This window comes from Aedes albopictus, chromosome 1, assembly GCF_035046485.1.
Source record: "Aedes albopictus strain Foshan chromosome 1, AalbF5, whole genome shotgun sequence".
Classification (NCBI taxonomy): domain Eukaryota; kingdom Metazoa; phylum Arthropoda; class Insecta; order Diptera; family Culicidae; genus Aedes; species Aedes albopictus.
In genome coordinates, this window is record NC_085136.1 from 194,162,913 (window position 1) to 194,368,515 (window position 205,603).

Genomic DNA, 205,603 nt, shown 5'->3' on the forward strand with positions numbered 1-205,603 from the left:
CCAATATTTTTCAAACATTTTTTCAATATGACGCTTCTAGGGTCCCACTCCTGTACTTTTTTTTCTCATCGCATAACTCCAAATTTTGTAAAATTTTGTCGAGCAGTGTAATAGGTTGTGTTATATAGTTTTCATTCAGATCTATTGTACCGATCGAAATAGTAAAATCTACTTTACCGACATAGTTAGCAGTGGAAAAAATTTATAATAATTCAAATGTTCAACTATTGTGCCCAGTGGGTTTCGAACCTTGATCGAGTGATAACCGATCGCAGCCGATACCCCTATACCAACGGGACGCAGTGAGAGGGTGAGTGGTTGAGCGTTAGGGTTTCGTATTGCGGTCGCGTTGAAGATGGAAAGCGGAATCTATTTTAGATTCGAAGTTCACCAGACCCTCAGTTTTGGGAAAGCTTTGAAATGTGCGTTTGGAAACTGACAACATATTTTGTTATCATTTAGTGTTTTCATGTTATTGCGACAGACCAACATTATTTATAACTAAATTTGTTATCATCTGATTATCATCAATTGGATGAGATGACAACAAAAATAACAAAATGATAACACCGATAACGTAGTTTACTATCAAAGTGATATCACTAAGTTATCCGCCTTTGCTCGGGAACTGTGCACTATGGTCCTCCAGAAAGTAGGGGGTTGGTGTGAGACCCTACGAGCCAGCCGTAAAAAACAATTGTAACGGAAAATCAGCAAAAGAATAATACGAACCGATACCAATGACAACGACCCCAGCGAACTAAAAGGACAGGGCATATAGTCTTAGCAACTGGCCCTATACCCGTCAGGCCCGAGTGCCTGAGACCAGAAAGAAGAAGAAGAACTAAAAGGACTTGCGTTTGGAAACTCGGTACGTGGAACTGCCGATCTCTCAACTTCATTGGGAGCACCCGCATACTCGCCGATCTACTGAAGGACTGCGGGTTCGGCATCGTAGCGCTGCTGTAGGTGTGTTGGGCAGCATCCATGGTGCGAACATTTAGAGGTAATCATACCATCTAGCAGAGCTGCGGCAATACACGCGAGCTGGGAATAGCTTTCATCGTGATGGGTGACATGCGGAAGCGCGTGATCGGTTGGTTGCGATCGACGAAAGAATGTACAGGTTGAGAATCAAGGGCCAATTCTTCAACTTCAGCATAATAAATGTGCACAGCCCACACTCCGAAAGCATTTATGATGACAAGGACGTATTTTACGCTCAGCTCGAACGCGAGTACGACCGCTGCCCTAGCCACGACGTCAAGATCATTGTTGGAGATTTAAACGTTCAGGTAGGCCAGGAGGAGGAATTCAGTCCAACGATTGGAACGTTCAGCGGCCACAGCGAATGAAAACGGCCTACGACTGATTGATTTCGCCGCCTCCAAAAACATGGCCATACGTAGCACCTTTTTCCAACACAGCCTCCCTTATCTTTACATCTGGAGATCACCAAAGCAGACGGAATCTCAAATCGACCACGTTCTGATTGACGGACGGCACTTTTCCGACATTATCTAAGTCAGGACCTATCGTGACGCCAACATCGACTCCGACCACTATCTGGTGAAGATCAAACTGCGTCCAAAACTCTCCGTCATCAACAATGTACGGTACCGGCGACCGCCACGGTACAAGCTAGAGCGACTGAAGCAACCGGATGTCGCTTCAGCATACGCGCAGAAGCTCGAGGCCGCGTTGCCAGACGAGGGCGAGCTCGATGAGGTCCCTCTTGAAGACTGCTGGAGTACAATGAAAGCAGTCATCAATGACGCAGCCGAGAGCACCATCGGGTGTGGGACGGAATCGACGGAACGAATGGTTCAACGAAGAGTGCAGAACGATTTTGGAGGAGAAGATCGCAGCGCGGGCGGTAATTCTGCAGCAAAGGACCCGACAGAACGTCGAACGTTACAAACAGAAGCGGAAACAGCAGACCCGCCTCTTTCGGGAGAAAAAGTGCCGCCTGTAAGAAGCGGAGTGCGAGGAAATGGAACTGATGTGCCGTTCCCAAGAAACACGGAAGTTTTATCAGAAGCTCAACATTCCGGAACGGTTTCGTTCCGCAAGCCAAAATGTGCAGGGATAAGGGCGGAGGCCTTTTGACGGACGGACGTGAGGTCATGAACGGTGAAAGCAGCACGGGGCACGGGTGACCACGGTCACGGAGGAAACAACGATGTCAGTGCAACGGAGGACGGAAATGAACCAACTCCCATGCTGAGGAAAGTTAAGGATGTCATTCGTCAGCTCAAAACCAACAAAGCAGCTGGTAAGAATGGTATCGCAGCTGAACTCATCAAGATGGGCCCAGAAAAGTTGGTCACCTGTCTGCACCGGCTGATAGTCAGGATCTGGGAAACCGAACACTACCGGAGGAGTGAAAGGAAGGGGAAATCTGCTCCATTCTCAAGAAAGGCGACCATTTGGAATGTGAGAGCTTCAAAGCGATCACTATTTTAAATGCTGTCTACAAAGTGCTATCTCAGATCATCTTCCGTCGTCTGTCACATAAAACGAATGAGTTCGTGGGAAGTTATCGAGCCGGCTTCATCGATGGTCAGTCGACAACGGACCAGATCTTCACCGTACGGCAAATCCTCCAGAAATGCCGTGAATACTAGGCCCCAACGCATCCACCGGGGCCATGCACCCACCTCCGCTCTCCCTTAGATCCGGCCCTGACTACGTGAACAAGAAGATCGATCGGATGCTGGAACTTGATTTATCCACGAGTTCATCATTCAACGCATTTAGAACAACTCCGAGAAGATCTAGCAGCAATACATTCTGCGGACACGAGACACTTTTTTTATTTTATCTTTATTACAGAGACTTTCAGCCCTTGGCTGGTTCGTCTCTAACACGAGACACTGTTTTCAACCCTATAATTACGTAGGTGCAGTTGCAATAGTTCCGCAGTTCCTTTCGTCAATACACACCGCAGTTTTCCACGTTTTAGGTATATTCTGTCGATTTCGACAAATATCTTTCATTATAGCGAAACATCATAGCATAATCTAGTATGCGTTCTTTATATTCTCAATTGCTCACTAGTAGTGAGTCACTACGCGCAGTCGAGTACTTTCCCCCACTTATGCAAAGTTTCCACACTTTTGTACATTTCTGCAAATTGAATTTGGCTTGAAAGTTCAGATAGCAAGATGAGCATCAACATGCCTCAAAGTTACGTATGCTGCTGTGTGTATGCTTTCATTGTTTACCGTTGGTCGAAGGAAAGTGCCGTACCATCTGAGGATGAGATTTGTATTGTGTATTGCGCTACCATCGCATCGTCGAGCTTGCTATAGGGTGTGAGCGAGCTGCTGCTATTTATCATCTTCTGACCAGCAATACCCCCCTAAGACCGGATGCGCATATTTTGGGGAAACAGTTTCCACAATCCGGATAACAACATTTGCTTCCGCTGTGGGAGGTACTGGTTGGTGTGTTTCTTTGGGTGTAACCAGGGTCGGATATTTAATTTTAAGGTACGTATTGTAGCTCCAGTCTCGTAGTTCTAATCTAGAAGAGATTACAGCTAAACATAGCTTACAAAATAGAGCCAAAAATAGATAAACGTTCAACCTTTGTCGAATATCAAATCCGTTAGTATTTTTGACCCAAAAAATGCTCTCAGCCGGTTTAGCGTAGTAAATTTATTATGAAATATGTAATTATCAGGATTGGAAAAACAAAATCATTATTTCAATAGAATCAATACCACTTTTTAACTCAATACATACAGAAAATAGGAATTTCTTTCTAAAGCATTGCACCGGGCCTGACTTAAATCGGCTCATGTGTGATGATGGTGCATACTTTGTCTGCCTCGAGAGAACCAAAAATCACCAACATTTCAAAGTGATCATATAAGTAGAGATTGTATTTCATGTTTTCTTTTTATTGCATTTGCCAACAATAAAAGTCACTCATGACATAGATCGCCATTCTTTTGTGTATGAGTTAAGTCCCTGCCGAAAAATAGTTACAGTACACAATTTGCCCTCATTTGTTTAGGCCCCATTTGTTTCGGGCAACTCTTTCTTCAGCCATCTCGGAGCAAGTTTTATCATCAGGAGTGCACCCAATGGAGCAGTAAAGACGATTGCAAGAACAGTTACAATCAGCACCGTTTGAGCACGTGGTAGATCATCTGTTGCATTCAAGCTGCGGGCCAAATCCAGAGCGGCTGGACCCAAGGCTGCCTGAACCGTGGCTTTCGGAAAACCTGACAGCGTTACGTAAGCTTTTTCCTTCCAGTTGAGGTCACTGCCGAGTGTTGAAATGTACGAGAATGCCAGGCGAAGCTGTTGAAGAAAATTGATTTCAATTTAACTATGCGTTACTTGCAAAATATTCAAAAGTATAAAGTTATTCAAAAATTAACAAACATGCAAATAAGCATACCAAATAAAAATTTTTAGTCAAATAGGCTAATAAAGGTTTTAAGAACCATCACGCAAATAAAAGATATTAGGTTATATGACGCACATTGTGCGTAAATTGGGGTTTTAGGTATTCTGGAACAACTACCACATGATTCCATATCTCAAGGAGCAATAATTGTAATAAAGTGGTGTTATAAAGCTCAGACGTTTCCAATCTGGGGTCACGGGCCATGCCAATTTCTCAAGAATCTAGTGTGTCATGAGAAAGTAAAAATAGTTTGCAGATTCTGCGTCTCAAGAAGCAATTATTTCTATAAAGAGACGTTATAGAACTCAGTGGTTCTCAATCTGGGGTCGCGAGACATGCTTCGAGGAGAATGTGTGATTTTTTTAAGACTCTGTATCTCAATCTCCTTAACCGCCTCCGAGACCCCTGGAGTCCCTGTTGAAGCCCTTCGAGAACCACTGAAACGTCCCTTAGATTGCCTGAATCGCTCCTGCGACACCTTTAAACTCCCTGAGGACCACTGAAATGACACTGAGACCCCCTGAAACACTCCTGATATCCTTTGTAATTTCGCTTGGAAGCCTCTAAGAACCTCTGAAATGACATTGAGACCCCCTGAAATGTCAGTGAGGCCTTTTTTGACTCACTGAGACCCCCTGCAACCACCTGAGACCTCCTTAAAGTCCCGAAAAATAATTTCATGTCGTTCTCAACTTTAGGTCTTCAGAAATTCGCGTTGCCCGTAGCATCTCTATTAAGGGACCATTCGTAAACCACGTAGACTTTTTGGGGGAGATAGGTGGGGTCTAGCCAAAGTCTACGCAAATTTTGTATGGACGAATGTCTGCGAGGAGAGAGGGAGTTCTGAGATAGCCAAAATTTGGTCTACGTGGTTTATGAACAGCCCCTAAAGATATTGCTCCTTGAGATTAACAATCCAAAAAACATAACAATTACTTTCTAGTTCTTCCGAAGCTTCAGAAATTCCCGTGGACCGTGAGGTCACGGAATCAGAATCAGAAAAAATATTTCATCGTCACATTTGCGGTTCTTCAGATATTCACGTGACTCGTGACCATAGATTGGAAACTTCTGATTTTATCAACATTTCTGTATTAGAAATACTGATCCTTGAGATGATCAATCTGAAAAATATTTGCACTTCTTCTTAGCACTTCCGGCAACCCATAATGGACCCCCAATCGGACTGGAAACATGAACAACCAACAGCCCCACATCAACATCCTCGTGCTCATCATTCTACCATGATAGGGTAGAAAGTAAAGGCAGCGCAACGGCAACCAGTTCGATATAGTACAATTAGAATAGAATACATTTAGGGGCTGTACAAAGTGTACAAATATTCCAATTGGAATCGCTCACGCAGTAACCTAGTGGGCTATAGAGCTGTAAATTAGGTTGAGTGATTGAAGAAGAAAAAAAAAACTACATCGTGATAAGTACTCCCCGAAGTGCTTCATCCTCACATCTTCGGTTCTTGAGAAATTCGCATGGCCCACGACCGTAGGTTGGGAATCACTGAAAATTATATATTGATTGTAACTAAATATCATATTACCCTTTCACAGGTTAGAAACTTTGGAATCTCGATTATCACAAACTAATTCTGAAACGCTTCCCCTATTCACGTACTTCACGTACCCAAATAGCGCTCCCCTCAAATTACGCTTCCCCCGTTTTAAGCATAAATTGGCGTTAAGTGTACCTATATAGAAGTTTCAATAGACAGAGCAATTCGAGGACTTTCGGTGCAGTTTAAGAACGATTTACGAGAAAATAAAATAGAGGAGGGGTGTTGGACGGTGTTCAAGACTATGTTGAGCGAAAGAGGAACGAGAAGGAAGATATTACTAGACTGACTACAGATATCCAAGAACTGTCTTGAATAAACGGGATTAAATCTACAAACAAAATCAATGATCATTTGGAGCACTAGGAAGAAAGTCCATGCTCATCCAGTATCATTAATATGGATGATCAAATGATGAGATTGACGACTGTTTTGGGTCTCCAAGAACTCCCCTAAGTCCAGGTCATTGAACTTCCAAGCAAAAATTGTGATCTCTCGTGGTATTACGAATACGGTTAATACTCACATAGGCATATGATTTTGTTTTATCAATTCCTCAACTCCTCTGAAAAGCAATTAAAGCTTACATAAAACGTCCTGAAGCCCCTTTAAACAGATAAAAGGGTACCTTATAAGCTAAGCAGCTTGTTCGAGGTTGCTCATTAGCCTTCTAAGCAGCTTCATTTTTAAGTAATTTTGGAACTTGAAAGTTCACATAAGCACGCTGGATAGCCTTCTAAGAAGCTTCTGACAGAACTTTGACAAAATTCATGCAAAAACAAAAATGTGTTTTTCAGAATCACAACCCCAGCCCCTGTTGGTGGGCTTGTGATTCATATCTGGAAATTGCTTTTGATAGTTATATTTTCACACATGTCGCTGCTATGTAGATTTGAACTGGATCCTCCTGCGTGACAACCTGCCGACTTAGCGCTGCGCTGCTGAAGACACTTGACAAAGTCAAGCTAACTTCACTACTGTACAAATGTGCAAAACTAGCTGCCGGCAGAAAATCGATTCAAGTTAGACTTTACCTGCTGCTCACTCAATCGCAACTGTAGTACTGTGGTAGAGCGTAGGGTTCTCACGCAGCGACTATCGGTTCGAATCCGATGGACGGCAATTCTCTTTTTTTCGCTCAAGCCTAGTATTCATTGATTTGATAAATTCATATTTGTCTTTTTTTTCGGTTAAGCTTAAACAGTTGTTTTCTGTAAAAGAAATAAATTTAATCTTCATTGAAACACAATGCTACTGAACTGAACTTCTATGAACTTAAAAGTTCCGACAAAGTTCCGAGTAGCATCTTGAGCAGCTTTAAAGTTCCGCGAAGTTCAGATAAAGTTCCGAATGGAACTTTCTGGCTGCTTAAGAGGCTAACAATGAGCCTTGCCGGAACTTGTGACCGAAGTTCTAGCAAGGCTCATCGTTAGCCTCTTAAGCAGCCAGAAAGTTCCATTTGGAACTTTATCTGAACTTCGCGGAACTTGAAAGTGCATTTTGTCAAGGGAAGCGGAACTTTTGGTTACTTGGGATGATAGGGTAGCTATTGAAAGTAGCGCAAAAAGCAATCTGTTCAATGTAGTAGAATAATAAAATACATTTATGCACTGTACAAAAGTGGAAGTGCAGCTGCCAATTGGAATTGCTTACGTAGAGCCCTAGTGGACAAAAGAACTCTAAATTAGGTTAAGTGGTTAAGAATAAACATAAACAAAACCCGTGGCAACATCTCTTAAACTCTCCTGAAGCCCCATCTCCTGAGACTCCCTGAAACTCTCTAAGACGCCTTAACGTATCAGATACCCATGGTACCAATAATTTATGGACCAGCAAGGGGGTCCCAGGATGTTCAGATGGTATCATGAGGTCTCAGGGAAGCTTCAGATGGCTTCAAATCAGGAGCTTTCGAATGAGTTCCAGGGGGTCTCAAGAAGCTTCAGATGCACTTGAGGGGTCTCCCTGATGTTCCAGGGAGTCCTGGGGGTTCAAAAAGATACCAAGAGATCTCAGGGGCGTTAAAGGAGTCTCATGGAGATTCAGGGGCGCTCCAGGGGGTCTCAAGGGGTTCCAGAGGATCTAACCCGAGCAACACACAAGTCACGAAGGAGTGTCGACAGCGCAGGTTTTTGGTTGTACAGGAGCTTTATTCATGTAAGGGAGCGTCCATAAATGACGTAACTTTTTTGACCGAATTTTGACGGCCCCCTCCACCCCCTCGTAGCATATTTTCCCATACCTAATACATGGCTCGTCACACAATCCCAGACTACCCCTAAAATGCTACGTCATTCATGAACGTTCCCTAACTCTAACCTAAAGGCAGAATAAACTGAAAATGACTTGGGTTCAACAAAAAACTGCGCTGTCAACACTCCTTTGTGACTTGTGTGCTTAGGGAGCAGCATTCGAGGGACTTTTAAGTGGTCTTGTAAGCTGCTTTGGGGGTTTCAGGGGGCTTCAGATAGGCTCAGAGGGTCTCATGGGCGCTTCAACGGGTTTCCGGGGATTCTAGGGGAGTTCCAGAAAACATCACGGACATGTTAGGAAGTCTCAGGGAGTTTAAAGAGCGCATAGGGGGTTTCAAATGGTCCCGATTTCAGAGAAACTTCGGCATTTTTTCAGGGGAATTTCAGGTACGGTTCTGGAGCTTTCTGATCCCCTTCGAAATGACTTTTAAACCTCTTGAAAGTTTTACGTCCATAAGGCCTGAAGAAGACCTAATCCGGAGGATCGAAACGTCGTCGATGAATTAAAGGAATCAAAGCGTATTTCTATAACTGCAAACCGAAACCACTAGACGTCCCACCAAAATCAGTAATTTAAGAAACAAAGCCGTCCTTAATTTACGTAACATTCTAGGTGGCTTATACCAAAATTTTGCGATTTTCATTAAAAAACCGTATGGACGGGGTTAGGAAAGTCTAGAACTACCGATTTTAACGTCACGTTATAAGGCAGCATCCATTGATTACGTAACGCTAAAATCGGCATTTTTAAACCCCCCTCCCCCCTCCGTAATGCTTTTTTTGTATGAAAACCCTAAAATTTTTGTATGGGCCGTAACGCTCGACCGTACTCCCTCCCTCCACCTAGAGCGTTACGTAATTTATGGACAGCGCCTAAATGAATGTTGCCTTTGCTACCAATTGATTCTCGTGTTCAAAGCTTAAGTGTTTTTAAAAGCTAATTAGGAAATTGTAGTAGATATCACATAATACATACCACCACTGCAACCAACAGTGTAATAGCACCGTACAGAACGGTTTTGCCCTCCAGCACCGAGAAATTGACTTCTTTTCCAATTAACGAGAAAGATACTGGCTTCAGGAACTTCCACAGCAAGTCCAAATACATTTCCACCTCGTTGGTGTCGTAATCGATGCGTTTCTTCCAACCGGTTCCCGCCACGAATGCCGTCATGATGCACCCCAGAGCGCCTGCCGAGGGATATCCAATCAGCTTGCTACCGACTACCGAGAGTGTCCCCGCGAGGATCGTAATCGTGAAGCGCAACCCGTTGGTATATTTCTGTGTGAATAATTAAAATTTTAATAAGGACTAGCGTGATTTACGACACTTCACTCGAAGTGAATGCAGTATGAGTTCCCGGGCACTGGTTGTCTAGGAACCATGCTAGGTAAGTGATGGGAATAATTTCTCCGCTTTTGGCTCGTGAGAAGAGAAATTAAGATGTGGCATGTGGAATGTACGCAGCTACATAACTATATTATACGTACCGCAGTATAGGATGGGAGGTAGAGCAAGCCAGCACCACATGCACCGCCAAAGACTAGACCAATTACGATACCGATTGGTCCTTGGAGGATCTGACTAGTAAGGTTACCTGCATGATAGAAGAGGGGAACAATGTAGGTACACATGCACAGCATTCTAGGAAGTGAAATTTGGCATAGCGTGCCAGTTGCTGGATTTTGAGAACGTCCTTAAAACAAAGCAGATTCTGCTGTCAAGATGTGAATTTCAGCACCTTCGCTATAAAACACGACGTGCTTGATGGAAAACATGAATTGAGAAGAATACATGCTCTAATTATCGTAAACGATGCAATATATATTATGCTCCGCATTATTTACTACAACATTTTTACCACGTGCTAGAAATATTCACAACAGACTACTCCCGACACGAAGTGCAAATTCAAATGAAAGGCATCAGCATGGCACCCGTACAAACTGTCAATTCCCATCGAACGACGTTCCATTGCATTTTAATCGCGTGGACATATTTTCCCAAAACTGGGCGACTTGGCATTCCGTAGTGCTTCCGAAGAATGTCCCTTGTTTTCCTTGATCTGTTGCATCGCTATGCCTTTGTTCTTGTCATCCATACTCACCAGTGGAAAATATCACCCCCAAAATGACGCCAAATAGGAAAATTGCTAGGACATCATTACAGCTTGTCATGGCGATGATTAATGTGTGAATTCCTTTGTTCATGCCGAGACGTTCCTCCTTCAAGCGCAGCAGTACGGTCACGACCACGTTCGGCGAAACTGCCGTCACTACCAAGCTGGAATTTTTAGGCGACGAGAGAGGAAGAAAAAAAGCGAGTGATAAAAGTTGAGTGGTAGGTACGGGCAGAGACATTCTTTTCATTATAAATCGTGGTTGAAATTCTGGTGCTGTGGAATCTGTCTAAGATGAGCGGTAAGTTTATCCCCAAGTGAACAACATACATGCTATTACCTCCCATTAGGTGTCTCTTTTTTGTAAAGTGCACCAGAAATTCTCAAATTTTCAGTTGTTGATCACTAGGTGGTTTATTGATGACCTATATTTGGGTAAGATTGCTCAATTTTTCTATACTTCATGAAATTAGAGCGATTCTGGTAAAATGCATAATTATTATATGATATCTATTTTTAAACTGTAATGTCTCTTGATTCAACGAACCTAATTGAAAATGCTGCAGAAGAACCGTTAATTGTTGCTTTAGAGAACTTTGACTGAAAGTCTTAATCCGGACTAATTTACTTAGGGCAAAGAAAACCTTGTAAAGTAGCGAAACGATGCAATCTTTTTAATGCACTTAATGCACAGCCGAGGAGCATTTTTTCTATTAGCACTGAAGACGTGAATTTCACAATGAAGCTTTCAAAAATCAAGCACCCTCACAGCTGCGATTGAAAGCAGAAGATTTTTCATTACTTCCTCTATCCTTTCGCTAAAGAAGAAGGTGGCAAACCGTTCCATCTACCGATTTTCCCAGTGACCCAAGGAAACCAAATAGAAAAAAATGCAGTTTTCCCCGCTTTTCAATTTTCTACGACGGAAACCTCTTTTAATGTGGCTTTCAACACAATTGCCATTTCCATTAAGGTTCTCGTCACTACTCTCCCGGATTCTTGTTGACCGGGTGCAAAAAATGCATTTAAAACCAAATTAAAGGATTTTTCCTCGGTGGTTATTCGCCGTATATGCTGGTGGTCTGCCGGTTGTGACGCCCGGAGGTGGTCAGCAGGGATCCATCAAAGAGAAGTTTTTTAAACGAATGGAACAGCTATTTACCAAGCACCCTCTCGGTCCATCTTTCGTTTTAACAAAAGCACCAGGCGGTTTGGCGCAGCTATTTTATCCACTTCTCCGCCCTGCATTTTCGTTGGTACTTACCCTAGCAGAACGCCCCAAAGCCAGGGCAAATCCAGCAGGTATCTGGACAGCACGGCAATTGCGACCACTTCAGCCACCGTCGGAATCAGGGTGAGTTGCATAATGAAACGAAAGAGTCTCTTCAGCGAATCGTAGTCCAAACCGAGCCCCGCCAGGAGCATTATGTTGACGAGGGCCGACTCTCTGAAAATAAAGAGTAAATAAACGGGAGGCGAAGATTTAGAAAGGAATTATGTTAGATGTTTGTTTTGAGTTTTTCGGTAACAATGTTTTAACACATATAAAAGGGGAACGATATATATGAACTGATTAATCTTGTTAACTTTCGTATTCAAAAGAAATCACTATACTTAACACCTCCACTGCTATAGTACAAATCACTTACAGCATCTGTCATGCCTTGGGGCAACAGGGATTATAGTCCTGGAGACTGACGAACCCCCCGCTTGCGAATCAGCCGCGTTAGTAATGGGACTACTAACCCCAATTGAAAATGTCAAGCGACCCGTGCCGAGGAATAAGTGATCGAGGGGGTGAAAAAAATACTCGATCATTAATGGAGCCTGTGGGGTACCTGGGCACAAAATTCACCACCCCCACCTCGCACTATTTCGTCCCTTATGGCGTTAATGGTGTGGTGGATCTCTTTTCTCGTGCAACTCGTGGGAATTAAAAATGAAGTCTAATCACAATCAAGAACAAACAACAGGAGGTAGTGGTAGTGGCGAAGGTAACCCCTACGCAAGATGTGGGTTGGCGAGGTTTTCGATAAGGAGAAGTGAAGAAGTAGGTGCGGGAAGCTCCAGCGTGGAATCTTCGATCAACGCCAGCCGGTGGAGATACTGGACAGAGCGTGGTTGATGAGGGCCATCAACCAGAAAAGAGAAGGGCTGCCCGCAATCGAGGTGACTGAGCAGCAGGTTGGCAAGGCACATCGACTTTGCGTCCACGAAGTCCAACTTAGTAAGGACCTGAAAACGGCCCTCTTGCGGCTTCGCAGTTGATGGACGATGCCAAGTAGGATCACGTGAAACTCGTGAAGACTGCAGCAGCGACGGAACCGGTGAAAGTAAAGGTTACGAAGTCTACCCAGACGGAGGCCTTCGCTCGTGATGGGCACTCGCAGAAGCGGGTGAAGCAGCCGTCAGGTGAGGAGCTGTCTGGCGGTGGCAGCAAGGCCAGGAGGATACAAACCCTCAAGGTCGACAGTAATGCCGGCAAGTCGGACCCCAGCCAGGCGTCTCGGAAAGCTGAAAAGAGAATGGAAGGGAACAGGGGGTTGCGATCGTTGTTATGCCCTCAACAGCCACAGAGTAGTTCGAACCAATGGGAGGACCCCCTTTTGGACGACATTTGGGCGGAAGAGAGAAAAAAAACCCTAGATGAGCAGGAGCATAGGGACACCACAACCAAAGAAGACGTAGGAAAGTAGGTGCAAAGCCGAACAGTCAAAGTACTCGAATGTCTTGAAGACGATGCGAAACGACACCAAGCTCGCAGATCTGAAAGCCGACGTGTGCAGTATTAGACGTACTCGTACGGGTGAAATGATCTTCGAGCTAAAGCGCGACAAGGAGGGCAAGGGCACCGCCTACAAAAATGTGACGGTAGAGGTTTATGGCAAAGGGTCAAGGTGAGGTATCTTACTGCGTTGACGACTCTGAAGGTGAAGAACCTAGATGAGATCACTGACGAGGAACAGCTCATTACGGCAGGGAAGCCGATGGTGGGTGGGCCAGTATGCCAACTGACCTTGCATGACTCACCGAAGGTTTGCATCAGGTGTTTGAAATCAGGACACAAGCCATGGGACTGTAAAGGAAGGAACAGGCTGTGTGGGCGATACGGTGCAGAAGACCATAAGGCACAAGGCAGCATGCGTCCACTCACGTGTTTGATTTGTTCTGGGGAAATCCGTGAACAACAGGCACCCAATGGGTGGTACGATGTGCCTGACCTTCAGAAAAGCCGTAGAACAAATCACAGTGCAGGTAACGCAGCTGAACCTGAACCTCTGTGACGCAGCTCAGCAACTGCTTTGTCAGGCAGTTTCTGAGTGGGGGACGGATATCGCCATCATAGCGAACGCATACCGAGTACCCGCCAACAACGGTTATTGGGTTGCGTATGGGTACAGAAAAATGGCGGCGATATGGACGACGGATGAATACCCCGCCCAGGAGTTGGTGTCTATTACCTATGAGGGCTTCATGATCGCCAAAGTAAACAAGTCTTCTTCTGTAGCTGTTATGCGCCTCCACGGTGGTCGATCAAGCAGTTCACGCAGATGCTATACTGTATAACGTCCGTGCTGACAGTGTGGAGGCCGCTGGTAATAGTGAGTGACTTCAATGCCTAGGCCGTGAAATGGAGAAGCCGTTTCACGAACCAGTGGGGTCAGATCCTGCTAAAGATTGGTCTGGCTAATGTCGGTACCAACAGTACCTTCAGTAGAAACGGTGCGGAGTCAGTTATTGACGTTGCTTGTTGTAGTCCTGGCCTAACAAGTAGTTCGAACTGGAACGTAGACGATGGTTTCACTCACAGCGATATCCTGGCGGTTCACTACAACATCAACTACAAAAACAGCACGCAGAGGAGATGGCTAGGCCAAGGCCAACCCCTCGAAGGTGGAAGGATTCATACTTCGACGAAGGAGTACTTAGAGAGGCACTACGAGCTGGTAGTGGTGCTCTCGCGTGCGTGCAATGCGACCATGCCTAGGCGAGTCCACCCTGGCAATGGGAGACCATCGGCTTACTGGTGGACTCAAGCGATTGCGGACCTGCGCCGCACCTGCCTACGGGCTTGGCCGCGGATGCAGCGAGCACGAACTGAGGAAGAGCGTAACGTAGGACGGATGGTGTTCGCCGCTGCCAAAGCCGCGCAAAAGGCCTGCTTTGAGGGTCTCTGTCAGAGTATCAATGTGAATCCTTGGGATGATGCCTACAGGATCGTGATGGTCAAGACGAGAGGTGTAATCGTTTCGGTCATGCGGTTTCTTCGGAATGTCCTGTTTGTGCTAGTTTAGAGGAAACGGCGGAATACGTTTTGTTCATGTGCCCGCGTTTTCGCACAATGCACAGTGGGAAAAAATGGAACCAAAATCGCAACTTTTAGAAGCCGCTGGTTTGGAAAAGCATCAAATACCTATTTCTATGTAAAAAATGACAAGGAATCGAATGGTGGTGGTCTCGTTTTGTGCAGACCACCGGAAAGGTCTCATTTTACCCCATTTTGCCCTTTTTACACTATTTTAATGCAAAACATAACAAAGTAGGAAAGATAAACCTCTGCCGCCGACATATAACCCGGGAAAACGTGAAATACTATAGAAGATGTTGATCTCAATTGAAATGGAACATTTCCGTGCTGACTAGATCACTATAATGCCCCATTTTGCCCCACACTACTTATTAATTATGAAAAAACTAGTTTTATCCATCGATTTTCAAGCAGTTTTCGATGTTTCCTTCCAATCCTAGTGCAAAGACCTAAATATTCCCACGCCTTCCGATATTCAAAGTCAATTCAACTGAAACAAAAATGCATTTTCACCCCACATTCCCAACAGCTGCCCGGGGGATTTTAGATTCAATTTTCATCGTAGGGTCTACCTACCTCACGCGCGGCATATTGGAAGCAACGAAAATCGCACCATTCGTTACTGACCTAGTTTTTATAACCCATCATCGTCCGGTGGTGGCCGGGTGCGATCGTGTTGCACCGCGTTAGGTCCGGTCGGTGTGATGCAATTTCAATTACGCTTGGGACAACGATGGGTAATAAACCCGAAAGAATGATATAGAACCGCGACATCATATTGATCGCGCTGGAACAAAGATTGTTTATTTTTGTTTCGAAATCAAGGCGCCGAATTGGCCGGGTAAGGTTCTGAACTCAGGTGAACCTTAGCTGGAATGTTCTGAAATTGAGACACCGTATTGGCGGCATACGGCGCCGGACTTGTTTTGCACTCGATTTGTTTTGACTTCGAGTAAACTGAAAGAAAAGAATGTGGGGGTATAATTTCAACCAACATCCGCGGCCGGGGGCCGGCTAGGGTTCACTGTGCCCAAGTAAGGTACACTTCAATAACAAAGCGGGTGCTTTGTTTTTGGAGAATTTGGTGCCAAATTCCTAAGACGATGAGGATGATGATGGTGACGATGATGATGATGGGGAGAATGATAATGACGTCGATGGTTGGTTCAATTCTTTCACACACCCAAGCCTTGTATACGCTCAAGTGAGGCGGGGCTAGAAGATGTAGGCCTTGGTGTAAAGATTCTCAGTAGGTTTTGTGCGAACACGCCCAAGTCAGGCGTGGTTAGGAGATTTAAGTTTTTCGTTGGTATTAATATTCTTGGTAGGGCTTGGGATACGCCCAAGATAGAAGAGTCGTGATGTTTTCAAGAAGAGAAGGGTTTTAATCACGATGAGGACAAGTAGGATAGGTAGAGGTCTAGGTTTTGGACTTATTAGTATTTTCATTTGGTAGGGTTTTGGATACGCCCAAGTTGGTTCGGGCATTGTTAGGAATTATCATGACATCTTCGGCAAGACGAGAATGATCGTAGGAATTTTAGACACGCCCAAGCTGGTTCGGGTATTGCTAGGAAATTTAGGCTATAAATACGGAGGCTTTGGCTTCAGTCGGGGCAGTCAGTGAAGACAGTTCGTAGAGAACAGCCAGTAGTCGGGGAGTTCGGTGACAACGTTAACGCAGGCAGCACATCGGATAAGTCTTGAGCTCCCATGTGGGACACCTCTAGATACTGTCCTAAGGCTGCAGGTAGGACTTAGTAGTCGGGTCAAGAAGAAGCTAGAAGTGTCTCTAGATTGTTAAACTTAGTAGTTCGGTGAAGAAATACAGAAAGGTGATATAAGAAAAAGTGAATCGTTGTAATATAAGTTAAGTGATGGTTTGTGATACTTCAATATAGTTTATTAAAAAGATATCGTCGGACTGTTATGAAATGAAAGATATCACATTCCGTGTTGTGTTTAATGCAGCCCCTGGACGGTACAGGGCGCTTCACTAGCAATCATGATGCAAATACTCTTAAACAACTAGATAGAGTTGATTTCCACCAAGGCAGAGCACGAGTTGTGGCTTACTTTGCCCCAATTCTACCTTATTTTCATGTTTCGGTGCTAAATTTTACCAAAAAGCATATGAAGCTCTCCGCTAACGATCTGTATCTATAAAAAAAGTTCAACATTTCAGCGAAGATGATCCACAATGAGGGTGGAACATTTTCATGTTGCCCATATCACTATATGTAATGTTCCATTTTGCCCCATATTCCTTAAAATCTATTAAAATGAGTTTTTTTTAAAGTTCTCATGATGTATTCGAAGCTTCCATGCAAATCATAGCAATCATGATGCAAATACTCTTTAAAAAAAAACTAGATAGAGTTGTTTTTTACCATGGAAGAGCACGAGATGTGACCTATTTTGCCCCAATTCACTCTAATTTTGATGTTTCGGTGCCAAATATGTCCAGAAAGCATATGAAGATCTCCGCTGATGATCTACATCCATTAAAAACGTTCAATATTTTAGCAAAGATTATCCACCACGAGGGTGGAGCATTTTCAAGTTGCCCATATCACGAGAATGTTCCATTTCGCCCCATATTCCTTCAAAACTATGAAAAATTAGTTTTTTCATATATTTTCAAGCTGTTTCCGAAGTTTGCATGCAATAACATGCAATTATGATGCAAATACTCTTAAATAAAACTAGATAGAAATTATTTTTACCATGGATGAGCTAGGGATGTGACCTATTTTGCCCCAATGCATTCTAATTTTCATGTTTCGTTGCCAAATTTGACCGGAAAGCATATGAAGGTCTCCGTTGATGAAATACATCCATTATTATTCTAGCAAAGATTATCCGCAACGAATATGGAACTTTTTCATGCTGCTCATATCACAATAATGTCCCATTTTACCCCATATTCCCTAAAAATTGAAAAAATAGTTTTGAGCTGTTTACGAAGTTTCCAAGCAAATTATGTCAATGACGATTCAAATACTTTTAAGAAATGAGATAAAGTTGATCTCCACCATGTAAAAACACGGAATGTGACCAATTTACCCCAATTCAGTCTAATTTTCATGTTTCGGTGCAAAACTTGACCAAAAAACATATTAATGCAACTGTTGCTGATCTATATCTTTCAAAAACGCTCAATACTATAGAAAAGATAATTTGATATGAGGGAGGAACATTATCGTGCTGTTAAGACCCCACATACCTTAAACATGATGAAAATTAATGTTTCTCCATAGCTGTTAGAGCTACTTTTATATCCTTCAAATAAAGAATAATAAAGATGTTAATAAGTCCAAGGCTTATGCAGTCTGTCACCAAAAAAAGAAAAAAAAATCCCTGAACAACTCAATTGCATGTACACGTTTCCTTGATTCACAAAACCATCCAGCAATAATGAAAATATGGCCCGGCAGCTCCTGAACGACCCGGAGAGTTTTTCTCGGATTTTGGGAATCAGCAGAAAGTTGGTCGACAATCTAAGACTGTTGAGCTGTCTTGCCCTGTCATCTCGCAAGCTAGATGGCATCAAAGTCGGTAAACTAAACTTCCAAGCCCAGATGGAAAGTTTTTATATGGATGAGAACGTTTCGGAAAATACATCCGAATCTGATAACAGTGATCTTGAAGATTGTTAAGGTAATTAAATAAAGTAGGATTAAGTTGTAAATATTTTTCTTATTTTTCTATCTGCTACATACATGCGGAATTAACTGAATTGAATCCTCGATATTATATAATAAAAACAAGCATCTCGATATTCTATAAACAACAGGGACAGCATGGTGCTCTTTCTAAATCTGTAGCAATTTCCAGAAACTTTCGATACCTCTTCGAGAATCAACAGATCATGTATTTTTTGTTTAAACATATTTCTTAAATTTCATTTTTAAATGTCTGGTATATAAGAATTATGTAAGAATTTTATGCCATATTAGTAAATAATGCAAAGAAGATGAAACATGAAAATTAGAACCCAACTAACAATTGCAAGTCACAAACAAGCAAGCTCGCTGAATTGTTGCTTAATAATGCTAATGATAGCTGAACTAAAATTATGCTCTACACATTACTGTTTAAATAATTTTTCAATTGAGAAAATAGTCAATGTTCGACTTTCCTCATCGGTATCAACAATGATAAATTAAAACACTTTTGAAAAGTTTAACAAGAAATTTATTCGACAAGCATTGATTCCTTAACAAAGGAGTTTAACAAAACATTTGTCTGCATCTTATTAAGCTGATGCATCGATAAGCATATGCTCCTGAACAATGTGCTTTTCACTTGTCAAATAAACACCTTCAGCCCGTCATAGTTTGACTCGGAACTTTGTTCGGATTATGGGATAAATCATGGCTAAAACTGTTTAGACTACCAAGTTATTAAAGAACCAAAATTTTAAACGAATCACATAAAATAAAACAGAATAGAATTCACGGGTGGTCACCAAATAACGGGAATGCTTTGAATGTGCTCTTAAAAATATATGATCTTTAAAAATGGCAATCTGAATTTAACTATCATAAAGGTTTAACAATGTACGTCCATGGAAAATATAAAATTTAAGAAAGTTGAACGTAGTAATTTGTACAGTATTTTTTTGCAGTGATGTTGGAGCAACTGCTTTGTACGACTTTTCAGAGTTTACTTTAACGCATTTTCTGCGTCTGTGAAATCGTTGGTCAAAATAAATGGTTTCTCAGCTACCTTTAGCATCTACACACTCAAACAGTAATAAGAAAAAATGGGGATACTGACTTGTTTTTTTTTGCTTTGGTTGTAACCTTTTCCCGTAAATGACATTTATAGAAATTTCCAAAAAATGTTATTTTTCTGTATCACCAAAACGTGTCGATGTAATTTGTGCACTGCGGTTCATTGTTGAACTTTTTTTGTGCTATTTTTTTTTATAACGAACCATTTACATGTTGTTCAATGTGTAAATGTGATTTGATGTAAATATTTGTTATTTAACAAGGCATTCTATTGATTTATCCAGCCCATGTCACAAAAGAAGATTTTATTATGTGAAATGATATCATGCTTATTGGTTTTGCTAGTTTTCCTCTATTTCCTTCAGGATCTGTTTCTTGGGATGCCGAAATGTGGAATTCATTCAAAACCGGGCGGGTTCTAGTTTTATAATGGTTTACTATTAACTTTTTTTACGGTTGTTTTGAGCAATCAGTAGAGCCGTCCAAGGCGTTTTGGTAGTGCTTCCTGTTTCAATGTCGTTTTCTGCAGAACAGAATAAGTTGACACAAAATAAAAAATACGCTGACTTTATGGATAGATAGACGATGGTTTTGTCTAAAAAATGTTTACTCTGTGGACGCTTCTATTGTTTTCAATCAGCTGCTAAAACCATTCCCGTTATTTAGTGGCCACCCGTTATGTAGTTTTACATTGAGTGCCAAGAGACGTAATCAACGTAAAAATGAGGCATTTATTTATTATGATTAGTCTGTAACAAGGAGAACTTGTACCTTGATTATTATATTTTTTTTTTGTTTTCCGCAGCAGTTCGATTGTACTAGACGCTTGGATCGATGCATTTGACATTGCAGTCCTATCGTGTTTACTGAATATTGTTCCCACATTCACCTAGATAATCAAACAGCATTCAGAAATCGACACATTTCAAGTATCTCTAAACATCCTTATGCACTATTTATTGAACATAATATGAAGATTCCATGACAAAAACATAAATAAAAAAATGCTTGACGGATCTTCGACTGAGCATGAGTACATTATCTGAACAGATGCTGTGACTGCACCATGTCTAAGACCATACCGCACCACATATTGTCATACATTTTAAAGATCGATATTTAATAATAAAAATAAAAACATATTCATATCGCAATTAGTTCGTCTGGAAACAATATCTTCAAAAAGGACCAACACTTTTTGGCCGCATTCGATACAAGTTTTCTCACCGTGCGATAAAAATACTGACAGCGAAATCAGAATGGAAAACACGTGTTTTGAGCTGAACAGCTGTTGAAGTATAAGGCGTTGTTCAGTTGATTATCACGTGCTATGCTAATTCACCACTGCTGAACACAAGCTCAGGGGTGATCATTATTGAGTCATGGGAGGATTATGTTTTGCTTTGGGTGCTGCATCTCACCATCTCTAGGATGGCGCAGATAGGAAGGCATGCGGCTGGCAATCGACAGGTCTCGAGATCTAATCCGGATTTAGGTAATTTTATATGTTATTCTAATTTCATAATAGGTGTTCTCAACATGAGAGCAAATAATTACTCTCGTGAGAGTTCAACATTTTTGCATTTTATTTATTTTCAGTCATTTTTGCCAAAGCTGAATAACAACTTTCTTGTACATTTGTAAAACGCTTTGAACAACAAAAAATTAAGTTGGTGCACAACATGATGCTTTACAACTTCTCCAAATTTGTGTGAACAAAACCCGAATATAGGTTGCACGTGAAAATAATTCAAATGTTATTCAACATTATGCTGAATTAGTTCGTCTTAATAGTGCCTGTTAAATGAGTGATTGTTAGTTGGGAATGCATTGGGGCAAAATAGGTCAAATCCCTTGCTCATCCCTGGTAAAAATAAACTCTATCTAGTTTTATTTAAGAATATTTGCATCATAATAGAATGCTATTGCATGAAAACTTCGAAAACAGCTTGAAAATATATGAAAAAACTAATTTTTCATAGTTTTGAAGGAATGTGGGGCAAAATGGAACATTATCGTGATATGGGAAACTTGAAAATGCTCCACCCTCGTGGTGGATAATCTTTGCTAAAATATTGAACGTTTTTAATGGATGTAGATCATCAGCGGAGATCTTCATATGCTTTCTGGACATATTTGGCACCGAAACATCCAAATTAGAGTGAATTGGGGCAAAATAGGTCACATCTCGTGCTCTTCCATGGTGAAAAACAACTCTATCAAGTTTTTTTTAAAGAGTATTTGCATCATGATTGCTATGATTTGCATGGAAGCTTCGAATAAATCATGAAAACTAAAAAAAAAAATATTTTAATAGATTTTAAGGAATATGGGGCAAAATGGGACATTATAGTGATATGGGCAACATGAAAATGTTCCACCCTCATTGTGGATCATCTTCGCTGAAATATTGAACGTTTTTTTATAGATACAGATCGTTAGCGGAGAGCTTCATATGCTTTTTGGTAAAATTTAGCACCGAAACATGAAAATAAGGGAGAATTGGGGCAAAGTAAGCCACAACTCGTGCTCTGCCATGGTGTAAATCAACTCTATCCAGTTGTTTAAGAGTATTTGCATCATGATTGCTATAATTTGAATGGAAACATCAAAAACTGCTTGAAAATCCATGGATAAAACTAGTTTTTTCATAATTAATAAGTAGTGTGGGGCAAAATGGGGCGTTATAGTGATCTGGTCAGCACGGAAATGTTCCACTTCAATTGAGAACAACCTCTACTATAGTATTTAACGTTTTCCCGGGTTATATGTCGGCAGCAGAGGTTTATCTTTGCTACTTTGTTATGTTTTGCATTAAAATAGTGCAAAAAAGGGTAAAATGGGGCGAAATGGGACCTTTCCCGTGGTCTGCACAAAATGAGACTACCACCATTCGATTCCTTGTCATTTTTTACATAGAAATAGGTATTTGATGCTTTTCCAAACCAGCGGCTTCTAAAAGTTGCGATTTTCGGTCCATTTTTTCCCACTGTGCAATGTGTGACTGCATTATTGCCGCATGGGGGGGGAGGACACAACTCCGGAAAATCTTCTCTAGAGGATGTGTTTGGCTGGAATGACGACTATCACCCACATCGGAGAATAGCTAATTCAGACGCTATACAAGAGGTGATCCAAGGGTTCGGAGTCGGCTACGTAGGTCATACCGGTGCGATGTGGTCGAAATCAACCCTTATCGCTTTTAAGTGGCCACGGGGAGAACATCCTAGTCTCGTTGCTGTCGTGGCGTCGGTCTACTGGATTCAAGCCTCGTCAAGATCAGGGCAGTTCGAAACATCATGTTGGCACATCCTTCTGTTTGCTGACTGATAGGGCCTAACTTGCGGGAAGGTCAAATCGCTGTACACGCGGTATCAGTTCTTAATATTTGCTGTGCAGTTGGAAGCAGGCGTGGTGTCGACCCTGCCTGCCTTTCGAGGACAAAGGGGGTGGTAAGGACCACAGGAGAAATGAAGGGTTTGACAACCATAGGAATGTTGTTTAGTGGGTCGAGGAAAAAGTAGTCTTGGGCCACTTGGCTTTCACTTTTGCAGTAGGAGATGGTCCTTAACCATTCACACCCACGACCTCCCTGTTCAGGTGTCTGTTGCGCAAGGGTATAAGTAAGGGTCGTTTCAAGGGGCATTAATGGCGATTCCGAGAGAAGCCTTTGATGGTCGTTACAAGGGATTTTAGGGCCATTGCAAGGCATTTCATAGTGTTTCAGGATGGTTTTCAAGTAGGCGTTTCAGGTTCGTTTCAAGGGTTTCAAGGCCATTTCAAACTGATCATGATGATTTCAAAGGCGGTTCAATAGGATAACGGAGGTTTCAGGGGCGTTTCAAGGCATTTCATATCAGTGTGCATCAGTGTGAATACCCTTAAATCTAAGGAGTTTCAGGGGCGTTCCAAATAGATGAAGTCGATTTCATAGGCATTTCAGTGAAAATATGGAGGCTTTAGAGGCTTTTCATATGTTTGTAGGGTTTCTGGTGGTCTCTGAAAATCCTATGGAACATCCTAAAACGTCTCCAAAATCCCAATAAAACCTTCATGTGAAGCACCCTGTACCGTCCAGGGGCTGCATTAAACACTAAACGGAATGTGATATCTTTCATTTCATTACAGTCCGACAAAATCTTTTAATTAACTATATTGAAGTATCACGAAACATCACTTATCTTATATTACAACGATTCACTTTTTTCTTATATCACCTTAACATTTTCTGTATTTCTTCACCGAACTACTTAAGCTTAACAATCTAGACACTTCTAGCTTCTTCTTGACCACTACTAAGTCCTACCTACAGCCTTATTTTGGACAGTATCGAGAGGTGTCCCACATGGGAGCTCAAGACTTATCCGATGTGCTGCCTGCATTAACGTTGTCACCGAACTCCCCGACTACTGACCCGACTGAAGCCAAAGCCTCCGTATTTATAGCCTAAATTTCCTAGCAATACCCGAACCAGCTTGGGCGTGTCTAAAATTCCTACGATCATTCTCCCAAGCCCTACCAAGAATATTAATACCAACGAAAAACTTAAATCTCCTAACCACGCCTGACTTGGGCGTGTTCGCACAAAACCTACTGAGAATCTTTACACCAAGGCCTACATCTTCTAGCCCCGCCTCACTTGAGCGTATACAAGGCTTGGGTGTGTGAAAGAATTGAACCAACCATCGACGTCATTATCATTCTCCCCATCATCATCATCGTCACCATCATCATCCTCATCGTCTTTGGAATTAGGCACCAAATTCTCCAAAACAAAGCACCCGCTTTGTTATTGAAGTGTACCTTACTTGGGCACAGTGAACCCTAGCCGGCCCCCGGCCGCGGATGTTGGTTGAAATTATACCCCCACATTCTTTTCTTTCAGTTTACTCGAAGTCAAAACAAATCGAGTGCAAAACAAGTCCGGCGCCGTATGCCGCCAATACGGTGTCTCAATTTCAGAACATTCCAGCTAAGGTTCACCTGAGTTCAGAACCTTACCCGGCCAATTCGGCGCCTTGATTTCGAAACAAAAATAAACAATCTTTGTTCCAGCGCGATCAATATGATGTCGCGGTTCCATATCATTCTTTCGGGTTTATTACCCGTCGTTGTCCCAAGCGTAATTGAAATTGCATCACACCGACCGGACCTAACGCGGTGCAACACGATCGCACCCGGCCACCACCGGACGATGATGGGTTATAAAAACTAGGTCAGTAACGAATGGTGCGATTTTCGTTGCTTCCAATATGCCGCTCGTGAGGTAGGTAGACCCTACGATGAAAATTGAATCTAAAATCCCCCGGGCAGCTGTTGGGAATGTGGGGTGAAAATGCATTTTTGTTTCAGTTGAATTGACTTTGAATATCGGAAGGCGTGGGAATATTTAGGTCTTTGCATGCCCTCCCACTTAGCGGAGTTTGAACGTGTATAAAATCACGTTCAAATGTAAGTATGTGGGTAAAATGTATCCCCCGAAAAAAAAACTCAGCATTTAAATGATGATGCTAACGATGATTTTTAATATATAAACTGAAACTGCTATACTATTCTCCATTTTTCCTGTAAAGTGTCTCAAAATGTTTTCCAATACAGTTAGCTGATCTAAATCTCCTAATTAAACATTAAATTTTGTATTAACCCTCATACATTCTTCCTCAAGAGATTGACTTCATTGGTACTCGCTGCTGCTCCTCTTGATTCGTCGTAGGTGTTGTTCGTCTGCCTTTGATATGTGCCTCTTCTTGTTCAATGCCCAGATCAATTGGTTAGTATCAGGTCTCAGATGAGTGGTATCGTTGCTTCTCTGTTGTACTGGTTCGTCTTGAAGATGATGTAGTTGATTCAGTTGATGTCGTCTCCTGTGGGAACGTGACCATGAAGCTTTGGTATCCGGATATTACCTCGGTTGAATCGTATTTCCCTGCTTGTAATTCCCGCGTTGTCGTTTGCAGACAGAAGAATTAGTTTTACTGTTGCTTTCTGTTGTTTCTCGAAAAAGTGTCATAAGTTGCCTTCCGAACTGGATTGTTTATCATTGTCATTTACGGTGTTGTGGTTGATTACTTATCGCCCGCCTTCTGAATTTTGTTGGTATTGGATCAATCTCAATAGTGATGCGAATATTGTTGTCTTTGACCTGGTGCAAATTGTGGAACTGTTGCACATTCTTTAAAGAGTTTGTAATTAGTTGGCTTAAATTCCAAACCTTTTGATGATGTCGAAATGTTGCATTCCTGGTTATGGTTACTGTTAATTGTTGTTGTAAGAAGCACGGAGTAAGTGCTTTTTCAATGGTGAATGTAATGCGGTTGGTGAACTTTACATTATGTCGGTTAATTTGGAAAACTTTGAAGACGTCCTTCTCTCATCATATGTCTGTATGAATTGTTGTTGTTGTTGTTGTTTTTGTTGTTGTTGTTTTGTTGTTGTTGTCGTTGTTGTTGTAGTTTTTTCCGATGCTCTGCATTGTGTTGGTTCATATTAGCAGATTCGCAGATGTACAATAATATTTGTCTCGATGTGCCACCCGAGTTGACCTTGAATCGTCTCCGGTGATAAAATTATATTCGCTGAATTCTCTCCTCCGCCATACCAGCACCTTTGACCTTCAACTTTCCATCCGATCTGTTATTTCTCGTCATCGTACCAATTGGCTGTGGTACGTTTTCATAGAGGTACTGTTGAACTGCTCCTCTGATTGCTCTCGCCAGGTGTTGCCTTCTCGTCTTGTCCTCCCGCGTCATCTCTCGAGGAAGTTATATTTAAATTCTATCGAAACCATCGATTTATAAAATATTGATCTACCATGACAAACTGAACTTTTAGTCTTCATGTTATTATTATTTGTTTTTCTTGTATGTGCAAAATATAACCTTTACAATAGTATTTAAAAAAAAAACTGCATCATTACATTAATTATGCTCTGTTACCGTTACTTTTCTTAATAGTCATAAACTGTTTTTTTTTTCAAAACCCGTAAAATATTAAAATGTGAGTTGTAGCAATGGAAAGCTTCTGCAGGATCACTATAAACATCTGTATTACCAATTCCAAAAAATCTCACTGCAGAATTCTCTCCAGTGCGTTTTCTTTCAATTCCTGTTTGCTCCGTTTCCTTTCGCAGGCTCGGCTTGATCGCCTTATTGCTACGACTTCTCCCCCTTACCGAATAAGGTTTTTGGATGGATACCTGTAACGAGACTTAGATCTTGTGTTTAATTCATGATTTGATAAAATATAAATATATTCATGTTAATTTCTAGTTTTTGTTTCTTGACGCCACCTAATGATTCCGAATCTATAAATATTATTTCATTTTTCATTCACATATTATTATTATTTTTTTTTCAAATTAGTTATTCATTTATCATTCACACTCAACATTCACAAGCATTCTGGGGGGCCCTCCCTTGTCCTCATCATTCAATTTTCATCCGATCTCGTATATACTTTCAAAAATGTTATTCAACATGGCCATTTTATATAGGAGCGTCCTCCGTAGTTTCATTAGGGTCTAAATTGTTTCTAAATTGTTTTTTTTTGTTTAATCCGTTTTGCTTTATCATTTCAGAGAATAATCGTTCGGTTGTTGTCATTGTTTCTTTTTATTATTAATACTCTCAATCAACAATTTATGTCTTTTGTTTGTTTGTTTAAACCTCATTTATTATGTATCCCATATGTATTAACGTTAAATAGAGCTGTTTCTTTATTCAAGAATCTCTAAAGTTATTATTTTTCTTCTTATATACCCCAATGATCCCCTTTCAAGATTACTTTGTATTTCCCATCATATTATTCCCAATATATCAATTGCCCAATTCTTCATTCCCAATTTCTATATACCCTTTTCAAATAATCATTTTGCATAGTAATGTTTCCTCATCCCAAATTACCCCTTTTCAGCTCTTCGGTACATTCAAATCGTTCTTGCATTCAAACTCATGCCGAATTGATGGACGCATTTTTGTTATAATTCAGCTGTACCAAATTTCCCGAAACATCATTTCTTTATGTCTCTCCATATTCTCATAAAAATTATTTATTTATTTATTGCAATTATCATAATTTTTTCATTTTATTTTTTATCAATTCCTTTTAAGTTGCTACGATATAATTTCAATTAAGTTAATTCGTATGCTCTCCAATCGTTAACCGCTTTGTTGTGAACCTTACTACAATTATATATGTTAATTGTTTATTTATTATAATAATTCAATTAATATTCCTAGCTATCCTACGCAAGCCTCTATCCTAACATATTATTCCTATGGTATTTTTTTTTAACAACATATTTAGTAACTAATATTTACAAAAATCATTCGTAATTAGGAAATAATTGGTTTTTCAATATTTACATCAATTTATACATTGACGACTACGCATAGCTAATCAATCATTATACTTTTTTAACCTATTATTGTGGACTTTTTCGAATTTGTTCCCATTTTTAATAATTGTGGTTTGTTCGCTGGGTAGGTCAACGACTACGTATGGGCCTCTCCATTTACTTTGAAGTTTTTGACCTGTTCCTGTTGGGATCGCTTGTACTAAAACCAATTCGCCCCACATAGGTTGCCATTCTTCGGTTTTCTTGTCATAAATAATTTTACGTTTCTCTTTGGAAATAATCAAATTTCTTTTGGCGTTTTCATGCAAATTTTTAAGAATTTGTTTCATTTCGCAAAAATAGTCATTATATGTTAGATCTGAATTTGTTGGAGTATATATGGAGGTAGGAATCCTTGCCTTTCTTCCATATAAAAGTTCAAATGGACTGTAGTTGGATGAGCTGTTATTTGTAGTATTGTATTCAAAAGTAAAGTAATCAAGATGTTGGTCCCATTGTTGCGGGTTTCCTCCGACAAATTGTCGCAGATATGTTTTTAATTCTCTGTTTGATCGTTCTACTAAATTTGCTTGTGGGTGATAAGCACTTGTATTGATTTTTTTGATTTTCAAAATTTTGCATGCGTGTTTAAAAAATTTGCTCCTTGGTCTGTCACAAGTTCCAACGGAGTACCGAATTTACAAATGAATTTTTCGACAAAAGTTTTGGATACAGTCTCCGCTTCTTGATTGTCCATTGGAGCTACTACCAAAAATCTCGTAAGGTCGTCCTGCATGACCAGCGCATATTTGTTGCCTCATTCGGATTCTGGGAGAACAACAATGTCCATATATAATTTTTCAAATGGCTCGGATGACGTTGTAGTTACTTTTAACGGAATTCTGTTGGATTTACAAATTTTATTTTTCTGGCATGAATCACATTGTTTTACGTAATTCTCGATGTCTCTTCTCATGTTTTTCCAATTAAAAATAAGACCAATGCGTTTCCGCATTCGCCTTGCTCCAACATGTCCGCCTAAAGGAGCATCATGGTACTCTCGAAGAATTGTTTCGATATTTTCATTACGTACTTCAGTGCGTTCCGAATCTGCGTTATAAAGGCTTAACGAAATTTGATTTTTCAAAGCTAAAAATTGAATCATCTCAAGTACTTCAAATTGTTTAATCTTTCTGAACGAAATCAAATGAATATTTCTGGACGTTGTTATCAGCGTTTTATTTTGATTCAAGCAATTGCTAAGTTTGTAAAAGAATGTTTTGGTATTAATCATTGAATTACTTTTGCCTTCCACAATAATTCCGAATAAATTACTATCTGGAATAGAAACAACTCCATCTTCGCGTGCGTGTTATTGCATAAATCGAAAACGTCGGCCATAATGGATTCCTCAACTTCAGCCTCGTCCGATATCGCACTCGTACTTGCTGTAGGTGAATTTGACACCTTGTTTATGCCTCGTAGGTCGGAACCCGTGCAATTATTCTTTACGCTATCATTCATATAGGTCATCTTTTGCGTTTTTGTTTTGGTTCCCTCGCTTTCATGGTCCCGGTCAGCGATCGCGCCCCCATTATTGTCGCCAGAAACGGTGTAGTTTTTCATCAGCTGTTTGTTCGCTTGATCGCGGTCGCGGTGTTTTTGGTTGGATACGTTTTCTTGTTCTGCTCTTTTCGTTTGCTGTCGGGTGACCACAGCAATTAATTTCGACCTTGCGGTTTTAATTTCATCGGCTGGATGACTCTGCTCTTCTGATTCATTGTCTGGATTTAGCCTAGAGAGAAAATCCGCTACAACGTTATCCTTTCCTTGTTTGTATCGAATATCGCATTCCAATCCTTGCAATTTCAAACGCAAACGTGTGAGGACTGATGAAGTTTCTTTTAGATGCCATATTGAGATCAATGGTCTATGATCTGTGTAAACAATAAACCTCTGATTGTAAATATAATGACGGAAATAATTCACTGCCCATACTATGGCCAGTAATTCTTTCTCAATTGTATGATATTTTCGCTCTGCTCCAATAAGTCCCCTACTAGCGTAAGCTATGGGTCTGTCAATTGATTTCTCATTCGATAAAACTGCCCCAATAGCGTATTCACTGGCATCTGTCGTTAAAACAAATGTGTCCTTGTAATTTGGTCTCACTAGCAAAGAGTCAGACGTTAAAAAGTTTTTCAATTCTTCAAATGCTTTCTGGCACTCTGAGGTCCAGTTAAATTTTACATTTTTCTTCAATAGATCATTCAGAGGTTTTCGTTTTTCTGCAATTCCTGGTATAAACTTACCATAAAAGTTAACTGTTCCTAGGAATGATCGCACTCCTTTTACAGTTTTTGGTATTGGCATTTCTCGTATAGCCTTAATATTACCATCAAGCGGACGAATACCATTTTTATCAACTGTATGTCCTAAAAATTTCAATTCGGTTTTCAAAATTTGGCATTTTGTTGGTTCAATTTTTAAATTATGTTTACGAAGAGCTTTCAAAACTTTAATCAGATTCTCGTTATGCTCTTGAATTGTTCTTCCAAAAACAATGATATCATCCAAATAAACGATTGCTTTAACATCTTCAATTTCAAATAAAACTGTGTTCATCAGTCTTTGAAAAGTCGAGGGACTGTTTCTAAGCCCCATAGGCATTCTCGTGAATTCAAAATGACCTTTGGGTGTAGAAAATGCAGTTTTTGCAGCATCTCTTGGGTCTATAGGAACTTGATAAAATCCCGATTTTAGATCGATTGTTGAAAAGTATTTGCTATCACCTAGGCTATCCAATATTTCATTTATTTGTGGAATCGGATACACAAATGGTTTAGTTATCAAATTCAATGCCCTAAAATCTACTACAATTCTATGCTTTTTGTTTCCTTCTTCGTCTAGATCTTTCTTTGGTATGCATAAAACAGGCGCATTCCAAAGACTTTTACTGGGCCTAATAATCCCTTGCCGACGCATTTCTTCAATTTCCTCATTAATTTGTTTCTTTGTTGATTCAGGGAACCTATACTGCCTTTTATTTATTGGCACATTAGTCGTTGTTTCAATTTCATGTGCTGCTGCATCTGTTACTGTCAGGTGATCCCCTTTCAAATAAAATACATCACAATATCTTGCCATTATATTTTCCATTGCGTCGTAATTAGCGCTTTTCAAATGCTTCAAATCAATTGTATCTAGCAATTTTTCGATACGATTTTTACCTTGTATTTGTTCATAATTCAAATTATCTATCAAACTTAGATCTTGGTTTGAATCTAAATCCTCCGGCGTATATTGATTCCCGGCCTCTACATTCTTATTGTAACATCCATTATTATAATATTCTTCATCAAAATGTTGATTTATGCATTCCTCGTCTTCATAATACTTCTCATAAAGGCACATATTGCATGAATAATCTTTTTTCGGTACGATTGGCTGTGTAACTATTTCATCATGTATGACTTTATCAATATCAAAATTTACTTGACAGCTTTTGTCATTGTTATCATATTGTATACAATTACTATTATCTTGTAGATCAGTCTGACAAGATTTATCTGATACCATTACGTACTTTGTTGTTGTAATATTGTTAATATTATATTCTACACTATCTGGCTTGCGTAGGGCTATGTAATCAAAGTTCTGGCTAATATATAATGTATGCTGTTTCAAAAATTCTGCTCCTATGATACCATGTACATTTAAGTGGTGAACTAAATAAAATTTTATCTTATACTTAGACTTCCCAATTATTAAACTAACTTCAGTAGATCCGAGCGTTCTTGTTTGACTTCCATTGAATCCCGAAATCAAAAATTTTTCAGATTCAGAATAATCTATGTCTGTTGCTCCGATTCTAGGGGCTGCATCCCATCTTAATATGTTTAGTTGTGAGCCTGTGTCTATCATGTAATTGATTTTTGTGTATGGTCTTTCTACAGTGGGTATATTTAACATAAATTGATTATTGCCCGTCCAATGTATAAATACTTTTTCTTGTGCTGGAATGCATTTATCAAATTGAACCATTTGTTTTTGTGGTATGTTATAACTCTTATTTATGTTCATGGGCATCATTTTCTTATTACTTGCAGCATATAAGCGCCTTTCTAAACTATTTTCTGATTGACGGAGTGATCGGACCAGGGTTGTTAATAGTCATCGGAGCTGAAGCATAATCACTGACGACAACGGGAAATAAAAAGTTTGCGTCACTGAGTTAGCAGCTCTTGAATATTTTTCTTCAAACACCGTCAGTCAGTTTGCTGGTGGCGACGAAAAACTTTTGTCGTTTCTCTTTATTGGCATTTTCGTTGAGTGGCTTGCACCGAACAGGGGAGGCGACCGAATAATCAGCCTCACGGGATTGGCTGACCAGAAAAAAAATGCAAAAATAAAACCCGCCTTCTTTCGGAATCGAACCAAAAACCTTCAGATTGGCAGCGCAACAAGCATACCATCAGAGCTAATTCATCAGCTCTGAGAGATCGAGGCTAAATCGTCAATAAAAGCTTGACTGGTTCGCCTTTCGTCTGCAATCGGATGCCATGTGACGAAAACGTGTTCGTTTTTCGTCGTTGCAAAAGGAGACAAAAGAGAATGACGAAAACTATAGCTCCCTGTTTTATTTTCGGTTCATCCTCGTCGTGGTTTCTTTGTCGGTCGCTGATGATGATGCAAGTGACGAAGTTTTATTAGCTGACGAACTTGTTTAATTTTTCGTCGTTAGTCGGTGACGAAACAGATGGTTACCAACCCTGGATCGGACGCAATTAACGAACCTCCGGTTATTTAGTTTTTTCGCTCATCATAGCAAATGTTATTGTTTTGAATTCCCATGTTGCGTTCATCAAAATTTCTGTTGGTCCAATAAGGCATTTGGTAATCACCACGGTAAATTTCTTGTTGTCCTAGATATCTATAATTGTTAAAATCTTTTTCATAACCTATTTCGCTCTGGTTGAATCTACTTTTATCGTAATGGAAGTTGTGATCAATACATTGTGGATTACTGAATTTCTGTTTTTCATTTTGTTGCCTGTAAAATTCTGCGGTGTGGGAATCCCTCAATCTCTGCTCGATGCGTTCTTGTTGTTCCACATCGATGCATTCTTCTTGTAGGTAATCTACCAAATCTTCCAATGAGTCTTCTTTTTTCGTTTTTGCAAAAATTTTCAAATTTATATCTTCCAATCCCGCTAGAAAATGTATTCTTAAATGTCTTTGAGCGTATGACTCAATTGCAGGATCTTTAATATAATCTTTTTCGAATTCATCAATATTCCTCTTAAGTTGAAGAACGCGATCTTTGTAGTTTTTAAAACTTTCACACTTGCCTTGTTCAAGGGTCTCTATTTTATTAAACAGTTCTTCCAATTGTAAACTAATTCCGAATTCTTTTTGGAGATTATCTTTCACTTTATCCCAAGTATTTGCAAGAATGTTTTTAAATTTTAACGCTGCTGGGCCTTTAAGTTTAGACAGTGCAATTTGAATGAGTACGGTTTCTGCATTTTTCCTTTCACTAGCATCAGTTATCCGTTTTATGGGTTTCAAAAAACAATTTATTTGATATATGAAAGCATCTAATTCACACGCACTACCATGAAATTCTGGAATACACTGTATAGCAAAGTTTATTGGAAATTCAAATCTAGCGTTGTTCGCTCCACTATTGTTGCCTATTTCATCCATTGTATTCGTGGTCATTTTTTGTTGATATTTTTACTGATTTTTTTTTTTCAAATTAACACGACCTTATTATCGCCGGTCTGCTGCATATTTACAAAATTAATATTATTTTTTTGTTTTGATTGATTCCATTCCATTGTAATGCTAGCTTACATCTGAAAATCATGTTTAATGTAAAATTATGCCCTAAGTTCGAAAGCATAAGGGGAAAAAAAATACAGTAGAGCTGAAAATATTTTCGATATCCCGTACAAAGCTGGCGATTTTGAATCAACATTGCTATAACTGATAAAGTTTTTTTTTTTTTTTTTTTTTTTAAAGAAAAATGCAAATCTTGTTTTATTTATTGAATATTTTGCTACAATTTAAGGAGATTGTTCCCAACACTCATCAATATCTAATCTGACGAGAAAAAAAATAATTAGATATTCAAAACATATTACATTCAGCTTCCTATTATTCCTAAAATGATATTTAAATTTGGTGATTTTGAGATATTTAAATTTTAGTAAATTCTAAAAAAAAACTTGGTTGCGATTGTCTCGTATAATAAAAAAAAACTGTACTTCTTAGTTTTCATTTTAAACACGGTCTCAAAATCATCACGTAATTATGCATCAATAATTTTAATCGTTAACAGAAGTCCGCGACTTTCCGTTGATTTTGTTAACTAGTGTTTGTTTGTATTTTTGTGTTTGTTCGTATTTTTCATCCACTTGTTCTTCTTGAAATCATTATTCTTGTTATATTTTTCCATTATTTATTAAAAATCACTATGATTTCCTTTTTTTTTATAAATTTTTGAATAACTTCTTTATTTTTCCCACAACAGTATTTCAATTAAAATGTTTTTGTTCATATCGTAAAAATTTTTCATCATTTCAAACCAACTCACAAAAAATTTAAACCATCTCAAAACACTTAATCATTTAAAAGGTTAATACTCACGATACCATCAAATAATGCAGGCTGAATGATGTCCATTGGTCCAGGCACTCGGTTCCATACACAGGTTGTTGCGTTGCCATTTCCAATTCGGTGCTACGTTGTATTCCACTATCACTTGCGCTGCCACGAATTTCATCTTTTCCATCCAGTCTGTAACATTGTTTTCTTCTCAATTGTTCAAAACTGTTCAATGTTCATGGTTTGCACTGATTCTGACACTGATTTCTTCTTCCAGTCAGAAAATTGGCGTCCCGCTGTTCTAATTGCCGAACAGTTTTTCGCTGTCACCATATGAAGCACCCTGTACCGTCCAGGGGCTGCATTAAACACTAAACGGAATGTGATATCTTTCATTTCATTACAGTCCGACAAAATCTTTTAATTAACTATATTGAAGTATCACGAAACATCACTTATCTTATATTACAACGATTCACTTTTTTCTTATATCACCTTAACATTTTCTGTATTTCTTCACCGAACTACTTAAGCTTAACAATCTAGACACTTCTAGCTTCTTCTTGACCACTACTAAGTCCTACCTACAGCCTTATTTTGGACAGTATCGAGAGGTGTCCCACATGGGAGCTCAAGACTTATCCGATGTGCTGCCTGCATTAACGTTGTCACCGAACTCCCCGACTACTGACCCGACTGAAGCCAAAGCCTCCGTATTTATAGCCTAAATTTCCTAGCAATACCCGAACCAGCTTGGGCGTGTCTAAAATTCCTACGATCATTCTCCCAAGCCCTACCAAGAATATTAATACCAACGAAAAACTTAAATCTCCTAACCACGCCTGACTTGGGCGTGTTCGCACAAAACCTACTGAGAATCTTTACACCAAGGCCTACATCTTCTAGCCTCGCCTCACTTGAGCGTATACAAGGCTTGGGTGTGTGAAAGAATTGAACCAACCATCGACGTCATTATCATTCTCCCCATCATCATCATCGTCACCATCATCATCCTCATCGTCTTTGGAATTAGGCACCAAATTCTCCAAAACAAAGCACCCGCTTTGTTATTGAAGTGTACCTTACTTGGGCACAGTGAACCCTAGCCGGCCCCCGGCCGCGGATGTTGGTTGAAATTATACCCCCACATTCTTTTCTTTCAGTTTACTCGAAGTCAAAACAAATCGAGTGCAAAACAAGTCCGGCGCCGTATGCCGCCAATACGGTGTCTCAATTTCAGAACATTCCAGCTAAGGTTCACCTGAGTTCAGAACCTTACCCGGCCAATTCGGCGCCTTGATTTCGAAACAAAAATAAACAATCTTTGTTCCAGCGCGATCAATATGATGTCGCGGTTCCATATCATTCTTTCGGGTTTATTACCCGTCGTTGTCCCAAGCGTAATTGAAATTGCATCACACCGACCGGACCTAACGCGGTGCAACACGATCGCACCCGGCCACCACCGGACGATGATGGGTTATAAAAACTAGGTCAGTAACGAATGGTGCGATTTTCGTTGCTTCCAATATGCCGCTCGTGAGGTAGGTAGACCCTACGATGAAAATTGAATCTAAAATCCCCCGGGCAGCTGTTGGGAATGTGGGGTGAAAATGCATTTTTGTTTCAGTTGAATTGACTTTGAATATCGGAAGGCGTGGGAATATTTAGGTCTTTGCACATGGACCCCACGTGGCTGACTCAACTTTTTATAACTGAGAAACTCTCGCTGATAAGGGCCCACTATTTGCACCTGTCTTCAATTTTTTTAATAGGGTACCTAGCCACTTGGGCAATGGATTCTATTTTGGGCACTTTCCGCTATATTTCAGTCAATTTTTAACCCGATGACACAATGTTTGCAACGCGGTGAGATAGGTATAGTACCTACCCGTGTACACTATTTCGAACCAAAGTGCCCAAAATAGAAGCCACTGCCCATGTTGCTTGATACTCTATGTTGTTTAAAAATGTTCCAGCTTTAGATTGACGTGAAAGTTTTGAAAAATCCATGGTTGCCAAAATGGTCGAAAAAAAGTTTTGGTATATAAATTCAAGATAGCGGTCAAAATCGTATAACCCACCCAACTTTTTATTACTGCAATATTTTTTTTTGTAGAAACTTTTGAGTTATAACGGTTCAAAAAATTGTGCAAAATCGAGGGGTCCGCAAAAAAAAAAATATTGTGGCTCTAAATAACGGAGGGTCCATCAATTTGATTAACCAAATGCGTTTTTCTTACTTTTTGTGGTGAGGACTTTCAGAAAATCGCCACCTTAAACATTTTCAAAGACAAGCTGTAAATAGTGGGCCGGTCTCAGCGAGAGTTAGTCACTCAACTGCATAAAGTTGCTCTTTCTTTCCTCTTTTTAACAGCATTTAATTTTGAAGTGGTTTTTTGAGAAACATTCGAGTTAAATGGTTCAAATAAACCAACAATTGACCAAAATCGTGTGTTCCACAAAAATGATTCTAAAATGGCTCCAACAAACGAGAGCATCCATCAATTTGAGTAACTAAATGCATTTACTTCACTTTTTTACCGAACTTTCAGCGAGAGTTAGTCATATGTGACATGATCCTCCCTTTTTATCAGAAAGTTTTCAACTATATTATTTGACACTACTCTACAATAACTACGACCTGCAATAAGTCACACATAAAGTTGTTTAATCATGTAATACCGTGTGTATAATCTTAAATAGATAAATATCACAAAACCGTAAATTAGTTTATTATAGTTTTTCCATAGTTGTGGGCTCTTTATCAACATCGAACCTGACCACTGACCAGCCCACTCACTCGACAAATATAGTGCTACTCGCATACTCACCTGAGAAATACCTCCACCTTCTGCAATCCTTGGAATTCCGCCCAGCCCACATTAGTGTACAGAACGCCCCAAAACAGCATTCCCAGCATATCGGGCAGCCCAGTCAGCGAAACCAGGATGCCGCTGATTTGTGCTCCGACGAAGAGAAACCACAGCCTCATGAACGGTGTGTTCGGCTCGGTGAGTTCCCTCGGCAGCACCGAATACGCAATCCCCCAGAGAAGGGCGAATATTGCCAGCAGAGCAAGCGGTTGTGATACAATGGGCCAATTCCGGACGAAGATAGACTTACTGGAGCGTCTACGGTTCGGCCCCAAACTGCGCGCACACACACACGTGTGGGTTGGTCACATGTGGCATCCAGGGAAACACATTCGAAACCGTCCAGATTCAAACAGCAGCAGAAGAACATGGCAAGAGAAAAGAAAGGAAAAAAACATCATGTGAAGAAAAACTTAATCAACTGCTCGGCTATGTGCGTATGAGTAGCTTATATCCGCCGGAACGGCAAGGATCGGATGCATTCCCGGTGAGGGTTTCTAATTAGGGGTGTTGTTTTATGGTTTAAATAGTATTTTTACAAGGGGTCGTGTTTTGCCTTATCATATTTATCAATTAGTGTTCAACTGGCAACAATCATTCAACTTTATTAGGAATAATTTAAGAATAACAATTGAGCATCCCTTGGCAAACGTGACATTTTGCATTGTCTTTTTAGGAAGGGTATAAGAATCATTGCAAAAACCTGATGAGAATTTGTTTCTTATTGAAAATACGGGTTTGCTTCTGCAAATCTGCGCGTCTGTTCTTCAGAGGAAGCGGCTCACAGCAGCTTCTGTACCCCATGTAAGGGGCGGCTGATCGACGCCACCCAAGTAACACACTTGTTACAGAAGAGTCACGGCGGCGCAGGTTTATGTTGTGCAGAAGCCAATGTGACTTACTTCTTGCAAGGTAGTGTTTATTCGATGTATCAGGAAACATTCTTGTACATATTGAGCAAAAAGTCATCCAGAATATTTTCGGAAACTAAAAGTAAGAAACTTAATCTTCAGCTGCCGCTCCGGGTAAAATTGCTATAGAATCAATTTAATGGGCACTTGAAAGCTCGGCTTCTTCTAAATCTCCAAGCATTGGCGTATCTAGGATTCTTTCCTAGGGGGTGCCAGTTTTAGTGGCTTTATATTTAATAAAGTCGATAATCCGATTTGCAAAATTTTGGAATCCAGTCTTCTAGATGAATGCGAAATTTTTGACATGTCTTTTGCACCAATATTGTAATTTTGTAAACTGGAAACTCAGTAAATCTTGAAAATTATAAAATCTCCACGAAATTAATGATAATACAGGAGGTTTGTTTTTTCACTTTACGTCCACTACGACAATCTCTGTATTGAAAGACATGCAAACAATCATTTGAACACAAAAATAACTTTCCAGAACAATTGTCAGAACTGTGAATACTTGAAACTGTTTTCAGGATACTAATTTGCATTTTGTTGTTGAACACAACACTAAAAGTTACAGTCTTTTTGTTTTATCAGTTAAACATTACGACGTGAACATGAAAATATTTTTACAGAGCAATTCTGAGTATGAATATTAAAAAACAAGAAATTTGTATTATCGAAAAAAAACTCTCTCCCTCTCTCTCTCTATCTTCTTGGCGTAACGTCCTCCCATTGGGACAAAGCCTGCTTCTCAGCTTAGTGTTCTATGAGTACTTCCACAGTTATTAACTGAGAGCTTCCTCTGCCAATGACCATTTTGCATGCGTTTATCGTGTGGCAGGCACGAAGATACTCTATGCCCAAGGAAGTCAAGGAAATTTCCTTTACGAAAAGATCCTGGACCGACCGGGAATCGAACCCGTCACCCTCAGCATGGTCATGCTGAATACCCGTGCGTTTACCGCCTCCGCTATAAGGCCCCTTTCAGCAATTCAGATTCTTTTTGGAAATCACTCAGTAGTTACGTTAAAATTGGAAAATTTCTTCGACAATTCCTTCGGATCCCCTTCGAAAACTTCTTTGAGAATTCGGAAACACTTTTGGAATTTCTAATTTAAAAAGAAAACCTTTCGGCAAACTCTTCAAAACGTTTCACCGGTGATTACATGAATACCTCTTTAGAATTTTTGTTTTGCTGTGAAAATTTCATCAGGCAATTTTTTTGGAGACTTCGTTGATTTTTGTTTTGTGATGTTTTCTTGGATGTTGTGAAAAATTAGTCTAAGTTAAAATTCACGAGTAAAAAAAACCTTTTCCTTTGATGTTTTTCTGTGATTACTATGGAATTTTATCCGGAACATAATTAGAGATTTCCATCGGGAATTTCTTTAAAAAGAACCTATTTAATTCTTTCGAGCAATTTTTCGGAATTTGCGTGAAAAGTCCTTCAATGTTTTGTTCCTTCAGAATTTTCTTTGATAATTATCCAAATAATTCATTTGATAATTTCCCAGGCATGATCTTTGATAACCAGTTTGGTAGGAAATTCCTTGGACATAAAAGCCGCCTTTGACAGAGTTGACCACGCCATTCTTCTGAAGAAACTAGAGAAAATTGGCGTGTCTGGCCATTTTGTCGAGTGGTTCAGATCCTATTTGACCGGCCGATCGCTTAGTATTAAAATCGGATCCCTTCAATCTACGCCCTTCAATAACGTCTCCGGTGTACCTCAAGGCAGTAATCTCGGCCCTTTACTGTTTTTGCTGTTTATTAACGATGCGACGTTGATATTACCGCCAGGAGTAAGGCTCTTCTATGCGGATGATGCTAAGCTGTACATCGTCGTTACGTGCATCAACGACTGCATTGAGCTTCAAATGATTTTATCCCGATTTGAGAAATGGTGCACGGATAACAGACTTGCTCTCCGTGTAGAAAAATGCCAGGTTATCACATTCAGTCGGAAGCAGAAACCAATAACGTTTGATTATTCGCTGGCAGGTATATCTCTTGACCGAGTACAGCAAGTTCGTGACTTAGGTGTAATCCTCGATTATGGTCTAACGTTCCGCTCTCATTACGACGAGATTATCTCTAGAGCGAACCGGCAACTCGGATTTATAATGAAGATTGCCAACGAATTCGAAGATCCTCACTGCTTGAAAGCACTCTACTGCTCATTAGTGCGCTCAATACTGGAGTTTTCCGTCGTTGTTTGGTGTCCCTTCCAGAACACCTGGACAGCGCGCATTGAAAATGTTCAAAAGAAGTTCGTGCGTTTTGCCCTGCGGAATCCACCTTGGCGCGAGGATCAACGTTTGACTCCCTATGTCGACCGCTGCCAGCTTCTTGGGATTGACACTTTAGAAACGAGACGCCATACCGCACAGGCCATGTTTATTGCAAAGATCCTGAAGGGTAGTATAGATTCATCGGCACTCCTATCACAGATTAATTTGTACGCTCCTGCAAGATCGCTTCGAAGACGGGACATTTTGCGGCTGGATCGGCGAAACAGTCGTTACGGACAACACGACTCTATACGGTTCATGTCGTCTATCTTCAACGAAGTTGCTTATCTGTTTGATTTCAATGATTCCTTGGCTTCCATGCAGCAACGCTTCACGATGCACTTCCGAAACCTTAACCGAGTGAACCATCAGCTTTAAGTCTAGTTTTAATTTTGACGATTGTTGTTTTTCCTCTTTTGTTTTGTAATTTGCATTTATCTATGTATGTATTTTTTTTTACTTCATTAAGACATAGTCAGATGAAGATTGGTATTAAACAAACAAAATTCCTCACGCAATTCTTTGGGGATTTCTTCCGAAATTCCTTCTGCATATTCTTTGAAAATTTCTTTGTGTATTCAAAAACTTACGAAAATTTCAATGGAAATTTCTTTGGTAACTCCTATAGAATATTTTTCGTCAATTTATTTTGAGATAGGTTTAGCCAACTGCTTCGAAAATCTTTCATCATTTCTTCAGGAATTCCTTTGGAAATCATCAAATAAGTTCATTCGGAAATACCGTCAAAAACTGAGTAGGCAATTTTTGTAGAAATCGATCTGGAAATTCTTATGGGAATTTCTCAGGAAATTATTCGATAATTTCTTCGAGCATCTCCTTGAGATTTCCTTTGCAAATCGATCGGGCTATTTTATTTTTAATTTTATTCGGCTGTTTTTTTTAATCGTATTTCCTATGTAATTTCTTTCAGTCTAATTTCTTAATTTCTTAGAGAATTCTGTGGTATTTCCAAAGGAATTCTCTGAGAAAATTCCAAAGGATTTATCTGAAAATTTTTCAATTCAATTTCACAAATAAAGAGCATGTTTAATTGAATATGCCGAAGTAATTAGGGAAAGAATCCCTCAAGTAAGCATCTGAGAAATTTCCAAATTAATGGCCCAAAAAATTTCGACAGAAATGAATTACCAAGGGAAGTGCGTAACACCGAAGCAAATCACAAGGGGATCGCTGAAGAACATCTTGATAAAATAGCCAAAGGAATTCCCAAAGAAATTTCCAAAAAAATGCCAACAACAGGATTAAATTAAATATGAATTGTTCATGAATAATAAAGAAATCACAAGGAAATTTGCCAAGGAATTGCAGAACAATATACCAAAATAAAAAAATTCAGAGGAATCACCGTTGAAATTGGGTAACTCTCGCTGAGACCGTCCTACTATTTACACCATGTCTTCAAAAATGTTTAAGGTGGCGTTTTTCTGAAAGTCCTCCCCAAAAAAGTAAGGAAAATGCATTTGGTTAATGAAATTGGTGGACCCCCAGTTAGTTAGAGCCACAAGCACTTTGGCGGACCCCTCGATTTTTGTCAATTGTTGGTTCATTTAAATCGTTATAACTTGAAAGTTTCGCCAGAAACCACCTAAAAACTATACGTTGTTGAAAAGAGAGAAGATAGGGCTACTATTTACAGTTATAAAAAGTTGGGTCGGCCATATGGATTTTGGCCGCCATCTTTGATTTTTATACCAAAACTGTTTTTTCACCATGTTGCAACCACCGATTTTCAAATTTCTTGCGTCAATCGAAAGCTGGGACATTTTTACACAACATATCGAAAATTTAGAGATGTATCTTTTTCCTATCAAAAGTTATCTGCACTTTTGTAAATCATGACATGTTTTCTCCCAAGATTTACAAAAGTGCAGATAACTTTTGATAGGAAAAAGATACATCTCTAAATTTTCGATATGTTGTGTAAAAATGTCCCAGCTTTCGATTGACGCAAGAAATTTGAAAATCGGTGGTTGCCAACATGGTGAAAAAAATGTTTTGGTACATAAATTCAAGATGGCGGCCGAAATCAATATGGCCGACAAAACTTTTTATTACTGCAAAGAGTACCTCTATCTTTTCTCTTTCCAACAACCTATAGTTTTTAAGTGGTTTCTGGCGAAACTTTCGAGTTATAACGGTTTAAATGAGCCAACAATTGACCAAAATCGAGGGGTTCACCAAAATGCTTGAGGCTCTAACTAACGGGGGGTCCACCAATTTCATTAACCAAATGCATTTTCCTTACTTTTCTGGGGAGGACTTTCAGAAAATCGCCACCTTATACATTTTTGAAGACATGGTGTAAATAGTGGGACGGTCTCAGCGAGAGTTACCCAATTTCAAAACTGATTTCCAATTTAATTGCAGACCTAATTTCAATGGAACTACTACAGAAATGCAGAAAAAAAACCATATAAATTTCAAATGAATCAACACAGAAGATCCCAAAAAAACGACGAAAAAGTTTCTAAGGAATTCCGAAAATATTTCTAAATATATATTCGTAAAATTTCTCAAGGGAATTGACGAACAATTTTAAAGAATTTTCACAGGAGTAACCAAATGCACTCCCAAATAAATTAAAATATAAAAATAAAATGTATTATTGAAGGAATTATAAAATGAATTCTCAAAGAAGTTTTAAATGGTTGAAATAATTATTGCTGCTGGTCTTGAAAATCATTCAATTGTACGTGTGATTATTTTTTGATAATTCAATACTGTGGTTGTCGCAACGGTATTATTTAGACTATAAGTCCGATGGTTTCTTTTATAAATAAATAAATAAATAAATGAATGAATAAATAAACGACTGTTAGGTTAGATTCGGTCATATCATATTTTCAGTATTACGAAAATCGAATAATGTCTAGTTCAATCCAAAAATATAAAATTTCTGTGTTAAACGTAATTTTGTGTGTTTTTTTTTTACAGTTTCTTCATACTTCTCCCAGTTGTGCTGATTTTTTTATGCAGCCTTTCCAATTTGTCTACCGCCTATTTTCATGGTGCAATTATCATATCAATTTTGCAGACGATCCTAAATACTATTTCAATCAATTGGCTAGATTTTTGGCGCGTTTTAGTTCCGTTGAACCGTTGAAGATAAAGAAATCAAGCGAGGTGCCGAGTGAAACTTCCAATATCAATTCTCTCGGATTATTTCCACACATTTGTTAATTTGTTGTACACATGTCATTGGTCGTGGTGGAGCTTTTGTCCCGCTAATGAAATATACGAATCTATTGGTGCCAATTTAGGGGCTTGACCAAGTTGGCGCTTCTGCACACATCCGTTTCTAGAGTTTAACAATTAGCGATGAAAATGGTCTAATTTTGGCTAATATTTTTGGAAGAGGCAATAAAAGCAGGATTATCAAGCACTAATCATGAAGAATCGTAAAAAAATGGGCATGATTTGGAATATCAGACTCTTTTTGCAAGTGAAAAAACCCAAGGTAAAAAATGCAGCTTTGCGCGATGTTTCTTTCGTCAGAGTTACACACTTAGATTCCATTTCGCTGTTCGGTAAAAATTTCGCCGGAAAAATTCGGTAAAGTTGAAAAACTACCGTTTTTCGGTATAGATCATTAATTTCACAAGATTTCGGTAGTGGAATTACCCATCCGTATGTAATTTCATACACAAACAGCAATTGCTGTCAAATATATTACAGTATGCACTGTAAAATCGAGAAAACACCGTATCCGGTAATGAAAACTACCGAAAAGTTTGTAAATCTTCACAAAATTACCGAAATCCTGTGAAGCGTTGAACAGACATCCAAACGTCAAACTGGCGCGACAAAGCTAGATAAAGTTTTCATGTCAGTGGTTTTGGCACAGCGTTTTCTGAATTGAAAGTGCTGAATGACGGTGAATCTCATTTTACTGGACAGCACAGCGCATTTGCAGCAGGTGGGTAAGTGTTTATTAATTGAATGTGGCCATACCTTATAAATAATTTAACAAAACATTTCAGCCTTTCTCATTGCTTGCCAGCATCAAAAGCATGGTGCCTCCTGATCACCTCTGATCACCACAAGCATCGAAGAAGTTTAATAAAGCAGTGATGAAGATGTTATATAAATATGAATAATAAAGATGATGCCGTGATGGTAATCGCTAAAACAATTGAGTCATAGACCGCATCTTTTAATCCAATAAAATTACCGGAAATCTGTAAAAACCTTCAAAATAAACAAAAAAGTACCGAAATTCTACGGTAATTTGTCTTTGAAGATTACCGGAGAAATTCGGTAATTTTGACAGTCTATCAAAAATTGAATTTACCGGACGTTCGGTAGTCGTATCGATTACCGAACGCATTACCGAACGTTCAGCTGTTGAAAATTCGGTAAAAAATTACCGAATACTGTAAAAAAATCTAAGTGTGTATGCCTCTAAGGTTTGTTCGCGAAATTGAAATTGGATTACCTGATGTTACACCTTAAGTAATCATATATACAATTTGTGAAGAATTTTTCGAATAAAATAAAACTTTTCCATTATGTTCATACGTTGTATAAACTGCACTTTGTCAAGTAGGATGACATAAACATAGAACTCGAAAAATGCAATGTCTCATCTTCCGAAGCTGTTGTTTGATATTCACAGAAGCTACATTCAGAATTTTAGCGAAATCAATGAAAAAAATCACAAACATTTTGACTATCAATAGATTATCCACTTCGGATTTTTTTGATGAGCTTTTAAAACAAAAGAAATAATATGTGACCAGAGTATGGAAAATGTGTCAAATTGAGCGAACACTTCAGTGAATGCAAAAAAAAAGATAGCATCCGACCTCACCACAGATGGATTGATTCCGGGTTTTTGCCCATTACTTTTGCGTGTGTTCACCGTTCTGTTGTATTTCCAATCCATTACACATGCCATGCAACGACGCGTTTATCTGCTGTGTCTCCTCTGGGTCGTAGCCCGTGCGGTCAAGCTGTTGATGTTTGTTCAAAGACATGGCCAGATCTATGGAAGGAATCGGCGGCGGCTGCTGCTGCTGCTGCTTCTGCTGTCCGGCTGCCGAATGTGGCAATTGTCCCACCGGGAACGGCGATGCTGATGGTGCGGGATGATGATTGGCAGCCTCGTCCACTGACGTGATGTAAACTGCGAGAAGAAAGAAAGATCGGTTTCAGCAAAGTGCAAATACATGCAGGAAATGTTCACAGGGCCCAGGGCAATAAAAAGCAATAGAATTGGAAAATGGGTAAACAACCTTTCCGATGCTTCATTTCGCCGTGAAATTCGGTACTTCGACGTCACTATAGCAGTTGAGAGATATGTAGTAAATGGTCACGATAAGGTGATATCTAGCTTTCTCGCACAACGATTGGCACTACTCGAATCTAATACTTTGTTGCACCACCGCGAAATTTCTGTCTTGAATTTTAACTTGTATAACATTTGAAACACAGATAATATCTTTGAGATTAGTGAAGAGCGGGTGCAATTATGTATGCAAATATTTGTCAAATCTTTAACACCACGTCCAATCGCTGCGATGCTGTGTTGCTCCGATAAAGAGCTTGATATCACTAGTTACCAATGCCGGCAAACGTGAATGCCAACCCCTTATAGTAGAGCACTGCGAATGTGTTAATTAACATGCTTTTGAGATAAACGCTAACCAATTGAGCAAACATGATGATTTATCAAAACTGATTTTGGTCAAACCAAAGGCTGGCGCTTAGTCCAAGGGCAGATTACACATTATTGAGCAATTTCTATCCCTAATGGCGAACTGCAACGCTAATATGAACTAGACTTTGCTACTTCTTTTAGTCTAATACAGCGACGCTCCGGCAGAGTTCTGCCGCAACCGAGGCACTGCGCAGACTGTCAATATTGGCGCAATCAATTGATTTAATTCAGGGCATTGTTTGTTTATCGCAAGCAGATTGTGGCTGTTTTATTTGGTTGTTTCCGAATAGTAGAAGAAGGTAGCCGACATAAAGATAGCGAAGATAGTACATATATCTAAAGCATTTTTGTTAACTTTAACGACGCTGAGGTACTTGGTTCTCGTATCAGATATTCAAACTATCATTGGTACAGCTGGAGGCTCCGTTTTAGGACAAGCTTTATTGCGGCTCCAAAATGATTTGGACTTGAAACTTTTCGTTATTAAACATGATGTAAAATGCACTTACATATAAACTTATGAACACTTATGAACGGTAACTTATGTCTTATATGTAAGAATCCCTTCTTGGACTCTGGCTCCAATGATGAACCTATGGATTTTTTTATTTCAGTTTATCATTTGTGAATTGACAACTTCCCGGTTTTCTCGCTTACTCGTCAAATGTTCAGATGATTCTGTTATCAACCATGCATTTCCAAGTTCATTGAAAAGTAGATGGAGACACTTGGTTGTTGATGCTTAGTTTTCCATGTTAAATGGTGTACAACACATTACATTTTCGTTAACTCATTGGATATGTACTGAATACTGTTATAGCGAAGTCTAAGAGAATTCAGCCTTAAAAAGATGTAGTTTTTAATTTAAAACGTAATACCATCAAACATTTTTTCATTTTGTTTACCCCACCACCCCTGTGCACATGAAGCGCGTACAAACCTGCTACCAGCTCTACGTCTGTCGTAATTTCTGTAATTGCTTGATCAATTGAAGCTAGTCTGGTTGAGAAGCAACATTCTGTAGATTATCACTTTATGTAAATTGGTAATACTTGTTGAAAATCAATTAAAGCATTTGTGGAATGTGCAAGCGGAAAAGAGCTGCACCCTGTACCTTGTACAGTGTCTGTACCCCGGCTTCCATGAGTTGGTTAGCGCCCAGGCGCAGGCGGTGCTTATCAAATGGGAGCCAATTAATGAATGAATCATTACTATCAGATTCAGAACACTGCTGTGACAATACGGACTAAGTGTGTCATGGGACGTTATCGCCTTGAAGAAACGAGCGAAAATGAAGGGGTATTTACAAGGTTTTGTGGCTACAAAAAACCTGGTGATTGGGAGCGCGCTCTTTCCTCATAGACCACTACCTAAAATCACGTGTTTCTCTCGTGATAGACTTACTGAAAACTAAATCAATCACATCTACAGCGCTTGAAGCCGGTTTCGGCACAGTATTGGTTTTCCAAAGTATGGTCTATGATTGTTTCTCTTGTTAACCGTTCATCAGGTTACCAAAACAGCTATTTATGGGGTTGGTTCTCCTTTGATCACTTCCAATGGGGCACCCTTAATCGGTAAGGAATACTACCGGTTGTTCCAAATATGGCCGGAAACATATTTTTTTTGCCAATCAAGATACCTAAAAATCCGCGATTTGATTTGTCGCATGGGTTTGGTTCACTTTTTTGTTTGGCCATTTCCGGCGGGACACCCGGAACCGGTTCCGGATTACTACCGGTTCAGTTACAGATGGTCTGAGAATATTTTCCTGCTGACTGTTCATCAGGATATCAAAAAAGCCACTATTTGATATGTAGCATGTATGGGTTTGGTTAACTTTTAAACTTGGCCACCTCTGGCGAGACATCTGGAACCAGTTCCGGAACACTACTGGTTCCGATATGTTCTGAGAAAGCTTTCCTGCATACTGTTCATCAGGTTATCAAAAAAGCCGCGGTTTGATATGTCGCATGAATGGTTTTAGTTCAATTTCATATTTGGCCACTTCTGGCGGGACACCCGGAACCGGTTCCGGAATACAACCGGTTCAAATATGGTCTGAGAATATTTTCCTGCTTACCTTTCATCAGGATGTCAAAAAAGCCACTATTTGATATGTCGCATGCATGGGTTTGGTTAACTTTTATACTTGGCCACCTCCAGCGGGACATCTGGAACCGGTTCCGGAATACTACCGGTTCCAATATGGTCTGAGAATGTATTCCTCCTTACTGTTCATCAGGGTATCGAAAAAGCTGCGGTTTGATATGCCGCATGCATGGGTTTAGTGCACTTTTATGTTTGGCCACTTCCGGCGGGACACCCGGAACCGGTTCCGGGAAACTACCGGTTCAGATATGGTCTGAGACCATTTTTCTGCTTACCGTTTATCAAGTTATCGAAAATGCCGTAGTTTGATGTGTCGCATGGATAGGTTTTTAGTGTTTTCATATCTGGCCCCTTCCTGAGGTACCGGAACACCTAAATGGCCATAACTCCGGAACGGCTGGACCGATCCAAGCCATTTTCAATAGGAAACAATGGGACCAGATTTCCCGGTCATTAAAATCGGTTCAGGTTTACTTCCAAAAAGTGATGTGAGTTTTTTTTGTACACACACATACACACATACACACATACACACACATACATACACACATACATACACACACACACACACACACACACAAACATACACACGGACATCACCTCAATTCGTCGAGCTGAGTTGATTGGTATATGTGACTCGACCCTCCGGGCCTTCTATCGAAAAGTCATTTTTGGAGTGAACATATAGCCTTTCCAGTACACTTAGTGTACGAGAAAGGCAAAAACGTAACGGTTGAGATTTCGGTAAAATATTACCGAAGTCGGTGATTTTTTCTAGGTGTGAAATTCCGGATAAAATCTTCAGCCTCATCGAAGCGCAGTACGAGGCTCTTACATGTAGGCTTGCAAACGGAGGTCTATTCAGGTAGTGACTGGTGTAAAGCAAGGATGTATACTATCACCCCAATTGTTTCTTATCGTAATCATGGTGGTGGCGATTGACCGTGCACTGATTCGTGGGCTACCCATCACTACTTCGATTTGACCGATGATGCTGCCGCTCAGCGACCTGGCTCCTGGGAAGTGGGCCTTACCATCAACGTCAGCAAAAGCAAATCGTTGGATGTCAACACGAACATCCCCTCCAACCCAGCTTTACAATAGCTGGGCAAGCAGTGGAAAAAATTAGGGCAGCTAGATAGCGTCAGATGGCGGTACCAGGATCGGTACAGGAGCGCGGATCAAGAAGTCTAGGGTTGCTTTTAAGAAATACATAAAGATCCAATCAGATTAATCAACGCACTAACATCGTACTGTTGATCAAGAGCTACACAAAGCATTTTCGTGCCAAGCGAAATAGACAGCCATCCATTCCCGCTGCAGCCTACTCTCGCAACACACGAACCCTTCAGATCCGTGCAAAGAGCACAGAGCACAGAGAAGTGGTGAAATCGTGCTATAGGAAAATCGCACCGTTGCTGCCGTCAAACTACCAACGTGCGAAAAATGAGTTCCCACTCCCAGTGCGAGAAAAAACGACATTCTAGCACTCCGGTCAAGATAGTCGTCGATTGGACTGAGCCGGCTTATTCCGGAGAGTACTCAGCTGTGCGCGGCGTCACCAGTGGAAATCGACGGGAAACCCCTCAGCACCACCAGAGGAATCAGGGCGTACTGGTGGCTGTGACCAGAAAAGGTTCCGGACTCGAACATTCCATCAGCGAAATGACATAGACGTCTAATCGGACTGGCCGCATTAAGAACCTCATAACACGAGAAACAATCCTTCATGGTTGGAGAACAAAAAGGGCCTTCGAAAGATTGCCTCAGGCACCGCACGCAGCTCAAATCACGTCGTCCGGCAAAGAGTGATAAAGTCCCACGAGCCCCCATCGCCTCTGGGACACGACGGAGAAATCAAGCTGCTGGTAAACGTGTGGCTTCGTGGTCGTGCGGCTAAGGTCACCAAGCCTTTAGTCGCATCGTTCTAAGGAGCGCGGGTTCGATTCCCGCCGCAGCTGGCAGGAAAAGTTTTCGGCTGTGCCACTGGGCGTTGCATGCTAGTCCGTTGTCTAGTGTCGTGCTTCCTTCAAAGAGCGAAAAGCTCACTGGAAGTACTAAACGTGTCCGTGTCTTTTAACCTTCCGTTAATCGCGCTGTTGTACTTTGTACAACACATGAGAATTATTATTACTTTGAAACCATCTTTTCTATCGATGTCAACCCTAAATGTATTCTACAGGAATCTTATGTAGAATATTATAAGACCTTTTTTGAAAACAGTATAACTCCTTATAATGCGGAAAATTGAAAATCGCAATATGAAGAACGTACTATATTTAAGATAAGATAGACAGTTGAATGTGAATTAGTGTATTTCAAAATCTAAATGATCTAGAAATATGGTGTCTTCGGCAAAGTTACTTGGGATATCAAGGGCCTTTGCGAGGTGGTCTGAGAAATTCAGACTTCAACCGATAGGCGGCACTAGTGAGCATGTAATTTTTATATCCCATATAACTCAGGATCCTGAGTACTTAAAAAGATGGTGTCTTCGACAAAGTTGTTTAGTTGGTTAAACACTAACTGATGGAGAGCCGTTTGGTTTGAAACTCCACATCTAGGTGGCGCTAGTGGGCATTGAAATTTTATAACTCATACATCTCAGGACCCTGATTACTTAGAAAGATGGTGTCTTCTGCAAAGTTGTTTAGTAGATCAAACACTAACTGGCGAAGACAAGTATGATGTGGAATTCCACATCCAGGTGGAGCAAGTGAGCACTCAAATAATATAACTCATATATCTTGAGATCCTGATTACTTAGAAAGATGATGTCTTCAGCAAAGTTGTTTAGTAGATCGAACACTAACTGATGGAGAGCCGTATGATTTGAAACTCCACATCTAGGTGGCGCTAGTGGGTATTCAAATTTTATAACTCATGTGTCTTAGGACCCTGATTACTTAGAAAGACGGTGTCTTCTGAAAAGTTGTTTAGTAGATCAAACATCAACTGATGAAGACAAATATGACGTGCAATTTCACATCCAAGTGGCACTAGTGTGCATTCCCATTTTATACTTCATATATCTCAAGATCCTGATTACTTAGAAAGATGATGTCCTCGACTTTGTTGTTTGATGGATAAAGGATGGATGTACTTATCCCGTGACATTGACAACCTTAAAATAGAGTATATTGAAATACGACGGTCAGATATTGAATATTTTACTAAGCGCTTTAACTTCATGTAAAATTAATCAATCAAGTGCAAATTTAAACAAATTATAACCAACTAGTTGTGTAATTTTCAAATTTTGATAACTTTCGGAAGTATAAAAATTTACAGCTCGTTGTTTTTTTTTCTAGATGAATAATAACACGTTCATGCTTTTGCAAATTTACAACAAGCGTCTTCTGGTGGCAGAAGCACGAATCAAATGGTCAATCAACTTAAAGCCCTTGATCTACCAACCAACCTTGCCAAAGATATCAACTTCCCAGGTAATCAGACTCGCAGATATATAAGATATAAAATTTGCATACTCATTAGCACCACTTACTGGCGAAATATTGATTTCAACGACCCATCAACCAAATGCACTTAACCTATTTGACAACTTTGCCGAAACCACCATCTCTCTTCTAGTAACCAGGATCCTGAGAACTATTGCATATACATTTGTTATGTTCACTAGCGTCATCTAGTGGTGAAATTACGATTCAAACGGACAACTATCTGTAAGTTTTCGATCTTTTAGAAGGGTGGCACAAGAGGTAACTTTTCCTCCATTTGGTCTTTGATCTACCAAACAACTTTGCCGAAGACGCCATCCTTCTGAGTAAAGTGGAGCTTCGTGGCCGTTCGGTTAGCGTTACCAAGCGTGTAACCGCACCATGCTATCCACTGGTGAATGTAATGTATGTCGTGTCCATGGTCTAGTGTTAAGTTCTGTTCAGTCTGTACAGCCTCTGGCTGAAAACGGTGTCCCGTGCCTTTTTAATCGGGATCCTGAGCTACATGAGATTAAAAATTTACATGCTCACTAGCGCAACTGTCACTCATCTATAAGCCCTTGATATACCAAACATCTTTGCCGAAGACACTATCTTTCTAAGTAATAAGGGTTCAGAGATACATAATATATAATATTTACGTGCTCACTAGCGCCGCCAAGTGATGAAATTTCAAATTAAACTGCGAATCATCCGTAAGTACTTGACCTACCAAACAACTTTGTCGAAGACACCGTCTTTCTAAGTTATCAGGTTCCCGAGATACATAGGATATAAAGTTTATTTGCTCACTAGCGCCGCCTAGTGGTGGAATTTCCAATTATATTTATACGCCCAATAATCTGTAAGCCGTTGACTGGATTGGACTGGGATTGGAATACGGCACGACAACGCTGCAGAAGCAAACCTAGGGGATTGTGGCGACGAAGCCTCAACAATAAAATTAAGGAAGTCGATAGGAATCTGTTCTGGTGCAGCTGTATAGCTCGTGCTCAACACCGAGATAAGAACAAGCATAATGTTGATGTATGTCAGAGTGCCAATGTAAATCCGTGCACGGGGTGATGGGGTGATGCCTACAGATCGTGATGGCCTAGACAAGAGATGTAATGGCTTCATCACAGCAATCTCCAGAGGTGTTGGAGGAGATCATCGAGGGACTCTTTCCACGTCATGGTCAGAGACCTTGGTCTTTTTTTTATAGAATGAGAAAATCTTCTGATCAGATACCGAAGAGGTGGGTCCTCGGGTGATGTGGGGATCAACCCACTAAAAACTCATTCTCTCTCTTCCTTACCTTCGGGGGGACCATACAAGAGTACACTCTAATAATAAGCGTTCCACCAGCTACCACCTTAAGTTGTTCACTCTCCCCTGGAGGCTCGGGTCCTGGCTAGTACTTAGACTACCCGTTGAACTCATGCTCCTGGATGGGGAAGGGGGGGGCAACTCAACTAGCTGTTGATCAGCTCACCATTTTCTCTGTAGTTCAAGTACGATTGGAGAAACCGTGGAAGTAACGGAGTCCCACTTGTCCACCCCCGTACACACCCTTCAACAATGTTGTCAGACGTGATATCTCTACCGCATACCTCCTGCATACTCGACCTATGCTCCACGAAACGTGTACATTCAAAGAGCACATGCTCCGTGGTCTCGTCGCTGTCTGCACACTCCGAACATGCGGGGGAGCCTGCGTGTTCGAATCTTTGCAGATACCACCTAAAGCACCCATGGTCTGACAGAAATTGAGTCAAGTGAAAATGCACCTCGTCATGGGCCTGCTCGTCCACTTGGACACGCTTGGTATGAGCCTGTGTGTCCATCTACTCTTGCTGGAGGAATCCCATTTCCTCTGCCACTTCAGCATAGACGAGGTTCTGGTGATTCGCATTGCGCCTCTTATGTCGCGTCGCTCGATGCACTCTTCATTCTCCGCCATCACTAAAGATATGGGCATCATGCCCGCTAGCACACATACCGCGTCCTTTGAGACTGTGCGGTATGCACTCACCATCCTAAGGCACATCAGCCTGTGGGTACTCTCAAGTCTTCACGTTTAGATTAAGCACTAGCGCCTTCGACCATGCGGCAGCGCCATACTGTAGTATGGACACCGCTACTGCCGCGAGCAGCTTACGCTTACTGGAGACTATTGCCGAGCTATTTCACATTATCTTTAACAATGCCATTATCGCCATACTTGCTTTTTTGCCGGCATATTCTACGTGGCTTCCGAATTTCAGCTTATCGGCGATCATGACCCCCAATTGCTTCAGTGAGCGCTTAGAGTTGATCGTGCTTCCGCCTATGGTGACCACAGCCTGTTGTTCAGATTTGCGGTTTTTTACCACCACCACCTCCGTTGTGGTGCGAGAGTTGCTGTGTGAGTTGCTGTCAGTTCCTCTATCGACTCGCCGTATACCACGAGAATAATATCATCGGCGAAGCCGACGAGCTTTACGCCCGGTGGAAGTTTGAGCTTCAATACGCCATCATACACCGCGTTCCATAGTACAGAGCCCAGGATGAACCTCTGAGATACCTCCGCGGTGATGTTGTAGCTCCTGTCGCCTTCCTCGGTGTCATAGATAAACACCCTTTTTCTAGAAGTAGCTCCCCAGTATACGGCATAGACTAACCGGGACTCCTAGGTGGTGTATGGCGCACTCGATGGCGGCCCAGCTGACGCTTTTGAACGCATTCCTAACGTCCAGCGTGACGACCGACCGCGTAATAGCGGATTCCTGTTCGCTTCTTCTGGAGCGCTATCTCGGCCGTTTTGGTTACAGCCCTAATAGCGTCCACCGTCGATCGACCCTTCCGGAAGCCGAACTGGTTATCCGATAGACCAGAGTAATCGGGTTTCTCGGTATAGACCATCAGCTTCGACAGAATGATCCATTCCAGCAGTTTTCCGGCGGTGTCCAGCAGGCAGCCTTGGTCTGCTTTCGCAGGATTGAAACACCCTAAAGTGTAGGTAAGGTACTAGGTCTGGACGGTGTTCTGAAACTGTAGACTTATTTTTGGTCATCTCAGACCAACCTTCTCCCCTCCTCGTAGACTATTGTTCACTTATTTATTTATTTATTTTTTATTTGAAAGGAGCGCAGAAGAACCCTACCCCGTCCCCTAAATGAGTCAACAGGCTCTAAGAGCTTCCCAAGAGAAAAACAGAGATTAACGTACAGTTATTGCTCGAGGGAATTAAAAAAAAAACTGTGAAAAGACTTTTCAAAGTAATTGCTGAAGGGATTCCCTTAATAAGCGCTGAAAGAATTTACAATGGAAGTATAAAAGAAATTTCTAAACAAAAAAATCCTCATGAATTGCGGAAAGATTGTAATAAATTGTCAAAACGGAATTGCAAAAAGCATTCCAGAAGCAATTATCGCAATTTCTAACGAAATCACCGAATATATTTTCAGTAGAATTACGCAGTGCAACATTTTTTTTTCGTCAGAGACACATACAGTATCGGACAATAAAAATGCACCAAAGCCGTTTTCCAATACAAACTAATCAACTTTGGATTGCTATATCTCATTTATGTCTCAACCGATTGTTTTCATTTTTCTGTGACGAACTACAAAACATTTCAATTTTTAAAAACTATTGAAAAAGTTCAGTGATAACTATTGATACAAAAGTTACAGATAGGCTGAATTTTGACAATAAAAATGCACCATGACAAAAAATTGAGTAGCCAAAAATGCTGAAGTCAAATCACTATGGTGTCTTTGGCAAATATGTTTCTTGTGTTATGACCAATAAATTTGCTGAAGACACCATAGCTATCTGACTTTAGCATTTTACATAGGCTACACAATTTTTTTGTCTTGGTGCATTTTTATGGTCAAAATTCAACCTGCCTGTAACTTTTGTATCAATGATTATCACTGAACTTTTTCAATTGTTTTTAAAAATTGAAATGTTTTGTAGTTCGTCACAGAAAAATTAAAACAATCGGTTGAGACATAACTGAGATATAGCAATCCAAAGTTGACTAGTTTGTATGGGAAAACGGCTTTGGTGCATTTTTATTGTCCGATACTGTAAGTTTGCTCTTGAGACAAACCAATAGAAGTTAATTTTTGTTTCGCTGTGTTACGGATGGATTTTCCACAGAAATATTCAAAACTGAACCAGGATCCGTAAGTGGTCATAGGACATGATTTTAGACCAGGAAGACATTTTCGGGTCTTCAGGTACTCTGCGAGCTCTCAAATAGTCACTACTCATACGCGAAAAAATCCGTTCTGATAAACGTGAACAAACAAACGCAAATATGAGAACAAGCAAATATACACCGTGAACTGGAACTAGTTCCAGCTGTCAATGTGAGCGTTCTAGAAACCGTGACATCAAATTCAGGGTGCACATTTCTTATTGTTGTTATCGTTGCTATGCATAGCTCCCGTTTGTTCCCGTTGTCGTGACTGAGAGTGCACGTATATCGGAACGGATTTTTTTTTGCGTTCACAACTGGACCAGAATCGGGAAGTGGCCACAAAACCACTTTTTTTTCTAAACCAAAGGGGGAGATTCTGCTCAACTGACACCCTAACAGGAAGGTTAGAGTAGTGTGGAGTTAAGGCCGTCTTCTACAACAAAAAGTAAAAGCCATGACTACTCTCTCCTTGACCCACTAAACACATTCCTAATGGTCGCCAAACACTTCGTCTCTCCGGAACCACCAAGAAGACTAGTGCACAGAGAGGGGATAGTGCACATCGCACCCTCACATGACTTCTGTAAGGTTTTAAATAGTCACCACTAACATCCTTACTAAAATTTTCTATGAAATGATATGCCACACTGTATATTAGGTAGAATTTAAAAAAAAAAACCTGCCGCGGAACCAGAAAAAAAACAAGTTTGCGGCTTAACTGTGGTCAAAGGGGCACTTGCCGTCATCTCCCGACCTTGAGACCATCATCAACCGCCCTTGTTTGATTTTTCTTTTTGAAACACATACTTTTTATTACCATCAAACCAGCAGCAAAAATAAGTTCCGTTTTTTTTTTGTACGATTTTTCCACTGTGCGCTAGTCAATCACTTATGCTCAAGAAAGCCTCGTCGGCAAATATCTTACTTCTGGGAGGGTTTTTTCTGCGCATCGATTCCAACGAAGCAATCACTACGAAACTCTTCTTCTATGCACTGCACTAAACGTTTCAAAAAATGCTCGCTATACCAAGCACTTAAACGAAACATACCCTACGCTGGTAGGAGTCCCACTGGATGGGAGAATAATTTTAAACCGATTGATATCGTTCATCCACGAATATGTATTTATCCCAATAAACCAATGAGCCCATTGCTGTAATTTGGCTTATCAGTTCATTTTATTATACAGCCATTCCATGAAAAAAGAATAGACTGGAAAAAATAATGATGATTTTGCTCAAATTCGGTAGGAATAATCTTTTGGTCATAAAAATCAAGATTCTTCAAAACTAATTTTTTTTCCAAAAAAACATAATTAGTGATGCAATAAAATCAAAAGATTACCAGTTTCAGATTTTAGAGAAAATATCGCGAACAAGCTGTAGTAAATGTCAATATGAAAAAATGGTCAAAATATCAGTTTTTTATGATTTTCATAATGTTGAAGAACAAACGTTGATTTTTTTTTGAAAATTTTGAGTTTTGTAAAGCTTTATTTTTTGAACCGCCCTATCATAAAATTGGTCACTCTAATGGCGAAATATAAAAATACGGGTTTAATTATTTTTGGTGCATCGGAGCACTTTCATTTTCGAGTCGTTTCTTTTTTCATGGAATGGCTGTATATTTGTTGCAAACATTATGGAAATAGGCCGCCTGGAGTTTACTTATTACCGTTTCCCGCCAGTAGGCAAACTATGGAATCTCTTATGTTAATAGAAACACGACTTTCTGGGTACGTGAATTCGAGTAAATGCTCGCCCTAGAAATATATGGATATCTAAAACCCTAGAAATAACTAGATTAAAGAGTTTTAAAATAGCCAGTTGGATTGCAAACAGTTCTAAATAAACACGATGTCAATGATATGATTTCCATGTTGTTGTTGTCATCCAGTAATCGTTATTTAACATTAAATCTAAAAATCTTTTTTTTTTGGCTTCGAGCTCTCAGTTCACATTTTTATTATCATATTCCATAAAAATATGATAATCAAAGATTATTCGAGAAGCAATCTATATTAGCATCACATTTTCCTCATATTGTTTTTAGCTTAGTTTCAGAAGTTAGGAGAGGGGGTAAAATAATCAAATCCAAGCCAAAAAATTTGAATACATGACTATGATCATGTATTATGATCAATTATAATGTACTATGACCAAAAATATGTAACGTGATGATGGAAAACAAAAACGGATGACCTACACTTATCAATCCTACACAAAATGTGCTGACCACAGGATATCAAAGCGATGTATGCAACTAGCAAGACTCTTAACCCACTCAACCACAAATAAATATGATTAAACTCGTGGCGCCATTTGTGTACCTAACAGCTTCCGAAATGCAGGATTTTGTGTCATAATTATCGATGCAATCATCATCAAGCATTTTATCAGTCCATCAAAGCTTACGTACTGACAAGATCAATGATGCGTGAAATCCAGATGCTTTACGCTTTTTCGAGCTAATCCTGATTAACGAGCCATAAACAAGTTATCAAAGCCGTAAAGTGATTCCCCGGTCGTGTGCACCATCCGAGAATATATCAGCATTTTAGGTCCGGTTTTTTTTCCTCCTATTTCCGATTGAGCACGTAGAGTAGCCTATTCAGTGAGCGCTCTCCATTCGGGTCAATTAATGGAAATGCACATTTCGTCCGCGAAGCTTATTAGAAGCAATCGTAACGACTTCCCATAAGTCCAAATTTATGGCTGACCGAGACAAACTCCCGCACTACCGTCTCGAAAGCCGTTTGCAATGGCGCGGCGACCGAGAATGAAGCGAGAAAATTTTCACGAAACACGATTTTTTGCTGCCGAAATTTATCACTTTTAATGTGACACTACCTTCCATTGGCTACCATTTCCCTGAATGGGAGTAGTTCGGATCTGTGTATAAAAAAGGCTTGCAGAAAAAAGAGAGGAAATAAAAATTCACCCTAAGTATTACCGCTTCGAGGCATTTGCTTCAATGGGCGAAACTGTTGAAGGTAGCAAATGAGAAGAACAGTGAAACTTTCTACCGGTGCCGGTAACACACAGCGCCAACTGTGAAAGGTGAAATATTTCAACAGAGCGACATTCGTTGCGATAATTAAAATTAATTTACGAAATGTTCTTTCTCTGGTTTCGTTTGGAAACGATTCGTGTATGAGAAGGACCTAGCAGTTGCGGTAGATTTTGACAGATAATGTACAACATTCCTCGTATTTAGCTTGGATGGTTTGCTTCCATGTTTTGTTAGTTTTCCATAATTACACTAAATTAAGAAGTTTTACTCAGAATTTTGTTCAGAGTACGTATCAGTATTCTTCTGAGGATTTGTTTGAACTGTTTCCAGAGTCTTTCCCGCCATACCCTTCAATTTCCGCCCGCGATTACAGGGAATGTCCCAGAATTTTGGTCATAATTTTCTTCAAAGTTTTCCTCGGGGTTTCTGCATGAGTTCATCCCAGGATTAATCCTAGGAAGCGTCCGAGAATTCAACAAAAATACCCTTTTGAGATTTCTCCATTTGTTTTCCAGAAATCCTCCCGGTGCCGGGGCCCGTGGCGTAGTGGCTACACGTTTGCTTCATAAGCAGATGGTCATGGCTTCGATTCCAGCCCCGGCACTTCGTCAGTTGTTCTTTCCCCCTGAGAGCAGCTGACACTGACCATCTTCTGATCCCATGGCTCAAATGAACCCGGATACTTGGACATCGGCGAACGGCAACCCATAATGGACCCCCAATCGGACTGGAAACAGGAACAACCAACAGCCACACATCAACATCCTCGAGCTCATCATTCTACCATGATAGGGTAGAAAGTGAAAGCAGCGCAACGGCCACCAGTTCGATGTAGTATACTTAGAAATAGAATACATTTAGGCGCTGTACAAAGTGTATGTACAGCTTCCAATGGATCACTAAAATAACTAAAACGGCCGCTATGAAATGAACAGATAGCGCCACCGTAGCCTTGTGTGTTTGACGTAACTCGACTGCTGTCACTGTGTTACCGTCCATATACGGTGGCGCTTTTGTTTTGATGCGATGAGTAGCGGAAAAGTCGGCTTCAGTGATCCATTGGAATCGCTCACGCAGTGCCCTAGTGGACAATAGAGCTGTAAATTAGGTTAAGGCGAAGATATGACGAAGCCACAACTCAAATTTGCAAGAGCACAAATCTGAAGAACCAAATGTCGCGTTGCGCTGAAAAGTTGATCGATTAGTCACCACCAGCGAGTAACCAATCGATCAACTTTTCAGCGCAATCTGACAATCGGTTCTTCAGATTTGTGCTCTTGAAAATTTGAGCTGTGGCTTCGTCATATCTTCACCTTAAGTGATTGAAGAATTAAAAAAAATCCTCCCGGAGTTCCTCCTGGAATTTCTCACGGGCTTCCTACCTCAATTTCTCTCAGCGGTCGCACACAGCACGTACATATAACTCCTAAGCACGCTTGATGGTAGACCCGATTTTTTATTTTGCCAGATTGATTTTCTACCACAACTCAGTCAATTTTGAACTTAACGATCTGATTTTCCGTACACAGATAGTATCGACCGCGCCTCACAGTGTAAAAATTTTCATGTGAATTGGTTGAAATTGGTTGAACGCACTTGCCGTCATCTCCCGACCTTGAGACCATCATCAACCGCCCTTGTTTGATTTTTCTTTTTGAAACACATACTTTTTATTACCATCAAACCAGCAGCAAAAATAAGTTCCGTTTTTTTTTTGTACGATTTTTCCACTGTGCGCTAGTCAATCACTTATGCTCAAGAAAGCCTCGTCGGCAAATATCTTACTTCTGGGAGGGTTTTTTCTGCGCATCGATTCCAACGAAGCAATCACTACGAAACTCTTCTTCTATGCACTGCACTAAACGTTTCAAAAAATGCTCGCTATACCAAGCACTTAAACGAAACATACCCTACGCTGGTAGGAGTCCCACTGGATGGGAGAATAATTTTAAACCGATTGATATCGTTCATCCACGAATATGTATTTATCCCAATAAACCAATGAGCCCATTGCTGTAATTTGGCTTATCAGTTCATTTTATTATACAGCCATTCCATGAAAAAAGAATAGACTGGAAAAAATAATGATGATTTTGCTCAAATTCGGTAGGAATAATCTTTTGGTCATAAAAATCAAGATTCTTCAAAACTAATTTTTTTTCCAAAAAAACATAATTAGTGATGCAATAAAATCAAAAGATTACCAGTTTCAGATTTTAGAGAAAATATCGCGAACAAGCTGTAGTAAATGTCAATATGAAAAAATGGTCAAAATATCAGTTTTTTATGATTTTCATAATGTTGAAGAACAAACGTTGATTTTTTTTTGAAAATTTTGAGTTTTGTAAAGCTTTATTTTTTGAACCGCCCTATCATAAAATTGGTCACTCTAATGGCGAAATATAAAAATACGGGTTTAATTATTTTTGGTGCATCGGAGCACTTTCATTTTCGAGTCGTTTCTTTTTTCATGGAATGGCTGTATATTTGTTGCAAACATTATGGAAATAGGCCGCCTGGAGTTTACTTATTACCGTTTCCCGCCAGTAGGCAAACTATGGAATCTCTTATGTTAATAGAAACACGACTTTCTGGGTACGTGAATTCGAGTAAATGCTCGCCCTAGAAATATATGGATATCTAAAACCCTAGAAATAACTAGATTAAAGAGTTTTAAAATAGCCAGTTGGATTGCAAACAGTTCTAAATAAACACGATGTCAATGATATGATTTCCATGTTGTTGTTGTCATCCAGTAATCGTTATTTAACATTAAATCTAAAAATCTTTTTTTTTTGGCTTCGAGCTCTCAGTTCACATTTTTATTATCATATTCCATAAAAATATGATAATCAAAGATTATTCGAGAAGCAATCTATATTAGCATCACATTTTCCTCATATTGTTTTTAGCTTAGTTTCAGAAGTTAGGAGAGGGGGTAAAATAATCAAATCCAAGCCAAAAAATTTGAATACATGACTATGATCATGTATTATGATCAATTATAATGTACTATGACCAAAAATATGTAACGTGATGATGGAAAACAAAAACGGATGACCTACACTTATCAATCCTACACAAAATGTGCTGACCACAGGATATCAAAGCGATGTATGCAACTAGCAAGACTCTTAACCCACTCAACCACAAATAAATATGATTAAACTCGTGGCGCCATTTGTGTACCTAACAGCTTCCGAAATGCAGGATTTTGTGTCATAATTATCGATGCAATCATCATCAAGCATTTTATCAGTCCATCAAAGCTTACGTACTGACAAGATCAATGATGCGTGAAATCCAGATGCTTTACGCTTTTTCGAGCTAATCCTGATTAACGAGCCATAAACAAGTTATCAAAGCCGTAAAGTGATTCCCCGGTCGTGTGCACCATCCGAGAATATATCAGCATTTTAGGTCCGGTTTTTTTTCCTCCTATTTCCGATTGAGCACGTAGAGTAGCCTATTCAGTGAGCGCTCTCCATTCGGGTCAATTAATGGAAATGCACATTTCGTCCGCGAAGCTTATTAGAAGCAATCGTAACGACTTCCCATAAGTCCAAATTTATGGCTGACCGAGACAAACTCCCGCACTACCGTCTCGAAAGCCGTTTGCAATGGCGCGGCGACCGAGAATGAAGCGAGAAAATTTTCACGAAACACGATTTTTTGCTGCCGAAATTTATCACTTTTAATGTGACACTACCTTCCATTGGCTACCATTTCCCTGAATGGGAGTAGTTCGGATCTGTGTATAAAAAAGGCTTGCAGAAAAAAGAGAGGAAATAAAAATTCACCCTAAGTATTACCGCTTCGAGGCATTTGCTTCAATGGGCGAAACTGTTGAAGGTAGCAAATGAGAAGAACAGTGAAACTTTCTACCGGTGCCGGTAACACACAGCGCCAACTGTGAAAGGTGAAATATTTCAACAGAGCGACATTCGTTGCGATAATTAAAATTAATTTACGAAATGTTCTTTCTCTGGTTTCGTTTGGAAACGATTCGTGTATGAGAAGGACCTAGCAGTTGCGGTAGATTTTGACAGATAATGTACAACATTCCTCGTATTTAGCTTGGATGGTTTGCTTCCATGTTTTGTTAGTTTTCCATAATTACACTAAATTAAGAAGTTTTACTCAGAATTTTGTTCAGAGTACGTATCAGTATTCTTCTGAGGATTTGTTTGAACTGTTTCCAGAGTCTTTCCCGCCATACCCTTCAATTTCCGCCCGCGATTACAGGGAATGTCCCAGAATTTTGGTCATAATTTTCTTCAAAGTTTTCCTCGGGGTTTCTGCATGAGTTCATCCCAGGATTAATCCTAGGAAGCGTCCGAGAATTCAACAAAAATACCCTTTTGAGATTTCTCCATTTGTTTTCCAGAAATCCTCCCGGTGCCGGGGCCCGTGGCGTAGTGGCTACACGTTTGCTTCATAAGCAGATGGTCATGGCTTCGATTCCAGCCCCGGCACTTCGTCAGTTGTTCTTTCCCCCTGAGAGCAGCTGACACTGACCATCTTCTGATCCCATGGCTCAAATGAACCCGGATACTTGGACATCGGCGAACGGCAACCCATAATGGACCCCCAATCGGACTGGAAACAGGAACAACCAACAGCCACACATCAACATCCTCGAGCTCATCATTCTACCATGATAGGGTAGAAAGTGAAAGCAGCGCAACGGCCACCAGTTCGATGTAGTATACTTAGAAATAGAATACATTTAGGCGCTGTACAAAGTGTATGTACAGCTTCCAATGGATCACTAAAATAACTAAAACGGCCGCTATGAAATGAACAGATAGCGCCACCGTAGCCTTGTGTGTTTGACGTAACTCGACTGCTGTCACTGTGTTACCGTCCATATACGGTGGCGCTTTTGTTTTGATGCGATGAGTAGCGGAAAAGTCGGCTTCAGTGATCCATTGGAATCGCTCACGCAGTGCCCTAGTGGACAATAGAGCTGTAAATTAGGTTAAGGCGAAGATATGACGAAGCCACAACTCAAATTTGCAAGAGCACAAATCTGAAGAACCAAATGTCGCGTTGCGCTGAAAAGTTGATCGATTAGTCACCACCAGCGAGTAACCAATCGATCAACTTTTCAGCGCAATCTGACAATCGGTTCTTCAGATTTGTGCTCTTGAAAATTTGAGCTGTGGCTTCGTCATATCTTCACCTTAAGTGATTGAAGAATTAAAAAAAATCCTCCCGGAGTTCCTCCTGGAATTTCTCACGGGCTTCCTACCTCAATTTCTCTCAGCGGTCGCACACAGCACGTACATATAACTCCTAAGCACGCTTGATGGTAGACCCGATTTTTTATTTTGCCAGATTGATTTTCTACCACAACTCAGTCAATTTTGAACTTAACGATCTGATTTTCCGTACACAGATAGTATCGACCGCGCCTCACAGTGTAAAAATTTTCATGTGAATTGGTTGAACATTCTCTGAATTAGTTGATCTAAATCCTCGAAGACTATTCATTGTAACTTAAGCAATTGGCAATGGACTCCTTTCGATTTTTGTTGTTTCCTTGTTGGGTCTTTATCAATACGATGTCCTGGGTCTGCCTGTGATTTGATGTCCTGCCAGATTTAAATCCAGCGATTGCCTTCATCCAGTGATTAAAATTCAATTTCGACATAGGGTGACAAAGGGTATTATCGGCAGTTTTGTTCTCTTCGTCAAGGGGGGTTTTTGTGGGCCAAATTGCCTGAAATTTAGGCACATAACTCAGATTGGTGGGGAAGGATTTGAGGCCAACTTTGAGATCAACAGGTTTAAAAAAAAACAGATTAATTCACCTAGTGGTGATAGTGCCTTTCTCGTCGAATCTAGAGTACATCAAATATTCTCATTTTTTTACAGTAAGTTCATCAACTAGTTGTGTATCAGTGGTCAAAATTTGGGAAAGATCGGGCCATTCTACACGAAGTTATAAAGGTTCTAGAAAAAGGTAAAATTATCCGATAGCCAACTTTGAGTTGTTATATCTCCGGATTCAATGAACCGAATGCAATAAATTTTGATCATTTTTGACTTACATAATGAGCTATCAAAAACTTTTGACTAAACTTAAAATTCTTTACACGAATAAAAATTATTACGATTAGATTATTTTTCTAATATAACACCAATTTATCCAAAACTTCATCATCGTTTCAAATTTTGAGATCGTAATTATAGTTCATTTGATTTCCCTCTAACTGACTTGAATATATTTATGTTTCAAGGGAAAGCAACCAAAGAGCCGGCATTTAATTGAAAAAGTAATGGAATGCATATGAAAAATAGATAAATTTACTAAAAAACATGGAATAAATGAAATCGTCATAACTTTTTTTCTTATTAATAATTTCAAACTAGGTCAACTGATTTTCAAAATTCATTACATTAGTCATAAATGATCAAAATTTTATTGCATTCGGTTCATTGAATCCGGAGATATAACAGTTCAAAGTTGGCTATCGGATAATTATACCTTTTTCTAGAATCTTTATTACTTCGTGTAGAATGGCCCGATCTTTTCCAAATTTGAACCACTGATACAAAACTAGTTGATGAACTTACAGTAAAAATTTGAAAATATTTGATGCCCTTTTCAAAAAGTTACAGCGAGTTGAATATTTGTTGAAAAGTGAAAATTTTACCTGTCCCAGTTATTTTGAGTATCCCTTGTATGTATTTAATGAAAAAAACCAGATTAATTCACCTAGTGGTGATAGTGCCTTTCTCGTCGAATCTAGAGTACATCAAATATTCTCATTTTTTTACAGTAAGTTCATCAACTAGTTGTGTATCAGTGGTCAAAATTTGGGAAAGATCGGGCCATTCTACACGAAGTTATAAAGGTTCTAGAAAAAGGTAAAATTATCCGATAGCCAACTTTGAGTTGTTATATCTCCGGATTCAATGAACCGAATGCAATAAATTTTGATCATTTTTGACTTACATAATGAGCTATCAAAAACTTTTGACTAAACTTAAAATTCTTTACACGAATAAAAATTATTACGATTAGATTATTTTTCTAATATAACACCAATTTATCCAAAACTTCATCATCGTTTCAAATTTTGAGATCGTAATTATAATTCATTTGATTTCCCTCTAATTGACTTGAATATATTTATGTTTCAAAGGAAAGCAACCAAAGAGCCGGCATTTAATTGAAAAAGTAATGGGATGCATATGAAAAATAGATAAATTTACTAAAAAAACATGGAATAAATGAAATCGTCATAACTTTTTTTCTTATTAATAATTTCAAACTAGGTCAACTGATTTTCAAAATTCATTACATTAGTCATAAATGATCAAAATTTTATTGCATTCGGTTCATTGAATCCGGAGATATAACAGTTCAAAGTTGGCTATCGGATAATTATACCTTTTTCTAGAATCTTTATTACTTCGTGTAGAATGGCCCGATCTTTTCCAAATTTGAACCACTGATACAAAACTAGTTGATGAACTTACAGTAAAAATTTGAAAATATTTGATGCCCTTTTCAAAAAGTTACAGCGCGTTGAATATTTGTTGAAAAGTGAAAATTTTACCTGTCCCAGTTATTTTGAGTATCCCCTGTATGTATTTAATGAAAAAAAAATCAAACAATTAAGTAAAACCGCTTCACTCATCGGATTTAATCAGAAATTTTCTGGAAGACTATAATTTCACCTTAAAATAAAAAAAATCTTGGTTTATTTAATTGTGCCCTTCCTCAAAATGTTGAATTCCGTCCAAAATTTCCAAGGGAGGACCCCTCTTGGCCTAAGAGAAAATCGAAATTTGTATCGGCCTTATTCATAAAAGCAAGAATTTTATCAAAGCTGTGCTAAACGTATAGGCAGGGCTGAAAAATATCAAACCACTCAGTTGACTGCTTGACCACCTTCACTAGCACTGGATGCCGATCATTATTAAGATATTTCGGCGAATGTTTTTCTGCACACTTTAGCCTTTGTTTAATTATCATTGGTTATAAGATTTATGTAAAATTTGACAAAAAATTCAAGTAAGAGAAATTTCCCATACCCATTCAAATTTCAACCATGTTACAGAGCGCGAGGGCTCAACCAGTTGCATCAAAATTTGTTCGCAGTAACTTTAGCCGCAAAAGGGGATTGGTGCTATAAAATTTATTTTTTTCCATACAACGTTGATCCATCCTATTGTATAATGAGCTTCAGGAATCTGAAATGGTGTAATTTGACAAGATCGCTAAAATTTTTATCAAGATTTTGTTTTTTTTTACGCATATTAATCGCTTGTATCGATTTTGTTCATCTTCCTAATTTCAGCGATGCATCCAACCCTGATTCTGCAACACTGCCGGTAATCTTAGGTGTGGTCAGAGACTATTTTCTTGCTGCCCGTTTATCTGGTTATCCAACATTTTTAATGATTTGATGTTTCGCATGCATGGGTTTGGTTCAATTTTTGAATTGGTCACTTCCGACGGAACACCTTGAACCGGGTCCAAACACAACCGGTTCAGATACGGTATGAAACTATTTTCCTGCTTACTGTTCATCTGGTTATCAAAAAAGCCGCTATTTTATGTGTCGCATGCCTGGGTTTGGTTAACCTTTTTAATTGACCACTTCCGGCAGGACACCCGGAACCGGTTCCGGAAAACAACCACTTCAGATATGGTCTGAAACTATTTTCCTGCTTACCGTTCATCTGGTTATCGAAAAAGCCGCTCTTTGATGTGTCACATGCATGGGTTTGGTTCACTTTTTTAATTGGCCACTTCCAACGGGACACCTGGAACCTGTTCTGAAACACAACCGGTTCAGATATGGTCTGAAACTATGTTGCTGCTTACCATTCATCTGGTTATCGAAAAAGCTGCTCTTTGATGTGTCGCATGCATGGGCTATGTTCACTTTCATATTTGGCCACTTTCGGCCGGACACCCGGAACCGGTTCCGGAACACAAACGGTTCAAACATGGTCTGAAACTATTTTCCTGCTTACCATTCAACTGGTTATCAAAAAAGCCGCTATTTGACGTGTCGCATGCATGGGTTATGTTCACTTTCTTATTTGGCCACTTCCGGCGCACAGTGGGAAAAATCGACCGAAAAAACGGATCTTCTAACGCCGCTGGTTTCGGTACGTGAAGTTGACCATTTCTGACGTAAAAAATTACGAGAAATCGATTGGTGCTAAATTCATTCACCGCACGGCACGGGAAGTGGTCCATTTTGCCCTATTTCCCCCTTTTTTCATACAAAAAGAGAATCAAAATGTACTTTAAAACAGCTAACGCGACTGTAGATCATTGAAAATAGCTGCAGGTGTAATTAAAGGTTAATAGAAATCATAAACATACATGAAAGATCCTTATCAATGCTTATTTTGCCCCATATGCTCCAACACCTGCTGGAAATCCTGAATTTTACATGATTATGAATAGATTTCTAATGTTACTGATTTGAATTTCATTTTTGTTGCATTAACAAAAGGCGCTAGATCTGTTATCACCAGAATCATCTTCGGGAGTTGTCCAATTTGCCCCATTGTGCCCTATTATCATAGAAAAATGAGATTTAAAATGTATTTATAAGAAACAGATACTGTAATGGAACGTTGAAATTAGTTTTAGTTGCAATTGGAAGCTAACAGCTATCATGCGCATAAATGAAAGATATTTTCCTATTTTGCCTTACATGCCCCTAAAACTGCTGAATGATAACATTATTCTATTGTTTTGTAATGTCACTGGTTGCAATACATGAAGTCCTAGATCATTTTTGCCTTTCTCGTACACTAAGTGTACTGGAAAGGCTATATGTTCACTCCAAAAATGACTTTTCGATAGAAGGCCCGGAGGGTCGAGTCACATATACCAATCAACTCAGCTCGACGAATTGAGGTGATGTCTGTGTGTATGTATGTGTGTGTGTATGTATGGGTGTGTGTATGTGTGTATGTGTGTGTACAAAAAAAAACTCACATCACTTTTTGGCAGTAAACCTGAACCGATTTTAATGACCGACGGTTCATTCGACGGGAAATCTGGTCCCATTGTTTCCTATTGAAAATGGTTTGGATCGGTCCAGCCGTTCCGGAGTTATGGCCATTTAGGTGTTCCGGAATGGTACCCCAGGAAGGGACGAGATATGAAAATGCATCAAACCTATGCATGCGACCCATCAAACCACGGCATTTTCGATAACGGTTAGCAGGAGCGGTTCGATGAGCGGTTAGCAGGAAAATCATCTCAGACCATATCTGAACCGATAGTGTTCCGGAACCGGTTCTAGGCGTCCCGCTGGAAGTGGCCAAATATACAAGTGAACCAAACCCATACATGCGACACATCAAACCACGGCATTTTTGATGACCCGATGGACAATGAGCAGGAAAATCATCTCAGACCATATCTGAACCGGTAGTGTTCCGGAACCGGTTCTAGGCGTCCCGCTGGAAGTGGTCAATAATACAATTGAACCAATCCCATACATGCGACACATCAAACCACGGCATTTTCGATGACCTGATAGATAATGAGCAGGAAAATCATCTCAGACCATATCTGAACCAGTAGTGTTCCGGAACCCGTTCCGGGGTTCCCGCTGAAGTGGTCAAATCTGCAAGAGAAACAAACCCGTACATGCGTCACATCAAATACCGGCTTTTCAGATTACCTAATGAACGGGCAGCAAGTGTTTCGGAATCGGTTTTGAGTGGCCGGAAGAGGCCAAATGTAAAAGTTAACCAAATCCAAGCATGTGACACATCAAATCGTGGCATTTGCGATAACCTGATGAACAGTTAGCAAGAAAATAGCCTTATATCACAATAGAGACAACTGGTAGCGTTTCGGAATTGGTTCCGAGACCCGAGCAAAGTTTCATAATAACCCGATAATATATTGTGTTATCAGATATCAAAAATAATTAACTTAATTTGTTCTCATTTTGGCTGAATAAGCAGGAAACATAACAAACATGATAACAACCAAGTATACCCGTGATATCATTAAAATATCTCATTTTGTTATCATCAATGGCACCCTAATAACAACTTCTGTAAATCAATAAATTTTATCGAATTGACAACTCATTTTGTTATCAGAATGATATTTGTAACGGTCATTGATAACAAACTTCCGCTGTTGTTGTTAACGATGATGCCCCCAGTTTGACAGATATGGTAACATGAATTATCAAGTTGATAACACAAAATTGTAAAATAAGTTCTGGAGCGAGCAATAGTTATCAGTTTGTTACTGGTCAGTTATTGTACTTTGCTCGGGGAGTCCCGTCGAAATTGTCAAACCCTACATGTGACACCTTCAATTTGCAGCGTTTTTGGTTAACCGATGAACAGTTAACAAGCCAATAATGTCAGACCATATTTGGTTCAGCCGGTAGTTACCCGGAATCAGATCTGGGTAGTAAAATGTAAAATTTAACCAAACCCATGGATGCGGTACATCAAATCACGACCAGTCTTGTAACCACTCGACACTCTTAACTACCTTCATTTCGTTGCCGCAGTTGCCGCTACCGTTATCTCTTACCTACACACAACACGAGCAGTAGAACGAAGATCAATAAACATAAAAAAGGGTCAAATCAATGTCATCTGACACGATGACATTTGTCTAATTCTAGCTTTACGCATAGATTTTCAGCCAATAATTATTAACAATTAATATTAGTTTATTCTTGCATGTTGCATTGAATACGACACACAGGTGGGCAACATAGCTCTTATTATGGAAGAAGACAGGAATGACAAAAGCCGAACCGTCTCCCGAAGCCGCTATCGTGATGAAGTGCATTCGTTTGACATTTTTGTTTCGAACAGTAGTTTAATTGCTTGTGGTGCGAATGTCGCAGACAAAGGAGGCCGAATATCGACGAAAAGGTTCAAATGACTGTGATCTCTATCAAGACTGATCACGACTTATCGACAACCTAATGGAAAAATAGGGTCAGACCACATTAGATTCCCGGTAGTGTTGCGGGTTCAGCTGTGGCTTCGAAAGTGGTTAAAAGTAAAACTGAATCAAACCCATACATGCGATATATCAAATCGCGGTGATTAGGTAAAGGTGAAGAATTAGCAATAAAATAATCTCAGACTATAATTGGGACAACCGGTAGTGTCGGAAATTACCTAATATAAAAATGAATCATACATACGACACATCAGATCGCAGATTTTTTGATAATCTAATGAACGGTTAGCAAGAAAATAGCCTTAGATCACATTACAGACCAGCTGTTGTGTAGCAGAACCAACGTTCATGTGAAAAATTAAATCGTGGCTTTGTTTAATGGCCTGATAAACGTTAGGTATGGACAACAGTGACGAATAAGTCTAAGTTCTCATATATGAAACAGAACAAAATATAGACAAAACTAAAGCGATCTCATCAAATCGTACCATTCCAGATTCCTAAGGTGTAAATTTATAGCAGGATGGGTCAACGTTGAATGGAAATATAAGAATTTGATCGCGTCAACAGAAGAAGGCGGCTGTTTTAATGAATTTTGAGCTCTAAAACTATGTAAAATAAGTGTATTTGGTATGGGAAATATGTTCGGAGTCTACCAGAGTATCCAAGATAGCGGTCTAAAATCCAAGATAATGGCCCAGTATTAACGTCAGCGACTATTTTACAGGATTTTTAATTCTTGCATTTTGGGCATATTTCGTATGGAAATTGGAAATATGTCCAGAATTCAAAATTTGTAATCAGAAAACCCAAGCTGTGCGCTGTTTCACAAGATCTGCAATATGACTATAGTTTGAATGGGGAATAATTCCGGTCTTCGTCCAAAACTGGTAACCAGAAAATCATAAACGACATGCCAAAATTCAAAACGGCGACTATTTTATGTAATTTTAGGTGCAGAGTCCAAAAATGAATACCAGAACATCCAAGATGGTGTCTCAATATTCAAGATAGCGGTTAGTTTAGTTGGAGTAGATATCCGGAGTCAAAAAATAATGACCGGAAAATCAAAAATGACGTTTCAAAATTTTGCGGCTTCATGACACTTGTTTGGTTTTAATTTTGGATCGTTGTCTTATATTTTCTGAATATTGGATATTATGTTAATATTTATAAAATATATCCATATTGAGTAGATTTAGCAAGCAGTTTGCATTTTGTATTTATGTCAATGTCATCAACATGTCGCTTGAGTTTTGTTGAAAGGATATTTGAAAGCACGAGAAAGGCACTATCACCGCTAGGTGGATTAATTAGGGTTTTTATATGTACAAATACGGTTTATCGATAAGTTTTAAAATCATCCACGGGAGGGTATAAATAGCTGTCCATTTTACCCCAATTTGCCCTGATTTGTTGTCGCCTCATGATTTCCCCCATTTGCTTATGTCCGAATTGATGGACTTTTGTTACCAATCGGAATCGAAAGGACAGTTAAAACACATGACTCTGGTGGGGAATGAAGGGTGTAATAAGCATTAACCTTTATCTTAATTTGTGGCAAATATGCACGCAACTCATTAAATGAGGCATCTTAAATATAAATAATTTGATGCTTTGAGACGCCCTATTTAGTTAGTTTAGCGCATATGTGACATATTTTATAAAATGCTTATTATGCCCTTAATTCCCCATCAAAAGCTGAAATTATAGAAAAAGTCATATATAAGTCTTATGTATTGGTTACAGTATCAATGCTAATAAGGAAAATTTATTTATTCATTACTTGACAAAAAATCAGGGCAAATTGATTTGTTCATTACATGAAAAAAAATCAGGGCGAATTGGGGTGAAATGGACAGCTATTTATACCATTCCGAGAATGATTGTAGTATTATTTGATAAACCGCATTTGTATACATCAAAAATGATCCAGGGCTTCATGTTTTGCATCCAGCGACATTACAAAACTATACAAAATATGTTATTATCCAGCAGTTTTAGGGGAATGTAGGGTAAAATAGGGAAAATATATTTCATTTATGCGCATGATAACTGTTAGTTTCCAATTGCACCTAAAACTAATTTCAACGTTCCATAGCAATATATGTCTTTCATAAATACATTTTAAATCTCATTTTTCTATGATAATAGGGCACAATGGGGCAAATTGGACAACCCCTGAAGATTATTCTGGTGATAAAAGCTCTAGCGCTTTTTGTTAATGCCAAACAAATTAACTTCAAGTCAGTAACATTAAAAATCCATTCATAATTAGGAAAACTGTGAATATCCGACAGTTGCTGGGGCATATGGGGCAAAATAAGCATTTAAAAGGATCTTTCATGTATGTTTATGATTTCTGTTAACCTCTAATTATACCTGCAGCTATTTTCAATGATCTACAGTCGCGTTAGCTGTTTAAAAGTACATTTTGATTCTCTTTTTGTGTGAAAAAAGGGGAAAATAGGGCAAAATGGACCACTTCCCGTGCCGTACGGTGAATGAATTTAGCACCAATCGATTTCTCGAAATTTTTTACGTCAGAAATGGTCAACTTCACGTACCGAAACCAGCGGCGTTAAAAGATCCGTTTTTTGGGTCGATTTTTTCCACTGTGCGGCGGGACACCCGGAACCGGTTCTGGAACACTACTGGTTCAGATATAGTCTGAGACTATTTTCCTACTTCCCGTTCATCAGATAATCGAAAATGCCGTGGTTTGATGGGTCGCATGCATGGGTTTGTTGCATTTTCATATCTGGTCCCTTCCTGAAGTACCGGTCCGGAACACCTAAATGGCCATAACTCCGGAACGGCTGGACCGATCTGAACCATTTTCAATAGGAAACAATGGGACAATGTACCCCGTCGAATGAGCCATCGGTCGTTGATATCGGTTCATATTTACTTTCTAAAAATTAGGTGACCTTTTTGTACACATACACACACACATACACACATACATACACACATACACACACACATACATACACACAGACATCATCTCAACTCGTCGAGCTGAGTCGATTGGTATATAATACTTGACCCCTCCGGGGGCTCTATCGAATTTTCGTTTTTGGAGTGAACATATAGCCTTTCGGTACACCTTGGTGTACGAGAAAGGCAAAAAAACCCATGACGAAGAGAACAAAACTGCCGAAAATACGTAAGTTCCCCTATCTAAATTCAAACAACTACAGCTCATTTTAGAAGCTGAACCTGAAAATATGGCATATGAAAAACTTTTGCGGCTAGTCCAGTTCTACAAGAAAGTCACGGAAAACCCGCTACTTTTCGAATATTTAAGGTAAATGTCACGGACTACCTTTAAAAAATGCCAATTGATTTTCACGGTGAATATCAATCATCATAGGAGATTTAAACACTCAGGTAGGCCAGGAGAAGGGATTGAGACCGAAGATTGGTAAGTTCAGTGCCCAACAGTAGACAAACGAAAACGATCTACGACCCATTAATTTCACCACCTCCAAAAATATGACCACACGTAGCACCTTTTTCCAACACAGCCTCCCTTATCGTTACACCTGGAGATCACCACAGCAGACGGAATCTCAAATCGACCACGTTCTGATTGACGGACGGCACTTCTCCGATATTATCGACGTCAGGACCTATCGTGGCGCCAACATCGACTCCGACCATTATCTGGTGATGGTCAAACTGCGCCCAAAACTCTCCGTCATCAACAATGTACGATACCGGCGACCGCCACGGTACAACCTAGAGCGACTGAAGCAACCGGATGTCGCCTCAGCATACGCGCAGGATCTCGAGACCGCGTTGCCAGACGAGGGCGGGCCCGATGAGGCCCCCTTCGAGGACTGCTGGAGTACAGTGAAAGCAGCCATCAACGACGCAGACGAGAGCCCCATCGGGTACGTGGAACGGAATCGACGGAACGAATGGTACGACAAAGAGTACAGAACAGTTTTGGAGGAGAAGAATGCAGCGATAGCGGTAATGCTGCAGTAAGGGACCCGACAGTATGTGGAGCGTTACAAATAGAAGCGGATACAGCAAACCCGCCTCTTCCGGGAGAAAATGCGACACCTGGAAGAAGCGGAGTGTGAAGAAATGTAACTACTGTGCCGTTCTCATGAAACACGGAAGTTCTATCAGAAAATCAACGCATCCCGCAACGGCTTCGTGCAGCGATCCAAAATATGCAGGGATGAAGATGGAGGCCTCTTGACGTGACGGACGTGACGGACGTGAGGTGATCGAAAGGTGGAAGCAGCACTTCGATCAGCACCTGAATGGCGTGGAGAACATAGGCACGGAAGACCACGGAAACGGAGGAAACGACGACGCCAGTGCAGCGGAGGCCGGAAATGAACCAACTCCCACGCTGAGGGAAGTTAAGGATGCCATTCACCAGCTCAAACCAAGAAATCAGCTTGCAAGGATGGTATTGCAGCTGAACTCATCAATATGTGCCCAGGAAAGTATGCCACCTCTCTGCATCGGCTGAAAGTCAGGATCTGGGAAACCAAACAGCTACCGGAGGAATGGAAGGAAGGAGTAATCTGTCCCACTCACAAGCAAGGTGACCATTTGGAATGTGAGAACTTCAGGGCGATCACTATTTTGAATGCTGCCTTCAAAGTGCTATCCCAGATCATCTTCCGTCGTCTGTCACCTTAAACAAATGAGTTCGTGGGAAGTTATCAAGCCGGCTTCATCGACGGCCGGTCGACAACGCATCACCTGTTCATCGACTTCAAAGCGGCATACGACAGTATCGACCGCGCAGAGCTATGGAGAATCATGGACGAAAACGGTTTTCCTGGGAAGCTGTCTAGACTGATTAAAGCAACGATGGACGGTGTGCAAAACTGCGTAAGGGTTTTGGTTGAACTATCCAGTTCATTCGAATCTCGCCGGGGACTGCGACAAGGTGACGGACTCTTATGCCTACTCTTCAACATCGTTCTGGGAGGTGTGATGCGACGAGCCGGGCTCAACAGCCGGGGAACGCTTTTCACAAAACCCCGGTCGATTTGTGTGCTTTGCGGACGACATGGATATCATCGCACGAACATTTGGAACGGTGACAGAGCTGTACACCCACCTGAAACGCGAAGGTCGGACTGGTGGTGAATGCCTCAAAAACAAAGTACATGCTGGTAGGCGAAACCGAACACGACCGGATCTGCCTGCGTAGTAATGTTACGATAGGCGGGGATACTTTCGAGGTGGTGGAGGAATTCGTCTACCTTGGATCCTTACTGACGGCTGACAACAATGTGAGCCGTGAAATTCGGAGGCGCATCATCAGCGGAAGTCGGGCCTACTACGGGCTCCAGAAGAAACTGCGGTCGAAAAAGATTCACCCACGCACCAAATGCACCATGTATGTACAAAACGCTAATAAGACCGGTGATCCTCTACGGACACGAGACATTTGACCATGCTGGAGGTGGACCTGCAAGCACTCAGAGTTTTCGAGCGACACGTGCTAAGGACGAACTTCGGCGATGTGCAGGAGAACGGTGTGTGGCGGAGAAGGATGAACCACGAGCTCGCTGCACTTTACGGCGAATCCTGCATCCAGAAGGTGGCCAAAGCCGGAAGGATACGGTGAGCAGGGTATGTTGCAAGAATGCCAGACAACAACCCTTCAAAGTTGGTGTTTGCGACAGATCCGGTTGGCAGAAGAAAGCATGGCGCGCAGAGAGCACGATGGGCGGACCCGGTGGAGCGTGACCTGGCGAGCATTGGGCGCGACCGAGGATGGAGAGCGGCAGCCACAAACCGAGTATTGTGGCGTACTATTGTTTATTATGTAGGGGAAATTACCTATTCTCGGCCGTTTTGTTCTCTTCGTCTTTGGGTTTTTGTTTTAAACCTATTGAACTCAGAGTTGGTCTCAAATCCTTCCCAACTAAGCTGAATAATATGGCCAAGTTTCAGGTAATTTGGCTGACAAAAACCCCCCATGACGAAGAGAACAAACCTGCCGATAATACCCATTGTCACCCTATTGTCTCAAATGTGATGTTGAACAAATAAATGTATGTATGTATCAATTGTCATTTTCCGAAGGTTGTCACGTGACACACCGTGATGCTCGAAAAGAGCGGATTTTCCGTAACTTTCTTGTATGTAGAACTAGTCTAGCCACACAAGTTTTTGTTGGAAATAAATAACAAGCGAGGCTTTGTTCTCCAAACCCAGGCACTGACTGATATCGCTACCACTCAGTGCCTCTCCTTTATTCAATTTAGGTATAACATATTTACAATTTATTTCCATTTACCTACAAGTTGATACCTAGCTCTTCACTTGAGCTGTGTGATGCACCTCCAAGAATGTACCTACCATTCAACACTCCTCCTCATCACACCTCAGATCCGACGCGTCCCGAGCTTCGCCTGGCCACCGTACTCCTCCAGCCTACCGAGCACCTCCAAGAATGTACCTACCATTCAACAGTTTTTCATATACCATATTCTCAGATTTAGCTTCTAAAATGAGTTGTAGGTGGTAAAATTTTCAACACTGCTTCCACCCATCCAAAGATCACAAACATGTGACAACGGCCAACACACTGAACACCCGCTGGTCCAGTGGAGAATTTCCCGTGTTCACCGACTGGGGCAGGAATAGAACTTAAGTAAGTCCTCCGAAACTTACGAAACTCCTAGATGACTGGCGCGAGTGCTTGCCAGCTTCGTCTACTCACGAATAAAGAAGTGCGAGTATTCTCGGGCCCCTTTTGTTCACGAGTAGGCTCAGTGTACCAGTTATGGCTATAGTACCTCAAATTCACCATAGTTGATTTCTCGCGTTTAGTATCATACAGGCGTATCTACAATGATCGATTTCTCTTCGTCGATTTTCTCTGCGGATTATTCCGGAAAATACGACCAATATTGGGATGATCTCTCGGTGTATTTCGGTGAAGGCAACTAGGAATAGCATCTAAAACAATAAAAACAACCAAACATGATTTGCAGGCCAAGTTATTAGCCGAAGAGAAAATCGATGAAGAGAAATCGATCATTGTAGATACGCCCGTATGATACTGAGCGCGAGATTTTAAACCTTTAAAGATACAAATCAACAAGAAAAATTTCGTAAACAATAGATCACGATCACAAAAGATGATTGCGATCATTCAAACTTCACAATTTGCTCAAATTGTGGTAGAAATAAATCATTTTCCTTAACTTTTCGGCCTCCTTGCACCCTATTTCGCCATAGTGTACCAGTTATGGCAAATTGACTTATTGTTTACATTCGTCGGTCTTCTTCTTATTTTTGTAGAAATAGTTTCTCTTAGGTGGTGCGATAACTGGTACAGGCACCCTAGGTTTGTTTTGGTTTGTGTCTGCACAGCTGCAATCTTCATCATTTTCCATCTCGGGAATGAACAACTTTGCAATAGATAGTTTTCTTCTAGGACGCTTCTATAAAAAGCTAAAACTGATCTAGATCAGTTGCAACTTGCCTAGATCAAATATTATGCAACCAGATTTTAATGAAAACATTTGTAAGACACTTCTCTAAAGACACCGAACCGGATGGATATTCAGAGCTCAAGAGGTGTGTAGCGCCGCTAACCGCATAGCAACGAAGTTTACAAAATGATTACGAACAAATAAACGAAATTTGAATGATAAACATTTCATCAATGACGACTTCTTCATTATGCTGCATGTTCTTTTAAGTGCAGAAAATGCTTTTGGAAGTAAGAAGTAATAGTAAGATGTTCAAGCTGAACCATCTTTTCTAAAGATAATTTATTTAAAAAAGGAGAAAGAGACGACAAGTTTTAGAAAAAAAATGTACATTATTTTTGATTATATTGATTTTTGTAAAGTACAAAACAATCGCAACAATATTTTGCGTAATATTTTCTGTAGAAAAATGGCTTATCTGGGAAAAGATTTGGAAAAGACAAACATAAATATCACTTAATTTGCCATCATTACCTTGCACTACACATCCTGTTGCAATTTTCAGTGGGAAAACGTGTTCCACGGCACAATCAGGTAGGGGCGTTTACCACTCTCATCAAAACCGAACCGCAGACGCTAAACATTCGTTAGTGCAACTTGTGATATCATTACTAGTTTTCCTTTTGCCATGCAGTACCTATAGATATCTGCCGTACTTGGCACCGTCATCATGCACGTTCCACCGACTGGCGTTGCTTCCGCTCTAGGAAACTACGGAGACCAACTTTGGCAATACGGTGGTAAGAATCTTTCCTGCACACGGGTCTCATTTTGCATTGAAATTGGTTGTATGTAATCGTCTTATGGAAGTTATGAAGGGAAAGTTGTTGGGTTGTTTCCTAAAAGATCTATGGAGCCCCTGAGGCGATGCGCGTGTTCTGCTGTGTTTTGAAACAAGTACGACCACTGGATGCCGCGTCGGAATGTTCACAAACCAAATTCAATGATTCAATCGTTGGCAAATGGTGGATTCTACCAGACTGCTTCCCATAGACACCTGTGATGCTGTTGTTGATGGCTAGCCTTATTTGAGCACTGCGCTTAGATGCTCCGCTTGTAACACATAAATGAATAATTGAATGAAAGAACAAGTGAATCACTATCCTGAGGTGAGTGTATTTTGCATAAATGTCGAAACGGAACTTGTTCAATGTGCATTGTTTCAAAGCTTCTCTCAACATTCTGACACAAATTCACAATTGGATTAGGAAGTGTTTGCAAGTGCAAAATTTACGCTCGGGTCCATTTATTAGGAGCATTCGTTAACTGTTTTGATAAACGCACAACACAAAGAACAACGCAATAGCATTCTGAAGGCATCTTGGTTTTATTTTTGGTACGGTATATGATCTTTAAAGAATGCACATATTTTCAAATTTCCCGATTATACAAAAAATGACTGCAAGTGGTGAGTTGAAAACCTGGAAGGAACGTCTAACCTACCTCTGGCCCTACCAAGTTCCTACTTCAAGCTTTCATAGGTCAGTCGATTTGAAGAACCGCAAGCTAAAAGTTATGAGCCTAGCTGGTTGTGCAGTCTGAGCACTGTAGATTTTGAATTGAGAAAATTCGAAGAGGCATGTATGTCCGTTTCCCATGCAGTTGTGGCATAAACAGCATCTGTGTTGGTATCCAGCGGCTGAGTGTGAAATGCTCCTTCGCCGGAAGCTGTACCTAAGGTGGTAGCCCAACCACGGTGGATAGGGGACCTTAGGCCAACAACCTACTGTTCTAGAAACCTACTGCTTTTGAAACCTAAATGAAAGATTACGAACTCATCCAATGGCAACGGCTTTTAGCGCGAAACAGTGGACAAGAATTGGAACTTGTAATGTCTCGGAGAAATGAGCGACAGCGGAGAGCTGTTTGCAGAGTTTTATGGCAACAAACATGATGTTTAGAGGATCGCCAGTGCTTGAATCTGAGTGAATATGAGAAAATACTAGGGTAAACAGGTATAATATGCCCCCCTAGATGCCCCCCCTAAGCAGAAATGGCAATATATCTTAAACTGGCGCCTTATTCCATCTATTGTTCACTGCAAATCGTTGTTACTAAAGTTAGTGAAGTTTTGCATACGAACTTTGCCTTTGGAGAGGTGGCTACGGAAGCTTTGAAACGTTTTTCGAAAACGTTCCATAATTTGCCTTTTCAAACGGGGCAATACGCCCCATCAAAAGAAAAACGTCCAGCCCCGTGATAAAACTGTCCCAGGGGATAATTCCACCACATGCTTATCCTAGGAGGGTCTTTCAACAAGTGTTTAACTGCATAAAAGTTGCAAAGTAACACACGCGAGCAGAACTAGCTTCGTTTACAATGAAGTCAGCTCACAAGAGGTAAAATATTACGCCAAAGGCCTCGATTTCAGACTTTTTGACATTGTTATTGCTTTTCTGTACCAATCCACTAACGGACCAGCTTGATGGCAATAATTCTTCAACATTTGAGATTTCTAATCGATCACGCTTTTCGCATTGAATCGCGCTTGAATCGATAGAAAATCAAGAGGGGCGTTTTGCCCCGGTGGGGCGCATTTTACCCTTATACCCTACTAGTTGTCAGCGCTAGCAACCACTACGAAGCAACACGCAAAGAGAGCGAAGAAAACTCGAACCAACTGCGACTGCTGTTCCTCATCGGTCAGTTGGCTTGGGAAGCAAACTGACTGGTGATCATTCATGCTTACGAGTGCTGCGACGAGTGTGAAGATGCGGGTATGATTTAGTGGGTTTGTTTGTTGCTCAAAACAATAATTTTGTTGCTATGGGATTGATATACGTGACTTTTATAATCGACTTAATTTGATATTTTGTCATTTTTATTGTTACTGTTGGAGAGTAAGACATTCAAATATCCCAGGATGTATCCTTACAATTATATCAAATTCGTATCACCCCATCATCCCCATTGAGAAGAGCCATTTCTCTCTATATATGAATAATAAAACGGAAAAGGCTAATTTAGGCAGAGTATCACAACTCTCGTCAGTAGGCAAGGCGCCACGACGGAGTCCAGAAGGACAAACCAATTAAGTGTTGTAAATAGTAGTCATAGTCAATAAATGTAAATAGTGTATTGTGATTTGTATATAATAAAAGGACCAAAAATAAACGAGTTGACGTTAATTGTGTGTGGAATTGAAGGACAACAACCTGAGCAATATATCCTAAGACCCGATGGAGGGCAGTGAAGTCTGCGATCAACCCAGTCCGTTTGGAAATCCATAAATTACATGTTGGGCCTTAAACATCGTCCACAACCGAAGGAATCTGCAGGCCAAGGCTCCAACATAATGGTTATTCATATAAATCGTGGATCGAATTTTGTTAGAATAGAAGGACTACAGCCGAAGTGTTATTTCCAAAACTCTATGGAAGACAATAAAGACTGCGATCAACCCAGTCCGTTGGAAAATCGGCAAAATACATGTTGGGCCTTGTACATCGTCCACAACCAAAGTCCACAACAAGTTTGATTGCTCATGATCCCACTTTCTTCTGAAGCATGTAAGCCAATGAAGGTATATAGCTACCGCTCTGAGTTGAAAAGCGCCGGCCACAGAGAAGCAAATTTTGCTTCGTTTTGCACTGGGGATCGCTGTTTCACCATTGACCAGAGCACAAAGTGACATGGGTTTCCCATGATGGCGTCACGGAAATGTCGAAATCTTCGGTTTAGTCGTGGGAAAATGCTCCGAAGTAACTCTTTATTAAACAAGCGAAAACACGTTTCGCTTAAGTGACGCCGTCCGAACCGCAGAGAGAAGCTCCGACGCGGTGGTGCTCTGCTGCTGAGAAAGGGGGAGAAACCTCGACCCCATTGCTGCTGCTGCTCCTCTCCATCCTACGATCCGGCGATGCACTGCTGTTGCAGAAGAAGGGGGAGAAACCTCAACCCCGTTACTGCCAGTGTTGCCACATTTTTTTCGGTTTTTATCTGTGATTTTGGTCAAAAAAATCTTTTTCATCTGTAGGAAATTTCAGAAAATCTTAGTAAAAATCTGTGATAGGTTAATGTCTTCAAAATCGAATATTTTTGAACAATTTGTTTAAAAAACGGAAAAAAATGACCAAGACACTCCCAGGTTGCATCTGAAGATCATCAGAAACCACAAGAACGTCGAAAACAATGCGCCTGAGGCTTGACCTAGGCCATCCAACTAGAAGATTTAATTTCAATAATTTAAATTTGAGTTCCAGAAAATAACAATAAAGCTTTTTTCACAAAAGTTATTGTCATTGTTTTAAAAATCTAAAAAATCTTTTTTATTGCAAAAATCTTTGATCTGTGATCACAGATATCTGTAGGCGAAAATGGGAAAAAATCTGTGTAATTCTAGGTAAATCTGTGTATGTGGCATCACTGGTTACTGCTGGCTGCTGCTGCTTCTCTCCATCCGATGACCCGTTCGTTCTGACGTTCGTTGCAAGAATGGTTTCGAAACGGTGTGCTGGCTCTTTTATATCCTATGGAGAAGGAGAAAAACCTACTGTTACCACCGTCACCACGGCCACGCATACACGCAACAAGCTTGCCGTTCGATGCTCAGTAGGCGGTGGCTTATACTGTTGAAGCTGTGCGTCGCGCTCGGAAATCGAAGCAGGGTTGGTTGGCATTATGTTCTCACGTTTCACGCTTTGCGATGCGTGTTTCACCGAGCGCTTGCTCTTCTGCATGCATTTTTGCATTTTGCCGCTATTCTAATTACTATACGATGTCTGAATTTAGTTTTTTTTTTAAACAATTCGTTTTTGATTGCTTTATATGGCTTGATCATAATCAAATTATATTTTCCATTTTTTTTCCATTATTCCCGCATTTCTCTACAATACTTCTTTCCTCTACTCTTGATATATATATTTTCTTTATATTTGTTTGATGAAATGACTATCGGTTGCTAAGATTTTTTTTTCTCTTATACTATCCTAAAATATCTCAAACCTTTAACTATTTTCAAATATTTCATTACGTGTAGTACACAGTTAAAAAATGTTACAGCATATCACCTGTAACAAAAGGACCCCGTCATATCGCACACATTTTTCCATCTGTTTATAAATTTACAGCTTGCTCTCAGTATGAAGCTTGTATTCACCATTCCATACAAGAAATTCTTTAATGTAAAATTCAGTGAAATAAAATAGAAATTCATATGCAATTTATTTTACGTCAGGTGTAATTTTTAAAAATGTTTGCTGTGTACAATTACTTTTTCTTTCGTGTGTAGCTTCTTGAATTCAAATATTCAATACAAACTAAATTAAAGTTTTAAAGTTATCTCCTGTTCATCATAAAGTAAGTTTCGGGAAATTTTCATATGTCTTTCGTTTCAAGATCGAAACATCATAAATTTGATCAGAAAAATTAATTTACGCAAATTTTTTTTCAAGATTTAATCATATTCATATCATATGTCATATGTGTGACAAAAAACTTTTTCTTTCTTTTGTTTTTTTTTTTATGTGCCAAACTAAAATACACGTTACTGTGTGAACAACCTTAAAAATTAATTTTGCACTGATATTAGCATATGCCAAATTTTAGAACAACGCTTTCTTTCTTATCAAAAACTATTTATCTTAAATACCTTGCATAAACCACAAACTGTGTGAGAATATTGAGGCTTAAACTTTGGAAGGAATTTCATGTATTTTGAAGAAGAAATTTATTATTTGGGTGATTTAGTGGCTATCCAAATGCGCTATATACAGTCCGGATTCGCTGGTTGGGTCACGACTGCGCCCCGATTAGCGAATCGTGTTCGTTCGTTGGGGCAACTGACAACTGATCAAAGTGCTCTAGACATACGCAAGTGACGAGAAATACGTCACGGAACACTCACATACTTGCGCAAACGTTCTGTATACAGTAGCTGTGATGCGACGGCGGTCAAACGCCAAACTCGTTTTGACATCTATTTTGACATTGACAGTTCTTTTTAGTGAAGATTCAACCATCGAGACAGCCCATCTAACGAGCTCTCAACGAACGAATCGTCACTGTAATCATGATTCAAGATTTCTCTATGCTAATTTAAATAGACACAAAGTAGGATTCATACGATGTAGCTATGAGAAATGTGTTACTCCCACAGAAATTCATACATATTTCATTGACTTTGTTGATTACACTAATTGAAATCAGTTAACACGACACAACAACAATCGTTCGGAATAAGTTTGTACTCAACAGCACCGAAATCACCTATTCGAAAATTTACTGCCACTCTGACGTAATAGATAATCTAATGATAATATGTTATTTGTATTCTCATCGTTATAATACTTCATAATAAACTACCATGTCAACCTTTTACAATTACACATATTGTTGTTTTCGTATACAAGCTCCTCACTACGCTGTCGTAAACAGGGTCAGTGTGCTTTTCTTAAAGATCTTAGTCATGATGAAACTAATGCGCGACTAGGTTTAAACTGTTCTTTTTAATTTCATTACAACTGTAACCAAAGCAGCACTTTCTATCAAATTATTGTACAACAATAATCTACCATTACGTGTTAGTGAAACCAATCGGATATAATCTATTTGAACTCATATATAATTTCTCTTATGATTTACTGAAATGCCATAACAGTTGTCGTGATCTTCAATTCTATCCATATCCATAACAAACGTTAAATAACTTCAAAGTTCACGTTAATTAATTCCATACAGAAAGAAAAAAAAATCAACGTTCTATAAATCTGAAGATTCGTTTTCAAACGCAATGTGTAATAATTTAAGCAGTAAGTCATAATTATCTTATCGAATAATTTTGTTCTGATGGTATATGTTCACCAAACAAAGCTTTCTCTACAATACTGCGAAAATTTTTAAATTAATTTAATAAACACCCTTATTAATCCATTAATTAACTTCAAACTCAATGTTCCCCAAGTTCGATAAAGTCTGAGAATAAAATCGAAGCTAACTAGTCGCTTTAGACTGTATTAGCTTTCAGCAACAACTTGCAACTATTCAGCTCATCCTAACAAAATGTTAATTGGAATCAAACTCTAGATAAACAGGTCAATAAGCCAGAAAATCAATCAACTTCAGAACCTGGCTAAACCAAATTGCCTTATTTTTCTTCTGATTTCGACTGTTACGACAAATGCCACCGAATTCACGATGTTAAAAACTTCCAGTTGCACTAATCTCAGAACAATACCATAAACGCCGGTACATTTTTTTACTGCGGTATACTGTATACTGACCTGCATTTTCAAAGAATCCATATCGAACGAGTACAAAATTTACCAAATCCAAACAGTATAATACTTTTCGTTGCTTCTTATTGGTTTCGTTTAATTTCATTTAGAAACTAGTCATTCCGGCGAACGTCGTATTTCCTGCCAATTGCGTTTTTTACATGCGGCTCTGTAGAGAAATTTCCCGCACAATGATTCAACGTAAAACAAAACATGTTCATACACGTTCGACCTATAGGTAAAACAAATATTTTTGTTAGTCTTTGAACGTGAATTCATCTTGTCTTCGATTCAAAGTCCCACCTCTGCACAAAGCAAGCCTTCCTACATGAAAACATTTCTAAAAGCGTTCTCAGAATCATAACGTGTAAGTTTTGCACTGCCGCCGTAATCTTCTTAATATTCAAATCAAACCCAACATTTTTTAATCAAACTTTCTTCGCAAAAGGTTATTTGAACTTTCATGATTACATACAATATTCGACAAATACTTTAAATCTTCAATAGCTGTAAATGTAATTAATGATTTTTAATGAAACTCAACGTACATATGTACAGATGGAAATATTATTAGTAAAATTGCGAAAAAATCCACAGCTCAGGTGAGATTTGAACTCACGACCCTTATACGCTAGACAAGTGCTTTTTCCAACTAAGCTACCGAGCCAATTAATGACACGGCATTTTGGTTGGTACAAGGTAATTCCAATCTCATCGATCATGCTTCATCTTTCCCTTAAATTTCACCGCAAATATATCCATCTCTTATGTACACATGCATGAAGAGCGATGCGATTTATTTACTGTTGAAACTGTTTGCCTAACTTTCAGGCGTCTCTTCATCACCGACTGTGGTGAGGAAGAACAATTGAAACCTGGTAGGCGACCAACGTGTCGTTCGCACTCTTTCATATACGACAGATTACTACAGAAGAGGTAGAAGCTCGAATATGACTTAAGGGCAAAGTCTTCGGTATACCAATCCGTGTGGTCAATTAATGATTTTTAATGAAACTCAACGTACATATGTACAGATGGAAATATTATTAGTAAAATTGCGAAAAAATCCACAGCTCAGGTGAGATTTGAACTCACGACCCTTATACGCTAGACAAGTGCTTTTTCCAACTAAGCTACCGAGCCAATTAATGACACGGCATTTTGGTTGGTACAAGGTAATTCCAATCTCATCGATCATGCTTCATCTTTCCCTTAAATTTCACCGCAAATATATCCATCTCTTATGTACACATGCATGAAGAGCGATGCGATTTATTTACTGTTGAAACTGTTTGCCTAACTTTCAGGCGTCTCTTCATCACCGACTGTGGTGAGGAAGAACAATTGAAACCTGGTAGGCGACCAACGTGTCGTTCGCACTCTTTCATATACGACAGATTACTACAGAAGAGGTAGAAGCTCGAATATGACTTAAGGGCAAAGTCTTCGGTATACCAATCCGTGTGGTCAATTAATGATTTTTAATGAAACTCAACGTACATATGTACAGATGGAAATATTATTAGTAAAATTGCGAAAAAATCCACAGCTCAGGTGAGATTTGAACTCACGACCCTTATACGCTAGACAAGTGCTTTTTCCAACTAAGCTACCGAGCCAATTAATGACACGGCATTTTGGTTGGTACAAGGTAATTCCAATCTCATCGATCATGCTTCATCTTTCCCTTAAATTTCACCGCAAATATATCCATCTCTTATGTACACATGCATGAAGAGCGATGCGATTTATTTACTGTTGAAACTGTTTGCCTAACTTTCAGGCGTCTCTTCATCACCGACTGTGGTGAGGAAGAACAATTGAAACCTGGTAGGCGACCAACGTGTCGTTCGCACTCTTTCATATACGACAGATTACTACATGCATGTGTACATAAGAGATGGATATATTTGCGGTGAAATTTAAGGGAAAGATGAAGCATGATCGATGAGATTGGAATTACCTTGTACCAACCAAAATGCCGTGTCATTAATTGGCTCGGTAGCTTAGTTGGAAAAAGCACTTGTCTAGCGTATAAGGGTCGTGAGTTCAAATCTCACCTGAGCTGTGGATTTTTTCGCAATTTTACTAATAATATTTCCATCTGTACATATGTACGTTGAGTTTCATTAAAAATCATTAATTGACCACACGGATTGGTATACCGAAGACTTTGCCCTTAAGTCATATTCGAGCTTCTACCTCTTCTGTAGTAATCTGTCGTATATGAAAGAGTGCGAACGACACGTTGGTCGCCTACCAGGTTTCAATTGTTCTTCCTCACCACAGTCGGTGATGAAGAGACGCCTGAAAGTTAGGCAAACAGTTTCAACAGTAAATAAATCGCATCGCTCTTCATGCATGTGTACATAAGAGATGGATATATTTGCGGTGAAATTTAAGGGAAAGATGAAGCATGATCGATGAGATTGGAATTACCTTGTACCAACCAAAATGCCGTGTCATTAATTGGCTCGGTAGCTTAGTTGGAAAAAGCACTTGTCTAGCGTATAAGGGTCGTGAGTTCAAATCTCACCTGAGCTGTGGATTTTTTCGCAATTTTACTAATAATATTTCCATCTGTACATATGTACGTTGAGTTTCATTAAAAATCATTAATTGACCACACGGATTGGTATACCGAAGACTTTGCCCTTAAGTCATATTCGAGCTTCTACCTCTTCTGTAGTAATCTGTCGTATATGAAAGAGTGCGAACGACACGTTGGTCGCCTACCAGGTTTCAATTGTTCTTCCTCACCACAGTCGGTGATGAAGAGACGCCTGAAAGTTAGGCAAACAGTTTCAACAGTAAATAAATCGCATCGCTCTTCATGCATGTGTACATAAGAGATGGATATATTTGCGGTGAAATTTAAGGGAAAGATGAAGCATGATCGATGAGATTGGAATTACCTTGTACCAACCAAAATGCCGTGTCATTAATTGGCTCGGTAGCTTAGTTGGAAAAAGCACTTGTCTAGCGTATAAGGGTCGTGAGTTCAAATCTCACCTGAGCTGTGGATTTTTTCGCAATTTTACTAATAATATTTCCATCTGTACATATGTACGTTGAGTTTCATTAAAAATCATTAATTGACCACACGGATTGGTATACCGAAGACTTTGCCCTTAAGTTGTAAATGTAATGTTTTTTCTTCAATTAAACTGTATTACATCAGAGCTACAACTGTGCTATTTTTGAAGCGTTGACATTATTCGTCATGAAGTCAAATCTAAAGAGTAAAATTTGCACTCTCAACAGCTTTGAGGGATCAATGTTGAGACCCATATGTGTGTACTGACGAGCATCAAATCAAACTAAAATGTCTACGCAAAATCTACAATCGTTTTTTAAGCACAAATTCGCATCCGCATTATGCACCCAATACCTATAAGTTTCTTGCTGGCTTGGAAACAAACTAGCATAGCACAACACATCCAAAGTTTAGGAAACAGAAACCAGCAAATTTCAATATTGTTTTGCTGTGTAACAACCAAAGTGTCACTCTTGGAAATAACAGAATTGTCAAATTCACTCATATAAGGGATCCATTTCGTCATTATTTCTGATATAATAAATTATAAACAATAATTTCTTTCTTTACATCTTCATCATTTTTGAAATTCGATTTAAAAGTAATTTGACATACTCTACTTTCAGTAATGGAGTACGTGGGACAACAAAGCACTCTCACGTTTGACCATTTAGCTATGCCGCCAAATATAATTGTTATCATCTGCTAAATTCTTTCGCTACTGTATAAAAATTCAATTGCTCCTCAATGTTAGAGGCGCCCGTAAGATAAAGTTAAAAGTCATCAAAATCGTTTGATTACTTTCAAGTTTTCATTGTTCTTCCACAAAAACTAGTCCATGCTTTGCTCCAAAAGCTGCTATTTTGCATTGGCAATAGCTTATTACATCATTATGCTGCTCACACTGACATGCACAGAATTGGACATTTAACACCAAATCCGGTTGACCAATCGCCAAAGGTATTGGAAGCACCTCAATTTTCAACTCAATCGCATCTGCAAGCAAGCCTCATCTTCTATCCAGAAAAGGTGAAACAAGTATATACCCTGCGTATATCCCGCCCCTCTTGGGGCTGTCATACCTGCCCCCATATGTCGAAACGACAACTTCCTAGAAGAGGCCCATATCTCGAATCGTCTCACACCTAGCATGGTAAACACCGAGCAATCAATGTCTAATTTTAACGAACAAAGACTTTTAATTCATGGATAATCTTAGAAAAAAGTATTTTATGCAGACTGGATTTTTCTCCATAATTATAATAGCTAGTTGTCGCTGTCTCAACTAAACATATCGACCTGAAACAGGATTTCGGTTCACTGCAATTTTACTTTGCCTAAATAAAGCTCAATTTTACATGCCGTTTATTTTTTGCGGTTCCGTACCTTCATTGGATTCTCCATCTTTCGCGACCAGTCGAGACATTTCATCTGCGTACCTGTCATAACAAAGCACAACTCTATTCAACCATTTGCTCTGCCTCACTTGGATTTTTTTTTTGTTAAAGACGCTCTGCCTCAACTATCAGAGGTCTACTTCATTTGTCGGATACTGCCTCGACTGCAGTTCCTTTTTTTTTAGGACCTCTGTCTCGACTATCAGAGGTCTAATTCATTTATCGGATACTGCCTCGACTACAGTTCCGTTCAAACCTGATTTCGTACCAACTGCGCCATTGTCGAAATCTTCGGTTTAGTCGTGGGAAAATGCTCCGAAGTAACTCTTTATTAAACAAGCGAAAACACGTTTCGCTTAAGTGACGCCGTCCGAACCGCAGAGAGAAGCTCCGACGCGGTGGTGCTCTGCTGCTGAGAAAGGGGGAGAAACCTCGACCCCATTGCTGCTGCTGCTCCTCTCCATCCTACCATCCGGCGATGCTCTGCTGTTGCAGAAGAAGGGGGAGAAACCTCAACCCCGTTACTGCTGGCTGCTGCTGCTTCTCTCCATCCGATGACCCGTTCGTTCTGACGTTCGTTGCAAGAATGGTTTCGAAACGGTGTGCTGGCTCTTTTATATCCTATGGAGAAGGAGAAAAACCTACTGTTACCACCGTCACCACGGCCACGCATACACGCAACAAGCTTGCCGTTCGATGCTCAGTAGGCGGTGGCTTATACTGTTGAAGCTGTGCGTCGCGCTCGGAAATCGAAGCAGGGTTGGTTGGCATTATGTTCTCACGTTTCACGCTTTGCGATGCGTGTTTCACCGCGCGCTTGCTCTTCTGCATGCATTTTTGCATTTTGCCGCTATTCTAATTACTATACGATGTCTGAATTTTGTTTTTTTTTAAACAATGCGTTTTTGATTGCTTTATATGGCTTGATCATAATCAAATTATATTTTCCATTTTTTTTTCCATTATTCCCGCATTTCTCTACAGGAAAATCAAATCTACCACATTTGCGTCAGCCGAAAATGGAGACAGAGCCTTCTTGATGTGACGCCGACATTGTACGCAACCATAATCTACTGATTGGCGAGGATGCGCATTGCGAGGATCCATCGACAGGAGGAGAAAATCTGGCGTCGGTTCAACTTACGCTGACTGAAAGACACTGCGGTGAAAAGGTCCTACATTGAGGAGCTGGAGATCCTCACTACGGATAATCCGGAGTGTGGAAGCGTAGAAGATAAGTGGAACGCCATTAAGAACGCCTTCATTGCCACCGGCAAGAATAATATGGGTAAGCTACGCACCTGTAGAGAGCAGTGGATTACAGAAGTTACCTGGAGGAAAACAGAAGAGCGAAGAAACCCCAAAGCCGCTATAGAGCGAGCGAAAACACGAGGGGCCAAAGCCGTAGCCCGTCAGCTCTATTCAGCTCTCGAAAAACAAGTGAAACGCTCATGTAGGCGGGATAAAAGAGCGTGGAAGGACTCTCTAGCTGATGAACGCGAGAATGCCGCAAATACCGGCGATATTCGTCTCCTCTACGATGTCTCACGTCGCCTTAGTGGAACTAAGATGAAAGCTACGATGCCTGTGAATGACACATCTGGACAGCTATTGACCTACCCGCTGGTTCGAGCATTTTGGAAACCTTTTTCAAGTGTCGGCCACGTCACCAACACTTCAGTATGATCCAACAAGGACGCATTACCCGTGTTAACCCCGAAGCTCCATCATTGCTGGAGATAGTAACAGCCATCCGTAGCATGAAATCGAACAGGGCCTCGAAGATCGATCGCATACCACCCAAGATGCTCAAAGCTGATCCCACAACTGCAGCATCAATTATTCTGCAATATATGTGGAACCGCGACGTATACGGTCGACTGGATGCAAGGCGTCTTAGTGGAGGTTCCCAAAAACGGTGACCTCACTGTATGCGATAATTGTCGGGGTATCATGTTGCTGTGATTCGTTTTCAAAGTAATCTGCAAAGTTATCCTCAACCGGATACAGGAGAAGATTGCCGCAACTCTTCGACGGCAGCAAGCAGGATTCCGTGCCGGGCGATCCTGTATGGACCATATTTTCACGCTCCGTACCATCTAGGAGCAAATCGATACATTCCAAGAGTGTCTCTGCGTGTTCATTGATTAGGAAAAAGCTTTAAACCGTCCGAATCACGAAAACATGTTTGAAGCCCCGTGTAGAACCCTCATGTGCAAGGATGTCCCTGAGAAATAATCGGCCTCATTGAAGCACACTACAGGGCATTTTCGTGCAGAGTACTGCACAACGGTGTCTTGTTCGATCCCATACGGGTCGTTGCTGGAGTGAGGCAAGGATGGATTCTATCACCGCTACTGTTCCTTATTGTAATCGATGAGATCCTTGTAGATGCGATTGAGCGTGAACCAGATCGTGGGTTGGTGGGGCAGCTTATTACCATGGAGCACCTAAATGACTTCGAACTGACTGAATACGTTGTTGCTCTTTTGGCTCAACGGCGCTCTGATATGCAGAGTAAGCTCGATGAACTTGCCGATTGCTTCTTGGCGGTAGTTCTTACCATCAACGTCAACAAGACCAAATCTTGGAATGTAAACACGGTCAGCCCTTCCAGCTGGACAAGCAGTGGAGAGTTGAAAGCTTTAAATATCTTGGTAGTTCATTTATTTATTCAGCATCATATTTCAATCACAATAAAACTGAATCAACTATTCTTCGGTTCGTGGCCCGAGCCGAGTCCCAAATTTGCCCAAACATTCTGCACCTGGTCCACCCACCGCGAACGCTGCCTTTCAGGTCTTCTTGAACCATCCAGATCTCTTGTGAACACCAGCTTTGCAGCGGTGTTGTCCAGCATTCTCACAACATGCCCCATATCCTTCGAGCTTTTGCCACCTTCCGCAATGCTGGGTTCGCCATAGATTTGCAGCAAGCTCGTGGTTCATTCTTTGCCGCCACATACCGTTGTCCAGCACACCGCCAAAGATGGTTCTAAGCACCCGTCGCTCGAACATTTCGAATGCATGTCCTCCTTGAGCATTGTCCAGGTCTCGTGCCCTTAGAGAACCACTGGTCTTATCAGCATTTTGTACATTAGATGCGAGGGTGAATCTTTGTCGATCGCAGATACTTGTTAAGGCCTTAGTAGGCCCGACTTCCACTTAAGATGCACCTTCGTATTTGGCGGCTAACGCTGATGTCTGCCGTTAATAAGGACCCGAGGTAGACGAAGTCCTACACCACCTCGAAGTGCTCCCGTCTATCGTAACACTGCTGTCTAGGCTTGCCCTGTCGTTCGTGGTTCCACCTGCTTCTGTGGTCTATTCTGTCGTACGCCGCCTTGATGAACAGGTGGTGCATTGGGACCTGATATTCGCGGCACTTTTGTAGGATTTGCCGCACGGTGATGTTTTGGTCCGGTGTCGAGAGGCCGTCGACGAAGCCGGCTTGATAACTTCCCACGAACTTATTCGTTTTAGCTGACAGACGACGGAAGATGATGTGTGATAGCACTTTGTAGGCAGCATTCAAAATAGTAATTGCCCTGAAGTTCTAACATTCCAAATAGTCGCCTCTCTTGTGAATAGGACAGATTACCCCTTCCTTCCACTCCTCCGTTAGCTGTTCGGTTTCCCCGATCCTGACCATCAGCCGGTGCAGACAGATGGTCAACTTTTCTGGGCCCATCTTGATGAGTTCAGCTGCGATACCATCCTTATCAGTTGACTTATTGTTCATGAGCAACTGGATAGCTTCGGTTACTTCCCTCAACATCGATGTTGCTTTGTTTTTGCTCCCTGCTGTACTGACGTAGTCATTTCTCCTAGTTGTAGCTCTCCGCACCATTCAGGCGTTCGTCGTAGTGCTGCTTCCACCATTCGATCACATCACTTCCGTCAGTCAAGATGATCTCTTCATCCCTGCACATTTCGGCTTGCGAACGGCACTGCAGTTCCATTTGTTCACATTCCACTTCATCCAGGCAGCGCTTTTTCTCCCGGACTTCCGCGTTCTTTTATAATGCTCCACGTTCTATCGTGTCCCATGCTGCAGCATGTCCGCCTTCGCAGCGTTGGTCTCAGCTGCGTTGTTTATGACTACTTTTATCGTACACCAGCAATCATCTAGAGAGGCTTCATTGAGCTCGTACTTGTTCGACAACGCTGTCTCGAGATTCTGCGTGTATGCGGTTGCGACATTCGGCTTCTTCAGTCGCTATAGATTATACCGAGGCGGCCGTCGGTACCATACGTTGTTGATCATGGAGAGTTTTTGGCACATTTTTACCATACACGATAGTAGTCAGAATCGATGTATGGCACTAACATTGATAGGTACTGACGTCGATAATGTCGGAGAAGTGCCATCCGTCAATCAAGAGATGAGTCGTTCAATTTCCGTTTCGTAAGAGAAGTTGCTTAGAAGACAGAAGTGTGGCAATAGACGGTCCGTATCGGGGGAAAAATGTCGACGACAATTGTTGGTGGCGGGCTTGAGAATTCAGTCTTATAGTTTAGCTTATAAAGCAATCCTCAAGGCAACAAGATATCACAGTTTTCAGCTTAAGCGTATACTTTCAACGTATATCAGTCTCGTTTAGTTTAAAGTGTATCGAAGAATTCTTCCCAGTCAGATACACTTTTCTATTAGTCTACAAACTATTCCCCATTGCTGCAGGGTGTCGTACGTTTTCGAAATGCAGGAAAATTATCGAATCGATACCGATTCCCAAACGGCCACTCACCGTTTGAATCTTCCAAAAGGTGCATTTCTCCTATTCATGATTGCAAGTGCCCACAGTCAATTTCGTTCCCAAGATACGTCCAAGTGTTTCATACGATTAGACGATTGTGTGTGTCTTCCTTAATAAACGCTCCGGGGTTTGAAATGTGTTTTCCGTTTCCGCCACTCGACGGCAGAGGAATCCAGCTGTGGTTTCCTCTGTGTAGAAAGTTAGCAACCAGAAAACCCGAAGCGTGGAGCATTTGTGGTGAATGCGCCGGCATCAGTACCAAATCGAAGGGAAGTTATTAAAATTTCAAACCAGATTGGTTTTCAATTAAATTGAAATATTCCTGCCTCATGGAAATGTTGGTTGAGTGAGAGAAAGAGAGAAAGGCACATGCTGGTGGAAATGTGAGCAATAAAATGATCTGGTTATCATTCGGGTCCTGGATACTTTTTACTGGAAAGATGACTAATGGAAAGTGTAATTCAAACGTATTAATTATCTTTGAGGATTAGCATCCTAACCAGAAGAAAAGAGCATGCCATGTAAACGCGTGCTGGCTAAAGTCCTCGTTTATTTATCGGATTGCTATTCAATTAATTAGTGTGACTGAAGATGTGATTTAGGCCATATTTTGTAACATATTGAATACATAATTACACTGATGTTGAAATCAGACAAAACTTCCTCTATCAGTGGGTTTGATTTTGGTTTGCTTGCTGTTAATAACTGTGGATCTGCTTATAGAACGGAAGCTGAGAGGCAGGCTTTGTCTAAGTTGGGTTACGACAAGAAAAAGAAGGACAGTGAGACTGTTTTTATATATGTACTCTCTGTTTGTTGAATTGAAATTGTCAACTTCATAACAAAAAAAATACAAATACAGAAAAAATAATGTGGTAGAAAGTTAATCAAATAATTGGAGATAACACCGCTCAACACTAAATTTTGTTATGGGATGAGAAAAAAAAACCGGGGTTTGGGACCCTAGAAGTGTTATAGTGAAAAAATTTTTGAAAAATATTGAACCGGGCCTTCACAGTTTCAAACCGAAGTTTGTATGGAGAACTTGGGGTGTTCAATTGATATGTGCATTAGAACGCGCTGTGCATATATTTAGGCGTTAGATAATAACGAAACTAACCCAAATACCGAAAACGCCTAGAAATATGCACGGCACGTTCTAATGCACATATCAATTTATTGAACACCCCAAGTTCTCCAAATAAACTTCGGATTTAAACTGTGAAGGCCCGGTTCAATATTTTTCAAAAATTCTTTCATTATGACACTTCTAGGGTCCCAAACCCCTGTTCTTTTTTTCTCATCCCATAACACCAAATTTTGTAACATTTTGTCGAGCAGTGTAATTAAACTAAGTACATTGAGAATAGTTTACAATCAAGACATACTACAATACACACTGTTGTCTTGATTTCGTGAAGCAAACGGGGCAAGACCAAAAGAAACTTATTAAAGATTAAACCATTAGTGATAAGAAAAGGTAAACTCTATTCCTAACACCAGCAAATACAACGACACAGCCAGTCCGGCATGACCAGGATACCCGTTGTCTAACGAGCCCAATTAAAAAGTTCATTCATTACGTTGCCATCAGTCGTAAAACGATTCTGATTATGTTTGGTCCCTTTTTCCATGGTGGTCGGCCATGAAGCAAGGAGTTATGACACTCTAGATTAAAATGGACTGCCCCGGTTCATTAGCGTCGCGCGATACACAATGCTGATAGCGCGCGGGTCCTACTAAATGGGGGAATACTCACAGCATCTGGGGAGCAAATTGACCGAGAAAACGTTTATGTGGCCATCAATCAGAACGCGGCTAGGTCATTTGTGATCAGTACGGTTTGGCAACCGAAATTACAGAAAGGACGATCTAAATTTTGTGTAGAATAGGCATACCAGTCCGGTTTGAGTCCTAATTTTAGAAAAATGTAATATGCGGGTGATAGGTAGAAGCGAAAACATTGTGTCATTTATCAAGCATTTATTAAATTCCGTTCTAGGTATTTTGAAAGTATCTTTGACGAAATTTCCAATAAAACTCATTGCTGGGATTAGTTTTGGTGGGGTGAGAACTTGGGTAGGAATATGAAAACCTTATATGTCCAAAAAGGCCAATATAGCCACAGCTATAAAGCGTGGCAATTCAACTTGACCATGCTGAGGGTAATGGGTTCGATTCCCGGCCGGGCCAGGAACTTTTGGAATGAAAATTTCCTTGAGAGTATTTTCGTGTCTGCCATGCATGCAAAATAGTTATGGGCAGAGAAACCTCTCAGTTGCTAAATGCTCATAGAACAATAAGCTGAGAGAAAATGTCCCAGTGAGGATATTACGCCAAGAAGAATAAGAAGAAGATATGTCAGAAAGAGCAATACTTGGTAGTTGAGTCTTTGGGAAAATAATAAAACGAACTAAGCTTAAGTTTGCATGGCCGCTTTCAGTAATTTGTGGATTTTACTTTGGCTAACCAAGCCAAGCGGAAATTAAAATGTTGAAAATTCTTTGACATCCATGTTTACAACAGAAACACGCGTTTGATTAACTTATTGAGAATTTAATTGTAAAAAGAAGTCCACGTGTTCTTGTGGGGATCGAACCCAAGACTCTTAATCCACCTGAGGGGTGCTTCTATTCCTCCAAGCTATGGAGCCACTTGTCCACCTTTGTCTCCTGGTGGCATAGAACTGAACATCATTTCACTAATGTACATGGTTTGCTTCTTGTCACAATTATTCTAGGAATTTCCGCCCTCCAGATTTTTTCAGGAGCTTTTATTAGGTTTTCCGTAGAGTCCATCCTATAATTTCTTCCGGATATTTTCACCGAATCGCTCATACGATTTCTGACGGAATTAGTTCAGGAAATCCTTCTGCATTTCTTAAAGAATCTCGCGGGGTTTCTCTTGAAGCTCCACTGCGGTTTTTTTGGAGTTTATTCGGAACTCATCTAAGAAGGAGTACTTAATATAAAATATATTAATGTTACTTAGGTTCTTACCCCGATTTCTTTGATTATTTCCAAGCTTTTCAAGATTTTTCACTGTGATCGTCCTGAGAATTCCCTTTTGCGTGTCCCTTTTGGTATATATGTAATCAAAACTTGGAGTTATTGCCCGGTTTTCCCATGAATTTTTCTCAAAATCCACTGGAATATTGAAAATGTGCATAAATTGAAACAAGGCTATTGGCCCAATGCCAACGTCGGAAACTTCTCGAAGGACCAGTTGGCTGACAGCCAACCAGTGCCGGATTTAGGCTTTGGGGGGCCCGGGGCAAACCCTATAATGTGGGCCCCAAAAAAAACAAGATTTTGAATACATAAACCATACATTACCGGTTTTTTCAATGTTGTGTATTATTTGTTTTTTGTTTGATGATTATTGCGGTTCGAGTCCATATGAAGTTAACTATCAATGTTAACTACTTTTCCCGATCAGTCTAGATAGCTGTGTAGTGTCGGTAGCGGTTGTCTCAATTGGCTAAGAATAACACTACGGACCACCTGTTCCGGGGGTAAAAGTCCACTAAACAGGGAACCCCAATCCAAGGTGTGATGGATGAATGGTTGAGGGGGTTTAAAATATGTTCGATCTTTAACGGAGCCCGTAACGTAGGTAGATCGCCTTTATGTGTTGCGTTACGGTTCAAGATCTACCAAACCGAACCCTAGTGACATCCGGTTTGTCAAGTTGGGGTAATGTGTTTTGGTAATAAGGATTCATGGTACAAAGTCCTTGTTACTGGTGACAGTTTCTAAAATTGCATTTATTCTGCCATGCTGATAGTTGAAGAATCGGACTTTGCCCACCCGAGACTACACTTGGTGTTAGGAAAACAAACATGCTTTACAGATACGTACTAACCTATCAAGGACTGTTAAGTTCTGGTAATTCAAGGACTCACGTGCATTCTTATTGCAGAACACATTCTCTAATTTGACAGAGTTTTGCAACTAGCCTAAAGTCCCGGGATTTTCTTTGTTATCCTGGGACTAAACTAGAAGCAAGACATGGATGGGGCTAGAGTTCCGATGCATGGATAAATATCAGTACCACCGTTTTGTTTTTCTCAGAATGCGAATGGATTGTGTTTGATTAGGGGCGCTCTTTCACTGAGATTTAAATCTCTATGATAACGGGACCTTTTCATCGCAATCGATTTCTTACACCTCTGGGATAACAAAACAGGAACTGTATAGAAATCGATGCTTCATTGCCTCTCAATGACAATGGAGTAGTACGACATGCACTAAATACTAAGGATACGGGTAATGCCACAAAAGATCTAAATACTGGTCGCAGTGGCTCACCCGAACAAAAAAAAATGTCACACAACTGTTGGCTAAAATATAAGCGACTCATAAGGAAGTGATCATTCTTCATCAATAATTCCAAAGTCCCAAAGAAGAAACATGGGTGTAAGCAGTAATAAATAACAAATTTCCCATAAACAAATAAAAAAATGCATAAATAAATCAAAAGTTTCCATAAATAATTGATTTTTGAGCAATTAAAATCGTCAAAAATGCAATGAATAAATCAACTGTTGCAATAAAAAAAAGCCAATTTTCCCGCGAAAAAACTTCGAATTTTCCATAAATAAATTCGGTTTTTCCATAATAAATTAGAAAATTCACAATAAAAACATATCTATCGAAAAAGCAATAAATAATTCAAAAAGTGCAATGAAAAAAAAAACTAAATTATCGATAAATGTCAACTACATCGATTCAGTTCTAGACAAACCACAGATCCAAGAGTTTGCCTGGTGTAATGCAAACATAGATGTTATCCCTTTTTTAGGTCCGACGCGCGATAGCGAGTTCGGACAGCAAGCAGTTGGTCGGTGAATTGCAATCATAGTTACGCAAGCTTTTCAGTCGTTTCAGTCATATAAGTGCGATTCAGCATTTAATTGTCTCATACTTTCCTGCATTTGTTTTTCGTGGGTAATTTCGTCATTTTTATTGCATTTTTTGAATTTTTTATTGCCTTTTCGATATTTTTTATTGTCATTTTTTTTTATTTAATATGAAAAAATCGGATTTATTTATGGAAAATTCGAAGTTATTTCGTGGGAAAATTGACTTTTTTATTGCAACAGTTAATTTCTTCTTTGCATTTTTGACATTTTTAATTGCTCAAAAATCAATTATTTATGGAATCTTTTGATTTATTTATGCATTTTTTTATTTGTTTATGGAACTTTTGTTATTTGTTACTGCTTACACCCCTGTTTCTTCACTGGGGCTTCTCGAATTATTTATGGGAAATTTGGTATTTATTATGGAATGTTTAATTGTCTGCCAATTTGAATTTCGAAATTCGAAATTCATTTATTTCCATTTTTATGATCTAGGCAGCAACTGCAGCAATAACAATAAACAAAATATTTTTCCGAGATGCTTTTTAACCCTTTGAACCGGAGGGGTCAATATGATCGTTTGGATTCCCTAGACTGAGTAAGCCAAATCCTCCAAACATATAATTTTCAGTCGAAAATTTTCAGCAAAAAAAAAACTTTCGCTTCACCTAATTATTGTATACTGTAATACCTCTCTAGATATGAATTTTTTGCAACCAAGCATAATAACCAGTTCCAGTTGACTCCAGTAGTCTCCCGAAATCCCTTAAACGTCCCTGAGACTCCTGAAATCCCCCTGAGTCCTCTGGGATACCCTGATATGCCCTTGAGGCACTCCGGAACTCCTCAAAATCCCATAAAATTCCCCTTGTATACAGGTGCATAGACCTAAATATTCCCACGCCTTCCGATATTCTAAGTCAATTCAACTGTGGAAGAAAAAGATGCATTTTCCCCCACACTCCCGTTAGAGCAGCTGCTTGGGTGTGTTTTTATTTCAATTTTTCAACTACAGCTACGATCTAGGTAGGTTCTACCTACTTCACGCGTGGCACATTGGAAGCATGAAAATCGCACCCGGTAATGGCCAGGTGCGATCGAGCCGGTAAATCCACAATATGCTTGGTGGGTCAATGGTCGCTGGGTTTGAAGAAAAAAAAAAAATCAGTGTCAGAATCAGTGCAAACCATAAACATTGAACAGTTTTGAACAATTGAGAAGAAAACAATGTTACAGACTGGATGGAAAAGATGAAATTCGTGGCAGCGCAAGTGATAGTGGAATACAACGTAGCACCGAATTGGAAATGGCAACGCAACAACCTGTGTATGGACCGAGTGTCTGGACCAATGGACATCATTCAGCCTGCATTATTTGATGGTATCGTGAGTATTATCTTTTTAAATGATTAAGTGTTTTGAGATGGTTTAAATTTTTTGTGAGTTGGTTTGAAATAATGAAAAATGTTTACGATATAAACAAAAATATTTTGATTGAAATACTGTTGTGGGAAAAATAAAGACGTTATTCAAAAATTTATAAAAAAAGGGAATCAGTGATTTTCAATAAATAATGGAAAAATATAACAAGAATAATGATTTCAAGAAGAACAAGTGGATGAAAAATACGAACAAATAACATTAGTTAACAAAATCAAAGGAAAGTCGCGGACTTCTGTTAACGATTAAAATTATTGATGCATAATTACGTGCTGATTTTGAGACCGTGTTTAAAATAAGAAAACTAAGAAGAACAGTTTTTTTTTATTATACGACACAATCGCAACCAAGTTTTTTTAAAGAATTTATTCAAATTCAAATATCTCAAGTTACAATTCACCAAATTTAAATATCTTTTTTGCAATAATAGGAAGCTGAATGTAATATGTTTTGGATATCTGATTATTTTTTTTTCTCGTCAGATTAGATATTGATGAGTGTTGGGAACAATCTCCTTGAATTGTAGCAAAATATTCAATAAATAAAACAAGATTTGTATTTTTCTTTCAAAAAAAAATCTTTATCAGTTGTAGCAATGTTGATTAAAAAACGCCAGCTTTGTACGGTATGTCGAAAATATTTTCAGCTCTACTGTATTTTTCTTTCCTTATGCTTTCAATCTTAGGGCATAATTTTACACTAAACATGATTTTCAGCTGTAAACTAGCATTACAATGGAATGGAATCAATTAAAAGTTAAAAAAAAATAATAATTCTGTAACTATGCAGCAGACCGGCGACATTTAGGTCGTGTTAATTTGAAATAAAAAAAAATCAGTAAAAATATCAACATAAAAATGACCACGAATACAATGGATGAAATAGGCAACAATAGTGGAGCGAACAACGCTAGGTTTGAATTTCCAATAAATTTTGCTATACAGTGTATTCCAGAATTTTATGGTAATTCACACGCACAATTGGATGGTTTCATATATCAAATAAATTGTTTTTTGAAACCCATAAAACGGATAACTGATGCTAGTGAAAGGAAAAATGCAGAAACCGTACTCATCCAAATTGCACTGTCTAAACTTAAAGGCCCAGCAGCGTTAAAATTTAAAAACATTCTTGCAAATACTTGGGATAAAGTGAAAGATAATCTACAAAAAGAATTCGGAATTAGTTTACAATTGGAAGAACTGTTTAATAAAATAGAGACCCTTGAACAAGGCAAGTATGAAAGTTTTAAAAACTACAAAGATCGCGTTCTTCAACTTAAGAGGAATATTGATGAATTCGAAAAAGATTATATTAAAGATCCTACAATTGAGTCATACGCTCAAAGACATTTAAGAATACATTTTCTAGCGCGATTGAAAGATATAAATTTGAAATTTTTTGCAAAAACGAAAAAAAGAAGACTCATTGGAAGATTTGGTAGATTACCTACAAGAAGAATGCATCGATGTGGAACAACAAGAACGCATCGAGCAGAGATTTAGGGATTCCCACACTGCAGAATTTTACAGGCAACAAAATGAAAAACAGAAATTCAGTAATCCACAATGTATTGATCACAACTTCCATTACGATAAAAGTAGATTCAACCAGAGCGAAATAGTTTACGAAAAAGATTTTAACAATTATAGATATCTAGGACAACAAGAAATTTATCGTGGTGATTACCAGATGCCTTATTGGACCAACAGAAATTTTGATTTAACGCAAAAACGACTTGAATGTACCGAAGAGCTGAAAGAAAGGGTAAATTGGGATGGGGAATCATAATAGGAAAAGATAAATTGAAAATTACTAGGGATACAAAAATATGTCAATGATGAAGAAATTATGCACTGTTTATGCAAACAAGACAAATGGAATAAAACATGGAAATCAGGTGAATAAGTTGACATATCGGGAATGATAAAGCAATATTTTTGAGACATGAGAGTGAAAATGTCATTGGGGAAATAAAGTTACAAAACAATAAAGTATGAAAAAGGGCAAATAATGCAGAAATAATAAAGATGGAATAATATGAAATATGATGAATATAATGGAAGACCTATAACAGGACAAAAAAACACAGAAAAAGTAACAATTGAAAATGAGAAACTCAAAGAAAAGATAATTAAACTGAAACTAAATGACATTTTACTGAACGAATTTACACGACCTTAGGCATGACCAACGTACGAAGAATTGGCGTCACAATGCACAACAATTTTGAATGGACATCCATCAAAACCTTAGCATAAGACGAATAGGTATCCTACGACGGTTAAGAAAAGGTAAATGTGTGAAAATGAAACAAAAGGACTTGTGACAAGAACGCGAATTAAAAAAATGGCAAATTAACAAAGAGAAACAATATGGAGTATAAGGGAAATATTATACAAACGAGACAGTTAAAAGAGTAATGGCGAAAAGTGTATGAAAATACTTGAATTAAGGTACAAATACAATACAATCTTTTAATAATTATATATATTTTTTCTTTTTATATCATCTCGTTTTAGTTTTTTTTAGAATAACCATAATATATGATATTTTATTACAGAAGTAGATCCCACATCAACCAACCGTAGCAAAGCCTTCAAAAGGGGGAAAGGAGGAGTGATTTTGTAGCAAAATCTCAACCGCAAGCCTTACCCACGGAACAGGAAGGCGTAGACAGGAGATGCGTTAAGGGAAAGCAATAATGACATTTTTTCCACACAGGTAAACAACAACAATGAAAAAAAAAACACAAATTATAATTTCTTCAACTTAAGCCAGCCCCAACTTTTATTCAAAATCTGAAGTTTGCAATTGAATTATTCGGTAGTTGCATCTCAGTAAAATTCCAGAGGATCTACCTCACAATATTATAAATGCAATAAAAATCTATTACAAGAGTCATCATCAAATGGGTTAATTTCGTGGTCCTATGAAACATTGAAAAAAAAAATTGTAATTAAATGAGTATACTGAGCAAGAAACAAAAGAAAACAACGATGTTATAAACGATCTTTTTCGATGGAATTTAATGCCATGTTTGAATAAATTATTTTGACAAAATCTAAACATCCCGAGCAGAAGGGAATACCAACAGCATAATAAAATGTGTTGTTTTGACAAAATACCTGAGTAACGCAAAGAGTTATTTTCATGTTATTTATATAACATACCATGTTATAAACTTGTCTGTCATAAGCGGCAAAATAACAAAAATCATAACAAAAAATGTTCCTGGAAGACCAGTTAAATAACAGCTTTTGTTAGTTTCATAACAACTTAATAACAGTGAATTTATACAATGTTTCAAAAACAAATTTTGAAATTGAAAAGTTATTGTTAACAATATGGATGCAAAATGAGTTATTATATCAGAATCATATTTAACAAAGATTTTTTTTATCCTCGCAAGGTGGGTATGTAATCCCTAAGTTTGAGAGGAAAAAGATGAATTTTTGTTGGTTCAATTTTGAAAATAAAAGTGATAAACAGCCATGAATACTTAAGACCATAGCCCACAATAACTCATAAGCTAGTCATTCAAAGAGAATTGCACGCTTTCAATCTTCCTGGCCCAAACGAACTTGAGATAATTTCTAAATTAATTTTGTTTATAAGTTATGGTGGATCATGGTTGTTCACTTTTTTATTTCCAAAATAGAACCAACAGAAATTCTACATTTTTTCCACTAAAATGGATCGAACTAAATAGAAATAAAAAAGACTCCAAACATGACTTTTTGTATGTAAATCAGCAAATGTTAACTTTTTCATTTCTTTTGCTGTAAATCTCGCATGGTGTAGTTGTGATTGCAAAACTTTATTGTTGTGCTATTGATGATCAAATAATGGTGCACTCTCCATAATACAATAATAACAGAGCTTGTTCTACAACAAAACATCTTATTAAAATGATATTTAAAGAAAATATAGCAATTGTAGGATCATAACAAAATCAGAATCCCAACAAAACTTATGATGGGAAAGTTATGCCTCAATAAGTTAATAATAACAAACCAAGATATAAAAACAGGTTTGGTGATTCAGTTGTTATTATTTTGATATTCTCCTCTGCTCGGGATAGCTTCCTCGAGAGATGACGCGGGAGGACAAGACGAGAAGGCAACATCCGGCGAGAGCAACCAGAGGAGCAGTTCAACGGTACCTCTATGAAAACGTACCACAGCCAATTGGTACGATGACGAGAAATAACAGATCGGATGGAAAGTTGAAGGTCAAAGGTGCTGGTATGGCGGAGGAGAGAATTCAGCGAATATAATTTTATCACCGGAGACGATTCAAGGTCAACTCGGGTGGCACATCGAGACAAATATTATTGTACATCTGCGAATCTGCTAATATGAACCAAAACAATGCAGAGCATCGGGAACAACAACAACAACAACAACAACAACAACAACAACAACAACAACAACAACAATTCATACAGACATATGATGAGAGGAGGACGTCTTCATAGTTTTCCAAATTAACCGACATAATGTAGTGTTCACCAATCGCATTACATTCACCATTGGAAAAGCACTTACTCAGTGCTTCATACAACAACAACAACAACAACAACAATTAACAGTAAACATAACCAGGAATGCAACATTTCGACATCAACAAAAGCTTTGGAATTTAAGTCAACTAATTACAAACTCTTTAAAGAGTATGCAACAGTTCCACAATTTGCACCAGGTCAAGGACAATAATATTCGCATCACTATTGATATTGATCCAATACCAACAAAATTCAGAAGGCGGGCGATAAGTAATCAACCACAACACCGTAAACGACAATGATAAACAATCCAGTTCGGAAGGCAACTTATGACACTTTTTCGAGAAACAACAGAAAGCAACAGTAAAACTAGTTCTTCTGTCTGCAAACGACAGCGCGGAAATTACCAGCAGGGAAATACGATTCAACCGAGGTAACATCTGGATACCAAAACTTCATGGTCACGTCACCATAGGAGACGACATCAACAGAATCAACTACATCATCTTCAAGACAAACCAGTACAACAGAGAAGCAACGATACCATTCATCTGAGACCTGAAACTAACCAATTGATCTGGGCATTTAACAAAAAGAGGCACATATCAAAGGCAGACGAGCAACCCCTACGACGAATCAAGAGGAGCAGCAGCGAGTACCAATGAAGTCAATCTCTTGAGGAAGAATGTAAGGAAGTTACACTATAAATTTACAATTTGTTTGGAAGTTAAAAAAAAAGATTGTAATGTAAAACATTTTAAGACATTTAGAGCGAAGATGAAGATTAGTATTGCAATTTCAGTTTATATATTAACAATCATCGTTAGCATCATCATTTAAATACTGAGTATTTGTTTTGGGGGATACATTTTACCCACATACTTACATTTGAACGTGATTTTATACACGTTCAAACTCCGCTAAGTGGGAGGGCATGCATAGACCTAAATATTCCCACGCCTTCCGATATTCTAAGTCAATTCAACTGTGGAAGAAAAAGATGCATTTTCCCCCACACTCCCGTTAGAGCAGCTGCTTGGGTGTGTTTTTATTTCAATTTTTCAACTACAGCTACGATCTAGGTAGGTTCTACCTACTTCACGCGTGGCACATTGGAAGCATGAAAATCGCACCCGGTAATGGCCAGGTGCGATCGTGTTCAAACACGTGAGTCGAGCCGGTAAATCCACAATATGCTTGGTGGGTCAATGGTCGCTGGGTTTGATTGGCGGTGACCGATTCCAAGGCTCAATTGTAAACCTGTAAAGGTTTTGTTTTTGATCTAAAATTTCGTACTGGACGTTGACCAAAACAACATCCGTACGGTGTTCTGGTTTCGCGGGGCAGCGACCGCGCAGCGATGCGTTTGTTTTGTTTTTCATGATCGCACATGTTGGGTCCGGTTGGTTTGGTGCAGCTCTGATTACACTCGGTGGGCCGTCGATAGGAATGCCATGGAACGGATATTCTATCGATCTCGCTGGAATGTTGCGAAAATCAAGGCGCCGTATTGGCCGCATATGGCTTTAGGTAGCCTAAATTGTTTTTGTTTTGAAATCAAGGCGCGGTTTCAGGTAGCCTAGATTGTTTTGGTTTTGAAATCGAGGCACTGTATCTACCGAGAATGGTTTCGGGTAGCCGTGATTGTTTTCACTTCGATTTTTTGAACCCCGGTGAACCGTAAAAGGAATGTTGAAAATCGAAACCGTATTGGCGGCATAAGGGCGCCGGAATTGTTTTGTACTCGATTTTGTTTTGACTTCGAGTAAAAGAATGTGGGGTATAATTTCAACGAACATCCGCGGCCGAGCCCGGCTAGGGGTCACTGTGCCCAAGTAAGGTACACTTCAATAACAAAGCGGGTGCTTTGTTTTGAAGAATTTGGTACCAAATTCCGATGATGATGATGATGATGATGATGATGAAGATGACGATGATGACGATGAGGATGATGGTGAAGATGACGATGTGACACGCCCAAGCATTGAAGACGCCCAAGTGAGGCGGGGCTAGACGATGTAGGCCTTTGGGTAAAGATTCTTAGAAGGGTTTTTTGGGAACACGCCCAAGTCTGGCGTGGTTAGGAAATTAGGTTTTTCAATCAGAACTAGGATTTTTTGGTAGGGCTTGGGATACGCCCAAGACACGGCTAGGCTTGGGATACGCCCAAGAGAGAAGAAATTTTTCAAGAAGAGAAAGATGTAAAACACGATGTGGACAAGTAGGATAGGTAGAAGGTTTTGGGACGTTTTAATATTTACATTTTTTTTTGGTTTTTGGACACGCCCAAGATGGGTTGGGCAACGTTAGGAATTTTCGTGACTTCTTCGGGTATTGCTAGGAAATTTAGGCTATAAATACTGAGGCTTTGGCTTCAATCGGGGAGTTCAAAGGCAGTCTGCGAGACCGTTGTTCGGTTCAGAAAAGTTCAGTTTCAACGTAACAGTTCAGTTCGGTTCAGTTTTTCAACGTAAGAGTAAAAGTTCAGTTCGGGTCAGTTCAGAAAAGGCAGTAGTTGTTAGAGTTCAGTTCAGAAAAGACAGTAGTTGTTAAGGTTCAGTCCTTAGTCGGGAGTTGAGTTTGGTCCAGTCTGTGAGACAGGGGTCAGTTGTTGAGGTGAAAGTAATCTAAAGTCAAAAGTGCATTGTGAAGTGTAAAAATGAATTAAGTAGTTAAGTAGTGGTGTAAAAAAATCAACGGTTAAACCAATATAGATAATGACGGAAGCACGGACATTGTAATTTAAAGAGATATCACATCCTTGTGTAGAATAGTTTATAGAAGAACCCCAAGTAACGGGACGCTTCACAGGGATGCCATATATACAGATTTTTCTGTATTATACAGATTTTTGAGCATCTATTTTTTTTTGTTTTGTATGGGATACAGATTTTTCTCACAAACTTTGTATGGGGTACAGACTTTTGAAAAGAGTGATACAGATTTTTCAAAAAATCATGTGGCATCCCTGCATGTAACACCCCCGAAACCTTCCTGTAACCCAACTGCTTTCTCCTGAGAATCCCCTGAATCCTCCTGATCCCAACTGAAACGCACCCGAGATCCCCTGAAACTCCTCTGGTAAACATTGAGAATCCCTGTAATACCCCTGAAAACCCTCGAATTACCATTGAGATCTCATCTTGAACGCTTCTGGAACTCTGTCCCTTCTGAATTTACCTCTGAAATCATCCGCGATACCGTCTTACCTCGCTGGTTCGACACGTTTTAATTCGACACTTTTTAATTCGTACCCCGCTTATTCGACACACGTCGAAATGAAAAGTGTTCAAATGTCACAGTGATGTACATTGTAAATGCAATACAGTTTTATATTGTGTTTATACTCGCACCCGCAGCAGCTCCTCTTGCAGCCACTGATTCCGGAAGTTCTGAGTTGGTGCTATTCGATACGCAAACCGACTCGGGACCAACCGGAATGAACTGAGGATGGCAACAAGCGTAGAAAGAACGAGCTATTCATCCGCAATATCTGTTGAAATTATGTTTCATAACAATTCCGGAAATCAAAACAATAACATGGTGGTGTAGGGTTACCAGTTTGTCGAATTAAAAGTTTACCCCGGTTATTCAACAACAGTCGGTGTCCTATTAGCGGGGTAAAACGGTACCTAAAACACACCTGAAACTCCCTGAGACTAGCCCTGATACGCTCCAAACCATCGCCATACCACCCCTCCCATGAAACCCCATAGAATTCCTCGAAAGGCCTGGTGAATCTCGCAATAAACTGCGAGAAGAACTACTGGAAAACTAACGAGAGGAACTGCAGAAGAAATTCCGAGAAACATTGGCATGGTATCTGGCATGGTAAACCCAGAAAATTCTTTGGGAAAAATCCCTGGAAGAAGTGTACAAAAGTATCGCAAAAATCCCTGAAAAACTGTTCGAAAGCTCTCAGAAGTCCCAGAAGGAAGAACTTTGGGAGCAAATAGGGAAACCCCCCTGGATGGAGTCTTGGGAGAAATTTCTGGACAAATCTAGAAAGTCTCTCGAATAAACAACCAGAATTCAAGAAAAAAAAAACTCTAGGTTGGTGCATGGGTGCTGTTTGGTAGGCAATTGGTGATAGACCTTAAGTGTACATTAAGATTACTTTAAAGATATTTCACAGTTTTCGCCTTTCGGGTTACCGATGATAGATTAATTATATTGTGTGTCATTAGACTGTTTGTCACTATGCCAAATATGTGCCATTGAAGTCCGACATTTATCCAAGGTTGCTATGTATCACGTTGTGTTGGTCATTTGTTGGGCTTGTTTGGCCAAATATTTGTCACGACCAATGGGACCTCAAATTGGAAGGTAGGAAAACGGCTTGTTCAACACGTTTTTGATTCTAGCGATGTATGTTCATAAGATGTGCATGTTAAGAGCAGGTAGAAAGCATATAGGAATATAAAACCAAATTAGAGGGACACCGGACGGACCTTCTGCATACGAATCAGAAGCGGTAGCTACCGGATCACAAAGCCCATCCACCTTGGATTAATTTTCTAACGTAATTTTGTTAGAAAACTTACATGCCTATTGGACATTGGTGAATGGTCATTGGCCATATGACCTACACACTAAGATTCATATGTTCCAGCTCAGTAATTTTTTCACTGAGTTCAGTATTTTTTCCATCTTTTTACTGAGTTTTCAACAGCAGATTTATTTCGGTACACTCGGTAATCGTATTTACCGTTCACCAGTAACGATATTTACCGTGCTTCAGTAACTTTTGACAGTTTGTGAGCTGAGCTCGGTAACTCATTTACAGAATATCCGCAAAATAAATAACCGAGCGTACCGAGTTAAATCTGCTGTTGAGAACTCAGTAAAAAGATGGGGAAAATACCGAGCTGATCTTAGTGTGTAAGGCCGATAGGTCACATGGAATTAGGCAGAAAGGTCATCAGGCCACATGATCATTAGGCTCAATAGTTGTCTTCAGACTAAATGAACATCAATCTTTGTGTAACTACCAAATCTTTTTGCAGTAAATGTTCTCCAGTTTTAGTGAATACGTGTAACATTCAGAATAAAACAATTCAAGCTTCTTTAATACTACTTTCATTTCGAAGTATTTGCACCTTCTGACGACAATAATAAATGTGCGGCATCAAAAGCATTTACTTGTCTCTGGAACGAAAACCCCACCATTATTCAAGCGTGAAGCGTGAGCAAAATGATTACAGCCTTATAAACCAAAATTAATGGCTTTGGCGTGTGATTCGTTTCCCTTAGTTTGGGAGAGCAGCATCAGCTAGGATTGTCACTTTTGCTATTTAGACGAGAAGAATGATTTGCGGCCGCTTCAATGTGGGTGGCATTGTGATACGAAAATAGACGCTACCAATAAACCTTCAGCACCATTTCATCGCATCATACGGTCTGAATGTTGGTGTCTTAGTTTCTATCTCTGCATATGTGTCTTCGAAAAGCCAAGAGCAAAAGGTGATAATTCTTATTTATAGTCAACAAGAAGAGTTGTGCTTATAAGTCTCAATTAACAATTCAGTCACGCTTATCAGAGTCATTTACACGTTATCCCAATAATTCGAATCAGCTGACGATTCAAGAGCCTCAATGTCTGTTCGATTTCATAACATGTTGTAATATGGATAGAAAATGATAACAGACTTGCAAACAAAATTTACACCCCTAACTTACCAGCACCGACTTCACCGATTCGGGCACGTCATTTGTTGTTTAAACTGGTTATCTCGCTCGAGCCGGTTACGCCAATTATCACCACCGTACACAATCACAGAACTAACGATATCACTAAAAAGCGCTCCTGGTCGCCACGGTAACCGCTTAACAGATGGGCAAACAACGGAAGTGTTTCCTGGAAAGGGGCGCAGGGAGGAGGCTGATCAAAACAAACCACGATAACAATTTTGCTCTCATGGAGTCTCAATGTCAATGAATGATTTTACAACTCACCACCAGGTTGGAAAAAAAATGTTGGTAACGCTTCTGCGTAGTGAGCCGCCTGAATGTTCTACGATGTAGAAATAAAAAAGTTGCAAACAAGTTGTTGTTCAACTTGTAAGCTCTATGCAACTTGAAGGCGCTTTGGCAAATTTATTTTATTTTTCCCGAGTTTTGCATCCATGCTACCAAAAATTAAAGGCTACATTTACATAAATGGTTCATATTTGAAGGATGAGCTTGTTGAGGTTGTAAAAAATACAAAGTGAAACAAGATTATTTGATAATAGGGTGTTCCATCAGTAATCTCACGCTCCCAATTTCATCCTATTCGAAAACATGCGATTACGGCACGGATTGATTCCGTTCTTTTTGTTTTCATGCGTGCTCACTTCTTACAAAAAATACAAAAATAAGAAACAAAACAAACAGTGCTTCATTCCTTTGTTTTTCGTAGGACGAAAATGAGAGCCACATGCTTAATAAGGGAACCACTACCCTATTTGCTAGTTGGCTGTTTACTAGCGCGATGAAGAGAACCAGTAAAACGCTGAAGGGGTTGTGCACAAGGCACAGTATTTTACTTGTCGGTGGATAATATGAGAAAGGTTGAAATACCGGTACACGGGACACATTGGTCGGGCTTCAAATGAAAAATGAACCATTCGAAAAAAGTAAAATATGTATTAATATTTTAAGAATGGAATATGTGTTTTATGTTATCCAGCATATGAAAGCTTGTTGTTGGACTGTTTGAATGCACGTATGGTGCAAAATTAATATGTCACAAAGCTTTTCAAATTTTTATACAGGGTATTAGTTCCCTTATTAAGCATGTGGCTCCCATTTTTATCCTACTGAAAACAATGGAATGAAGCGCTGTTTGTTTTGTTTCTTATTTTTGTATTTTTTGTTAGGAGTGAGCACGCATGAAAGCAAAAAGAACGGAATCAATCGGTGCCGTAATCGCTTGTTATCGAATAGGATGAACATGGGAGCGTGAGATTAAGGCGAAACTGGATCCATTTCCTCACTTTTTGGTTTTTGATTTTTTTATAACATAACGAAGCAATATTTTCAAAATCGGTTTTCGTGCACATGTAGAAAATGGATCAAGGTATCTCCTGATTTTTTTTTTTTCGTGGTGGAAAATCTTTTTCGTTTTTGCAGAAACCATTTTTGAATATAATTTCACAAAAAAATGGTTTCTGCAAAAAAGGAAAACTTTTTCCACCACAAAAAAATTCAGAAGATACCTTGATCCTACATGTGCACGAAAACCGATTTTGAAAGTAATTGCTTCGATATTTAATAAAAAATCAAAAACCATGATGGCACTCGTACCCTATTGTACCTTAGGAATTTTGGTAATTTTATAGCTTAACACGGTTCGTGTCGTCACGTGTTGCCGAAATTTCGATGTTTCGAAATGTTCGTTTGAGTTTTAAATACAATTGGTAGTTGAATTTAGATATGTATCTTTAATGCGAATGGACTCGTTGAGTTATTTAAGTAATAAAATACAACATCATGTGCTGCAGCGATATAAACATTTTTGAAAAATTCTTGATATGGATAGGAACATAATTTTTCAATGCCTGTCGGTTACTGTTTACCATTAAAATTATTCAAAAACTGATAGCACTCTTGTTTTCTCTAGAGATTGTCATAATACATTCTAAATATGAAAAGGAGTAAACAGGATTAACAGTTGTGTGACGAAGTCAATTAATGTTTCCTTACCTGTTTCAGATGTGATAGTCTTTCATTCGCTTTGAATATCGAAATTAATATTTTTGCGAAACGATAGTTATAGGCCAATTTCTTATCGTTTCCACCAACTCACAAACTAGCTTCAATTTTTAATTTTTCTCATAAATAACCGTTTCTACATTAAATTCGGTAGTGCTTTAAAAGCTTGTTTAATCCTTGAAATCGGAGCCTTTCTATACTGATCAGGATGAGCTCAAACTGAATGGCGATTACTTTGTTTCAAAAAGAAATTAAAAGACCTCATTAGAAAAAAAAATCACTAATAACATCGTAAGTTTCTGATGACGTGGCAAAGCTTTGCTCCTTTTATTGTCATTCATATGAAAACCAACACCATGCAAGTGGGTAATTTTTCAAAATTGTGCTTTTACCCTTCACGCTAAAAGTAGCTCACCCAAACATGGAATAGCGATCATCGTAAAAGACCCCCCGTCGCACACTGGAGTAACAGGGTCCAATTCATGGCCAAAAAGTTTTAACACGTTTTTATGGTGTATTATGTATGTACTAGCAATAAAATTGTGAATTTAGATATTGAGGAAGCATTTTGGATTATAAATAGCCATATTAATCCACTTAAAGACTAGAAATGATTTCTTATAACCTCTCCAAGGACAACGTTTATTTTCACCCCCAAAAATCGCTTGAAGCGTCGAACATTTTTATTTGACAACAGAGAACTGAAAAATAATTATATTTCCATGAAAAATATTGTTTGGAAACAAGGGCCACCCCGTTTCATAGAAATTCTTCTAGAAGTGTGAGAGAAATTCAATTATTTTATGAGTGTAGATAACGTGTTTATGTCTTCAGTGAAGTTGTAAGGAGTGTCATAATTGGGCAACTTGTTGAACAATTATTCTATCTTCACAATTTTTGGGAATATGGGCCGTTATTTTTGAACGGTCCCTTAAACTCAGTTTAAATGTTGTACGTTTTTCTAGATATTTTGGAAATCATATTTTCATTTTGGGGTAACTTTTATAGTGCCCTAGAAACCACATCAAAACACAAAAATTAATCATGGATTGAAATTTTAGGAGTTTGGACATGATGATAGAAGCCGTGTGGAATATATCAGTTTGAATTTTCCTATTAAAACATGGCATTTTAACACAGCTTTATACATAAAAGTAAGTTCGTGGAGTACTGAGTGAAAAACTCAATGAGTTTAGCCATAAAAAACAATATTTATCTGAAAATATTTTCTTAACGGTGCATCAACATATGATTACATGCTACAAATAGTGAGCTCTTTATTTGAGTTGTTTTTGATTTTTTATAACAAATTTTGAACACAACAGTTCTAGCTACATTAGATTACTACTGTATTGCATACATTTAGGCGTTTATCGGTGTATGGAAATTTCTGCCCAAATTTACTAAATTAATTCCATTTGACACATTTTGTTAAGAGATAGAAGACCAGATTTGTATTCTGCTATGATCTATCTACCGAGAATAAGTGGCCGTTCATTGAAAAAGTAGTCGAAACGAAGTTGTTATATCAGAATTAAACATAAATTGTAACTAAAAACTAGTCAAAAAGGTGTAAATTTCAAAATGATTTATTTTTTCGTCTGGTACTTTCTGGTACCCGTTCTCTTGCGATTTGCAAAGGATATGCCTTATATTTTATTGTAATTTTATCCAGATTGCGGAATGCTGCAGAATCTGAAAACTTTTTGAATGCTAAAAATGGTTCAAAATTGACAAAAAAACATGATTTTGAAAACTCTTCTGTAAGAGAGCAAAATAAATGAAACCAGGTGAAGTTTTTTTGTTTAAATGATACACCCTTATCAGGAGAACTGTGTTACATACTCAGTTATTTTTTCAAATTGTCAATGTTTCGATAATTGAAGTTCTTCCGATGAGTTATGATGCAAATGCAAAAAACAGTAGAAAAAATCGTCAAATTTCGGCATTTATTCTTAAAAAAATATGCATCCCAAAGTATTTTATTGGTTGCCATATGATGAAGAATTACTTCATTAATCTTTAAAAAATATTAGTCTCTGGAAAACCCTGAAAAAAATTTTCGACTTATGGCCAGGAATTTGGCCCATTTACGCCTGTGTGCGTCGTTCAGCATTGTGTTTGTTTAGAGCAGGGGTGCCCAACGTACGGCCCGCGGGCCGGATCCGGTCCGCGACTCGAATGAAGAAAAATAAAAATAATAGAATTTGGCCTAAGGAATAACATTTTTTACCAGTGAAAAAATATTTCAACAAGAACTTTACGTAACTTTTGAATTAAATTTTAAAAAATCAATAATAATTCTACGATTATTCAGAAATTTGATTTTTGTCGTAAAATTTCAGCAGTTGTCGTAAAACACCAGAGCGGTACAACATAGAAACATTGCTAGGATTCAGGATGCACCAAAATCGAAAAAAAAAAAATACTTTTTCCAATCGGTAATATATAAATAAATAAATTGTCTTAGTCCTAAGGAGGATGCATACGAAACATCTTATTTAACAAATCAGAGAATCAAAAAATAAAAAAAATTGAAAAAAATTATTGTAAAAAATCAAAAAGTTTGAGATTAAGAGAATCAGATACAAAGAATCAGAGAAGCAGAGAATCAGAGAATCAGAGAATCAGAGATACAGAGAATCAGATAATCAGATAATCAGATAATCAGAGAATCAGAGAATCAGAGAATCGGAGAATCAGAGAATCAAGAGAATCAAAGAATCAGAGAATAAGAGAATCCGAGAATCAGAGAATCCGAGAATCAAAGAAACAATGAATCCCGACAATCAGATAATCAGAATATCAGAGAATCAGAGAATCTAAAAATCAAAAAAGTTAAAAATCATCGTTAAAAATCAAAAAGTCAGAAGATCAGATAATCAGTGTTGAAACAAAAGTTTCATTTTCATTTTTAGAATTCTATTTTTTTTCGGGTTGAAGCCACCATCTTGACTACCACATTTCAGAAAAATTTAAAAAAGTATATTATCGTCGTATTTTAATTTTTGGCCCGTGGACTGCTATGGAGTGTCACATGTGGCCCGCTGCCGTAAAAGGTTGGGCAGGCCTGGTTTAGAACATGGTTTCCAAATCTTCGTTTCGCGGATCACTTAAACCCCCCCCCCCCCTCTCCCCCCCTTCTGTCAGGCACGCTTTGATAGTTCTGGTTCTACGAAAAGTGGGACGATAACAGACCGGGTGCACAGAAAAAAAAAACATCTTGTGATATCACATCATTATCACTGCACGCACTTCAATCGCGACGTAAAAGTGATGAACAGATTGCATTCTGTGGACCCAGTATATTAGCCGCCGCAGCTTGAAAGTGAGTTTGGCAATCGCTAGAATCGAACTGACAAACAAGTCATATAAAATTAAAATATTGGCATGGATTCGTACACTGAACCATTGATTGTGAGGCATATCCCTTACTTTTCGGCTATTTCACCGAGCTAGGAGGTAGATGATATAAATGATACTTCTACTAGGCATTTGCTTAAACGGGTTTGTTGACGCTTTTCGGTGCCAACCAGGGTATACAAGATAAGGTTCTGTTCCAAATGGAGAATAAAAATTAATTTTCACTTAAACTTGACACCCTCCAGGTATCTTAGTCCCTCCAGTCGGGCATCAACTCAATCTTTCACATGTCACGTTTTTCTAAACGCTTCAGAAATTCAACTTTTCGTTGTTCAGTCTACAATGGTATATTTACAGTCACGATCCGGGCTCGCTCAATGGAAACACGCAGTTCAGCCTCCTCGTTCTGCTCTTCCAGATCACACAGATTTACCTGTCAGTTTGGATGTTTCTCGAGGTCCGAGTTACCGCAGCTTCTCTCGATGTACCGGATGGATGTGAAGAATGTCATTCGCCAGCCCAAAATCAACAAAGCAATTGATTACACTACAAAAAATAATTAAGTGCCATTCGTGAAATGAAACTGATTTGATGCAAAATATTTCTTTGAACAATCGATGGTGAGGGTCAATTTGATCAATGTATCTCCTCTGAGTGGACCCTCTTTTTATGTCATGAGAAGGAAGCGCATTTCAGGATCATTGTAAAGCGTATCATAGGGTGATAGATCTTTCCACGGAGCTTAAGAGACGTTAAAAAGGTTTCAGAGTTCTCCTCTCGGAAGTCCTTTGAAAAGCCCCTGGACCCCCTTAAACACCTATAACTTGTCAGGGTTCCATAGGGCAATACAAAGAAGTCAAGAGGATTTGAAGGGGTCTTCAGAGGCGTTTCCGGGGATTCTTAGAAATTCAGTAGATTTCAGGAGTGTTACAGGGGGCTCGAGGGAATTTCAGGGAGTTTTTCGGAAGCATGAAGGTTTCGGAGTATTTTCAACAAGCGCCGGCGGCATTACAGTGATTACAAGGAAATTTTGGGAGACATTCCTGGGAGTTTCAGAGGATTTTCAATGTATGTATTTTGAAGGTGTTATATGCGGATTCAGGGGCATTTTTAAGGGGTTCGGAGGGTTTCAAGGTTGCTACAGAGGTTCTGACGGAGTACCAGGGGTTTTTGAAAGAAGTTTCAGGAGGTTTCGAAGTTTCTGGGGCGTTCTAAACGGTTTCAGGGGTATCTCCGAAAGGCTTCAGTGGCGTTATCAGGAGTTAAGGGAGTTAAGGAGGGTTTCAACATAATGCCTCTAAGTTCTAAGTTAAATTTCATGGTGCATCTAAGGTATTTTAGAAAGTTTCAGAGTATTTCCAGCAGGTTTTAGAAGCGTCACTGGGGCTGTCCATAAACCACGTGATATTTTTTTCTGGATATTTTATCCCCTCCCCCTGCGTGGTCTTTGGTACATAAAAAAAGTATTTTCCCTGATATTTGAGTTTTAAGCACCCCCCCCCCTAACCATGATCACGTGGCTCATGGACGGCCCCACAGGAGGTTTTACGGGACATTTTAGTGGTTCTGGAGGGTATCAGACACGTCATAGGAGTTTTCTGAGGCACTTCAGAGTGATCCAGGAGATTCTCAGAGAGCTTCGGTAGCATTATTGGGGAGAATTTCAGAGGTGCTACAAAAAATTTAAGGGAAATGACGTTTAATTTATGGCAATTTAAATTTAAGGCAAAGACGTTCACGGTCTGCCTGAAACGCTCTTCAGTCTCCTGAAACGCCCCTGAAACATCTTTTACGCCTCTGAAACCCCCTTAATTCCTAATAACGCCAGTGGAACACCCCACAAACTTCCCTGAAAATCTCTTGAAAATCGGCTGAAATACTTAATCGCGCTCCCTCTTTTTATAAAAAAAATAAAAGAAAAAAAATATAAAAAGTAGAAAAAATTAAAACAAATACAAAAAAACTGCATAATAAAGGTTAAGTGTACACTGTTTTTCGGTGCATCTCTTTCAAGGATCTCTTAAAAAAATAAAAAGCATAAATATATAAACAAACATGAAACTAAATTTATTTCCTGAATTTTACTTTAACTTGCAGTCCTGTTGTTTCGTAATCTAGTCTAACGAACCGCTTCGTCTTGAGAGCTTCCTTGCAGTTGTGCCGCAGCGATATCGGGCATCCACTCCAACTGACTTTGCTGTGTACATCCGTTATGGTTACGTGGAATCGATTGACCGACTCTAGCGAACCTAGGTACCACAACCAATAAAGAGCTTGGCTGGTGGTTTCGATACAACGAAATTTGGCTAGGAAAAACTGTTCATTCTGCTCCATGACAGCGGCGGTTGATGTCAATTTGTTCCTGATGTTACCGCAATTACTATTAGAACTAGCCGTCTGCCTTAAGCTGTTATTGTTTTCGTCCTGTGCATTTTCTGGTACCAGGACGATACACGTTACACACGATTCGTTGAAATTTATACTAAGCTGGTCGCCAGCGGCCGCATAATACTGTACGACACTCGTTTGATGAGATTTCTGCAAATGAATTAATATGTCATGTTGATTTTTCATTTTATCACACGGTTGACCGGAAGGGCAGCAATATTGAAGTGGTGCCATTGCCATTTTTGCGATCCTGTCTGCTGCTGCTTCTCCACTGCTAATAGTGTGGTTATTTGCTTTTAATTTTAACGATTGTTTACAGAGTCTGGGGTCACGTAAAAGCAATGGCAGGCGAGCACTAATTTGTTGGAAATTAGACGGTTTCCTAGTAGCGGAATGTTTGTCCCCTGTAAATGAAAATGAGTTTTTGGTTCATTAGTAAGAATGCTATATGATTTTAGTTATCATTAACTGTTTTAATTGTTTTTATTTATGTCTAGCGATCTGTTAATTCGTTTTACATAAAAAATGTTACACTAAAAGGAAATACTTTTGATATTTTCTAGCACATTGAAATGCTCACAGGTCCAGGCAAAAATAACGCAAAATGAATCAAACATATACAATGTTCGATCACCCTCAGCAACGACGACTAATACCCACCTTCATGCTGTCCCAGCGTTTGAACTAGGAAATTAAACAATTTGTCGGCCACTATACATCGACCACGTCCCAACATCACACGACAAATTGGACATTTGGTGCTCTTGGAGCGACAACCGGAACAGATTAGATGACCGTGGCAGCACTGCCACGAGGGAGGACGAATGATTTCCAAACAAACGGGACATTCCAGCAAACCGGCAATGCCCTGAAGACAGCTGGCGAAGCGCGACAGTGACTGCGGGTTGAGGTTCTGTAATGGGAGCGTTGTACGAAGTAAAATAATGAGAGATTAAAATCTGAAACAATTGAATATGTTTGTGACATAAAGACAAAGCTCTGAAAATACGACAATATTTTAAGGACAAGGTATTTGGAGTGCATAGCTCAAAATTTCTAGAGCACCGTTTTTTAGAACCGTTGAACGGATTTGGATGAAAATGCATCACGTTAATTGTTCAGTGGTTGTCAACAGCGTGATGCATTTTAATCCAAATCCGTTCAACGGTTCTTAAAAAACGGTGCTCTAGAAATGTTGAGCTATGTACTCCAAATACCTTGTCCTTAAACGTGGTGGGCATACTTCGAAGATTGGATAATAACGAGATCAGTCGTTATTGGTGGTCGGTGCAGCCTAAGGGAGTTAAGTGAACTGATGACTGGACTTAAGTTCGTGGAGTAACCAGACTTTTGTCATGAGATGACAACCTAAATAACATTTTTTCGTTGAATAGGCTTCAAGAATGTCATCTTTTTGAACCAATTTGAACATTACCATTCGGACCATTGCGAAGGAAAATGGTTTGTGCTTCTACTCCAGTCGTTTCTACGCGAGAGTGTGAAGTTACAGGAAAAGGTTTTGCTGACGCCGTAACTTTGAAGAAGGTTGTGATTGCAGTTTCTCGATAAATTCGATGGAAAATATCGCTGCTATATGTCCGCGAGACGCAACAATTTCGTCTTGGCGGTTCTGGAATTTGGTGGCTATGTTCCTGCATATCGTCTTGAAACTGGTGCCTAAACGTTGACCAAACGTACCCTCTGGACTTCACCCTTCCAATAACAACATCCATACTTCCGTGACTCCTAGGCCAGAGGCACGCGCGTCTCTATGTACTTTCTCAGGTGTCCAACTAATCTTCGTTTCCCATTCCCCAGCGTGGCCAGGGCAGTACTCGACCGTTGGATGATTGCGTCAATCTTATCTAAGAGTCCCAAATCTGTGTGCTTTGGTAACGGACGGGAAGGAGGCAACCCTCATAACAGCGGTCCAGGATTTAGCACCTACGATTTTGTGCGACTTTCTTAAGGACAAAGGGGACGATCAAAGAAATATCCGCCATTGCTCTGTTGCTACTAAGCTGGTAATCTCAGAATCTACTTTATATTATGGCATAAAAACTTATCATTGCGTATGCTCACTTGCAGCGCATACGCTGATTGTTTTTCAGCCTCGTTCGTGCGATTGAAATCGAAATTACCATCTTCAAAATCGCGAGGCAAATTGTTAGAAAGAGAGGGAAGATAGGAAAAATAACACTGCGCCCCGTATTACCTTAATGCTAATGCAAATGCTAAATAGGCTGGAAAAAGTTATTAAAACCATCATACAGTGACCGGCACAAAAAAAAAGATCCACCATAGAGTGGTTACAGTTTTTAAAGAAAACTACATGCAAAAATGATAAAATGTACCTCTCAATGAATGCGCCTCATACATTTTACATTGCACAATGGGTCCAGAGCCGTTTTTACGAAGACAAAAATGTCTGTGCCTTAACCATAAGTTTTAGGTACATGGTGTCTTTGGGAAAGTTTCTTCTTATTTTTTGACCTTTCTTCTCATTATTGTGAAATTAGGGTGGTCCCTCTAGTTTAGCTGATCCTAACATCTGTTTTTTAATAGTTTTATGTAAGTTTACAAAATGTTCTTCAAAGTTGTAAAACAACTTATTTCGAGTAAGTTTGCCGAAGAAACTATTATTCTATCTCTTATGGTTCCTAACTTATAATTTTTTAAAAGACTCATGTTAGGGTGATCCATGAAATTCAGTTTTCTTGAAATAACTTTTAATTCGTTCGTTTCTCATAAATACTTTGTTCAGAGCACTTTTAGAACTATTAACGACGCATATTTTTTCCAAAGAGCTTAATGTTCTAACTCCCAAGGTTAAAAAGGTTATAGGTATTTTTCTTTGAAAAATCCCTTTTTTTTTCAAAAAATCATATCTCAAAAAGGAGCAAATGGATTTTCAATCTCTCGGTTGCATTGGAAAGATCGTACTCTGTTCTATTTATGGTGAAAAAACTGCAGGTACCTTTTTTGTTTAAAGCTTTTTATTAAATTTTGAAAACACGATTTTTTTCATGGAAAAGCAGTTGTAACTTTGAAAATCGATAAGATACAAACTTGGCGTCTTCGACAAAATTGTGAGTTTTTGGCTGCCCTAAATGTGCCCAAAACAAAGTATTGCGAAAAAATCAACTCATAAAATTATATTGAATAAAAACAGATTTTCGTATAAAAAACGTTACACTTCACGCAAATTCAACTCGTCTTTGTTAGATATATCAAAGTATTTAGCTTGGTAAATGGTCATCCATTTCATTAGAACCAATGTTTATTTATACTGTCAGCACCATTAATGTTATTATAAGATATTGTAAATCATGTAACTTTGATAGGCTTTTACGTTAACACCAACATATACTAGTGTTTGACATTTTCGCTATCCGTACATTGATGTGATAAATTAAAATTAAATTGATGGAAATCAGCTCAAAATCATATTTTAAGTTGAGTTCATTGACAAAATATGGATTATAAACAAATTTAAACATTTTTGACATAATTACTTCGATCTATCTAACAAAGACGAGTTGAATTTGCTTAAATTGTTCCGCTTTCCATATGAAAATCTGTTTTTATTCAATATAATTTAATGTGTTGATTTTTTCGCAATACTTTGTTTTGAGCTCTTTTAGAGCAGCCAAAAACTCACAATTTTGTAGAAGACGCTAAGTCTGTATCTCATCGATTTTCAAAGTTACAACTGCCTTTTTATGAAAAAAATCGTATTTTCAAAATTCAATAAAAAGCTTCAAATAAAAAAGGTACCTGCAGTTTTCCACCATAAATAGAACGGAGTACGATCTTTTCAATGCAATCGAGAGATTGAAAATCCATTTCTTCCTTTTTAAGATATGACTTTTTGAAAAAAAGAGATTTTTCAAAGAAAAATACCTATATCTTTTTAACCTTGAGAGTTGGAACATTGAACTCTATGGAAAAAATATGCGTTATTGATAATTCTAAAAGTGCTCGGAACAAAGTATTTACGAGAAACGAACGAATTAAAAGTTATTTCAAGAAAACAGAATTTCATGGATCACCCTAACATGAATCATTTAAAAAAATATAAGTTAGGAACCATAAGAGATAGAATAATGGTTTCTTCGGCAAACTTGCTCCAAATAAGTTGTTTTACAACTTTGTAGAACATTTTGTAAACGTACATAAAATTATTAAAAAGCAGATGTTAGGATCAGCTAAACTAGAGGGACCACCCTAATTTCACAATAATGAGAAAAAAGGTCGAAAAATAAGAAGAAACTTTCCCAAAGACACCATGTATCTAAATATTATGGTTTAGGCACAAACATTTTTGTCTTCGTAAATACGGCTCTGGACCCATGGTGCATTGTTTTAGTAATCTGTGTTGAAAAATATTTGGTTTTTGAGGAATAAAGTGATTTCTGATAAGATTGGGAAAATTGCTTAAAAAAAGATCCACTTAGCAATTAATTCTGAAACTTCAAAACTTAGCCAAATTTTCACATGTTTTGCTTCTTGGTGTATGCTTGTGATGTGTTAGACATATGAAATTTATTTTGACATGAGTTTTATCAATTTTAGGGTGATATGGGGCATATTTATTTTTCATGGTCAGTATAATGGGTAAAAAAAATTCTAAACTACAGAAACTGTTTGTAAGCAAGAATGAATGCTATTAATCTACAATATAACAATAATTCAGCTTGCAGACATACAGGGATGTACTTTTTTGGACAAATTTTATGAGTTTTGGTCGATTAATGCAAAGAAATGCACATGTTGTGAAGATTATTAGGGATTATTTGATAACTCAAAACACTTTCACGTTTGTGTATCGCAATGATCACCTCCATCTGATTGTGGTAAAGTATGCTGGAGGTATATTCTATCATATACACATTGATAATTACAAATTTTCGATGTATTACAAGTGGTGCTCACTTTTAATGTTAACTTTCAAAATAAAATCACATTGGTGTTAAATTATGCGCATACACGAAATGAGTAAGAGGCTTACGTCAAATCATGTTGGTGACTTCGGCACATATATTCCTTGCATTCCAACTGAAAATATTGCAGAAGACGGCATGATGATCTGAAGCTTTATTTTTAGTATACTTTTGATTCTGATGATGTGTGTATTGGAGTGACAGTGGAATTTGATGTTAAAAGTTAACATTATAAGTGAGCACCATGTCTACCACTTGTAATACATCGAAAATTTGTAATTATCAATGTGTATATGATAGAATATACCTCCAGCAAGCTTTACCACAAGCAGATAGACGTGACCATTGCGATACGCAAACGTGAAAGTGTTTTGAGTTATCAAATAATCCTTAGTGATCTTCACAACATGTGCATTTCTTTGCATTTATCGACCAAAACTCATAAAAATTGTCCAAAAAAGTACATCCCTGTATGTCTGCAAGCTGAATTATTGTTACATTGTAGATCAATAGCATTTATTCTTGCTTACAAATAGTTTCTGTAGTTTAATGAACTTTTTACCCATTATACTGATCTTGAAAAATAAATTCACCCCATATCACCCTAAAATTGAGAAAACTCATGTCAAAATAAATTTAATGTGTCTAAAACATGACAAAAGCATACACCAAGAAGCAAAACATGTGAAAATTTCGCTAAATTTTGAAGTTTCAGAATTAATTACTAAGTGAATCTTTTTTCTGTCATACCCAATTTTTAAGCAATTTTCCCAATCCTATCAGAAATCACTTTATTCCTCAGAAACCAAATATTTTTCAACACAGATTACTAAAACAACGTAAAATGGATGAAGTGCATTCATTGAAAGGTAAATTTTATCATTTTTGGATGTAGTTTTCATTAAAAACTGTAACCACTCTATGGTGGATCTTTTTTTGTGCCGGTCACTGTAAAACCAAAATAAAAGTTTGTGGGTTTTATGACGTCTTCCAAAACCTCTACAAAACTAATTGGTCATCAAAATGTAACATGGGAACTCTTGCTGACTTTCATAGGAATTCAGGGATTTTAACTCACCCTGCTAAAACAAACCATCAGATAGATCATTTCCTTCTGGAATGATCCTGCAGCCTTCGGTAATGCTTGCGCTGATGGTGGGTAAACTTTTATCAACAGCATTTGTAGATTGGATATTACCGAGATTCATGCTCCTTGTGATAATCTTGTTCAGACAGCTTTATGAAAGAAAGCTGAGGAGAATTAATCTTGGTCGAATATTAAAAAATAATATGTTCATAATTGTCACCATTTTCGGTCACGTTCATCTTCACTGTTACTTGAGTACCGAGAGAAAATGTCGATACGGTGCAGTACAGTACAGTACAGTACATGACAATTCTGTTTGAAAAAAAAAACAAAAATCTTGCAAAGCATTTTAAAGAATTTGAAGGATTTGAAAAAAAAAGTTTTATGGCATGAATTTCCAACTTTTGATCTACCCAACTGCTTGTAATCGTATATCATTCACATCATTGCTTAAAATTCTATTCATATGGGACAGCTATGTGATAATAGGAAGCCAAATATTGATAGAAATGCTAAGCTATGTGTTAGGTTACAAGTATACCAAGAAAGCTCCAAGCATTTGGGCCTTTGAGCCGGATCCCTGTTTTCGTTTGTTCGCATCTCGAGGTCTTGCGAGCCATTTTCTCGCCCGGAATACCGAGAGGAGTCTCGTAGCCGTGCGGTTAGGGTCACCAAGCTTCTAATCGCACCATGCTATGGGGTGAGGGTTCGATTCCCGCTCCGGGCGATGAAACTTTTCGTGAGAATAGTTTCTTCTCCGTATCCACTGGTGCATGCTCCGTGTGTCCCTTGTCTAATGTTTAGTTTCATTCAGTCTGTACAGCCTCTGGCTGAAGACGGTGTCCGCGTCTTTTTTTAATACCGAGAGGATTCATTTCATTTATTAAGTATTACATCAAATTCAAGATAAAACTGAATCAACAATATTTCTCCATAATACACGGTTCGTGGATGCAGCTCTCCATCCTCGGTCGCGCCCGATGCTCGTCAAGTCACGCTCCACCTGGTCCGCCCATCGTGGTCTCTGCGCTCCACGCCTTCTTGTGCCAACCGGATCAGTTGCAAACACCAGCTTTGCAGGGTTGTTGTCCGGCATTCTTGCAACATGCCCTGCCCACCGTATACTACCGGCTTTGGCCACCTTCTGGATGCTGGGTTCGCCGTAAAGTACAGCGAGCTCGTGGTTCATTCTTCTCCGCCACACACCGTTCTCCTGCACACCGCCGAAGATCGTCCTTAGCACGCGTCGCTCGAAAACTCCGAGTGCTTGCAGGTCCTCCTCGAGCATGGTCCATGTCTCGTGCCCGTAGAGGATTACCGGTCTTATTAGCGTATTGTACATGGTGCATTTGGTGCGTGGGTGAATCTTTTTCGACCGCAGTTTCTTCTGGAGCCCATAGTAGGCCCGACTTCCGCTGATGATGCGCCTCCGAATTTCACGGCTCACGTTGTTGTCAGCCGTCAGTAAGGATCCGAGGTAGACGAATTCCTCCACCACCTCGAAAGTATCCCCGTCTATCGTAACATTACTACCCAGACGGATCCGGTCGTTTTCGGTTCCGCCTACCAGCATGTAGGGTCTTGTACCATTTGGGCAGGTGTACCTATTTTGGGCACTTGCCGCTATAACTAAGTCAATTTCAAACCGATTGATTTGAAATTTTGTATAGAGTTAGGCACGTACAGTATCTAACTCTGTACAAAAATTCAAATCAATCGGTTTGAAATTGACTTAGTTATAGCGGCAAGTGCCCAAAATAGGTACACCTGCCCAAATGGTACAATACCCTACTTTGTTTTTGAGGCATTCACCACCAGTCCGACCTTTGCTGCTTCGCGTTTCACGCGGGTGTACAGCTCTGCCACCGTTCCAAATGTTCTGGCAATAATGTCCATGTCATCCACAAAGAACACAAATTGTCCGGATTTTGTGAAAATCGTTAGCCGGCTGTTGAGCCCGGCTCGTCGCATCACACCTTCCAGAGCGATGTTGAAGAGTAGGCATGAGAGTTGCAGTCCCCGGCGAGATTCGAATGAACTTGATAGTTCACCCGAAACCCTTACGCAGTTTTGCACACCGTCCATCGTTGCTTTAATCAGTCTAGTCAGCTTCCCAGGAAAGCCGTTTTCGTCCATGATTCTCCATAGCTCTGCGCGGTCGACACTGTCGTATGCCGCTTTGAAGTCGATGAACAGGTGATGCGTTGGGACCTGGTATTCACGGCATTTCTGGAGGATTTGCCGTACGGTAAAGATCTGGTCCGTTGTCGACCGGCCGTCGGTGAAGCCGGCTTGATAACTTCCCACGAACTCATTAGTTTTAGGTGACAGACGACGGAAGATGATCTGGGATAGCACTTTGTAGGCAGCATTCAAAATAGTGATAGCCCTGAAGTTCTCACATTCCAAATGGTAGCCTTTCTTGTGAATGGGGCAGATTACCCCTTCCTTCCACTCCTCCGGTAGCTGTTCGGTTTCCCAGATCCTGACTATCAGCCGATGCAAACAGATGGCCAACTTTTCTGGGCCTATCTTGATGAGTTCAGCTGCGATACCATCCTTACCAGCTGCTTTGTTGGTTTTGAGCTGGTGAATGGCATCATTAACTTCCCTAAGCGTGGGAGTTGGTTCATTTCCGTCCTCCGCTGCACTGGCGTCGTCGTTTCCTCCGTTGTCGTGGGCTCCCGTGCCTACGTTCTCCACGCCGTTCAGGTGCTGGTCGAAGTGCTGCTTCCACCTTTCGATCACCTCACGTCCGTCCGTCAAGAGGCCTCCGTCTTTATCCCTGCATATTTCGGCTCGCGGCACGAAGCCGTTGCGGGATGCGTTGAGCTTCTGATAGAACTTCCGTGTTTCTTGGGAACGGCACAACAGTTCCATTTCTTCACACTCCGCTTCTTCCAGGCGGCGCTTTTTCTCCCGAAAGAGGCAGGTCTGCCGTTACCGCTTCTGTTTGTAACGTTCCACGTTCTGTCGAGTCCCTTGCTGCAGCATTACCGCCCTCGCTGCATTCTTCTCCACAAAACCGTTCTGCACTCTTCTTCGAACCATTCGTTCCGTCGATTCCGTTCCACGTACCCGATGGTGCTTTCGGCTGCGTCGTTGATGGCTGCTTTCACTGTACTCCAGCAGTCCTCTAGAGGGGCCTCATCGAGCTCGCCTTCGTCTGGCAACGCGGCTTCGAGATTCTGCGCGTATGCTGAGGCGACATCCGGTTGCTTCAGTCGCTCTAGGTTGTACCGTGGCGGTCGCCGGTATCGTACATTGTTGATGACGGAGAGTTTTGGGCACAGTTTGACCATCACCAGATAGTGGTCGGAGTCGATGTTGGCGCCACGATAGGTCCTTACGTCGATAATGTTGGAGAAGTGCCGTCCGTCAATCAGAACGTGGTCGATTTGAGATTCCGTCTGCTGTGGTGATCTCTAGGTGTAACGATAATGGAGGCTGTGTTGGAAAAAGGTGCTACGTATGGCCCTATTTTTGGAGGCGGCGAAATCAATGAGTCGTAGGCCGTTTTCGTTCGTTTGATGGTGGGCGCTGAACTTACCAATCGTCGGTCTGAATTCCTCCTCCTGGCCTACCTGAGCGTTCAAATCACCTATGATGATCTTGACGTCGTGGCTTGGGCAGCGATCGTACTCGCGTTCGAGCTGCGCGTAAAATGCGTCCTTGTCATCATCAGTACTTCCGGAGTGTGGGCTGTGCACGTTTATTATGCTGAAGTTGAAGAATCGGCCTTTGATCCTCAACCTGCACATTCTTTCGTCGATCGGCCACCAACCGATCACGCGCCTCTGCATATCACCCATCACGATGAAAGCTGTTCCCAGCTTGCGTGTGTTGCCGCAGCTCTGGTAGATGGTATGATTACCTCTAAACGTTCGCACCATGGATCCTGTCCAACACACCTCCTGCAGCGCTACGATGCCGAACCCGCGGTCCTTTAGTAGATCGGCGAGTATGCGGGTGTTCCCAATGAAGTTGAGAGATCGGCAGTTCCACGTACCGAGTTTCCAATCGCAAGTCCTTTTTGTTCGCTGGGGTCGTTGCCGTTGGTCTCGGTTTGTATTATTCTGTTGTTGATTTTCCGTTCGGAGGACCATAGTGCACAGTTGAGCTTAGAGTCCTTCCCTGGCACTCGGACGTAGATCAGCCGCCATTTACATGGGGATCAGACGCTGTTGTGAGCCGCTCCTCCTGGAGAAAAGAAGCTCAGGTTTACTGAAGCAAACCCCCCTTCCCTGTCAGCCTACGACCAAAGTTCCCACCGGGGTGGGTTACCCGATCTTCCCTAAGCTTACTCATAGTTTCCGGCCGGTACCGCGTGGAGGTAGGGATAGGAGTTGCTGGGCAGAGGCTAGTGGATCACAATGGGATCTGAATTGCGCAACATACCCAGCCTTTACCGTGCCAACCAACACAATAACTACTAAAATATTACTTTGAAATGATCATTACCTCTTTTCGAGAACGGAAATTTTTTCAACTAGGTTTTAAAACGGTTTGAATGCTACTCTTAATAAGGTTTACAAACCCTCTCCGAGAGTGGTCCACTTAGCCGGAAGATGCTCTTAAAGAGGTTATCAAGAGGTGTTGATGAATAAATCAGTTTTATTGCAAGTTGTATGAAATTGGTTATGAAGATCTCTTTTAGTGCCGAATTAAACTTAAATTGTTACTTGGGATCACACTTGCAAAGCCGCTCAAGGCAACGAATCCAGACAGTATTCCAACAAGAGAACCATTATGGCGACCATCAAGGCTCGCCCTGAAGTGTTCAGAATGGCAGCTCAACTTCCTGTTGGTCGGCCCGCCATTTTCCATGTAGTTCTAGTACGATTCGGGAGACCATGGAAGTAACGGAATCACGCTTTTCCGCCCCGTACACATCCTATCAATAATGTTGTCCGGAGTAAGTAATATCTCTACCGCATATCTCCTGCATACTCGACCTTAGCTCCATGAAGGGGCATTCAAAGAGCACATGCTCCGTGGTAAAACATACTGTCATGAGAACAAGGAGTACATGCTCTTCGAAAGTTTCTATTGTAATTTATACAATAATATTCGAAACCTACTGAGTTTAGTAAAATTAATAAAGTACTTTTATTCTAACTTGCAGTTCATATGCCTAAACCAACTCCAGAAACAAAGAAACGAATCTATGACATTTGGTCGAAAGACATTTAGTCGAATGACGTTTGGTCGAATGACATTTGGTCGAAAGTACATTTGGTCGAACGGACATTTGGTCGAATGGACATTTGGTCGAAAGCCATTTTTTTTTGGAAAAAGAAGCATATGACATTTAGTCGAATGGACGATTCGTCGAATGGACATTTGGTCGAAAGGCACTAACTGATGAAAAGAGATGAGAGTGGAAAATAATATTATGGATTTCGGTATCATAATTATTTATATGTTATTGAACAAGCAAGCCTCGTTGAATAAATGTACGACTCGTGCTGAAAAAAATCATCATTTTGCAACTTGTTGCATAAATAACCATTTTGGCTCGCGTTCAGTTCATATGCAACACTGCGTCAAAGAATAGCCTATGTTTAAGGACAAACGTCTTGAAATCCCACTTCAACAGTGCATCAGAACTTCAAACGCACAATTCTCAAGAAGCAAGCTTCAAACAATAGTGCATTTTATAATGCTGTTTTCGCTCACTTATAATAAGCTTGAAACAAGAAGATCAGGTGCACTGGTTTTGTTTACGAAGAGATGTGTACGCTCGAAGTCGCGAGTTTTGGATCCTAACCAATCTGTCCTTAAAAGAAGGAAAAATATCCGATGAAAAAGTCTGCAGCTATAACATCCAAATATCAAACGGAAGAACAGCTTGTATTTAAAAGGAGAAATTGCTTCTGAAACATTCAGTAGTTGGTACAGGAAGACGCAATGAAATAAATAAACGTGAAAGAATAGCCTATGTTTCAAAGAAGGAAAAATTCATGATAAAATGACAGAAGCCATAACATTCAAACATGGTACAAATACGAATTTTGGAAGAATAGCCTATGTTCAAAAGAAGGAAAAATCATAGATGAAAAAATCACAACCATAATGTCCACTCTTCACTCTCAGCACAAATAATACACTTGAAAGAACAGCGTATGTTGAAAAGAAGGAAAAATAGTTGATGGAAAAGCCAGTATGTTATACACAAAAACGCAATGAAATGGTGAAACTGGAAAGAAGAGCCGAAACCTACACTGCACTACAATGTTTGCTTTTTTATGTTTGATATAATTAAACACGATCAAATTGCTATAGGACTTAGCGTCCATTCGACCACACGTACTTTCAACCGAATAAGTTTAGTAACATATAAATAATTATACCGAAATCTATAAAATTATTTTCCATTCAAAACTCTTCATCAGTTAGTGCCTTCGACCAAATGTCCATTCGACGAATTGTCCCTTCGACTAAATGTCATATGCTTCTTCTTCCAAAAAATGGGTTTCGACCAAATGTCCATTCGACCAAATGTCCGTTCGACCAAATGTACTTTCGACCAAATGTCATTCGACCAAATGTCCTAAAGCCGGATGTCCATATGTAGTCGTTCCAATCTGTTGCTATCACTAACTAGTTTCAGTCATGCGAATTGATCTATCTGTAAATTGTTTAATATGAATTTGGTTAGAATAACCGTAATGTGACCTGTTTGGCGCATACTAATGAAATATAATTGTTTCGCTCTAAAGCGATTGTAAAATAAGTCCAGATGGCTCGAGCAATCGAATAGGTGTTGAAGCTGCCATCTGAACGCTATTTACCACGCGCTAAATATGGTGTAATCAAATTCAGTAGGAAGTCCATTAGCAACAGCGAAGTGATACATATTCAAACTTACATTCTTCTCGAAGCCGGAGTTCCACAGCATCAAGCTAACACCTGGGCGAGGGTTCGCATTCTGTTTGCAGTTCGTAACACGCTTGGCGATGTCGACAATTTTCAGCCCTAGCAAATCTTCGTCATTGGCCTGGGAGACAAATGGTGATATAAAATGACATCAATGAATCAATTATCCAAAGTACCTACCTCAAGCACACAATCGCCAACTTTAACTCCTGCTTGCTCTGCACATGAGCCCGTCAGAACGCCGCTGACCCAGGGATAGGGATCCCATGGCGTTCGGCTGAGGTGCATTCCGAGGTTTCCACCGGCATCCGCGGGAATGAAAATGTTTCGCAGAAAATAATCGGCATTTTGCGTCTGTTCATTAACCTCCTTTGGTTTATCTGATGCTTCAATTACTTTCACTTCTGCCATCGGGCCGCCTAGGTCGCAGTGCAGATAACGACCTTTGGTGTATGTGGTATATGAGCTGGAACTATTTGTATCTTCACACTATTTCCCACAGAGCTTTTCTTCCTTTTGTTTTCATGCTTTCATTCTCATTGCTGTGCTTTCTTCAACCTCGCACTAGGTTAAGGGTAACCATCATATGACGCCATCAACCATGGAAAATCACAAATATTTCCCAGGCTAACTATGGCAATTATCTGCGTTTTGTGACGGTTGTGGAATTTCGCTGGAATGGTACAAACAATGGATATGACGAGTCATTATTCAACTTTCGAGAGCTGGCTATTAGATGATGACTAGAAGAAAAAAACAGATTTCTGTGCTTTTTGGTACAATTTCTAAGGCCATGAACCCTTGTAAACATTATCGATGATTATTTTCACTTACGGACAACATAATAGTAACGGATTTGTAAACTTTTAATTTTGCAATACATAAAAAATGTAATGCAATTTTGCATATGTGACTTCTTATATTCCTTTGTATTAATATGGATTAATCGTTAGTTAAAAAATTGCATGTTTTACACTTTTTTGATTACCCTAACATTCAACGCCACTTGCAATTTCCATCACGTCTCCCGTGAAGAACGCGAATTGCATCGAATCGCAGAAAACGTGAACTTTCCGACTAGGTCACAGCCATGTGTCATTCACAATTTGAGTTTCCCCACACGACCGTAATTCAGCGCGGGTGCGTGCTAACCATGTCAACGAACCTGAACGCAAGCTTCTTTGTTAGCTGGACTTTTTCGCACATACACAAATCTTTATCTGAAAACTAGTAGGGGGGCTCAGATGCAGTTGCGCGGGTCGCGTGTTGGCTCGCGCGTGATCGTCCATGCATCTCAGCGAGAAAAGTCCGCTCGTTCAAAAGGGAAGAGATACGAGCAACAATAAGTCATAATGCACCGCAACCAAGGACGTCTCGGCCGCCGCCGCCAACAACGCCTCCGAAAGACTTCATAACAGTTGCCATTGTGAGCGGACTCGCGCGAGCGGTAGGGAATTAAAATCGGGCTGGCCGCAGTACTGTTTGAACAAATGTGCGGATGATAAATAGCAGGAATTTAACCCTTACTAGGTTGCATAATTGTTGTTACGGCCGGCGCGCGGAATGCCTCACCAAAAAACATTTGAAAACGAAACTGGCAGAAAAACGGACCCATAAATATCCATTTCGTAGATGGCTCGTATGATACCTATGCTCTGTGCTTTTAGCTTTTTTGCAAATGAGCGTTATTGTTGAGTGTTGCATGTGCCAGAGCCTGTGCCTACAACAGTTGGACCTTTCTGCCGTTTGATTCATAGTTATGGGAAGAGCGCAAAAGAGCCGCTTTAATGACATGTTAGATAATTGTTAGCGCAATTTGTACGTTTTAAGTTAGTAGGTTCTAAATGGGATTCATTATCCATTAGCTGGTTCTGGTATGTTTACACAATATGAAATTAGACCAGACAGAACGGGTGAGCAACTAAAGCCAGTAACCCCTAGGTTTCATCCGTTAGATAAAAGTCATATCTTAAGATCCGAGCAAATTTAGAATACATTTGAGAGTCGTGGCACTCCTTCCGAAGTGCGAAGTTTCAGTTGTCCAAGCAAAGCGAACATCGTTTGATCCCTTAAAATCAATTATAAGTTGGTTAACATTCCTCATTTAAGCTCATTTACAACAAAATTTCAAACCGCTGCCAAAGACACAAGCATCAATATTTTTCAATGAAATTTTGAGGTTCACTTCACTATTAGTTGTAGTTTCAATTATGCTGGGAGCTTCAAAAATTGGAGCCACGAGGACAGTTTTATTCCGGTGGACGTCTGGGTCAGGAGGGGTAAAAATTGCATAACCTTCCTTTAAGCAAGGTCGCATTAGTTGGAATTCAAATGAATTCATCTGAAAAGTTGTTAGTTCTATGTATTATTGTATACTACGTCAGGCCTGGGGGTTAAGAAGTATATAGGTGGTGTAGAACTGTTTCCAGTCCTCCAAAATATTTTCAATTTTGAGGCTAATTTCTATGCAGTTGTAAAAGATTTTAAGGCACGCAAGAAGTAGATTTATCTGTCCTAAGCTAGGTCTTAAGCATATTGAATTTAACTATAAGTAAAACTTGATGGTAACACACTGTTTTTGTTAGAAAAATCCTGTTTTCCACGAAAGTAAGACGATTTAACAAGAAATTGCCTACTTTAAGGCGATAAATGCGGTAACTTTTGTAAAACATTAAACGCCTAAAAGTAGGCAATTTCTTGTAAAATCATGTTACTTTCGCGAGAAACATGATTTTTCTAACGAAATCAGTATGTTCCCATCAAGTTTTACTTAAAGTTTAATTCAATATGCTTAAGACCTAGCTTAGGACAAAAAATCTACTTCTTGCGTACCTCAAAATCTTTTACAAGCGCGTAGAAATTAGCCTCAAAATTGAAAATATTTTGGAGGCCTGGAAACAGTTCTACACCACCTATAGACTTCTTAACCCCCAGGCCTGACGTAATATACAATGATTCATAGAACTAACAACTTTTCAGATAAATTAATTTGAATTTCAACTAATGCGACCTTGCTAAAAGGAAGGCTATGCAATTTCTACCCCTCCTGACCCAGACGTCAACCGGAATAAAACTGTCTTCGTGGCTCCAATTTTTGAAGCTCCCAACATAATTGAAACTACAACTAATAGTGAAGTGAATCTCAAAATTTCATTGAAAGAATTGATGTTTGCGTCTTTGGCAGCGGTTTGAAATTTTGTGGTAAGCCCCGTAGCTTACGGGTTAAGCAATTTAGTGCTCCCTTTTTCAACCTACATAAAAAAGGTTTAGGTGATATTTCTTTTTAATCCTATTTCAGAATTTGATAGAAGCTCCCATGATATTAAGGGTTAGAATGATAATAATCGGTGCTAATATCGTTTATACTTAAAACAGGATGATCGTGAGAGCACAGGATAAAGAAGGATATGACACATTCTACCGTGACGTTACAACGTTTTAACGCCTTTTCTGTCAGTTTTTCCACTATAACTCGTAATAAACTTATTGGAAATTTTACTAGGAATCCGAATATGCGAAAATATTTGAGGGTTTATGCTTGAATTTACGAGTTATAGTGGAAAATCTGACAGAAGAGGCATCAAAACGTAGTAACGTCATGGTAGAATGTGTCAAATGCATATTTCTTACCGTATCCACCAGTATCACCTTACCTTTGCATATTGACAAGAGATTATTTCCGAGACAATCGTGGAAATTGAGAACATTTCACACTAATAACTGCTATCATAGTCAAAATCTTTTTATACAGAATATGAACATAACTGAACCGAATAACAATATTTTGAAAAGAAACCCGAAACTGTTCAAAAGTCCCACTACGCCTGTTGCTGCCAGCACAGCCGGCAATGCGATGACAGATCTGTATACTGTCGATAAACTGATAGATGACAGAGAGGAATGAGAATTAATAAGAAGAAGGAAGAGTAGGGGAACTGTGGGTAAGACGCCCACGTTAAGAAAGAGTCCAATTTTAATCACGAAACACTTCATAATACACACATTTTTGGCACTTACATGAAGCATCAACATGTTTCCTTCCAAATGGAAGAAAACCACAAACCAGTTTTATGTTTTACTACTAAAAAATTCAAATTTGAAAAAAGTTTGATTTTCAGAATTTTAGTTTTAATGCGGGGTAAAACGCGCCACTAGCTACAGCTATCGCCAGGATGCCAAATTGTGTACTAGACTGGGTCAACAGGGTCGTGTTTTTGGAACAAAGCTTTTTCGATGCCTTTTATGGTCTGCAACAACTGTGCAAAATTTGGACGCGATTGGTTGTGTCCCCGCTTTCCGCATTGCGTTTGAAATTTGTATGGGATTTAGTATGGGGAAACATACTTTTTTGCATTTTTCTCGTGAGAGGCTCAAATTTGTCTGGAACTATGTAACCAACGATGTTAAAGTATAGCCCAGGGGATGCTGATAAACTTTGCCAAAAAGAGTAAGGTAATAGAGTGACTCTGAAAAAAGTTATTAATGTTCAAAGTTTGGTATCTCCGCGCAACTGCTGAAAACCATTTTTTCTGCCATCACTGCTGGTGCTTCGAAGGATCAATTCATCCTTGCTTTATATTTTGACGTTTCATGGAACTTTAACTCCCATTTCATCAACAATCAGCAACAACACTAATGGTTTTGCGTTGTTTTTTTTTTCTTTTCATTCTTCAAGTATGTTTTTTTAATCACACAATTCTTATCATTTTAGGGTCTGCTTTTGGGGAATGGTTCCGGTGCTTATTTCAAACGATGACTTCTTTACGAATAACTCACTTGAATTTAAGTTGTGGCATCTCCGACCAGTTATTATGCAAGGCATTGTGGAACTTTTTGATCACATGGAAAACTCCCGGGGGTTTTCCGGATTTACTCAAAGAAGAAAACAGTTGGCGGATATTGCTAAAGCCAGGCTTGCGACGCATTTTTTCCATTTACAAACCAAGAACAATAAAACAACGTTTTGAGTCATTTGAGACAGAGGAAAACGCATAAGCCTATGAGCTACGTAGACGTATTTTTGTCCATTTAAGACACGCCATCCATCCTGGTATACTTTTGTTCATACATTTTTTTTTAGTTCGTGTGGACCGTAGACTTTGGCGTAGGATAGCCCATAAATTATGTCACGCAAAATTTGCCCATTTTCAACACTCTTCCACCCCTCCCCCTGTGCCACACCTTTTGTATTGTACCTCTTAAATTTTTGTATGGGTCGTCACACCTTGCTTGAACGCTCCTCCCCCTTCATAGTGTAACGTTATCAATGGACGTTCCCTAAGAATATGTTGTTTATGAACGGGCCTTATTAAATGTTCGGAGAGGTTCCATGGAATGATTTGTTCTAGTCATTTTAAAAGAGTTTTGCATTTGATAGCATGAACTATAACTTAAGAATGAAGGGCAATAAGTTCAACAGTTTGAGTCTAACATATTTGAAGGAACCAACTATGACATGACAGACTCCACATATATTAGAGTTCAATCACGAATTTCATAACAAAAAATGGCATAAGCACATTTTCAATCCTTGCCTTAATTTTGCTGACATTGTTGGACTCCAATTCCAAATTAATTTGAGAGTACAGAAAGCTCAAGAAGGGGCTATGACGCCTCCTCCTTTCAAATTTGTTTGTTAGCTATACCAGGGGATACAAATAAACTATCCTGAAGAAAGCAATCGCAAAAATTACAAAATGTACGATTTTTTTATTGTAATGATTTGCCTTTCTCATATTTCACCCACCGTAGATCATATGAAAAATATTAAATTATAAAACAAAATTTAATTGTATTGCAATCTACTTTTTTCCACGTTATAACATCTGAAGATTTTTACAGCTCGAGTCGTACATTTGGCCAGAGAGGCTAACAACCTACTAGCAAGCTTCCACAACATAAATTAGTCCTGCGCTTCTCAAACTCGGTTGTCACAGCTCCTCAAGCAACTTGTCGCAGGCTCGCTTTTTCTACGCAATAAGGCTGGTGCGCTTCAAAAACAGAGGGCAGGATCGGTCTATCGATAATCACATCTGACCTGTACTAGCATTGGTAGTCGTATATAGTTAAACAGGCACAATATGTTTTAATGTAAGTGTATTTCACATGAAAACTCTCATAAACTTCCATAATTTTCCCTGTGATCGAAAATCTCCCGAAACCATTCCTCAAGGACAGACCCTAAAAAAATAATAAAAATTGTGTGATCAGATAAAATAATTAAAGAATTCAAATCGATTGAAAACCATTAGTTTTGTTTGCTGTTTGTTGATGGAATGAAGGTGAGTCCCCTTGAAACGTCAGAATAAAAAGCAAGGATGAATTGATCCTTCGAAGCACCAGCAGTGTTGGCAGAAAAAATGCTTTTTAGCAGTTGCGCGGAGATATCAAACTTTGAACATTAATAACTTTTTTCAGAGTTACTCTATTACCTTACTCTTTTTGGCAAAGTTTATCAGCATCCCCTGGGCTATACTTTAACATCGTTGGTTATATAGTTGTAGACAAATCTGAGCCTCCCACGGGAAAAATGCAAAAAAGTATGTTTTCCCATACTAAATCCCATACAAATTTCAAATGCAATGCGGAATGCGGGGACAAAACCAATCGCGTCCAAATTTTGCACAGTTGTTGCAGACCATAAAAAGCATCGAAAAAGCTTTGTTCCGGACTGATGTGATCAAATCTGGATTTTCCCATACAACGTTGACCCACTCTATTGTGTACATATACTTGCGCGCCTGGTTTATTGTCAACTGTTATTGTTCGTGAATGGTAAACAGTCATTACATAATTATGGATCACCTGTAATTATGGGTCAATTCCATATAAACGTCATAATGAGCTGTTTTATCAATAATTGCTACAAAATGACGCATGGCTGTGTGTTTAGTGAACTTATTTATAGTAAAAACGTGCTGTTGCTTGGTTGCAACTTGTGTTCTACATAATTTGTGCCAGAATTTGGATCTAAATGGCTATTTTAATGTAAATAACTAGGGGTGGGCATTTTACCCCACACATGCCTCAGCAGTTTGGACCCTTGTAAAAAAGTTGTAAGGGTCAAATTCTATACTTTTTCCGCTTGGTACACAAATAATGGGAGTGTGCAAAACAGTTTGTGTGGATAGCGAGAAAAAAATCTTTTAAATGATGTAAAAAAGTGCATACATTTGACAGGCTAAAATTACATCAGAAGTAACCAAAATCTTTTTTCGAAGTTTTTGTACATTGTTTTTAGTAAAAATATGAAAACTCAAATTAAAGAAGCATTTTTATTCTTATTTTAGCGATTGCAATTGAAAAAAGTACTGAAAATAACGTGGTTTGCCTAAAACAAGGGTGGCGCAACTTGCCCCCTATGGGCGTTATGGCCGCAGTTCCCCTAGTTGACATCTTTGCGTTGAGTAGGCGACGATCGGTTACATCCGACGTCTGTTTACCAGAACATACATAAACCATATAAATTTCTTAGTTCCTTATATTGAAATGTACACATAAGCATTGAATTCTTAAGCTAAAGCATCTGAATCTATTTGAACTAACCACCCGCTGGTGGTGACCAATCAATAAACTTTTCAGCACGATCCATTATTTGGTTCTTCAGATTTGTGCCCTTGAAAATTCAAGGGGTGGCTTCGTTATATATTCACCTGAAAACACCATCATCGTGGCCAATTAGAACGATTGTTCAATTTAAACAAAACCCATTATGACTCCTCGATTAATCGACTCGATCTCGATAGTCGACTGGCACCTCTTCCAGCGGAACATCGATTGAATAGGCGGACGTCTCCCAGACTCGAGAACACAATGTCCTGGCAGCTCAGCAAGTAAGCAACATCCTGAGTATTGATAGAGTCACGAAAGACTTGATTCGATTGCGAAATATGTACCACTCGAAGGCAGTACCAGCGCTCTAGTTTTCCTACTTTGAGAAACAACATCAATCGCATGAACAGGTGGACATTTTGTCAGATAACATATAACACAATCTTAGACAACACGCTACTGTCAGTCCTCACGAAGTAACTGTCTCTGACAATCAGCATGCATCTGATCCCCATTGACTTCGTGGTGTCCCAGCCCTTATTCACGTGGATCCTACTGCAGTTTTTACCAGATCAGATCTATCGCAGTGCAAGTAATGCAGCAGAACCTGAACCACTGTCATGCAGCTCAGCAATTGCTTTGTTGGGCAGTTTCTGAGTGGGGGACGGATATCGCCATCATAGCGATCCAAAACCGAGTACCCACCGGCAACGGCAGTTGGGTCTCGAATGGGTCCAGAAAACTAGCGCCGATATGGATGACGGGTAAATACCCCGTCCAGGAGTTGGTGTCTGTCTACTATCTATGAGAGCTTCGTGGTCGCCAAAGTAAACGGAGCCTTCTTCTATAGCTATTGTGCGTCTACGCGGTGGTTTACGCATATGCTGGACTGTATGACGACCATGCTGATAGAGCGAAGGCCGATGGTAATTGCGGGTGATTCCAATGCCTGGGTAGAAGCACTGGTGAGAGCACTACACTGGATCATTACCAATATTTGGGAGGAGGAAGTATTACCGGAGGAATGCATGAAAGGTATCCTGAGTCCCATCTACAAAAAGGTCGACAAATTGTATTGCGGGAACGACCGCACGATCACACTACTGAGCGCTGCCTACAAGATAGTCTCTCAAATTTTATGCCGCCGTCTACCACCAATTGCAAAAGAGTTCGTGGGGCAATACCAGACTGGATTTATGGGTGAACGCGCTACAACGGATCAGATGTTCGCCATCCGGCAGGTGTTGCAGAAATGCCACGAATACAACGTGTCCACACATCACTTGTTCATCGATTTCAAATCGACATATGATACAATCGATCGAGAACAGCTATGGCAGATTATGCACGAATACGGATTCCCGGATAAACTGATACGATTGATCAAGGCGACGAAGGATCGAGTGATTTGCGTAGTTCGAGTATCAGGGACACTCTCGAGTCCCTTCAAATCTCGCAGAGTGTTACGGCAAGGTCTTTCGTGCTTGTTGTTCAACATTGCGTTAGAGGGTGTAATAAGGAGAGCGGGGATTAACACCAGTGATACGATTTTCACGAAGTCCGTTCAGCTGGTTGGTTTCGCTGATGATATTGATATTATTGCTCGTAAATTTGAGATGATGGCGGAAACGTACATCCGACTTAAGAGTGAAGTCAGGCGAATCGGATTAGTCATTAATGTGTCGAAGATAAAGTACATGATGGCAAAGGGCTCCAGGGAGGAATCACCGCGCCCGCCACCCCGAATTTATATCGTCGGTGATGAAATCGAGGCGGCTGAAGAATTCGTGTACTGTGACCGCCGACAACGACACCAGCAGAGAAACTCAGAGGCGCATTGTGGCAGGAAGTCGTGCTTACTTTGAACTCCGCAGAACTCTACGATCGAATAAAGTTCGCCGTAACACGAAGTTAACTATCTACAAAACGCTGATTAGACCGGTCGTCCTCTATGGGCACGAAACATGGACCCTACGTGCAGAGGACCAATGCGCCCTTGGAGTTTTCGAACGGAAGGTGTTGCGTACCATCTACGGCGGAGTGCAGATGGAAGACGGGACTTGGAGAAGGCGAATGAACCACGAGCTGCATCAGCTGCTGAGAGAACCAACCATCGTCCATACCGCGAAAATCTGGAGGCTACGGTGGGCGGGTCACGTCATCAGGATGTCGGATAGCAACCCGACTTAAATGGTTCTCGAGAGTCATCCGACCGGTACAAGAAGACGTGGAGCGCAGCGAGCTAGGTGGGTCGACCAATTGGAGGACGATCTGCGAACCCTACGCAGAGTGCGGAACTGGAGACAAGCAGCCATGGACCGAGTGGAATGGAGACGGCTACTATATACAGCGGAGGCCACCCCGGCCTTTGCCTGATCGGTAAGGTAAGTAAGTTCAATGCCTGGGCCGTGGAATGGGGAAGCCGTTTCACGAATCAGCCGGGTCAGATCCTGCTAGAGACATTGGCCATACTCGATGCCAACCTGGCTAATGTCGGTACCAAGAGTACCTTTAGTCGGAACGGTACGGAGTCGATTATTGACGTTACTCTTTGTAGTCCTGGCCTAACAAATAGATCGAACTTGAGGGTAGACGATAGCCACACTAACAGCGATCACCTGACAGATCGCTAGAATATCGAATGCAACAGCAGCAGGCAGCGGGTCGAGGAAGAGGCGACTGAGCCAGGGCCAAGCCCTCGCCGACAAAAGACATCATACTTCGACGAAGAGGAATTTAGGAGGTGCTCAGGCCTAAGCGAAACCTTCCTGGTTTAGACGGCGACGAGCTGCTAGCAGTGCTCTCGCGTTCGTTTGACGCGACCATTCCGAGGCGAGTCCACCCTAGAAATGGGAGACCACCGGCTTACTGGTGGACTCGAGCGATTTCGGATCTGCGCCGCGCCTGCATAGAGGCTAGGCAGCGGATGCAGAGAGCACGATCTGAGGAAGAACGAAACGAACAACGGGTGCTGTTCGCTGCTGTAAACGCCGTGCTGAAAACTGAGATATGGGCAAGCTAAATGACCTGCTTCGAGGGTCTCCGTCAGAGTGCCAATGCAAATCCGTGGGGTAATGCCTACAGAATCGTGATAACCGAGACGAGAGGTGTAATAATTCCTACAGAGCTATCTCCAGAAATGTAAGAGGAGATCATCGAGGGGCTTTTCCGCATCATGATCCTAGTCCTTGACCTCCTTTCGTAGGACAGCCGGGCACTGGAGCTGGCGATGAGGAGAAGGTCACCGATGTGGAACTTGCGGAGATAGCAAAGTGCCTTAGCGAATGTAAGGCCCAAGTTTCACTTGGGTATTCTCACAGCTGCTAAATCAATAGGCGAATAGAGAAATTCTTCATAATTTCGTTTATTATTGTCGTTTTTATAGACAGATAATTCACTTAACAACATTCGAAATCATGATACATCAATTCTTCCTCTTAAAGTTTTTTGATAAACAATAACTCAATGATAATCGTACTCGTTATCTAGCCTAGCTTTTATGGTTCGCTTCAATCGTCTTGGCAGCCCATCAAATACTACCTGTTTAGAAGGAAATTTTACGCTTCTTGTTTCTTCTATCTAACACTTTATCTGACAAATCATCAATTCGATTTGGATTTGATCTTGCTTCATTCTCGTTCCGATCTGGCATTCGCCCGACATCAGGTTCAGTATCAGTGGTTGGCATCACGGGTTCCGTAACAATCAGCATCGACCGACCAGCCTTGACCACCCGCATCGATGGTCCTGGTTGGTTCGACGCTTTCTGTCCATCCTTAACTACTTTGATCTACGTTGGATGCGTGGTTGTCGTTGCCTCGTTTCCACCCATGATCTGAATCTCTGTCGTCTGAATTCTGATCCAAAGTCCTCAATCTGCTCAGTCGGTTAGCAAAGCTGGTTATATTGGTTCATGGCTGCGGCTTTTCGACGTGGTTGATAGTCGTCTTCTTGTCGTTCTTCAATTGGAAGCATTTCCTTCGCACGTGCCCTCTACGACCGCAGAAATCGCAAATTCGCTGATCAACTGGTCACCTCTTGTCGTCCGTTTTGTATTGCAGGTGGGACGGACCAGCAGACGAATCCCGATAATTCGAGCGCAGGGATGGAAAATGAATTCGATGTTGACGATCTTCTTTCGGGCGTAACGCGAGTCGAACACCAAGCCGGCTCTTCACTGAATGACGAAATCCTTGAGATAACTCCTTTATCTTCTGGGTAACAGCTCCTCACCCTCCGATTAGCTAATGGGTATCTGCTATTGAGCGATGCTACCAAACCAACTTCCTCCTTATTTGTCAGAGCTTTTGTGTCGGTAGCGGTCATTTCCCAGGTAGTGATTATTTACTCAGTCTGAGCTAAGGTCAATTTGGCGCTATCCTACGTAAGACTGCGATGCTTCAAATTAGTATAACTAAGACCAACAAGGATGCGGTCCAGCACAAGGCGATTTTTCTGCTCTCCAAACTCGCAATGTTCAGCCAAAAGTTTAAGTGAAAAGATAAAATCACTAGCCGATTCGGTTTTTGAATGTTCATCACAAAATTGTACCGCTGGATCAAAACCGACTCGGTTTTGTCCAACTTCTCCTTAACCCGGGAGTGGTCGCGTCGTGTACTGAGTACACGCACCATGAAAAATGCGCGCATGTAGTACACAGCGTGAGCGCGGCGTCGCTGCAGGTTTCTGTACTAAATCAGCAGGCGTCACTGCAGGTTTCTGTACTAAATCAGCATCAGTAGGTCGGCTCTAGAGGCACGTTCTCCTCCATTTGGGAAATTTGTGCCATAAAACCCGGAAATGTATTTCCAATCGCCTAACCCAAGTGGCGAAGGATTTACCCTTTCGGTAAGGTTTCATGTTGGGAGTTATCGTGTACAACATTTTGTCAAATACCCGATCGATACGAATCGCTCACCCTGTATGCGTCCAATCGGCAGTAGAACTGAACCACCAGACGTACAATTCCTAACGTATCCGGACGAAAACACGTAGAGTAACGCGGAACAAAAGTGGTTCTCTGCGCACGAGCTAAGAGCCGAGGCAAACTTCTATAGGTTCAAAACTTTATCAGGTCAGTTAAAACAAAATTGGAATGATTTCGTTATGCGGTAGCAGAGTTATGCAATAAAATGTGTTTTGAGCTGTTTTGATGTAAGTTTTTGACCTTTTGGAATAAGAATTTGTAACGACTGAAAGAAGAAGAATTACATAACCTATTGATGTCAGAGAATCGTCCGTCCGTCGAGAGGTGCACTCGAAAAACCAAAAAACTTCCAGTGCTTCTAATAGGAAAAAAACATTGTTAAAGCCTCGACAGTGGGACAAAAGTTCGCACTTTTTTCTGAATCTAGAACATCAATATAATTACAGAATATTTAAAGCAATGACGATATCGTATAGAATCTACTACATGTGTATGATATGTGTAGTATACATCCTCCAAATCATTCCGACAGATGGTTTGAACTAGTTTTTGAAGGAGATCGATTATAAGGCAATCATTATGTACGCCTATTTAAAAAAATGGATGAAAAAACATTTTGATGCATTTTTTTCACCACACTCGTGTTATCCTTTAAAAAGTTTTTGGGAGTATTATGTTTATCTACTTTTTAGGGGTCTTTCATAGCTTAGTTTGTGAAATCACACACAAGCTGAGAACCAGACCAGCTTCCAGTAGGTATGTAATGTCATGAATAGAAAGAAATACATTTTGTGACTAGAACAGTGATGGAAAACAGTGAGGAATGTAGCTGAGCAGACACAAACGCAACAACAGAAGCCCGAATATATTTGTTGGGTTTTCAATCGCGAGTTGATTCACGATGAGAGTGTTTCCATCTCTGGACTAGAATGAAAGGATGCACATAAATTAATATAAAATAAATGAACTTCACACCAATAAAGTATCTTTCACAACACGTGAACTTTTGCCCCGCACAATGCGAACTTTTGCCCCCGTTAAGGGGGCCTGGAACCAGGAAAAACTATTTCTTTTTTTATAATAGTTATCTGATAAAGACTGTGGGGTACAAACTGTTGTCCCACATTACTTTACAAATTTCAATTTGAGTTTTTGCTTTAATCCCCCTTTAAAAATAATTGGCTGGATTTCATATTTTGGAAAGGCAGATAACAATTATTTATCAAACTAAAAGTCTTTAACGAATCCAATGTGTTTTTAATATTTTTCAGAATAATAGCTTTATTAGTTTTATCGTCCCTCTCCACCAGCCAAAGAGTGGTAGGACAAAAAGTGAAATAAATATTTGCCGTACGGCCTTACTGAAATTATAAATAAGATTAAGCTGAAAAAGAAAGCGGGGATAACATAATATTAAACACTCAACATAACTTAAACCAAACCATTTCATACACGAATGTTCACTAGTCTCAACTGAGTTCATGTCGTTGATTCATACAAATCTCATACAAATCCCATATGTTTGTTGAAAAAAGGGAGACATGGGTAATTTTATTATATTTGACACAACTTTAAACCGAATCCCTTTTAAATTTTTCGTTTGAAAATTACGAATGAACAACTCATGATGGAAATCAAAGTTAGCCCATTAAGGTGAAACTGGAAGCATTTCCTTATTTTTTTTTATTTAAACATGATTTCTGTAAAAACTAAAAACATTCTCCACCAGAAAAAAATAGTAGATAGGGTATTGGTTCCCTTGTTAAGCATGCGGCTCCCATTTTCATCTCTAATAAAGACAAATCAATCAATCAATCCCATTTTCATCCTACGAAAAACAAAGGATTGAAGCGCTGTTTGTTTTGTTTCTTATTTTTGTATTTTTTGTTAGAAGTGAGCACCCATGAAAACAAAAAGATCGGAATCAATCGGTGCCTTAATCGCTTGTTTTCGAATGGGATGTAAATGGGAGCGTGAGATTGATGATGGAACACATACCCTACCTTGTTCTATACTGTACATGTGTTCGTAAACCGATTTTGAAAATATTGCTTCGTTATTTTATAAAAAATCGAAAACCATAAATGAAGAAAAGGAACCAGTTTCGCCTTAATGCTCATTGATGAAAGTAAGTAACTTAATAAAAATTAGCTTGGAAAAACACTGTTTCTAAAGTTCACATTGTTTAGAATGTCCCTTTTCCACAAAAGCTTCAATATCTTAAACAACTTAATTTAATATTTCTTCTTCATTCATTCTTTGGCCTGGATTTATCTGACCAAATAAAGAACTGCAGCTTCCGTAATCTTCTTGGGACAATTATATATAAGTGCACCGAAACCTTCAACTCGATCACCGGCATTTTTGACCGACCACGAGCGTCGATTGCTTGATTACTAAACGGTTTCAACACAGTTGTCACACAAAAAACTGCTCATCGGTTGAGTCCCAACAGCTACAACAGTGTCCGTCCACCGACCACGGACCTCGGCTTTGCCTCAATTTCTTTTTGTTTTGTTTACTCTCAAGCCCATATGACGTTGCGGCGATGCTGATCAGTAGTGACCATGCCCTGGTACGAAAAGAGCGAAATCGTTACACAACCTGGTACTTTTTCTCTCGCGTTCAACCGCAACACACTCGATTCTACTGCGGTGTCGCCATGTGCTCTTAACGGTGTCACGGAATGCAAAGCATGCGCGCGCGGATCGAGTCGAAGCCGTCGGCGCTCGGCACACGCTAGACCCGCCGAGTTTACTACACACGTCTAACCGGCTTAAAGTTTCGAACAGAACTGAAACCAGAAATTTATGGCTTGTGGAGTGCTGCCGTTCGCGCTGGGCTGGCTGTGGCTTACAGCTTTGCAGCACAGCAGAGGTGCGGTGTTGGGTCCAGTCGTTACAAATGCGACAACTGCAAGGATGTTGTACCTTACGAAATCAATTCGAAGCGTAAGGGTTTCAAATTCTCTTAAAACTAATAATTGAAGATAAATGACCGCCATATCATATGTTTGAGGTTTGAACAAATTGCGAACTTCATAACAAAATATAAGTTTGTCAAAAAATATAACGAACATGTGAATTGTAGTTGCTATTGTTGGAATCAATCACGCAAGCTTGGTTTTATAGTTACATACGTGGGTGGTAAGCGCCTTTGCGTCAATTCGATTGAAGGTATGTTGTTGCTATTTTGTTTCCTTCTTTGTAACAATTGTTAGCCCTTATTCATGTAATAGACAGCTTGTTTTATTTTGCAGTATGCAATTCCTTTTCTTTGATAAACATAATAGAAACTAGTTTTCGTCTGCATTAAGTCTAGTTTTACAAAACTGAATGTTTGAGCTAACGGACTAGTTGATGTTTATATGTTATTCATTATTTTTTTATTTAGGAGCCATTTCTTATAGCTACTCTTGGAAGAATGGGTATCTGGCCAAAGTCTGTACAGCATATCAGCCCCACATCCCTTTCGGTACAGAGCGCAAAAAGTGAAATCTCCACGCTCAATTGCTCAACTTTGGCTCTCCAGAACTCCGAGATTTTCCAACGTAACAACAATTATTTTTCCTAATTTGAAAGAACTACTCTTTATCTTTCAATTTCTAGTTTTGACTATCTAGATAAATCGGAAATAAAAAATGTGCGACAGATAAAACTTTGTCATGTTTTGCGGTTTTTTTTCAGCAAAATTCCTTGTTGTGGTAAATTTCACATGAAACATAAACGAAAATTTGTTTGCACACATACAAGTATAAGTAATGTCTGAATTATTGAAACAGTTTACATCACATAAAACAAAGTCTGAGATGACAAAACATGCAAAACTGCTACCGCTCAACAACACAATTGTGCAGGTTCGTCACGATATGAAAGAAAAAAATATTTATCAAAATATCGGGCTTTGATGAAAATTCTTTAACAAACCCGATGAGTTTTAAATATTTTTCATATTAAATGCTTTATTATTTTTATCCCCTCCCCCCCCCCCCCCTCGACCCGTCAAAGAGTGGTGGGACAAAAAGTGAAATAAATATTTGTAACCGCCTAATGAGCTTTGAAAAACTTTTGACTTAACTTAAAATTCTTAACACGGAAGAAAATTATAACGATTTGATTATTTTTTTTAATAAAACATTAAATTTTCTTAAATTTCATCATCGTTGCAAAATTCAAGATGCTAATTATAGTTCATTTATATTCCCTCTAATTGTCTTGAATATAAATGTTTTGAAAGGAAGTAACAACATAGCCGGCAATTCATTGAAAAAGTAATGAGATGCATATTAAAAATAGACCAATTTACTAAAAAATCATAAAATAAATGAAATCGCTATAACTTTTTCTCCTGTGAATAATTTCAAGTTAAGTCAAACGTTTTTCAGAGCTCATTATATAAGTCGTAAATGGTCAAAATTGCATTGAATTCGGTTCATTGAATCCGGAGATATAACAGCTTAAAGTTGGCTATCGGATAAATATACCTTTTCCTAGAATCTTTATAGTTTCGTGCAGAATAGCCCGATCTTTTTCAAATTTTGTCCACTGATACACAACAAGTTGATCCGCTTACAGTAAAAAAGATCACTGAGAATATTTGATGCACTTTTCAAAAAGTTACAGCTATTTGAATATTTTTTGAGAAGGGAAAATTTTGCCTGTCCCGATCATTTTGTCTATCCCCTGTATGTATCTATTATGGCAGTTCACAACTTTTCGGAAATACATTTTGGCCTAACCTTACCTTACCGATCAGGCTAAGGCCGGGGTGGCCTCTGCTGTACATAGTAGCTGCCTCCATTCCACTAGATCCATGGCTGTTTGTCTCCAGTTCCGCACTCTGCGTAGGGTCCGCAGATCGTCCTCCACTTGGTCGACCCACCTAGCTCGCTGCGCACCACGTCTTCTTGTACCGGTAAGATGACTCTCGAGAACTATTTTAGTCGGGTTGCTATCCGACATCCTGATGACGTGATCCGCCCACCGTAGCCTCCCGATTTTCGCGGTATGGACGATGGTTGGTTCTCTTAGCAGCTGATGCAGCTCGTGGTTCATTCGCCTTCTCCAAGTCCCGTTTTCCATCTGCACTCCGCTGTAGATGGTACGCAGCACCTTCCGTTCGAAAACTCCGAGAGCGCGTTAGTCCTCTGCACGTAGAGTTCATGCTTCGTGCCCATAGAGGAATACCGGTCTAATCAGCGTTTTGTAGATAGTTAACTTCGTGTTACGACGAATTTTATTCGATCCTAGAGTTCTGCAGAGTCCAAAGTAAGCACGATTTCCTGCAACAATGCGCCTCTGAGTTTCTCTGCTGATGTCGTTGTCGGCGGTCACCAGTGAGGCCAAGCACACGAATTCTTCAACCGCCTCGATTTCTGATTCAGTAGTGTGATTCCTCCCTGGAGCCCTTTGCCATCATGTTCTTTGTCTTCGACACATTAATGACTAATCCAATTCGCATGGCTTCACTCTTTAGTCGGATGTAAGTTTCCGCCATCGTCTCAAATTTGCGAGCTATTATATCAATATCATCAGTTAAACGGATTTCGTGAAAATCGTCCCACTCGTGTTTATCCCCTCTCTCATTATAACACCTTCTAACGCAATGTTGAACAGCAAGCACGAAAGACCATCTCCTTGTCGTAACCGTCTGCGAGATTCGAAGGGACTCGAGAGTGTCCCTGATACTCGAACTACGCACATCACTCGATCCATCGTCGCCTTGATCAATCGTATTAGTTTATCCGGGAATCCGTATTCGTGCATAATCTGCCATAGCTGTTCTCGATCGATTGTATCATACGCCGATTTGAAATCGATGAACAAGTGATGTGTGAGCACGTTGTATTCGCGGCATTTCTGAAACACCTGGCGGATGGCGAACATCTGGTCCGTTGTAGCGCGTTCACCCATAAATCCAACCTGATATTGCCCCACGAACTCCCTTGCAATCGGTGATAGACGGCGTCATAAAATTTGAGAGAGTATCTTGTAGGCAGCGCTCAGTAGTGTGATCGCGCGGTAGTTCCCGCAATCCAACTTGTCGCCCTTTTTGTAGATGGGACACACGATACCTTCCATTCACTCCTCCGGTAATACTTCCTCCTCCCAAATCTTGGTAATGACCCAGTGTAGTGCTCTCACCAGTGCTTCTCCACCGTATTTTAGAAGCTCGCTAGTTGATCTGCTCCAGCGGCTTTGTTGTTTTTCAACCGGCCAACCTCCTTCTCAATCTCTTGGAGGTCAGGGGCCGGAACTCTTTCGTCCTGTGCACATACTCCTAGATCTGTTACCACGCCACCTTCGGCACGGTGCCCCCACAGACCGTTATTATAAAATAAAAATGTCCATCAAAACTAAGTTCAGGGGTCGAATCCTGGTGCCATTCTGCACCTCTGGGTAAATTTTTAAAATAATCCCTAGGAGGAATCTCGAGAAATCTCGATTTGATATTTTATACTAAGAAATTTCATAGAAATCCATGTTCAGATTCAACAATATTGCTTAAATACCTACAAAAAAAAGTCCCCAAAGTATTCAAAGTTGTTTCAAACCTGTATATTTTTACCAACGCAACTTTTATTATACATATTTACTACTCACCCAATTCAATTAAGTATGTTTTTTCCAAGCCATGCATCGGTTTTAACGTAAGCATTAAACAGCGATTTTCCATATTGCTTTATGAACATATTACACATCCCAGTGTCATACATTAAAATTTTCCCTAATTCTACAACTTTTTTACTATATTACGAGGAACCAACCCTCCGTAGACCACAAAGGGATCTAAGATATGTGGAAAAAGTTATTGACTGAAAACCGAAGAGCATGGAAACGCTGTTTAACATGTAAGGAATAATCGGTTTTATCGATCAGGTAAGGCTTCATAACTTTTTTCCATGAACTTCGCATCGCTTTGCGGTCTTCGGAGGTCTAATTCATCGTGAAGTTTGCTAAAGAAATTATTTTTAGGGACCAAGGGGTGACCCCAAGCGATTTTTCATTGAAGAAGTAAATTTTCTCATAAAATCGTCCGAAAAACTAAGAATAACGGGCGCAAAAAGTAGTTTTCCCGATCGACCTGATATTTTGCACAGTTGATATGGGATCAAAATGAAACTCAAAAAGTATACAAGAACTAGAGTTTATGCATTTTTTATATTTTCCCTTATAAATCGTGTCCCATGTTATTACATATACGTCGTAGTTTTCTGTTCTTTCAAAATTGGTGTACTATTAGATCTTTATTTAACACATATTTCTCAGTAATTTTCTAGTGTTCATGTGCAAGAATATGTAGCACTTTTCATTCAAAAAAATGTTCGAAACCCTAGGCAAAGCAAATCAAAGATAATCGTACACACCGTAGTTGTTACTCCGTGACTGACTAGAGTTGCACAGAGAACCAATGAAAGCAAGGCTTGGGACTAGATAACCATTCTCAATGTGCACAATTCGAGAGTTCAACATTTGAAAGTCAATAACGGCGCTGGCCACGTCCTTACGGTCATCGGATCGATTATGTGTCATACTCGCCCCATATAGGAGCGATACATATACAGCAAGGAACAATACAATTACTAAACACTGAACGCCCCTGTTCAAAATGCTAAGCAATATCGAAAAAAAAATATTTTTTTTCTTCGACTATTGTGACTGAAAACGTTATTCATTTTAAGAAAACTGCCTATAAAGACCTACTCCAGTTTTTCTAACCCTAACGTTGGTAATCAAAAGCATACATGACAAGCAACGTTTTTTGCATCTTTTTTCTGATTTTTGTACACTGCCAAATGTTTGGTAAGTCAGTTCAATCAGTTAATTGATTTAGATGAGTAGTAAATATGTATAATTGAAGTAACGATATTAAATAAATACGGGTTTGAAACAACTTTGAACACTTTAGGGAAAGTTTGTGTAGGTATTTAAGCGATATTGAACATGGATTTCTTTGAAATTTCTTAGTATAAAACATCAAATCGAGATTTCTCGAGATTCCTCTTGGGGATTATTTTAAAAATTTGCCCAGAGGTGCAGAATGGCACCAGGATTCGACCCCTGAACTTAGTTTTGATGGACATTTTTATTTTATAATAACGGTCTGTGGGGGCACCGTGTCGGTACTTGCAACGTCGCCATTGAGGTGCTCATCGTAATGCTGCCGCCACCTCTCGACCACCTCACGCTCGCTCGTGAGAATATTCCCGTGGTTATCTCGGCACATGTCAGCTTGTCGCACAAAGCCTCTGCGCGAGCGGTTCAGCTTCTCGTAGAACTTTCGTGTGTCCTTAGCGCGGTACAGCTCTTCCATCGCTTCGCGATCTCGTTCTTCCTGCTGGAGCTTCTTCATCCGGAAGACTGAGTTCTGCCTGTGCCGCGCCTGTCTGTAACGTGCCTCATTCGCTCTCGTACGGTGTTGCAGAATTCTCGCCCAAGCTGCATTCTTCTCGTTTTTCAACTATTCACATTTGCCGTCGTACCAGTTGTTTCTGTGATTTTTAGTCGCGAAGCCTAGTGCTGTAGCCGAGGTACTACTACCTATGGCGGATCGGATGTCCCTCCACCCAAGCAACACGACTTGTTGCTAAACCAGTAACAGCAACCTTAGTGCAATTTACTCACTGTCCGTATTACGGACGATAGAACACAATTGCTTCTTCTTTGAAACCCAAAAAGCGCAGATTATGAATTCTTATGCAACATAAACGAGGAGGAATGATAAAAGAAATGGAAAAAGATTTTGTCCAGACTCGAACCATGGACACCAGGAGTATAATCTACTCACCTTACATACTACACCAAGAGCTCTGTGAGAGAATCGATACTCATCGCACCATAAAAGCTACGAAGTTACTTGTAACTTTATTGCACCTTCTTTATCACAAGCTAGAGAACTGTCAAAATGAAAAGACGATCAAGTTTTCTGTAACGCATTTGGAACCTAGACTGAACAAACAAACCAGAGTTAGATGTTTCATGCATGTTACATAACACATTTAACGTTGAACAATTCGTCATTGAAATCATCGTCATCATCAAACATTTGAAAGCAGTTTTTTCGTTCAAAACAAAAGTCTTTGCTATGAAAAAATATTCACTGTACTCCACATAAGGAATAGTATGCAGTGAATATATTTTCATGGTCGATGTTTTGATTTACAGCGAGAAAACTGCTTTTTATTTTCCGAAAAATGATGACGGATGCTTGAGCCTTAATGTAAGCTGACTGTATTATCACTTGTGAGCAATATGTAAGCTCCGCCTCCACGAATCGATGTTAAACACGTGGTAATTTGTGATTTCTATGTAACAAAGCCGCAACTTTACGTATCTCGGAGTATAAATGCAACTCAACTGACAAGATGAATGTTTCGTGTGCTTCTAGTGCAACTCATTTAGACCAAAGCATAGAAAGCCACATTCTGGATGATGTTACAGGGGCTGCTTGGGCAGCCATCTTCAAGTGTAGCTGCGCCAAGCTGCTCTTCCGTTGGCAGGGCAACTGCTAACTGCTGCGCATAGTCGAGCCACCTCAACGTTACGAAGTTGCTCGATATTGAGCCGGGGCGTTCGACTTCGATGCGTGGTGGTAACTGTCGAAAGTTTTGAGCACATGCATACAGCGACTAAGTAGTGATCCGAATCTATATTCGCACTGCGGTATGTGCGGACATTGGTTATATCCGAGAAGAATTTACCGTCGATTAGAACGTGGTCGATTTGGTTTTCTGTTTGATGGTCGGGTGATCTCCAGGTGGCTTTGTGGATATCTTTGCGGGGCAAGAAGGTGCTTCGGAATACCATACCACGGGAGGCTGCAAAGTTTACGCATCGCTGGCCGTTATCATTCGATACGGCGAGGAGGCTGTTTCGCCCGATTACCGGTCTGTACATTTCCTCCCTTCCTACCTGCGCGTTCATGTCGCCGACAACGATTTTCACGTCACGCGGCGAGCAACCATCGTATGTTTGCTCTAACTGCGCGTAGAACGCTTCTTTCTCGTCACCAGGTCTCCCTTCGTGTGGGCAGTGGACGTTGATGATGCTGTAGTTGAAGAAACGACCCTTAACTCTCAACATGCACATCCTTGCATTGATCGGCTGCCACCCGATCACACGTTGTCGCATCTTGCCTAACACTATAAATGCTGTTCCCAGTTCATTGGTGGTGCCACAGCTTTGATAGAAGTTAGCCGCTCGATGCCCGCTTTTCCACACTTTCTGTCTAGTTCAACAAAGTTCCTGCAACGCCACGATGTCGAAGTTGCGGGGATGTAGTTTGTCGTAAATTATCCTGTCACATCCTGCGAAACCTAGTGACTTGCATTTCCATGTTCCAAGTTTCCAATCGTAGTCTTTACATTTTGGCAGGTAGTTGAGTAACTCTTGCCCACTATTTACACACTGTCTTCAAAATTTTTTTTAGTGGCGATTTTCTGAAAGTCCTTGCAAAGAAGGGAGAGAAATGCATTTGGTTACTCAAATTGATGGACCCCCGTTAGTTAGAACCAGTGCAGCAAAGTGTCAGCATCAACCGACATTTAAAGCTGAAATTGAGATAGCTAACCACTCATTTTTCCATTTACTTTCGGAATATCAATTGGCTGGCCTCTGATCATTCAATAGACAACAGCTCCAGCCTCAGTCAAGGCACATCATCATTCAATTGAGCCCTAGCTAGGAAGCAAAATTTGTGGCGTTGTAGGTTTAAAGCTTTCACCATCATTGATGACGTCAAACCCGACATTAACTTATCATTCACCTATTTTAATTTCGGCCACCAAACCCAATATAGGTCCAATAGTTGTTCGATGATGGGCCACATTCAATAAAAATTGAGCCGGCTTTGACACGACATTCGATATTTTTTCAGTCTGGCGGAATTTTGCAGAGTTTTTCGTGTTTCGATCCCAGCTACTCATTCGAGTGACAATTTTTTCAAATGACAAGGATTCGCTTCTCATTTGATAAGTGCTCTGATTGAATGAAATTGTTTTGAACATGACTAGAAAGAAAAATGGCTGAAAAGATTTGTTGGTTAGTTTTCAAATGAATGAGATGAATTTTTACAACACTTGTTAGAATCACAACAATTTTTGCAGACCCCTCGATTTTGGCCCAATGGTGGCTTATTTAAACCGTTATAACTCGAAAGTTTCTCCAAAAACCACCTCAAAACGAAATGTTGTTGAAAAGAGGAAAGATAGAGCTACTATTTACAGCTACAAGCCTAACTTTACCAAACACCTTATCTAACAAAATCCACGAACGGAGAAAACCGAAGAGGAAGTTCGCTGTTTCCATAGCAACTCATACATTGAGCATTTCAGAAACGTAAAAAATGCGGGTATTTTTTCACAAATCATACCCAAAGGTGAGTGATACAAGTAGTCCTTGACGAAATTCAGCACCTTATGTGAAAATCTCTTTTTTGTATACATATGTTACATACGGTGTTTGGTAAAATTAGGCTGGAAATGCTGAATCGTGTTCTAACATCAACCAATTTCGAATTTTAACACCAAATTTTAACTGTTATAAAAAATTGGGTCGGCCATATTGATTTTGGCCGCCATTTTGGATTTTTACATCAAAACTTTTTTTTTCACCGTGTTGACAACCACCGACTTTCAAAATTGTTGCATCAATTGAAAGCTTAGACATTCATACACACAACAATTCGTTATGAGGTGGTTTTAGGAGAAACTTTCGAGTTATAACGGTTTAAGTGAGCCACCATTTGACCAAAATCGAGGAGTCTGCAAAAAATGTTGTGGCTCAAACTAACGGGGGGCCCATCAATTTGAGTAACCAAATGCATTTTTCTTGCTTTTTTAGTGAGGGCTTTCAGAAAATCGGCACCTTAAATATTTTTGAAGACAAGGTGTAAAGAGTGGGCCGGTCTCAACGAGAATTATCCAAACGCAAAATTATCAAAATATCGATTTATTTTCATTTGCGACATACGAAGTTTTGTAAAGTTAGGCTTGAAGGCATGGGTTATAGAGTCAATTCTCTAAATGTTGTTGGTAATACTAGATGTTTCGACAAATTTTGTCTTGCCAAGATGTGGTGGTAGTTTTAGCACCGCACTCTAGATTGGTTTGATTTCAATCGTGTTGAATTTCTTCCCGGGCTCATAAAAATCATTGCTTCACTATTTTTGTAACAGTGTAAACATCGAGTTGATTAATTCGTCCATTCGAATAGACGAACTTATCAACTCCATGTTTACACATTCTTTTTGATGCAATAGCACTCAAGAATGGATTCTTGAATGCTATTGTCTCAAAGAGAATTCAAAATCATTTTTATATATTAAGATTTTTTGGTTCCCGTAACGTGGACAGATCACCTTAGAATGGTGCGTTGCTGCGTAAGATCTACCAAATCAAATTTTGATCTTGACATTTTTCTGCCTAAAGTAATCAGGCAGTAGTTTACAAATACTCCAAGATCAAAGTTTGATGCTTATGTAATATTTTCGTTGAAATTTTGCTGCTAATCAACGTTTTATTTCAGCAGAATTCAGGTAAATGTATTGCATGATACAGATAATATTTTAAACTGTGGCAAGCGTATCACTAATATGTAGCTTATTAGACATCACTGTTGATATTATCTAATATTTCAGATTCTCAACCGAAAAATCAAATAATTTTAAGAAATGCCATTAAGATGACGAGGAAACTAAGACGTATTTGGCAGAAAAGCAGTTTAATAATGGTGTGCCTGAACGTTGCCCAATCGCATCCTTTGGATTACCCCTCCACTAACAACATCTAGAAAAACAACCATATCCCCTTGATACCTAGGCTTGAGAGGTCGTAGAACTTTCTACATCTTTCTTAGGTGTCTAACTAACCATCCTTTCATAATGCTCAGCAGTTGCAAGGGCGAGGCCAGGACAACTCTCGACTGTTAAAGGATTGCGTCAATCTTGTCGAGAAGTCAGAGATAAGTCTCAAATCTGTGTGTTATGGTATCCAACGGGAAGGAGGCAATCCTCGTAATTGTGGTCTAGGGCTGTACTATCTACGAAATTTGTGCGACTTGCTTAATGCTTATGTTTACTTTTTCAGTTGTAACCAGGTAAATGATTAAACCATAACAATTTCTCATACGCCTTTTCACCAAGGAAAGCATCGCATTAAGCCCTATCCAATTTCCAACTTCAGATATCTATGAAGTGGGCCAAGTTCTTGGACATATTCTGAGAATATCTCTAATCAACATTTCCTCCCCATCCCCGTTGATCGTAAGGACCTGGACAAGTGTCGAGAGTTCGTTAAATGAAAGGTTTGTAAACCCCCAGTCAACTTTTCTGGCGCATTCAACGTCTCTATCGACAGCCACTCCAGGATGTGTACGGTCGGCTATGCTATGATATGCTATGCTATGCTATGAAGATTTTTTAGTTTTCAGATCTATTTTTAATATTTTCTTCTCAAAAACGTCGTGAGCAGTGTAACAGAAAGAGGATAAAATATGTGTAACGAGCTCTCAAATTTCATCAAAGGGATTGTCGCCGGTGGTTGTATGTTGTACAGCATGCTTGAAAATGTTCGTTTATTGCAAATTGGAACTGACGGTGCCCAACCGTCCGTTGAAGGTTGAGTAATTAAAATAAATGTTTTGTAATTTTTATGAATACATTGTAATTTAGCAAACAATTTTGTAAATTTATTGCAGTTTAATTTTTATATTTTAAAACTTATATATGTTATTCCATTCTATATTGTATACCAATAACCAAGCAATTTGTCATATTTACAGCTGATATATTTACAGCATAATTACAACTATCAATTAAAGTTCTGACAACCGTTTAATGCTCGCCTTCAGCAAAATTTCCGTTTCTGCATCGAATGTCGATTTGATGCACTCGCTGGAGTAAAACACGCCGCTCCTGGTATTGCTGATATCCTGGAAATGAACATAATACATTCATCGAGGTGAGACATAAAAATCGCCATGCTACACTTCATACTCACATTCCATGATTTAGTCTGCATCGAGTGGATTTCCGAGCGTGAAATCAGCTCCTTCCCCATAATCTGATGCAGGCCAGCTTTCCGTATCACCACCTCCAGCGCATAGTTCTGACAGTCGGATTCACTTCCCTGCAGCAGTGCGGAGATGAAGATATCCCCAGTGGAGCTGTAAGTAGCGAGCAGAATAAGCATTGCCAGCGAGCATTACATACGTAGGAGAATGTAATTATCGCATAAATCAAACACGCCTAATCACATTTCAACTATCAGTTGCATCCCGTTGCGTTGGAGGAGACGACATTTTCATCCCGTTTCGCTCCCGACCGCACTAATTTATGATGCTTACCTCGAATCCGAGATTAATTTCAGCCAAAATTTATGACCATCGAGAATCAACACCAGGCAAGCATTGTCAACAGGTGTCCTTGGCGGAAGTGAAATCTCGGCCGATGCTGTCCCAAACGAGATGATTGGCGTACGATGGTGGTCGGTTACATGATGGTCCACGGCGGAAGCTGCAAATCAGACGGGCTTAAGTTAGTATGCATTTAGATCTAGGCAAGCAGGAGTGGCTATTGTGGCTAGAGCTGTACGCTGACTCGATGGAGGACTTCCGGGTTACTAATCATAGTGTGGCGAAGAAACATTGAGACATATTTTATGTTGAGTTAGCATATCTAGTAAGAACTGCACTTTATTCTTAAATAAATAAATAAAAATCTATTCAATAGATTCTAGTTTGATAATTCTTGATTCACTTAAAAAACGCGTTTTTCTCAGGTGTGCAATTTTCCTTGATTTATTGTTTTTTTTATATATCACTCGTTTAATCATACGAAGCAATAATTGGAGTGATAATTCATACAAAGCAATAAGGTTAATACAATTTATTTGATAACAACGAGTTTATCAGAAGAAAAAAATGAAGAATGTCACGAAGAAAAAGTATATAAAACATACAAGTTCACTACTGATGACACGTCTTCGTGTATCACGATACGATTCATTATAGACAAATTGCGAAAATAAAATTTGACAGGATGATGTTTTACCGAAAGAGAAATGGCCAGAATCTAAGAAAGAAGAAGAAACAATCACCTAAATACACCTGTTTCGTTTTTACACGGGTCTGGTTTTTGCTATAACTCAGTCATTTTTTAACCGATTCTCATGAAATTTTGTACACTGATAGTACTAACCGTACCTACGTGTGTACAAAATTTCATGAAAATCGGTTTAAAATTGACTGAGTTATAGCGAAAACCAGACCCGTGCAAAAAAAGAATCGGGTGTATGCATTTGATTATTAATACATTCTGCAATACACATTCCAATGTATGAATTTTCAATAAAATCTTACGTGTTGGGCTCCTGGCACGTGAACTGCTGCCTAACCAACACTTCTGCGATAATGTATAAGCTCGATAGCTCAAAAGATGAATTCTACGAGAGTTTTTAAAATATTGACAATGACCCAGGAACAAGATTCACTTAGTTGATTTTGCTGTGTAACTGCCGGCTTAGAATAGTACTAGGGATCAACAATATGAGTAATCCCAAATTCATGATATTAAGTGACTGCTGCCAAGGAATTAATGATCGAGGGGTCAAAAATATGCTCGGTTATTAACGGAGCCTGTGGAGCACCTGCGCACCCCTCAGTGATTTGCCCCTTACCGCAATAAGGCAGGGCGCAGGCGTGGTGGACCTCTTTATCGTACAACTTGTGCGATTAAAATATGATCTTTAATAATAATTAAAAAGTAGTAGTGATATGTAGAAGTGGTAGTGCCGAGGTTATCCCCTTCGTAAGAGTGGGCTCTCTGCAACAGAAATGGCTGCGCAGCAGCATAAATCCATCACTGACTTTGCGTCCTCGAAATTGAACATCAGTAAGGACCTCAAGCAGGCCCTGATAAGACTTCTACATCACGTGCGACTTCGCGTTGGCCGGGAAGTCAACGATCGTGGCCAAGCAGGACCATAGATAAACTGGATGCTGCGGCAACAGTAGAGCCCGTGAAGCCTGAGATGCCGAAGCCTAGATGGAGGCCTTCGCATTCGCGGGTTGCCCAAAAAGTACGCTGGATTTCATTGCTTATTAAAAGCAAACGCAGAAGCATGTGAGGCAGCCGTCAGGTTATGAGCTACCAGGCGGCCAGCAGGTTTACCTCCGAAAGTGAAGGTCAGTAAGGCCGGTAAGTCGAACCCCAGTCGGGTTTTCCAGAAAGCTGGGAAAGGTGAGCCAGAAAAGGCCGGCCCGTCCCGGGTCAATACAAAAGGGGGTTGCGACCCAGGGGTAGGTTCTCAGCCACCACTACTGGTTAAGATAAATCAGGAAGATCCTAGAGCTCATGTTCGACAAAACGCACAAGGGTGCAGCCTACAAGTGCCTGGTGGAAGAAGTCCTTTGCGGGGGTTTTCGTGATGAGGGCTCTCACAGCGTAAGTGGCTCAGAAAGGTAAAAACTTGATCAAGAACACTGACGCGGAAGAGTTCGTAACGGCAGTGCTAAATACTAGTGATCATCGCCACCGATCGACTACGAAAGGCCCAGCAGGGCCACAGATAGCTTTGGTAGTTTGGTACGGCTATCTATGAAGTATGTCGGTATGTCAACTGACCAAACATGATCTGAAAGAGGCTTGCTTCAGATGTCTAGTATTGGAGATGCCGTGGGACTTCATAGACCCTAACAGGAGCAAGTTGATGAGTCGATGTGGATTTGAAGACCATAAGACACATGTTGGGGCCCATATAGCCGAGGCGGTAAACGCACGGGTATTCAGCATGACCATGCTGAGGGTGACGGGTTCGATTCCCGGTCGGTCTAGGAACTTTTCGTGAAGGAAATTTCCTTGGCTTCCTTGGGTATAGAGTACAGGGGATACTCAAAATAACTGAGACAGGTAAAATTTTCAATTTTAAAAAAATGTTCAACTCACTGTAACTTTTCGAAAAGGGCAGCAAATATGCTCAAATTTTTACTGTAAGTTGCTCAACTAGTTGTGTATCAGTGGTCAAAATTTGGGAAAGATCGGACCATTCTACACAAAGTTATAAAGATTCTAGAAAAAGGTATAATTATTCGATAGCCAACTTTGAGCTGTTATATCTCTGGTTTCAATGAACCGAATACAATGAAATTTTGATCATTTATGACTCATATAATGAACTTTGAAAAACAGTTTACTCAATTTGAAATTTTTAATAAGAAAAAAAGTTATGGCGATTAGAATAAAAGTATGTTTTTTTAGTAAATTTATCTATTTTTCATATGCATCCCATTACTTTTTCAATTTAATGCCGATTATTTTGTTACTTCCTTCCAAAACATATTCATATTGAAGTCAATTAGAAGGAAATTTAAATGAACTATAATTATTATCTCGAATTTTGAAACGATGATGAAGTTTTGGATAAATTGGTGGTATATTAGAAAAATAATCCAATCGTAATAATTTTCTTTCGTGTAAAGAATTTTAAGTTTAGTCAAATGTTTTTATTAGACTATCCCCACCAGTGCGTAGTAATTCGGTGAGTAGTGGTGGTGTGCAAATCGGTTTCATTTCTGATACCCACCCGTTTTCGCACCGGGCGTTCACAACATGGTTGGTAAAATACCACCTTATCTCCCCACCAGTGGTTTGTTGTAGTGCTTCATATCGTTAACAAAATACGGAGAAGCAGGGCATTTTTCTCCTCACATTATCGATTGTACGAAAGTTCTAGAATCTTGATAATTAATTCCTCAAGTGTTTCGCTCAAATTTTGAAATCCCTGAGGGCATTTCTTGAGGAATCTCTGATGGAATTCTTGAAGAGATCCTTGAAGGATCCCTGAAAAAACGAAGAATCTATGATTGAACTCCTCGAAGGAACTCCTAGAGAACTCCTTGAATAAAATCATTGATGAATCCCTGAAAGAACTTCTGAAGAAATCCCTTATGGCATTTCTGAAGGAATCTCCGAAGGAACTGCCAGAAGGAGTTCCCAGGGAAATTCCGGAAGAAAACGCCAGGGAAATCCTGGAAGGAATTGCCGGGGGAATCTCGTAAGAAATTTTCGGGGGAATCCCGGGGCAATCCCGTGAGGAATTTCCGGTTGGAATTTCCGGAAGGAATTGCCAGGGCAATCCGGGAAGCAATTCACGGGGTAATCCTGGAAGTAATGCCCAGGAAAATCTCGGAAGGAATTCCCGGGGGAACCTCGGAAGGAACTCTCGGGGGAATCTTGAAAGGAATTCCTGGGGGAATCTCGAAAGGAATTCCCGGGGGAATCTCGGAAGGAATCCCGAGGGAATCTCAAAAGGAATTCCCGGGGGAATCTCGGAAGGAATTCCCGGGGGAATCTCGGAAGGAATTCCCGGGGGAAACTTGGAAGAAATTCCAGGGGGAAACTCGGAAGGAATTTCCGAGGGAATCTCGGAAACAATTCCCGGGGAATCTCGGAAGCATTTCCCGGGGGAATCTCGGAAGGAATTCCCGGGGGAATCTTGGAAGGAATTCCCGAGGGAATCTCGGAAACAATTCCCGGGGAATCTCGGTAGCATTTCCCGGGGGAATCTCGGAAGGAATTCCCGGGGGAATCTCGGAAGGAATTCCCGGGGGAAACTTGGAAGAAATTCCAGGGGGAAACTCGGAAGGAATTCCCGAGGGAATCTCGGAAACAATTCCCGGGGAATCTCGGAAGCATTTCCCGGGGGAATCTCGGAAGGAATTCCCGGGGGAATCTCGGAAGGAATTCCCGAGGGAATCTCGGAAACAATTCCCGGGGAATCTCGGTAGCATTTCCCGGGGGAATCTCGGAAGGAATTCCCGGGGGAATCTCGGAAGGAATTCCCGGGGGAATCTCGGAAGGAATTCCCGGGGGAATCTCGGAAGGAATTCCCGGGGGAATCTCGGAAGGAATTCCCGGGGGAATCTCGGAAGGAATTCCCGGGGGAATCTCGGAAGGAATTCCCGGGGGAATCTCGGAAGGAATTCCCGGGGGAATCTCGGAAGGAATTCCTGGGGGAATCTCGGGAGGCATTTCCGAACAAATCCCTAAAGACATGCCCGGGGAAATCCCGGGGGAATCTTGGTAGGAATTCCCGGGGGAATCCCGGAAGGAATTCCCGAGGAAATTCCGGATAGTATTCCTGGATGAATCCTCGAGGACATTCTTGGAGGAATCCCTGAGGGAATCTCTGAGGAAATTCCGTGAGAAATCCGTGAGGGAATTCCGGTAGTATACCCAGATATAATTCCGGGAGGAATCTCCGATACAAATCCGGAAAGGATCCCCGGAATTCCAAGAAGAATTCCCCGAAGGAGTTCCTTGAGGATGCTCCGACGGAATTCCAAACGAAATTTCTAGAAAAATCCATGAATGTTTTTCAGGAGGAATCCCAGACGAAACTTCTGACGGATGGATCTCTGAAGGTACTTCTGGAAGGTTCCCTGGTAAAATGTTTAGAAAATTTATGAGGTAACTCCCGGAGGATTCTCCGAAGGCACTCTTATTTTAATCCAAGAATGAACTCCCTGAATTTTAATCCAAGAATAATATCCTGCAGAAATTCGTGGAAGAATCTCAAGGAACACATGCAGAAATTCGCCAAGGAACCTCTGGAGAAATCCCTGAAGGAATTGCTGAAGAATTGCGGAGTGTCTTTTAGAGAAGGACTACGAGTGTTTGGAGAAGCGGACGTGTGTTGATTGGCGGTCAGCAAATTAGCTGACGCTTTTTTAATTGAATGTTACCTATTTTTATTCTACTCGGGGCTTGCAATAGTGCATTACCTAAGACATTTGCCAGTTCCCGGTGGAAATTTCAAAAAAGTTATACGAACATTCAGGTATAGAAATTTACCGTTCTTCGGTTTGTTTCGACAATCGTATTTTGCGGCATTAAACTTTATCTTAATTATGTGTCCATTTGTGAAAACCCAACCCAAAATGCATGAGAGAACAACAGTTCAAAAATTATCAACGATAATCACATCTTTTTTATATTTCACTTGCAGAAAGCTGTCTGGTCTTTGTTTGTTATTCAGATTGAAATCATGAAGAAAAAGTAATATCAACCGCGATAGCAACGGTTGGGTATGGTTGCCAAATATATGAACCCACTGTTCACCAGGCAGGTTGGTTCTCATTTTCAAACCGATTTGGTAACGATTGGTGGGGTTCGTGCATTATGAAGGAGGTTGCCAATTTGGGTTTACTCACGCATTGGTGGGCATCGTCTTAGCTCATTATATAAGTCATAAATGATCAAAATTTCATTGCATTCGGTTCATTGAATCCGGAGATATAACAGCTCAAAGTTGGCTATCGGTAAATTATACCTTTTTCCAGAACCTTTATAACTTAGTGTAGAATGGCTCCATCTTTTCCAAATTTTGGCCACTGATACACAACTAGTTGATGAACGTACAGTAAAAATTTGAGAATATTTGATGCATTTTTCGAAAAGTTACAGCGAGTTGAACTTTTTTGAAAAGTGAAAATTTTACCTATCCCAGTTATTTTGAGTATCCCCTGTATCTTCGTGCCTGGCACACGATATACGCATGCAAAATGGTCATTGGCAGAGGAAACTCTCAGTTAATAACTGTGGAAGTGTTCATAGAACACTTAGCTGAGAAGCAGGCTTTGTCGTAACGCCAAGAAGAGAGAAAGAGAAGACACATAGCTGCACGAACCCTTCCAAGTAGTTGATTTATTCCGGGAAATCCATAAACAGCAAGCACCCAACTAGAGGTCCAAAGTTCCTGGCCATCATAAGAGCCACAGTTACTATGCGCCTCCGCGTTAGTCGATCAAGCAGTTCGTGCTGAATTGCATGATTGCCATGCTGACAGGACGAAGACCGGTGGTAATATCGGGTGACTTCCATGCTTGGGCCGTAGAATGAGGAAGCCGTTTCACGAACCAGCGGGGTCAGATCCTGCCTTAGATACTGGCCATGCTAGATGTCGATCTGAATAATGTCGGAATTTACATAATCTTTAGCCGGGAAGGAGCGCAGACCATTATCGATATTACTTTTTGTGGTTCTGACCTAACAAGTAGTTCGAACCACCTGATGGTTTGTTACAATATCGACTACAATAACAGCAGGCAGCGCGCAAAGGAAGATGTGACTAGGTCAAGGCCGTTAGTCAGTGGTGCTCAGGTTGAAGTATACCGCGGGCCAAATCAGGGTATTGCGTCTGAGCCGCGGGCCGCAGGAAAATCATCATTTGAAAAGAAATAACACTGAATTTATATATCATTTTAGGAGTTCTAACTTTTCTACTGCGGACATTTTACTACTTGAACACCATAGATTTTTGGATAATCTCAACAAGTATCTCTGGCACTTTATTGCGACATTTGCACCCATTTAGACTCGGCCGAAATTCATTATCATCACAGTCGAATTTCGCACACGGACTTCGCAGCGGCTGGCATACACAAGTTCGGTTGAGTTCATGACAGGGCCGTCGGATGCACAACAGGTAAACAAAATAAGTTTGATTAGAGTAAAATTTCGCTGGGAAATGATGATTCAGTGGATTCTCAAATTATCACAGTAGTCTAAACATTGATGAGAAACCCAATAATATTTTTGCCTCAAAGCTCTCAGTTTGACTATTGAAAACGTATAGAGTCTTGTACCATTTGTGCAGGTGTACCTATTTTGGGCACTTGCCTCTATAACTAAATCAATTTACAACCGATTGATTTGAATTTTTGTACAGAGTTAGATACTGTGCGTGCCCAACTCTGAAGAAAAATTTAAATCAATCGGTTATCAATAGGCGTTACTCGGTCTAAGCGGTGACAAGCTGGTAGTAGTTCTCTCGCGTGCATGCGATGCGACAATACCTAGGCAAGTCCACCCTAGAAAAGAAACATTTCATTTGATGCAGGTTGCTCTTCTACACCGTTTCGATTATGTGGATTCTTCCTAGTGTTTGCAGAGATCACGGGCATATTATATAACCGTCATTGGACGGTTCAAATTTCGGGAACATAACTTGCAGACTTAACATCTGTTCATTGTTTTTAAAGCAATGTACAAATAAGCAGTTAATAAGATCGACTGGTATTTATACTTCAAAGTTTTTTTCAGTACCTATTCGGCATTGACCGTCTTTCAAATAGATATATAAGAAAACATTATTAAAAACTTCATCGAGTTTATTATAATACCATTTGGCTAGGAGTTCTGTTAGGGTAAAAACACTAGACTTCCCACCCTAAAGTTACGCTCTAATCTTCACCACTTCATGCATAAAAAATGGGATTTGTTTGGAGGGGGCGAAGACTAGAGCTGTGGCAAAGTCTAGTGCTTTTACCCTGTGAATTTTCATAGTTTTTTTTTTCCTCCAGAGACACAATTCCGTCACATCCACAACAAAGTTAACAGGCTTTTTAAAGGCCTATTACATTGAGTAATTCTCGCTGAGACCGGCCCACTATTTGCACCTTGCCTTTAAAAATGCTTGTGGTGGCGATTTTCTGAAAGTCCTTGCCGAAAAAGTAAGGAAAATGCATTCGGTTACTCAAATTGATGGACCCCTTGTTAGTTAGATCCACAACAATTTTTGCAGACCCCTCGATTTTGGTCAAATGGTGGCTCATTTTAACTGTTATAACTCGAAAATTTCTCGATATACAACCTCAAAACGAAATGTTGTTAAAAAGAAGAAAGATGGAGTTACTAGGGTATGTGTGCCATCAGTCATCTCACGATCCCATATTTATCCTATTCGAAAACAAGCGATTTCGGCACCGATTGATTCCGTTCTTTTTGTTTTCATGGGTGCTTACTTCAAACAAAAAATACAGAAATAAGAAACAAAACAAACAGCGCCTCAATCCTTTGTTTTTCGTAGGATGAAAATGGGAGCCACATGCTTAATAAGGGAACCAATACCCTATTTACAGATTTTAAAAGTTGGGATCGCCATATTGGTTGTGGTTACCATTTTGGATTTTTATACCAAAACTTTTTTTCACCATGTTGGCAACCACCGATTTTCAAAATTTTTGCATCAATTGAAAACTGAGACATTTATACACAACGTATAAAAAAATAGAGATGTCTTTTTCTCCTTTCAAAAGTTTTCTGCATTTTTGTAAATCATGCCACTGTTGCGCACTGGGCCAGGTGCTGGTCGTTTACATAAATTCAGCATTATTTCGCAGTGTTTACGAACACGAATTTAAATTCGTAATCCACTAATGGAAAGCTGAGGGTTTAAGCTAATTTTTTTATATGCTATGTAAAAATATCTCAGCTTTCAATTGATGCAAAAAAATTGAAAATCTGTGGCTGCCAACATGGTGAAAAAAAAGTTTTGGTATAAAAATCCAAGATGGAGGCCCAAATCAATATGGCCTACCCATTTTTTTATAACTATGAATGATAGCTCTATCTTTCCTCTTTTCAACAACATTTCGTTTTGAGGATGTTTTTGCAGTAGTTTTCGAGGTATACCGGTTTGAATGAGCCACCATTTGACCAAAATCGAAGGTTCTGCAAAGAATGTTGTGGCTCTAACAATTTGAGTAACCAAATCTAACAGCTTTATGCAAAAAAATCTGTTGAACCCGGTTACCCAGACATATAAAATTTCCACATTTGCGATGGCGCATTCTGTGCAGAGAATGGGCTGGTTTAGCCCATACAGGCCTACGACAATTTATGTTCGACCCCATTTCACCATATCATTGAATTACCGCCGCCTATCCTTACCGTTTATCTTATCGTTGCAATACTCGCCACAAGGGCAGCAGTAGGTTGTCTGCTGAGTAGGGACTGTGATTTGAATACCATTTTCCGGTATGCTGCTCAGGCTTTCCGCCGAAACATTGCACGACAACGATGAGGTCGCCCGCCGTGTGTTCAAACTGTTGCAGGATCCAGTCAGTTCCGGTGCCAACCGGTTTGCCGATGTACACCGGGGAACAGAGATTGTGTTATCGCGCCTGGAAGAACAATATTTTGAATTTATTATCCATGAGCAGGGGAAAATTATTCAACATTATATTTACTTGAAAATTTCACTGGAAGATAAGGAAAGGGATTTGCCTTTCAGGCCGTTCAATTCTCCGCTGGGAATGGGTTGCTGCTTTTTGCTCAAGTTATCTACGGACGATGATTTTCCCATGATCTTGGCTAAGAATTTATGGGTATGAGAGTGTATTTGCTTCCCTGCAGGCAAATTTCCTTCGCTACGGAAAGAGGGCTTTCTTATGCATTTGGCTCCAAACAACCGTTCCCTCAGCTTTCCATCATTTCCTTCTGTTAAATTGAATGCTTCAGTTATCGATTGGTAAACCTGTTCGGCCAACAGGGACCTCCCAGGAGTGTATTTCTCTCTGCAGATGGCACAACGTTCTGACCGGACTCGACACCGTGAGCAAACAAGGTGACCGTTTTGGCACTGGTACACTGGCGGGGGAATCGTGTCGAAGCAAACGGGACACTCCAAGGCGGCTACGATGGTTTGCATACTGGCTGATAATCGCTCAAGATTGATTGGCATTGGGCCACAGCATAGTGATTCCGAATTACAGCTGGGCTCCATGCCGGTACTCCACAGCAAAAGAGTGACAATGTCGGATTTGGAGCGAACCATATTCGCAACTTCGGCAATCCGCATTCCGAGAACGTCTTCATTGTTTACCTGAAATCAAAAGAATAGTTAAATTAGTTAAGCTTTTAGGATTGGTATTTCGTAACGGAAAAGACGCTTAATCGTATTGCATGAACCTAGATAAGAACGACAAATGCAACAATCTTAATTCTCAGGCGGCGGTGCCAAAAAGTAGCCTAAAAAGACGATGCTTATAAAACACCATTACACTATTTTTTATATAAAAAATCACATATTAAATCATATTCAAATGTAAAAATTAGCGAGGAAAAACGATAAAAATGGGCTCTGCAAAGAGGGGTACATCCTTAAAAACAGTGTTACACTATTTTAAATGCTTACATCTCTGCTACTAATCCATATAATTACAATTTTCTTTCACCATTAGAAACCGTCAATGCGTTTCAGGGCCTTTCAGGAGGTTTCAGGAGGTTTAAGGCTGCCTTCAGGTCGCAGGGTCGCAGGTGAATTTGACGAAGGTTTAATAGGGGTTTTAGAGGCGTTTCGGGCCCATATAGCCGAGGCGGTAAACGCACGGGTATTCAGCATGACCATGCTGAGGGTGACGGGTTCGATTCCCGGTCGGTCCAGGATCTTTTCGTAAAGGAAATTTCCTTGACTTCCTTGGGCATAGAGTATCTTCGTGCCTGCCACACGATATACACATGCAAAATGGTCATTGGCAGAGGAAGCTCTCAGTTAATAACTGTGGAAGTGCTCATAGAACACTAAGCTGAGAAGCAGGCTTTGTCCCAGTGAGGACGTTACGCCATGAAGAGGAGAGGCGTTTCAAAGCATTTCAAGGCATTTCATGGCGTTTTAGGAGGTTTAGGGGGCCTTAAGGGTGCTTCAGAGGCTCGCAGGTGAATTCCACGGAGGTTCCATGGGGGTTTCAGAAGCGTTTTAAAGCGTTTAAATGCGTTTCAGGACATTTCAGTAGGTTTCCTAAGAATTTGAGGGGGCTTAAGAGGCTTGCAGGTGAATTACATGGAGGTTTTATGAGGGATTCAAAGGCGTTTCAAAGCGTTACAAGGCGTTACACTGCGTTCCAGGAGGTTTCGCAGGGGTTTAGGGGGATTCAGAGGATCTCAGATAAATTTCACGGAGGTTTTATAAGGATTTCAGGAGGTTTTATAGCGTTTCAATGCGTTTCAATGCGTTTCAATGCGTTTCAAGGCGTTTCATGGCGATTCAAGAGGTTTTGCATGTATTTTAGGCTTTAGAAGCTCTCAGGTGAATTTCACGAAGGTTTTAAAGGGGATTTAGAGGCATTTCAAAACGTTTCAAGGCGTTTCATACATTTCAATGCGTTTCAGGAGGTTTGGGGTGCCTTGAGAGTTATTCATAGGTTCGCAGGTGAATTTCACGGAGGTTTTACAGGGGTTTCAGAGACGTTTCAAAGCGTTTCAAGGCGTTTCAGGGCGTTTCAAGAGGTTTCACAGGGTTTCAGCGGCTCTCAGGTAAATTTTATTGAGATTTAATAGGAATTTTAGAGGCGTTTCAGAGCGTTTCAAAGCGTTTTTTTAGGCTTTTCAGGAGATTTCACAGCGGTTTTAGGGGGCTTCAGAGGCACTCAGGTGGATTTGGTGGATGTTTTGTAGGGGTTTTATATGCATATCAGAGCGTTTCAAGACATTTCAAGAGGTTTCAATGCGTTGCAGGGCGTCTTAGGAGGTTTAGGAGGGTTTTCGAGGGCTTCAGAGGCTCGCAGGTGAATTTCTTACATGTTCCATAGCGGTTTCTAAGCGTTTTAAGGCATTTCAAGGCGTTTCAAGGCGTTTCAAGGCGTTTCAAGGCGTTTCAAAGCGTTTTAAGAAGGTTAAGGGGGCCTCAGAGGCTCATGGGGTTTCATGAGGGATTTGGAGGCGTTTCAAAGCGTTTTAAGCCATCTCAATGGTCTTCAGAGCGGTTTCAGGGGAATATTGAAGCCCATTTAACTTTTCCTCTATTACGTAAACCTCTTGAAGACAACTATATACGTTAGTAGATCCGATGACCTATACTCAAAGAAGTTCTAGGAGATCCTCAAACTGACAATGAATTCACTACTTGAAAGCACATAGCTACATGAGGCTGTGTAAGCATAAACTTCATTCATGATGCTCCAATAGATCACTGATTACAGTTCTAGATTAGGTGGCTTAAACTCCAGGAAGTTCTCGGGTACTCCTATACAATCATAGAACCCACCATTTAATAGAACATAGATGCCTGGGGCTGTGTGAGTAAAAACCTTTTTCTTTATGCTCTTAGGTATCTAAGGTAACTAGTAGCCCTCGTACATTCGATGACCTATACGCAAGAAAGTTCTTGAACTCACCACTTGACAACACATAGCAACATGAGGCTGTGTAAACATCAATTTCATTCATAATACTCAAATAGATCACTGATTACGCTTGTATATCAGATAGCCTAAACTCCAGGGAGTTTTCGGATACTCTAAAACTGTTCTGCTCTTTTTTTTTCGTAAACCAACTTTATCTGTAATCTTGAGTACTCCAACTGCTCTGAACACAATCAAATTCCATTTAGGTAACGTTACCTAAATGGAGGGACCTAAATAGATATTACCTAACTGGATCCTACCTAAATTGAGGTTTCAGTGTACTAAATTTTGACACAAGAAGCACATATCCTTCTAATTTGGGGATTTGCTAGGGATTCCGTACTTAAAATGGACCATTGAAATGGGCCATATTGTGTTAGGGATTCCTTTAGAAATTTATATGGGGATGCCTTCAGGAATTCATGGTTGGATTATTCAAGATAATCTTTCTGGGATACGTCCAGGTGTTCCTCCGATGCTAGACATTTCCAACTGGGATTCCACATGCATTCTTCCTGTGGTGCTTCCAGTTATTCTTGCAACTATTCTAGATAGTATTCCTCCAGAAATTCCAACTGTGGTTATTTCAGAAATTCTGCTAGGTATTCTCCAGGCTTTCTTGCTGTGATTCTTCCGGGCAATCTTCCTGGAATTTTTCTAAAAAAAATCCTTCGGTTGTTCTTCCAGGAATTTCTTCAAGGAATCATCCAGGAAATCTTACAGAAATTTTACCCAAAAATTCCTCCACAAATTCATCATAGAATTCCTTTGGAAATAATTTTCAGGAAAACTCTTGAATATTCTTCCAGGAGCTCCTACAGTCCACAAATGATTCCTTCAGAAATGTCTTAAAGAATTCTTTAAGTATTCCACCAGAAAGCTCTACAAGGATTCCTTTTAAAACCTTCCATTAATTCTTTTTAACAGCAATTCTTCCATGAAAATCAAACACGAATTTCTTCAGAATGCCTTCCAGTGAGACTTTCTGCAAGCTTTCAGGAATTAGGCTTAATCATCCCAATTAGTCTAAAGATTCTTTTTAAAATTTCTCCAGGTATACCATTAGAAAATATTCCGTGGATCCTCCATATCCTCCAACGATTCCTCTAGAAAAAAATACCAGGGATACGTTCAGAAATTCCTCTGAGGATTCCTTCGGAAATTCTTCCAGAGGTTCCTACAGAAATATTCCAAGGGGTTTTTTTGAGAAATCTTCCATGGATTCCTTCAGAAAATTCATTATGAAAATATTTAGCAATTCCTTCAAAATTATTTTTAGAAATTCCTCCACAATTATTTCTTGATTTTCCTGTACAGATGTAACCAGAAGTTTTCTCAAACCTTTCTTGATGAAACGTTCCATAGATTGCCTCAGTTCTTCCAGAGAGTTTTTCTTCACGAATTCTTTCATTAAATCTTCTAGTGATTCGCTTAGGAAGAACTTCAATGATTCTTTCGGAAATTCCTCTAAAGATCCCTGTCAAAAATATCTTGATCACTAGAATGTTTTTGAAATAAATTTATGTGGAAATGTCTCCAGAGTTTCCTTCCGTAATATCTTAGGAAATTAGTTTCGAAATTTCTCCGAGTTTGTCTGAAGCAAATATTCCATGGCCTTAATTAGACATTTCTACATGGATTGTTAAGGCCAACAGCGATTGGCCAGGGTAATTCATTCTGCGTCACACCGGTAGATAAAAACTCATTGTGCTGAAGTTCCACATCTGCACAATATGAAACATTACTGTATTTGTTATACTATCCCTTGAACAAAACTCCTCAACATTCCTTTTGTTATTTTCTGTGCTCGATATCGCATACAAAAAGTTGAATGCAACAATGGGTCCTTTGTATAAGGAATAATCGGGTACAATAGGACAACTGGTAATTATGTAAACGTGTGAATAGAGCACGCACGTATATAAGCCGAGCCTCAATTGTTATATAGATAGTCTGAAATAAACTGTGAGCTGAAGCACACCATTCGTCGTTTTTCATGCCCATTCCGCAACGTATCCGCGGGAACATGGATTCTTTCGAAAGTGCTTCCAGGGATTCTCTCGAAAAATCATTCACGGATTGCTTCTGAAATTCTTCCAACAATAATTAAAAAAAAAATCAGAAATTCAGAATTCCTGAATACATTTTTCCATAGATTTCACCACAACTTTTTATTGAGATTCGTTTTGATAATTTCCAACAATTGCTCCAGAAACTTATCCAAGAGTTCTTTTTGAAACCTTCTTAAAACTTTCTTAAATTGCTTAATCAATTCCTTCAGATCTTCTTTTAGGATTTCCCTCAAAACGTCTTCTAAGGCTTATTTAAAAAAAATAAGAAAGTCTGAAAATTATTTATATGGCCTTTCCAAGATTGTTTCATAAATATTTCCTGGAATGTTTTAAGTTTTTTCATAGACTCTTCCAAGGATTATAAATAAGAAATTCGTTAGCCGTGCGTTTTTTCAAGCCTTTTTTCAAGTATTCTTTCACGAATTCTTTCAGGAATTGCCCTAGTTATTCCATCTGCAATACAATTGAAAACTCTCGAAAGAATATTTGCAGATTATTGCATTATTTTTTCCAGATATTCCTCTATGTATTTTCTCAGCCAGTTCGTCCTTTTTTCCCAACGATACATATAAAAACTTCTCTCGATGTTTTTTTCTATTTGTTTTTTTGTTTTTTTTTTTTTTAAATTTGCTGTATCTCTTGTTAGGTTGGATGTGTGAAAAAAAATGCAAAATTTTCATTGAAATTGAATCTACGTACAGAAGATTCCATTTTATATCTAAAATATCAAAATCTAAAAATAATCCTTTTGCTTATATTGAATCAAAGTAAAAAAAAACGAAAAAAAATAGAGGCTACCCATGAATTACGCAATGGCTTATAAAGGGAGAAGGGTTTGGGGGTTTGAGAAATCTTACAAGCCATACAAAAATATCTGGGTTCTCATACAAAAAATCTTACAAGGGCGGGAAGGGGTGTCGAAAATTTGTAAAAGTTACCTCACATAATAAATGGACAGTCCTATAAAATCATTTGACCATCCTGGGCTACTTGGAAAATTTTGAAGCCGGAAACAAAAAATAAATAATTAAAAATATCGAAGAACACATTTTTTCTAAAATTTGATGTTTTTAAGTTATACGGCATCTAAGATAGATCCGCGATAAATATTACTCTCAGTGTTTTTTTTTCAAGAATTCTTCTACTTCATAGACATCGAAAAAACCGTCTTCGAGTTATATTTTTTTAAGGAGAAACATGTTTTTTTTTTCTCCATACGCCCTTTCCTGGCGTCAAAAGGTTAGGTGAGGAAAAAAACCCAGTTTCATTTAAATTAAAACATATCGAGTCAAAAAAATGCATTATTTTCTGTTTTTGGCTGGAAATGCTCTGTAGTGAGGCCAATAAAACACGGCAGGCTGCCGTGGGCTGGGTACGTAGCTCAATGACTAGAGGAACGAGAAGCTATCATCTAGTCGGTATATTCAATGAAAGATGTTGGTTTGACCACTTTATGAGGTGGGTCAAACCAATCAATGTTATCCCAGATTACGGTAACTAAAACTCCTCCAACCACATATTGAGCACCCTAGATACAATCGTTTTGCATATCGGTAGGCGTATTATCCGGATGCGAATGCAGTTCGTTGATGGTCGTCATCGGTCTTCTTAAAGATCATTTCATATTACCTCTAGCACGCAGTCACCGGCCTTCAATCCGGTCACTTCTGCCGGCGATTCTCCATCCACCCGACTGACCTGTGGTGACATTGAAAAGAAGAAATGAAAAAAAGAAAAAATGAGTTTTGCTGTGTAAATAAAATTCGCTGTGGAGGTGTCACGAATCGAACGCAGATGAAGTTGGTTTAAGCCTATATTTGAATGCTAACGCTAATGGCTATCTGGACTACATTGTATGGGTGCGTTATGACACAATGCTAATATAATCAAACTAAATTAGAATCAGAAGCTAAAACTGGTTTATTACAATATTTATTACTTCTCACCCTGCTCCAAGTAACGTGTTCTGTAACAAAACGTTTCTAGTTGGCTTGATCCATTCATCATAACATTCTCGCCAAACCACGCAGAATCATGTTTACTACTAGAACGCATATGTACGTGTGGCGCTCTATAGGTGTCGCCGAAAGGTCTGTGCTTATAATATTCAGACCCAAGCAACAGGTAGGTTTGTTTTGTCTCGTGTGTTTTGCACTCGTAGAGCGCTCGCCAGAGGAACAATAACCCGGCGATCGTCATGGTCAAGGACGCCGAGTGGAGTCGTCATCGGTGGGCTTACCGTTTTGGCAGCAGCAGCATTCGACAGATCGTCCACTCCACGGAGTCTGTTCGCTCTTCGCAAATTGCTTGATATAAATTTCAACTTAGGCGCTATGAAAGTGCTTCTCATTGTAAATAATGAGATCAATAAACAAAATGTGCGGCTGCCGAAGAGCGCTAATAAATGATTCCAGGAATGATTGATCTGATAAATTAGTTTTTTAGTTTCGATGAGAAACAGTTGTTGATGAATATAAACTTATAGTGCAGTACAACCATAACTAATGAAAGATACATATTTTTTTCTAAAATCTATAATAAATTTTGCAATAAAAATTAAGTAGTAAGTGCGCAGTAGTATGTGCCACAAAAGTTCAACTTATTGGATGCAGTAGCTTAGTTTGCCCAACAGGGGAGGGGGAAAAAGTAGTAAGTGGAAAGTACTGATTTTTTTTTTTCAAATTGGAGAACAATCCAACACAATCGTCAGAACATATCTGGAGTGCGCTATGTTACAATGAATTCAGAAGTTGTCAAACTGCCGTAACTCGAATGATAATACAACGTTTGCCGGGATAGTAGGTTATGCATACATTAAAGGTTACCCCTCTATTTTTTCAACTTGCAGGATCACCGATTGTCCGCAAAACTACCATAACGTCCCAACTGTGACCGACACCTGAACTGACAATATAAAGTTTTGAACCTTCATTGAGGCGGGTCCCTGTGCAATTTTGACTGTTCCGGTTAGTAGGTAACAGAGAAGCAACTGCAAATTGTACGGTCATCTCATGTTCATGCTCATGCTAACGTACCAACTAGGACAAAGCTTGTCTCCCAGCTAAGTGCTCTATAAACACTTTCAATTCACTTCAGGAATTCAAGGAAAAATCCATTACGAAAAGTTCCTGAGTCGTACGGGATCGAAATAATCACCCTCAGCAGTATCTTGCTGAATATCCGAGCGCATACAGCTCCCCAGCTACATGGGCCTTGTACCAGTTGGAATTCTTTCGAACACAATGTTTGCAGGATTGCTATTCAAGATGTCCTGCTCGCAGTATCCTTTCTGCTTTCGAAAGCTTCAGGTTCTGCCAAGAGACCGTTACCGGTCAAATATTTATTTTAATGCTTGACCGGCTCAATTTTACGTATAGTTTGCTTGCATCGGACGCAATTATATGATGAAATAGCGTGAGGACGTTTTGCCCCGGGGGTGTGTATTACCCCTGGTTACCCTAACCTTTTCTTCAACACAGCCTCTCTTATAGTTACACCTGGAGATCACCAAACCTAAGCAAACAGTAAACGCAAATCGACCACATTCTGATTGATGGACGGCACTTTCCCGACATTATCGACGTCAAGACCTATTGAGGCGCTAACATCGACTCCGACCACTACATCATCATCAATGTACGGTACCAGCAACCGCAACGGTGCAACCTAGAGCGACTAAAGCAACCGGATATCGCCTCAGCATTCGCACAGAATCTCTAGGAAGCGTAGCCAGTCGAGGGCCCTCTAGAGGACTGCTGAAGAACAGTAAAAGCAGTCATCAAGAAGAACGCAGCACGAACGGTAATGCTACAGCAAGAAACCCGACAGAACGTGGAACTTTACAAACTGAAGCAGAAACCGCAAATCCGCCTCTTTCGGGGGAAAAAACGCAGCTGTGCCGTACCCACGAAAGATATCAACAAATCACTTTTCCGTGTTTTACGATAGTGACCCCAAACATTTAACCGATATATGATTTTGAGGGGTGACCCCAAACTTTTGGTCGATGACATCAAGGATTATTTTATTTAATAACTTTTTTTTCTAGATTTTTCAGCTAAGTTCTGTAAAAAGCAGTTGACAGCTAATAGAAAATGGGTCATATTACCGCTCTCATCTTAAAATTTGGTCGACCCAACTTCCAGCGACACTGCCGTAAGTTTATATTCATTTTTTAGAAAATTTGGCAACTTTGGGTTAAGTTTACATACAAAATTTTTTGAAAAAGTTTCTTTTAAATCATGTTCAAAGTTTCTTTGAATTATTATCTTTTGAATGAAACCTGGGGTTTTGAAATCGGACGCAAATTGGCGGAGATATGGGCCTAAAAAAATGACATGTTTTTGAGGGGGTGACCCCAAACTTTTGAACGGGAGTGTACTTGCTCGTACGATGTAATGAAAAGTTGATAATCTTTTCTGTACTTTGTTACATTGTTTGCAAAATAAAAGTTATGAAGTAATCGGACATTTAGGTACATTGGGTATTGTACCATTGTTGCAGGTGTACCTATTTTGGGCACTTGCTGCTATAACTAAGTCAATTTCAAACCAATTGATTTGAATTTTTGTATAGAGTTAGGCACGTACAGTATCTAACACTATACAAAAATTCAAAACAATCGGTTTGAAATTGACTTAGTTATAGCAGCAAGTGCCCAAAATAGGTACACCTGCCCAAATGGTGCAAGACCCTACATCAGAGCGTTCATGATTAACACAAAATTTAATCGTGATTAATCATTGATGATTAAAATTCCAATTTTGGTGATTATTGATTATGATTAATGATTAATTTGATTTTTATGATGATTAAAGATCATGATTAATGATTAAAATTGGTTTTATCTGTGATTATTGATTATGATTAATGATTAAAAATGGCTCATTGATTAAAAATCATGATTAATCATGATTAATCAATCACAAAAAACTGGAAATGATTAAAATATATTTATTGTTAAACATGTTTTTGAAGTTTCAAAAGTAAAAGGTAACTCTGTCCGGGAGATTTTTGGAAAAAGAATCATAAATCATATTATTTAGAACAGCATTTGAACCAACTTTAATTGAATAATATATTTTATATGATGAATCATTTTTCGGTGATGACTGATTAATGATTGATTAACTTTTTTTCTTATGATTATGATTACTGATTAATGATAAGATTGCAAAAACAGTGTGATTAAGATCAATGATTAATGATTAAATGAGATTTGTTTGTGATTATGATTAATGATTTTGATTAATCTTAATCATTAATCATTAATCATGATTAAATATATGATTAATCATTAACGCTCTGCCCTACATTCAAATCAAAATTTTATCTGCTTTTCAAGATGTTCATCAATACACCTAAATAATAATGAACACCCCCTGATACTAACCCAAGGGTAAGGGTCCCATTTGCTTCGCGACAGATGGAACCCACATGATCCATTCGTCTGCTTCGGGATGTGCAAAATTCTCACGGAAGGATTGTAATGGTCATCTGCTCCTGCTGTGGCATCAACTGGCTCAGTGTTCACATTTCCGTTACCAGTCAGCTTTGACATTGAACTGGATTTAATCACTGCCGTTTCGACCATTTTTCTCCACACAAATTCAGAAGGAACGAGTCCTTCACCAATTCGACACCACCGAGAACTTGTCTATTTCCGCCACTAACAACGCCACCACTATTCATAGAGCCTTAAAAAACGGCTACGATCGCGAACGAACTATGATTTTAACCCGCTCGAGCGCGCACCTCAGTAATGACTAAATCCGTGTGCTCGGGTTCGCCGCTTGTCTTCCTTCCTCATAGCATGTTTCCGATGCGGATCGAACGTGTTGTGTAGTTCGAACGTGTGTAGTTCGAATCATCACAGTCGGAAAAGACGGCTTGGCTTGGGTGCGGTGACGCGTCACAGTGGAGGTGCGACGCGAAAACCACTTCACTTTCAATATCAACCAGTCGAGCGGTCTATGACACATGGTGTACCCTACCAGCAGAGTGGGACTAGGATCACTGTCTTGCTTGTTACAGGCTTTGATGTTGATGGAATTAGGTCAGCATTTGTGAGCCTACCACAATTTGCAAATTGCAGTTAACCAAATTTAAAATTTAGTTCAACAATGGATGAATTTCAAACGCATCTAATTATTGCATGTTACGAATTCTATGATTTAGTATCCCAGATCACTGAGACTAATAGGTAGAACGGAATAAATTTTCAAAACAACGCAACATGAAGAATGGGTCCACGTGAACACGGGCGACGACGCTAAATTGATATACACGCACAAGGCAGATGGGAGATGTTCGAAGCCCTAATTCATCTTGATCATTCTAGTTTATGACAAGAAATAGTAGAGCATGGGGCCACGTGGGCCAGGAGACTTATTTTGGGCACTAGCTGCTACATTTCAGTCAGTTTTGAACCTATTGACTTGATTTTTGGGTCATGATGAGATTGAAATTGACTAGAGTGTCCTTCCCGGGACATCCCGGGACAAGAATTCCCGGGATTTGAGTGATTTCGGGATTTCCAGAATCCCGGGATATCATTTCAGAAATCCCGACAATCCCGGGAATCCCGGGATGAAGACAATTTATAGATAAAGCTGCCAAATATCAAGGCAAAAACTTTATCTGGCCATTTTCACTTTCGAAATATGAGCGGTTTTCTCACACACCACCATCGGGCTTCGGACACTAGGTCAAAAAAAAATCAATCATTAATGATAAACTTGGTATCATGTTATGCATTTCATTCATCTTTTTCTATTTATTGGTTTATTCAGTAGCAGCAAGAAAAAACTGGACATATCCCACATACTATATTACATTGTAATTTTGGAAATCTGAAACCAAACTTTTCCTATATTATGTAAATTATTTGAATTTTTCAGAAGAGAATTAATGAATCTCAATAACAAGTACAAAAGTTTTAAAATTATGGAAAACCGCAATTGCAAAAAGAGTCCAACATTTTGTATTGAAATATTCGGGAACTAAGAGTTCAAAAGGTACTCTAAAGTTATATTGAAGTGCGATTTTTACGATACATATCAACAATACAAACATCTTCCGTAGCGATATAATACAGATTATGATAATTATTTCTCTAAACCTATTAGATATTGGTAGAAAATTACTTGCAATAAATTAACTACTAAATAGTTGAAAACAGACTTTTCTTGGCGAACATAACGTTGATACTTTCATATGTATTTCGTTATTGACATTTGTACATCAAGTAGTAGTGCAGTACATTGTAGAGATGGGCAATCAGATCCGGATACGTTTAAAAGATCCGGATCCGTGCAGTGAGTGAGCGAACCGTGGCTCTTTTCCAGAGAGAGCCGGATCACCCGTCCGCGTGCCTCTATATGAAAGACCCGCGAGAAAAGAACCGTTTGCTACTCTTTGCATCGCTCTGGATTGCTTGCAGCTCATTCTCTCAGACTCATCATACGACACTCACTCTCTTGATGTGTTATGGCATTCCCGCATCCACCTTACCACCTACACAGCAGCGTGTTTGGGTCGTTCGTTCGAGTCAGGCCGCCTAGGACAGTCGGATCTGCGCTCTCCCAATTGAGCATCGTGTGCGTTGTTGGCGGACCGCATGCGTGAATTCTTCGCCAGGGAACTGAATGCGGTTGGTATACGACTGTAGTGGTGAGGGCTCGGAGCCACCGCTGGCTGTTTAGCTGTGTTTGCTTGGCGTGAGAAAAAATGCACGTGTTGTAAAGTTATGATTGCTCAGTGCGCCGCGCTGAGCGCGGTTCGGTCATTCATGACTGAGCCGCAGATCCGTTCAGAAGATCTGGTTCACTAGAGTGATTGATCCGACTCGGTTCCGATCACTGAAGTGAGCCGTTTTGCCCACCTCTAGTACATTGTATAGACATTTTATAATACTTCTTGTGATGGATACAGAAATAACCATAACTTAAAAAATGAATATTTCAACTGCACAAAAGCTAAACAAATCAATTTTCTGGGTTTTATTGAAATTTAAAAAAATCCCGGGATTTCCCGGGATTAGGACACGAAAATTGGCCGGGAAATGGACACTCTAAAATTGACTGACATAGCGGAAAGTGCGCAAAAATGGTCCCACTACCCAAATGGCCCCATACCCTACATTATAACTTTCAAATAGGGAGACACATCTCACGGTACGCGCCTATGTTGGGAAACGAATTGAAATGGGTACAAAGCTAATCTACGCGTTTATGGATGCGTGATGAAAATATCCTTAATTTCAACACGTCATAGTTTGTGCATGACACCTTGGTATGAAAGTGGTGCTTTAATTAATATAGCAAATACAAAATTTTAATTTTGCTATTTTCTATGGTTCTACTTTTCACGCATGCTAGTTGTTGATTTTTCATTAACACTAGTTGGAAACGTCGATTGAACCCCGTGGATAAAATAGAACACCAGTTGTCTTGGTTTAAAATAGCTAAGAAATGCTATGGTAGCACCATGACACAGAACAGATTCATCTTTTTTCTTTTTTTTTAAGACAATTACACCGTCTTTGGCTAGAGGTCGCACAGACTGAACATTACACTAACATTCGACAACGGACAACACATCCTAACACCCAGTGACCCAGTGGAGAATTTTTCGTTTGGCGAAAAGTTTTCCCCGACTGGAGCGGGAATCGAACCCTAAGCCTCGGAGTGAGAAACCTAAACGACTGACGCCGCTAACCGCTCGGTCACGAAGCCCACAAACAATATCTATGTTTCCATTTGGAAGCCGTGCAAAGGTAATAGCGTTCCCAGTTCAGTTGAGAGTGTTTATTTCGTGTGAACTATAGCCAATATTTGTTTAAAAATAGTGCAGGAAATGTTTTAATGTGTTATGCAGTTCTTTTTCTTGTCAGTTAGATGGCACGGTAAAAGTTGTTTTTACGCGTTATACGGAACCCATTGAGGTTATTAGACACGACACGGTAAAGGGTAATGCTTAATTAGGATCCTATTGAGATCTCTGCCCAGCAGCTCCAATCCCTACTCCCCCATGGTACCGGCCGGATGCTACGAGCTACTTCAAGGAAGATCGAGTTGGTTCTGCAAACCTGAGGATCTGTTCTGAAAGAGGCACGGCTCATAACAGCATCTGTTATGAGGCAGATGGCCAATGGGTGAAAGAGTTTGCATAAGGGAAGGTTCATTTATTACGTCCATCGTTTTTCGGGATTTCTAGAACCCCCCTCCCCCCTCTGTCAAGCTATTTTCCTATACCTAATACACGTACTGTCACACTTTTCTAGACCCTAGCAGGGACGGATGTCCTGGGGCCTGACGCACCCCCCCGCTTGCGAGTCAGCCGCGTAGTTGCCGGCTAAGAATAGGACTACTAACCCCAATTCAAGGTGTCAAGCGACCCGTGCCGAGGAATGAGTGATCGAGGGGGTGAAAAAGATGCTCGATCTTTAACGGAGCCTGTGGGGCACCTGGGCACCCCCCACAGTAAGCTGTCCCTTACCGCGTTAATGCAGAGCTCTGGCGTGGTGGACATTCTTTCTCGTGCGACTCGTGGGAATCAAATATGAGTAAACAAATTTCGAAATCAAGTGTAACAGGTAGTAGTGGTGCGATCAACCCCTTCGCAAGAAGCGGGTTGATGCGGTCTCCAACAAGGAGAAGCGAGGAGTCAGGTGCTGGAAGCTGCTTACGCAGCTCAAGCGTGGGAGCTCCTGTCCACTCCACGGCAAGCCAGCCGGCGGAGGTTATGGACGGAGCATGGTTGCTGAGGGCCATCAGCCAAGTAGCAGGAAAAGGACGGCCCGCATTGGAGGTAGCTGAGCAGCAGCTTGGCAAAATTATTGACTTCGCGACAACTAAGTCGAATATAAGTAAGGACCTGAAAACGGCCTTGCTTCGGCTTAGAGCGTCAGTCGATGAGGCCAAGCAGGAGCACGCGGTCGCGTTGCTGGCTGCGGCAGCGGCGGAACCCGCAAAGGAGAAAGCTTCTAAGCTTACGCAAACGGAGGCCTTCTCTTTCGCGGGTAGTCCGAAGAGTGTGGAAGCGAATGCTCGTGACAAACGTGACAAGCATTCGCAGAAGCGGGCGAGGCAGCCGTCAGGTGAGGAGCTGTCTGGCGGTGCCCGCAAGGCCAGGCGTATAATAACCCCGAAAGCCGGTGGTTATGCCGGAAAGTCGGACCCCAGCCAGGGTTCCCGGAGAGCTGGGAAGGGTGGGCCTGAAAAGGCCGGCCCGTCCCGGATTGATGGGAACAAGGGGTTGCGACCGATGATGGGCCCTCAGCAGCCACAGAGCAGGGCGATCCAAGGAGAAGACCCTCCTTGGACAAAGGTAGAGCGGAAGAAGAAGAAGAAGGTGAATCCGCAGGTAGAAGTGCAGGACGCCAAGCCAAGGCGTAGGAAGGCAGGTGCCAGGCGTGAGAAAGGTGACGCTATCGTCATCAAGACGGAACAGTCCAAGTACTCGGACGTCTTGAAGACGATGCGAAGCGACGCCAAGCTTGAGGGTCTTGGAGCCGACGTACGCAATATTAGACGTACTCGTACGGGCGAAATGATCCTGGAGCTGAAGCGCCAAAAGGAGCACAAGGGCGCCGCCTACAAAAGGCTGGCAGAAGAGGTCCTTGGCGAAGGTGTGCAGGTGAGGGCTCTGACACATGAGGCGACTCTGAAGGTCAAAGACATTGACGAGATCACCAAAGTGGAAGAGCTCGTCACGGCACTGCGGCAACAGTGCGATGTGCAGGTGGCCGCCGCAGCCGTTAAGCTACGGAGAGGGCCAGCAGGGACACAGATAGCTTTGGTTCAGCTACCTGTGGCGGAAGTTAAAAAGTCCGTTAAAGTAGGGAGTATTAAGGTGGGCTGGTGTGTATGTCACCTGACATTCCACGAGCCACCTGAGGTTTGCTTCAGGTGTCTGGAACCAGGACACAAGTCGTGGGACTGCAAAGGCCCCGACAGGCGCAAACTGTGTAGGCGATGCGGCGCTGAAGGTCATAAGGCCCAAAGCTGCACGAGTCCGCCCATCTGCATTATCTGTACCGGGAAAACCTCGAAAAACAGACATGCGATGGGTGGTCCAGGGTGCCCGGCCTTTAAGAAAGCCGCAGTGAACAACAAATCACAGTGCAGGTAACGCAGCTGAACCTGAACCACTGTGATGCGGCTCAGCAACTGCTTTGTCAGGCGGTTTCTGAGTGGGAGACGGATATCGCCATCATTTCGGACCCATACCGAGTACCCGCCGGCAACGGCAACTGGGCCTCGGATGGGACCAGGAAAATGGCGGCGATATGGACGACGGGTAAATACCCCGTGCAGGAGTTGGTGTCTACTACCTATGAGGGCTTCGTGGTCGCCAAAGTAAACGGGGTCTTCTTCTGTAGCTGTTATGCGCCTCCGCGGTGGCCGATCGAGCGGTTCACGCAAATGCTGGACCGCCTTACGACCGTGCTAACAGGGCGAAGGCCGGTGGTAATAGCGGGTGACTCCAATGCCTGGGCTGAGGAATGGGGAAGCCGTTTCACGAACCAGCGGGGTCAGATCCTGCTAGAAACACTGGCCATCTTAGATGTCGACTTGGCTAACGTCGGTACCAAGAGTACCTATAGTCGAAACGGAGCGGAGTCAATTATTGACGTGACCTTTTGTAGTCCTGGCCTAACAAGTAGTCCGAACTGGAGAGTAGATGATGGCTACACTCACAGCGACCACCTGGCGGTTCGCTACAGTATCGACTACAACAACAGCAGACAGCGGATAGAAGAAGAGGCGGCTAGGCCAAGGCCAAGCCCTCGTAGGTGGAAGACATCATACTTCGACGAAGAGGTATTTAGGGAAGCGCTCCGCCGTGAGCAAAACTTACTCGGTTTAGACGGCGACGAGCTGGTAGCGGTGCTCTCACGTGCGTGTGATGCGACCATGCCTAGGCGAGTCCACCCTAGAAATGGGAGGCCACCGGCTTACTGGTGGATAAGAGATGAACCAGCCTAGGGCTGAAAATCTCTATAATAAAGAAATAATAATAATAATTACTGGTGGACCGACGCGATTGCGGACCTGCGCCGCGCCTGCCTACGGGCTAGGCGGCGGATGCAGCGAGCACGATCAGAGGAAGAGCGAAACAAACGGCGGGTGGTGTTCGCCGCTGCAAAAGCCGCGCTCAAGACCGAGATAAAAGCAAGCAAAAAGGCCTGCTTTGAGGGTCTCTGTCAGAGTGCCAATACGAACCCGTGGGGTGATGCCTACAGGATTGTTATGGCCAAGACGAGAGGTGTGATGGCTCCTACAGAGCAATCTCCAGAGATGTTGGAGGGGATCATTGGAGGACTTTTTCCGCGTCATGATCCTAGTCCTTGGCCTCCTTTCGTAGGACAGCCGGGGACTGGGGCTGGCGATGAGGAAAGGGTCACCGATGTGGAACTTGCGGGGATAGCCAAGTCCCTTAGCGTAGGTAAGGCCCCAGGTCCGGACGGAGTTCCGAACCTGGCCTTAAAAGTAGCTATTGCAGAAGCTCCCGAGATGTTCAGGTCTGCTATGCAGAAATGCCTGGACGAGGGAGTTTTCCCAGAAGCTTGGAAGAGGCAGAGCCTGGTACTATTGCCAAAGGCGGGGAAACCACCCGGAGACCCGTCGGCATATAGACCAATATGCTTGATTGACACGGCGGGGAAGGTGTTCGAAAAGATCATCCTCAATAGAATGTTGAAGTTCACTGAGGGCGTAAATGGTCTCTCGAGCAACCAGTATGGCTTCCGGAAGGGGAAGTCCACCGTAGACGCTATCTTGTCGGTTACAAAAACCGCCGAGAAAGCACTCGAGCCTAAGAGGAGGGGAATTCGCTTCTGCGGGGTAGTGACTCTGGATGTAAGGAATGCATTTAATAGCGCCAGTTGGGCTGCTATTGCCGATGCGCTCCTGCGTCTGGGGATACCGGAGTACTTGTACAAGATTCTCGGAAGCTACTTCCAGAATCGCGTACTGGTTTACGACACGGAGGTGGGTCGGAAGTGCTTTCACATAACCTCAGGAGTCCCGCAAGGTTCCATCCTGGGTCCGGTGTTATGGAATGTCATGTACGACGAGGTGTTGAGGTGTTGAGGTGTTGAGCATTCTTATCAGTGAGGATATGGAGTGCTTCGAAATGCGCGGCACAAGAGGCATACGCAAGACTGTCAGGATGGCCTCTATGGTCAAATGGCAGCGCGCGTGGGACAGTTCCACCAAAGGAAGGTGGACCCATAGGTTGATACCGAGGGTAGATAGTTGGATTAATAGGCGCCATGGGGAAGTTTCATTCCACCTGACACAGGTCCTTGCAGGTCATGGTTGCTTCCGACAGTATCTACACCGTTTCGGGCATGCGGATTCTCCCGAATGCCCAGTGTGCAATGGTTTAGAGGAAACGGCGGAACACGTTTTGTTCGTGTGCCCGCGTTTTCGCACAATGCGTGACCGCATGCTTGCCACATGCGGGGAGGACACAACTCCGGACAACTTGGTCCAGAGAATGTGTAGGGATGAGATTAGCTGGAATGTCGTTTCAACGGCTATCACCCATATCGTCTGGGAGCTACAAAGGAGGTGGCGCGTGGACTCGGAGAATGGCTAGTCCAGATGCAATACAAGAGGTGGTCCAGGGGTTCGAAGTCGGCTTCGTAGGTCATACCGGTGCCCTGCGGTCGAGATCGACCCTTACAGCGATTAAGTGGCCGCGGAGAGGAAGTCCCGGTAGCGGTGCTGTCGTGGCGTCAGTCTACTGGGTTGGATCTGAGCCCGCGGTTGGAAAGGGGTCCCCGGCAAGGGTCGGGGTAGGTGAGATCCTGCTGTCTGCAACCTACGGGTGCATCTGATAGGGCCTGAAGGGTAGTGATACCCTTCCTTTGCGGGCAGGTCAGATCGGGTTGCACGTGGGCATCAGTTCTTGATGTCCGCTCAGCAGTAGGGCGCGGGCGGGGTTGACCCTGCCCGCCTTCCGAGGACAAAGGGAGTGGCGAGGACCACTCGGGAAACTGGCTAAGCGCCAGCAGGCTACCGTGATGGACTCTCCAAAGTGAGTCATCGATGTTCGTTGCTGCTAGGCTACGGCAGCTAACCTTGAGGGTGCGATATGCACTAGGCCCTCTCTGAAGCAATACCTTCTTGGTGGTTCCGGAGAGACGTAGGGTTTGGCGACCATAGGAATGTGTTTTAGTGGGTCGATGAGAGAGTAGTCCTGGCTTCTACCGGCATTGTAGAAGACGGCCTCAACCCCACACTACCCTAACCTTCCTGTTAGGGTGTCTGTTGAGCAGATTTATCCCCCTATGGTTTAGAAGGAAAAAAAAAAGACCCCCCCTTCCCCCAAATCGTGGACGTAATTTTTGAACGTCGCCTAAGTTGATGATTAAGAATAGATTCTTCAACTTCAGCATAATCAATGTGAACAGCCTTCAATCTGAAAGCATAAAGACGCATTCCACGCGCTGCTAGAACGAGAGTACGATCGCCACCCAAGCCACGATGCCAAGATCATCATAGAAGCCCTTTACGCGCAAGCAAGTCAGGTTTCAGACCGACGATTAGAATGTTCAGCGCCCACGTCAGTTGGAAAGAACGAAAGAACGAAAACGGCCTATGACCAAGGAATATGGTCTTCGTTACACCGGAAGATCACCAGCACAATCGCAAATCGACCACGTTGGACGTCAGTTCTCCGACATTATCGACATCATACCTGTCGTGGTGCAAACATGGACTCTGGCCACTACCTGGTGATAATCACAATACCCCCAAAACTTTCCGGATGCCATTTCAGCATTCGCACAGAGTCTCGAGGTTGCGTTACCAGGCAAGCTCTGTGAGGCCCCTCTAGGAAACTGCTGGAGTACAGTCAAAGCAACCAACAACGATGCAATCCACAAAGTCCAACATAAATAAGGACCTTAAAACGACCACATTGTGACTTCGTAAGTCGATGGAAAATGCCATGCAAGATCACGAGAGACTTTTGAAAGCTCGAGCAATGACAGAACCGGTGAAAGCAAAGGTTACGAAGTGTACCGCGGACGGAGGCCTTTTCTTTCGCAGGAAGCCCAAAAGGTGTGGCGGATGCGGCTTCTTTTGATAAGCACTCGCATAAGCGGCAGCTGAGGCAGCCGTCAGGTGAGGAGCTGTCCAGCGGTGCCCGCAAGGCTAGGCGGATAGTAACTGTTACCGTTTGTAACAGTAAGTCTGTGTATTTGTGTTAATTTGTTTATTCTATTTGTAAAAAAAAAATATATCTTGCATGTTTCCGTGTATATAATTATTTGAATTCAATAAATGCCCTACACATACCCCTAGATGTAGTACACTAAAATTACCACAGTACACTACAATAAAAACTCCATTATATATACCAGTTAGAGTTCAGTGGAGAATAAGGTGGAATATAGGGAAAAGAGGAGAAAAAGAAAGATGGTCTATTGAGCGATAGAGGGACTAGGGATCGTTGAAGGATTGATTAGGTCTACTTCCCACAAGGACCTCATTCAAAGCGGACGTTAAAATTGAAAGTTTTGGTACACAAGAGTTAGAAGCAGAATAGTTTATTAGTGGAAAGATTTTTCTAATAAGTTGATTTGGAGAAACGATTAATATCGAGTCAGGTATGTGAGGGGCCCACATAGCCGAGGCGGTAAAGCACGGGTATTCAGCATGACCATGCTGAGGGTGACGGGTTCGATTCCCGGTCGGTCCAGGATCTTTTCGTAAAGGAAATTTCCTTGACTTCCTTGGGCATAGAGTATCTTCGTGCCTGCCACACGATATACACATGCAAAATGGTCATTGGCAGAGGAAGCTCTCAGTTAATAACTGTGGAAGTGCTCATTGAACACTAAGCTGAGAAGCAGGCTTTATCCCAGTGAGGACGTTACGCCAAGAAGAAGAGGAGGTATGCTTGTTCCTGTGAAGACCAAAGGTTAGGTCTAAGCTATATTTTGTGTCTCTAGGATCCGTTAAGTTTTGGTCACCACACCACAAGTTTCCCGGCTATTCCTCCGGTGTAAACCCCTGTCGGTCCGCTAAGGCCTAGGGAAACAGGCCGGCGTTCGTGGAAGCCACTTTGACCAAAGCCAGCACAATCACCGAATCCCAGATCCAACGACCAGGTTCAGCAAGAGGGCTCAACCACGTGGAAGTGACCCCGTAACCGAGCATCTACGTGTGTCTGGTAGCTCAGCGAGTGGCCCTAGCCAAGTTCCCTAACGCTACATTCACCATCCAGAAAGATTCGGCATCTCCGTAGTTCCACCGGTCCACAGATCCTGAGAACCTCCAAGTGCTCCTGTAGACACCGGCCGGCCAGGTACAAATAGGTTAAGTACATCACACTACACACTCACCCACACAAAACTGTACTGGATAGGACAATATATGGTATAAATTGTAACCCACTAGTATTTTCATTACACCCCCACATATCCGAGGTCTGATTAGCCGACTAGATTCCACTCCAGCCGACCTTGAGACCAGAGAGGTGCTCCAGATCGCGCTAGCCAGGAAAAGAGGTTGTTGTAGAACCCGGCCTCACACGACAGTCCGTTGCTCTGCCAAGCTTGCCGAGGTCTTTTGTCCTGGTAGCACGTGTGCTACCCTACCTACTAGTAACAAATGGCGCCCAATTAAATCAATCGAAAAGCTAATCAGATCTCAAAAAAATAATTGGCATTATTTTTTTTCACACGGAGAGTAGGACAGACAAATTTAACAAATTTACAGCAGTACACGGTAACTAATCCCATACTTCTGATATAACGGATCCTCTCAAAAGCGGCTTACTAGTGCGCGTACGTTTTCTGAAGAGAGCATTCGAGCAGTTATTTGTTGAATGAATGAACGAGTGAACGAAGTTTGAACAAGTGCTGTGCGATTAGAGTATTTAGAAACGGGTCTTGATTCGATGAGTTACTAGGAACAAATTTTGCTTACTGATTGAACGCTACTCAGTATCAGTGATTGCGATATTATCCCGCGAGTGCGGTGGCATTGAATAACAAATTCTCATTTTCTTTATTGATCGGTTATGATAGCTCAAGATGGATCTCAGTACACAGTACCATAGAATGGACGTGTCCCATTTGAGCATAGATGAAGTAGAATATGAGCTTTTCATTCGTAAAATTTCGTACAATTTGAATGAGCACGAGAGCATAAAGCGTCGTAAGTTGAAGGACCTGTTGAGGAAGGAGAGAGCGTCGAATAATCCAGTCTGATGATGATTAACCTGGGCTTGTTAGGGGAATATCTGTAAATAAAAGAAAATCGGGTTAAGTACGGTTCCTTTGAATTCCACTAAGAAGTCTTAGTGGAATTCAAAGGAACCGTACTTAACCCGATTTTCTTTTAATCCAGTCTGGTTAGGCGGTGGTACGTCGTCGACCACACCCGATGAACTTCGAGTGATTTTCTCCAAGTTGATTACGATCGGTAGCCTGCTAGAAAGTCCCAAATTGGATGCTAGAAATAGGAAAAAATTGTACACGCGATTAGTGCATTACAGAGTGCGAATCTCACGATTACACTTAGCGTCGGACTCTCACAAGTTCGTAGCAGAGATAGCGAGACTAGAGAAATCACATCACAACTAGGTAAATCACATTTGCAAGCAACATTTCGCGGAGTTAGTACCGGTGAGCGAGGGAGAAGATGTCGAGGTGCAACTCACGAAGGCGTTAGCAGATGTTAGGACCGAGATCGAGGATCTGAATCAATCGATCGCTCCGGTTGAGCCCGACGAGGCTCAGAGTAACGAACGTAGGAATTTTTTAATTGCGGAGAAAGAGAAGGAGTTGCACTCGTCCGTCAGGCGTACGGAAGAAATATTAGGTCAATTAACAAATTATGAGAATGGACAGGTGGATGGTCTGCCAAATCTGTTGAAGGCGTTCAAAGATTTTGTAGTGCAGACTTCCGAAATGGATCAGAGACGTCGTCAGAAAGAAATAGAAAGAGAACAACTGAAAATGAAGGAGGCAGAACAGCACCTTCAGAATACAGTTAGGCTTGAGAAATTGTTAGCTAGCTTGAACGAAAACCTGAAGAGCGATGCAGTTGCGAAGAAATCTTCCGGTGATCCGTTGCCGTCTGCTTCTGTAGCTTCAGTAGAACCGCGAAATCCTGAAAAAGTAAGATTCGAGTCAGATAGGTCAAGTTTAGTTTGGAAGGAATTAGCTAGCGAGAAGGTGAGCTCCTCTACGGAGAGCTCCGTCGTCAGCGTAGAACCCCCGCGTAGTAAAACCAAGAAATCGCGATCACGATCATCTCATGCTCCAAGAACTAAGTCCAGCCACAAGCGTGCGACAGAGAGGAAGAGTAGGAGGAAGTACGAAAGTACCGATTCCGTCTCCGAGAGTGAGAGTTCCAAATCCACGACGAGTAACAGTAGTAGTAGGTCATCGTCAAAGTCGAGCACCGAGAGCTCTTCTGATCACCGACGACACCGTAGAAGGAAGGCAAAGAGGGGAAGGTCTAGGTCAACGAGAAGAGTCCCAATCTCCGAATGGAGGTTGAAATACGATGGTAGAGATGAGGGTAGGAAGCTTTCCGAGTTTCTCAAGGAGATAAAAATGAGAGCTCGTGCCGAGGACGTGAGTGAGAGAGAGCTCTTCCGATCTGCTATACACCTGTTTTCAGTTAGAGCTAGAGATTGGTTTCTCGACGGCTACGAGAACCGAGATTTTAGGAATTGGTCTCAGTTGAAACGAGAGCTAAAAAGAGAATTTTTGCCTCCAGACCTGGACTTCCAACTGGAAATCCAAGCGACAAACCGTCGCCAAGGTCGAGGTGAGAGATTTGTGGAATATTTTCACGAAATGCAGAAGCTTTTCCACTCCATGACAAAGCCCATTTCAGAACGTCGCAAATTCGACATTATTTGGCGGAATATGCGACACGAATATAAAAATGCGATGACTGGTGCAAACATTCGTAGTTTGTCCAAGATCAAACGTTTTGGTCGTACGGTAGACGAAAATAACTGGTATTTGTACCAGAAATCTTCTGACACCCACAAGTCACGAAACCCTCAGGTGAACGAAATTTCTGGATCCAAAGATCGATCCAAAAAGGAGTCATCTTCAGGGCACACTTCGACTAGAGTATTTCAAAATTCCAAATTCACCACCAACAAACTAAACAAAAGTGAGTCTGAGAAGTCGCGTCAACCAGAACCTGCTAAGGAGGATCGGCAGAAGCAAAATCCTTCCGCGGTACAGGTCGAACCGACTAGAGAACCACTGAAAATTTCACCTGATCAGTACAAACGACCGCCTATTGGCGTGTGCTACAATTGCCGTCAATCAGGGCACCACTACAGCGAATGCAAAGAGAGGCTACAGAAGTTCTGCCGAGTTTGTGGTTTCTGCAATGTGTTCACCAGTGCCTGCCCAGTCTGCTCAAAAAACGCGGAGAATTCAGCTTGAGAGGGCAAGCTGAATGTCTTCAGGAAAATCCCTCCGATGCAGATGTTTTGCTGAGCTTGCGAGAAAATGACTTAATTCCTTTCGCCGAAACCGATTCGTATGAATCACCAGAGTTAAACGAGCTCTTCATTTACAACGATGGAGATGCACGGCCTTTCGTAAAAATCCAAATACTGGGAAGGGAAATTATTGGCTTGCTCGATAGCGGCGCGGAACGTTCTGTGTTAGGCAGAGGAGCAGAAAAACTTTTACAGTCTCTCAGAATCACGATCAAACCCTCGACTACCCCACTAGTAAATGCAGCAGGAAATAGCATCCCAGTTATTGGCTTTGTAGATTTACCTGTATACTTCGACAACCAAGTCAAAATTATTCCCATGATCGTGGCACCAAAACTAAACCGACGATTGATTTTAGGAGCGGGAGATTTTTGGAGAGCTTTCAATATTCGTCCCACGGTCCAGACGACTGTGGAAGTAGACGAGATTGAGCAGCCCGAGACCGAACTCATTTTAACCGATCAGCAGATCAATGATCTCGAGAAGGTTAAAAAGATGTTCAAGGTTGCAGTAGAGGGAGAGAATCTCGACACTACACACCTCTAATAACTCACCAAATCGAGTTCAAAGATGAGTTTCAGAACTCGCCACCCATACGCATAAACCCGTGTCCCACGTCTCCCCGAATGCAATCAAAAATTAATACCGAACTGGACAAACTCATTTCTCAACAGGTAGTTGAACGAAGTAACAGCGATTGGTCACTTAGTACGGTACCAGTCGTGAAACCTAACGGTGAGGTAAGGCTATGTCTGGATGCTCGTCGTTTGAACGAGCGTACACAGCGCGATGCGTACCCACTACCCCACCAGGACCGTATATTAAGTCGTTTGGGAAAGTGTAGGTATTTGTCGACAATCGATCTCACGAAAGCTTTTCTGCAAATATCACTCGAACCCAAATCACGGAAATATACGGCTTTCTCGGTGCTGGGTAGGGGACTGTATCAGTTTACCCGATTACCCTTCGGTCTCATCAATAGTCCTGCGACCCTCTCTAGGCTGATGGACGAAGTACTAGGGTACGGAGAACTTGAGCCGGAAGTATTCGTTTACTTGGATGACGTCGTTATCGTAAGCGAAACTTTTGAGGGTCATCTCAAAAGTTTACGAGAAGTCGCACGTCGTCTCAAGAACGCGAACTTGTCGGTTAACTTAGAAAAATCCAAATTTTGCCTCAATGAACTCCCTTATCTTGGCTATTTACTTACCCCCGATGGCTTGAAACCCAATCCCGATCGCAGAGAGGCGATCGGGAACTACGAGCGGCCCACCTCAATTCGCGCCCTTCGACGCTATTTGGGGATGGCGAATTATTACCGCCGTTTTATTAGCAATTTCAGTGAGATAACTGCGCCCCTCACCAATTTGCTTCGTAAAAAGCCAAAGACCATCGTATGGAACGAGCAAGCAGAAAAAGCATTCGTTTCTATTAAAGAATGTCTGATAGCTGCTCCAGTTCTATGCAACCCTGATTTCTCTCGACCATTTCAAATTCAGAGCGACGCGAGCGATACTGCGATAGCGGCAATACTGACGCAGCAGTATGCTGAAGGAGAAAAGATCGTCGCATACTATTCACAGAAGCTCACGCCCGCGCAGCAGGCGTACGCAGCTTCGGAGAAAGAGGGACTAGCTGTTCTATCTGCTATCCAAAAGTTCCGACCCTACATCGAAGGGACTCACTTCGTTGTGGTGACTGATGCATCAGCTCTCACCTACATCATGCGTGGAAAGTAGCGTACCTCATCGCGTTTAAGCCGATGGAGCATCGAGCTGCAAAGCTACGATCTAGAAATAAAGCATCGCCGAGGAAAAGATAACATCATTCCCGATGCGTTATCAAGAGCTGTCGAGAGCATTGAAGTCGAGGACTCAGGAGATCCCTGGTACTCGGATCTAGTGACCAAAGTAAGAGAGTCCCCTGAGGACAATCTCGATTACAAAATCGAAGACGGGAAGCTCTTTCAACTCGTGCCAACTAAAACCGATGTTTTAGATTACACACACCAATGGAAACTGTGTGTACCCCTAGATTTGCGTGGCCAAGTTTTGAAGCAAGAGCACGACGATGCATTACACGTCGGGTTCGAGAAAACTTTAGACCGGGTAAGAAAATTATATTTCTGGCCGAAAATGTCCGCGTCTGTCCAGAAACATGTCCAGCAATGTCGGCTATGCAAGGAGACGAAACCAGCCAATGTTTCGCAGCACCCAGTAATGGGGAAACCTAGACTAGTCACCAAACCATTTCAGATTTTGTCCATTGATTTTATTCAATCATTGCCCAGAAGTCGATCTGGCAATGCACACCTCTTAGTTCTTCTCGATTTGTATTCGAAGTGGACTGTATTAGTACCCGTTCGAAAAATTTCAACCAGTCTGACAATCAAAATTCTTGAGGAACAGTGGTTCCGACGATTTTCGGTTCCCGAAATCCTTATTTCGGATAACGCCTCTAGCTTCGTCAGCCATGAGTTCAAAGGTTTTCTTGAGCGGTACCAGGTGAAACACTGGACGAATGCTCGACACCACAGTCAAGCCAATCCTGTGGAAAGGCTTAACCGTAGTATCAATGCCTGTATCAGAACATACGTGAAAACGGACCAGAGGTTGTGGGACACGCTAATATCAGAGGTAGAGCATGTGATAAACAATACTCTACACTCATCAACCGGTTTCACACCATATAGAATTGTTTTTGGTCACGAAATAGTCTCGAGAGGTGGACGCGAGAGATGTGTCACCTGAAGAACGAATTGAGCAAAAGCAATCGGTCGATAGAAAGCTCGCGGATATCGTTCGTCGAAATCTCGAAAAGGCACATGAACACAGTCGTCGTAATTACAATCTTCGGTACAATAAACCGTCGCCGGTGTACCAAGTCGGTCAGCAGGTCTATCGTCGAAATTTTACACAGTCATCCGCCGCGGATTCGTACAACGCTAAATTAGGACCCACTTACGTGCCTTGTACCGTAGTCTCGCGTAGAGGTACGAACTCCTACGTGTTAGCTGATGATCAGGGGAAGATCGTTGGTATCTTCTCCGCTGCAGATCTTAAGCCAGGAGTCGCAGATTCTGAATAGGTTGTATAGTCCATGTCTAGGTCATAGGTGTAGTCAGGTCTGTTTTGTAAACATGTATCATAGGTTATCACTCGTCATATTTCTATTGTCCTCGATAAGCAGATGATTCGTTTCGGTACATTGTTCATTTTTGTAAATTGTCGATCGATCGCTAAAAGTAAACAAAGTGTAGAGAGAGAATGTTAGGTAGAGTCTCAGGCTTGCGTGTTAGGTGTTTGTGTAGATGTTTTTTTTTCCATAGCCCCCCAATAATTTCCAACTACCGCCATTGCCATCTAAAAGAGTAGCGTGCTCATTGAAATTGTCGAACTGATTAAGGTGATTAAAACTGCTAAATGCAGACATATTCAATGTGCAAAGTAGCAATTTTAACCGGTTTAGCTCCGCACTCAATTAGACAGCACACTTGGTAGATTTTTGTCAGCAATAGACCACTAAATTTGCACAATTAAGCCCCAAAATTCAGCAACAACACTTGGCACTGCGATCCACACGAAGCTATTTGAGAAGCAAATGGCTATTGTGTAGCTTGAGAGATGCTCTATCAGTAAGCGAAACCGAGAAAGGTATAGGTTGAATTTCTTGCAGTTTAAGAACAATACACCCTCAAAAGCAATAGGGTAGAAGCGCGTAAAATGGTACTTGTTCGAGTTTCAGGAACGAGTTCACTATTTTGTCGAATTTCGCGTTCAGAATGCTACTTTCAGAATAGTCGGTAAACATGAAAGGTGTTGTCCCAAACCTGGGCCTAATTTGTAGGTAAAGTTTAAATGAAAATAAACTTTATCTTTGATAAAGTTTATTTTCTAGAGGGAGTATGTGGTAGTGTTACCGTTTGTAACAGTTTGTCTGTGTATTTGTGTTAATTTGTTTATTCTATTTGTAAAAAAAAAATATATCTTGCATGTTTCCGTGTATATAATTATTTGAATTCAATAAATGCCCTACACATACCCCTAGATGTAGTACACTAAAATTACCACAGTACACTACAATAAAAACTCCATTATGTATACCAGTTAGAGTTCAGTGGAGAAAAAGGTGGAATATAGGGAAAAGAGGAGAAAATGAAAGATGGTCTATTGAGCGATAGAGGGACGAGGGATCGTTGAAGGATTGATTAGGTCTACTTCCCACAAGGACCTCATTCAAAGCGGACGTTAAAATTGAAAGTTTTGGTACAGAAGAGTTAGAAGCAGAATAGTTTATTAGTGGAAAGATTTTTCTAATAAGTTGATTTGGAGAAACGATTAATATCGAGTCAGGTATGCTTGTTCCTGTGAAGACCAAAGGTTAGGTCTAAGCTATATTTTGTGTCTCTAGGATCCGTTAAGTTTTGGTCACCACACCACAAGTTTCCCGGATATTCCTCCGGTGTAAACCCCTGTCGGTCCGCTAAGGCCTAGGGAAACAGGCCGGCGTTCGTGGAAGCCACTTTGACCAAAGCCAGCACAATCACCGAATTCCAGATCCGACGACCAGGTTCAGCAAGAGGGCTCAACCACGTGGAAGTGACCCCGTAACCGAGCATCTACGTGTGTCTGGTAGCTCAGCGAGTGGCCCTAGCCAAGTTCCCTAACGCTACATCCACCATCCAGAAAGATTCGGCATCTCCGTAGTTCCACCGGTCCACAGATCCTGAGAACCTCCAAGTGCTCCTGTAGACACCGGCCGGTCAGGTACAAATAGGTTAAGTACATCACACTACACACTAACCCACACAAAACTGTACTGGATAGGACAATATATGGTATAAATTGTAACCCACTAGTATTTTCATTACAGCCCCACATATCCGAGGTCAGATTAGCCGACTAGATTCCAGGTGCTCCAGATCGCGCTAGCCAGGAAAAGAGGTTGTTGTAGAACCCGGCCTCACACGACAGGCCGTTGCTCTGCCAAGCTTGCCGAGGTCTTTTGTCCTGGTAGCACGTGTGCTACCCTACCTACTAGTAACATAACCCCGAAGGTCAGCAGTAATGACGGTAAGTCGGAGCCTAGCCAGGTGTTCCGGAAAGCTGGGAAGAGTGGACCTGAAAAGGCAGGCCCATCCCGGAACGATGGAAACAAGAGAATGCGACAGTTGGTAGGCCCTCAGCAGCCACAGAGTAGGGCAAACCAAGGGGAGGATCCCCATAGGAGAAAAGTTAAGCGGAAGAGAACATGGGATGGTCGGTATACCATCTAACCTTTCATGAACCGGAGGTTTGCTTCAGGTGTCTGGAATCAGGACACAAGTCATGGGACTGCAAAGGCCATGACAGGAGCAAGCTATGCAGGCAATGCGGCGCTGAAGACCATAATTTACAAGGCTGCACGAGTCCACCCATGTGTCTGATTTGTTCCGGGAAATCCGTGAACAACAGGAACCCAGCGGGTGGTCCAACGTGCCCGGCTTTCAAGAAAGCCGTAGTGAATAAATCACAGTACAGGTAACGCAGCTGAACCTGAACCACTATGACGCAACTCAGCAACTGCTTTGTCAGGCGGTTTCTGGGTGACGGACGGATATCGCCATCATAGCGGACTCATACCGAGTACCCGCCGGCAACAACAATTGGATCTTGGATGGGTGCAGAAAAATGGTGGCGATATCGACGACTGATAAATACCCAGTCCAGATGTCTACTAACTATGAGGACTTCGTGGTCGCCAAAGTAAACGGGGTCATCTTCTGTAGCTGTTATGTGCCTCCGCGGTGGTCGATCAAGTAGTTCACGCAGATGCTGGGCTGCATGACGACCATGCTGACAGGGCAGAGGCCGGTAGTAATAGCGTGTGACTTCAATGCCTGAGCCATGGAATGGGGAAGCCGTTTCTCGAAACTGCGGGGTCAGGTCCTGCTAGAGACACTGGCCATACAAGATGGCAAACTGGCTTATTTCGGTACTAAGAGTACCTTTAGCCAAAACGGTGCGGAGTCGAATATTGACGTTATTTTTTGTAGTCCTGGCCTAACGAGAAGCTCAAACTGGACAGTAGACGGTAGCTACACTAATAGCGATCACCTGGCTGTACACTACCATAGTAACGACTACAACGACAGCAGGCAGCGGGTAGGGGAAGAGGCGGCTGGCCACGGCCAAGCCCTCGCAAGTGGAAGACATCATACTTCGATGAAGGGGTATTTAGGGAAGTATCGTGAGCGAAACCTACTTGCAGCGACGGTTGCGGTGCTCTCGCGTGCGTGCGATGCGACCTTGCCTAGGCGAGTCCACCTTAGAAATGAGACACCACTAGCTCAATGGAGGACTCAAGCGATTGCGGACCTGCGCGCCACGCATGTCTACGAGATAGGCGATGAATGCACCGAGCACGATCTGAGGAAGAGTGAAACGAACGATGGATGGTATTCGCCGCTGCAAAAGCCGCGCTGAAGACCGAGAAAAGGGCAAGCAAAAGTCCTACTTCGAGGGTTTCTGTCAGAGTGCCGATGCGAATCCATGAAGTGATGCCTACAGGATCGTGATGGCCAAGACGAGAGGTGTAATGACTCCTACAGAGCAATCTCCAGAGATGTCGGAGGCAATCATCGAGGAGATTTTCCGCGCCACGATCCTACTCCTGGGCTTCCTTTCGTAGGACAGCCGGGGACTGGGGTTGGTGATAAGGAGAGGGTCACTGATGTGGAACTTGCGGGGATGGCAAAGTCCCTTAGCGTAGATAAGGCCCCAGGTCCGGACGGAGTTCCGAACCTGGCCTTAATGTAGTTATCGCAGTGACTCTTGATAAGTTCAGGTCTGTTATGCAGAAATGCCTGGACGAGAGAGTTTTCCCAGAGGAAGCGGCAGAGCCTGGCTCTATTGCCAAAGGCGGGGAAACCACCCAGAGACATGACGGAACATAGACCAATATGCTTGACCGACTCGGCGGGGAAGGTGCTCGGAAAGATCATCCAATGTTGAGGCACACCGAGGGTGTAAATGGTCTCTCGAGTAGCCACTACGGCTTCCGGAAGGAGAGGTCAACCATAGACGCTATTCTGCCGGTTACAAAAACCTTCGAGATAGCGCTCCAGCGTAAGAGGAGGACGATTCGCTACTGTACATTAGTGATTATGAATGTAGGAAACGCGTTAAATAGTGCCGGTTGGGCGGCTATTGTAGATGCACTCCTGCGTCTGGAGATAGCCAGGTACAGGGGATAGACAAAATGATCGAGACAGACAAAATTTTTAGTTTTCAAAAAATGTTCAACTAGCTGTAACTTTTCGAAACGTGCCTCAAATATTCTCAAATTTTCACTTCAAGTTGGTCAACTCGATGTGTATCACTGGACAAAATTTGGATCGGGCAATTCTGCACAAAGTTATAAAGATTCTAGAAATAGGTGTAATAATCCGACAGTCAACTTTGAACCGAATGCAATGAAATTTTGACTATTTACGACTTATATAATGAACTTTGAAAAACTTATGTCACAGCTTAAAATTCTTAATTTTAAAGATAATTTTTTATGATTAGTTTATTTTTCTAATAAAACACCAAATTTTCTAAAACTTCAACATCGTTGCAAAATCCAAGATGCCAATTATAGTTCATTTAAATTCCCTCTAATTGTCTTGAATATAAATATGTTTTGAAGGAAAGTAACAACATAGCCTTCAATTAATAGAAAAAGTATTGGGATGCATATTTAAAATAGACCAATTTTTTAAAAAATCATAAAATAAATCAAATCGCTATAACTTTGTCTCTTGTTAATAATTTAAAGTTGTGTCAAACGTTTTTCAAAGTTCATTAAATAAGTCATAAATGGACAAAATTTCATTTGATTCGGTTCATTGAATCCGGAGATATAATACCTCAAATTTAACTTTCGTATAATAATACCTTTTTCTAGAATCTTTATAACTTCGTCTAGAATAGCCCGATCTTTACCAAATTTTGTCCACTGATACACAACTAGTTGATCATTTTACAGTGGAAATTTGAAAATATTTGATGCACTTTTCGAAAAATTACAGCTAGCTGCTCATTTTTTGAAAAGTGAAAATTTTGCCTGTCCCGATCATTTTGTCTATCCGCTGTACCTATTCAAGATTTGCGGAATAACTTAAGTTACTTCCAGAATCGAGTACTAGTTTATGACACGGAGGTGGGTCGGCAATGCTTTCATTTAACCTCAGGAGTCCCGCAAGGTCCCACCCATGGTCCGGTGTTATGGAATGTCAGAGGCTAGAGTTCCCGGTGGGGGTGGAGATCGTCGGCATCGCTGGCAACATTACGCTGGAAGTCTACAGTGAATCGATCGAAGAAGTGAAGTTCACAACTGCACACTCGATCAAGGTTGTGGAAGCGTGGCTGAGATCTAGGAAACTGGAGTTGGCTCACCACAAAACTGAGGTGGTGGTTGTAAACAACTTAAAGTCGGAGCAGCAAGCGATGATCAGTGTTGTAGACGATTGCAAATCGATCGTTGCAGCGACTAAGTGGCCGCAGAGAGAACATACTGGTAGCGTTGCTATCGTAGCGTCGGTCTACTGGTTTGAATCCGAGTTTGAAATCCGAAAAGTCAAATGTTGGGCTGGTGGTAAATGCATCAAAAACAAAGTAGATGCTATTAGGCTATGAAGGAGATTTGGTAGATTATCGACAGTCATTAGCGCAGTCTAAGGAGTCAAGTTGAACGAATGACAACGGACCGAACAAAAAGAACCGCGTCCAAGAATGCATGGATCTGTCCAGCCCAGTGAAGAGGATTGTCGTACAAAATTGGCACAAAACAAGCACCAAAGAAGTCGCGGCGATTGCTCTTCATCCCAACTGGTAACAGATAATGACATGATCTCGAACATTTTTGTTGCAGACAAAACGGGACCTAAATTTGTTGCGTACTTTTCAGTTCGTTAATAACCAATTATTACCAACCCAAAATCGAAACTTTTGGATGATACATCTTCAGCAGCGTTACAGTGTTTACCCACTCGAAGTTATCGCTCGAAAATCACAATCCAAGCATTAAAAATCTCCAAACTCTTGGTGCACGATCTTTGTCCTATTCAGTTCAAGTTGGGACAAAACTATGTCGCAACAAATTTAGGTTGCGACATTGTCGTTATTGCTGCGCGATGGTTGAATTTTGTTTCACTGGTCCAGCCAAGGATGGAAGAAAATCACTTCAAGCGATAAATGATACAGGATACGAATAATCCAAGATAGCCTTGTTCTTGCAGTAGCATGATGCCGACGTCTCACGCCATGCTCGTATCACCGTGCAATCAAAGCATCTGATGCACGCTTTATCGCGTGATGACCCGTTATCGGATCATGTTACAAGTCGTGATGAATTTTATTTTATTTTTATTCATCACAATTTAGGCCACTTTTGTACCCGTAAACCGCATTCATTATTATAAATAATACATTCATAAGCATATCTTCAAGTTAAAGAAGTACGTAATACTCAAAAAGTTAATGAAATCGCGAATTTATCATTTCAACTTCATGATAGCGATCGCATCGTGCCCGCACATGCCGAGCGAATCATTTTTCTCGGACCGTAGTTTGTTATGATGCTTGACGACAAAATGTTATCGTTGTTTCAACCGCGACACATTCGAAATCTGATCATGATCACTAGATTTCCATCCTTGGGTCCAGCCACATATTGGATTCGTTTGACCCCGAGGAGCATTGAGCCTCCAAACCGCGAAAGACACCTAGACCGACAATAAGACGTCTCCGCGTGCTTGTAAACACGGCCTTGTAGGCAGAACCTGGATAATACACCCCCTGGCCTCGAGGAAAGTGTGGGCAGTAATGGAAAGTCAAAGGCTATTGGCCGACGAGCCCCCCCCCCATGGCGGAAGAGCCTCAACGACCGTCACCGTAGCTCAATATGCAATGTGTTAATGCTTCCTGCACGAGTCTTTGAACGTCATCGTGAAAATCGGACCAGAACACCACACCAAGGGCTTGAGAAGGACGTCTGACGGTAAACCCGTCTCCACCGTTTTGAAAGCGACTGCTAAGAAGACCTACCGCAACTTCACTAATTTCATGGACGCTATCTGAGCCTGGCTGACTGCAACTGCCGGAGCTGCTCTTCCATCTGCATCTCCAAGGGAACACATGGCTGAAAATAGTTCCAAACATTTGCGGTGGTTGCAAGGGTGAAAGCAAACATATTGTATGAATAAGTATAGGTCAGACGATTAACAAATGGACTTTCGGATACATAACAGTTCAAGTCAGTGTTGAATAAAAATCTGTTTTATTATTTTATAATTATTTTCAATTTTCTTTTAACATTATTTCTATGTACATGATCAATGCTTTTGTAGTAATTTCACTGCATCGCAGTCAAAGTGCACTGACCGTTCAGTTCATCTTAAATCATTCGAAGACGGACGATAAAATGATAAGAAACCAAACAGGAGCTATTTAATACAACCCAACGTGTTGACGTTAAGCAAGCAGAACACCTACGGACCAATCAATTTTACTAGTATCTCATGCTTTTCTAGTCTCATTTAACTTTCTGTTCGCAGCAAATATTTCATCTAATCTCTTCTACTCGGTATGATACAACGGTTTTACTCTTGGAGTAGTCGTCAAATTTGGCTGGGAACTTATAGAACAAAATGGAAAACAAGTCTCGCCTATGCCAAGCGAGAAGGACATAACGTTTTGGCTGCTCCGGTTTAATTCTATCGTTTCAACATAAATATTAAATTAAGAACTCGTTTAAAATAATAAGACAGATTACCTACTTATATAATAGCAAAAATATTCATATACAGTCTTTGCAACTGTACTACTATGCAGACGAGTGTCTTGCTAACTTTCACCTAAACATAGTAAAGCAAAAAATCTTCGTAAACATAAAGTTCTTGGTTTGTTTCGTTCAGTTCCTCTCGCAAATGGAGGAAATACTTCAACCATTTTGTTGTCCTTAAGTTTAACTTTCACTCTTTTTATTGATCATCTCCAAATCTGATACACATTTGGTAATGCGTGTAGGGTGTCTTGTTTTAAAATCTTTTCTTTGTCTTCCAGATTTAAAAGATTTTCTTTTTAATGCTTATTCTTAAAACTACGGTTTCTTAAATTCTATTCTCATTTTTTACACATTTCCTGCAACTCAATTTGTCACTTACTAGAAGTATCTTCAATAAATTATCCTGTGTGCTACGTGAAACGTAATTCCATCAATTTATCATGTACGATTTACCGTGTAGTTAAGTTTCTCCAGCGATAGCCGAAGGTTTTCAAAATATACATGCTAATGAGTTCATTCAATCTGATATCGTTTCCTGTTTTCGACGGTAAAGCATCTATATACAGTAGTGCAACTAACGGATCACTTTCCCTGCTGGCGATTTACTATTTACGATTTCCAATCTGAGTTCGATTGTTTGTCGATTTGTCACATACGGTTTGCAGCAAATTTTTCTGATAGTTAAAACTGTACAGGTTGTTTTTATAAAATCACTGTTTGCCTTGGTAAGTAAGTGTCAGTAACTTTTTGTTCTGTGTCTGGTTGAGCTTGTTTCATTCCCTGCTTCTCGGTATTGGCTTTAGCGGATCTTTTTATATAGTGGCTATTTATCAAAACAAAAGATTAAAACGGAAATGGGCAAGCGTTGTCATTTTCCTAAGTTAGTTTCTAATTGGTGAATAGGCAGCAAACATTGTAAATACTCACCCTAAAATAAGTGGTAAGTTTGACCAAAATCAAGAAGATATTCTTTTGGTTATACTCAATTTTTTTCCATAAACGTTCATCACATTTTTTGCAGAAAACATGCTTGAGCTATTCTCTAATTACACTCAATTATTGATTTCTTTGGATACAAAGACGAGACAAAACAAGAACCATATTCATACATTTTGAGGCATGTTTCAGTTTGGTAATATGTTTGTTTGAAACAATGGAGGAATTTGAAAGAAAACTTAGTTCGTGGTTATGCCAATGCTTGACTTTTTCAATGATCGGAGTAAATATTTGAAGATTTCCAAACATCACAAGGAACACACTGCCTAAAAATGTTACCATTTATCAAACCAAATTTCATTAATACCAACAAGGGCAAAATACAACTCTTCTCAACATTCTGTACCACTCTAGTTTAGCTCGAATGTTTAAAATAATCATGAAACGAAAATGTTTGAAGTGCGTTTTCAGCTTGAAATTGGAATTGGCTTCTTTAACGGTGTTGAGATAATTCGATATTCTGAATCTGCATGCCAAACTGAGCCGAAATCCAAATTTTCATGAGTTTTGGTGCCCGGGAACCTATTTAAAAATCAACTTGAAGTTTGTATGGCAGCGATTTGTCGAATCACCCATTGTCGTGGTTTGTACTGGGCGGAGCTGTCAAACAGTTGTCCAGCTGTCAAAAGGTGATTTCAAAAAATCTCTTTGAAATTGATTTTAGGTACCAAAATAAGGTTCTAAAAATCTGAAAAAAATCACAGTGGCTCAGAAAAAGGTGCTCTTTCGTATAAAATTAAAAAATCAATACATTTTTCAAAATTTAAAAACCCAATTAGCATTAAATGGTTTATTTTAGGAAATATCGTTCATTAGCAGTCGTTCTGCCCTTTTGCCAGCAATATGAAGCATTAGGTTTGCCAAGAAAGAATTTAAGCATTGAACAAAAGACAAATACTATGCAACCCCATGCAGGAACCTACGCTGGGGCTA

General features: G+C 40.6%; 3 protein-coding genes across 6 annotated transcripts; all 3 read right to left on the minus strand.

The window, feature by feature from the left end:
* Positions 1-3,860: 3,860 nt before the first annotated feature.
* LOC115263681 (sodium/hydrogen exchanger 9B2) lies at positions 3,861-111,423 on the minus strand. 4 transcript variants are annotated; one of them, XM_029866899.2, is made up of 8 exons: positions 111,180-111,423; positions 45,298-45,577; positions 37,191-37,508; positions 11,626-11,808; positions 10,350-10,525; positions 9,733-9,839; positions 9,218-9,523; positions 3,861-4,313 (listed from the first exon to the last, which is right to left on the minus strand). In XM_029866899.2, the coding sequence occupies exons 2-8, from the start codon at positions 45,426-45,428 to the stop codon at positions 4,020-4,022; spliced, it is 1,515 nt and encodes a 504-aa protein (XP_029722759.1). In that variant the 5' UTR covers positions 45,429-45,577; positions 111,180-111,423; the 3' UTR covers positions 3,861-4,019. The 4 variants fall into 4 exon arrangements, with proteins under 4 accessions (XP_029722759.1, XP_062702049.1, XP_029722758.1 ...); XM_062846065.1 differs by lacking the exon at positions 111,180-111,423 and adding an exon at positions 56,778-56,917; XM_029866898.2 differs by lacking the exon at positions 111,180-111,423 and adding an exon at positions 45,687-46,245.
* A 7,179-nt stretch (positions 111,424-118,602) lies between these two features.
* Positions 118,603-147,138, minus strand: LOC109397269 (uncharacterized). Its single transcript, XM_019669589.3, has 5 exons — positions 146,938-147,138; positions 132,036-132,528; positions 131,848-131,976; positions 119,607-119,859; positions 118,603-119,350 (listed from the first exon to the last, which is right to left on the minus strand). The coding sequence occupies exons 2-5, from the start codon at positions 132,264-132,266 to the stop codon at positions 118,626-118,628; spliced, it is 1,338 nt and encodes a 445-aa protein (XP_019525134.3). The 5' UTR covers positions 132,267-132,528; positions 146,938-147,138; the 3' UTR covers positions 118,603-118,625.
* Positions 147,139-157,963: 10,825 nt separating this feature from the next.
* LOC109397270 (uncharacterized) lies at positions 157,964-179,179 on the minus strand. Its single transcript, XM_029866902.2, has 7 exons — positions 178,758-179,179; positions 174,995-175,063; positions 168,360-168,994; positions 168,061-168,293; positions 158,676-158,844; positions 158,330-158,495; positions 157,964-158,261 (listed from the first exon to the last, which is right to left on the minus strand). Exons 1-7 carry the CDS (start codon positions 178,956-178,958, stop codon positions 158,145-158,147), a joined length of 1,590 nt encoding a protein of 529 aa, XP_029722762.2. The 5' UTR covers positions 178,959-179,179; the 3' UTR covers positions 157,964-158,144.
* Positions 179,180-205,603: the final 26,424 nt, after the last annotated feature.

What these genes read in the sequence shown, in the direction of transcription:
- LOC115263681 (XM_062846065.1), bottom strand. Translation starts at nt 56,802, where the DNA reads ATGCGCAGAAAAAACCCTCCCAGAA. An exon ending in AACGGTGAACACACGCAAAA is followed by an intron (nt 37,509 to 45,297) that starts GTAATGGGCAAA and finishes GTGTGCGCGCAG; the next exon opens with TTTGGGGCCGAACCGTAGAC. An exon ending in AAGGTGGAGGTATTTCTCAG is followed by an intron (nt 11,809 to 37,190) that starts GTGAGTATGCGA and finishes CTTTATTTTCAG; the next exon opens with AGAGTCGGCCCTCGTCAACA.
- LOC109397269 (XM_019669589.3), bottom strand. Translation starts at nt 132,266, where the DNA reads ATGGCAGAAGTGAAAGTAATTGAAGCATCAGATAAACCAAAGGAGGTT. An exon ending in TTGGCGATTGTGTGCTTGAG is followed by an intron (nt 131,977 to 132,035) that starts GTAGGTACTTTG and finishes TTTGTCTCCCAG; the next exon opens with GCCAATGACGAAGATTTGCT. An exon ending in ACTCCGGCTTCGAGAAGAAT is followed by an intron (nt 119,860 to 131,847) that starts GTAAGTTTGAAT and finishes CTCCCATTACAG; the next exon opens with AACCTCAACCCGCAGTCACT.
- LOC109397270 (XM_029866902.2), bottom strand. Translation starts at nt 178,958, where the DNA reads ATGGTCGAAACGGCAGTGATTAAATCCAGTTCAATGTCAAAGCTGACT. An exon ending in AATGGGACCCTTACCCTTGG is followed by an intron (nt 175,064 to 178,757) that starts GTTAGTATCAGG and finishes ATGTCACCACAG; the next exon opens with GTCAGTCGGGTGGATGGAGA. An exon ending in CCGGTGACTGCGTGCTAGAG is followed by an intron (nt 168,995 to 174,994) that starts GTAATATGAAAT and finishes TTTTGATTTCAG; the next exon opens with GTAAACAATGAAGACGTTCT.